The following is a 288,358-nucleotide window of genomic DNA, read 5'->3' as shown; positions in this document are numbered from 1 at the left end:
GGGTGAATGTCTCCAAAAGGGACCTTTTGGATCTCTCCCCGCGGGTGGGACGGTTACACTTGGCTCCCTTGGGGGGGTCCCTATATCGCTGTCACGATCCTCCATAAAGTATTTAGGGTTGTTTATTGGTAGATCCCCTGGATCTCTCTATTCGCTCAACTACCTGCCCTTAATTAGGAAAATTACGGATGAGTTGAAAAGATGGACTGGCCCCCCTTTGCCACTTCTAGCTCGGAATCACCTCCTAAAAATGCTAAGCTTTTCCAAATTGCTCTATCCCCTCCAAACTATTCCAATGTTCCTGAAACATTCTGACGTAGCGTTGCTCACCACTGCTTTTACCAAATTCCTCTGGAACAATAAACGACCCCGCATAGCACTGAAGAAACTGATGCTCCCAAGGAGCAAGGGAGGTCTGAGCTTTCCGGACATTCAGCATTAGAACCTGGCATTACAACCTTTATTATCACTGCATAGATTGGATAAGGGGAGGGGAGGCGTTTTCGAACACGGCACTTGAGTCGGACTTGGCATACCCCTGGTCTCTATCGGCCCTTCTACACACGAAAGTGGGGGCACTGCCAACTCAACTTAGAGGCTCCAGCATCATTAGAGATACTGTGGCTGCATGGAAAAAGGGTCGTTCAGTGATGCAGCTGCCCTTTACCCTTAGCAAGCATATGCCGCTATGGTCTCTGCCCGAATTTCAATTGGGTAGGGAAAACAGCATGTTCAGGGCCTGGAGGGAGGTGGGCACTCTGAAGGTCCAGCACTTGTTATGCTTGACTGAATGTAGGTATTTATCTTTCCCGGAGCTGGCTGCAGCTTACTCTCTTGGTCCTGAGCATGCTCTCCCGTATTTACAACTTGGGGCTTTCCTAGATCATAGACTCCGGGACATCTCGAAGGTACACGCCCCAAATTCCTTTGATCCCTTTATTACCTCTGATTCGAGTTTTCACTCATTATCCGGATTGTACAGATATCTCACTAGGACAGGGGAACACATGACACTCGACTCATTGTTCAAATACTGGGAGGGGAAGCTGGGGTTGACCAACCTGACACTGCCCATCATAGAGGGATGGGGGAAGGTGTGCAAAGCGACGGTGTGTGAGGTCTGGAGGGAAACGCAATTTAAACTCATGCACCATGCTACGTACGGTTTCACTTTTTCACGCACACCCGACCGTCCGGACCGCATAGAGGAATGCCCCAAATGTAAAACCTTCCGTTCGGACTTATTACATGGTCTGGTGGGTTGTTCCGAAGTGCGATCTTTGTGGGCTTCCCTCTTTGTGCTCCTGAGGGAGAAGTTACATGTGTCGATCCCCATCGACCCCTCTCTGATAATTTTACATATTTTTCCTGAAGGGAGCGAGCTCTCCATCCTGTTGCATTTATTTATACTGGTGGCCAAGCGTTGCATCTTGACTCACTGGCTTAAACTAAATGAAAAAATATATGTTTATTGATATGACTGATCTTCAACGTACAAAAGAAAAATCGGCAAAAAACTTCTTCAAAAAATGGAAATCCTTTCTTGTTTCCTTCTGCCCCGAGGGGGAAATAACAAAGGTGATGACACTTTTCTTGGAAACTTCTTGGTACCTCTCTAGATCCAAAGCGGGGACATTGGGGAGGCTACAAATTACCACCAGATGAGTTGGGAAGGACGGTAATCCTTGCCGTAGATAGTGGTGGAACCAGGCTGGGCTTTCTGTTCTTATTCTACGCCATGCTTTGCTTCATTTTTCTGAAGATCTGCGGGATGATTGTCTATATTACATAACTTGACTTATTGTCATTTACTAGTATTTGGGGGATGGTTGAGAGATCCAAGGGACTTTTATAGTGGTGGGAGGTTGTTATGTTACGATGGTTTTTCTTAATTTCACTGACTATGGAAGGCCTCTTTGACATACTGTCTGGCGGCACATCTACATGTCTTTAATGATACCTACTTAGTCTACCGTATCCAGGGGATTGTCCTCGCTCATGTTTTCCTTTGTTATGCCTTTAAAAACCAATAAAGAAAATGTTGTTTAAAAAATAAGAATAATCATATGTGATACCGCTGTGTGTGTAAATGTCCGAACTATTAAAATATAAGGGTAGTTAAACCGCACGGTCGATGGCGTACACGTAAAAATATACCAAAGTCCAAAATTGTGCATTTTTGGTCACTTCATATACCATAAAAATATTAATAAAAAGTCCCATCAAAACATAAATAGTACCTAGAGATGAGCGAAGTTACAGTGATTCGATTCGTCATGAACTTCTCGGCTCAGCAGTTGCTGACTTTAGCCTGCATAAATTAGTTCAGCTTTCAGGTGCTCCCGTGGGCTGGAGACTCTCTTCTAGGACAGTATCCACCTTTTCCAGCCCACCGGAGCACCTGAAAGCTGAACTAATTTATGCAGGCTAAAGTCAGCAACTGCCGAGCCGAGAAGTCCGTGACTAATCGAATTACTGTAACTTCGCTCATCTCTAACAATTATCTTTTGCCTTTAGCAATACACCTTTTTTAACCCCTTAAGGATGCTGGGTTTTTCCGTTTTTGCATTTTCATTTTTTCCTCATCACCTTCTAAAAATCATAACGCTTTCAATTTTGCACATAAAATTTCATATTATGGCTTATTTTTTGTGCCACCAATTCTACTTTGCAGTGACATTAGTCATTTTACCCAAAAATCCACGGCAAAACGGAAAAAAAATTCATTGTGCGACAAAATTGAAGAAAAAATGTCATTTTGTAACTTTTGGGGGGCTTCCGTTTCTACGCAGTGCATTTTTCGGTAAAAATAATACCTTATCTTTATTCTGTAGGTCCATACGGTTAAAATGATACCCTACTTATATAGGTTGGATATTGTCGTACTTCGGAAAAAAAATCATAACTACATGAAGGAAAATTTCTATGTTAAAAATTCTCATCTTCTAACCCCTATAACTTTTTTTTATTTTTCTGCATACAGGCTGGTATGAGGGCTCATTTTTTGCGCCGTGTTCTGAAGTTTTTATCGGTACCTTTTTTGTATTGATCGTACTTTTTGATCGCTTTTTATTCATTTTTTCATGATATAAAAAGTGACCAAAAATACGCTATTTTGGACTTTGGAATTTTTTTGCGCGTACGCCATTGACCGTGCAATTTAATTAACAATATATTTTTATAGTTCGGACATTTCCACACGTGGCGATACCACATGTTTATTTTTTTAATTTAATTTTATTTTATTAGGGAAGGGGTTAAATGACCTTTGTTAACTTTTTTTTCACTTTTTTTTTTTTTTGCAGTGCTATAGGTCCCATAGGGAGCTATAGCACTGCACAGACTGATCTCTTATGCTGATCCCTGCAAAGCCATAGCTTTACATGGATCAGCGAGATAGGAGCTCGATTGCTCAAGCCTGTAGCTCAAGCTTGGAGCAATCAAACCCCGATCGGACGCGGCGGAGACAGATAAGGGGACCTCCGCTTGCGTTGCGATGTTCCGATCAGCCCGACTGAGCTGCCGGGAAGCGTTTACTTTCACTTTCAGACGCGGCAGTCAACTTTGATCGCCGCGTCTGAAGGGTTAATAGCGCGTGGCACAACGATCGGTGCCGCGCGCTGTTAGCCCAGGGTCCCGACTATGAATAGCAGCCGGGACCGATCCAGTGTGATGCGGGGTCACGGCGTGACCCCATTTTAAACACTGGGCGTAGGGCGCACAGGTACGCCCTACGTCCTTAAGAGGTTAAAGGGTAGCTCCCACCATCATGTTTTTTTTCTGTCCCTGCCTATTGCCCTTCTATCGCTAACACCCTCCCTGCCTTTATTTTTTTTTTTTACTATTTTAAAAATGGCATTTAGTCTGCCTGGTAGTGTGCTCATTACCAGGCAGACTTCCCCAGCAGGCACCACGTCACTGATGCCTGCTGGGGGGGCCAACTTCCGCTCTCAGTTCTCCTAACAGGGTGCCTCCAGCTGTTTCACCACTACAACTCCCAGCATGCCCTGACATCTATTGGCTGTCAGGGCATGCTGGGAGTTGTAGTGGTAAAACAACTGGAGGCACCCAGGACAGGAGCTTCATGGGGGAAGGAGTGAGCCGGGAGCCGATGCGGGAGGGATGGGTGCGGGGGAGCCTCTTCCTGCCGCTCGGTGAGTAACACCCAAACACCCCCAACCCCCCCGCCCCCCCCCCGCACCTTGCAGCAGCAGCGACCGCCCCCCACCCCCCCTTGCCCCCGTACATTGCAGCAGCGCCCCCCCCCCCCGCGCCCACGTACCTTGCAACAGCGCCCCCCGTACCTTGCAGCAGCAGCGCCCGCCGCCCCCCCGCGCCCCCCGTACCTTGCAGCAGGACCGTCGGCGAGTGCGGGGAGCCGATGCGCAGCCCTGGATGTTCCTGCGCCTGCGCAAAATTTCGACTAATGCCCTGCCGGAATCAGTCGGAATTTTGCAGTGACGTCACTCCGCACTGCATTCGGCCACTTGGAGGGCGACCCCTAGTGGCCGAATTTCAAATTGCTTTTAAAAAGCATTTTTTTTTAAATAAAAGTATATAAGAGATATGTTGTAGTACTTAACTACTACAACATATCAAAAATAATTTTTCATGACAGTGCCCATTTAAGTAGTCCCATTTCTCCTGGACTCTATTGAATCTGTTCCAGTCTGATAGGGACTCATTTACCACTAATCTCATTTTAGAAAAGTCGTTTTTCTAAAACCTAAATCTTTTGTTTTTGTGTGGTGTGACACGTTCTTATATTAAACCACACTGACTGGTGATCACTACACAAAGACACATGCATCAAACGATTTATTAGTCCCAGAATTAAGAGGATTACTTTATTGGATTTATGCTAAACTTCATTAAAGTGTAGATCATTAAATGGGCTTTGTGATTTGCAATAACCTGTCATATAACGTAGATAATAACATAATACGTATATTGGGAATGTACACTGGTTAAAAAATTGTGTATATATTTTTGGTTAAAAAAAATTCTGTCCTTTCCCTGCAGCTATCGTCTGTGTGTCTCGGCTTGGACAAAATACAGGAAGTGTGGGCGGGGATAAGCAGGGCCCTGCACAGTCTTCTGGTTTGTCAATCAGCCTTGGACTTGCCTGTCGATCCCACGATGCCCCGATATCGCTACTCTAGTCCTCTGGTGCAGTCTTCTTCATGGTGCTTGACACTCCATTTCGCCGGACGCAGTGATATCCTACCTCAGACGGTGATAAGTTGATCGGCAAAGTGACATATTGAGCCTAGGCACTGATTTTTCCTGGTACCGGGGCCTAACACCTCACACTGCCGCTTTGCCTATCTCTGGCTGAGGTGGGACATCACTGAGGCCAGTGATTAGCTGATTAGCAGTGTGATGCATTGACCACTAACAACCAGGACAAATACTGCACTGGAGGACTGGAGCAGCAGGCAAGTCCAGGCTGTTGTTTTATATGCCTGCAGCAGGATGATGTTCAGAAAAGTTCTACCCAGCAGTACCCTTTTTAATACACTCCACATTCTCTCTTCATTTGCTTATGAAAATAAAACAACAAAATCTAAATTTCTCTCAGTTCAGTGTCATCAGACACAATCTACCCTGGAACAGTTATCCACATAGGACTTGAAACAAAAAATGATGTTCAGTCCTTTTGGCTGTAAAGAGTATAGGATAAAAATCCATTTAGTTTCCTTGTGCTTTCATAATTATTTTACTATCTTTTACAATATCTTTTTTTTGTATTGCAACTGGCTAATGGATAGCCGAGTACTTGCAGATTGGTAAATCTATTAAACCTGTATGAATAGTACCTTTGTTTTTTACTTCTCAATGTTACTTCCATTGTGGTCTTACTCATGTAGGTCAGTGAAGAGAAATAATCACATCAGCAGGTGTACCTATAGTGATGGAAAAGTGTCCTCCTTTTAGTGAATTACTGCAATTGGTGCATTAATAGACAATTCTCCATTTATTTCAATAAAATACATTATTAACCCCTTAAAGGTTACCTCTGGGATGTAAAAACGTATCCCCTATCCTAAAGATAGGGGATAAGTGTTAGATCGTGGGGGGTCCGACCGCTTTGGCCCCCCGCGATCTCCCGAACAGCAGCCCGGTTCGCAACATGAATGGGGCATGTCAACCACCACACAAAGCGGTGGTCCTATGGGAGAGCCGGAGCACTGCTTTCGGCAATCTCTGGCTCCGCCATAGAACTGCATGGAGGGGGCATGTCGGCTGCAGCTTCGTGCTGTGGTCGAAAACGCTCATTACATGCGGGGAGCCGGGGGGCCCCAGCGGTCACACTGCCCCCCCCTCAATCAAACACTTAGGATAGGGGATAAGTTTTTACATCCTGGAGTTATCCTTTAAGGGGTTAAAATATTTTATTGAATTCAATGGAGAATTGTCTATTAATGCACCAATTGCAGTAATTCACTAAAAGGAGGACACTTTTTCATCACTATAGGTACACCTGCTGATGTGATTATTTCTCTTCACTGACCTACATGAGTAAGACCACAATGGAAGTAACATTGAGAAGTAAAAAACAAAGGTACTATTCATACAGGTTTAATAGATTTACCAATCTGCAAGTACTCGGCTATCCATAAGCCAGTTGCAATACAAAAAAAAGATATTGTAAAAGATAGTAAAATAATTATGAAAGCACAAGGAAACTAAATGGATTTTTATCCTATACTCTTTACAGCCAAAAGGACTGAACATCATTTTTTGTTTCAAGTCCTATGTGGATAACTGTTCCAGGGTAGATTGTGTCTGATGACACTGAACTGAGAGAAATTTAGATTTTGTTGTTTTATTTTCATAAGCAAATGAAGAGAGAATGTGGAGTTTATTAAAAAGGGTACTGCTGGGTAGAACTTTTCTGAACATCATCCTGCTGCAGGCATATAAAACAACAGCCTGGACTTGCCTGCTGCTCCAGTCCTCCAGTGCAGTATTTGTCCTGGTTGTTAGTGGTCAATGCATCACACTGCTAATCAGCTAATCACTGGCCTCAGTGATGTCCCACCTCAGCCAGAGATAGGCAAAGCGGCAGTGTGAGGTGTTAGGCCCCGGTACCAGGAAAAATCAGTGCCTGGGCTCAATATGTCACTTTGCCGATCAACTTATCACCGTCCGAGGTAGGATATCACTGCGTCCGGCAATTAGCTGATCAGCAGTATGGAGTGTAAAGCACCATGAAGAAGACTGCACCAGAGGACTAGGCAGCGATATCGGGGCATCGTGGGATCGACAGGCAAGTCCAAGGCTGATTGACAAACCAGCAGACTGTGCAGGGCCCTGCTTATCCCCGCCCACACTTCCTGTATTTTGTCCAAGCCGAGACACACAGACGATAGCTGCAGGGAAAGGACAGAATTTTTTTTTTAACCAAAAATATATACACAATTTTTTAACCAGTGTACATTCCCAATATACGTATTATGTTATTATCTATGTTATATCACAGGTTATTGCAAATGACAAAGCCAATTTAAAGGGGTTGTGCGCTGCCCTGACTTTCGGAGCTCCGCTCACAGCGTCCGAAAGTTCATTACTCCGAACGCTGTGTGCGGGCTTCCGTGTTCGCAGCCGCCGGGCGTGACGTCACGCCCGCCCCCTCGCGACGTCTCGCCCGCCCCCTCGTGACATCTCGCCCGCCCCTCAACAAAAGTCTATGGGAAGGGGGCGGGACCACTGTCACGCCCCCTTCCCATAGACTTTGGTAGAGGGGGCGGGCGTGACGTCAAAAGGGGGCGGGCGAGACGTCACGAGGGGGCGGCCGCGAACATGGAAGCCCGCACACAGCGTTTGGAGTAATGAACTTCCGCGCGCTGTGAGCGGAGCTCCGAAAATTAGGGCAGCGCACAACCCCTTTAATGATCTACACTTTAATGAAGTTTAGCTTAGATCCAATAAAGTAATCCTCATAATTCTGGGACTAATAAATCATTTGATGCATGTGTCTTTGTGTAGTGATCACCAGTCAGTGTGGTTTAAATAAGACCAACGAGTCACACCACACAAAAACAAAAGTTTTATGTTTTAGAAAAACAACTTTTCTAAAATGAGTCCCTATCAGACTGGAACAGATTCAATGGAGTCCAGGAGAAATAGGACTACTTAAAAAGGTATATTGGTAAAGGCAAAAGATCATTGTTAAAGATGAGCGAAGTTATTCCATTCGTCACGAACTTCTCAGCTCGGCAGTTGATGACTTTAGCCTGTATAAATTAGGTCTGGTGGTCGGGAAAAGGTAGATACAGTCCTAGAAGACTCTCTTCTAGGACTGTATCCACCTTTTCCAGCCCACTGGAGCACCTGAAAGCTAAACTAATGTATGCAGGCTAAAGTCAGCAACTGCTGAGCTAAGATGTTCGCGACAAATCGAATCACTGTATCTTCACTCATCTCTAATAATTGTGTTATGCTTGTCAGTAAAAGCAAAAAAAAAGGCAGAGACTAATGTGGTACTCTGCAGAAGTGGGCAAAATCATAAAAACCTAAATGCTAGCATTCAGTAATTATAAAAAAAAACAAAAAAACAGAGCAATGTAGATAGGGAAATCAATAAGATTAGGCAGAAAGAGGCCAAGCAAGTTATAAGAACTTCTAAAGCGCAGGCAGAAGAAAAACTAGCTCAGTCTGTGAAAAAAGGAGATAAGACATTCTTCAGATATATAAATGAAAAAAGGAAATTAAAACAAGAGGAATGAAGATATGTAGAAGAGGATAAAGGACTAGCAGACTTCCTCAATAAATATTTCTATTCAGTTTTACAGAAGAAAAAGACCTCAGTTAGGGATAAAGACTAATAAAACATTTGATGCATGTGTCTTTACAGAGGAAGAGGTACTAAGTAAGCTGTCGAAAGTTAGGACAAATAAGTCATATGGGCCTGATGGGATACACCTAAAGATACTAAAAGAGCTTAGTGGTATACTAGGAAAAACATTAACAGATTTATTTAACCAATCACTGGTAACAGGAGTTGTCCCAGAAGATTGGAAGTTAGCAAATGTTGTCTCCATTCATAAGAAAGATGGTAGAGAGGAATCATGCAACTATAGGCCAGTAAGTCTGACATCAATAGTGGGGAAATTAATGGTAACCCTACTAAAGAACAGCATTGTGTAACATCTTAAATCCCATGGATTGCAAGATTAAAAACAACATGGGTTTACTTCAGGGAAATCATGTCAAACTAATCTTATTTTTTAATTGGGTGACTAAAATAATAGATGGTAGAGGTGCAGTAGACATTGCTTATCTAGGTTTTAGTAAGAATTTTGACACTGTACCACATAGAAGACTTATCAATAAACTACAGTGATTGAGTTTGTACTCCCATATTGTTGAGTGGATTAGGCAGTGGTTGAGTGACAGACAACAGAGGGCGGTAGTCAATGGAGAATATTCAGAGCAATGTCTTGTTACCAGTGGGGTACCCCAGGGATCTGTACTGGACCCATTTTTTCAATATCTTTATCAGTGATATTGCAGAAGGTCTTGATGGTAGGAATGTCGTTTTGCTGATGACACAAAACTATGTAACAGGGTTGATGTTCCTGGAAGGACACGCCAAATGGAAAATGATTTGGGTAAATTAGAGGAATGGTCAGAACTCTGGCAACTAAAGTTTAACCCCTTAAGGACTGAGCCCCTTTTCACCTTAAAGGGGTACTCTGGTTCTTAGACATCTTATCCCCTATCCAAAGGATAGGGGATAAGGTACCTGATCCCGGGAGTCCCGCCGCTGGGGACCCCCGTGATCTTGCACACAGCACCCCAGTTGTAATCAGTCCCCGGAGCGTGTTCGCTCCGGGACTGATTACTGACGACTACAGGGCGGGCAGCGTGTGACGTCCCGCCCCGCCCCCGTGTGATGTCACGCTCCGCCCCTCAATGCAAGCCTACGGGAGGGGGCGTGACAGCTATCACGCCCCCTCCCGTAGGCTTGCATTGAGGGGCGGAGCGTGACGTCACACGCCGCCCGCCCTGTAATCGCCGGTAATCAGTCCGGGAGCGAACACGCTCCGGGGACTGATTACAAACGGGGTGCCGCGTGCAAGATCATGGGGGTCCCCAGTGGCGGGACTCCTGCGATCAGGCACCTTATCCCCTATCCTTTGGATAGGGGATAAGATGTCTAAGCACCGGAGTACCCCTTTAAGGACTGAGCCCTTTTTCGCAATTCTGACCACCGTCACTTTAAGCGTTAATAACTCTAAAACGCTTTTACCAAATATTCTGATTCTGAGATAGTTTTTTCGTGACATATTCTACTTTATTTTGGTTGTAAATTTTCGGTGTTACTTGCATCCTTTCTTGGTGAAAAATCCCCAAATGTCATGAAAATTTTGAAAATTTTGCATTTTTCTAACTTTGAAGCTCTCTGCTGGTAAGGAAAATGGATATTCCAAATAAATTTTATTTTTATTCACAAATACAATATGTCCACTTTATGTTGGCATCATAAAATGGACATATTTTTACTTTTTGAAAAAATTAGAGGGCTTCAAAGTAGAGCAGCAATTTTCAAAAATTTCATGAAAATTGCAAAATCTGAAGGGACAGATGTTACAGAACTACAACTCCCAGCATGCCTGGGCGGTCTAGGCATGCTGAGAGTTGTAGTTTGGCAACATCTGGAGGGCTACCGTTTGGGCACCACTGTAACAGTGGTCACCAAACTGTGACCATCCAGATGTTGCAAAACTACAACTCCCAGGCTGTCTGGGCATGCTGGGAGTTGCAGTCCGGCCTTCCTAGTGGTTGCCACAGTAAAGATCACATTACTTTCACTTTCATTTCTCCCACTCACCGTCGATTCCCTACCTGAGCCGTGATCTCCGCTGGATGTCTGCGATGATCGCCGGGCCCCACGCATCTGGTCCTCAGGTAAAGGCCTCCATCTTCTCTCCCCCCCCCCCCCTGTTCTGCCCGACATCCAGGGGTGGGCAGAATGGGGGGTTTCCATGGCAACCCCCTGTCCTGCGCTGCCATTGGTCAGAACTCAGTTCTGACTAATGGCAGGGGATAGGAGGAGATCGCAGCACTGTGACCTCACTCCTATCCCTTAGGATGATCGGAGCTGTCACTGACAACTCCGATCATCCCTATTTTTCTGGGTGATCGGGTCCCGATCAGCCCGGAATTGGAGAAAATCGCATGTCTGAATTGACATGCGATTTTCTCCGATCGCCGACATGGGGGGGGGGGGGGGGTCTCAGGATCCCCCGGGCGATGTGCCGGGGTGCCTGCTGAATGATTTCAGCAGGCATCCCGATCCAGTCCCCAACCGGCTAGCGGCGGGGACCGGAATTCCCACGGGCGTATCCATACGCCCTCAGTCCTTAAGGACTTTAAAACGGGGGCGTATGGATACGCCCGCCGTCCTTAACAGGTTAATGTGGACAAGTGCAAGATAATGCACCTTTGGCTTAAAAACCCTGAGGCAGAGTATAGACTATGTGGTGCAGTCCAAACCTCAGTGTCTGAGGAAAGGGATATAAGAGGCATTATTTTTAGAAGACTTAAAGGGGTACTCTAGTGGAAAACTATTTATTTTAAATCAACTGGTGCTAGAAAGTTAAACAGATTTGCAAATTACTTCTATTAAAAAATCTTAATCCTTCCAGTACTTATCAGCTGCTGTATACTACAGAGAAAGCTATTTTCTTTTTGAATTTCTTTTCTGTCTGACCACAGTGCTCTCTGCTGACACCTCTGTCCATGACAGGAACTTTTCAGAGTAGGAGAGGTTTGCTATGGGGATTTGCTCTTACTCTGGACAGTTCCTGATACTGACAGGTGTCAGTAAAGAGCACTGTGGTGAGACAGAAAAGAAATACAACTTCCTGTGGGGCATACAGCAGCTGATAAGTACTGGAAGGGTTACGTTTTTTATATAGAAGTAATTTACAAATCTGTTTAACTTTTTGGCACCAGCTGATAAAAAAAAATTTTTTTCCACCGATGTACCCCTTTAAGCAGAAACCAAAAATGGTCCAAAACACTGAAAATTATTAAAACCTTTGCATTATATATCTTTACTGTAACTTCGCTCATCTCTATTCTTAGCCAAAATCAGAAGTAGAAGTGTCAAAGATAGGTGTCAGCAGAGAGTAATGTGGACAGGCAGAAAAGAAATTAAAAAAGAAAAGAATGTTCTCTGGTAAACACAAGCTAATAAAGTACTGGAAGGGTTACAATTTTTTTTATAGAAGTAATCTGCAAATCTGTATAACTTTCTGGCAACAGTTGATTCAAAATACATTGTTCTCCACCGGAGTACCCCTTTAAACATAGGCAGACAATGTCATAGAGCTGCGGGAAATGCTAGCAAAATGCTTGGGTGTATAGGGAGAGGTATTAGCAGTAGAAAGAGAGAAGTGCTTGTGCCGCTGTACAGAACACTGGTGAGACCTCTCTTGGAGTATTGTGCGCAGTACTGGAGTCTGTATCTCCAGAAAGATATAGATATTTTGGAGAGAGTTCAGGAAAGGTAAAAGGATCTTAACATGTATAGCTTGGAAGAAAGACTAGACAGAGGAGATATGATAAAAAACTTTTCGATACATAAAGGGAATTAATACAATAAAGGAGGAGGAGAGAATATTTAAAAGAAGAAAAACTACCACAAGAGGACATAGTTTTAAATTACAAGGGCAAAGGTTTATGCAGTAATATCAGGAAATATTACTTTACTGAGAGAGTAGTGGATGCATGGAATAGCCTTCCTTCAGAAGTGGTCGCTGCAAATACAGTGAAGGAGTTTAAGCATGCAGGGGATAAGCATAAGGCTATCCTTCATATAAGATAGGGACAAGGACGATTCAGAAGTCTTCAGAATATAGGGCAGACTAGATGGGCCAAATGGCTCTTATCTGCCGACACATTCTATGTTTCTATGTTTTGGCAATTTACTTTTTTGTAATAAATATACAAATGTTGTTTGAGAAAACTACTCTTGCTTGATGTCAGGGGCAGTTCATTTGACAAATATCAAAGTATGTATAATATCCTCCTTCTTGTAGCACTTAATAGTTATAAGGGTACATATACAGACAAAACAGACATCCTAGAAATACACACTCATTGTCAAATAAAATGAAGAATAAGGTTGTGACAAATGGAAAAAAAAAAGTATATATATATATATTTTTTTATACCTGTACACACAGAGATTGACTGGTTCATTCAATGTCACTTGCACTAGCCCATTTATAAAAGATGGTAGAACGATTGTATATGTGCATGCAGTGTAGAGATACAATGCTGAATTAGAAGGGGCACTGATAATAGGGGAGACTAATTAGAGAAAATTATAGAATTGCATGAACAGGGGTTTTAGGGCACTCTTAAAACTGTGGATGTTGGAAATGAATCTGACTGTCCATGGTATCGCATTCCAGAGAACTAGTGCTGCACGGGCAAAGTCTTAGGTACATGAGTTTAAAGTTTGGATTATGGAAGATGTTAATGGCCAATACAGCCCTGAAAAGGGATATTATGTTCAAGACAGCTAACAGTGACTGGAGCAGGGGTGATGCCACAGGAAGAGGTATACAGCTCGGTGTCATCAGCGTAGATAGGGTACTAAAAGGCCAAATCTCCATAGAGGGATAGAAGGACCCAGGATTCATCTCTGAGGTACCCCGATGGTAAGGGAAAAAGGGAGAAGTAGACTTAGGAAATTACACTGCTGAAAAAAAATTAAGGGAACACTAACATAACAACTCCTAGATCTGAATGAATGAACTAATGGTATGAAATACTTTCATCTTTACATCTTGAATGTGCTGACAGCAAAATCACACAAAAATGATCAATGGAAATCAAATTTATCAACCCATGGAGGTCTGGATATGGAGTCACACTCAAAATCAAAGTGGAAAACCACACTACCGGCTGATCCAACTTTGATGTAATGTCCTTAAAACAAGTCAAAATGAGGCTCAGTAGTGTGTGTTGCCTCCACATGCCCGTATGACCTCCCTACAATGACTGAGCATGCTCCTGATGAGGTGGTGGATGGTCTCCTGAGGGATGTCCTCCCAGACCTGGACTAAAGCACCCGCCAACTCCTGGACAGTCTGTGGTGCAACGTGGCGTTGGTAGATGGAGCGAGACATGATGTCCCAGATGTGCCCAATCGGATTCAGATCTGGGAATGGGCGGGCCAGTCCATAGCATCAATCCCTCCCTCTTGCAGGAACTGCTGACACACTCCTGCCACATGAGGTCTAGCATTGTCCTGCATTAGGAGGAACCCAGAGCCAACCGCACCAGTATATGGTCTCACAAGGGGTCTGAGGATCTCATCTCGGTACCTAATGGCTGTCAGGCTACCTCTGGAAAGCACATGGAGGGCTGTGTGGCCCCCCAAAGAAATGCCACCCCACACCATTACTGACCCACTGCCAAACCGGTCATGCTGGAGGATGTTGCAGGCAGCAGAACGTTCTCCACGGCGTCTCCAGACTCTGTCGCGTCTGTCACATGTGCTCAGTGTGAACCTGCTTTCATCTGTGAAGAGCACAGGGCGCCAGTGGCGAATTTGCCAATCTTGGTGTTCTCTGGCAAATGCCAAACATCCTGCACGGTGTTGGGCTGTTAGCACAACCTCCAGCTGTGGACGTTGGGCTCTCATACCACCCTCATGGAGTCTGTTTCTGACTGTCTGAGTGGACACATGCACATTTGTGGCCTGCTGGGGGTCGTTTTGCAGGGCTCTGGCAGTGCTCCTCCTGTTCCTCCTTGCACAAAAGCTGAGGTAGCAGTCCTGCTGCTGGGTTGTTGCCCTCCTACGGCCTCCTCCACGTCTCCTGATGTACTGGCCTGTCTTCTGGTAGCGCCTCCATTCTCTGGACACTACGCTGACAGACACAGCAAACCTTCTTGCCACAGCTCGCATTGATGTGCCATCCTGGATGAGCTGCACTACCTGAGCCACTTTTGTGGGTTGTAGACTCCGTCTCATGCTCCCACTAGAGTGAAAGCACCGCCAGCATTTAAAAGTGACCATATCATCAGCCAGAAAGCATAGGAACTGAGAAGTGGTCTGTGGTCACCACCTGCACTACTTTATTGGGGGTGTCTTGCTAATTGCCTATAATTTCCACCTGTTGTCTCTTCCATTTGCACAACAGCATGAAAAATTGATTGTCAATCAGTGCTGTTTCCTGAGTAGACAGTGTGATTTCACAGAAGTATGATTGACTTGGAGTTACATTGTGTTGTTTAACCCCTTAACGACGCAGGACGTATATTTACGTCCTGCGCCGGCTCCCGCGATATGAAGCGGGATCGCGCCGCGATCCCGCATCATATCGCGTGGGTCCCGGCGCTGATCAACGGCCGGGACCCGCGGCTAATACCACACATCGCCGATCGCGGCGATGTGCGGTATTAACCCTTTAGAAGCGGCGGTCAAAGCTGACCGCCGCTTCTAAAGTGAAAGTGAAAGTGACCCGGCTGCTCAGTCGGGCTGTTCGGGACCGCCGCGGTGAAATCGCGGCATCCCGAACAGCTGATCGGACACCGGGAGGGCTCTTACCTGCCTCCCCGGTGTCCGATCGACGAATGACTGCTCCGTGCCTGAGATCCAGGCAGGAGCAGTCAAGCGCCGATAATGCTGATCACAGGCGTGTTAATGCACGCCAGTGATCAGCATTAGAGATCAGTGTGTGCAGTGTTATAGGTCCCTATGGGACCTATAACACTGCAAAAAAAATGTTAAAAAAAAGTGTTAATAAAGGTCATTTAACCCCTTCCCTAATAAAAGTTTGAATCACCCCCCTTTTCCCATAAAAAAAATAAAACAGTGTAAAAAAAATAAAAAATAAACATATGTGGTATCGCCGCGTGCGTAAATGTCCGAACTATAAAAATATATAATTAATTAAGCCGTACGGTCAATGGCGTACGCGCAAAAAAATTCCAAAGTCCAAAAAAGCGTATTTTGGTCACTTTTTATATCATTAAAAAATGAATAAAAAGTGATCAAAAAGTCCGATCAAAACAAAAATCATACCGATAAAAACTTCAGATCACGGCGCAAAAAATGAGTCCTCATACCACCCCATAAATGGAAAAATAAAAAAGTTATAGGGGTCAGAAGATGACATTTTTAAACGTATAAATTTTCCTGCATGTAGTTATGATTTTTTCCAGAAGTGCGACAAAATCAAACCTATATAAGTAGGGTATCATTTTAACCGTATGGACCTACAGAATAATGATAAGGTGTAATTTTTACCGAAATATGCACTGCGTAGAAACGAAAGCCCCCAAAAGTTACAAAATGGCGTTTTTTTTTCGATTTTGTCGCACAATGATTTTTTTTTCCGTTTCGCCGTGCATTTTTGGGTAAAATGACTAATGTCACTGCAAAGTAGAATTGGCGACGCAAAAAATAAGCCATAATATGGATTTTTAGGTGGAAAATTGAAAGGGTTATGATTTTTAAAAGGTAAGGAGGAAAAAACGAAAGTGCAAAAACGGAAAAACCCTGAGTCCTTAAGGGGTTAAGTGTTCAGTTTAGTTTTTTTGAGCAGTGTATATATTGAAGGAGCGGTCAGAGAGCTAAGAAGAAAACCAAGTGAAGCCAGTCCATATTTTCTAAACTAACTAAGAGTATATTCCCTATCTACTCCTACCACCCCTCCTGCCCTTAAAAATTTTCTTTTTCAAGCTTTAAAAAGCTCTATATCATATGTTTCCCCTTGCTCACATTGTGTGAGCTCCCGGCAGGAGAAAGTGGGCGTTCCCCAGCAGGCGTGATATCAATGAATCCTGCAAGAGCTGTGCCCCACCATACCTTGCACGCACTTCCTGAGTTTGGTCTCCTGCCAGGCCGGGAGGAGATCAAACTAAGGCCCCTTTCACATTGACGTTGTGCCCCGTTGGAGAACGTCTGTCGGGCACTTTTTTTTTTGCGCCTTACTGGACGTCCTTGTTGACAGGGCACAACAGGAAACAACAGGTTCCGACAGATCCTATTTCCTATTATGGGTCTGTCGGGCACCGTTATTTTTCAACGGGAGTAGCAGGAGGAAAAAACGTTGCATGATGTATTTTTCCTCCCCCTATTTTCCCCAGCTTCCCCGAAGGACGTCACACTGCCGTGTCCGAATGGCAGTGGGAAAGAAGGCTAACTGTTTGACTTGTGCATGGAACAGAACAGAACCACCTAGTGGCTGTTTTTTCAATCACATGAAAAACATATAGGGGGAGATTTCTCAAAACCTGTCCAGAGGGAAAGTTGCTGAGTTGCGCATAGCAACCAATCAGAAGCGATCTGATTGGTTGCTATGGGCAACTCAGGAACTTTTCCTCTGGACAGGTTTTGAGAAATCTCCCCCATAAAGGTTGAGAATTTTAACAGCAAGTAAATAGCAAAGTGTCTTATAATTACATAAGGACCAATATATTAATAGTTTAGTTTGGTAACAGGTACTCTTTAAAGGGGTACTCCGGCCCTGAGACATCTTATCCCCTATCCAAAGGAAAGGGGATGAGATGTCTCACCACAGGGGTCCCGCTGCTGGGGACCCCCACAATCTTGTATTTGCCACCACCTGTTTGAGCTGCACGCCACGGTGCCAGCTCACAAACAGCCGGGTGGCGACCACGGGACTGAAGTATCGTGATGTCACAACTCCGCCCCCGTGTGACATCACCCCCTCCCCCCGCTAATCAAGTCTATGGGAGGGGGCATGTCAAGATTGCGGAGGGTCCCCAGCGGTGGGACCCCCACAGTGAAATAAGATGTCTCAGACCCGGAGTACTCCTTTAACCCCTACAGGACCCATGATGTAACGGTACGTCCCGACACCCTGGGTCTTAAGGACCAGGGACGTACATTTACGTCATGGGCAGTTCTAGTCCCCGCCGGGCGGGGATCGGAGCGGGATGCCTGCTGAAATCATTCAGCAGGCATCCCGTGCAAATGCCCAGGGGGATCATCAGACCCCCCACATGTCGGCGATCGCGGCAAATCGCAAGTGAATTCACACTTGCGATTTGCGCGATTCCGGGTCATTACGGTCTATAGTGACCAGGTGACCCGGAATGTAAGGGGGATCGCGGGTGTCTAAGACACCCACGATCCCCCTGAAGGCATAGGAGTGAGGTGGCACGGGTGCCACCACTCCTATCCTTGCTATTGGTGGTCTAGACGCGACCACCAATAGCAGATCGGGGGCGGGGGGGTTTACTTTAGTTTTCCCCGTCCTGCCCTCCCACAATAGGCGGGGCAGGACGGGGAAACGACGAGGACCGGCGCCGAAGATCCACTTACCGATCCGGGCGGGCGACGGAGGCTACGGGCGACTGAGATCGGCGGGCGGTGATGACGTGCGGCTGGATCCGACGGAAGCCGGTGAGTTGCCTAGCAACATCTGGAGGGTACAGTTTGAGACCATTATACAGTGGTCTCTAACTGTAGCCCTCCAGATCTTGCAAAACTACAACTCCTAGCATGCTCAAACAACTGTTTGCTGTCAGGGCATGCTGGGAATTGTAGTTTTGCAACAGTTGGAGTACCGCAGTTTGGAGATCACTTTGCAGTGTTCTCTAAAACTGTAGCCCTCCAGATGTTGCAAAACTGCAAATCCCAGCATGTCCAAACAGCAATCAGCTGTCTCGGCATGCTGGGAGTTGTAGTTGCGTACCTCCAGCTATAGCATAACTACATCTCCCAGCATGCCCTTCGGCGATCAGTACATGCTGGGAGTTGTAGTTTTGCAACAGCTGGAGGCACACTGGTTAGAAAATACTGAGTTAGGTAACAGAACCTAACTGAAGGTTTTCCAACCAGTGTGCTTCCAGCTGTTGCAGAAGTACAACTCCCAGCATGCATGGTCTGTCAGTACATGCTGGGAGTTGTAGTTTTGAAACAGCTGGAGGTTTGCCCCCCCATGTGAACGTACAGGGTACATTCACACGGGCAGGCTTACAGTAAGTTTCCTGCTTCAAGTTTGGGCTGCGGCAAATTTTTCGCCGCAGCTCAAACTTCTAGCGAGAAACTCACCGTAACACGCCAGTGTGAATGTACCCTAAAAACACTACACTACACTACACTACACTAACACATAATAAAGGGTAAAACACTACATATACACCCCCTTACACTGTACCCCCCAATAAAAATGAAGAACGTATTGTATGGCAGCGTTTCCAAAACGGAGCCTCCAGCTGTTGCAAAGCAACAACTCCCAGCATTTCCGGACAGCCACTGACTGTCCAGGCATGCTGGGAATTTAGCAACAGCTCGAGGAACCCTGTTTGGGAATCACTGGCGTAGAATAACCCTAAGTCCACCCCTATGCAATCCCTAATTTAGTCCTCAAATGCGCATGGCGCTCTCTCACTTCGGAGCCCTGTCATATTTCAAGGAAACAGTTTAGGGCCACATATGGGGTATCTCCGTATTCGGGAGAAATTGCACTACAAATTTTGGGGGGCTTTTTCTCCTTTTACCCCTTATGAAAAGGAAAAGTTGGGGCTACACCAGCTTGTTAGTGTAAAAAAATAAAAAAAAATTTACACTAACATGCTGGTGTTGCCCTTTACTTTTTATTTTCACAAGTGTTAAAAGGAAAAAAAGACCCCAAAATTTGTAACGCAATTTCTCCTGAGTACAGAAATACCCCATATGTGGGCGTAAAATGCTCTGTGGGCGCACAACAAGGTTCAGGAGTGAGAGCGAACCATGTACATTTGAGGTCTAAATTGGTGATTTGCACAGGGGTAGCTGATTTTACAGCGGTTCTGACATAAACGCAAAAAAATAAATACCCACATGTGACCCCATTTTGGAAACTACACCCCTCATGTAATGTAATAAGGGGTACAGTGAGCATTTACGCCCCACAGGTGTCTGACAGATTTTTGGAACAGTGGTCCGTGAAAATGAAAAATGTAATTTTTCATTTGCACAGCCCACTGTTCCAAAGATCTGTCAAACGCCAGTGGGGTGTAAATACTCACTGCACCCCTTATTAAATTCTGTGAGGGGTTTAGTTTCCAAAATAGGGTCACATGTGGGGGGTTCCACTGTTCTGGCACCACGGGGGGCTTTGTAAACGCACATGGCCCCTGACTTCCATTCCAAACAATTTTTTTCCCAAAAGCTCAATGGCGCTCCTTCTCTTCTGAGCATTGTAGTGCGCCAGCAGAGCACTTGACGTCCACACATGAGGTATTTCCATACTCAGAAGAGATGGGGTTACACATTTTGGGGGGTCTTTTCTGCTATTAGCCCTTGCAAAAATGTGAAATTTGGGGGGAAACACACATTTTAGTGAAATTTTTTTTTTTTTTTTACATATGCAAAAGTCGTGAAACCCTTGTGGGGTATTAAGGCTCGCTTTATTCCTTGTTACATTCCTCAAGGGGTCTAGTTTCCGAAATGGTATGCCATGTGTTTTTTTTTTTCTGTTCTGGCACCATAGGGGCTTCCTAAATGCGACATGCCCCCCGAGCAAAATTTGCTCTCAAAAAGCCAAATATGACTCCTTCTCTTCTGAGCATTGTAATTCACCCGTAGTGCACTTCAGGTCAACTTATGGGGTGCCTCCATACTCAGAAGAGATGGGGTTACACATTTTGGGGGGTATTTTCTGCTATTAACCCTTGCAAAAATGTGAAATTTGGGGGGAAACACACATTTTAGTGAAAAAAATATATATTTTTTTACATATGCAAAAGTCGTGAAACACCTGTGGGGTATTAAGGCTCACTTAATTCCTTGTTACGTTCCTCAAGGGGTCTAGTTTCCAAAATGGTACGGCATGTGTTTTTTTTTTTTGCTGTTCTGGCACCATAGGGGCTTCCTAAATGCAACATGCCCCCCAAAAACCATTTCAGAAAAACGTACTCTCCAAAATCCCCTTGTCGCTCCTTCGCTTCTGAGCCCTCTAGTGCACCCGCCGAACACTTTACATAGACATATGAGGTATGTGCTTACTCGAGAGAAATTGGGCTACAAATATAAGTATAAATTTTCTCCTTTTACCCCTTGTAAAAATAAAAAAATTGGGTCTACACGAACATGCGAGTGTAAAAAATGAAGATTGTGAATTTTCTCCTTCACTTTGCTGCTATTCCTGTGAAACACCTAAAGGGTTAAAACGCTGACTGAATGTCATTTTGAATACTTTGAGGGGTGCAGTTTTTATAATGGGGTCATTTGTGGGGTATTTCTAATATGAAGACCCTTCAAATCCACTTCAAACCTGAACTGGTCCCTGAAAAATAGTGAGTTTGAAAATTTTGTGAAAAATTGGAAAATTGCTGCTGAACTTTGAAGCCCTCTGGTGTCTTCCAAAAGTAAAAACACGTCAATTTTATGATGCAAACATAAAGTAGACATATTGTATATGTAAATCAAAAAATACATTTATTTGGTGTATCCATTTTCCTTACAAGCAGAGAGCTTCAAAGTTAGAAAAATGCAAATTTTTCAAATTTTTCATCAAATTTGGGGATTTTTCACCAAGAAAGGATGCAAGTTACCATAAAATTTTACCACTATGTTAAAGTAGAATATGTCACGAAAAAACAATCTCGGAATCAGAATGATAAGTAAAAGCATTCCAGAGTTATTAATGTTTAAAGTGACAGTGGTCAGATGTGCAAAAAACGCTCTGGTCCTAAGGTGTAAAATGTCCTGGTCCTTAAGGGGTTAAGGACAATAAAGTAGAGCATACTGAGGTGTAGTTGGTGACCTACAGTATGAAACGCTGCAGACAGATCTGGAATAATCAATTTAGATAAGTTTATAGATTTAGCTGTAAAGGTCATTTGACACCTTAGTAAGAGTGGAAAGTGCAGAAGCCAGGGGTCAAGAATAGTGTTATCAGAGAGATAGGGGGTTAGGCAGGAGCAGACCAAGCCTTCCAGGAGTTCAGAGTTGAAAGGGAGATTAGAGGCATGTTTGTAGTTAGCTGCACAGGATGGGTCCAGAGATAATTTTTCCATTAATGATAGTGTTTAAAAGGAGAGAGATTAAATATTTTATTTGGGTGAATAGTGACAACCAGTCAGAGAGACTGCACAAGCTGTGAGGGAATAGGATCACCATGGGGATTTATTGTTTTAATGCATAATGAGTCCCTAATCCCTGTTGACTGGGGGACAGATTGGTGCACATTGCTGGGGTTTATTCCCTTTTGCTAAACAGTGATAGCAGTCTCTAACTGATGGATACAAAGTCTCTATAAGTAGTCTCATGGATTTTTCATTAAGATCAGTTGCCATTGAGATGTTTCCCTTCCTTATTCTCTTGGAGTACTGCTTTTAGCTATAAAGGTATGCATATGTAAGTATGCCAGCAGGAAGATATACAAATAACATGGTGTTTCTGTCACCTTTATGCTGCAGGTGTTAGACAGTAGAGATAGCAGGGGGCTGTGTGGTTTCTCCTATCTAAAGGGTATTTAACAGTAAAAATATGTATTTTTGTGACACTGAGTATTATTAGTAGTAGTTATTTTATTTTTTACACAATATTTTGGTGGTTAGTTTTATAATAAAATGTTATTTTTCACAGTTTTTTTTTTTACTCATTTGGGGATATTATACAAAGATTGTTGATTGGATAAGTTCTGATTCTGCTCTGCTTATACCTTGGACTTAGCTGATATTATTTCCACTTGAAAAATAACTCTGGTGTAGTGTTTTTGATGTATTTGTGTAAATGAAGACAACATTGTTCACTAATTTGGATAGTATGGGCAGCCATCGCCTGTATTGTGACATCACTGTGTGTATTATCCCTGCACTGTGACATCAGTGTGTATTATCCCAGTACTGTGACATCACTGTGTATTATCCCTGTACTGTGACATCACTGTGTGTATTATCCCTGCACTGTGACATCACTGTGTATTATCCCAGTACTATGACATCACTGTACTGTGACATCACTGTATATTATCCCTGTACAGTGACATCACTGTGTATTATCCCTGTACAGTGACATCACTGTGTATTATCCCTGTACTGTGAAAATGAAAAGTCCCAATCATGGCGGGAGAGCTCTTACCTGCCTCCTCGCCATCTGATCGGTCATCTGCTGTTCCAGAAAGCTTCAGCAGGCTGGAGCAGCAGGGCACCAATACCATGCTTTGGCATAGCATTGCACAGTATATGCAATTAAAAGCCAGACCCCCCCCCCCCCCCCCCCCCAAATAATAAAGAGTTTAAAAAAAAGTTAATAAAGATAAAAGTGAATTAACCCCTTCCTAATAAAAGTTTAAATTCCCCCTGACAAATTTCCCAATGCATATGTAAGTATGCCAGCAGGAAGATATACAAATAACATGGTGTTTCTGTCACCTTTATGCTGCAGGTGTTAGACAGTAGAGATAGCAGGGGGCTGTGTGGTTTCTCCTATCTAAAGGGTATTTAACAGTAAAAATATGTATTTTTGTGACACTGAGTATTATTAGTAGTAGTTATTTTATTTTTGATACAATATTTTGGTGGTTAGTTTTATAATAAAATGTTATTTTTCACAGTTTTTTTTTTACTCATTTGGGGATATTATACAAAGATTGTTGATTGGATAAGTTCTGATTCTGCTCTGTTTATACCTTGGACTTGGCTGATATTATTTCCACTTGAAAAATAACTCTGGTGTAGTGTTTTTGATGTATTTGTGTAAATGAAGACAACATTCTTCACTAATTTGGATAGTATGGGAAGCCATCGCCTGTATTGTGACATCACTGTGTGTATTATCCCTGCACTGTGACATCACTGTGTGTATTATCCCAGTACTGTGACATCACTGTGTATTATCCCAGTACTATGACATCACTGTACTGTGACATCACTGTATATTATCCCTGTACTGTGACATCACTGTGTATTATCCCTGTACTGTGACATCACTGTGTGTATTATTTCTGTATTGTGACATCACTGTGTTTTATCCCTGTACTGTGACATCACTGTATGTATTATCCCTGTACTGTGACATCACTGTATGTATTATTTCTGTACTGTGACATCACTGTGTTTTATCCCTGTACTGTGACATCCCTGTGTATTATCCCTGTACTATGTCATCACTGTACTGTGACATCACTGTGTATTATCCCTGTACAGTGACATCACTGTGTATTATCCCTGTACTGTGACATCACTGTGTATTATCCCAGTATTATGACATCACTGTGTTTTATCCCTGTACTGTGACATCACTGTGTGTATTATCCCAGTACTATGACATCACTGTACTGTGACATCACTGTGTATTATCCCTGTACAGTGACATCACTGTGTATTATCCCTGTACTGTGACATCACTGTGTATTATCCCAGTATTATGACATCACTGTGTTTTATCCCTGTACTGTGACATCACTGTGTATTATCCCTGTACTATGACATCACTGTACTGTGACATCACTGTGTATTATCCCTGTACAGTGACATCACTGTGTATTATCCCTGTACTGTGACATCACTGTGTATTATCCCAGTATTATGACATCACTGTGTTTTATCCCTGTACTGTGACATCACTGTGTGTATTATCCCAGTACTATGACATCACTGTACTGTGACATCACTGTGTATTATCCCTGTACAGGGACATCACTGTGTATTATCCCTGTACAGTGACATCACTGTGTATTATCCCTGTACTGTGAAAATGAAAAGTCCCAATCATGGCGGGAGAGCTCTTACCTGCCTCCTCGCCATCTGATCGGTCATCTGCTGTTCCAGAAAGCTTCAGCAGGCTGGAGCAGCAGGGCATCAATACCATGCTTTGGCATAGCATTGCACAGTATGTGCAATTAAAAGCACCCCCCCCCCCCAAATAATAAAGAGTTAAAAAAAAAGTTAATAAAGATAAAAGTGAATTAACCCCTTCCTAATAAAAGTTTAAATTCCCCCTGACAAATTTCCCAATGTTTTTAAATAAAATAATGTAGTAATAATAAAAATGATCTCATGTGGTACCTATTGTCCGAGAGTAAATGTCCGAACTATTAAAATATAAGGTTAGCTAAACTGCGCGGTCGATGGCGTACATATAAAAAAGTACCACATTCAAAGAATGTGAATATTTGATCACTTCATATACCATAAAAAAAATTCTAAAAAGTGATCAAAAAGTTCAATCAAAACAAAAATGGTACCGATAAAAAAAATACAGACCACGGCACAAAAAATGAGCTCTCATACCGCCCCATATATGGAAAAATAAAAAAGTTATAGGGGTCCGAAGAGGGGAATTTTAAACATACTAATTTTGTTGCATGTAGTTATAATTTTTTTAAAGTAGTAAAATAAAATAAAACCTACATAAATTGGGTATCCTTGCAACCATACGGACCTACAGGATAAAGATATGGGGGGAGATTTATCAGAACCTGTCCAAACAAAAAGTTGCCCAGTTGCCCATAGCAACCAATCAGATCGCCTATTTCATTTTGCAGAGGTCTTGTTAAAAATAAAAGAAGCAATCGGATTGGTTGCTATGGGCAACTGGTCAACTTTTCCTCTGGACAGGTTTTGATAAATCTCCCCCATTGTGTCATATTTACCGAAAAGTGCACTGCGTAGAAACAGAAGCCCCCAAAAATACAAAATTTAAAAAATTTCTCTCACAAATAAGTTTTTTTGTTTCACCGCAGATTATGTCATAAAATAACTTAAGTCATTACAAAGTACAATTGGTGACACAAAAAACAACAACAAGCCTCCTAATGGTTTTTAGGTGCAAAATTAAAAGCGTTATGATTTTTAAAAAGGGAAGAAGAAGAAATGAAAATGCAAAAACGAAAATTGGCCTGGTCCTCAAGGCCAAAACGAGCTGAGTCCTTAAGGGGTTAACCATGTACTGTGATGTCACTGTGTTTATTAACCTTGCATTGTAATGCCACTATGTCTATTAACCCTGCATTGTGATGTCACAGTGTGTATTAACCCTGTACAGGGATGTCACTTGTCACTGTGACAGTACAGGGTTAACATGTACAGTAACATCACAGTACATGGTTAATATGCAGAGTAATGTCACAGTACAGAGGGTTGGGTTTTTTACAGTATAGCATACCGAGATGAGGATGATGATAATAGATCATGGGCTGACCCAGCCAGCTAGGGCACAGTCGGCGTTATTATCATGTAATGTTTTTACAGCCGGCCAGTATGTTCACTGACTGGGCGCTGCTGCATGGTGGTGCCTGCACTGCTGTATGGACTGTGGCAGGTGGATGCACCTGAAGGAAGCAGGTAAATGCTGACTAGTGATGAGCGGCATAGGCCATATTTGAATTCCGATATTTCGCGAATATATGGACGAATATTCGTCATATATTTGCATATTCGTTATATATATATTTTTTTTTGCGCATATGCGAAAATATATGCGCATATTCGCAAATATTGAGCCCTCCCTTCTTTAATGGTATAGGGAACTATGACTAGTACATTAACTCTGCGATTTTTTGCCCATCAAAACCAGTAGGCCCATTGTGGTCTATGGGGATCTCACGGCATGTGAAACAGTAAGATAAGCAGGACCATCTTGGCAGCACAGTGGAATGGGAGACCACCACTGGTTCGAGTCCTGGGGTGGGACAGAGTGTTACAGTGCTTTGGTTTAACTTTACTTTCCTGGAAAAGCTTCTGAGTTGCCCATAGCAACCAATCAGATTGCTTCCTTCATATTTGAAAAGGCCTCTGAAAAATGAAAGAAGCAATCTGATTGGTTGCTATGGGCAACTCAGAAACTTTTCCTCTGGACAGGTTTTGATAAATCTCCCTCTATGAGGGAGATTCATCAAAACCAGTGTAGAGGAAGAGTTGTGCAGTTGCCCGTAGCAACCAGATTGCGTCTTTCATTTTTTGAAAAGGCCTCTGAAAAATGAAGGAAGCAATCTGATTGGTTGCTACGGGCAAATCAGCAGCTTTTCCAGAGAAGTAAAGTTAAACCACAACACTGTAACACCCCAGGACTTGAACCAGTGGTGGTCTCCCATTCCACTGTGCTGCTCAGACAGTCCTGCTTATCTTACTGTTTTACATGCCGTGAGATCCCCATAGACCACAATGGGCCTGTTTCAATGGGCAAAAAATCAGAGTTAATGCACTAGTCACAGTTCCCTATAACATTAACCCCTTAAGGACGCAGCCCATTTTCACCTCTAGGACGCAGCCCTTTTTTTGCACATCTGACCACTGTCACTTTAAATATGAATAACTCTGGAATGCTTTTACTTATCAATCTGATTCAGAGAATGTTTTTTCGTGACATATTCTACTTTAACATAGTGGTAAATTTTTGTGGTAACTTGCATACTTTCTTGGTGAAAAATCCCCAAATTTGATGAAAAAATTGAAAAATTAGCATTTTTCTAACTTTGAAGCTCTCTGCTTGTAAGGAAAATGGATATTCCAAATAATATTTTTTTTTGGATTCACATATACAATATGTCTACTTTATAATTGCATCATAAAATTGACGTGTTTTTACTTTTGGAAGACATCAGAGGGCTTCAGCAGCAATTTTACAATTTTTCACAAAATTTTCAAACTCGCTATTTTTCATGGACCAGTTCAGGTTTGAAGTGTCTTCATATTAGAAATACCCCACAAATGACCCCATTATAAAAACTGCACCCCCAAAGTATTCAAAATGACATTCAGTAAGTGTTTTAACCCTTTAGGTGTTTCACAAGAAAAGCAGCAAAGTGAAGGAGAAAATTCAAAATCTTCATTTTTTACACTTGCATGTTCTTGTAGACCAAATTTTTGAATTTTTACAAGGAGTAAAAGGATGAAATTTATACTTGAATTTGTAGCCCAATTTCTCTCGAGTAAGCACATACCTCATATGTCTATGTAAATTGTTCGGTGGGCGCAGTAGAGGGCTCAGAAGCGAAGGAGCGACAAGGGGATTTTGGAGAGTACGTTTTTCTGAAATGGTTTTTGGGGGGCATGTTGCATTTAGGAAGGCCCTATGGTGCCAGAACAGCAAAAAAAACAAAAACACATGGCATACCATTTTGGAAACTAGACCCCTTGAGGAATGTAAAAAGGAATAAAGTGAGCCTTAATACCCCACAGGTGTTTCACGACTTTTGCATATGTAAAAAAAAAATATTTTTTTTCACTAAAATGTGTGTTTCCCCCCAAATTTCACATTTTTGCAAGGGTTGATAGCAGAAAATACCCCCCAAAATTTGTAATGCATCTCTTCTGAGTATGGAGGTACCCCATAAGTTGACCTGAAGTGCACTACGGGCGAACTACAATGCTCAGAAGAGAAGGAGTCATATTTGGCTTTTTGAGAGCAAATTTTGCTCGGGGGGGGGCATGTCGCATTTAGGAAGCTCCTATGGTGCCAGGACAGCAAAAAAAAAAACAAAAAACATGGCATACCATTTTGGAAACTAGACCCCTTGAGGAACGTAACAAGGGATAAAGTGAACCTTAATACCCCACAGGTGTTTCACGACTTTTGCATATGTAGAAAAAATTTTTTTTTTTACCAAAAATGCTTGGTTTAGCAAAAATTTTACATTTAAAAAAAAGGTAATAGCAGAAAATACCCCCCAAAATTTGAAGCCCAATTTCTCCCGATTTAGAAAACACCCCATATGGGGATGAAAAGTGCTCTCCTGGAGCACTACAGGTCTCAGAAGAGAAGGAGTCACATTTGGCTTTTTGGAAGCAAATTTTGCTCTGGGGGCATGCCGCATTTAGGAAGCCCCTATGGTGCCAGGACAGCAAAAAAAAAAACCCACATGGCATACAATTTTGGAAACTAGACCCCTTGGGGAACGTAACAAGGGGTAAAGTGAACCTTAATACCCCTTAGATGTTTCACGACTTTTGCATATGTAAAAACAAGATTTTTTTTTCACACTAAAATGCTTGTTTTCCCCTAAATTTTACATTTTTACAAGGGATAATAGCAGAAAATACCCCCCAAAATTTGTAACCCCATCTCTTCTTAGTATGGAAATACCCCATAAGTGGACATGAAGTTCACTGGGGGCGAACTACAATGCTCAGAAGAGAAGGAGCATCATTGAGCTTTTGGAGAGAGAATTTGGCCATGTGCATTTACAAAGCCCACCGTGGTGCCAGAACAGTGGACCCCCCCACATGCGACCCCATTTTTAAAACTACACCCCTCACGGAAGATAATAAGGGGTGCAGTGAGAATTTACACCCCACTGGCATTTGACGGATCTTTGGAACAGTGGGCTGTGCAAATTAAAAATTGTATTTTTCATTTTCACAGACCCCTGTTTCAAAGATCTGTCAGACACCTGTGGGGTGTAAATTCTCACTATACCCCTTGTTACATTCCTTGAGGGGTGTAGTTTCCAAAATGGGGTCACATGTGGGTATTTATTGTTTTGCGCTTATGTCAGAACCGCTGTAAAATCAGCCACCCCTGTGCAAATCACCAATTTAGACCTCAAGTGTACTGCACTCTCCCTTCTGAGCCTTGTTGTGCGCCCGCAGAGCACTTTGCGCCCACATATGGGGTATCTCCTTCTCAGGAGAAATTGCGTTACAAATTTTGGGGGCTTTTTTTTCTTTTACCGCTTGTGAAATTTAAAAGTATGGGGCAACACCAGCATGTTAGTGTACAAAAATGTTTTTTTTACACTAACATGCTGGTGTAGACCCCAAATTTACCTTTTCGCAAGAGGTAAAAGGAGAAAAAGCCCCCCAAAATTTGTTAGGCAATTTCTCCCGAGTACGGCGATACCCCATATGTGGCCCTAAACTGTTGCCTTGAAATATGACAGGGCTCAAAAGTAAGAGCGCAGGGCCGCTTGAAGGAATTTGGGGGCCCCAAGCAAAATGGACATGGAGGCCCCCCCCCTTGATGTTCACGCACGTCATGCTCTAGGGCTGGTGTCAGGACGTAGTATCGCCGGCCCTTGAATGCTGGGAGCGCGACGTGAGCGAACGTCGATACGAGGCCCCCACATTAGGTGCAGCACAGCTCCCCCCACGTTAGGTGCGGCACAGTTCCCCCCACATTAGGTGCAGCAGAGTTCCCCCCACATTAGGTGCAGCAGAGTTCTCCCCACATTAGGCTAGCAGTGTTCCCCCACATTAGGTGCAGTATAGTTCCCCCACATTAGGTACAGTATAGTTCCCCCCACATTAGGTGCAGTATAGTCCCCCACATTATGTGCAGTATAGCTCCCCACATTAGGTGCAGTATAGCTCCCCAAATTAGGTGCAGTATAGTCCCCCATATTAGGTGCAGTATAGTTCCCCCACATTAGCCAGTATAGTTCCCCACATTAGGTGCTGAACAGTTCCCTTACATTAGGCTGTAGTTCCCCCACATTAGGTGCAGTATAGTCCCCCAACATTAGGTGCAGTATAGTTCCCCACATTAGGTGCAGTATAGTTCTCCACATTAGGTGCAGTATAGTTCCCCACATTAGGTGCAGTATAGTTCCCCACATTAGGTGCAGTATAGTTCTCCACATTAGGTGCAGTATAGTTCTCCACATTAGGTTGGCAGTATAGTTTACCCCACATTAGCTGCTGTATAGTTCCCCACATTAGGTGCAGTATAGTCCCCCCACATTATGTGTAGTATGTTCCCCACAGACATACAGCCTCCAGCCATACAGTGTATGGCTGGAGGCTGTATGCCTGTTTACTGCCCTACTTCAGTGGTCCGGCCACCATAGCAGTAGGTCCCGGGACTGGAGGAGTGGTGGTCGGAGCACTGAAGCTGATGTGCCGCTGGTCACTTACCATGCTGGCCAGCGCATGTCCTGTTCGCTGCTCCGCTCCTCCGCGTTGCTTTCCAATGGGCGCACGCACGGGACGAGGCAATTGCCCCGTTTCCCCCCCCCCTGGATCCCCCACTGCATGCATTATATACACACACAATACACATTACATACTGTACATACATGCTTCATACACACACAACACACTGTACACATGACATGCTGTACATGCATGCTTCATAAACACACAACACACTGTACACATTACATACTGTACATGCATGCTTCATACACACACAATATACTGTACACATTACATACTATACATGCATGCTTCATACACACACAACACACTGTACACATTAGATACTGTACATGCTTCATACACACACATACTGTACACATTACATACTGTACATGCTTCATACACACACACATACTGTACACATTACATACTTTACATGCATCATACACACACACTGTACACATTACATACTGTACATGCATTATACACACACACACTGTACAGATTACATACTATACATGCTTCATACACACAACACACTGTACACATTACATACTGTACATGCTTCATACACACACAGATAGAATGGATCAGTGTTTCCCAACCAGGATGCCTACAGAGGTTGCAAAACTACAACTCCCAGCATGCCCAGACAGCCTTTGGCTGTCCGGGCATGCTGGGAGTTGTAGTTTTGCAACAACTGGAGGCACCCTGATTGGGAAACACTAGTATAGATACACACATGCACTTTACATATAGTCATCCACAGTAGTAACACACACACAGGCACAGTACATAGACATACACATATGTACACACACTTATATATCCACACACACATGCTTATATATCCAGGGACACCTACTGTAGTCAGGCCCCATGTTGTACAGCCTCTGCGGTCTCCTTTCCTCACAGCCTCCCCCCTTCCTCTCTCCTCCCCCCTCCCCCTCCTCCTGCTCAGACGGCTGAGAGAAGAGTCTGGGGCTGAGGAAAGATACCAAGTGCAGCGGGGGTGAGGGGAGCGTGATTGTGGTGAGGTGAGAAGAACTCCAAAGCTGCAAATGAGTTTATTTTAAAAAAAAAATGTCAATCTGGCCCTGGTGATGGGGGGGGGGGGAGGGGAATTGCCCCGTCGCTACAGGACGGGCAAGCACTGGCTGTGCTCGGGCCCCCCAGCCAGCTCGGGGCCCCAAGCAATTGCTTGGTTTGCCTGTCCTGTAGCGATGGGCCTGTGAGAGCGCCATGCGCATTTGAGGCCTAAATTAGGGATTTGCATAGGGGTGGACATAGGGGTATTCCAAGCCAGTGATTCCCAAACAGAGTGCCTCCAGCTGTTGCAAAACTCCCAGCATGCTTGGACAGTCTATGTCTATCCGGAAATGCTGGGAGTTTTTGTTTTACAACAGCTGGAGGCTCCGTTTTGGAAACATTGCCGTAGGATACGTTTTTCATTTTTATTGGGGGGGAAGGGGGGGGGGGGCAGTGTATGTGTGTATATGTAGTGTTTTACTCTTTATTTTGTGTTAGTGTAGTGTAGTGTAGTGTTTTTAGGTTACATTCACACTGAAGGCGGATTACACTGAGTCTCCCGCTAGGAGTTTGAGCTGTTGCGGAAAATTTGCCGCAGCTCAAACTTGAAACGGGGAACTCACTGTAATCCGCCGCCAGTGTGAATGTAACCTGTACATTCACATGGGAGGGGGGCAAAACTACAACTCCCAGCATGCACTGACAGAACATGCATGCTGGGAGTTGTCGTTTTGCAACAGCTGGATGCACACTGGTTGGAAAATACTGAGTTAGGTAATAGAACCTATTACCTAACTCGGTATTTTCCAACCAGTGTGCCTCCAGCTGTTGCAGAATTACAACTCTCAGCATGTACTGATTGCCAAAGGGAATGCTGGGAGATGTAGTCATGCAACAGCTGGAGGCACGCAAGTACAACTCCCAGCATGCCGAGACAGCCTTTTGCTGTTCCTGAATGCTGGGAGTTGTAGTTTTGCAAGATTTAGAGGGGTTCAGGCTGGAGATCACTGACAGTGGTCTCTAAACTGTAGCCCTCCAGATGTTGCAAAACTACAAATCTCAGCATGCTAATACAGCAAACTGCTCTCTGGGCATGCTGGGAGTTGTAGTTTTGTAACATCTGGAGGGCTACAGTTTAGAGACCACTGTCAGTGATCTCTAGCCTGAACCCCATCTTGCAAAACTACAAATCCCAACATGCCAACACAGCAAACAGCTGTCAAGGCATGGTGGGAGTTGTAGTTTTGCAACATCTAGAGGGCCACAGTTTAGAGACCACTCTCCAAACTGTCGCCCTGCAGATGTTGCTAGGTAACAGACTCCGGGAGACGCCGCCGCCATACTCACCTCCACCGCCGCCATGATCACAGCCGCCACCATCATCTGGAGCTCCGCCGCCGTGTAAGTGACCGCTAGCCGCCGCTACTACACGGTTCCCCCCGCTGTGCCCGGACACCGATGGGTGGGCATAGCGGGGGGAACCGAACTTTAACCCCCCCGCCCCCAGTCTGCTATTGGTCGGTCGCTCCGGCCGATCAATAGCAGGGATAGGAGGGGGTGGCACCCCTGCCACCTCACTCCTATCCCTTCAGGGGGATCGAGGGTGTCTTGGACACCCCCGATCCCCCTTATTTTATTGCGGCGCCGCCGTTGGTGGGCAGGGGGAGAGCACTCAGAACTGATCACGGCATCTATGGGGTTAATGCTGCCGGGACCGGCGCGATCGCGGCCCCAGCAGCTGCGGTGGGAATCCAGCTGTGATTGACAGCTGAGTCCCGCCGGCGATCTCCTGCGCTGCCCGCGGCAGAGCAGCAGATCGCTTGGACGTATGCATACGTCCATTTGTGCGAACTTGTAATTCGCCTGGACATATGCATACGTCCAATAGAGGGAAGGGGTTAAAGAAGGGAGGGCTCAATATTCCTGAATATGCACATATGCGCATAAATGTTCACATATGCAAAAAAAAACAAATATGCGTAATTACGAATATATAGTGCTATATTCGCAATATTCACGATTAAAATTTGAATTGCGAATATTCGCGAGCAACACTAATGCTGACATGGTGAGGCTGAGAGCCGCCACTTCTTCTTTCTCCCCTGCACTCCAAAGGCGGGGCAGGGACAAGGGTGACGCGCCTGCGTAGGCACACTCCCGGCCCCAGCTTAAAGTGGCAGAGGGGCTCAGATGCGGTCGCGGCTCTTTCATTAGGCTGGCCACCGCCTCAGGCTGATCTGGTCTTACTTATGGTGGTCGGGGCCAGTGCGAGGCCCCCCACCAGTGCGAGGCCTTAGGCGGTGGCCTAAGTGCTCTAATGGAAGAGCCACCTCTGCTGCCAGAAAAACATTTTAGGTTCCTCACACCAGTACAATCCACACCTGTATACAAGCTCTCCATCTGTATTACACTGCATTACTGATGCAGGCAGTGGTAATGGATATGACAATAAATATGACAAGTCACTCCCCCAGCTCCTAAAGTCACACTTTCCCAGTACAACGAGCTGCCCCGTGCTTTGATGTAAATCACAGGCAAAAAAGTCTTGCACACCTGCAGTAATTACGCTGTCATAGCATTCATGCTGTGTTACTGAGACTGCATGATATTTTACCTGAGCGACTTTCACTGCTCTTCTGGCAGCTGAGTATGGGCATGGTGCAGGTAGGTAAAGCGGAATGCTCGATGCTCTTCCCTATCATTTAAACAATTGGTTCCTGCAAACTGGGGAGAAAAGGCTAAATTTTACTCATGGAAACCAGCCTTATAAAATAAGACAATAATCACCTATTTTCTGCTTGCTAAATCCAGCAAGCTCATAAGCACTATAGAAATTCAACAAGGAATCTCGTCAACGGATCCGCAATACCCAGAATCAAGCTTAAAGGAGTATTCCAGGCAAAACCTTTTTTTATATATATCAACTGGCTCTGGAAAGTTAAACAGATTTGTAAATTACTTCTATAAAAAATCTTAATCCTTCCAATAGTTATTAGCTACTGAAGTTTTCTGTCTAACTGCTCAATGATGATGTCACGTCCCGGGAGCTGTGCATGATGGGAGAATATCCCCATAGGAACTGCACAGCTCCCGGGACGTGAGTCATCAGAGAGCAGTTAGAGAGAAAACAACAACTCAACTTCAGAAGCTAATAACTATTGGAAGGATTAAGATTTTTTATAGAAGTAATTTACAAATCTGTTTAACTTTCCGGAGCCAGTTGATATATAAAAAAAAGTTTTGGCCTGGAATAACCCTTTTCAATGGACATTAAACCCTGCAATTCACAGCCCTTTTGACTAATGAGCTTTTCTGGGTGGATTCGGCTGAAAGAATGAATAGAAGGTGTGTCTGTATGTGTAATGTGACAGTACTGTGTAAATGTATGATTTATGTCTGATTTATATATAGCACAGCCTCACTGACCTAAATGGGACTGTGTGGCAGTTCTCAACACTTCACCCAGTCAGATGCCAAGCTGACGTCAATCCAGAGGGGTTATTGTAGAGCAATTCATATGCCAGACTCTTTCCACCAACACATAAATAAAGACATACATATTAATATATGAGGACCACAAACACAATAATATGGTGCACCACATAGACTCCAGGAGCACGTGTAAACAAAACTAAGAAAATATCAGAAACATGGAGCAAGAATTGTCCTAAAAAGTAAATAAAAATGAGGCCCAGATAATTCAGAATAAAAGATAGGAGGAGGCACTGAAGAGCAGGGCGCTTGGTGATTCTCTCCAGGTAACATTTACATTTTGTTCTCTCCTGCAGCCATTAGAACAGATCTAACATTCCAACAAAGTAAAGTTAGGGAGGGAAGCTAAGAACTGTATATGCAGCTCGTAGCTTCAATCCCTACCTATCTCTGGTGTTCAGCAAAAGATGTCTTCCTTTAGCCCTCTGGTGTCACGTGACTGCCGCAGCCAATTAGCAGCCTCTGGTGTAATGTAACACTTCGTACTCCTGAGTACAGAGGGTCGCAGCTAAGGTCACTGATTGGTTGTGGTGGTCACCTGGCGTCTGCTGCTCCTGTAACATTGAAGGATTCTGCTGCACTGTTCGTACTGCTGAATTTCCTCTGCTGAAAAAAAAATACCACACAAACTACTTTTACGTCAATTTAAAGGAGAACTGGAGTGCAATATAACTTAACCCCTATCCAAAGGGGGCCACAGCAGTCTGCAGGAAGCGCCATGTCATCCCCAGAAGAAAGCCCCGGCAGACACGCCCCCTCCATGTATTTCTATGGGATACAAGGAGAGGACGTGCCGTCCGCCGCGTCATTTGGGGACTGAACGCCCCCTTGCTGTGGACTGCCGTGGCCCCGTACAGGAGATCATGGGGGTCCCCAATGGTCGGACCCCTGCGATCTATAACTTATCCCCTATCCAAAGGGTTTTCCTTTAAGTAATTTCTCTGGGTGGATATTCTGTAATGTGTACATACCATTAGTCTGCAAGTGAGGCTGTGAGGCCACCTCTATTATGGTTTTACATGTGATAATGGAGAGGTAACTTACACAAACTATGAGGCTTCCCTGCAGCCCTGTTCTCTTGCAAAATCTGGCACCGCACCTGCTCAGTCCCTGTCTGATACTGGATGGTTCACATACAAGGTTGTGTATGGAGGAGCACATGATGATACATGTCACCGTGCCTCCTTCATAGCAGTACAATGCACCCAAGCAAGGTGCGCAGGCACAGTAAAGGAGGTACAGTGACGTGTATCTTTATGTGCAGGGGCGGACAACAATCAGGGCCCCTGGACCAAATAAAGCTGCAATACTCCACCTCTGGCCACACTCTGTCCCACCCCTATTCCACCCAATTCCCTCCTCATGCACTACCCTTACACACCAAAAATAACATATATATATATATATATATATATATATATATATATATATATGACTGTTAATACCAGTGAACAAGGAGGAAATATATACCACCACACAATATACTAAATAAAACCACTAAGCACAGACCAGTATTCCCTCATACAGTTCCCATATTGTGGTAGATACCAGCTGTACACAGGATCTGTCTACAATATAAGTGATTATTTACAGGTCGATATGGCAGTAGATATCAGCTGCACACAGGATCTGTATACCATATGAGTGAATATATACAGGACCATATAAAGGTAGATACCAGCAGGGCCAGATTGAGGCTGCCTAAAAGACGGAGCACTTCACTATGATGGGGCCCCCCAAACCCCCCAGACAGTCCCCCTCCCCTTCCACTGAGATTTGTTGCCAGAATAGACCGGAAAAAGGACTGGGCATAGTAGACTATGCGGTCCTTTTTTTTAAATTTTTTTTATTTGGTGGCCTTTAAAGGGGTTCTCCGGTGGAAAACTTTTTTTTTTTTTTTTTTAATCAACTGGTACAAGAAAGTTAAACAGATTTGCTAATGACTTCTATTAAAAAATCTTAATCCTACCAGTACTTATTAGCTGCTGAATACTACAGCGGAAATTATTTTCTTTTTGGAACACAGAGCTCTCTGCTGACATCATGACCACAGTGCTCTCTGCTGACATCTCTTTCCATTTTAGGAACTGTCCAGAGCAGCATATGTTTGCTATGGGGATTTTCTTCTACTCTGGACAGTTCTTAAAATGGACAGAGATGTCAGCAGAGAGCTCTGTGTTCCAAAAAGAAAATAATTTCCTCTGTTGTATTCAGCAGCTAATAAGTACTGGAAGAATTAAGATTTTTTAATAGAAGTAATTTACAAATCTGTTTAACTTTCTGGCACCAGTTGATTAAAAAAAAAAAAAAAAAAAGGTTTTCCACCGGAGTACCCCTTTAAAATAAAAAGGGCTGCATAGTCTAAAATCACCTCAGTTTAAGTCGCTCTTTCCAGCCATTATGTCTGGAGAGCTTCAGATGAGTTGTAGTTTAACAGCTGGAGAGCCTCAAATTTCAAGTTTCATCCATCATTACTGCAAAACTTAGAAGTGACTACAGCACTGATGGGACAGTCAAGAAAATATACAATGATGAAATTACTCACGGAAGAAGTCTTCTCTATTGTTGTTCCTTTTCTTTTCTTCATCATCTGGTCCAGACGCCATGTCTTCTTCCAGCTACATCTTCCACTGTAAAGTTCGACGCCAGGACATCATTGGTTCCTCACTCTGCCAGCTGATCCTTATCCTCTGTATGAAGACAACAATCATAACCCTGCCAGACACTGTGCTTCCTAATTATAATATTGCCAGACCTTGTGCCCCCTGTATAATATACTGCCAAACATCATGTGCTCTGAAAATAATACTACCACACACTATGTCTTCAGACCCCTAAGTCCCCCCAGACCCATCTTTTCCCTCATCCTTCAAACTCCTAAGGTCTTGTCCACACTGTGGACATTGAGCCAGCAGAATGTCTGCTTGCAACAGAATGTCTGCTTGCAGTACAGCGGAATTCCGCCCACAGAATAAACATTTTCATTATTTGGGTGAACGTCCATTACACTGCCAGATTTCTGCTGTGACAATTCCGTAGTGTGCACAGAGCAGCAGATTCCCATTGAAAACAAGTGCAATTCTTCTGGCAGAAGTTCATAGTGTGGACGAGCCCTAATTCCCACCGACTCTTCTGACATAGTGGGATGGTCCTGACAGCTATCAGCTGGGACCCGTGGCTAATGGCGGACATCAGCAATTGTGGTGATGCCCAGCATTAACCCTGTAGACGCCGGGATCTAAGTTGATTGTGGCATCTAAATTGTAATAAAAAATTATCCTAGCTTCTTAGTGGAGCTAATCAGGACCACCGCGGTGTATGTAATAGTCCCCTATGGCAGCTAAAAAATAGTGTAAATAAAGTTAAAATGTGAATTAACCCCTTCCCTAAAAGAAAATATTCCTCTTTTGCTATAAAAAAAATATGTAAACAAAAATAAACATAAGCATACACCACTTGCATAAATGTCTGAACTATAAAAATATAATGTTAATTAAACCACACAGACAATGGAGTATACGTAAAAAAAAAAACACCAAAGTCCAGAATTGCATATTTTTGGTCACTTTATATATCTTAAAAAAATTAATAAAAAGCGATCAAAAAGTTCCTTTAAAAAAAATTTAAAACTACAGATCACGGCACAAAAAATGAGAGCCAACACACCCTATATATGGAAAAAAAAGTAGGGGTCAGAATAGAATGATTTTAAGCTTACTAATTTTTGCACAAAAAGTTATTTTATTTTACTAATTTTAAATAAATTATAAAGGCGTCATTATTACTCAAAAGTGCACTGCATAGAAACGGGAGCCCCCAAAAGTTACAAAATGGCAGGGTGTTTTTATTTTATTTTTATAAATTTATAAATAACTTTTTGTAAGGCAATTAATATGCTTAAAATTTCAATTTCTGATCCCTATAACCCTTTTATTTTTCCATATACAGGGGTGTGTGAGGACTTTTTTACGCCGTGATCTGTAGTTTTTATCATTACCATTTATTTTTATTAATTTAGTTTTTTTTTTTTTTACATATGAAGTTACCAAAAATCAGCAATTCTGGACTTTGATATTTTTTTTTTTACATGAATACCATTGACCGTGCAGTTATATTTTAATAGTTCAGACATTATGCATGCGGCGACACCTCATTTGTTAATTTTTGTTTACATTATTCTAATGGGAAAGGGGGGTTGAGGTAAACTTTTATTAGTGTGGGGCTTATTCATTTTTGTTAAAAATTATTTTACTCACTATTTTAGCACTAATTTTGGGTCAGCTGCAGAACCATAGGCTGTGTCAGGGTAGTTCCTAACTACAACTCCAAGCATGCCCTGATACACTCTATGGATCTGCAGCTGACCCAAAACAAAAGTACAGCTCCCAGCATGTTGCTCTATGTAGTAGAATAGTATAGGTTATGGTGCAACATGCTGGGAGTTGTAGTTTTAGGTCAGCTGTGGAGCCATAGGTTGTGTCTGAGAATGTTGGGTGATGCAGTTAGTAACTATAACTCTCAGCATGCCCTGATACAGTCATCCACTCTGCAGCTGAGTCAATCCAAAACTACAGCTCCCAGCATATTGCACTATATAGTGATATAGTATGGGTTATCGTGCAACATGCTGGGAGTTGTAGTTTTGGGTCAGCTGTAGAGCCATAGGCTGTGTTAAGGAATGCTGGGAGTTGCAGTTCCTAACCACAACACCCAGCATGCCCTGATACAGCCTAGGCAGGAAGTCATTCGCAGGAATTATTAATCCTTACTCACAATTTTAAGTTCCAGTAGGCAAGAACTCCAGTAGTAGTCCAGGCTCCTCTTCAGCGTGATGTCTCCCTGATAACAGCACATGCGTCTGGCACCAAAAGGGGGGGGGGGGTCTGGGGGGCTGTAGTGTTGCACTGGGCAGCAGTGGGCCCCCCTCAGGCTCGGGCCACCAGTGGGCCCCCCTCAGGCTCAGGCCTCCAGTGGGCCCCCCTCAGGCTCGGGCCCCAGTCCGCCCCCTGCCACCCCACCCCGGGCACGGCAGCGGTGAGGCTCCGGTGGCAGTGGTAAGGTTCCCCTACTGCACATCCAATGATGATCCGGCCCTGGATACCAGCTGTACACAGGATCTGTATACCATATACACCCTGTTTCAAGTTATTATGCAAATTCTATTTAAGTGTCACAAAGATTAAATATTTTATTTTTCAGTTTAACTCATGGGTGGCATTGTGTCTCAGGGCTCTTTTGATCACTGAAAACAATCTCGGACACCTGTGATAATTAGATTGCCGGGCAAGCCCAATTTATGAAAAAACTACTAAAGCTGGGTGTACCACATTACTAAGCAGAGCACAATTTTCAAGCAATATGGGGAAGAAAAAGGATCTCTCTGCTGCTGAAAAGAGTGGAATAGTTCAATGCTTTGGACGAGATATGACCACATTAGATATTTCACGAAAACTTAAGCGTGATCATCACACTATTAAGAGATTTGTGGCTGATTCAGAGCACAGACAGGTTTGTGCAGATAAAGGCACATTGAGGAATATTTCTGCCAGATCCATGCATCAAATCAAGAGAGCAGCTGCTTAAATACCATTACATAGCAGCAAACAGGTATTTGAAGCTGCTGGTACCTCTGGTGTCCCACAGACATCAAGGTGTAGAGTCCTCCAGAGTCTTGCAACTGTACATAAACCTTTTATTCGGCCACCACTAACCAATGCTCACAAGCAGAAACGGCTGCATTGGGCAGAAAAATACATGAAGACTAATTTTCAAACAGTCCTGTTCATTGATGAGTTCCGTGCAACCCTGGATGGTTCAGATGGATGGAGTAATGGATGGTTGGTGGACGGCCACCCTGTTTCAACAAGGCTGTGACATCAGCAGGGCGGTGGTGGAGTCATGTTTTGAGCAGGAATCATGGGAAGAGAGCTGGTCGGCCCCTTTAGGGCCCCCGAAGGTGTAAAGATGATCTCTGCAAAATATGTGGACTGACCACTTTCTTCCCTGGTACAGAAGGAAGAACTATGCTTTCCGTAATAAAGTCATCTTCATGCATGCCATGCTGCAAAGAATACATCTGCAGCAATGGCAGCTATAGGGTCAAAAGGGTATAAAGTAATGGTGTGGCCTCCATCCTCCCATGACCACAATCCTATTGAGAACCTTTAAAGGGGTACTCCGCCCCTAGACATCTTATCCCCTATCCAAAGGATAGGGGATAAGATGTCAGATCGCCGGGGTCGCCGCTGCGGCACTGCGCTATCATTACTGCACAGAGCAAGTTCGCTCTGTGGGTAATGACGGGCGATACAGAGGAAGGAGCAGCGTGAATTCATGGCTCTGCCCCCTTAAGGCAAGTCTATGGCAGGGGGCGTGACGACTGCCATGCCCCCTCCCAAAGACTTGTATTGAGGGGTCGGGCCGTGACATCACGAGGGGCAGAGCCGTGGCATCACGATGCTCCGGCCCCTGTAATTGCTCATCATTACGCACAGAGCAAACTCACTCGGGACCCCGGCAATCTGACATCTTATCCCCGATCCTTTGGATAGGGGATAAGATGTCTAGGGGCGGGGTACCACTTTAAGGCATCCTCAAGCAAAAGATCTATGAGGGTGGAAGGCAGTTTACATCCAAACAGAAGCTCTGGGAGGCTATTCTCACATCTTGCAAACATATTCAAGCAGAAACTGTCCCAAAACTAACAAGTTTAATGGATCGGAGATGTAGGAGAGAAAAAAAGAAGAGAAAGGGGGCGCTCCCTTCGTATATGTATACCGACTTAGTGTGACCCTCCACCACACCTAAGTGATATACTCACCAGATAGAGTTGCAAGCCTTGATCCCAGGTTTCCCGGGGTCAGTGCTTGTAGTGGGCCGGTGTTAGTATGGTATTAGTATTTATTGGCTGCCGCACTCTGACCGGGACTGGACCCTTGTGCAAGAGTCAGTATAAGCAAATTGTGGATATTGGGGAAAAAAACGATCTTAGAGGCGCTGCACGAAAGTGGTCACAAATGGAGAGACTCGAGCCAGCATAGGACAATTATCATTTTATTTGACACAACGGCCAGATGCACTGCTATTAGAATACTTTTCATTCATAGGGCTGCGGAGGCATATGATTATAGAAGATAATAATAACTATGACACTCTTATTTTGTCTAATAACTTTAAGTTTTTCTAAAAGGAGTACAATAATAGATACATATGAAATTGGTATCATTTTAATTGTATTAACCTACAAAACATGTCAGTTTTACGTTAAAGTGCACTGCGTAAAAGCTAACCCCCCCAAAAGTTGCAAATTTTCGGTTTTGTTTTTAATTTCCCCCACTAATAATATTTTTATTGCTACTCCATACATTTTATTATAAAATTGGTCGGTAAAAAAAAACAAAAAAAAAACTTAATATGGGTCTGTAGATTAAATAATTAATATGTTATGGCTCTTAATTAAAATGTTAAGGCAAGGAGGAAAAACGTATATGCAAAAAATGAAAATTGGCTGTGTAATTAAAGGGTTAATCTTGGGATACAGACCCCAAATCAATCCAAAAGGCCCCTCCTTCCCAAACAATGCGCACCTATTGCTCCATATACCTTCTATATACAGCTCCCTATGGCCCCCTATCTCACATATACAGCTCTCTAGGTGGGGGTTTTAGGGTTGGAGGCAATCAGTCGGGCCTAATGCTGCTGTAATTGCCCACTGGCCCCTGGTTTTGCGTATCACGCACAGGTAGGTTTAGCGTTAGGTCCCGTGCCACTTGAGAAACCTTGGCGTTGGGATCAGAAGCCTCCAGCGTTGCCGGTGTGAGGTGCAAGCCATACAGGTGGGTGCTGCAGCCGAGATCCCGGGGGGTCCCCAGCAGCGGGACCCCGGTGATCTGACATCTTATCCCCTATCCTTTGGATAGGGGATAAGATGTCTAGGGGTGCGGAGTACCCCTTTAAAGGAAAACTGTCAGCCAGTTCAGAAACATTAAACCCAATACACTGGGTTATAGTGTGGGTGAACAGGAGTCCATACAGGGGTCACTTACTTTTTTTTCCTTTACTAGCTGCCGAGTTATGCCCTGGTAAAATTCATGTTTTTTTGCGCTTTGAAGGCAGGTCCCCTGCCAGCCATCTGCCTATGGCTCCGGAGTGAAGGTCCCAAGCCCACCCTCATTCTTAGCATATCAATTTTCTTTAACTCCGGACGCACAGCTCTCTTGTCATCAGGACGTGAGAGCTGGGTAAAATCTTCATAGAATATGTGAAAAGAAAAACAGACAATGGTTGCGCTGCCCTGTGCCGTTACCATAGGCAACAAACGTGTAGAGCTCAACACCTTTATGCCTATAAAACTGTAAGAAATGCATGGCAGCCTGGACCCGGATCCATCTGTTTACAGAGATACCAGAGGAACTTCAAACTGTTGGAGAGCTTGAACGGAGAGGAAAAATTTGGGTTATCTAGGGCACTCACCGCTACGGTGTATAGCAAACCGCGGACACCGTTGGTATGTTGGTCTAACTATAATAAAGTCACCCTTTATTATTTTACCAACGGTGTCCGTGGTTTGCTATATACCATAGCGGTGTGTGCCCTAGATCAGTGCTCCCCAACCTTTTTATCGCCGCGGACCGGTAAACGTTTGATAATTTTTCCGTGGCCCGCTTGTTTTATATAAACAGCAGCCCCTCCCTTATATAGACAGCAGGCCCCCCTCCCCACTTATATAGACAGCAGCCCCCCCCCCTTATATAGACAGCAGGCCCCCCTCTTATAGACAGCAGGCCCCCTCTCATAGACAGCAGGCCCCCCTCTTATAGACAGCAGCCCCCCCCCTTATAGACAGCAGGCCCCCCTCTTATAGACAGCAGCCCCCCCCCATATAGACAGCAGGCTCCCCTCTTATAGATAGCAGGCCCCCCCCTTATAGACAGCAGGCCCCCCTCTTATATAGACAGCAGGTCCAGCTTATATAGACAGCAGGTCCCACTTATATAGACAGCAGCCCCCCCCCACTTATATAGACAGCAGCCCCCCCCCCCACTTATATACACAGCAGGGCCCCCCCTTATAGACAGCACTCACTCTGCTGCTAGATCAGTGGTCTCCAAACTGTGGACCTCCAGCTGTTGCAAAACTACAACTCCCAGCATGCTGGGAGTTGTAGTTTTGCAGCATCTGGAGGTCCACAGTTTATAGACAGCAGGCCCCCACCCCCCTCCTCTTGTAAACAGCTCACCATCTGCGGTTGTTCTCGGGTGCTGCCGCTCCACTTCCCCGTTCTCCTGTCCTCATCATGGCATCCTATGGAGGAGCATGTGACATACACGTCACTCTGCTTCCTCCGCAGCGTTACGCTGGGTGCAGGGGAGGAGGAGTGACGTGTGTGTCACATGCTCCTCCATAGGACGCAATGGAGAACAGGAGAGCAGCACTGCAGGTATCTGACATGGTATCGATTGGCCAGGAGGAGGATCAGTGTAACAATAGCGAATTTTCATTCGCTATTGTCACACAATGGGCGGGCTCGGCCGCCACAGTGAAATTATTTAAAGGTCCCTGGGGCGGCCCGGTACTGTTTGATCCACGGACCGGTACCGGTCTACGGCCCGGGGGTTGGGGAACACTGCCCTAGATAACCCAAATTTTTCTCCTCCGTTTGAGTTCTCCAATGGTTTGAAGTTCCCCTCAGGTAAAATCTTCAGGCGCATGCACTCTGCAGACAGTGCACTGCGCTCACGGGTCATGTGACTCCACGGGACGTGGAGTTGAAGAAAATTAATACGCTAAGAATGGGGGCGGGCTTTGGACCTTCACTCCAGAGCCATAGGCAGACGGGCGGTGGGGGACCCACCTTCAAAGCACAATTCATGGTGAAAAAATCTGAACTTTACCAAGGCATAACTCAGCGGCCAGTAAAGGAAAAAAAGTAAGTGACCCCTGTATGGACTCCTGTTCACCCACACTATAACCCAATGTATTGAGTTTAGTGTGGGTTTACTAGCTGACAGTTTTATAAAAAAAAAAAAAAAAATTCCGAGCTTTAAAAACCTGTGTATCATATCTTTCCCCTTGCTCACATTGGCCCTCATTTACTATTGCAAACTCAACATGTTTTGTCGGGTTCTGCGCCAGAAATTCTGTCTGTGCCAGAATTTGGCCCGAGAAATTCTGTCTGCACCAGAATTTGCGCCAGAATTGAAAAAAAACAGACTAACTCTCCTTTTTTCAAAGAAAACCTGAAAAAGGGGCGTGGTTGTTGCGAAAAGGGGGCGTGATCACATAAAAGGGGCGTGTTCCCGACATTTTCACAAAAAAACAACATATTTACTAAGGTTTCCACATAAAATGTGGTGGATTTCAACTGAGGAAAACCAGACAGATCAGAGCATGTGTAAAAAAAGCAAAGTGTAGGGCAAGTGGAAACTGTAGGGAAACCTTAGTAAATACCGTGCAAAATAAATTGTAGGTAATTAAAACCCACAAAGAAATCTACACATCACTCTTAGTAAATAAGGGACATTGTGTGAGCTCCCGGCAGGAGAATGTGGGAATTCCCCAGCCAGCGCGATGTCACTGAAGCCTGCGAGAGCTATGCCTCGCCATTCCCAGGACGCACTTCCCAAGTTTGGTCTCCTGCAAGGTTGGGAGGAGACCAAACTAACTGTTTGACTTGTGCAGGGAACAGAACAGAGCCACCTAGTGGCCATTTTTTCAATCACATTAAAACATATAAAGGTTCAGAATTTGAACAGCAAGTAAATAGCAAAGTGTCTTATAACTACATAAGGAACAATATATTAAAAGTTTAGTTTGGTGACAGGTACACTTTAACTAACCTTGTATGTCATTCTCTGTCAGGGCCGGTCCTATATGCAAAATTGGCAGCCGCCTAAAGCGCCCTCTTGATGGGGGTGCCACTATGCTTACTGCAGGAAGGTTAATAGCAAGCCCGCATCCAAAGCACTTTGCATCCCCCCGCTACCATATTAATCTGCATTCTTCAGCCTGTTGGAGGAGCGCAGTGCCACTTCCGAGGCCAGACAAACAGGTCAGGTCCGTCCAGCATCCAGGGCCAGTTTTAGACTTAATGTGGCCATGGGCAAAATTAAAAGTGGAGCCCCAAAAGCCGAACAAGTTAGTCACATTTAGTTATTTCAGGATGTAGCATGCCAAGAGTGTTGCAAGTTGATTAACCTCTTAAGGACACAGGGCATACCTGTATGCCCCTGCGCCCGCTCCCCTTCTATGATACAGGCTATCAGTCACCAGTTCCCAAGTCTAATACCGTACATCACAGATCGCGGTGATGCCCAGCATTAACCCCTTAGTTGTGGCGATCAAAGTTTATTGCCGCGTCTAACATGAAAGTAAAACCTTTCCCGACAGCTCAGTCGGGCTGTTTGGGACCGCCGTGGTGAAATAGGCTGGATCAGCAGAGTGCCAATAACACTGATCTATGCTATGGTATAGCATTGAACAGTGTATGCAATTAGAAGATTGCATGTAATAGTCCACTATGGACACAAAAAAATGGTGTACAAAAAGTTAAAAAAAAAGTTAATAAATGTGATTTAACCCCTTCCCTAATAAAAGTTTAAATGTAAACAAAAATTTACATAAACATGTGTTTTATAAACATAAACATATGTGGTATTGCCACATGCGTAACTGTCTGAACTTTAAAAATATAATGTTAATTAAACTGCACAGTCAGTGGCGTATGCGTAAAAAAATCAAAAGTCCAAAATTGTGTATTCTTGGTCATTTTGTATACCCTAAAATGTATAAAAAAGTGATCAAAAAGTCCCTTTAACCCCTTAAGGACCCTTGACGTATGCGTACGTCATGACACCCTGGTACTTAAGGACCCATGACGTATGCGTACGTCATGGACAATTCCAGCCCCCGCCGCGCACCGGGTGGGGATCGGACCGGTATGCCTGCTGAAATCATTCAGCATGCATCCCGTGCAAAGGCCCAGGGGGGTCATCAGACCTCCCGTTGTTGGCGATCGCGGCAAATCGCAAGTGAATTCACACTTGCAATTTGCGCGATTCCGGGTCATTACGGGTCTATGGTGACCCAGTGACCCAGAATAGAAGGGGGATCGCGGGTGTCCATGACACCCACAACCCCCCTGAAGAGATAGGAGTGAGGTGGCAGGGGTGCAACCCTTCCTATCCCTGCAATTGGTGGTCTAGACGCGACCACCAATAGCAGATCGGGGGCAGGGGGGTTTACTTTCGTTTTCCCCATCCTGCCCACCCACAATAGGCGGGGCAGAATGGGGAAACAACGGGGACCGGCGCCGAAGATCCACTTACCGATCTGCGGAGGCTGCGGGCAACGGAGATCGGCGGGCGGCGACGTCGTGCGGCTGGATCCTACGGAAGACGGTGAGTTGCCTAGATAGTGGTCTCTAACTGTAGCCCTCCAGATGTTGCAAAACTACAACTCCCAGCATGCCCAGACAGCTGTTTGGGCATGCTGGAATATGTAGTTTTGCAACAGCTGGAGGGTTACAGTTTGAGACCACTATATAGTGGTCCCTAAACTGTAGCCCTCCAGATCTTGCAAAACTACAACTCCTAGCATGCCCAAACAGCTGTTTGCTGTCCGGCCATACTGGGATTTGCAGTTTTGCAACAGCTGGAGGACCACAGTTTGGAGATCACTTTGCAGTGGTCTCTAAAACTGTAGCCCTCCAGATGTTGCAAAACTGCAAATCCCAGAATGCCCAAACAGCTGTCTCGGCATGCTGGGAGTTGTAGTTGTGTACCTCCAGCTGTTGCATAACTACATCTCCCAGCATGCCCTTTGGTGATCAGTACATGCTGGGAGTTGTAGTTTTGCAACAGCTGGAGGCACACTGGTTGGAAAATACTGAGTTAGATAACAGAACCTAACTGAAGGTTTTCCAATCAGTGTGCCTCCAGCTGTTGCAAAACTACAACTCCCAGCATGCACGGTCTGTCAGTACATGCTGGGAGTCGTAGCTTTGAAACAGCTGGAGGTTTGCCCCCCCCCCCCCCCCCCCCAGGTGAACGTACAGGGTACATTCACACGGGCAGGTTTACAGTAAGTTTCTTGCTTCAAGTTTGGGCTGCTGCAAATTTTTTGCCGCAGCGCAAACTCCTAGCAGGAAACTTACTGTAACCCGCCAGTGCGAATGTACCCTAAAAACACTACACTACACTAACACAAAATAAAGAGTAAAACCTGTTTGGCACCCTGTTTGGGAATCACTGGCATAGACTACCCCTATGTCCACCCCTATGCAATCCCCAATTTAGTCCTCAAATGCGCATAGCGCTCTCATTTCAGAACCCTGTCGTATTTCAAGGAAACAGGTTAGGGCCACATATGGGGTATCTCGGGAGAAATTGCACTACAAATTTTGGGGGGCTTTTTCTCCTTTTACCCCTTATGAAAAGGAAAAGTTGGGGGCTACACCAGCTTGTTAGTGTAAAAAAAAATAAAAAATTACACTAACATGCTGGTGTTGCCCCATACTTTTTATTTTCACAAGCGTTAAAAGGAAAAAAAGACCCCCAAAATTTGTAACGCAATTTCTCCTGAGTACGGAAATACCCCATATGTAGGCGTAAAATGCTCTGCGGGCGCACAACAAGGCTCAGGAGTGAGAGCGCACCATGTACATTTGAGGCCTAAATTGGTGATTTGCACAGGGGTGGCCGAATTTACAGCGGTTCTGACATAAACGCAAAAAAATAAATACTCACATGGGACCCCATTTTGGAAATTACACCCCTCACGGAATGTAATAAGGGGTACAGTGAGCATTTACGCCCCACAGGTGTCTGACAGATTTTTGGAACAGTGGTACGTGAAAATGAAAAATTTAATTTTTCATTTGCACAGCCCACTGTTCCAAAGATCTGTCAAACGCCAGTGGGGTGTAAATACTCACTGCACCCCTTATTAAATTCTGTGAGTGGTGTAGTTTCCAAAATAGGGTCACATGTGGGGGGGGGGGGTCCACTGTTCTGGCACCACGGGGGGCTTTGTAAACGCACATGGCCCCTGACTTCCATTCCAAACAATTTTTTTCCCAAAAGCTCAATGGCGCTCCTTCTCTTCTGAGCATTGTAGTGTGCCAGCAGAGCACTTGACGTCCACACATGGGGTATTTCCATACTCAGAAGAGATGGGGTTTCAAATTTTGGGGGGGCATTTTGTCCTATTACCCCTTGTAAAAAAATTTCATTTGAGGGAAAACTAGCATTTTAGTGTGAAAAAAAAATAAAATAATTTACACATCCAACTTTCACGAAAAGTCGTCAAACACCTGTGGGGTGTTAAGGCTCACTGGACCCCTTGTTACGTGCCTTGAGGGGTGTAGTTTCCAAAATAGTATGCAATGTGTTTGTTTTTTTTTGCTGTCCTGGCACCATAGGGGCTTCCTAAATGCGACATGCCCCCCAAAAGCATTTCAGCAAATTTTGCTTTTCAAAAGCTAAATGTGACTCCTTCTCTTCTGAGCATTGTAGTTTGCCCACAAAGCATTTTACATCCTAACATGGGGTATTTCCATACTCAGAAGAGATGGGGTTACAAATGTTGGGGGTCATTTTGTCCTATTATCTCTTGTAAAAAAAAATCTAAATTTGAGGGAAAACTAGCATTTTAGTGAAAAAAAAAAATTATAATTTTCACATCCAACTTTAACGAAAAGTCGTCAAACACCTGTGGGGTGTTAAGGCTCACTGGACCCCTTGTTACGTGCCTTCAGGGGTGTAGTTTCCAAAATAGTATGCCATGTGTTTTTTTTTTTTTTTTTTTGCTGTTCTGGCACCATAGGGGCTTCCTAAATGTGACATGCCCCCTAAAAACCATTTCAGAAAAACTCACTCTCCAAAATCCCACTGTCGCTCCTTCCCTTTTGAGCCCTCTACTGCGCCCGCCGAACACTTGACATACACATATGAGGTATTTTCTTACTCGAGAGAAATTGGGTTACACATTTTAGGAAGATTTCTCTCCTTTTACCCCTTGTAAAAATTAAATAACTGGGTCTACAAGAACATGCCAGTGTAAAAAATGAAGATTTAGAATTTTCTCCTTCAATTTGCTGCTATTCCTGTGAAACATCTAAAGGGTTAACAAACCTTTTGAATGTCATTTTGAATACTTTGAGGGGTGCAGTTTTTATAATGGGGTCATTTGTGGGGTATTTCTAATAAGAAGGCCCTTCAAATCCACTTCAAAACCAAACTGGTCCCTGAAAATTTTAGATTTTGAAAATTTTGTGAAAAATCGGAAAATTGCTGCTATACTTTGAAGCCCTCTGATGTCTTCCAAAAGTAAAAACATATCAACCTTATGATGGAAACATAAAGTAGACATATTGTATATGTGAATCAATATATAATTTATTTGGAATATTCATTTTCCTTATAAGCAGAGAGCTTCAAAGTAAAAAAAAATGCGAAATTTTCTATTTTTTTTCTATCAAATTTTGGAATTTTTCACCAAGAAATGATGCAAGTATCGACAAAATTTTACCCCTAACATAAAGTAGAATATGTCACGTAAAAACTATCTCGGAATCAGAATGAAAGGTAAAAGCATCCCAGAGTTATTAATGTTTAAAGTGACAGTGGTCAGATGTGCAAAAAATTACCGTGTCCTACAGTGAAAATTGGCTGGGTCCTTAAGGGGTTAAAACAAAAATGGTACCAATAAAAACTACAGACCACGGCGCAATAAATTAGCCCTCATACATCCCCATGTACGGAAAAAAAAAGTTATGGGGGTCAGAAGATGCCAATTTTAAACATACTAATTTTGGTGCATGTAGTTGTATATATTTTTTATTAATATAATAAAATAAAACCTACATAAATTGGGTATCCTTGTAACCATATGGACCTACAGAATAAATGTGTCACGTTTACCGAAAAGTGCACTGCGTAGAAACGGAAGCCGCTAAAAACAAAAAAGTTGCGTTTTTTAATTTTTTTTTCCAATTATTTTTCCACATATAATTTTTTGGGGATTTCATAATAGATTTTGTGGTGAAATTACTGATTTCATTACAAAGTAAAACTGGTAGTGCATAAAACAAGCCCTGGGTCTGTAGGTGGAAAACTAAAAGCGTTATGGTTTTTAGAAGGTGAGGAGGAAAAAACAAAAGTGCAAAAATGGAAAAACGCTGAGTCCTGAAAGGGTTAAAAGATCAGGAGCACAAAGCGTATGTCCCTGTAGACACACAATATTTGCTAGACACACACAATACCGCTATGTTGTTCCTAAATAAAAACCACGATACATAGACCAACATTCTCACATATATTAACATATATGACGCCGGATGAATGGACACACCGGAGAGAAAAGTTTGGATTACACCCCCTGAAATACACTACTGTGTGTGTGTATCATAATAAAGAAAAAACAAATATATATATTTCCCAACCGGGGTGCATCCAGCTGTGATTTGTAGTAGGGATCGACAGATTATCGGTTTGGCCGATATTATCGGCCAATATTCATTATTTTCTAAGTTATCTGTATTGGCAATTATCTTGCTGATAATGCGGGCTCTTTAAATCAATGAACTGCAGCGGCTTTTGTGGAGCCAGAGACCGCCGCCTCCACCCGCTTCTCTCCCCCTGTCTGTCCTGAGTCCAACCACTGCCGCTGTCCGATTGCCTCCCCTCTGGCCAGAGAACGCCGCCACCGCTGCCCCATTGCCTTCCCCATCCCCGGTTTTATAATTACCTGTTCCCTGGGTCCGCGCTACTTCTGGCTCCAGAGGCGTCCTGAGCTGTCACTGTGCGCAGGGCCACTGACGGTGACGTCGTGTCCAGGACGTCACTCGTCATTGCGCAGCACGCAGCATACAGCAACAGCACAGGATGCCGCAGGAGCCAGAAGAACAGGGGACAGATAATTATAATTATATCCCCAGGCCGGTGAGTCAGTTCATGGTGAAGGCCAGGCTGGTGACCTGGGACAGCACTCCTCCGGTATCCGGGTACAGCATACTCCAGCCACAGGGCAGCAGAGTGCAGGGCCGGGGTAGGGCTGCGGAGGGGCGGCTGGGGCTGAATTCACTCAGCAGCTTCTCTCTCTCCATTGTGCAAAGCGGCGGGGTTGGACTCAGGACAGAAGCGGGGGTGGTTGGACACACACACGGCGGGCAGCGGCGGTGGTTGGACTCAGAACCCCAAGACAGGCAGGGGGAGAGAAGTGGGTAGCGTCAGCAGTCTCTGGCCCCATAAAAGCCACTGCAGTTCCTTGATTTAAAGCGCCCACATTAAATCATTGATCTGCAGCGACTTCTGCGGGGCCAGAAACAGTTTATCGGGGTATACCCGCACACACACACGCACCCTCATTTTACTAAGGATATTGGGGGGGGGGGTATTAAAATGCACGGAATTTAGGTATAAGTTATTGGCTATCGGTCTGAAACTTCACAGGTAATCGGTATCGGCTCTAAAAAAATCTATATTGGTCGATCCCTAATTTGTAGTATTCCAACAGCTGGAGACACCCTGGTTGCAAAACATTGATATATACACACACATGCATAAATCAGGGTTTCCCAATCAGGATGCCCCCAGCTACTGTAAAACTAAAAATCCCAGCATTCCCAAACAGCCTATACAGCTGGAGGCACCCTGGTTGGGAAACACTAATAATGATAGACAGTCATGGCTGTAAATGTTGGCACACCTGAAATTTTTCAAGAAAATTAAGAATTTCTCACAGAAAATGATTGCAGTAACACATGTTTTGCTATACACATGTTTATTTCCTTTGTGTGTATTGGAACCAACCAAAAAAGGTAGAAAAAATTAAAAAGCAAATTGGACATAATGTCACACCAAACTCCAAAAATGGTCTGGACAAAATTATTGCCACCCTTTCAAAATTGTGGAAAAATAAAATAGTTTCAAGCACGTGATGCTCCTTTAAACTCACCTGGGGCAAGTAACAGGTGTGGGCAATATAAAAATCACACCTGAAAGCAGATAAAAAGGAGAGAAGTTCACTTAGTCTTTGCATTGTGTGTGTGTGCCACACTAAGCATGGACAGCAGAAAGAGGAGAAGAGAACTGTCTGAGGACTTGAGAACCAAAATTGTGGAAAAATATCAACAATCTCAAGGTTACAAGTCCATCTCCAGAGATCTAGATTTGCCTTGTGTCCACAGTGTGCAAAATTAGTGTGCAACCCATGGCACTGTAGCTAATCTCCCTGGGTGTGGACTGAAGAGAAAAATTGTTAAAAGGTGTCAACGCAGGATAGTCCGGATGGTGGATAAGCAGCCCCAAACAAGTTCCAAAGATGTTCAAGCTGTCTTGCAGGCTCATGGAGCATCAGTTTCAGCGCGAACTATCCATCGACATTTAAAGGAGTACTCTAGTGCAGAATATACCTGCTCCGTCCTGCCCGGGCTGCAAAATAAATGAAAATGAACCATCTCTCACCTTCCTGGGTTCCCGTGGAGCGTCACTACAGCTGATCGGTCCTACGGTCCATCTCCTTCATACTTCCGGGTGTAACGAAGCGTCACATAACGCTCAGCCTATCGCCGGCCACCGCGATCTTCTGCATCGGCAGGCGATAGGCTGAGAGCTATGTGACGCTTCGTTACACCCGGAAGTATGAAGGAGATGGACCGGAGGACCGATCAGCTGTAGTGACGCTCCGCGGGAACCCATTAAGGTGAGAGATGGTTCATTTTCATTTATTTTGCAGCCCGGGCAGGACGGAGCAGGAATACTCTGCACTAGAGTACTCCTTTAAATTAAATTAAATGCTATGGCAGGAGACCAGGAGGACCCCACTGCTAACACAGAGACATAAAAAAGCAAGACTACATTTTGCCAAAATGAACTTGAGTAAGCCAAAATCCTTCTGGCAAAACGTCTTGTGGACAGATGGGACCAAGATAGGGCTTTTTGGTAAAGCACATCATTCTACTGTTTACCAAAAACGGAATGAGACCTACAAAGAAAAGAACAAAGTACCTACAGTGAAATATGGGGGAGGTTCAATGATGTTTTGGGGTTGTTTTGCTGCCTCTGGCACTGGGTGCCTTGAATGTGTGCAAGGCATCATAAAATCTGAGGATTACCAACGGATTTTGGGTCGCACTGTACAGCGCAGTGTCAGAAAGTTGGGTTTGCGTCCAAGTTCTTGGGTCTTCCAGCAATGACCCCAAACATCGTCAAAAAGCACCCGGAAATGGAGAAATGGAGATTTCTGAAGTGTCCAGATCTAAATCCCATTGAACACCTGTGGAGAGATCTTAAAATTGCTGTTGGAAAAGGCGCCCTTCCAATTAGAGAGACCTGGAGCAGTTTGCAAAGGAAGAGTGGTCCAACATTCCGGCTAAGAGGTGTAAGAAGCTTATTGATCGGTATAGGAAGCGACTGATTTCAGTAATTTTTTCCAAAGGGTGTGCAACCAAATATTAAGTTAAGGATGCCAATAATATTTTCCAGCCCATTTTTGGAGTTTGGTGTGACATTATGTTCAATTTGCTTTTTTTCCTCTTTTTTTTGGTTTAGTTCCAATACACACAAAGGGAATAAACATGTGTATAGCAAAACATGTGTTACTGCATTCCTTTTCTGTGAGAAATACTTCATTTTCATGAAAAATTTCAGCTGTGCCAACATTTACGGCCATGACTGTATATATATCTCAAATGTTAGCACCATGAGATTTTGCCACCTCTGCGATATTTGCTGTTCTAGGGTTCGGCCTTAGGTAGGCCTAATGACAGATAGTGACAGATGCACCACTGTATATCACATATATTTAAAAAAAAACCTATACATATACACATGCATACATACATAATCACACATATATCATACATATATATATCCATACATGCATTACACACACATACAGCACACTATACACAAATACATGTAACAGATAAACTGATTACATCACACATGTACATCTACACATTACATCTACTTACTTTTACTGAAGGCTGGGTGCATTAAATACTTCAGGAGCTGCTAGATATTCATGCCTCCTGGTGTCTTCAAACTAACTTCTTCATCGTTGGCCAACAGGCAGCTAAACTGTGCGACATCTAAGGCTGGGTTCACACTACGTTTTTGCCATACTGTTTTCAATCCGTTTTTCTAAAGAAAACCGTATGGGGGAAAAACGGATGGAACAGTATGGAAAAAAGTAAACTGTATGCGTTTGTAAACAGTATACTGTTTTTAAAAGTGCATACAGTTCCGTCAGTTTTTATATAAAAAAAAAATGTTGTCCATTTTTAATGGGAGGGGTCTTGGGTGGGGACTTTAGGATTCAAATGCGCATGTGCAAAGTAAAAACGTATACGTTTTTCCCGTATGGAACCGTATACATGTGTGTTTCCCATTGACGTCCATGTAAAAAAAACGTATGCGGTTGCAGTACGGTTTTTAAACCGGAGTCAAAACCGTGGTTGACCACAATTTTGTCTCCGGTTTAAAAACCATACTGCAACCGCATACGTTTTTTTTAACATGGACGTCAATGGGAAACGCACATGTATACAGTTCCATACGGGAAAAACGTATACGTTTTTACTTTGCACATGCGCATTTGAATCCTAAAGTCCCCACCGAAGACCCCTCCCATTAAAAATGGACAACATTTTCAAAAACGTATGTTTTTTAAAATAAAAACTGACAGAACTGTATGCACTTTTAAAAACAGTATAAAAGTTAAAAACACATACGGTTTACTTTTTTCCTTACTGTTCCATCCGTTTTTTTGCCATACGGTTTTCTTTAGAAAAACGGATTGAAAACAGTATGGCAAAAACGTAGTGTGAACCCAGCCTAACAGCAGCAGGAGGAGGAGGAGACAGGGGGGGGGCAGTGTTAAAGGAGCCTCTCCCTGCCAGCAATATGTAAATGAACTCTTCAGTGAGGCTCAATCCTGGATGCTGCTGGCTGCAGGGCTACACTGCTTCTCTCAGCTACAAACACTATAGCAACCACAGGGGGCCCTCTGGAGGATGGGGGCCCTGGCCAATTGCCCAGTTTGCCATGCCCTAATGCCGGCCCTGCCAGCATCCTAACATTGCGCGCGCCTCCATACATCCGCCCCGTGATGAGGTTTGTTACAATGTGTCACCCCAGTTGTAAAGTGGGGTGTATCAAAGGGCGGAGCCAGTGGGCGGGGTCTAGGGGCAGCAAAATCAGCTTTCACCTAGGGTGGCAAAAATCCTTGCACCAGCCCTGTGCTCTGTATTATTGAGTTAGTGGTTTAATCTCTCTCTAATGACCTATTACAGTTGTCCCTCCACTTACAATGGCCTCGGGTTACAATATTTTCAACATTCACCACTGATGTTGTGATGTCTGACTCACTAAATAAGGTAGTGGGGGGCCTGGATGTTTTTTTTTTTTTTTAAGAAAATTATATTACAGGTTATGGATACTAGATTTATGTGGATAGACTGTTGATCCAGGGATTTATTCTGACTGCCATATTGGGGTCAGGAAGGAATTTTTCCTCTCATGGGGAAATTGGCATCAGCCTCATTGGAGGTTATTGCCTTCCTCTGGATCAACACAATTGGGCTTTAGATTGAACATGATGGGGACTCTAGTCTTTTTTCAACCTTATAAGCTATGTAATTATGCAACACAAAACAATCTTTCCTTGATCATTGTAACTTGAAACCATACTCAACATTCAATTCTATGGACAGTACAGTTCTGCGAAATGTGACAATGTCTGGAATAACTAACAAATCAGATTGGGCATTTCACTGGTAAAACCCTTGTATTACTAAAGTGCATGCACTGACTGGCTGTCTGGTAGCTGTCTGGTACTCCCTACAGTACAGGGAGGAATTACATGTTCTGCACTAATCTTTTCCTGTGCCATGGTTAGCTGCTCCTTTCCATAGAGTTATAGCTGCTCCTTTCCTTATAGTTATGGGGGAGATTTATCAAAACCTGTGCAGAGGAAAAGTTGACCAATTGCCCAAAGCAACTAATCAGTTTGCTTCTTTCATTTTTAGAAAGGCCTCTGCAAAATAAAAAAAAGCAATCTGATTAGTTGCTATGGGCAACTGGTCAACTTTTCTGCTGCACAGGTTTTGATAAACCTCCTCCACGGTCCCAACATACAATGGTCACCCTGAATGCAATGAATATGTGATGAGGGTGTGATGAGGGAAGATGGAATTACCCTAGCGCCAGATGGCATTAAGCCCTTGTGGTCATGATGCCAGGGCATGGTTTATCCTCTACACCACCTGAAGGAATACCGCTGGATCCTGGGCTAGGCACAGGGGCAATTAATGACTCCAACACCAAGTTACGGAACAACGGCGGCATTATTGAGTCAGACAGGTGTAACAGTCTATACAGCCTGGCTAGGCCCAAGGAGATGACCAGTGACATCAGAGACCTTAGGGCTTGCTGGGACTTGGACAATTTGGATGCAGGCCACGCTGACTTGAGACAGGATGACTTGGACTGACTTGACTATTAAAGAATATGACTGACTTCACCCTTTCTGTAGCTTAACAGGCTTTGACTTGACCTGTGGAGCAATGGACTTGAGAATCCGTGGCTGCTTGACTGACTTTAGGCCTCTTCTGGACTCCAGACACACACCTAGGACTTGACCTCACTTCAACTCAGCTAAGCAGGAAGAGAGGAGAGGGAGCTAGCTCCACCCAGGGCTTATATGGAGGAGACTCTGTGGGGTCCCATAGTTCACCCTTAGGTCACATGGTCACTGATACCTCACTGGGTTACAATCATATGACAACAGGTTAATCACATGTCAACAGTTCTTAAAGGCATAACACGTTTTATATACAATACACAGCATAACTTAGGCATAGAAGCACTGGAACAAGAGGAACAAGTGCGGGGGGCCCAGGGGGCACTGTATGGAGGCTGCCTGACAGGGCAGCTAGGGTACAGGGGTGCAACTCCTGTACTGGGCCACCACAAACTCCCCCTCTTAACAACAGCCGCCCTCGGCACCCAGTCCTGGAGGGCGGATGACAGAAAGTGGCCACTGGGGCCTAGTGATGACAACAGTTCCTGGGGCATTGATTCCAAATGTCCTTCACTAGTCTGGGCAAGTAAATACATGCTCCTTTGTATAGGGTATTAAGAACTTGGATTATGAACATGTGAGATTGGTGAGTCTTGTAACTGCATACACAACACATTTAATCACATTTGATTCAGATCGGTCTGCCGGAGGCTTTCTACCCGAATGCCTTAGCTGCTGGGGCACTAGCTACTTCTCCCCAGAACACTATACACATTTTTAGACAATTTTACAAGATTAACTTTATATGACAACTGTCACTACATGTGTTTTACTTATGTTTCAGGGGAACCCTCTGGCCAGTAGAGTGCCCTGTACACAATGGACAGGAAAAATGTTTAGACATTTGAACATTTGACATTACTATTATGGACTGGAATATATTTTTGTTAGCTACAGTCCTAACTAGACATTATAGTTGTCTAGTTTATGCACAATACACTATGCACTCCATTAGGCTTGACTGTACAAATGACACTTAGTATTATCTATGCTAGACTGACTAAATATGACTAGATTTTACATTGACAACTTTATGCAAGGTACCATGACTATTCTATGTACCTGACTGGTAATTGTCATACGCTTCTCCTGACCTAGTCAGGGTACCTCCTATATAAATTGCCATAGACACAAAGAAACATCTCAGACATTCTTGTACAAACACGTTATATACACTTATTACATTGCACCTTAAACAATATAGTACAAGAACATTTGCATTCACCTGTGCAAAAATCTAAACAGAAATATATTACTCTGACAGTATATATATATATATATTTTTTTTTTTCTAGTTCCTCTCCACAGTTCTGGTACGTTTAGAGTTCTCAGTAAAGGATCACGGCTAGAAGTCGGGCATGTACACTTAAACATTGCTGAAACCTGAAAACAACAAGAATACTTCAAACGCAAAGTTAGTCACACGACTTATTAGCAAAGTGGGCACATGTAGACTCTTCAGCCTGGGTACTTGCCATCCCAGCCTCGCCTATCGGATTGCTTCCGAGGCTGGGATATGTAATGGGGTCCACAGGACTGTGCCCCTCTAATGGACTCACTCGGGTGTTCCAGTTCATCTGGGACAAAGTAGGCTCAGTAATGGTGGGGCTGATGGTGACCACCATTTGCACAGCAGCAGCTTGTGCTACTGGGGGAATAGACATTGGTGCCTGTTGGGCGGGCCAAACCTCCTCTGCAGGAGTAGGCTGAGGCACATTAGTTGGTGCCTGCTGATCATTCCAAACCTCCTTGACCAGAGAAGTAGGCCTGAGCACATCTGTAGATGGTTTGTGCTGGAACTTTGGTTCCATGACAGGCGCCTCGTACAAGTAGACCTCTTCCTCCTGGATGGTACATTGGACTTTAGGTGGCAGCAAACCAAAGGGATCTGCATCCCAGTCGTCCGATCGGAAGTAGGCAAACGGAATCTGTGTTGGATTTTTTGGACTGGTCACCGCAGCCGCCCATTCTCCTCTCATACTCTGTACAGGAGTATACTCCACAATCTCCCCACTCTCTAGAGAATGCAGTGGTGCGGGGAGATAGTCTCTCTGCACTGCTCGACAATTGACCAAGATGGTCCCACCATGACAACAGTCCATGAGGGTGCCAGAACGCTGCACTTTGTCAAATTTTACAACTGTGGCTCTGTGGCATTATAGGGGTGGCTCTCCCTCTCGGGGATGCTCCAACTTTCTGTTGGACTCTGGCCGCACATGCTGGCTGTGATCGCATGGTCCCATTACCTGCTGCTGCCGGTGGGGATGGGATTTGCATCATGGGACGCTCCTGCATGCGAATCAGGGCAGCGAAAATTCTTTGTGCCCGCCAGATTGAGATGCAAGGTCCTGAAATGGGGTAATTCTTCCTTGACAGCAGGACATCCTGGAATATGCAAGACTCTACTAATCTCCCAGCAATACTGGTGGCCCCATCTTGAACGTGATGTTTTTGATTTTTTTCATTCGTTCTCTTACAGCCTTTTCCCATTCCCACTCCCTGGTCCCATATTGCCATGGATTTCCTCACCGATTTGCCACCATCTCATAATAACACTGTCATCTGGGTCGTTGTAGATTGGTTTCCCAAGATGGCTCATTTAATTCCTCTACCAGGTCTTCCTTCTGTTCCACAGCTGGCAAAGTACTTCTTGCTGCATATCTTATGTTTACATGGACTTCCTCAGCATATCGTTTCGGATCAAGGTGTGCAGTTTGTCTCTAAGTTCTGGCGAGGCTTTGTAACCATCTGGACATCAAGCTGCACTTCTCCTCGGCCTCTCACCCTCAGTCCAACGGTCAGGTGGAGAGGGTTAATTAAATCCTTGAGACTTATCTTTGGCATTTTGTTCTAGCTCGCCTAGACGATTTGGTCGACCTTCTCCCCTGGGCTGACTTCTCATATAATCATAAGGATTCCAAGTCCACAAGGTTGTTTCCCTTTTTGTTGTCTACGGACTCCATCTCCGTTCTCCTCTTCCTCTCCCAGTTTCCTCCGCTGTGCCTGCTGTTGATGAGCTGGTCCGTGACTTCTCCACCATCTGGCAATAGACCCAACAGTTGTTATCCCAGGCTTCTTCACACAGGAAGGCACAAGCTGATAAAAGTAGAAGACCTCCTCTGTCCTTCTCTCCTGGTGACATGGTGTGGCTTTCATCCAAGTACATCCGCTTCAAGATCCCCTGTCACAAGCTTGGTCCTCGCTACCTTGGTCCCTTCCAGATTCTACAAAAAATGAATCCTGTCTCCTACAAACTCCGTCTACCTGCTACGTTACGAATTCCCAATTCCTTCCATGTCTCTCTCCTCAAGCCTCTGGTCTTAAACCAGTTTTCTCAAAATAATCTTGTCCCCACACCTGTCTCTGGCTCTTCTGACGTCTACAAAGTTAAACAGATTCTCGCCATTAAAACCGTGAGAGGTAAATAATTTTTTCTGGTCGACTGGGAGGGTTACGGTCCTGAGGAGAGATCTTGGGAGCCTTAGGAGAAAATCCTGGACTGTGACCTTCTCAGGAGTTTTCTGAGTCTTAAAAGGAGGGGGAGACCAAAGGGGGGGAGTGTACTGTTATGTTATGCGCTCCGGCCGCACATGCTGGCTGTGAGCGCATGGTCTTGTTACCTGTTGCTGCTGGCGGGGCTGGGCTTCGCATTGCGGGACGCGCCCACATGTGAATCCCAGTCCGTCACTCACCAGGTGCTTCTCCTGCCCCTGCCTCTGCCTCTCTGCTCCGGCACATGTGTCCCCGTCCCCTAGGGCGTGCACGCGCCGGAGCTTTAAGATTTAAAGGGCCAGTGCGCCCATTAGTGTAGTACACCTGTGGCTCATTGATAAATTCCTCCTCTTCCCACACTTTCCTGCCAGATCTTTGTTGCCTTCTGCCTGAGAGAAAGCATACCTGAGAGTTGCCTTGCCGTGTATCTGATCCTTTGCTCTGTGACCTGACCTTGTTCCTCTGCTGCCTGCCTACTGACCTCCTGCTACGTCCTGACTACGCTGCTGTGCCGCCTGCCCTGACCTTCTGCTATCCTGACTACAAGCTGCCTTATCCCTCCTGTGCCTCGCATCTCCTCAGCCGCCTGTGTGGTCAAGCCATGCCAGGGGTAGCGACCTGGGTGCCGCCTGGTGCAGGAAGTCCATCCCCCTTTGTGGCGGGCTCTGGTGAAAACCAGCGGCACCTTAGACACCGCTCCCTGGTACAGTCCGAGTCATCTGCCACACAGGTCCAGCGGATCCATATCCACCGGTGTTCCTGTCTTCTGAAACGTGAGTGTTACACCGGGGTACTCACTTCTGACTCCTCTGTATGGATTTGGTCCCCGGATCCCCAGGTCTGGTGGTTAGGGGACAACCTCACCGGCGATGATCCTCAGGAAGAGGCCGGGGTTCCATTGGCCGGGGTTGCTGGCCAGTCTCCATCGTCCTCGGGCAGCGGGACTTGGTAGCAGGCCTCTTCGGCCCTGATAGAGATACGTTGTAGATGATCTGCCAGCTCCTGAAACATTTGCGCTGCGGCAACTTTCCGAGCCTCCGGCGCAATCTTGGGACTCTCCGACCACTTGCTTGCCTGTTCCGCCATTTTGCTCCACTTGCAGACTTCTGGCAAACTGAGAGGATCCAATGGCACTACTCCTTTTATGCATGGCTTCGGGAAAATGGCCGCCGGCTGGAAGTGCATCAGTGGTGCAGCGCTGACTTCCGTTTCCCTGGCAACAAGGGGCAGATCTTTACAGTTCCACTTTAGCATCAATACATCAACATGGTTTCCATACCCAGGCGTGGGACGCTGACCAGCGCGGGACATTTTCGCACGCTTCTCCGGCACATCTTTAACCCTTGCAGGTACAGGCAACACTTTGTAACATAGCATAGCTTCGGATCTGATTTTGCACATGGTCGGTACAGTATTTGAACGAATCCCAATGGCAGATATCAGTCTTTTCTTCACCTCCCCCTCTATTTCACAAGCCCCTCGGGTTAAACACTTTTCCCTGGCAAAGTTCTGTACACTTTCTGGCACAAATATGTGAATCGTCTTGCAATTTTCTGACAATACTGGACACAGTTCAGACTGTGGGGGTACTTAAGGCATAATGCACACACACCTGTATCTTGTTCGCAGGATGCCAAAGGTTGTGGTGAGGGTGTGATGAGGGCAAATGGAATTACCATAGGGGCATATGGCATTAACCCCTTGTGTTTGTGACGCCAGGACATGGTTTATCCTCTACATCACCCGAAGGAATACCGCTGGATCCTGGGCTAGGCACACGGGCAAATAATGACTCCGACACCAAGTTACGGAACAACGGCAGCTTTACTGAGTCAGACAGGTGTAACAGTCTATACAGCTTGGCTAGGCCCATGGAGGTGACCAGTGACTTCAGAGACCTTAGGGCTTGCTGGGACTTATAGTGGACTTGGACCATTTGGATGCAGGCAACATTGACTTGAGACAGGATGACTTGGACTGACTTGACTATGACAGACTATGACTGACTTCACCCCTTGTGTAGCTTACCAGGCTTTGACTTGACCTGTGGGCAATATACTTGAGAATCTGTGACTTCTTGACTGACTTTAGGCCTCACTGCAAGTCAGGTAAGCAGGAAGAGTGGAGAGGGAGCTAGCTCCACCCAGGGCTTATATGGGGGAAACTCTGAGGGGTCCCATAGGTCACCCTTAGGTCACATGGTCACTGATACCTCACTGGGTTACAATCACATGACAACAGGTTAATCACATGTCAACTGTTCTTAAAGGCATAACACGTTTTATATACAATACACATGTAACCCCTGTGGAGTTGGCTGCATTATCTGAAATGCCCAGTAGATGGCGGATGGAGACCATAAATTAACTAGTATGCTGTTAATAAAGACTGGAGTTGTGATCACATGATAAGCAGCCATTTCATGAAAGATGATGCTGATTGGTGGAGACTTCGGTCACATGATTGTGACATCACACAGGTCCTGTGCCCTGAGGATTTGCTCAGATTACCACAAGCTAAGCCAGAAAAAAGATATGCTTCTAACTGTGAGAGACTGCACCACAGAGATAGTACCTAGCTGACAGAACTTGCTTCACACAGGACCACACCAGCTGAGAGAGAGACCTGCTGGCAGAGAGTCCAGACGTCTGGTGAGTACCGTGAGAGGAGACTGCTGCTGGACTGACCTAGTTAATGGTATTGTGAGGGTAAGCTTAAAGCCTCTTCCCTGTTCCACTACAGGGTATCTGTCTCCTTACTCAAAATAAAGACTCTGAGGTCCAGTGGCAGATATTACACAGCTCAGGCTGCTTCAGTGACACTTCTGAGCAAGACTTATAAGGGCCCCAACACTCATTAGGCTGTGTCAATCTCATTGTACCAAGTATTTTCCCAGTGGGACCCCACATCCCTACCAGGATGCTCCACTTGGAGGCACTGCCGCAGACATGTACCCCAGCTCTCAGATAGCAGAGGCTCAGGATCCGCCTGTCGGGCATAGTGAGGTAGCTAGGGAAAGGGACCCCAGAGACACTAGGGGGCGCTTCCAAAAACCTGCTAGATATGGAGGCATAAATTGGGGTACAGCCAGTAAGAATAAGTTAAGTCCCCGGGCCACTCCCTCCTTTGCAACAGAGTGGGCCCAGCAACGGAATGCACCATTACAGCAAGCTATAGTATTATGCCAAGTAGCACCCTGCTGTGAAATGCGCCATGTCATCTTGTGTATGGAAATCCAACTGGGAATTGAAATGACGACTGTCAGGGATATCCTGCAAGATCCTGATGGCCAAACATCCATGTTAATATATTGTCATACAGATCTGAGAGACCATGAGAGGCCTGTCAACATTCATTTGTATGGAGCCACAGATGAAGGATGGTCCTTAGTGTACGCCCTCCCTGATAAGAAAGAAACGGTCTCAACACAACAACTCTTTGGGTTAGGACCAAAAGATTATGATGCAGAAAAGCCCCTGACTCGGATCTCTGGAAAGGCTCGAGCCATTCCTAAACAAGCTGCCCGCCTTACTAGAGATCAGGGGATGGTTACTCCAAAAACAGAGTCTTCCCCATCTCCAACACAACAGAAACAAGAAAACCTTGTATTTAGTAGCATCTGACATACTACAAAAACTCTCAGAGGCCATAGTGACAGCAAACTTTACCCATAGTTACCGAAAACTAAAAGGTGTTTTCCGGGAATGAGCCTGTCCCTCCAGGAGAAGAGCCTTTTGAGGTCTGGAAGGATAATGCTATGCAACTGTTGGAGGAATGATCTTGTACTGATACCATAAAGAAACAGTGGTTGGTGGAGAGTCTTCATTTTCCAGCTACAGACATGATAAGACTGTGCAAGATAGTGAATGGACAGGCTACTGTGCAAGACTATCTGCAAGTTTTAGGAGCAGTGCCTGAGGTGTTCCATGCTCCAGTCATGCTTTAACAGTGGTCCAGCATAACCACAGAAGACAAGAGGAAGGCCCAAGCACAGGACTGGTATATTGGGACAGTTCTCAGGGCAATGAAGACTAAGAATCCTAAATTGATGACTTCCCTCCCTGTGAGTCAGAGAGAGTTATACCGAAGGGAATGGAGCCGACTACGCCTGGAAGATGGAGTCCTCTATAGGGTTATGAAATATCATGATCACCCTGGCAGAAAACAGTTGGTACTACCACACAGATACCAGGGCATGGTCCTGAGAGCCCTCCACGATCAACATGGGCATCTCGGGGTGGGCAAGACCTATGGCCTAGTACAAGATCGGTTCTATTGGCCTCACATGAGGGAACATGTCGAGCAACATGTAAAGACCTGCAGAAGGTGTATCCAGAGAAAGACCCTGCCTGTGAGAGTTGCCCCTATGGGTCATCTGAAAAGTGCGGGACCCCTGGATCTTGTGTGCATGGACTATCTCTGCATTGAAAACGATACAGCGGGGATTGGGAATGTGCTGGTGGTAACAGATCACTTTACAAGATATGCTCAAGCTTTCCCCACAAAATATCAAAAGGCTGTGACTATAGCTAAAGTCCTTTGGCAAAAATATTTTAAACACTATGGACTACCCAATCGTATACACTCTGATCAAGGTAGAGACTTTGAGAGCAAGTTAATCAGGGAACTGTTGGACATGTTTTCACCCTATTTCCTAATGTTCGAAAGAGAAGCCTGGTTACCGATAGATGTCTGGTTGGGAGTGTCTGCTGATAGAACAGATTCAACCTCACACTTTCAATATGTAAGGACCCTCAAACAAAACTTTCATTGGCCCTATGAGTTGGCCACCCAAGCTGCAGCAAAAATGGAAGAACGGAACAAAAGAAGGTATGATTCTAAGGTGAGACATTGGGAGATTTGAGCGGGAGATAAAGTTCTTCTCCGGAATTTAAGAGTGCCTGGAAAACACAAACTGGCTGACAGATGGAAAGATATCCAGTTTGAAGTCGTGTCTAAACTGGAAGAACTGCCAGTGTACAACATCAAGGGCCCAGAGGGCTGTCTAAAGGCTTGGCATAGAAGTCATCTGCTTCCAGTTGTGTATGCTGATGAAGAGGAAAAGAGTAGTGAGGAGCAGGAGGAAAAGATAACAGAGAGTCCTGTAAATGGGGAACCCTCAGTACAGAGGATCAGTGGTGGTTATCTCCTGCTTAGGAAACACAGCAATTGCCTCCTTTAACTCCTGTGGTTTCACAAAGTCCTGGAACCCCTCCTGGGTCAAGAAGTTTTCCAAGGTTGAACCCAGAAAGTCCCTGTTTAATGCATAGAACTTTCCTTAGAGACTCTAGTTCGAGGGCAGGAGCCGAAGTCCCAAGACTCTCTCCCACAGTGAGAACTGAGACACAGTACCAGAGTGCGGCAACTCCCTAGGGCCCTAGTTTATGATAATATAGGAGAGCCCAGTTATGCCCCACTGACATAGGCAGCATCTATGACCACTTTCCTACATGCACTAGCTGAAGTGATAAATGTTAGTCACTCTTTGTCCTAGATCAATAGCTAGTTAGGATATTATTGTGCTAGTTGTACTGTATGTAGGATGTATATATGCTATACCTTGTTTTTTTTTTTGTTAGCCTCCTGGCTAGGACTTGCCAGTGGAAGGCAAGTATTTTTCAAGGGGGAGCATGTAACCCCTGTGGAGTTGGCAGCATTATCTGAAATGCCCAGTAGATGGTGGATGGAGACCACAAATGAACTAGTATGCTGTTAAAAAAGACTGGAGCTGTGAACACGATTAGCAGCCATTTCATGAGAGATGATGCTGATTGATGGAGACTTCGGTCACATGATTGTAACATCACACAGGTCCTGTGCCCTGAGGATTTGTTCAGATTACCACAAGCTCAGCCAGAGAAAAGACATGCTTCTAGCTGTGAGAGACTTCACCACAGAGACAGTACCTAGCTGACAGAACTTGCTTCACACAGGACCACACTAGCTGAGAGAGAGACCTGCTGGCAGAGACAAACACTGAGTCCAGACGTCTGGTGAATACAGTTAGAGGAGACTGCTGCTGGACTGACCTAGTTAATGGTGTTGTGACAGGGTTGGACTGGGGATAAAAAGCAGCCCTGGAAATAATTTCCTACCAGCCCCACAGCATTGCGGCACTGTGGCAGCCGCCGGCAGGGCTGCCATCAGAAATTTTGGGGCCCCTTACACAGCTTAAGGCATGGGCCACTCCACTTGACTCCACCCCCCCCCCAAGGGCTTGCCCACTATTTTCCCAATTATCAATAAAAAAACATGTAAACCACAGGACAAGAAAAACAAGAGAAAGTTTAATAGAGAAAGACGGAGGAAATATTATCAGCATACGTATTACATATACATAATACCATACTGTTACTAACCAAATCCTGTAGGAGGAACATTATCACAATAAATATCACCATCATACTGTAACTGACCAAATGCTGTATACTTAGACCAATATTACCAGTATACAAGGAGGAAATATTCCCCCCATACAGTGACCATATAGTGGTAGATATTAGCTCTACACAGGCTCTGCAGACCATATAAGGGATTACTTACAGTTACATCAGGTGACATCTTCTCTGATTGGCGGCATTCACTTTCCGTTTTCTTCTCCTTCCGGCCCAGACCATCATGTCGACTTCTTCCTTTCACAATTCGTCTCCACAGAACCTGCCAGACAAACATTTTAGGCTCCACACTTTTCCTGCACCTATAACATTCCATACAGTAATATTAGAGTGGCTAGATAAGTGTGTTGGGGAAGCGTAGGTAGGTCCGTCCCCCACCCATTAGGTAGTTAGGTCGCTCCAGAAAGTAGACAGGTCCCTTCACATAGTTTCCCTCATTACACAGGTAGGGAGGTACCACCTGTAGGTAGGTCCCCATATAGATAGCTGCCCCCTGTAGATAGCTACACCCTGTATGCAGTAGCAGCCCCCTATAAGTAGGGGTTACTCCCTGTATGTCGATCCCACTGTATATGCTTGCAGTCCCCCATATACAGTATTATCCTCCCCTTTAGGTAGTGATAGCCAGCAGCAGCCCCCTTTAGGTAGTGATAGCCAGCAACAGCCCCCTTTAGGTAGTAATAGACAGCAGCAGCCCCCTTTTGGTAGTCATAGCCAGCAGCAGACCCTTTTAGGTAGTTATAGCCAGCAGCAGCCCCCTTTAGGTAGTGATAACCAGCAGCAGCCCCCTTTAGGTAGTGATAGCCAGCAGCAGCCCCCTTTAGGTAGTGATAGCCAGCAGCAGCCCCCTTTTGGTAGTCATAGCCAGCAGCAGACCCCTTTTAGGTAGTTATAGCCAGCAGCAACCCCCTTTAGGTAGTGATAGCCAGCAGCAGCCCCCTTCAGGTAGTGATAGCCAACAGCAGCCCCCTTTAGGTAGTGATAGCCAGCAGCAGCTCCCTTTAGGTAGTGATAGCCAGCAGCAGACCCCTTTAGGTAGTGATAGCCAACAGCAGCCCCCTTTAGGTAGTGATAGCCAGCAGCAGCCTCCTTTTGGTAGTCATAGCCAGCAGCAGACCCCTTTTAGGTAGTTATAGCCAGCAGCAGCCCCCTTTAGGTAGTTATAGCCAGCAGTGCCCCCTTTAGGTAGTGATAGCCAGCAGTGCCCCCTTTGGGTAGTGATAGCCAGCAGTGCCCCTTTAGATAGTGATAGCCAGCAGTGACCCCTTTAGATAGTGATAGCCAGCAGTGCCCCCTTTAGATAGTGATAGCCAGCAGTGCCCCCTTTAGATAGTGATAGCCAGCAGTGCCCCCTTTAGTTAGTGATAGCCAGCAGTGCCCCCTTTAGGTAGTGATACCCAGCAGTGCCCCCTTTAGGTAGTGATAGCCAGCAGTGCCCCCTTTAGGTAGTGATAGCCAGGAGTGCCCCCTTTAGGTAGTGATAGCCAGCAGTGCCCCCTTTAGGTAGTGATAGCCAGCAGCAGAGCCCTTTAGGTAGTGATAGCCAGCAGCAGCCCCCTTTAGGTAGTGATAGCCAGCAGCAGCCCCCTTTAGGTAGTGATAGCCAACAGCAGCCCCCTTTAGGTAGTGATAGCCAGCAGCAGCCCCCTTTAGGTAGTCATAGCCAGCAGCAGACCCCTTTTAGGTAGTTATAGCCAGCAGCAGCCCCCTTTAGGTAGTTATAGCCAGCAGTGCCCCCTTTAGGTAGTGATAGCCAGCAGTGCCCCCTTTAGGTAGTGATAGCCAGCAGTGGGGTGTGAGGTGGTTTTTTGCGCCCCCGTAGATCCATGCGTCCGCTCCTCCCCCAGCTCTTCGAACATTTCCGAAGCTAGAGCTGGGGCAAGGGGAGGAAGGAAGTACACACCCCCTCCCTGAGCTCGGCTGGACGCAGATCTCTACAGTACGCCCCCTCCCTGAGGACATAGATCTCCACGGCAGGTCCCCTCCCTCATCTCCCCGAGCTGAGGACGTAAATCTCCACGGCAGGTCCCCTCCCTGAGGACGTAGAGCAGTGCTCCCAATGAGCTCTATGTGTAAAGGGGGACATACTGCACGGGCTCTTTAGCCCGTGCAGTATGTCCTCCTTTAGCCTGTACAATATGTCCCCCTTTAGACCGTGCAGTATGTCTCCCTTTAGCCCATGCAGTATGTCCCCCTTTAGCCCATGCAGTATGTGCCCCTTTAGCCCGTGCAGTATGTCACCTTTAGCCCGTACAGTATGTCCCCCTTTACACATAGAGCTCATTGGGAGCACTGCTCTACGTCCTCAGCTCGGGGAGATGAGGGAGGGGACCTGCCGTGGCGATCTATGTCCTCAGGGAGGGGGCGTGCCATAGAGATCTGCGTCCAGCCGAGCTCAGGGAGGGGAGATGAGGGAGGGGGCGTGAACCTCCTCCCTTCCCTTGCTCTGCCCTCCCCCAGTTCTAGCTTCGGAAATGTTCGGAGAGCTGGGGGAGGAGCGGACGCATGGATCTACGGGGGCGCAAAAAACCACCTCACACCCCCTTTAGGTAGTGATAGCCAGCAGTGCCCCCTTTAGATAGTGATAGCCAGCAGTGCCCCCTTTAGGTAGTGATAGCCAGCATTGCCCCCTTTAGATAGTGATAGCCAGCAGTGCCCCCTTTAGATAGTGATAGCCAGCAGTGCCCCCTTTAGATAGTGATAGCAAGCAGTGCCCCCTTTAGGTAGTGATAGCAAGCAGTGCCCCCTTTAGGTAATGATAGCCAGCAGTGCCCCCTTTAGATAGTGATAGCCAGCAGTGCCCCCTTTAGTTAGTGATAGCCAGCAGTGCCCCCTTTAGGTAGTGATACCCAGCAGTGCCCCCTTTAGGTAGTGATAGCCAGCAGTGCCCCCTTTAGGTAGTGATAGCCAGGAGTGCCCCCTTTAGGTAGTGATAGCCAGCAGTGCCCCCTTTAGGTAGTGATAGCCAGCATTGCCCCCTTTAGATAGTGATAGCCAGCAGTGCCCCCTTTAGATAGTGATAGCCAGCAGTGCCCCCTTTAGATAGTGATAGCAAGCAGTGCCCCCTTTAGGTAGTGATAGCAAGCAGTGCCCCCTTTAGGTAATGATAGCCAGCAGTGCCCCCTTTAGATAGTGATAGCCAGCAGTGCCCCCTTTAGGTAGTGATAGCCAGCAGTGCCCCCTTTAGATAGTGATAGCCAGCAGTGCCCCCTTTAGGTAGCGATAGCCAGCAGTGCCCCCTTTAGATAGTGATAGCCAACAGTGCCCCCTTTAGGTAGCGATAGCCAACAGTGCCCCCTTTAGGTCATTATAATTAACCCCCTTAGGAAGGAATAGAAGAAAATAAAACATATTTACCTGGCTCCCGCGCGATCCATGGCCTCTTCTCTTCTGTCTTCTTCACCAGTCTGTGATCCGGTGCATTGCAATAGAATGAGATTTGCCTTCGGATGAGATGCTCCGCATCCATCACATCCTATTGGCTCACACTTGTCACGTGACATATTTAATGAAGCTGCATGGAGCTCACATGGGCTCTGTGGCCCGATTCCGAGAGCGGAATCGGGCCACAGAAGCTCATACATTTACTCAGCTCATATGGCTCATACATTTACTCTTTTATTACATTTACTTTTTCATAGATCTACAGCGCTATCGGGATCCCTATGCCCGATAGCGCTGTCATCAGCGTCCCTCCCCGCGAGTGTGATAGATCCACAGTGCTATCGGGATCCCAATGCCCGATAGCGCTATCAGCGTGCCTCCCGCCAGCGCTATCAATCAACAGCGCTATCGGGACCCCTATGCCCGATAACACTGTCATCACCTTTGCCTCCCACCAAGCGCGATAGATCCACAGCTCTATCGGGATCCCTATGCCTGATAGCGCTGTCAGTGTGCCTCCCGCCAGCGCTATCAATCAACAGCGCTATGGGTACCCCTATGCCCGATAGCGTTGTCATCACCTTTGCCTCCCAGCGAGCGCGATAGATCCACAGCGCTATCGGTACCCCTATGCCCGATAGCGCTGTCATCAGCGTGCCTCCCCGCGAGCGCTTACTACACCCACGCCCGCAGCTCTACTCCCCATCCCCCGTTAACTCTCAGGGAGCTGGGAACATACAGTAGAGCATCAGGCGCAGGTAAAGTAGTACTACGCAAATAGTGTAGGGCTAAGGCCATGAGTGCTCAGTGCAGCTCCGTGCAGCTTCAGCTATCACAGGGAGAGGAGATCCTCTCCCTGTGATAGCCAAACTGAGACTGCTGTGCGCGTCGATGCGTGACGGTTAAATATGTCACGTGACAAGTGTGAGCCAATAGGATGTGATGGAGGCGGAGCATCTAATCCGAAGGCAAATCTCATTCTATTGCAATGCACTGGCACATGATGATGACGTCATTCATGTGCCGGAGCGCAGAGGACGGAAGCCCGGGCCTCTTGTCGGCGCCTGCACAATGTGGGCGGCCCACAAGAGTGATTGACAGGGCGAGGAGCCAATGGCTTTTCGCTCTGTCAATCAGCCAAGCCCGAGCGCCGCATTGAACTATACAGACGCGCTTATAGTTCAATGCGTCCTGGACCGGCCATGGAAGCAGGAGACTGCTGTGTATACAGCGATCCCCTGCTTCTGCGGCGGCATCTGCATGGGGGTGCAGCGGGGGCCCGGGCCCCATACTGGAGTACTGGCTGTACCCCCCCTAACGGCAGCCCTGGCTGCATACAAGGTCCTGATACTAGTATCAGGCCCTTGTATGCAAGTGTGCATGGTCAGCCCGACCGCGCTCCGATCTATAAGAAAGTGTCAGGTCGGGGACTGAGCACAGGCCGTCACTGCCGGCCCCAGGGTGAGCGGCCCCAGGGTATCCCGGTGGGACAATCCGGCCCTGTGTTGTGAGGGTAAGCCTAAAGCCTTTTCCCTGTTCCACTACAGGTCATCTGTCTCCTTACTCAAAGTCAAGACTCTGAGGTCCAGTGGCGGATATTACACAGCGCAGGCTGCTTCAGTGACACTGCCGAGCAGGACTTATAAGGGCCCCAACACTCCTATGTGCACCAACGGCTATAAGGACGAGGATAAGGGGGTGGGCCGCAGGTGTGCTAGTGGGTGGGTGAGGAAAATCCACATTGCATTCCTATCTGTGTTACACTATTGTATTATCCTATGTATGTTGTTCATTTGCTACTTACTATATAAAGTTAGTTCACATTAGGATGTGTCAATCTCATTGTACCAATCATGTTCCCAGTGGGACTCCACTGCGTGGAGGCACTGCCGCAGACATGTACCCAAGCTCCCAGATAGCAGAGGCTCATGATCCGCCTGTCGGCCGTAGCTAAGGTAAGGGACCCCAGAGACACTAGGGGGCGCTTCCAAAAAAAAACACCAGACACAGCATAACATAGGCATAGAAGCACAGGAACAAGGGGAACAGGTGCGGATGGCCCATGGGACACTGTATGGAGGCTGCCTGACAGGGCAGCTAGGGTACAAGGGTGCAACTCCTGTACTGGGCCACCACAACTATTGTTACTTGAGGGACCACCATACTCTTATGGCATATGGGTAGCACAGTTAAGTAACCGGGTCAGCATGGCATGAAGCAGTGTTTCCCAACTTGGGTGCCCCCAGCTGTCGCAATGTCCGGACAGCCCTCGGCTGTCTGGGCATGCTGGGAGTTGTAGTATTGCAACAGCTGGAGGCTCTCTGGTTGGGAAACAGTGGCATAAAGTTTATGCCATATGGGTAGCACAGTGATGTACTCTGGTAGCATGGCATAAGGCAATGTTTCCCAACTTGGGTGCCCCAGCTGTTGCAAAACTACAACTCCCAGCATGTCCGGACAGCCCTTGGCTGTCTGGGCATGCTGGGAGTTGTCGTTTTGCAACAGCTGGAGGCACCCTGGTTGGGAAACACTGGCATAAAGTTAGTTCCCCGTGCACAGTGTGCCGTCTCCCCAGGTCTTGACAGCAGTGGAGGTTCCCCATGTTCAGCACTGGGCAGATAGATGCACAGCAGGACAATGCCAGCCCGTGGAGCTCTCCCATAGGTAGAGCTGGGAGTGCCCAGGCTAGGCTGTGCTGTGTACTGATGTCACCAGGAGGGAGGCGGAGCACTCAGCCGGGGCTGCTGCTGGCTGCAGAAGAGAAGGAGGAGGAGGTGAAAGATGGTGGAATCAGATGTGAGAGCTGCTGCTGCTGCTGCCCTCAGCCCTCAGTCTCCGAGCTGTCACCGGCTCTGCTGCTAACACCCCCTGTGCTGCCCGCAGGGTGATGCCCACCGCCATCAGCTCTGTGATTTACTCCGGCCCAGAGATCCCTGAGGAGCCTCCATCCAGGGCTTTGTGGGTAAGTGAAGGATCTGGGCAGTGGTCATGTATGCACCTTCTAGGAGAGAGGTGTGGACTGCCAGGCGGGCGCTGCAGGATAGGGCTGACTGCTGGAGGAGCAGATGGCCTAATGGGCACGGGCTGCCCCAGGGATCTGGGCTGGGATGCGGACTGTAGGTGGGTGCAGCATCTGCTGCTTATCCATACCATATACTTACCCTAGCACCACTGTGGGCACTGAGGGAGGGATGCGGTGGTGGGCAGCTTCCTAATAACACATGAGAGGCCTGTCTGTCAGAAGTATATACACTACATGGCAGAGGTGGTGCCTAGAGGGTAAATCATAGTGCCCCCGTACCCGCCTGTCCCCAAGGTGTGTGGATAGCAGCCCTGCTGTGATTAGTGCTAGTGCTGGACTGGAGGGGAGGGGCAGTCTGTAATTGAGCTGGATGAGCACATGGCAGGAGGCTGGCACTCATTGTGATGTATAGGCATGTGTTGTGGCATCTCTTTGACATACATAGGCATGGATGTGGCCATATGCATAATGGCAGACATGAATACTGTATGGTACCTGAGATTTCTAGATCATGCATTCTAGTTACTAAGTGTATGGTACAGGGTTTCCCAAGCATGGGGCCCCCAGCTGTTGCAAGACTACAACTCTCAGCATGCCCGGACAGCCGTTGGCTGTCCGGGCATGCTGGGAGTTGTAGTTTTGCAATAGCTTGAGGCACCCTGCTTGGGAAACACTGGTATGGTAACCTAAGGTTTCTAGGTTGTGCTAGTATTACAGTCACTAAGTGCCAAGTCAGTTATGCCAGTCCCTTTAATTGTGACTGTACAGAGCCAACTCTGTAGTAATAAGCCGAGCATGGCACTGCCAGGAATCACAGATGTCTTGCAGGGGTATCCTGCAAATGGGACAGATAGCCTGACACTTGAGATCAAATATAAAGATAGATATGAGATATATATTGTAAAATAGATTTGAAGTAGATATGACAAATAGGTAGATGGATATGATATATACTGTAAAATAGATCTACGACAGATATGAGGTAGATGGATATTATATATATATATATATATATATATATATATATATATACTGTAAAATAGATCTACGATAGATATGAGGTAGATGGATATTATATATATATATATATATATATATATACTGTAAAATAGATCTGCGATAGATATGAGGTGGATAGATATGAGATATATATTGTAAAATAGACTTGAAATAGATATGATAGATAGATATGAGATAGATGGATATGATGTGTGTATGTATGTGTGTGTATATATATATATATATATATATATATATATATATATATATATATAGGTCGGCGATAGATATGAGGTGGATAGATATGAGATATATATTGTAAAATAGATTTGAAGTAGATATGACAGATAGATATGAGGTAGATGGATAATATATATATATATATATATATATATATATATACACACAGTAAAATAGATATGAGGTAGATGGATATAACATATATATATATATATATATATATATATATATACAGAGTAAAATAGATATGAGGTAGATGGATATAACATATATATATATATATATATATATATATATATATACAGAGTAAAATAGATATGAGGTAGATGGATATGAGATATATATTGTAAAATAGATTTGCGATAGATACATGTGAAGTGGATAGATATGTGACGAATGAATGAATTGATAGATTAACAAACTGAATTGATAGATAGACAAACCTGGACTGCAGTAGCCTAGATGTAACACTATAAGCCCTGACCCTACCTCACAATCACCACCATTGTACACTGTATGGTGCTCTTACTTTTCTTGTTGTCCCATTATAATAATAATAATCTCTGTTCACATTCGGGCATTGCGTCTGGCGTGTATATGCCTATACAGTTATCATTGACTTCTACTGTAGCAAAACGTATACGTTTGTGTGTTTTTCTTTTGTGACCCCTATGTACTAGAAAAAGGTATTTACTCTACTGTTCATTGGTGTTGAAAACATTGTATACCAACATCTATGTGTCATCATCAGAATTTCCCCAAGCATACGATGAATGTAATGCTGAAATATGATGTATAGTTATAGTTCGACTATGTCAGCTGCTTAATTTTCACATATCAGCTATATGGATATAGTCCCCTTACATTCCCCTATCTGTACCATGTATCCTATTGTCCTTATCTCATTCTTTACCTCAGACATACAGTAGACTGAGTGTACTATTTTGCTTCTATAGATTTCTCTCATTGACACCTAATAATAACCTTTATTTATATGACATTACCATATTCCTGGGCTGTATATAAACACAAGCAGCAATAAACATACAAAGTGACAAATACTGTAAAACAAACATCTACTGCCAGTGAAACAGAAGGTGAGAGGAATTATGGAAAGTGTTGTCTAGGAATAGTGGCGTATAAAATGAATGAAGATTTCCATCTCTGACAGGTCCTAAATTCCGCTAGTGATATAATAAAGATGCAGCGGGCAGCTACGGTAATCTTATTATAAATGCGTGCGTCATACAGCAGCGCTCCCTCATTGCTTTCTACCATTAGCAACTCATCTGAATTCACCATTATTTTTGTCACACTTCACTTGTTGTGGAAATGAGGTGGGTTTTACCTATAGATATGCATTTTGTAAATCTAAGGTCACCATTACCTTATATTAAGATGCAGATTTTTACTAACTCGCAGCTGTACATCATGGGGGAGATTTATCAAAACTTGTGCAAAGGAAAAGTTGCCCAGTTGCCCATAGCAACCAATCAGATTACTTTAATTTTTAACAGGGCTTTTGCAAAATGAAAGAAGCGATCTAATTGGTTGCTATGGGCAACTTTTTCCCTGGACAGGTTTTGATAAATCTCTCCATCATGTGTTGGTGAGAGAGCATACCCGCATATACCTAAGAAAGTAGACTAAACCCTGGTTATGTTGACTTAAGTGTAAAGTGTATGGGCAGTGAACATTTTTTATTTAACCTATGTGCCCAGGCTGCATAATAAAACATAACAAGCTTTTAACTACCTTTCTCGCTCCCTCGTACCCTTTGGCATCGACACCTGGTCCCAGCCGCCGCAACACTTTCTGGAGCCGCAGACCCCACATCACATCGTCGCTCAGCTAATCACTGGCCGCAGAATTGTCCTACCCCAGTCAGCGATTGGCTGAGCAGCGATGCACAGTACAGTTTTTGTAACCTTAAAGGAGTACTCTGGTGCAGAAACACTTATTCCCTATCCAAAGGAGGGAAAGGGAGACTCCAGTGAATGCTTGAGGCTTCCATTGTAGTAATCAATTCATTAGGGTATGTTTACACAGTGAAAAATTGTTGTATACTTGGTGGATGGGCAGACATTCTGCTAATTTGGATATTGCAAATTTGCTGTATCCATAGACGGCAATGCATTTCTGGGGCGATTACGCCGAAAGAATTATCATGTCAATTCTTTTGGCGGAGGATTCTGCTTGTAAATTCTATTGCGTGAGCATGCAACGTAGTCTGTGCAGTTCTATTGGACTTCTGTATGAATTGTATTTAGAAAAAAAAAAGGATTGGGAAACGCATTTATCTCTATTTATTAATGTTGTGCGGCAAACATGCGCCAAAGTTTTTTTTTTTTTTTAAGATAAAATCATCTATTCATCCAAATGTGGGTGTGACTTTCAATTTTTTCAAGTCATTTATTAAAGGAGAAGTATCATGAATAAAAACGTATCCCCTATCCACAGGGGATAAGTTTAGGATAGCAGGGGTTATGACCACTGGGACCTCCTGCAATCTCCTGTATGGGGCCCCGATTCTCCTGAGGAATGGAGCGCGTTGACCCTTGCACGTAGTGGCGGCCAACACACCCCCTCCACATATCTCTGTGGGAGAGCTGAAGATGGCCAAATGGCTCTCCCATAGAGATTCATGGAGGGGGCGTGTCGGCCGCTGCTTTGTGTGTGGGTCGACAAGCCTGAAGAGGGCCGGGGCCCCAACGTGGTCAGACCCCCCCCCCCCCCCCCCCCCCCGCGATCTAAAACTGCAGATAGGGGATACGTTTTTGTGCATGATATATCTCCTTTTATATTTTCTTGTTTTTGGTGACTTTTCCCCTGTGATCTTTCACTTCTAGAAGAGAAGTTACTACATAAGTGAAACCTCTTATTTTGGTACAATACGCTAAAAGTCCCCAACATCCGAAAATCGCATTCATGGAAATATTTAAAAAAAAGAAACACGGATTAGTACATAAGTGTCAACATCTGGTTCTTGTTGTGGAAACCAGTGGTCACTTTTTATCCACTTTTTCCCATACATACGAGAGTAAAATAAATGTGTATTACCCATCAGCAATGGAAGAAAGATGTAGTCCAGCAGTACCTTAAAATGTTGAATCTTTATTCTTGTCTTTAAAATGTAGAGCACACTCCAAACACCATCACCATGCCGGCATGATGATGGTGTTTGGAGTGTGCTCTACATTTTAAAGACAAGAATAAAGATTCAACATTTTAAGGTACTGCTGGACTACATCTTTCTTCCATTGCTGATACGTATGAAGCCAGGCCAGGCTTGAAGTCCGTGCAGACCGTGGAGGAGGTGAGCCAAAAGAACTTTTTGTTTTCATGTACTGTATTACCCATCAACCATAGCTTACTCCACAGATCTGGTGTGGACTTGTTCCGTTGAGCAGTAACTGATTTGTTTCCCTCATTCCTCTCTGCCCCCTGCACCCCTGATTTATGTTTGTCTGGTCCCTGTCAGAAGAGGATTCATTTCATAATATGAAAATATTAAGAAAATCTTAATACAATGCTGTTTTTGAGCTCTACGGGCAGTTTCTTCCTTCTCATGGCTTGGTTTTAGCTCAGATATGTGTTTTCAGCTGTGAGACCTTAGAGACTGGCCATACAGTAATCAGGGAAGATGCAGCCCTGTGATCTGAATTAACCATAGGTGACTCCAGTCAAGGTATAGAAACATCTCAAATGTGATCAAGAGTGAATGTCCGCTTGGAAAATCTCCATATGGACATGCCGCAAACTGTGGATCGCACACATTCCGTGTGAGGGCCTCAAAAAGAATAAACAGGTTCAGTCCTTCTGCGGCAAGGAAAACGGAATTTCTGTGCCGGTAATAACCGTGTGCACAGCGTAGCAGAATCCCGTTGAATTCAACTGAGCTCCAGAGTAGGAACAAATCCCCATAGCAAACATCTCCTTCTCTGAAAATTCCGATGTGTGAACATGGCCTTCAAGTCACCCATTGCATCTCTAAACATCACATTCTAACCATTTCATATGTATATGTAGGCCAGCTAAACACAGATTACTACAGGAACATACAGACCACAATGCAGTTACCTTATCAGACCATGACTGGTTGGCCTTCTGATGCAATGTATCAAGCCATTGGGCGAAATGTCATCACACAGACTTGTAAACAGAGATCCAGTGGAGGACCTAATCAGTGGCAACAAGGAAGCACTGAAGGATTCTACAGGTAAGGCTGAGTTTACCTAGTGTCTTATGTTTATGTGTCACATACACAATTTATACTCTTAAGGTCTATTCACACGTACAGTATTATGCACAGATTTAATGCGCAGGATTTCAAGCTGTGTTCAGTTTACATTGAAATCTGCAGCAGAAAATCTTGCGCATTAAATCTGCGCAGAATACTGTATGTGTGGATAGACCATTAAGTGGATAGAAACCTATTAGAGTGGATAGAAACCTACTTAACTGTAAACATTTAAAACCATGGTTTAATATAGAAAAACAAAGTGTTTCAGTTTGTCCACTTTTCACTGGTACCTTAGTCTGTTCGATTGCATCCAGCAAAGTTAAACATCAAACAGTGTGAACTCAGTCTAAGTATATTTTTAAATTTATTATTTTAAGTAAAGATTAGGGCTACACGATTTATCAAAATCCGATTGCAATCTATCCCTGTACGATTATGTGCAGCAAAATGCTGCGATTTATTAACTCGTTAATGACATGTGACCGATTGTGGTATCTAAAAGTGCAAATTATTGGTGTCGGTGGGTTTGGGGGATGGGGGTCGTGGGGTTGATTGGGACCTCCGTGGAGTGATCTCATTTCTCAATCAGTTGACAGAAGGCCGAAGGACCCTTAGGCTCCTTTCACACTATAAGCATTCTGTGTAAAAACGAATGTATTATAACGGATGAAATAACGGGTGCTAATGGCTGAATAAATATTCATCTGTTAAGACCTGTTATAACATCCCTCCTGTATGGCTGTTTTAACACCTCTGCCTATAGACTCCCACATCCGGGAATACTACTACTCCCATCATGGAACAGACTTCTATCCTTCTATCCATGATGGGAGTAGTAGTTCCCTGGCTGCGTGAGTTTGCCGGTGGCTGGGGAGGCTACATTGGTATCTGTACTACCCCCATCATGGAACTGACTCTGTTCCATGATGTGGGTTGTAGTACAGAGGCTGAGAGATTGATCGCATCGGGTCTCACTTCTGAGACCTGATGCGATTAGAAGTTATTAAACAGGGGAACGGACGGCATACTGCACTCCCCTGTGATGTACGATGTATTTTCTTTCATTTTTAAATTCCCCGCCGGAAGCCCTGAATGGCCGGCACTGAGGAGCCATTCAGGGCTCCCAGTGAGGTTTTCAAATAGAAGCTCTGTGGTGGGGAAAGATATATAGAATTGCTGGGGGGTATATATCTTGCCCCCACAGCGCTTCTATATTTCTTGTCCCCCGCAGCGCATTTATATATGTACCCCCCGCAGCGCAGCATTTATATATGTTCCCTCCGAAGTGCTATCATAAGCCCCCGGCAGCGCTATGAATGAAAAGTATTTTTCAGCAGCACATCGTGCCGGCCAGATGCGCTGCTGTAGAATACTTTTCATTCGAAGCGCTGCCAAGACATTTGATTATAGAAACACTGTGGGGGCCAGACATGTGGATATATGTCTGACCCCTGCAGGGCATCTATATACAGATGCCGCAGCAGCACTATGAATGACAAGTATTCTTTCAGCAGCACATCGCGCCGGCCAGATGCGCTGCTGTAGAATACTTTTCATTCATAGCGCTGCCGGGGGCTTATGATAGCACTTAGGAGGGAACATATATAAATGCGCTGTGGGGGACAAGATATATAGAAGTGCTGCAAGGGACAGATATATACCCCCCAGCGATTCAATATATCTTTCCCCACTGCAGCGCTTCTATTTGAAAACCCCGCCGGGAGCCCTGAATTGCTCCTCAGTACGACAATTCAGGGCTCCCGGCGGAGAATTTAAAAATGAAAATACATCGCAGGGGAGTGAAGCATGCCGCCCGCTCTCCTGTTTAATAACTTCTAATCGCATCTCACTTCTGAGACCTGGTGCGATCTATCTCTCAGCCTCTGTACTACAACCCCCATCATGGAACAGAGAACTAATGTAGCCTCCCCAGCCACCGACAGACTCCCACAAGTCTGTTCCATGATGGGAGTACTAGTAGTCCCTCAGCACTGCAGGAGTCTGCTGATTTCACCTCTTCTGAGCATGCTCAGAAGTAATAACGAATATTATAAAACAGGTGCAATCGGATGACATAAAGGCTCATCCGTTTTCCATAGACTTCAATGTTAAAAATTACGGCCGTTAAAGGGGTTATCCACCATAAGGTGATTTTAGTATGTTTAGTATGTACCTGGCAGACAGTAATGGACATGCTTAGGAAGGATCTGCACTTGTCTTCGGGCTAAATGGCTATGTTGTGAGATTACCATAACACTGCGGCTAGCTTTTTGTTAACTGGTATTTCCTGTTTGACTTTTCTTTTTTTGACTACTAATCCCACAATTCCATTTTCCTCCCTCCCACACATCAGCCACCCCACCCATTGAAACATAAATGAGCTGCATCCATTCAATGACCTGTGGTTTTAAATCAGGGTGCCTACAGCTGTTGCAATAGTTGCAGATTGATCTCTCTCCCACCCATTGAAGCAGACAGGCTCCCTGTCATCAGCTGACTAGTGAGTCAGGTCTCGGCTGCATTGCAACCTGGGAAAAATCTGAGACAACAGTTATTTTGTATGCTGTTAAAAATAGATACTGGGGTGAAAATCACAGAAGAATTGTGAGAAAACCGTCACACACAGGTACAGACACTATATTATGAACTACACTAACTTTACAGACCCTGTAGCATAGTGAAACAAAAAAATTCCTGGAATAGCCCTTTAATTTATCCGAAAGAAAAATTAGTGCATGTGCCGTTTTTTCTTCCGTCACAATTAACGTCTGTTATTCATGACAGGCCATAACGGGTCATAACGGATAATAAAAAAATCCCATAGACTTGAATGGGATTTTGTAACGGACGTTTAACATCCGTTTTTAAAGCTTTTCTAACGGACCTTTATAACGGATCTTTTAATGGATGAATTTTACAGTGTGAAAGCAGCCTTACCTTCCTCTGTGCTTTCCGCTCCTTATTGTGCGCCTCCAGGCTGCTTCAGCAGCATTGAACATTGTTTGCAATCACCCCCTTTATTTTTAAAAATAATATAAACAAACATAAACACATATCATCATGTGTGGAAATGTCCGAACTAATATAACGTTGATGAAACTTCACCGTGAATAGCGTGAATGTAAGAAAAATTAAAAAACTTCCTAATCACTTCACATCAGAAAAAGAAAAAATAAGTGATCAAAAAGTTTAATAACAAGTAAGAGGGTACCGATAAAAACTACAGATCACAGCGCAAGGATAACTCCTTAAATAACCCTGTATCCAAATAAATTCAAATGTTTTAGAAGTCAGAAAAGGACACTTTTAAATGGGCACGGTCATCAACTTTTTTTTTTGATATGTTGTAGTACATATGTACTACAACATATCTCTAATATATTTTCATTATTTTTTTTTTTATTAGGGTACGTTCACACTACAGAATTCTCGCGGAATTCCACGAGCGGAACTCTGCGAGTGGAATTCCACCGTGTGAACTTAACATTAGTGTGAATGGGTCTCCGCCGCTGAAATTGTTTCGCGCAAAGAAAGAACATGTTCATTCTTTGCACGAATTCCGCAAGCACTGCATAGCCGTCAATGGTGACTGCTCAGTGCCCCGCGGCCCTAGTGCCTAGCATCTTCGGCGGAGGCCGCCAGGTGGAATCTCCGCTCACGGAATTCAGCGAGAGGAGATTCAATAGTGTGAACGCACCCTTAAAATGATTTAAATGACGTTTGAAAACCGGCCAGGGGTCTCTCTCCTAGTGGCCGGCTGCAGGCTGGCGTGACGTCACCCCTGAATTCATTCAGCCTGCGCTCGCTCCCTGCCTTTCAGTCAGACAGGTGGGAGCGAGCGCATTGCCTCCCTGGCCACTGGTTGGGAGGCCACTCCTCCCGCACATGTTGGGAGGCCACTCCTCCCACACTGCCCCTGCACGCCGCAGTATGTATGCATGTTTAGGGGGGGGGAATCGTGGTTTTAAACAGGGGTTGGGGGAGAGCGGGGTTCAGGGTTTTAGCACCGGGCGGGGGGGGGGGGGGGGGGGGTACAGGGTAGTGTGGCCCTAACTTATTGACCTATTATTTTCAACACAGGGTGCCTCCAGCTGTTTCACAACTACAACTGCCAGCATGCCCTGACAGCCAATAGATGTCAGGGCAAGCTGGGAGTTGTAGACGGGGAAACAGCTGGAGGCACCCTGTATAGCTCAACTAAGGGCGGAAGTGTCGGCCCCAACAGGCATCAATGACGTGGTGTCTGCTGGGAAAGTCTGCCTGGTAGTGAGCACACTACCAGGCAAAAAAATAGAAAGATGGTGGGAGCTACCCTTTAACCCCTTAAGGACCAATGACGTACCGGTACGTCATTGGTCCTGCTCTTCTGATATAACGCGGGGTTACACAGTAACCCCGCGTCATATCATGGCGGGCCCGGCGTCATAGTGAAGCCGGGACCCGCCTCTAATAGCGCGCAGCGCTGATCGCGGCGCCGCGCGCTATTAACCCTTTAGCCGCGCGCTCAAAGCTGAGCCGCGCGGCTAAAAGTGAAAGTGAAAGTTCCCGGCTAGCTCAGTCGGGCTGTTCGGGATAGCCGCGGCTAATCGCGGCATCCCGAACAGCTGACAGGACAGCGGGAGGGCCCCTTCCTGCCTCCTCGCTGTCCGATCGCCGAATGACTGCTCAGTGCCTGAGATTCAGGCATGAGCAGTCATGCGGCAGAATCGTTGATCACTGGTTTCTTATGAGAAACCAGTGATCAACATAGAAGATCAGTGTGTGCAGTGTTATAGGTCCCTATGGGACCTATAACACTGCAAAAAAAAAGTGAAAAAAAAAAGTGAATAAACATCATTTAACTCCTCCCCTATTAAAAGTTTGAATCACCCCCCTTTTCCAATAAAAAAAAAAACACAGTGTAAATAAAAATAAAAATAAACATATGTGGTATCACCGCGTGCGGAAATGTCCGAATTATAAAAATATATCATTAATTAAACCGCTCGGTCAATGGCGTGCGCGCAAAAAAATTCCAAAGTCCAAAATAGTGCATTTTTGGTCACTTTTTATATCATTTAAAAATGAATAAAAAGTGATCAATAAGTCCTATCAATGCAAAAATGGTACCGTTAAAAACTTCAGATCACGGCGCAAAAAATGAGCCCTCATACCGCCCCATACACGGAAAAATAAAAAAGTTATAGGGGTCAGAAGATGACAATTTTAAACGTATTAATTTTCCTGCATGTAGTTATGATTTTTTCCAAAAGTCCGACAAAATCAAACCTATATAAGTAGGGTATCATTTTAATCGTATGGACCTACAGAATACATATCAGGTGTCATTTTTACCGAAAAATGTACTACGTAGAAACGGAAGCCCCCAAAAGTTACAAAACAGCGTTTTTTTTTTCAATTTTGTCGCACAATGATTTTTTTTCCCGCTTCACCATAGATTTTTGGGCAAAATGACTGACGTCGTTACAAAGTAGAATTGGTGGCGCAAAAAATAAGCCATCATATGGATTTTTAGGTGTAAATTTGAAAGAGTTATGATTTTTTAAAGGCAAGGAGCAAAAAACGAAAATGCAAAAACGGAAAAACCTCCGGTCCTTAAGGGGTTAAGCATACTAATTTTCTTACAAAATGTTATAATTGGAGGGCATTGAATGTGAAATTGGGGGGAATTTATATGAAATGGGGGGATAGACATGAAATGGAGGAATGAAGATGAAATGGAGGTGATTGGACATTAAATGGTACTATGCGGTGTGCATGTTAACCCCTTAACGACCATGGATGTATATTAACGTCCGTGGCTGGCTCCCGCTATGTGAAGCGCGCTCAGAAGCTGAGCATGCTTCACACCCGGCAGGTCCCGGTTGCTATCAGCAACCAGGACCCCCGGCTAATATCGCCGATCGGGCTGATGTCCAGTATTAACCCTTTAGACGCAGCGATCAAAGTTGATTGCAGCATCTAAAATGGGAGAAAACACTGCCGGTTAGCTCAGCGGAGCTGTTCAGGACTACCGGGGTAAAATTGCATCATCCCAAACAGCTGAGAGGACAGCGGGATGGTGCTTACCTTCCTTCACTCCGTCTGATCGTTGCTCCATTGCTCCAAGCCGGAGATCCAGGCTTAAGCATTCGAGCACAGATAACACTGATCAATGCTATGCTAAGGCACAGCATTGTTCAGTGTATGCAATTCAGGAATTGCATGAAATAGTCCCCTATGGGGACAAAAAAAAGTGTAAAAAAAAAAAAGTTTATAAATGTGATTTAACCCCTTCAGTAATACAGTGGTCCCTCAACATATGATATTAATTGGTTCCAGGAGAACCATCATATGTTGAAACCATCATATGTCGAGTTCATATGTCTATGTAAAAATGGTAATTGGTTCTGGGGCCTCGGAACCATTGTATGTTGAATACATATCTCTTTGGGAAACTGCTAATAGGTTCTGGGATGACCATTGTATGTGGAGTGTATGGGGAGTGTTTAACAAACCAGGGTGCCTCCAGCTGTTCCACAACTACAACTCCCAGCATGCATGTACAGCCATTGACCGTCTGGGCATGCTGGGAGTTATAGTTTTGCAACAGCTGGAGGCACACTGATAGGGAAACATTGATGTATGGGGTATAAAGTGTGTGTATATGTATTGTATGTGATGTGTGACATCGCATACAGTACTGTACAGTTCTTTAAATACCTTCAGGGGGGACAGAATGTCCTCCATTATGATCCTGCCGACTACAGCTCTATAGGAAAGGAAGGGGAGGGCAGCCAGCAGCTCATTGGATGCCTGCAGCGAGATCCTCCAGGCTATTGGCTATGGCTGCACTGGGGGGGGGGGGGGGGGGGGGGGGCTTACACGGAGCTCACAGTGGAAGCCTGTATGAGTTAGCAGGACAGCATGTGAGTAACAGGAGGCAGAACGGGGAACATTAAACAACAGTTGCTGAAGTTGTCAGCGCTGTAAGATAGCTGTTTGTACGATGGCCCCGACACACAGCAGCATCATATGTCGATGCTGCCTTCAACATACGATGGGCTCTGAGAGGCCATCATATGTTGAAATGATCATATGTCGGGGCCATCATAAGTCGGGGGGTCACTGTAAAAGTTTGAATCACCTCACTTTTCCTATTTAAGGGGAACCAATCATCAGATTTTACTTTATATAACGCTTGGCAAAGTGTTATATATAGGGTAAAATCTTCATCCTCACCATCCCCGGGGGACACTCCTGTTCCCAGGGATGGTGAGGATATGAAGTTATAAACTAGTCACCTCCACACCCGTAAGTAGTAGGGATGTACCAATACCATTTTTTTAAGACCGAGTAAGAGTACCGATACTTTAATTCTAGTACTCGCCGATACCAATTACGAGTACTTTTATTTTAAAGGGAATCTGACACCAGGGTGACCCGGTTTCTGGCACTGCTTACCGTGCTGATATGTGGGTTCCTTGTTGTGTGCATTGGAGGTGGCTGATGTAGTATGAGACAAGATTTCTCTCTTCTCCATTGGGCAGAACAGGGAATTTGCATTGGCGGCGAAACCGATGTCTCCAGAGCGATTGTGCTGATGATCACATGGTGAGTAGCAATAGAAACCAGGTCACCTGCACTATCTACTTATAAATTCAAGTTAGTGCAAGTGACTCTGCTGTAAGATTGCCTTTAATAGTAGGGAGTATAGATAGGTGCAAACATCAGTAGCAGCCCCCCCCCCCCCTTGTAGATAGCAGGCCTCCCCTTGTAGCCAGCAGGACCCCCCTTGTAGATAGCAGGATAGCAGGCCCCCCCTTGTAGATAGCAGGACCCCCCCCCCCCTTTGTAGATAGCAGGACCCCCCCATGTAGATAGCAGCCCTCCCCCTTGTAGATAGCAGGATCCCCACCCCTTGTAGATAGCAGGATCCCCCACCCCTTGTAGATAGCAGGATCCCCCCCCCCCTTGTAGATAGCAGGCCCCCCCTTGTAGATAGCAGGCCCCCCCCTTGTAGATAGCAGAACCCTCCCCTTGTAGCTAGCAGGACCCCCCCTTGTAGATAGCAGGACCCCCCTTGTAGATAGCAGACACCCCTACCCCTTGTAGATAGCAGGGCCACCCTTGTAGTTTCTCACTTGCAGCTGTCCGGTGTTGCTGCTCTGTAGCCCCTTACTCATCACTGCCTCTGCCCCGTTCTGCCGTCCGTGTCCTGGCGTCTTATGGAGGAGCATGTGACATACACGTCACTCTGCTTCCTCCGTAGCGTTACGCTGGGCGCAGTGGAGTGACGTGTGTGTCACATGCTCCTCCATAAGACGCCATGATGCGGACGGCAGAACGGGGCAGTGGCAGTGGTGCGGATGCGGCAGAACAGGGCAGCGGAGTGGAGCACTCCTCCAGGTATCGGATTTGGTATCGGGGACATTAGAAGAGTCCCCGATACCATGCAAATACCTGGTATCGGCCCCGATAACGATGCTAGTATCGTTATCAGAACATCCCTAGTAAGTAGTCCCCTGGGCGGGGAGCTCCTCTCACCTAGTCCCATTCTTCGGACAGCAGGGACGCCCCCTCCGCTTGATTGATGGGCCGCGTCATCTCTCTGCTCACTGAGCAGACGGAGCAGAACAATGACGCGGCCCTTCAAACAATTGGACGGGGTGACGCTGCCGGCCAAAATTGTGTTTTTTTCCAATTTTGCCCCACAAATATTTCTTTTTCTGGTTTCACCGTAAATTTGGTGGTGAATTGATTGATGTCATTACAAATTACAATTGGTGGCACAAAAAACAAGCCCTAATATGGGTCTTTAGGTGCAAAATTGAAAGCGTTCTGACTTTTAGAAGGTGAGGTGGAAAATACTGTGTTATCAGTATGTGTGTATATATGTGCGTGCGCTGTCGTTGTGTGCATGCGTAAAAGTAAGTCCCTGAATAGCAGTTTGGAAATGTGGTCATCCGAATGGTCACGCCTTGTGACTTTGAAAATGACTCATGACATCATTTGTTTATTATGTCACAGTTGCAATATTGACCTCTATAATTGCAATATGACATTTTCCCTAAATTGTGCAGCTTTAGTAGAGATGAAAGGTTACTTTCTATTACAGGAGTGTGTATAGTCCGCACACTATTAATTCTCTATGGGCTTACAAACATCTCAGCACTTTTAGCACTTCTTCTTTGTTTTTGTTTTTTAGTTTATGGTGCAATATAGGAAATGATAAAGGAGTTTCTGATACCTTGAAATGACTTTCTTTTATTATTAAAGAGCATGTTTTAAAGGGGTAATCCGGTGGAAAACATTTTTTTTTTCATCAACTGGTGCTACAAATTTAAAACGATTTGTTAATTACTTCTATTAAAACATCTGAATCCTTCCAGTACTAAGTACTTCCTTCAGCTGCTGTATGCTCCAGAGTTGTTCTTTTCAGTCTGACTACATTGCCCTCTGCTGACACCTCTGTCCATTTTAGGAACTGTCCAGAGTAGGAGCAAATCCCCATAGCAAACCTCTCCTGCGCCAGACAGTTCCTGACATGGACAGAGGTGTCAGCAGAGAGCTCTGTGGTCAAACAGAAAAGAACAACTCAACTTCCTCTGTAGTATACAGCAGCTGATAAGGACTGGAAGGATTAAGATTTTTTAATATAAGTAATTTACAAATCTGTTTTACTGCCAACCCCCTTTTGATTTGAAAAAAATAAAATAAAAATAGTTTTCCACCATTTTATATCCTAATATATGTTTCTACATTCTCTTCATACTTCTGACCCATACTTTGGATGGTTATCCAGGATCAGGAAATTGGGCTTTGGCAGCATTAGCATTGTGCCCACACAAGAGCACAGGCTATCAAGCCGAGCCCTCGCTATTACTGTGTGGATGTGCTCAGGGACACTCATGAAGCACATTTTCCTCCTTTTAGCTTTTTTTTTCTATTACTTTCTCTTGTTATTCACATGGTTTATAACAACCAGCAACAACAGATAATGGCAGATGGTGCTTCATTGTGCTGGTGCAGAAACAGAGGCCCAGCGCTCATTTTTTATCAATGCCAAGTGAGATTAAACCAGACTGCATCCATGCAAATTCTGGTTTCCCTAAATTTAACATCAGCATACTTGCCGTGTCACCCTGCAAGGGACAGGAAGCTGGGAATTAAAGGAGAACCCCGGTACTCAAAAACTCCTTTTATTTAGCTGCATTGTGCCAGCCTAAGTAATTCAGTAATATACTTCTGTTTAAAGGCATGTCCCACACCATGAATATGCGTTTTGTCTAATGTCCAGAAAGCAAGTGCAGGTACTTGCAGCAGAGTGGCTGCAGCGCTCGGGAACAACGCACGCTGAGACGCTAAGAGAAGGGCCGAACAAATAAGTTTGGTAGGCGGAATAGGGAAATAGGGTGGGCGAGAATGGTATGTAAAAACAAAATAAAGGGAGGAAAAAAGGAGGAGGAAAAAACTGAGTGGGCATTCACGAACATCGCGGCCGGAAGGAAAGCCGAAAATATCTACCGCAGTGATTACTGGGACAAGTAGTCCGCGTAACGGCAAAGAACAGGAAATGCATAGATATGGACAACGGCAAACTGGGGGACAAGAGGGGCCAAACAAGAGCGATAAACCTGCAAAAAGCAACAGACAACAAAGCGCTGACACCAGGGGTCAAGTCCTGGAAAAACAAGTGAGGGAACTCACCCATGATTTCCACTCATGGGCTGGTCCTGCAGGACTCCTGCTAATAGGAATTGTGTTCCTGCTGTGAAAAAAGTGCAGGAACTCAGTTCCTGCAGGACTTGACCCCTGGCTGACACACAGAAACAGCAAGTAAACAGAAACAAAAAAGTTGACCACCGGAGTTCCCCTTTAAGGATTGCATTGCATTTTCATTTTTTATTTTGTCATTTAAATGGTCATTGTGATTTCAGACAAGTTCTCTATGCATGATAGCCATTGTGGTTCTTAACATATTTGTAAATCACTTCATTTACCAAAAGTGACTACAGAAAAACATCTTAACCACTTGGAGATCTACCTTTTCTGCAATATGTTCTTTGCCTGTTTGGGGAGATCAGGACAGAACACACGAAGTGGGGGGCCGGCGTTTCAAGCATAATGTGCAGGAGAAAGCATCTGAGAGCCTTTGCTGAGTCACACTGCCTAATATAAATGATCCAGATTGTGTCTGAAAGGGGAATCAAGGCTTTCCTCTCATCTCTTACTACCCATAAAGTTCTGGGCAGCTGGCCCTTCTGTATACCAGTATGCCTGCTGCTATATATCCACAGAGCAGCGTGATCTCCTCCCCTCTCTTTTTAGCTTCTCAGCAACAACAGTTTAGTGCTTTATGTAACCCCTTCATTGCTGTGCTGCTGTTGTTTCTTCTATTTATGTTTACAGAGCAAACACAGTCCATCAGTATTCACTTCCTCCTCTACATGTCATCAATAATAGTGTCCTGTTTAAATAATCCTTCAGTACACTGTGGCCTGTTTAGTGCACTAAAACCATCAATATGACATTGCATAGCAGAGAGGAGCATCTGATGTGCTGTGATTGGCTATAGAAGTAAAGGAAAACAAAGTTCTGATGGCAAACAGCCCATCACTGGTCCCCCTTGTAATGTATAGAATAAAAAAAATAGCTGTTTACCATAAAGGAGACTTTCAGGGGCTTATTAACAACAGGGAGAACACTAAAATAACCTTGTCACCACTTAGAAGGGTTAAAGTAGCTAAAATCATGCAGGTTCTGAACATTTGTGTAAAAGTGCAGGTACGTTTTAAGGAGTCAAACATTGACTTGCAGGGATGTAACCTTCAATAGGTGGCAAAAGAGAGCAAGCCATTTTTCTTTTGGTGGCGAGCTACTTGGCATTTGATCCTGTTATCATTTGAACTTTCAAGAAATGTCCAAACATGTTGTTCTTGGTTCCCTACATCATATAGCACCTGTAAGCTTGTGGGTTAAAGGGGTATTCCAGGAAAAAACTTTTTTTTATATCAACTGGCTCCAGAAAGTTAAACAGATTTGTAAATGACTTCTATTAAAAAATCTTAATCCTTCCAATAATTATCAGCTGCTGAAGTTGAGTTGTTTTTTCTGTCTGCTAACAGTGCTCTCTGCTGACATCTCTGCTTGTCTCGGGAACTGAATGGAGTAGAAGAGGTTTGCTATGGGGATTTTCTTCTACTCTGGACAGCTCCCGAGACACGTGTCATCAGAGAGCACTTAGACAGAAAAGAACAACTCAGCTTCAGCAGCTCATAAGTACTGAAAGGATTAAGATTTTTTAATAGAACTAATTTACAAATCTGTTTAACTTTCTGGAGCCAGTTGATATATATCTAAAAAAAAAGGTTTTTCCTGGATAACCCCTTTAAGAACTCTCATCAAGGACATTGAAATATATAACAGGAGATGCAGAGGAGAATGTGCATTCTAGTCATATATAAATTTGGTTCTTCATTCTGTGTTTGTATAATAACTTTGGCTTTAACAGTAGAGTGACAAACTGATGTCAGACCATGAGACTGCTGTTCTGCACAGTCACCAAATAGCAGCACCATCACAGAGAACTATGTGATACCGTGCCTGGCCCAGAAGTGTGTGTCGGGTTTTAATGTGCGATGAGGGAAATGTTATACATAGGCATGTCAGGCAAAGATTTGTATGCAGGTGGCCTTTGAATATTACAAGTGGAGGCAGCCAGACTCAGCGGGAGTTTTTTTTAAAACTTTTTTTTCAACATTTTTTTATTTATTTAAAGAATTCCCATTGTTATATTGAAATATGAACCTATACTCACCTCCAGCACTTCTGTGGAACTTCCAGCAAGGTGGGACATTGCTGCAGCCAGTCCATACCCAGTCTGTCACTATAAACCCTAAGTAGAGTTTGCCACACTGTCAAGGGATACACTTCCAGCTGGTATCACCCTGGTATCATACTTTTGGGGACAGGTGCTTTATTTAGCATTGTTATTTTATGAGTAATACAAATAGATCCTTGGGGTATGGTCACGTGTGCCGTATTTTGCTGCATATTTTCTGCAGATGATTTTGCTACCCATTGACTTGAATGGGTAGGAAAATATGCAACAGAAAATATGACATGTGTGACCTTGCGCTAAAGCATTACCTATGTGCTTTTTTTTTTTTCTGTCGGCTGCTCGCCACTAGCTACTTAGCAACAGACTACAAACTGACACAGGTTTTCAATGAATGGAAATAATGACTTCGACAGCTTCTACTATATTACTAAGGAGCAGTCGAAACAATTTTAAAAAAGGAAAACCAAGCAAAACTGTTTAAATATTTATGTCATTCTATATAAGATGTGTATTTTTCTCTACTGCAGATCAAAAATGTATGTAATACCTATATAGAGAAAATATTCATATAGAGATGATATTGTTATTGTTGAGTTCTGTGGGGATTATAGAACCTTTGATAAAGCATAAGGACTGTGTATAGAAATATGGCTTTATAAGAATTCAACCAGTTAATAGCTCCACTGGCCAACATTTCCTCTATATTTGACCTTATAAATATAGAACTACTAGCAGAGTACTCGGTGTTGCCCAATTTTTTCTACCTAATTCTTGTGGGAGAGGAAATGCAACATAGGAAGAAGGTCTTGTCCTCATATCCCAACCCTATATTCCCTTCTCATATCCTGTCCTCATATCCCAACCCTATATTCCCTTCTCATATCCTGTCCTCATATCTCGTCCTCCTATCCTCACCCCATATCCTGTCCTCATATCCTGACCTCATATCCTGTCCCCATATCCTGACCTCATATGCCTTCTTCATATCACGTCCTTAAATCCCAAGCTTATATGCTGTTCTCATTTACTGTCCTCATCCTGTCCTCATATCCCAACCTCATATCCTGACCTCCTATCCCATCCTCCCATCCAGGCCTCATATCCCTAGACCAATGCACAAAAAGGGTCGAAAATAGATGGGGGTGGCTTTGCGAGATTGGTGAGGCTTTCGGGAAGCATGTGGCTTGCAAGCTGAACTGACTCACTCACTGGAGATGCAGAGCGGGGAGGGGGGGGATTGCATGGGACTTCAGACAAAAAAAAAAAAACACACACCCTCGTGTAGGGATGTTGTATCCTATATTTTTACTCGCGTTTCAGTTATCTCCAGCCATTTGGGAGTTGTACATACATTTCCCATAGACTTGCGGGGAACTTGCGGGGAACCTCGCAAATGGGGGAGGGTTAGAGTTAATGTAACGATCCAATGTTTTTAGCTTACTTTGGCTAGGTTCACATGGCTGTTGTCTCCTGTACCGCTATTCTCTAATTTATGCTGCCCAAATGCTCCTCTCCCCAGCAATGTATATTTGTCCCGTACTTTTATTTTCAAATCCCCCGCCAGAACCCTGAATGGCCAGACCATATGACCATTCACAGCTCTCAGCGAGGTTTTAAAACTCATACTGTACAGATTGTCATGATGGGAGCAGTAGTAGAAGGGACAGCTCCTGCCAGGGAAGCGGGCTGCATTGTGCCTCGCTCCCCGTCCGGCCGGCTCAATGTAAAACACTCCTCCTCACTTTAACTACACCCAGGGAATGCAGCGCAATGCCACCTGCTTTCCTTTCAGGAGCCGTCCCTTCTACTTCTACTAGCATTCCACCCGCTCCCCTGGTTAATAGCTTATGATCGCAGCGGGTTTTAGAAGTGAGACCTGATGTGATCAGTCCCTCAGCCCCTGTACTACTACCCCCAACATGGAACACTGTTCCATGATGGGGGTAGTAGTACAAGCAAATACTGCATGCAAGGTCTTTTCTCCCCTAAAAAAAAAAATGGAATAGGAACAAACGAGTGCAAACGGGTGACAAAGGACTGTAAAAAAAATCCTGTTTATATCCATGGGATCTATTTACAGAGCAAGCATGAGCCCATATTAGTAACGTGTACCATGTTTCACCGAAATATCTTCAGCCATTTAGAAGTGATGCTGGAACATATACACATACATTGTCCCTAATTTATTATTGTAAACCCGACCTGTTAGGTTATGCGCCAAAATGTGACGCAGTGTGTCTGCGCCAGAATTTGCTACCAAAAAATTCAAAAGACCCGACAAACTCTCCATTTTACTCAGGAAACCCAAAAAAAGGTGCATAGCTGCCGAGGAAAAGGGCATAGTTGCCAAAAAGTGGCGTGTCCTTACATTTTTGAAAAATCCCAACATATTTACTAATGTTTCCACAGAAAATGTGGTGGATTGGAGGTCTGGATCACCCCATTATTTTATATAGATTAAGGATTTTTGAATATTCTTATGTGAATAAAGCCTTGGTCTAAGACTGACTGTTTTGTCTTTTTGGTTGTAAAGTGAACAATAGTTCTAATGATGTAGGGTGTGTACATGTTTTGGGGTTGCCCTACTAGGGCATATGGGTGCATTGTGCCTGGACAAAAAGCCCCCTTTTTTGGAGTGGCTCCTGATTAGACTCGACATGTATATAACGTAACATTAATACCATTCTTTTAAATGACCGGCTACATGTATGCCTATTCCACTTCCCCCAGTTGTAGCAGCTGATCTCTGGGGGCTAGAGACGATAAAACCTTCCTGGCTGGTCTTTTTAATCTGTTTGACCCCACAAATAAAACTACATAGATTCCATGCATTGTATTATACAGCGATAAGCATAGAGAATAGCATCTATTTAATAGTAGATTGAAGTGACCTCACAGCTCTAGGACATTTTCAACACTTTATTTGACTTGGCTGTTTTTCAGAATACTGACTCAGGGTTTCATGTTCTTGTTGGCTCATTTTGTTAAGCTGTAAATGTTCCTTTACTATGGTGTTAATGCGTAGATCGTTTCCACACATAGTGACATTTTCTGCACCATTTATGCATATTATTATTTTGCACCATATATTCATACTATACAACAGTTGCAGATCCTACATGTAATTTACAACTTTACCAGAATATTCTATTGACGCTGCAAACCAACTATTCACGCTTAGGCTGGGTTTACATATGTCCAATGTCCGGCAGAGTGACCCCAGCCTGAACTCTCCGCAACTGATGCCACAACTGATAACAAAAGTGCATCAGTTGGCATCAGTTGTTTAGGATTCTGGTGTAAATTAATTGTGCATGCTGGACAGGGGAATACACCAAGATGCATTCCCCTGTAAAGTGACCATGTGGCGTGTTTCATGAATGCGGCGTCCAACTTGAGATGCCGGATGAATGTAAACTGTCTTTTTTCAATGAATGGGATCAATTCTACAAGCACTTTCCTCCGATGCTTTTTCTGCAGCGCCGGAGAGAAACGCCGCCCGATGATGGACATATGTGCCCCATAAAAAAATGCACAAAAAGAAAACCACAGCTCATACCAACTATTCTTGCTTGTAATGCAAAAAAAGATAACCACAGCTAATCTGTTTGGTCAGAGGTGTTTAGGAAAGTCCTGAGTGAGGGGGTGCAGAGAGGCTCTGAGTTGGCTATTGGTCCGGTAACATATGTATGTGGATATTCTATCCACACTGTAATGTGTGTCTTCTGCCAGTTTCCAAAGGCCTGAATGCAGGCATAGGGGTTATCTGTCAAAATAAATATATATATATATATATATATATATATATAGATTTTTTTTTTTTTTTTGTGTAATTATACAAAAAAAAAAAAGCCATTATTTGCTTCCCGCACAGCCTTTGGTATCATCGCCAAGTCTCTGGATCATTGATTGGCGATGTGATGTATCGTCTGCTGCTTCGAGAGGCATTTTGGAAAGTTGTTGGGGTTGTTTGGGTTGTTAGGCATAATTTTGTTTACAAAATATTATTACCAATCCTAGGCACATTGCTTAAAAAAAAACTACCCCTTTAAAGGGTACCTCTCATCAAAAAAATGTAGATATATTATAGATTAATGTATGCAGAATAACTTTACAATTGCATGTTATTAAAAAATATGCTTCTTTCTATTTAATTTTCCACTTTGAAGAAATGACCACTAGGGGTCTCCCTACCAGTCCTGGCAGCAAGCATTTCAGACTCATGCTGGAGTCCTAAACACTACGAGCTGCCAGTCTGCCTTGTTCACAAAGGAGAACACTCAGAGCTGCCAGCCTGCTTTGTTCACAGCCTGTTTGGCTGTGAACAAAGCAGGCTGGCAGCTCTGAGTGTTTAGGACTCCAGCATGAGTCAGAAATGCTTGCTGACAGGACTGATCGGGAAAAATACTATAGAAAGAAGCATATTTTTCATTAACATGCTATTGGAAAGTTATTCAACATTTATTAATCTAAAATATATCAAAAGTTTATTTGATGAGAGGTACCCTTTAAGGTAGTCGTCCAACAATCAGCTGTTGTCCAGTGGGTTTGTATGTGGAAGCCTCTTGCTAATTTTTTTCCATACTGGTATACTGCTGTTTTTTGGCATGTATGTTACTGTAGACCCCTATCCTTTTATAACAGTTTTCAATTCACTTTTTGTGCCTGGTTGTCTACCCCAGTGTCTCTACGCTTTTCTCTGTCGAACAACTTTGGTTAACATCTCCAAGGCATTAGTTGTCTTGAGTTTTGTCTCTGATTTTATTCGTTAATTTAAAATTGAGCTGTGAATGGTTCAAGTTTAACAAAAGTCCATTGTTGTGTACAATAGTGCTCTGAACTGCATGTAGAGGATACAAAAAGATGTGCAAATGTCTGGCCATGGTTGACCTCCCAAGGATTTTCTGCATACATTTCAGATAATTTATGTGCCCCAAAATATTTAAGCTTTAACATATAATACGCTTGAATTTCATGTTTTTTCTTTTATAGGGTTAGGAAAGGAATTGTCAAATTTCAAAGCCAATTACACCCAGCTGGTGCGGCTCTGTAAATGTTTCGGGGAGTGAAATATTAAGCAGAATATACAGAAATGAAATTGCAAAGAGCTCCAAATGAAATAATGTTCTAGGCTTTAGCTATAAATCTAGTAAAAATAAAAAGTGAAGTTCTTCCAACCAATCAAACCACTTCCTTATGTAACCTACATGTTTGTGCAGTTGGGGGAAGGTACTATTCGCACAATGTTTTTCTTAACATTTAACAGTATAAAGACTCCTGCATGTGGTTGAGCACTGGTTATGGAGTCACAAGCTGTACAGACAGCGATATATCCTTTAGAACATATGGCTTCTAATGAAATTTCCCACCATTTTCTGGTGGATTTAAGTTACCGAAATAATCTTTTCTAAACTAAACTCAGGCTATGCTTCCTAACTACTCCTAACACCCCTCCCACCCTCAAAAAAAATTCCGAGCTTTAAAAAGCTCTATATCATACCTTTATTCTTGCTCTCATAGTGCAATATCCCAGCAGGAGAACGTGGGCATTTCCCAGCAGGCATGACATCACTGAAGCCTGCTGGGGAATCACTTCTGCCCTCACATCTTTGCAGTGCTGTGATGAATAGAAGACCTCAAGCTCTGTGCATGTTTTAGTGAGGCTCTATGCATGTTTTAGTGAGGCTCTATGCATGTTTCAGTGAGGCTCTATGCATGTTTCAGTGAGGCTCTGTGCAGCTTTCAGTGAGACTCTATGCAGCTTTCAGTGAGTGCAGCTGTCAATCAAGCTCAGTGCAGAGAAACACTTCCCAAGTTTGGTCTCCTGCCAGGCCTGGAGGAGACCAAACTCACTGTATTAACCCCTTAACAACTCATGATGTACTGGTACGTCATGAGTGCGCTAATAGCGCGCGGCATTGATCGCACTGCAGCGTGCTATTAACCCTTTAGACGCGCTGTTCAAAGTTGAATGCCGCATCTAAAGTGAAAGTGAAAGCATGCCGAAGGGAGCTGTTCAGGATAGCCGCGGTGAAATCGCGGCATAGTTACATAGTTACATAGTTAGTACGGTCGAAAAAAGACATATGTCCATCAAGTTCAACCAGGGAATTAAGGGGTGGGGGTGTGGCGCGATATTGGGGAAGGGATGGGATTTTATATTTCTTCATAAGCATTAATGTTATTTTGTTCCAGGAATGTATCTAATCCTGTTTTAAAGCTGTTAATTTTTCCTGCTGTGACCAGTTCCTGAGGTAGACTGTTCCATAAGTTCACAGTTCTCATGGTAAAGAAGGCGTGTCGCCCCTTGAGACTAAACTTTTTCTTCTCCAGATGGAGGGAGTGCCCCCTCGTCCGAACAGCTTACAGGACAGCCGCAGGGTCCCTACCTACCTCCTCGCTGTCCGATCGCCGAATGACTGCTCAGTGTCTGAGATCCAGGCATGAGCAGTCAAGCGGCAGAATCATCGATCACTGGTTTCCTATGAGAAACCAGTGATCAATGTGAAAGATCAGTGTGTGCAGTGTTATAGGTCCCTATAATAAAGATAATTTAACCCCTTCCCTATTAAAAGTTTGAATCACCCCCCTTTTCCCATAAAAAAAAAACTGAGTAAATAAAAATAAACATATGTGGTATCGCCGCGTGCGGAAATGTCCGAATTATAAAAATATATTGTTAATTAAACCGCACGGTCAATGGCGTGCGCGCAAAAAAATTCCAAAGTAGTGCATTTTTGGTCACTTTTTATATCAAGAAAAAAATGAATAAAAAGCGATCAATAAGTCCTATCAATGCAAAAATGGTACCGCTAAAAACTTCAGATCACGGCGCAAAAAATTAGCCCTCATACCGCCCCATACGCAGAAAAATAAAAAAGTTATAGGGGTCAGAAGAGGACAATTTTAAAAGTATAAATTTTCCTGCATGTAGTTATGATTTTTTCCAGAAGTACGACAAAATCAAACCTATATAAGTTATGATTTTTTAAAGGTAAGGAGGAAAAAACGAAAATGCAAAAAACGCTGAGTCCTTTAATTGTGTCAGGGAACAGAACAGAGCCACCTAGTGGCCGTTTTTTCTATTAAATTTTAAACATATTTATGTTGATAATTTTAAAAGCAAGTGAATGGGAAAGTGTTTGCTAATTACACAAGGAACTCTATAATAAAAGTATCTGTACTTTCAATTTTTTTTAATTCTGAATTTAAGATCATAATAACTGCAGTGACAGCCCAAAAGGCTCCTGAAAGTTCACTCTATGGTGCACAGCTATTACCTGATAGACCAGAGCTTGGCTGTTTGCCAGCAGTACTCACACCTGGACTTTCATTCCCTACTTCTTTGGCCAGTGACAGGACCTAATCACAAGCCCTGGTCCTTTCTGCTATGCCATAACTGCTAGAGTCCTAATCCCTCTAACAACATGCTGGGAAGTGAGACACCTAGTGGTCAAGACTTTAAGGCTTTTTTCTGAGGGAAGGAGAAATTTCCCGTAGATAAAGTAATATACAAATATGATAGCCATCATGCAGGCTATTGAATGGAATGAAATTGTTGGAAAGCACAGTAACCATTTGTGGTTTACAGAGCTCTGTGTTTCATCTGGATCACAGGATTGTTTCTACAGCTCTTCTACAAATTTCTATTGCATCTCCATATGTCTCTATCACTGTACATTATATACATTTATTGCTCCTTCGGCATGCATGTTACATTAAGCAATCTAGCAGTGGCATGAGGCTAACTATTACAGGACCTGCAGGTTCTGTATCCTGATGAACCCCGGCAGACATTGATTTATCCATTATAGGGGTAATAAATCACACTGGCCATTTATTGTTGGTACCAGGAATGCTCCCACTGTATACAGCAAATGTTTCCATTGACTCCCTTACCCTGATGAACGCCTATGTTTGGGTTGTATATGTTGTGGTCTGCTGTATGGAAATGCTCGGAGAGTTGTGTTATTACACAAAGGAGTATAACACAGAGGGGCATCCAAGATAGGTTTACGTCAGAGGTCGCCAGAGCTATAGCTCCAGTGAACACAGTAGGTTTACTTTTTATACTTTTTCATCCAAGAGAAATCACAATAAAGGTCTGTGAATGAGGAGATTATGTTAATAACTTCTCTTTAGGTTGTATTTACATGTACAGTATCCTGCGCAGGATGTGAAGAATTTCAAGCTGCAGATTTTATGCTGCAGATTTCAATGCAAACTAAATGACTGAATACAGCATGCAATCTGCAGCTTCAAATCCTGTGCATCAGATATGCGCAGGATACTGTACATGTTAATACACCCTTAAGAAGGCTTTGCTGGAATTATTATAAAACTTGTTGGTTCCTTTTATATTTTGTAGGCTAACTTTGCAGCAAAGGTCTGCTGATTGACATGCATTATAACTAAATAAATCTATTTTTACTGGTGTTTCATAACATAGTTTTTGTTATCCTTGTGGCTACGGTTTTGAATACCTCTAAAAAAAGACTATCCAAATGGCCCCATGGGAATGTATAGCAGGGGTGTGGAAATCCTATCACCCAACGCCCGGGACATGCAGTTCCAGGCACCGGGCAGGTGAATTCTTAAGGCATGTAGCCCTGCTTCGAGCAGGGCCGGGTGGTGCTCAGGATCCAGGACTCACTAATGACCCATGACATGTATATATATACATGTCATGGTGCTTTTAGGGGTGTAGGCGCGGGATCCTGACTCGAGCCAGCACCATACCTGGCAGCCCTCAGCTAATTGCTGAAGTTGGGGGCTGGCATACAGCAATTGTTGCTGTCTAATCTGACAGTGGCATCTAATTTAACATTTAAAGGGGCCTGGTGGTCTAGTGGGGGGGGGGGGGGATGACCTCCCTCCACAGGGAAGGCGATCCTCTTCAGAGGTAGCCGGGGGGCTTACCTCTCATCCTGTCCTGTCTGTGGCTCTCTTCAGAAGGCTCTATCAGTTGAACACAGAGCACATAGATCAATGGGGTTCTATGGAACTACATTGATCTGTATGAGGAATTGAATGATCCCTCCTAAAAGTCCCCTAAATGTAAAAAAAAAAAAAATTTCATAAAGGTTTAACTCACATACAGTGCCTTGCAAAAGTATTCACCCCCTTGACTTTTTTGTATTTTGGTGCCTCACAACCTGGAATTAACATAGATTGTTTAAGGGTTTTGATAATTTAATTTACATAACATACCCACAACTTTGAAGATGTTTTTATTTATTTATTGTGAAGCAAACAACAAATAGGACAAAATAACAGAAAAAATCAATGTACATAACTATTCACCCCCCTAAAGTCAATACTTTGTAGAGCCACCTTTTGCGGCAATCACAGCTCCAAGTGGCTTTGTATAAGTCTCTATGAGCTTGCCACATGTTACCTCTGGGATTTTTGCCCATTCCTCCTTGCAAAACTGCTCCAGCTCCTTTAAGTTGGATGGTTTGCGCTTGTAAACAGCAATCTTTAACCCCTAAATGACACAGCCCATTTTGGCCTTAAAGGGGTACTCCGGCCCTAAGACATCTTATCCCCTATCCACAATGATATCACAGTACAGGGATAATACACAGTGATGTCACAGTACAGGGATAATACACAGTGATGTCACAGTACAGGCATAATACACAGTGATGTCACAGTACAGGGATAATACACAGTGATGTCACAGTACGGGGATAATACACAGAGTGATGTCTCAGTACAGAAAAAATATACACAGTGATGTCAATGTAGAGTGATAATAAACACAATGATGTCACAGTATAGGGATAATACAGAGTGATGTCACAGTATAGGGATAATACAGAGTGATGTCACAGTACAGGGATAATACACACAATGATGTCACAGTATAGGGATAATACAGAGTGATGTCACAGTACAGGGATAATACAGAGTGATGTCACGGTATAGGGATAATACAGAGTTACGTCACAGTACAGGGATAATACAGAGTGATGTAACAGTACAGGGATAATACACAGTGATGTCTCAGTACAGAAAAAATATAAACCGTGATGTCACAGTAGAGTGATAATACACACAATGATGTCACAGTACAGGGATAATACAGAGTGATGTCACATTACAGGGATAATACAAAGTGATGTCACAGTACAGGGATAATACACACAATGATGTCACAGTATAGGGATAATACAGAGTGAAGTCACAGTATAGGGATAATACAGAGTGATGTCACAGTATAGGGATAATACAGAGTGATGTCACAGTACAGGGATAATACACAGTGATGTCTCAGTACAGAAAAAATATAAACAGTGATGTCACAGTAGAGTGATAATACACACAATGATGTCACAGTACAGGGATAATACAGAGTGATGTCACAGTACAGGGATAATACAGAGTCATGTCACAGTACAGGGATAATACAGAGTCATGTCACAGTACAGGGATAATACAGAGTGATGTCACAGTACAGGGATAATACAGAGTGATGTCACAGTACAGGGATAATACACAGTGATGTCACAGTACAGGGATAATACACAGTGATGTCACAGTACAGGGATAATACACAGTGATGTCACAGTACAGGGATAATACACAGTGATGTCACAGTACAGGGATAATACAGAGTCATGTCACAGTACAGGGATAATACACAGTGATGTCACAGTACAGGGATAATACACAAAATAATGTCACAGTACAGGGATAATACAGAGTGATGTCACAGTACAGGGATAATACAGAGTGATGTCACAGTACAGGGATAATACACAGTGATGTCACAGTACAGGGATAATACACACAATGATGTCACAGTACAGGGATAATACAGAGTGATGTCACAGTACAGGGATAATACAGAGTGATGTCACAGTACAGGGATAATACAGAGTCATGTCACAGTACAGGGATAATACACAGTGATGTCACAGTACAGGGATAATACACACAATGATGTCACAGTACAGGGATAATACAGAGTGATGTCACAGTACAGGGATAATACAGAGTAATGTCACAGTACAGGGATAATACAGAGTGATGTCACAGTACAGGGATAATACAGAGTCATGTCACAGTACAGGGATAATACAGAGTCATGTCACAGTACAGGGATAATACACAGTGATATCACAGTACAGGGATAATACACACAATGATGTCACAGTACAGGGATAATACACAGTGATATCACAGTATAGGGATAATAGAGAGTCATGTCACAATACAGGGATAATACACAGTGATATCACAGTACAGGGATAATACACACAATGATGTCACAGTACAGGGATAATACAGAGTGATATCACAGTACAGGGATAATACAGAGTCATGTCACAGTACAGGGATAATACAGAGTCATGTCATAGTACAGGGATAATACAGAGTGATGTCACAGTACAGGGATAATACACAATGATATCACAGTACAGGGATAATACAGAGTGATGTCACAGTACAGGGATAATACAGAGTGATGTCACAGTACAGGTAAAATACAGAGTGATGTCACAGTATGTGGGATGATAAACAGTCACAGTATGTGGGGCAATACACATGGGGAGTTTGTTGAGAGGTGGAAATAGTGCTATAGGAAGGTACCTAAATTGTTTGACTGGCAGATTCTGCAGTTACTAGTCTTGGATGGGAGAAATAATCATGACGGTCTTAACCGGATAGAGAAGACAAGGGAAAGTGAACGAGTTTGATCAGAGAATATATCACCTGTGAGTCACTAGGTGTAACTGTATTCACTTACATGGTCTGGGTCGGGGTCTATGGCAAATTTGGTGTACAGGACAGAATTTGCCATGGGGCCTACAGCCACTAGTCACACCTTAATCTCATATTGTTTCTGTCGCCACTTAAGATTGGTGCTCCGGCGACAGAGCAGCCATTCTATAGCAGATCGAATCATAATGTGAAGTCTGCAGAAAATGATGTGGGGCCTCATGTTTGAGCTTTGCCTGAGGCCTCACAAAGTTTAGAGCCGCCTCTGATGCCCGGTTTTAACCCCTTAGACACCGCAATGAAAATATCCAGGCAGCTCTGTGAAAGTAAAAACACCTAACCTGCTAAATTCAGGACCCGGGAAAGTGTCTTCTTCCCTCCCTCACAAGCGTCTAGAAAAAGTGTATGTGGTAGAGCTTTTCCCACCACAGCAGAGATGTGCAAAATTCATCATCCTGATGAATCATGAAAATTCATCATCATCTTGATAAATAAGATGCACGCTAGTCAAACCCACCACCCAAATAAATGTAGGAAAATAGCTTTACCGTAGACATTCTTTGATAAATCTGGGCCAATGTGTCTTTTTTTTACTTAAAAGTGCACTGCGTGGAAACTGGTTAATAGACCTTATTTACGTACTGTTTTGGTTGAAATTATTTTGTCTACCAGGACAAGTGGTCATGAGGGACAAGTAGATCAGTCCCTTGGACAAGTAGTTTTTTTGTTTTAATTTCCACACCCCTGGTATAGGAATGTACAGATATATGGATATGGAAAACGGCATGCTGCATAAAAGAAAAAAATACCTGATTGAGAATCCAATGCATATGCATGCACATTTGTGCAATTCATTTCAATCAGTGGTAGAAAAAAAAAAAAAGAATAAGACATGCGAAAAGAAAATACTAGCCTGAATCCAGCACTGGCTGTTATTAGGCAAATGCCAACAATGGTTACATTTGTATTGTAGCACATTCTCAGAAGCCGTCTATCAATCTTTTGTGGGCATAACATGTAATTAGTTCAGTTAATCCCTGCAAACAAGACGATAAATGATGACCATTCACAGTCACTGTGTAGAGGGACTGCAGAGCTCCGCAATGGCGCTTGTAACATACATTCCCTAAATACAATGTGCAGATAATGTGTGCCATCATCCTGGGTTTATAGGAAGCCACAAAGGGCTCGGCTGAACTGCTAAAATATCTATTGCTATTCTCATACCTCTGTATTACTGTTCCGAGCCTTCTCTTTATTGAGCTTTTTTCTTTTAGTAACGTGTGTGTGTGTGTGTGTGTGTGTGTGTGTGTGTCCGCCTTACGGATTTAGATATCTATGTAAGTAAAAGTCTGTGCTTAACCCCTTAAAAACTTTTTTTTTTTTTTTTATCAACTGGTGCCAGAAAGTTGAACAGATTTGTAAATTACTTGTATTAAAAAATCTTAATTCTTTCAGTACTTATCAGCTGCTGTTTGATCCACAGGAAGTCCTTTTCTTTTTGAATTTTCTTTCTGCCTGACCACAGTGTTCTCTGCTGACACCTCTGTCCATTTTAGGAACTGTCCAGAGTAGGAACAAATCCCCATAAAAAAAACTCTCCTGCTCTGGACAGTTCTTGACATGGATAGAGGTGTCAGCAGACAGCACTGTGGTCAGACAGAAAGGAAATTCAGAAAGAAAAGAACTTCCTGTGGATCATACAGCAGCTGATAACTACTGGAAGGATTAAGATTATTTTCTAATAGAAGTAATTTACAAATCTGTAACTTTCTGGCACCAGTTGATTTAAAAAAATGATTTCCAGTGGAGTACCCCTTTAAAGAATCGAAACAAGCTTTGTTTTTGCACTTTCATTTTTTCCTCCTCACCTTCTATAGATCATAACCCGTTCAATTTTGCATCTACAGACCCATATAAGGGCTTGTTTTTTTGCATCACCAATTGTACTTTGTAATGACATTACTTATTTTATAGCATAATTTGCGGCAAAACAAAAAAAATTATTTGTGGGGGTGAAATGAGAAAAAAAATAACTCAATTTTCCAACTTATTAGGGCTTCCGTTTCTACGCAGTGCACTTTTCGGTAAAAACGACACCTTATCTTTATTCTGTAGGTCCATACGGTTACAAGGATACCCAATTTTTTTAGGTTTCATTTATTTTACTACTTAAAAAAAAATGATAACTACATACACCAAAATTAGTATGTTTAAAATTGTCATTTTCTGACCCCTATAACTTTTTTATTTTTCGCAATACTGGGCTATATGAGGGCTAATTTTTTGTGTCGTGGTCTGTAGATTTAATCGGGACCATTTTTGTTTTGATGGGACTTTTGATTGCTTTTTATTAATATTTTATGGTATATGAAGTGACCAAAAAATTCATAATTTTGGAATTTTTAACATGTACGCCCTGTGTCCTTAAGGGGTTAATAAACTTTGGTTTGAAAATAATTTGATGCAGTTTTGGGATGGAACTTAAGCCAAGATCCTTGGGAAAATCTGTTTTGAGGGGATATGTCACCTATTTTAATATAGGGACAAACAAGTGTCCTTAGCTTCTGCTCTGTTTAAAAGCTTTTAAAGATATGATTAGGACACAGTAAAAGTTACCCTATTGACTTCTATGGGAGAGCTTTCTAAACAAGCTCTGTTCTGTATAAAGAGGTCATTATTTAGACACTGGGGTCACCTTTTATTGTAGTTCTCTCTCTGATCATAATGAGACGTCTGCTGAAACGTTTTCTTTATTTTGAAATATAGATAGTAAAATGGAAAATACAGGGGGGTGGAAATTTTATAAAAAACTACTTATCCACGGGACTAAAATGGAGCAAAATCTACTTGTCCCTCATGACGATCCATTAGTCCGGGCCAATTTTCGCTTTTACGCTCTGATTTTTTTCCTCCTCTCTCTATAATAGCCATAACTACCTACTATAATGATACCTTTTAATTTTTCAACAACATATTCTCCGAACCAAAAAATATATATTAGGTGAAGTGAAATTGAAATAGTAAATAATAATATTGCAGATTAGGTGGTTTTCTTTACTACGCCATTTACCTTGTGGTTGAGATAACATGTTATTTTGATACTTTAGGCTGGCCTGATTACAGCGATACCAGATTTGTATAGTTTACGTCATGTTTTACAAATTTTTAAAAAATTCTGAACTTTTTTGAATTTTTTTAATTGCCATTTTTTTACCCCTGTAGCTTTATTTTTTTTCCACATACCAGGCTGTATGAGGGCTCATTTTTTGTGCCACAATCTGTTTTTTGTATCGGTACCATTTTGGTATTGATCTGACTTTTTAATCACTTTTTAACTTTTTTTTTCCTAGGATATCATAAAAATTGCAATTCTGTGATTTGGTATTTTTTTTTACATTTACCATACAGGATACATAATGTTATATTTTAATAGGTTGTACAATTACACATGAAGCGATACCAAATATGTTTATTTTTATTATGTTTGCATGTTTTTATATAGGAAAAGGGGGTGATTTGAACTTTTAACATGGAAGGGTTAATGTGTTTTTTTTTTAACTTTTATTAAAACTTTTTTTTTTTTTTTTTTTTTACACACTTTATTAGACTTCTAACAGGAATCATTAGATTCCTCAGACAGATGAATAGAGTTCTATTGAACTGATTGATCTGTGTGCTCTGCGATCCATTGATAGAGCCTAGTCCAGCCAGGCTCAATCAATGACAGAGCCACGGGATGACAGGGAACAGAGGTAAGCCCTCCGGCTACCTCTAGTGGATCGCCCCCCTCGTGATCATGCTGCGGGGGGGGGGGGGGGCGATCTAGCCCACCAGGGAGCATACACATGTCCCTTTAGATGCCGCTGTCAGCTTTGACAGCGGCGATCTAAAGGGTTAATAGCCAGCCACGGCGATCGCTGCATGCTGGCTATTAGTGGCGGCCCCCAGCTACTGAGAACAGCCGGGGGCTGCATAGTATGGAGGGGGCAGGAGTTCGGAGCCCGCTCCATACACCCCTCTGTGCACCGCATGCTGGCTATTAGCAGCAGTGTGAAACTTGCGCCCTGTGCATACGTGCGACCGTTCCTCCCCTCAGCTCTCTGAAGCTAGAGCTGGGGGGAGCGAAGGCAGAGGACGCAGGTCTGCACGGGGAGCAAGAAGCCACGCCCCCTCATCTCCCCCTCGCACGTCATGGCAGAAAGAAGGCAGAGCAGGGGACAGAAAGCTTCTCATCTCCCCCTGCTCTGCTTCGGATAACGCAAGTTTCCACAGCCGGGGGCTGCAGAGTATGGAGCAAGCACGAGTCAGGAGCCCGCCCCATACAGACTACAGAGCACTGCAGCGCTTGTCAGGTCCGGCCCTGCTTGCCCGAAGCCGGGCTAAGGGCCGGAAAAATTCACCTGCCCGGTGCCCGAAACTGCATATCCCGGGCGTCGGGTGATAGGAATTCCACATCCCTGAAAATATGTGTAGAAGATATGTATTTTAAAATACATTTTACAGAAAAATAATTTTTTATTTAAATAATAGGGGATTTTCTGATGATACATTCACTTTAAAAGGAATCTGTCAGCTACAATTCACGTTCCAAACTGTTGCCACTGTTAGATAGCGGGAGACATATAGTACCTTTTATTTGTGTGTGCTTCCATAACATTGAAAAATACTTTTTTCTCTGGTGCCAAGAGGCATTCCCAAGCCCCTCCCATCCCTGTCCTGCTTGATTGAAAGCTGAGCACTGTTTACAAATCTTGTTCCAGCACTGTGCATACAAATTGTGGGCAAGTGTGAGATTTGGAAACAGGGCTCAGCCTCCAGCTAAATGTCAATCAAGCAGGGACAGCGATGGGAGGAGTGAGGAGACGTTTAAGCCTTCAGCACCTTGGGTTTGGGAACACCATTCTGACACTTGGCACCGTAGAATAAAAGCATTTTCTACGTTATGTAAGCATAGATAAATATATAAACGGTACCAGGTGTCTGCTTTTACACTTCTTGTGTAATTTTTCTACGATATGGTCAGAGGGGATTGATCTGTCTTGACATTTTTGAGGCCACACGAAGCGTCAGGTTACAGATGCTCCTCGCAGAGATGAATTAATTACAGAATATTCCATGTATATCTGTTTAGTAAACTCCATCATCTTCCCTGTCATCTCTGTATCCCTGAAGTAATCTAGCGACCAGAGTATTTGTGCCTCGTAAAATTGTTTGCTTGATAGCTCACCACGTGCCTAGAATTTATAATGGTACCAAGGATATATTATCATGATTTGTAGTCAGACAGCAGGGACTCTTGCCCGGAGCTTGCAGGGACAGATTAGTCCTGGTTCATACAGAGTATTGTTTTTTTGAGCTTCAGGTGTTTATATCACAATATTTTTTTCAGCCATACCTGTTTTTTGTTTTTTTTCCAATTATGTTCTTTATCTCTCATATAAATCCAAAATGTGCAGATGTCATCTATAGCTAACAATGACATTTTTTTCCCCACAAGCTACAAGTGTCATACTAATGGAAATGCCCATTAAATCTTCTTCCACAACCAACCACCAATTGTTCAACAGGGGTTTAAAGGGAATCTGTCACCAGCTTTACTGTGCACTTTATGGTGTCCTCAGATATAGCAACAGAAACTCAGGAACAGATTCCCTTTAAAAACTATTGTTTGTAAGGACACACGTGGAACTGGAGATGTGTGTAATAACATAGTGGTTATAGAATTGGATATATTTCTGTACTTCCTGCCAGTAATCCCTTTGAAGACCAATACAGTTATCACCTTCCTAGTTTTAATAGCCCAATACATGGAACAGTAGATTGTATTTATTCTATAGATATTGCCCTGGGGCTGATGCTTGCAATGTATTCAGAATCTGTATAGCACACATAATGAATGGGCACACCACTGTGTTCCTTTAATTCTAAACATAGACCTGTATTCTTAACTAACAGTATCTGTGAGAATAAGATGTGTTACATCTCCTGCTGTCATTTGGAGGTATTTCTGTACATTTTAGGGGGGGGGGGGTTTCTCGGGCGGAAATTGTCCTGCAATTTGGTTTCGGCTTGTTTGCCAATAGAATTGCTGTGTGCATGAAGCTGGAAGCATAATGGATTTTTTCCACCATTGTCTGAATGAGTTTTCTGAAAATTAATTTATATGACTCTAGCTGCATTTTCCTGCAATATTTGAAACCTTATGTAACTTTAGACGTGAATAGCTTTACATGAAGATGCATTGAGTAGATGCTAGCAAGATTTCTCAGTGATAATCACTTTGTGAAATTTAGGCTCCATAGGTTCCAATGTTTAAAAAAAAGTTATAACATTTTATTATTTATTTATTCATATTTAGTTATTTATTATTTTTTTTATATGGATCACTATATAGGAAAATGTATCACGTGCATACCAGCCCGACAGAGGCAAACAAACATTTCATCTGCCTTTGGTGGGTAAATGTGTGCTCTTAGATTCATTTACACATAGCATGGGAGCTTTTCCGCGTTGTGCTGGCTGGCTTTACACCTACGCCATGACTTCTGTTCAGAGCAACATAAAAAATAATCACTTACATGGTGTGATGCATTTTTCCAGAAAATTTTGCTTGCTTGCTGTGCTGTTCCTTTAATGGAGCCTTAGACGCAAGTGTGAACCCAACCTTAAGCACCGTCTTTTTTTCCCATCAAAATAGCGGGATATAAACATAGAAACATAGAATGTGTCGGCAGATAAGAACCATTTGGCCCATCTATTCTGCCCAATAATCTGAATCCTAACAATAGTCCCTGGCCCTATCTTATATGAAGGATAGCCTTATGCTTATCCCATGCATTTTTAACTTCTTCACTGTATTTGCAGCGACCACTTCTGAAGGAAGGCTATTCCATGCATCCACTACCCTCTCAGTAACACAATGGATGCAACCTGAAGACAACTTATGCTAAAAAGAATCTATTAAAGTCAATAGGATCCTTTTCAGATCCGTTATCATGAGTCCCTAACGGATATCAATAATGGGAATTATGAAACTGAGCTTGACTATGGTGTGAATGAGCCCTTACCTGTATTGGTTTTTTTTCAGTGTAATATCACCTGCTAAACATTTGGGTCTTGTGAAGTAAAATAAACAGGTTACTTTCTTAAGCTCTGTTTTTCTTCTATGTTCAGTATACAGTCATGGCCGTAAATGTTGGCACCCCTGAAATTTTTCTTGAAAATGAAGTATTTCTCACAGAAAAGGATTGCATTAACACATGTTTTGCTATACACCTGTTTATTCCCTTTGTCTGTATTGGAACTAAACCTAAAAATTTAGGAAAAAAAGCAAATGTCACACCAAACTCCAAAAATGGGCTGGACAAAATTATTAGCACCCTTAACTTAATATTTGATTGCACACCCTTTGGAAAAAATAACTGAAATCAATCGCTTCCTATAACCATCAATAAGCTTCTTACACCTCTCAGCCGGAATGTGGGACCACTCTTCCTTTGCAAACTTTTCCAGGTCTCTCTTATTGGAAGGGCCCCTTTTCCCAACAGCAATTTTAAGATCTCTCCACAGGTGTTTAATGGGATTTAGATCTGGACTCATTGCTGGCCACTTCAGAACTCTCTAGGACTTTGTTGCCCTCCATTCCTGGGTGCTTTTTGACATATGTATGTGGTCATTGCCCTACTGGAAGACCCAACATCTCAGATGCTAACCCAGCTTTCTGACACTGGGCTGTACGCTGCAACCCAAAATCTGCACACATTCAAGGCACCCAGTGCCAGAGGAAACAAAACCACCCGAAAACATAATTGAACCTCCACCATATTTCACTGTAGGTACTGTGTTCTTTTCTTTGTAGGCCTCATTCCATTTTCGGTAAACAGTAGAATGATGTGCTTTACAAAAAAGCTCTATCTTGGTCTCATCTGTCCACAAGAAGTTTTCCCAGAAGGAATTTGGCTTACTCAAGTTCATTTTGGCAAAATGTAGTCTTGCTTTTTTATGTCTGTGTCAGCAGTGGGATCCTCCTGGGTCCCCTGCCATCGCATTTCATTTAAATGTCGACAGATAGTTTGTGCTGACACTCCCTGAGCCTGCAGGACAGCTTGAATATCTTTGGAACTTGTTTGGGGCTGCTTAGCCACCATCCGGACTATCCTGCGTTGACACCTTTCATCAATTTTTCTCTTCCGTCCATGCCCAGGGAGATTAGCTACAGTGCCATGGGTTGCAAACTTCTTGATAATGTTGTGCACTGTGGACAAAGGCAAATCTAGATCTCTGGAGATGGAATTGTAACCTTGAGATTGTTGATATTTTTTCACAATTTTGGTTCTCAAGTCCGCAGACAGTTCTCTTCTCCTCTTTCTGTTGTCCATGCTTAGTGTGGCACACACAGACACACAATGCAAAGACTAAGTGAACTTCTCTAATTTTCATCTGCTCTTTCAGGTGTAATTTTTATATTTCCCACACCTGTTACTTGCCCCAGGTGAGTTTAAAGGAGCATCAGATGCTTGAAACAATCTTATTTTTCTACAATTTTGAAAGGGTGCCAATAATTTTTTCCAGCCCATTTTTGGAGTTTGGTGTGACATTATGTACAATTTGCTTTTTTTCCTCCCTTTTTTTGTTTTAGTTCCAATTCACACAAAGGGAATAAACATGTGTATAGCAAAAAATGTGTACTGCTATTCTTTTCTGTGAGAAATACTTCATTTTCAAGAAAAATTTCAAGGGTGCCAACATTTACAGCCATGACTGTACGTACTGGAAAGCACTTGATGCATATGGTGAACAAATCTATAGGGCCGTGTTGACCCCATGTATGCCAAAGAGTTTCAATTTGGCATATGCCAGGAATAATTTTTTGTAGGGAATAGTGTAGTTATCTATACGTGAACATCCAGCAAAAAATGTATACCCTGTCATATACAGTGGTTCCTCAGGTTACAATATTAATTGGTTCCAGGACGACCATTGTATGTTGAGACCATAACTCTATGAAAACCTTGTAATGAAGCCTGGTTCTGAAGCCACCAAAATGTCATCCAAAAATAGGAAAAAGGGAGGATTAAAGAATAATAAGTAGATAACTAATATAGATAAAGCAAGTACTTACATATAAAAGTAAGAAAGATCTGATGGGAGTTGTAATCACTGTCTATGTAGAGGACAGGAGCTTCTTCAGGGTCCTGTACAGTACATGCAATACTCACCTGTGTCCAAAGGAGAAACTAATCCTGGCACAGGTAAGGAGTAGTACAGAACATGTAATACCTCCCTGTACTGTAGGGGGCGCTACCAGACACCAGTCAGTGCTTGCATTTCAGTAATACAGGGGTTTTACCAGTGAAATGCCCATTATGATTGGCCAGTTCTTCCAGCCAATGACACGTTTTTCAGATCTGGACTGTCCGTACCATTGTATGTGGAGTCTGGTTTCAAGTTACAATTGTCTTGAAAAGACAATTATATGTTGAAAATATTGTATGTTGAGGCCATTGTAAGTTGAGGGATCACTGTATACATATTTTTTTGGCACAAGTGCCCATGGTATACCATTTACATACGTTAATAGCAACTATTGTAGTTATTATTCCCTCTGCCAATATGTGGAACGATTGACAAGTTGTGATGTTGTGTAACCCTAAAAATCAGTTGGAGGATCTGCTTAAAAGAATTGTTTAGATCCTTTCTATATCCGACTATTGACATTTTCAGTAACTCAAACTCCCCCTGCCACCACCACAATCAGTCCATAGACTATAAGTGACACCTTTCCTTACGTGATCTTTTGTGGCACTTGGCCAACAAAATGCAGCAAAAGAAAGTTTACTGTCTAGCTGAGTTAAAGTGATATGACTATAACATGGACAGAATGCCCTAAAAACTTTGGAAGAAAACTAGGCTAGCTGTAGATTTCAGACAGATTCACTATTCTTGGCTTGTGAAGCTTAAAAATCCCTTGTGGCACAGTAAGAAAGCTCTTTGTATGTACGTGACTTCGGAGTTAACGCTCCTATGATTCATGAAGCCTGCACAAACTGGCAGCAAATTAATAACATTGCCGCACAAAAATAAAATGTGCTGGGGAAAAGAAGGCTTGAGCAGAATTTAATATAGTGTCTAGTGTAGGTGGAATACACCAGGGTTAAATGAACAGCTTATATGAGATGCCAAATAATATAGATTTTGCTGAGTCAGGATATGTAAGCTATCATGCATAACACTGTCCGGCACTGCATCCCTCACTATGAGATGTCATTATACAATGGTTTATATGCATTTAAAGTCCTACATGATTCACTGCATAGTCAATGTAAAAGATAGATATGTAGATGTAGTATATAAAATATGTATTACAAAGTATGTACGGTAATGTAAATGTAAAGATTTGATCATATTTAATGTATTGTATAGAAAGTAATGGTCTGTAGTTTGTTAATTTACAGAAAACTGAATAAGACTAGGGCCAGTTCCCAGCTCGGATGTATATGTATTCTACATGGACCCTGTAGGACTTGCTTTCTTCCCATGAATCTTATAGATTAGTTATTGATTCGTAAATACAGTTACCGGCAAACTGATTAGACTAACAAATGTTTCTTCTTAGAACTTCGCCTGAAATCCTTATTAAAACTGCATTCAGCAGGCACAACTCCAAGATCGATTTGTGTTTGCCTGGGTATATTAACCTTTTTTTTTTTAGTTAGTAAATACGTGTATCCCCATGAAATGACAATTCTGCAGTACCATCTCTTAGAACTCTGTGTTGTGCCATTCCTCTGTTATTCCTCCTGAAAATGTTTGAATAAGAAAAGTTTGAATTAGCATTGGAGACTATGTTTAGTACCACTTCAGGATGGAGCTCGGGAAACCCCATTGACTTTAATGGGGTCTGACAGATTTTTTTCCTCATGTCGGTCATTTTGCAGTATCCTCATTGGACAAAATACTGCATGCAGCTTTTTTGTTTACTTATTAAAGGGGTACTTCAGGGGAAACCGTTTTCTTCTTAAATCTACTGGTGCCAGAAAGTTAAACAGATGTGTAAATTACTTCTATTAAAAAATCTAAATCCTCCCAGTACTTATTAGCTGCTGAATACTACAGAGGAATTTTTTTTTTATTGGCAACACAGTGCTCTCTGCTGACATCTCTGTCCATTTTAGGAACTGACCAGAGCAGCATATGTTTTCTATGGGAATTTTCTCCTACTCTGGACAGTTCTTAAAATGGACAGAGATGTCAGCAGAGAGGACTGTGCTCGTGATTCAGCAGAGAGCTCTGTGTTCCAAAAAGAAAATATTTTTTTCTGTAGTATTCAGCAGCTAATAAGTACTGGAAGGATTCAGATTTTTTAATAGAAGTGATTTACAAATCTGTTTAACTTTCTGGCACCAGTTGATAAAAAAAAAAAAAAAAAAAGTTTTCCACCGGAGTACTCCATTAAAACGGATTCTGCACTGGAGGCCCAGATGTGAACCTTGCCTAAAACTGTTTGTGATAGTGCCCCTTTTCAGTAGGATGTATCCTGGCTCAGACTTAATGTAAATTAGCAATATCAATGGGAATATTCACTGTAGTTCACACTGTAAACTCCAAAGTATATTGTATGGCACATATTTCAAATATGCCTACATAAGTGACATGCCAATTATTCCTACCTATTTTGCATGGTGAACACATTAGAAAGGCAGTACAAGTATTGGCACAATTGAATGGGACTAGTCTTCACCCAAATCTGTAACAAAACACATGACACAAAAAAGTTAAATATGGGGCAGAAATTCCAAGGAATGCCTAAAATAAGGCTACATCCTAAGTAACTCTTCTTCAACTTTTGGCAGAACCATCACTTTGCAGCCAGGGGCATGTGCACATGTTATGTCAAAAATCAATGTACAAGTCAAAATTTATCCAGCCACAGATTAAAAGTGTTCCGGTCATTTGCAAAAAAAAACTTTCAACATGGCAAGGAGACATCAAAAGTTTTGATTGGTCAGAGTCTGGGTGTTCAAACCCCCGTGATCTTTAAAAAGAGGCAGGAGAAGCATGCAGCTGGGTGCTGTGGCAAGTTTTTTTTTAAATGATGGAAATAGCTTATTGCAGTATAGAGTTCTAGCGATAGTACAAGCAAATGTATAAAACCCATCTATTTAATATAACTTTTTATTGATTCTAAAAAAATATTTGAATTATGAAATGAGAAAGAAAGCATTACTATAGTACAAAAACTGTAGTCATAGCATCCTTTGTGGATGATACTGGTGATCAATTTGGTAGGGCATATAGCACTACAGTACATACAGTGGAGCAAAAAAAAATATTTAATCAGCCACCAAAAGTTCTCCTACTTAAAAAGATGAGAGAGGCCTGTCATTTTCATCATAGGTATACCTCAACTATGAAAGACATACTGAGAAAAAAAAAATCCATAAAATTGTCTGATTTTTAAAGAATTTATTTGCCAATTATGGTGGAAAATAAGTGTTTGGTCACCTACAAACAAGCAAGATTTCTGTCTCTCACAGACCTGTAACTTCTTCTCCTCTGTCCTCCACTTGTTACCTGCATTAATATCACCTGTTTGTGGTTGTGGACAGGTGTCTTTTATACTGATAACAAGTTCAAACAGTCCAACTCCAAGCTCCACTATGGCCAAGACCAAAGAGCTGTCGAAGGACACCAGAAACAAAATTGTAGACCTGCACCAGGCTGGGAAGACTGAATCTGCAATAGGCAAGCAGCTTGGTGTGAAGAAATCAACTGTGGGAGCAATTATTAGAAAATGGAAGACATACAAGACCACTGATAATCTCCCTCGATCTGGGGCTCCACGCAAGATCTCACCCTGTGGTGTCAAAATGATCACAAGAACGGTGAGCAAAGATCCCAGAACCACACGAGGGGACCTAGTGAATGACTTGCAGAGAGTTGGGACCAAAGTAACAAAGGCTACTATCAGTAACACACTGTGCCGCCAGGGACTCAAATCATGCAGTGCCAGATGTGTCCCCCTGCTTAAGCCAGTACATGTCCGGGCCCCACTGAAGTTTGCTAGAGAGCATTTGGATGATCCATAAGAGGATTGGGAGAATGTCATATGGTCAGATGAAACAAAGTAGAACTTTTTGGTAAAAACTCAACTCGTCGTGTTTGGAGGAGAAAGAATGCTCAGTTGTATCCAAAGAACACCATACCTACTGTGAATCATGGGGATGGAAACATCATGCTTTGGGGCTGTTTTTCTGCTAGGGGACTAGGACGACTGATCCGTGTAAAGGAAAGAATGAATGGGCCAAAATACCAGCAACAGTGTGTGAAAACCTTGTGAAGACTTACAGAAAAGTGTTTTGACCAACAAAGGGTATATAACAAAGTATTGAGATTAACTTTTGTTTTTGACCAAATACTTATTTTCCACCATAATTTGAAAATAAATTCTTTAAAAATCAGACAATGTGATTTTACGGATTTTTTTTTCTCATTATGTCTCTCATAGTTGAGGTATACCTATGATGAAAATTACAGGCCTCTCATCTTTTTAAGTGGGAGAACTTGCACAATTGGTGGCTGCCTAAAGGCTTTCTTGCCCCACTGTATTTGTGCAAAAATACAAGCACAAATGCAAAATAAAATAACAGATCCTCCCCCTCACCCCATAGGCTACAAAGTTCATAATCCAATAATATCTATATTTGAAGCCTCCTAAAATGATTTATCAATAACTCCTTATTATACCATTCTGTGTCTTGAAATGTTCCCACCTGCTGTTGTATATCTTTCTCCTGGAGTAATGATGTTCCATAAAGCACGCCATTTCACAAAAAAACAACTTTTTTTTGGCTTCTAGTTCCTTGGGACATTCAGTCTCTGTGCAGTCATGCAGCAGTACTTATTTTGTAGTGTCTATTATCTCTTTAACCCCATAGGGACTCAGCCCATTTTCACCTTAAAGGGGTACTCCGGTGGAAAACTTTTTTCTGTGGATAAGACAAAAAAAGGAAATTTTAAAAGAAAATAATGTCCTCTATAGCATACAGCTGCTAATAAGTACTGGAAGGACAAATATTTTTTTAATAGAAGTAATTTACAAATCTGTTTAACTTTCTGGCACCAGTTTACAATTTTTTTACTCCCTTTTAAGGACCCTTTTTCGCAATTCTGACCACTGTCACTTTATGCATTAATAACTCTGAGATGCTTTTACCTTTTATTCTGATTTCGAGATTTTTTTTGTGACATATTCTACTTTAACATAGTGGTACATTTTTGTCATTATTTGCATCGTTTCTGGGTGAAAAAATCCCCAAATTTCATGAAAATGTTAGCTTTGAAGCTCTCTGCTTGTAAGGAAAATGGACATTCCAAATAAATTATTTATTGATTAACAAATACAGTATGTCTACTTTATGTTGCCATCATACAGTTGACATGCTTTTACTTTTTCAGAATTTTTACGAAAAATTATCGTTATAGAAATTATCATTATATAAACTGCACTCCTTAAAGTATTCAACATGACATTCAGAAAGTTTAACCCTTTAGGTGTTTCACAGAAATAGCAGCAAAGTAAGAGAAATCCCCCTCCAAAATTTGTAACCCAATTTCTCTCGAGTAAGGAAATACCTAATATGTGAACTTAACCCCTTAAGGACTTAGGACGTACCGATACGTCCTGAGCCCGCTCCCGGTGTGAAAAACGGGGTCAGGACGTACTGGTCGGTCCCGGCTGCTAATCATAGCCGGGACCCTGGGCTACAACGATCGGTGCCGCACTCTGTTAACCCAAAGTTGACCGCCGCGTCTGAAAACGAAAGTAAATGCTTGCCGGCAGCTCAGTCGGGCTGATCGGGACATCGCGATAAAATCGCGATGTTCCGATCAGCTGGGACGCAGGCAGAGGTCTCCTTACCTGTGTCCGCGTGAACTATAGGCTTGAGCAATGGAGCCCCTATCTCGCTGATCCGTGCTATGGCTCTGCAGGGATCAGCATAGGAGATCAGTGTGTGCAGTGCTATAGCTCCCTATGGGAGCTATAGCACTGCAAAAAAAAGTGGAAAAAAAAAGTTAACAAAGGTCATTTAACCCCTTCCCTAATAAAAGTTCAAATCACCCCCCTTTTCCCATAAAAAAAAACTGTGTAAATAAAAATAAACATCTGTGGTATCGCCGCGTGCGTAAATGTCCGAACTGTAAAAATATATCATTAATTAAACCGCACGGTCAATGGCGTACGCGCAGAAAAATTCCAAAGTCCAAAATAACATATTTTTGGTTGCTTTTTATATCATGAAAAAATGAATAAAAAGCGATCAAAAAGTCCGATTAATACAAAAATTGTACTGCTAAAATGTCAGAACACGACGCAAAAAATGAGTCCTCATATCGGCCCGTACACGGAAAAGTAAAAAAGTTATAGGGGTCAGAAGATGACAATTTTAAACGTATAAATTTCCTTGCATGTAGTTATGATTTTTTCCAGAAGTACGACAAAATCAAACCGATATAAGTAGGGTGTCATTTTAATTGTAGGGACCTACAGAATAATCGTAGGGACCTACTGAAAAATGTACTGCATAAAAACGGAAGCCCCCAAAAGTTACAAAATGGCATTTTTTCGTCAATTTCGTCGCACAATGATTTTTTTTCCCATTTCGCTGTAGATTTTTGGGTAAAGTGACTCATGTCACTGCAAAGTAGAATTGGTGGCTCAAAAAATAAGCACTCATATGGATTTTTAGATGCAAAATTGAAAGGGTTTTTAAAAGGTGAGGAGGAAAAAAGAAAGTGCAAAAACCGAAAACCCCTCGGTCCTTAAAGGGTTAAAGTGCTCTATGGGTGCACTAGAGGGCTCAGAAGAGAAGGAGCGCCAATGGGATTTTGGAGAGCGAATTTTGCTGAAATGGTTTTTGGGGAGCATGTCGCATTTAGGGAGCACATATGGTGCCAGAACAGCAAAAAAACAAACACAAAAAAAGCCACATGGCATACTATTTTGGAAACGACACCCCTCAAGGAACGTAACAAGGGGTACAGTGAGCCTTAACACACCACAGGTGTTTGAGGCCTTTTCGTTAAAGTCGGATGTGTAAATGAAAAAAAAAAAATTCCCTAAATTTTACATTTTTACAAGGGGTAATAGGAGAAATGCCCCCCAAAATTTGTAACCCTATTTCTTCAGAGTATGGAAATATTCCATGTGTGGACGTCAAGTGCTCTGCTGGCGCACTACAATGCTCAGAAGAGGAGTCACATTTGGCTTTTTGAAAGCAAATTTTGCTGAAATGTTTTTTTGGGGGGAATGTGATATTTGGGAAGCCCCTATGGTGCCAGAACAGCATGGAGCCTTAACACCTCTGGTGTTTGACAAATTTTCGCTAAAGTAGGACGTGAAAATGAAAAATTTGATTTTTTTCACTAAAATGCTGGTGCTACCCCAAATTTTTCATTTTCACAAGGGGTAATAGGAGAAAATGCCCCCCAAAATTTGGGGAGTATGGAAATACCCCATGTGTGGATGTAAAGTGCTCTGCCAGCAAACTACAGGGCTCAGAAGAGAAGGAACGCCATTGAGCTTTTGGATAGAGAATCTGTTTGGAATGGGATCGGGGGCTATGTGTGTTTACAAAGCCCCCATGGTGCCAGAACAGTGGACCCCCCATATGTTACCCCATTTTGGAAACTGCACCCCGCAAAGAATGTTATTAGGGGTGCAGTGAGCATTTACACCCTACTGGCATTTGACAGTTCTTCGGAACAGTGGGCTGTGCAAATGAAAAATTCAATTTCTCATTTTCACGGACCACTGTTCCAAAAATCTGTCAGACACCTGTGGATGTAAATGCTCACTGCATCCCTTATTACATTCCGTGAGGGGTGTAGTTTGCAAAATGGGGTCACATGTAGGGGGGTCCACTGTTCTGGCACCATGGGGGCTTTGTAAACACCTTCAATTCCGGACAAATTCTCTTTCCAAAACCCAATGGAGCTCCTTCACTTCTGAGCGTTGTTGTGTGCCCGCAGAGCACTTTACATCCACATATCAGGTATTTCCATACTCTGAAGAAATGGGGTACAAATTTTGGGGGGCTTTTTTCCTTATTATGTTCCGTGAGGGGTGTAGTTTCCAAAATGGGGTCACACGTTGGTATTTATTTTTTTGCGTTTATGTCAGAACCGCTGTAAATCAGCCACCCCTGTGCAAATCCCCAATTTAGGCCTCAAATGTACATAATGTGCGCTCTCACTCCTGAGCCCTGTTGTGCGCCCGCAGAGCATTTTAGGTCCACATATGGGGTATTTCCATACTCAGGAGAAATTGCGTTCCAAATTTTGGGGTCTTTTTGTCCTTTTACTTCTTGTGAAAATGAAAAGTATGGGGCAACACCAGCATGTTATATGGGGTAAAAGGAGGAAAAGCCTCCCAAAAGTTGTAACGCAATTTCTCCTGAGTACGGAAATACCCCCATATGTGGCCCTGTTTCCTTGAAATACGACAGGGCTTCCAAGTGAGAGAGCACCATGCGCATTTGAGGCCTAATTTAGGATTTGCATAGGGGCGGACCCGGATGCAAACGTTATAATTGCCTCCACTACTAAAACTATTCTACGCCAGTGATTCCCAAACAGGGTGCACCCAGCTGTTGCAAAACTCTCAGCATGCCTGGACAGTCAGTGGCTGTCCGGCAATGCTGGGAGTTGTTGTTTTGCAACAGCAGGAGGCTCTGTTTTGGAAACACTGCCATACAAGATGTTTTTTATTTTTATTGGGGGGGGGGGGGGCAGCGTAAGGGTGTGGATAAGTAGTGTTTTACCCTTTGTTTTGTGTTAGTGTAGTGTAGTGTTTTTAGGGTACATTCACATGGGCGGGGGTTTACGGTGAGTCTCCCGCTAGGAGCTTAAGGTGCGGTGGAAAATTTGCCGCAGCTCAAACTTGAAGCAGGAAACTCACTGTAAACTCCCGCCCATGTGAATGTACCCTGTACATTCACATGGGGGGGAACCTCCAGCTCTTTCAAAACTACAACTCCCAGCATGCACTGACAGACCGTGCATGCTGGGATTTGTAGTTTTGCAACTGCTGGAGGCACACTGGTTGGAAAACCTTGAGTTAGGTTCTGTTACCTAACTCAGTATTTTCCAGCCAGTGTGCCTCCAGCTTTTGCAAAACTACAACTCCCAGCATGTATTGATTGCAGAAGGGCCTGCTGTGTTTTGTAGTTATGCAACAGCTGGGATGCAACTACAACTCCCAGAATGCTGTTCATGCATGCTGGGAGTTGTAGTTATGCAAGATTTGGAGGACCACAGTTTGGAGATCACTGTGCGGCAGTCTTGGACCGCCCGATCCCCCTTATTTGCCAGGTCACTGGAGACCCGTAATCGCCGCAGATCGCTGGTCTGAATTGTCTCAGGACCCCCCTAGGCGTTGGCACGGGATGCCTGCTGAATGATTTCAGCAGGCATCCCGGTCCGGTCCCTGCCCTGCGAGCGACGGGGACCGGAATTCCCATGGGCGTACAAGTACACCCTGGATCCTTAAGGATTGGGGATGCAGGGTGTATGCATATGTCATGCGTCCCCAAGAGGTTAAAAGACTGGGTAGAAGCTTGGAGTCAGAGGCCCAATAAACATTTCTTTACAACCAGTAGCACTATCTTAGAGGGTGCTCTTTAAAGATTAATGTTTGAATGTTCTGGTGAAAGGTCATAAAAGACTAAGGCAGACCTTTATCATTGTCTTTAGGCAGTTCTTTTTGTCTAGAAAAGGCGCAAAAAAGGCACATGCAGGGTTTATTTGCACCTTTTGGTTTACACACTTCTGCTGATTTTAAGTTGCAATCCACTGATTTTGGCAATACACATGATATGGACGGGTTTTATGAACTACGCCTTTTTGTGAAAAGGCACAAAAAAGTGCAAAACCACCAAAAAGTCTCTAAACTACACCAGCTCAGACTTAGCTTAGCTTTCTGGTGTATGTGAAGAGAGAAATTTCAGAAAATGTGACCTACACAAAATGTATCACATTCTCTGTGACCATTTAATACATTTGTTGCTCCTACACATTACCAGCACACAAAAAAAGGTAGAAAAATGCTTCACTGACACCTACAATGATAAGTGCCGGCCTCAGTGTTGAGGAAGGAAAGGGCCTTCTGTACCTTCTTAATGGTAATGAACATTTTTTTGCCAAAGACGTTGAACTGAAGGGCAAGACCATAAGCCATGACGCAATTTGGCCAAGGCTAGATGGCAAGTCAGGCATGCTCTAAAGTAATGAGCCAGGGCATCTGTTTTTCATCATTTTTTTTTTTTTTTTTTGCCTATGCCTTAAAAACTGACAAAACTGTATGCAGACATGTGCTTAAAATGTTTAACTGCATACAGTTTTAAACCCTATGGCCCAGATTTATCAAACTGTGTGAGAGGAAATAGAGAGTGATTTTCCCACAGCAGCCAATCACAGCTCAGCTAACGAGCTCTGGTAAAGTGAAAGCTGAGCTGTGATTGGTTGCTGTGGGAAAATCTCTCATTTTTTTCTCTCACACAGTTTGATAAATCTGGGCCTATGTGTTTTAAATTTGGATGTAAAGTTGCATCAGTTTAAAAAAATTTAATAAAAGTATATTTTTTTAATTAACACTTTCTTGCAATAAAGTTCAGATTTTTTTATTGAAATTCCAAGGAAAGTAGGTGTGGTTTGCCATGTGCAAGAAAAAAACCTATCCCAAAATCTGTCATAGCCAAATCGTGATGCGAATGCAGCCTAAGATAAATAAGAGGCATAGGTGGCTTTATACATAATTGTAAAGAACATATCCTGCCATTGTTTATTAACCATAGCACCTTACCAAGTTCCAACTATATAACAGCTTCTTAGTCAGCTCCGTATCTCTTTGAGAGGCTATAAATGCAGAATTCTGACTAGACATTAGGGCTGTAACAATTATTCAATAAAATAGATGAAATTTTATAACGGGATTCATCCGTAACGAATTCCGTTATCGAATAATCTTCCGATTCGTTGTCCGGGCATCGGTAGTCATAAGGATGCTGCAGGCGCCGACGGTCATAAGGCTGCTGCGGGCGTGACATCAGATGCTAGGCTGCACCGCTGCAGCCTCTGTTCAAGTCCCTGTCCCACCCACCGCTGACCCACTGCACACCAATCAAGCGTGCTGCTGCTTCTCCCCTCCCCGCCGCTTGTGGACGCTCTGTACATTGTGCCTCCATTTTATGGAGCCTCAACCTGGCCTGGAGGACCTCACCCGTTCTACTACCACCAGTAGGCCAGTTTCCTGCTGTTTAATGCGCCCTGCCACTGTTACTGCCGCATCGCATATTGGCACACACATGGGGGGTATCTGCAGAGCATTGCACCTAGTGTAATCTACAGACACTAGGGTGCAATACTCTGCACATACCCCCCATGTGTATAGCAGTGTGTGTGTGTGTGTGTGTATATATATATATATATATATATATATATATATATACACACACATTTATATACATACACACTGCTATACCCATGGGGCATATGCAGAGTATTGCACCCTTGTGTCTGTACTACAGACACAGGGGTGCAATGCTCTGCACACACTACTATACACATGGGGGTATATGCAGAGCATTGCATCCTGTGTCTGTACTACAGACACAAGGGTGCAATGCTCTGCATATACCCCTATGTGTATATCTGTGTGCAGTGCACACCGCTTTACCCATGGGGGTATGTGCAGAGCATTGCACCCTTGTGTCTGTAGTACAGTGGGTAGGGCATACCACTTTACCCATTGTGGTATGTGCAGAGCATTGCACCCTTGTGTCTGTAGAACAGTGGGCAGGGCACACCACTTTACCCATGGGGGTATGTGCAGAGCATTGCACCCTTGTGCCTGTAGTACAGTGGGCAGGGCACACCACTTTACCCATGGGGGTATGTGCAGAGCATTGCACCCTTGTTTCTGTAGAACAGAAACTAGGATGCAATGCTCTGCACATCCCCCCATGTGTATAGTAGTGTAAGTGTGTACTATATACACACTGCTATACACATGGTACTACAGACACTAGGATGCAATGCTCTGCAAATACCCCCATGGGTATAGCGGTGTGTATGTAGTACATTATGTATGTGCAGAGCAGTTGCACCCTAGTGTTTGTAGTACTACAGAGTCTGTGCTACAGACATGGGTCAGGTGCAATGCTCTGCAGTCTGCACATACCCCCATGTGTATAGGAGTGCTATATATAAAGTGTTAAGTAAAAAAAAAGGTAAATAAACCGTTTCTCCAATAAAAATTACCCCCCCCCCCCCCCCCCTTTTCCTATTGCTATACAAAAAAAGTAAAAAAAAAAAAAATGTTTTAAATATCTGATACTGCCGCATGGCTAACTGTCTGAACTATTAAAATCAAATGTTAGTAAATCATTAACATTTTATTTTAATAGTTCAGATAGTTAACCATGCGGCAGTATCAAATTTACACTTGTTTCTGTACAGGATCATTAATAATGACCCTGTACAGCAATCGGCGTAGATGTAAAAAAGAAAAAAATTCCAAAATTGCTGCTGTTTGATCACATCACATGCTAGAAACATTTTATTTGGCCATTGTACATTATTTTTCAAGTAGAATCAGCTGAACCCCTTTTTTTTGGCATTTTGATGTTTTTTCCAATTAATCGATGAAATAATCGGCAACTAATCGATTATTGAAATAATGGTTAGCTGCAGCCCTACTAGGCATTTTTACAATATGATGCCATAAGGTGATAGGTTGAAGGCTCTGTGACGTTCCCATCCCCAGGACCGCAGCAAGAACAGCGGAGGGATCATGAGGCCGGTTCCTTAGCAACGCAGGAACGGAGGACGAAGGTAAGTTAAAGTTTGTTTTTTTAATATTTGCAGCCCGGGCACAGGAATACAAAGTACAGCGCAGCGGCTGATAATTATTTGGCAGGGGGGGGGGGAGAGAAGCAGCACTTGTGGGTGACATACGATTAGTCCCCGATGTGGGGTGCAGCACTGGGCTGATAAACCGGCAGGGGGGGATGTTGGGGTGCAGAGCTGCGCCCATCACATGATAATGATGGGGGGGAGTAAATACCATAAAATGTTGTTCAATGTACATACGGTAAACAAATAAGCCCTACCCTGAAAATAAGCCCTAGTGTGTTTTTGGTGACTAAAATGAATATAAGACCCGGTCTTATTTTCGGAGAAACACGGTACAGAGTAATCATTATATACCCAGAAGCAAGCTATACAGACCATAATATTGTAATAGTGCAGGGACCGGGATAGTCCCACTTTGGAGTGTCGCTATCCCGGTCCCTGCACTATTAAAGTATTACTATAGATTGATTGAGATGTTTACAGCTTATGGCACCTTTCTATTGAGTGATTATCTCATGCACTTTATTAGTGGGTGTTTTGTCCTACTGCATATACATTTCTTTTTGCCATTTTGTGCATTGTATATACTTCTATATATACTACATTCTATCTATTTCTATACATACTACATTCTATCCTCTCGCTGCTATTATTGACCAGAGTACTTTTATTAGTTTGGGCTCTGGTGCTGTCGCCCCATTTGTTGATGTTTGTATTCCTCCTTACTTTTATCTTATACATTTTTTTATTTATTACTCAATAATTATTTGTATTTGTGCGCATATTTTCAGACAAGGGACTCAGTTTTTTCTTCTTTGGGTTTATATTGCATATATAGAGTGTTAATCACATTATAGGGGGTATTTAGCTTGGATGCTTTTGCTGCTTTTCCCTGTTGTTTGGTTGTCTCCTTTGGGTGATTTATGGTGGTATTACTCAGTCACTAGATGTTAGTAATACCTGGTCATGGTGGGTTGGTATTATTTGTCTCTTGTAAAGTGGTATTATATTGATCTTTGCACAGTGTATTTTATTCAGTTACACTATAGAGATCATATTTTATGTGCAATATTGTGTTTGTAGGGGGACCTATGCCTTATGGTTTGTGCTTCTGATCTTTTAAGACAGTAGCCACACTCCAGGCAGGTGGTCTTCTGAATTGACTGAATGTGACCTAGCTGTTGGTACAATATTTCAGCATTTGTGGCCCTACTATACATTTTGCCCAGGGCCACACTTAGCCTAAAACCTACCTGGTTTCCAGGATGCTCACCCATTGATTCACTTCAGTCAATAGTGCTGCATGTGAGGAAATTGGTGACTTCCCATCACCCTGTCCCAGGGGAAGCAAAGAAGCTAATCATGGGATAGTGGCTTATAAATTAATTTTGCAGGGAGGCCAATATCAGGGAGTATGGGTGCAGAGCTACCTCCCACCCATCTGCTAATATGCATGTTGGAAGTCCCTTAAATCCATCTTGATATTTAGTGCTCAGTGAGGCATCAGGCTACTTCTGCCCATAAGTAATTGAGACAGAAGGGGGGGAGGGGAGTGACTGTAGACAGAGGCAGATACACAGGAAAAGGCTCCAGCAGCTTGTGGTGAGGGTTATATCTCAGCCCAATGCTGGATTCACAGCTTACATTGTCAGGACTATAATGTCCTCCAAGCTGCTGCTTCTCGTCATGTGTTATAGAGATATAGAGGGACATTTATCAATGTTTGCTATTGTGTTCTTTTTTTTTTTAGTAATTTTTTCCTTATTTTTGTTTTGCTTATGTGTGACTTATTTATCAACTGGTTTCAGCCTGTTGATAATTTTCTTTCACGTAAGCAATTTTTCATTTTTTACTTTGGTAGTAGCTTTTTCTGCTCTATGTTTGAGTTGAAGGAAATTTAATCAATTTTTAACCCTGTTGCGACTTTTTTTTTGCGCAGTTGCGACTGTCGCAGTTAATAAATACCTGGCTACCCGTAGTCCATTTAAAAATTATTACTATTTTTGGAAAACTTGCTTTTCTCGCTTTCCAGTCAAAATGTCACACGAAAAATCGCGTAGTCGTAGTTGCGACAATTTTGCGACAATTATAGTAAAGAAAACCTGACTAAACCTGTTGATAAATGTCCATAATAAGGAGCAGGATGTGCAATGTATAGGAGACATCATAGAGGCTAGGCTATACCTACTAGCTCAAAGAAAACTGAAAATACAGACCACTGGTAAGAAATAATGGATACAAGTTATTTAATGGCCCAAAATAGTGCAAATTCTCATGTACACACACTTGACAGCTTATTATGAAATTTGTTATTGTGTAAATCACAATAATAATGCAGCTGTGCGTGCGTGTGTGTGTGTGTGTGTGTGTGTATATATATATATATATATATATATATATATATATATATATGTGTGTGTATATTTATATTGGTTTTTTTTCCCCTCCCTTGGCTGTTTCCTCTAAATTCTCTATATTTTCACTAATAATGCTTATATTTAGTGTTGAGCGGCATAGGCCATATTCGAATTCGCGAATATATGGACGAATATTCGTCATATTCGCGAATATTCGCATATCCGTAATATTCTCGTTTTATTTTCGCATATGCGAATATTCGCGCGTGCGAAAATGAACATATACGAAAATTTGCATACAAAAATTAACATAAGCGAAAATTCGCATACGCGAAAATTAACATATGCAAATATTCGCATATGCGAAATTTTGCGCACCAGTCTCACACAGTAGTATTAGAGCCTTCTTACACCACATAAGCTGGAAGCAGAGAGGGATGATCACTGTGATGTGTACTGTGAAAAAAAAAATAAATACCAATATTCGTAATTACGAATATATAGCGCTATATTCGCGAATATTCGCGAATATGCGATATTCGCGAATAAAATTCGAATTGCGAATATTCGCGAGCAACACTACTTATATTTGAGTTGGAGAGTTCTTCTTTGAGTGCTATAATAAACATAAAAAACTGTCTTGAGGTTGAAAGATCTGCAACCAAGCTGCAGAACACAGGGTTCCAGCAAACATGGGAATACATTATAAACTGAGATCATTCATCCATGGAAAGGTGTTAATTGGTTATAAAGCCTACAAAATGTTAAGACAATGTAAGAAAAAAGAGAAATAGAACACAAAAGTACAGTAAGAAATAATAGTAATAAATAGACTGCAATACATTATCTGAGACACTGGATCAGTGAAACATTATTCAAAATGGTTGCTGTAAGGGAGTATTCACACACCATGAAAAAACTCCATGTGGAATCGTGCTGTGTAGATTTGAAATCTGCAGCATTTCAGTTATATTGCGGATATGCTGTGGATTTGTAGTAGATTTTCCTCTTTGCCTTCAGTGCGAAAGTCAAAATCTAAAATGAATCAGCAGTAAAATGTAATGTTGCTAATTTTACTGCAGAAACACCAAACTTAAATATGGATAGCGTAGATATGGTCTACCGGTATCTACCAACCAAGTTAAATATAGACTTCCATCAATAATTAATAAACAGAGGGGAAGTGCTATAAAACTTAACTTATATTTTGACATTAAAATCCACCACTAATGTGCATAGCTGGCCTGCATACCTTCCCCCCCAACCCCCGTCACTCCCGGCATTGCAGGCGCACCGAAGAACCCGAATGCCATGATCTGACCCATTGTTTGGTCTGGATGACGCTCACTCCTTCTACATACAGTCATGGCCATATATGTTGGCACCCATGAATTTTTTCAAGAAAATGAAGTATTCCTCACAGAAAAGGATTGCAGTAACACATGTTTTGCTATAAACATGTTTATTGTCTTTGTGTTTATTGGAACTAAACCTAAAAGAGGGCTGGACAAAATTATTGGCACCCTTTCAAAATTGTGGACAAATAAGATTTTTTCAAGCATGTGATGCTCCTTTAACCTGTTAAGGACCAAGGGCGTAAACTTACGCCCCTAGTCCCGCTCCCGTGATATAACACAGGGTTACACGGTTACCCCACATCATATCACGGCGGGCCCGGCGTCATAGTGAAGCCGGGACCCGCTGCTAATAGCGCGCGGCACTGATCGCGGTGCCGTGCCCTATTAACCCTTTAGCCGCGCAGCTAAAAGTGAAAGTAAAATGTGCCGGTTAGCTCAGGGAGTTGTTCGGGATAGCCGCGGTATAATCACAGCATCCCGAACAGCTGTACTTCAGGAGGAAGGTCTCTTACCTTCCTTCCTGCGGTCTGATCACCGAATGAATGCTCAAGCCTGAGATTCAGGCTTGAGCATTCAATCGCCGAAAACACTGATTGATGCATTCCTATGGAGATGCATCAATCAGTGGTAAAGATCAGTACTTGCAATGTTATAGCCCCCCCTGGGGGCTATAATATGGCATAAGAAAAGTGTAAAAAAATCATTAAGCCTTTCAATGATCCCTTCCCCTAATAAAAGTTTGAATCACCCGGCATTTCCAAGAATTAAAAAAAAACTGTGTAAATAAAAATAAACATATGTGGTATCGCCGCATGCGGAAATGTCCGAATTATAAAAATATACCGCTTTTTAAACCGCACGGTCAATGGCGTACGCGCAAAAAAATTCCAAAGTACAAAATAGCGTATTTTTGGTCACTTTTTATATCATGAAAAGATGAATAAAAAGCGATCAAAAAGTCCGATCAATGCAAAAATGGTACCAACAAAAACTTCAGATCACGGCGCAAAAAATTAACCCTCATAGTGCCCTGAACATGGTAAAAAAAAAAGCTATAGGGCTCAGAAAATGACAATTTTAAACGTATAAATTTGCCTGCATGTATTTATGATTTTTTTTCAGTAGTAAAACAAAATCAAACCTATATAAGTAGGGTATCATTTTAATCGTATAGACCTAGAGAATAAAGATAAGGTGTAATTTTTTACGAAAAATGTACTACGTAGAAACGGAAGCCCCCAAAATTTACAAAATGGCATTTTTTTTTCAATTTTGTCGCACAATGATTTTTTTTTCCGTTTCGCCGTAGATTTTTGGGTACAATGACTGATGTGATTACAAAGTAGAATTGGTGGCGCCAAAAATACGCCATAATACAGATTTTTGGGTGCAAAATTCAAAGAGTTATGATTTTTTTAAAGGTAAGGAGGAAATATCGAAAGTGCAAAAAACGAAAAACGCCTGGTCCTTAATGGGTTAAACTCACCTGGGGCGAATAACAGGTGTGGACAATATAAAAATCACACCTGAAAGCAGATAAGAAGGAGAGAAGTTCACTTAATCTTTGCATTGTGTGTCTGTGTGTGCCACACTAAGCATGGACAACAAAAAGAGGAGAAGACAACTGTCTGAGGACTTGGGAACCAAAATTGTGGAAAAATATCAACAATCTTAAGGTCACAAGTCCATCTCCAGAGATCTAGATTTGCCTATAGGGAGCTACTGATTTCAGTTATTTTTTCCATAGGGTGCGCAACCAAATATTAAGTTAAGGGTGCCAATAATTGTGTCCAGACCATTTTTGGAGTTTGGTGTGACATGTCCAATTTGCTATTTCCCCTCCCTTTTTTTTGTTTAGTTCCAATACACACAAAGGGAATAAACATGTGTATAGCAAAACATGTGTCACTGCAATCCTTTTCTGTGAGAAATAGTTAATTTTCTAGAAAAATTTCAGGGGTGCCAACATTTACGGCAATGACTGCATATACTGAGCCAGATAGACGGACATTGGCGTCTATATATTGACATGGATAGATGTACCTAGGCGAGCAGATATTATTTAACATTTGTATTTTGGGTTGCTGTGACTTTATTATTGGCACCCTAGTCCTTTGCATTATTTAATCTCATATGTATTGTTAGATCGAAACGCGTAGGACTGGTTAACACCATTGTGTACCATGAAACCGTGTAGCTATAGTCGTTTACAGAATAAATTCTTATTCCACCTTCAAATCCCCACACATTACTGAAGTGATACAGTTTTAAATACCGTATGTCACAATATTTTTGGAACATACTGCTGTTACAATATGCAGATTTTCAGTATCCACATCTATCTCCTTCTCCCTCAGGCAAAGGGAGATTAAGTGATGTGCTCAAGGTCTAATAGGCAAAATGCAGATGGTTTTATTTGCAAGTGTCATTAATATTAGTGCTGTATTTTTTCAGCTTCCATAATGTTTATAGCCCTCTGGACAATTGTGGCTAAATGACACCTCATATAAATGGTTTTTATAGTTTGCAGTTGTTAGAGTGAAATTTTTGCTCTTTGTGTCTTTTGGCTATTACATATAAAAAGCACAGCACTGTAAATATGATACCAAGCTTACTCTTGCTCTGCGAAGCAGTGTTCACTGTTGGGGTACGTTCACACGAGAGGATCCACAGCGTACTTTACGCTGCGGATCCGCCACTGAAGGACCCTCTGTATTCTGCCTTCACATGTGCCGGCTCGTAGCGGCAATATGCCGCTACGTGCAGATACACTGAAACGATGTGCGAGTCGCCACGCATGCGCGGTGCACTCGCACACATCGCGGCCGTTCCCCCTGCTCAATGAGCCAGACCGAGAGCTGCCGCGATGTGCGAGTATACTGCGCATGCAATCTGCTTGAGACCAATATATGGCAGGTAGATTAACTAATAATAACCTATAGGTCACTAGGGTGACCCAAAAATACCCTTTTTCCCATACATAAACAACTTTATCTTTATTGTTTCTTAAACACACTTAAACAAAAGGATTAAAATTCCAGTGAAAATAACTCCGTATAATTTATAGTTATAAATGAGTGCCAAACTGGCCAACGCAGCTTTTTCCAGAGGTAGCGGGTACCCGCTACCTCTGGACAAAGCTGCGTTAAGCAGCGAAACATGTCAAGGGGGGCTGAGTGATTGATTTTAATCACAGCGATCACTCCAATACCCCTGATGTATGCTGCAGATACACGGGGGGCACTAAATGAACAATCAATGAAAGTGGCCAGTTTGGCACTCATATATAACTATAAATGATATGGAGTGAGTTTCACTGGAATTTTAATCCTTTTGTTTAAGTGTGTTTAGAAAACAATAAAGATAAAGTTGTTTATGTATGGGGAAAAGGGTATTTTTGGGTCACCCTAGTACACTGCACATGCGCACGGCGACTCGCACATCGCACTGTGTCTGCTCGTAGCGGTGTATTGCCGCCAATTGCGGCAGAATAGAGAGGGTCCTTCAGCAGCGAAATCCGCTGCGAAAATCCGCTCGTGAGAACATACCCTTATAATGCGTTTTTTTTATTTTTATTAAGTAATCTTTGAGGCAAAGTTAGTAATCTGAGTATTAAAGGGAACACGTCACTAGTTTCATACTGCCAGATGGGATTGTACCCAAATTTGTTTACAGGAAAAAGTACAAGCTACAACATTTTTTAAATGTGTATAATATTTATTATACTCATGGATCTGGTTATTCAAAAGCGGTGACCTGACCCAGTCTTACCTATTCTAGTGACATAGAAAACTTTTATGTTGCAGGGACCATCCGGTGGGGAGGGATAGTCGTTCCGGGCTGTCCATCTTCACCAAGTGGGGCCCACTTCTCCACTCCGGGCCCGGCCCTGGACTAGTGACGTTGCCTTGACGACGAAGCACTAGTCCGGGCCCGGAGCGAAGAAGATGGACAGCCCGGAACGTCGGTCCCTGCAACATAGATGGCCCGGACCAGCTCACCCTTCCTTCCCACCGAGGGGAGGTGAGTAGAAAACTAAGGGGGGGGGTGGGTCTGGATGATGACGAAGGCCGCAGTGGTCTTCTACCTGCGGACCTCCAGATGTTTCAAAACTACAACTCCCAGCATGCCCGGACTACCTTGTAGTTTTGCAACATCTGGAGGTCCGCAGGTTGAAGACCACTGGATTGACAGGCGGTGATGATGAAGGGGGTGGGGGTTGTGGGATGATGACAGGGGGATGATGACAGGCGGTGATGATGAAGGGGGGTGGGATGATGACAGGGGGATGATGACAGGCGGTGATGATGAAGGGGGGGATGATGACAGGCAGTGATTATGAAGGGGGGGGGATGATGACAGGGTAATGATGAAGGGGGGATGATGACAGGGTAATGATGAAGGGGGATGATGACATGGTAATGATGAAGGGAGGATGATGACAGGCGGTGATGATGAAGGGGGGATGATGACAGGCGGTGATGATGAGGGGGGGATGATGACAGGTGGTGATGATGAAGGGGGGGATGATGACAGGGTGATGATGACGGGGGTGTTATTGATGGGGGTTTGGATGATGACAGGCGGTGATGATGGGGGGGATGATGACAGGCGCTGATGATGAAGGGGGGGATGATGACAGGGTGATGATGACGGGGGTGTTATTGATGGGGGTCTGGATGATGACAGGGGGGGATGAGGACATGGGGGGATTATTTATTTCCCACCCTAGGCTTATAGTCGATTTAATAACTTTTCCTGGGTTTTTGGGGTGAAATTAGGGGCCTCAGCTTATATTCGGGTCGGCTTATACTCGAGTATACACGGTACATTAAAAAGATTTTTTTATGTACCATAAGGAGTGCAATAGCAAAAATGAGTTTTAATGACAGTGCCAATTTAATGTTCATCCTAGTTTATGGCCACGTTTTGATAAACAACATGGATATTGAATGATTTCTGTAGACAACCAGTCATGATTGTTTGTCCCAAAAGTAGTGCTGTAGAGAACATGACTATAAACAATACGGTGTCCCTCCTGCAAACTACTGTTTGAGGGAAAGGTTGGTTCCCAGCAGATAGTTCTCTTCTATGAGCTTCTGGGAGAAGTACTAATCTTATTATAATGTACTAATCTTATTATAATACATTGCCTGCACTACTTACATATCATTTGTCTGCCAAAAAATGGATATACAAAATTCCCTGTGTGCACTAGCAGGTTGATAGGTTTCCATTGTCAGTCTGTATGGGACACTGTTGAAAGGGATAGGTTGTGCACATAACTATGTTATAGACCTGTTAGAAGTGATTTCAGCCAAGGTTTTTTGCAATCAGGAATCTGCTCCATCTGTCCACCTTTTAAATTACATTTGATCTTGCAAGTTCTTTATTGTGTGAATGTTCAGTGTATATTGCGCAGCATCTGTAAAGCTTTTAATCATTCTTGGGGATTACTAAAATACTTCTCTTCTCTTCCCCTGTGTGACATAATTTAAAGATCTGATATGTTTCATCATTAAATGTGTCTGATAAAGGCTGAAGCTGAAACCAAAGCGTCCATTTTACCTTGAACAATAGAAGGATGATCTGCTTGCTTAAGGAGAAGCTTAGCGCATTTTTTTTTCTTGAATGCCTTTCTTTTGTCCGTTTTGCTAGTTTACAGAATAGATCTATTGTTTTGAGCTTGTTGAACTCTTTCAGAGCCTTTGGGATATTCTGCTGCGTATTGCAGGAAGCATATTTTAGCTGGTGTAACCTTTTCACAGAATTTGCTGAAACCAGATATTTCTCAAATCTGCAATACGAATACTGCCTAGAAGGTAGAAATTGTTGGCCAAGCCAGTAAGGTAGAGAAAACAACAGTGCTGTGGATGCGGAGTTGGAGTCGAGAAGTCAGACGAAATTTTGGGTACCTAGAGTCGGAGTCGGCAAACAATGCACTGACTCAGACTCCTACTAAATTTAGATTGGAATAAAAAAAAAAGCAAGTTTAAATGTCCCAATTCACAAAAAGTTATAATTAATGACTTCTCTACTCTAAGAATAAAGACCAATGCATGCAGCTCACGTAACCCCAAAATCAAGTGACCGTGAAGAAGCATGCTTTTCATGTGCTTCACTATATGGCACGCAACGCACAATTAGGAGCGGCAATACTTATACTTTCCATAGTGTTGTGTCCTGCTGTTACAGGGAGCCCATGGGTAACCTAGCCTCTCACTGATAAGGGATTAAGTAAATATGTTTTTTGCAGGACTAGAGACACTTGTATAAGTGAAGGGAATGTAGGGTCAATAGTTCAAGACTGAAGCTGTAAACCATTGGAAAACTGCTGTCATTCAGCTAAGGCTATAAAAACTTGTAAACTCCGATTGTTAGATTAAACTTTAAACATGACTGTGGGTTCTACCAGGGAAATCATATTTTATAATAAATACCCCTTCCTGGATCCTCCCACTGCCCTATCTTCAGCAGCAGATCAGCACACAAAAAGGAGAAGGCAGCAGCTTCTGCCCAACTACCTCTCTCTGCTAGAAAAGCTTAGAAGAACTTGGTGGAACAGCTCCTTGGGTTCAACTGTAAGTGTTTATAAATACATTCGCATATTAATACAGAGGAGTCAGAGTCGGGGAGTCAGAAGTACAAAAAATGTCGGAGTCAGAACATTTATCTACCGACTCCACAGCCCTGGAAAAACAGCCTTTAGTAAGAATTTTTGCAACGCTTCATTTTATTTGTGGTGGCACTGCAAGGAAGTTAACTTGCAGACCGGCTCCTTCATGAATTACTGTTGATAACCGTACTAGAGGACCCTTTTAGCGAAGATGGACCACACAGTTTTTTTTTTTAGGAAATTAGATCCTTTTCTGTGTTGTGTTGTTTTTTTGATAATTACAGTATACACACACACACACACACACACACTATCTTGGATACTTGCTATATTTGAACTGGTCTTAAAAGGATACTCCACTGGCCAGCATTCCGGCTGCGTTCGGAACATTTAGCTCCTAATGGTGTGTGCGCACTGTGGGGGGCGACTACGCCCCCTCATGATGTCAGGCCACACCCCCTCAATACAAATCTTTGGGAGGGGGATGTGGTGGCTGCCACGCCCCCTTCCATAGACTTGCATTGAGGGAGCGTGGCCTGACATTACGAGGGGGCGTGACCGACCCCCGCAGCATGCGCACAGCGTTTGGAACTAAATGTTCTGAACACAGCCGGAAGGCTGGCCAGTGGAGTACCTCTTTAAAAGTAAATATGCAACATGTGACAAGATATATAGAATAAGTAAAATTAAATGCAAAACTGTGTAGCTCATGGTTCAAGTTCATTGTGCCATTTTTGTCACCATTTTTTGTCTGTTTTTCCTGTGCATATTAGATTATCGTGTGCTTGTGCCATTTTTCCTTTTTCACTCCTAGTTCCTCTTCATTTTTCTTTGTTGGAGGAAGTGGTTATGGTTTGTGTGGTATTCCTGTTTCAGTTTGACGTTTTATATTCATTTATTCAAACAGTTGCTGAGATTTAGAGCAAAAGAACTCCAGGAAGGGGGTGGCATAGACTGAAACAAATAAATCTATGGATAACTCTGATGTTATAGGTTGGGTTGACAAATACTATTGGGGTCAGTTTTTGATGAGTGTATTTGGCCGGAATCAGGAGTTCAACTGACACTGACATCAAAACTTGCGCAGAGGAAAAGCTGACCAGTTGCCCATAGCAACAAATCAGGTCACTTCTTTCATTTTTGAAAAATGAAAGAAGTAATCTGATTGGTTGCTATGGGTGACTGGGCAATTTATCCTCTGGACTTGTCTTGATGAATCTCCCCCATAGTATTTTGGTCACTATTTTGTAGTTTTTTCTATGTGTTCTGCCCTTGGGTGGTATTTTGATAAATGTGACATAAAATATAAAAAGAAACCTAGGAAAACAGTGACAAGTAAACAAAAAATGACTTTGACCCCATGTCTTCACATTGTCTTGATACTACTGAATTGTAACGGTATATATTACCCTGTCTTGGTGTGCTGTCATTCTCCTACATTAGTGTCCATTTTGCCAGCAAATTCTAATGAATGTCAAAACTTTAGCACAAGTACTTTTTGCTGTGTTGACAGGTCTGGTTGATTTTTTTTTTATTATTAAATGAACTGGTGCCAGAAAGTTAAACAGATTTGTAAATTACTTCTATTAAAAAAAATATTTATCCTTCCAGTACTTATGAGCAGCTGTGTGCTACAGAAGAAATTATTTTCTTTTTGAATTTCTTTTTTTTTTTGTCTTGTCCACAGTGCTCTCTGCTGACACCTCTGTCCATGTCAGGAACTGTCCAGAGCAGCATAGGTTTGCTATGGGGATTTCTCCTGCTCTGGACAGTTCGTGATACGGGCATCAGGTGTCAGCACAGAGCACTGTGGACAAGACAAAATACAGTAGCATACAGCTGCTAAAAAGTACCGAAGGGATAAAGAATTTTAAATAGAAGTAATTTACAAATCTGTTTAACTTTCTGGCACCAGTTGATTAAAAAAATAAATAAATAAATCCACCGGTGTAAGTAATCCTATTGATGCTGGCTTTCACTAGTTGAATCAGTTTCAGCCTCCTGAGATATCAATGTAGCTGTTAAGAAATATCTAAAGTTATGATGCCTATCCATGTGTTATTATGTGCTGTCATGCCTTTATGTATATTGGGCCCTGGGATCCTGCTCTGCCTATAATTAGACGGTGTCATTGCTGTACAGTGATGGACAAGTCCAGATTAAAGTATAGCCAATAGAAGTAAGGTACCTGACATCCTATCTAGCAAGTATTCATATTTCAGTGTCTGTATTGTGTATAAAGCAACTTACTAATATAATGTTATTAGCCATACTGCACAGATCTTTTTTATCAGCTGAGCTGTCTGGCTTGTCGCTGTGACTTCCAGTCACACTCCCTGAAAGCTCCCTGCACTCCTCCCCTCCTGTCTGCTTAGGGTGATATCAGTGATTTAAATAGGGGGTGCTCATATTACTGCTAATTAGATTTTTAAAGCAGCAGCAAGCATTTCTCAAGATAGCAGTAATCCTGTTTTGACTAAAACTACTGTGACTGAAAAGGGCTTCTTTCTGCCTTAAAATCTAATTAGCAGTAATATGAGCATCCCCTTCACCTTACTGGTCTCTCATTAACCAGACCGGAGGGGAAGGAGAACAGGAATAGGAGCTCTGAGTGTGACTTGACATCACAGCTTCAAAGGAGAGAGCAGGGCTGATATGGAGGGATCTGTGCAGTAGGGCTAATAACATTATATTAGTAAGTTGCTTTATTATCCGTTTTATACTTTTTCATGTTAATGATGTTGCACTCCCCTCCTAGATTGTCCACTATTTACTAAAGTGCCCTAAACAGATATTTGGTAAACTACACATTCCTGGGAGGAGATGCCAATTCTTCTTTCCATAATAAAATATATTACAACGATTCATGTATTCACATATAGGGTATGTTCACACTACGTAATTCCCGCGGAATTCCGCTCCGCTAATTACGTGCTGTGAAAATAAACATCAGTGTGAATGGGTTTCCACGAGACCCGTTCACACTGCGGAATTTTAGCGGCGGACAATTCCGCTGCTGAAATTGATCCGCACAAAGAAAGAACATGTTCATTCTTTGCGCGAAAGTCCACAAACACTGCATAGCCGTCAATGGTGACGGCGCAATGCCGCACGGTCCTACCGCCGAAGTATTGCGGCGGCGGCCACCAGAATGGAATCTCCGCTCGCGGAATTCTACGAGCGGAGATTCCGTTCATAATCCGTATTGTGAACATACCCATATACGGTAACATTATGTACATTATAACTATTGTGCTAATGATGTGGACACTTTAAGGGATAACAAGTTTGTAGGCTTTATTTGGCATTTTCTTTATTCTTTCCACCTCTGTCCTATTTTTTATTAAGTGTGACCTCAGTCAATTTTTTAACAGGATGCTCATATTCTTGATCATTTTCAGTTCCCATTAAACCGTGCCTAAAGACATCTTTCTTGTTCTCTTGTGAACGGCCTTATTAACTTGCTGTCATGGTAAAGTAAGCACCTTTACCCAAAGGATCTAGATGTGCTGGAAGCCCTAGAATTTTGCTAATGGAAAAAACATTTGACTTTTTCCATGTAGACTAATGAATCCATAGACTTATTTTGCCTTTGTAAAATGAAAAAGTAGAACAACCTTATCTTTATGCAATTCTCTAGATTGCTAAAATATTTCTGCAGTTGGTACATAAAGGAAAGAGTGATGCCAACAGGACTTAGCTAGGTGAGACCACCAGGTATGTGGATGAAGACTGGCGCAGATAGAAAAGACTAGCAAGAATAGGGGTTTTCTAGACCCTCTTTACTGGCAAACCCTGTGTAGTCTAATTCTGCAGTCAAACTACGGTATCTTCCATGTTAGTATGCTGTAGTTACAAGATGCCAGGTGATCACAGGGGAAAACCATGAGCATTAGTTATACTTATAACAGCACCTAATAAGGAAAACCCCTTTAATCTGGCCATGCACATTAACCCGCCATGTTAGTAGGATCATCTGACCAGCTAATGTGTATAGAGAAGAGAAAGGTCAGCGTGGTGGATTTTATCATGCCAGATCCTTTGTTCCTAAGAGTCAAGCCGGCCGTGGTGTCTGGCAGTGGCTTTCACCCGTCTCCCTATTCTGATCACATGCATGCTCTGCCGAGAGGTGTGTACGTGTGTTTGTGGGGATCAAGAAACACAACTATCGATTGAATGTGTGAAAGCTAGCCATACACATACAATAGCTGTTGGCCACATGCTCAAAAGTTAGCTCTCCTAATAACGGTATACATAATAAATGCTGTATATATAATAATCTCTCTGAACAATAGTACCGAGCAGTTAAAATTCAACATGCCTGATTCATCTTTTCCCTAACATCTGCCGTCGTAGGAGAATAAGGCCTGTGTACACAATAACTGACCTAGCCGAATTTGGTGGGTTCAGCGTACACAAGCCTAATGTGTATGGGGACCTTTAGCTGAAACAAAGCTGAAAATCAGCCGGCAAAATCCACTTGCAGCAAAGTCTCATCGTTTTTAAAGGGACTCTACTGCTTTGTGCACACTGCACACTTTCTGCAACAGAATTTTGCTGGCGGGATTGGGTGGAATTCAGCAACAGCATCCCATAAAAGTCATGTTTACTGCGGAAATACGGCAGTAAACAGCTTAAAGGGGGATTCCAGGAAAAAACTTTTTTTTTTTTTATATCAACTGGCTCCAGAAAGTTAAACAGATTTTTAAATGACTTCTATTAAAAAATCTTAATCCTTTCAATAATTATCAGCTGCTGAAGTTGAGTTGTTGTTTTCTGTCTGGCAACAGTGCTCTCTGCTGACATCTCTGTTTGTCTCGGAAACTGCACAGAGTAGAAGAAGTTTGCTATGGGGATTTGCTTCTACTCTGGACAGTTCCAGAGACAGCAGGTGTCATCACTTAGACAGAAAAGAACAACTCAACTTCAGCAGCTCATAAGTACTGAAAGGATTTTTTAATAGAAGTAATTTACAAATCTGTTTAACTTTCTGGAGCCAGTTGATATATATAAAAAAAAGTTTTTCCTGGATAACCCCTTTAAAACACCCATTCTCCCATGATTTTTTTACTTGGCACCCATTTTCACTCTCTTCTCTTGCTGGCACTGTCTGATTTGGTATGCAAATGGTCAGAGGGGGCAGTGCTACTTTCTATTTTTTTTCCTGACCGGATTCATAATTCCACGCTGAATTTTTGCAGTAGAATTTCCACTACAATTCTGCACCAATTCAGTTCCAATTCTGTGCTGAATTGAAAAATTCTGCACATCTCTCAAAATAGAGACGGATTAAATTCAGAGCTAAAATTCAGCTGTGTTTTAGCATTGTGTCACAGCAGTATAGGTATGTTCCATGTACTAACCCCTCACTGGTGGTGTCTGCACCTCTGTACCTCATATGGGGGTGACAGTTGCACTTTAAAGTGATGTTCCGTGGAGATTTCTCAAATGGATGCTCCTGGGTGCCAAAGATATTGCCAATCTAAAGCTGGCTATAGATATAACATTTTTATCTGCAGGTCATTGCTGGGCTCATGTCCTGCAGGAATGTGTGGGAATTGAGTTCCTGCACCTTTCCCACAGCAGGAACACCATTCCCATTAGCAGGAGTCCTGCAGGACCAGCCCTTGAGTAGAAATCTTGGGTGAGTTCCTGCACTTTTTTTCCTAGGACTTGACGCCGGGGTCATTGGCATATTCAGCTCAGTTTTATGTGTATGACAATAAAACACTCTTTTTTATTGTCAGCGGATGTCACCAAATTTAGTTGTAGCTGCCAGCAGTGTTCCGATAAGTATTTCCTTCTATAGCCAGTGTAAAGTTGGCCATACACATTATATTAATGTTGGCTTTTTTCTAGATACGTACAGTCAATGCAGAAGTCGCTCGCCAGAATTCTTTAAATCTTGTCGCTTTAAGTATAGTATTATAAAGGACTGAAAGATTGTAAAATACCCCTATCAAACCTGAAGTGTTTATTGTCTTCTTCAGGACATATATATCTTCTTTTATCTAGTTTAGTTAATGTTTACCTTGAGCTGCACTCAAGAAGCTGAGGAACCTTTCACCCTGCTGTCTGATGTGAAGTTGCGGTTATTTATAGGAGACCTCCACTGTATATATCCAGAAGGGCTCAGATTGTGCCCGTGGTTTTCTTACTTCATCTTATTCTGAACTTTATATTTTTTGCTTTGAGAAAAAAAAAAGTTGCTTTGCTTGCACTCAATATTTTATTATTAGCTTTTTCCTGCCCATGCTTTTATTTTGCCTGTAATATAAAAGGCTTAATGTTTTCATCTTATTAATGTAAGTATTCCATCTTTGAAGTATAAAAGATCCACCCAAAGGGTTTCTGGATAATGTGTGTTCTTTGTAAAAACTATAAAACCATAAAGAGTAATTATGAGTAAGGAAAGTTCATGGTGTGCGCATTACTATGTACATTTTTAATCAGAAACCTTTCCAAAAGGAAGTGGAGCATCTTAAAAAAAATCTATAAAGCTCCATTCACGTGTGTGCCACCAGAAGTGCTTGAAAATGGAGTTGTTGGAATCAAATTAAACATTCTGGGGGATATAGATCAAAATGTGTGCAGCTGTCTGATTGGTCACTTTTCCTCTGCACAGGTTTTGATACCTTTCCCCCTATGTGTGTGAATGTAATGATTATAAATGTAAGTGATAAGAATAATAAAGCAAAATTATGTTTATTGGGGAAAACTGTTGGGACACCTATTGGGACACTTCTATCCTGGATACAAGATGAGATATGGTTGGGCATGGAGGATTTCAGATTCTGTATGGTATCCTGCATCACATTTGCCCACAGATGTTACAGCTGGGCCTGTAGATCTTGCACACTTGTAGGTTGTCGAAGGTGGCTCACCATAAATACTCAAATGGTGATAAATCTGGTGGCCAAGGTAGTGGTGCAGTCTGGTGAAGACACTTCTAGAGATCCTTGCTCTGTATAGAGCATTATCCTGCAGATAAATGTCACACCATAACCACTACCATTTTCACCACATAATGACGGACTTATATCACCATACTCTTACTGAAGAAAAATCCACTACACTTCCCCCTCATACAGAGATCATATATTAGTAGGTACTAGTGATCGACCGATTATCGGTTTGGCCGATATTATCGTCCGATAATCACGATTTTGGGCATTATCGGTCTCGGCAATTACCGGCAGTGCCCAGCTGCCCCCCCGCCGCACCGATCCCTCCCACCACACCGCCGCCCCATTGCCTCCCCCATCCCCGGTTTTATAATCACCTGTTCCCGGGGTCCGCGCTACTTGTGGCTCCTGCGGTGTCTCGCGTTAGGCTGTGCGCTGCACTGCGCAATGAAGAGTGACGTCCTCAACACAACGTCATTGTCAGTACGCACAGTGACAGCTCAGGACGGGAGCGAGAAGAAACGCGGACTCCGGGCCCCGGGAACAGGTAATTATAAAACTGGGGATGGGGCAGCGGCAGTGGTTAAACTCAGGACGGGCAGGGGCAGAGAAGCATGCGGCGGTGGTCTCTGGGTGGGGGGGGGCAGCGGTGGTGGTCGCACGGGCCTGGGAACAGGTAATTATAAAACCAGGGATGGGGGAGGCAATGGGGCAGCGGCAGTGGTTAAACTCAGGACAGAAGCGGGTGGCGGCGGCAGTCTCTGGCCCTGAAAAAGCTTATGCAGTTCATTAATTTAAAGTGCCTGCTTTAAATCATTGATCTGCAGCGGCTTCTGTAGGGCTGGGGGGAAGAGTGTTGAAATAGCCGATAACTTAACTTATACCGGAATATCGGTATAAATTATCGGCTATCGGCCGGAAAGTCCACAGCTTATCGGTATCGGCCATAAAAAAATCAACATCTGTCAATCCCTAGTAGGTACCACCTCTACACAGGGTTTGTAGAGGTGTCCTATGGACACACATGCAGTTGAGTGCTGTGCTCAGCTGTGGATCCAGGACAGGCATCCCAGATTCCCAAGTTGGCCTCCCTTACCCTGCTGGCCCAATCACACACCCTACTACCACAATCTTTAGTCTAGCACTACAACATTGTTGCCATTTGCTCGCCCATTCTTATGTTAATGGGATGACTCTACTCTTTCTGTTCCCATCAGTACAGTAAAATTACAAGTACAACAGCTGTAGGGAATATAATCATATTGAGACTGTTCTAGTGGTTAATTTTAGGTGTCCTGAATGAGGAGCTGAGCGGACGTGTCCGCCTGAGCTCCTGTTACCCTGCCGTGTTAAGCCCTGTTTTCCCCTGACCTGGGCGACCCCGCTGCCTCTTCACATACCTGGTGGTGGTGGTGGGAACACTCTCCGGTAAGTCTGGATGTCTATAAAGCTTTTGACTTTGTGGAATGGCTGTATCACTGGAAGGTTTTACGGGTCCTGGGTATTGGTTCTACCTTCTGTTCCTGGGTACGGTTGCTCTATGATAAACCCAGGGCACGCATTTGCACAAATCTCAGATTCCTTTCCCTTGAGTAGGGGAACAAGACAGGGATGTCTGGTGTCCCCCTTTTTGTTTACACTGGCAGTAGAGCCCTTGGTGGCGGCAATCTGCTCGGATCCGACTATTGCAGGTATTCCCAGAGGGTCCATTGTTGAAAAGGTCTCCTTATATGTGGATGATATCCTGGTATATGTGGTGGATGCAGTGTACTCCCTGTTTTCCCTTTTTGGGCTGCTTGAAAGATTTTGTTCTATTTCGGGCCTGCAGGTAAACTTGTCCAAATCCTCTATTATGCCTTTGTCTAGGGGGCTGTCTCTCCCGCCTGGTCTCCCTGGAGGTTTTCAGGTGGTGGATAGGTTTAAATACCTGGGTCTTCATGTCTCCACCTCTCTGCCAGACTACCTTCTGCTTAATTTGGAACCCTCTCTTAAGTAGCACTGAAGATAGGTTGAGGTCCTGGGCGTCCCTCCCTCTCTCCTTAGCAGGTAGGATAAATATATTTAAGATGATCTACCTTCTTAAATTCCTATACTTGTTTAATCTGTCTCACCTTATTCCCCCCTAAAAATATGTCAAGCGGTTGGGCACACTTCTGAGATCCTTCTACTGGCAGAACAAACCTCCTAGACTCGGTCGGGCTCTGCTCCAGGCGCCTAAGTCCAGGGGAGGCTTGGCTGCTCCAGATATGTTTAACTACTTCCTTGCCTCACAGTTGGTGTATGCAGCATGGTGGATCGACCAGGATCTCTCCAATACAGCCACTGCCCTGCCATAGCCCCCTTTTGGCGGGAAGTCATGACATTCTTGGTTGATTTCCTGGAGTTCCCCTTACTTCTGACCCCTTCAGTTTGTTTATTGGGACTTATTAACTATATGGAATTGGTCCTCATCATCGTATTCTCTTTCTCCTATTCTGTGCATGTACAGTGGTAGTAATGGCTTGGAGGGATTCCTATCCTCCTCCCCTTTCATGGTGCATTAATCTGATTAACAAGTATGTGCCCCATCATCAGGCTTTGTATATTAGTCGGAAATGGCCAAAGAAATTTGATAGGATTTGGATGCCATGGCTTTTGAAGGATGTTTCTGCTGGTTGCCCCCCGGCAGAGTGGTTGGGTCAGATTAATGTTCCTTGAGTAGAAGCTCTGCTGAAGGTGGAGGGCACTGGAGTGTGTGTATGTTTTTGTTTTTTCATTGAGGGCTTTGTGCTTCTTTGGGGATGATGGAGCAGAGACCCTGTCTTACTGCCTTACAGTGATGCCTATGTAGGAAGACATGCTGTGCTGACTATACTCCTGATAGTACCCAGTATGTTGTGCTTCGTATTCCCCCTTCTGCTGTGTTCACTCTCTGTGGCGGATTGTGTTATTGTTGTACTCAACAGTGATTGTATTAAAAGTTTGAAAATGGCAAAAAAAAAAGATTTTTAATAGTTACATAAAAATGTTTAAAAATTAAAACCAATGTTAAAAAAAAAACATTAATATATATTCAATAATGTGTCATGTTTTGATTTATTTTTAAAATGAACACGGTATAAAAAAAGAGGTATGCTGCTTGGCTTGTGTTCCAATTTGACCTCTAAGGCTAGGTTCAAACTAGGGAATCACTAGCCTGAGATTCCAAGCGTGGGCAGGTCTGTCTGAATAATTTGGCACTAGGACCCCCATAGACCCATCATTCTTCTTCCGGTGGAATTCTAGCAGCAGAAGCTCCGCTGCTGTAATTCTGTGATGTGCACTGTGCAGCAGAATTCTGCTCGGAAATTTGTGGACCCAGCCTAAATATTGTAATATAGAGGGTTTGGCTTAAAGGGGTTATCCAGGAATCGAAAAACAGATAATTTCTTTCAAAGAACGCTCCCTGTCTGTCTCCAGGTTGGGTGTGGTTCTGCAACTCAGTTCCAATGAAGTGAATGGAGCCAAGTTGTAATACCACACCCAAAGTGGAGACAGACAGGGAGCGGTCTTTGAAAGAAAATAGGTCTGTCTTTCTTGCTTTAAAGGAAAACTGTCACATATTTTCTCCCGCACTATCCACCGGTATTGGTGGATAGTGCGGGAGACGCTGATTAAAACGAGCCCTACCTTGGTCTGATCCGCGTCGCCGTTCGCCCGCAATTGTAGTTTTAATCTCTGCGGGCTAACTGCCACTGACGTCAGCGCCGCTCATGAATATACATCCCTCCTGTTCTCCCTCTCTTCGCCGCTCCTAACCAGAGTGAGGGATGAATATTCATGAGCGGCCCGCAGAAGCACCGCCTTTGCCAGTTACAGCCGGATATACACAGAGATTAAAACTACAATTGCGGGCGAACGGCGGCGCGGATCAGACCAAGGTAGGGCTCGTTTTAATCAGCGTCTCCCGCACTATCCACCAGTACATGTGGATAGTGCGGGAGAAAATATGTGACAGTTTTCCTTTAACACAGTCCTATCTTTAGAACTGAACATGTCTCAGAGCTTCTTTATGATATCTGGAGATGTCAAATTTGTTTAAGACCATTTTAAGAGTCCAGTCTTCAGGGTTACCATCTTTATTTTGTCATTTTGCATAAATTCCTGATACTGCAGCTTTGTTTGTCTGATTAATTCTTCTACCCGCACAGCCTATGCTGACCACTTCATGACATTTTTTGCCATGCTTGAGATAATCTCATTTTGATTAGAAATTTACTTGGCTTTATTCTCGCAATAAAAATAGACTTGTTCAAAACTGCAGAATAAACCACTTGAGAATGCAGCGAATTTTCATTTTGCGTTTTTAATTTTTTTCCTCCTTGCCTTTTTAAAAACCATAACTCATAAAATTTTCCATTTATAGGGCAATATTGAACTCATTCTATGCTGGACCAATTGTACTTTGTATTGACGTGTGTCATTTTACATATCTTTTTTTTTCTAGGAGAAATTGATTGAAAAAGCAGCAATTTTGCAGATTTTGTGCGTGTGTGTGTGTGGGGAGGGGGTGGGGGTGCTGTCTTATGAAGTGCCCTTCACAGTAAAGAATGCATGTTGTCTTTATTCTCTAGGTCAATATATTAACAATGATGCCCAATTTAGAAAGGTTTTATTTTACTTCTTTAACCCCTTAAGGACCTCTGGTTTTTCTGTTTTTGCACTTTCGTTTTTTCCTCCTCACCTTTTAAAAATCATAGCCCTTTAAATTGTGCACCTAAAAATCCATATGATGGCTTAGTCATTTTACCCAAAAATCTACGGCGAAATGGAAAAAAAATTATAATTGAAGAAAAAACACAATTTTGTAACTTTTGGGGGCTTCCGTTTCTACGCAGCTCATTTTTCGGTAAAAATGACACCTTATCTTTATTCTGTAGGTCCATACGATTAAATTGATACCCTACTTATATAGGTTTGATTTTGTTGCACTTCTGTAAAAAATCATAACTACATGCAGAAAAATGTATACGTTTAAAATTGTCATCTCCCGACCCCTATAACTTTTTTATTTTTCCACATATGGGGCGGTATGAGGGCTCATTTTTTGAGCCGTGATCTGAAATTTTTAGCGGTACCATTTTTGTATTGATCCGACTTTTTGATCGCTTTTTATTCATTTTTTCATGATAAAAAAAGCCACCAAAAATACGTTATTTTGGACTTTTGAATTTTTTTTGTGCGTACGCCATTGACCGTGCGGTTTAATTTATTATATATTTTTATAGTTCAGACATTTACGCACACGGCGATACCACATATGTTTATATTTATTTTTATTTACATAGTGTTTTTTTATGGGAAAAGGGGGGTGATTTGAACTTTTATTAAGGAAAGGGTTAAATCACATTTATTAACTTTTTTTTACACTTTTTTTTGCAGTGTTATAGCTCCCATAGGGACCTATAACACTGCACAAACTGATTGCCAGCACTGTTCACTGCAAAGCCATAGCTTTGCAATGATCAGTGTTATCAATGGTCGATTGCTTAAGCGTTCATCTCAGGCTTGGAGCAATCAATCGCCGAGGGGACACGCAGGTAAGAGGACCTCCGCTCGTGTCCCAGCTGATCGGGACACCGCATTTTCACTGCGGTAGTCCCGATCAGCCCCGCCGAGCAGCCGGGCAGCTTTCACTTTCGTTTTAGACACAGCGTTCAACTTTGAACGCCGTGTCTACTAAATGGTTAATAGCGCGCGGCACCGTGATCGCTGCCGTGCGCTATTAGCCCCGGCATCAGATACATGCCGGGACCGGCCCGATATGACGCGAGGGTCACCGCGTGACCCCGCGTTATATCGTGGGAGCCGGCTAAGGACGTAAATATACGTCCTTGGTCGTTAAGGGGTTAAAAAATATATGCTTAAAATCTCCATGTATGTGGCTCATATTTTGCACCATGATCTTTACCATTTTTGCTTAGCTAGCACTTTTTAATAACTTTTTTTCTGATATAGAAAGTTACCAAAAATCTGCATTTCTGGCAGTTTTTTTTTTTTTTTTTACATTTATGCCATTCACCATGCGGAACTATTAAATGGAATCTTTTGATTCCTTATGATTTTATTGATCCATGATATCAGCACACTGCTTGTACAGTCTTCCTGAGGCAGACTGTATTAGCAGAGCAACCATGGCCAGCATAGAAGATACTTTAACTGATTAGGCCTGCCCCACTCCACTACCAGACCCCAAAACCCCCAACACCTGTCATATTGGCTTTTAAATGTCATGATCGACATTGATCGTGGCATATAAATGGCATGATCACTGATATCCACCAGCTCCTGAGTTCCCTTCATAGTTCTGAAGGCCACACAAAAGGGATTAAAGGGAATCTGTTAGCTGTATTTCCCACTAAGAGCTTGTATATATTGAATAGCTGTTAAAAAATCAAACCGTATCTTTACTGGAGCTTATAATGGTTGCCAAACTTTATTTCTTAGTCAAGGAGGTGAGGCCTTGCTTACTTGCCCCCATTTTCCAGGCTGGGAGGTAAGGGCGAGCGAAGAGACATGCCAGGCTGTGGCACAGTTTACTTTTATACCCTTACAGCTATACGATAGTATCTGCAGCTCTTAGCAGCAAATACAGCTGACAGATTCCCTTTATCACCAAATATGCTGGAGACTGCATCGGTTGTAACATTGTTTATATGTATACAGATTGTTTAATTCTGTGCACATTGATTGTATCACTTCTCGCAAATTGAGTGTGATCCAAGTCTTCCTCATACACATTTATACAGTTGAAAGAGTGAATCGTTTGTGTTTAACCGAGTAAGTCTGGGTTCACACTACATTTTGTCCATATGGGGACCGGATCCAGCTGGGGGTTGGGAAAACCAGGCGCTCCCGTATCCCAGCCGGACCCAGCCCCCATCTCATTCATTTGAATGAGCCAACGGGAGTCATATAGTGACTCCAGTCGGCTCATTTTTGCACCGTATCTTGTTTTCTGGCCGGACTGAAAACCGCAGTATATCAAAGTTGTCAGTCCGGCCTTAAAACCGGACTGAAAACTATCTGACTCCGGTCAGCTCATTCAAATGAATAAGATGGGGGCCCGGTCCGGCTGGGATACGGGAGCGCTCGGTTTTCCCATCCCCCAGCCGGACACGATCCCCATATGGACAATACTTAGTGTGAATGTAGCCTATCACCTCATCCAGGTAGGAAGAACAATAAGATAATAGGAAGAGAAAGTAAAATGGTCCTAAGAAAAGGCTTACAATAGACTTGGTGTTAATTTGCAGGGAGGCTACCTTCAATAGGCGACACCAGAGAGTTTCTGTATACCTACTTTGCATACTTTTTTCCCAGTGGCCATTGCATGGTCTATAAGAAGCCGCATACCACTTGGCACACTCCTCAAGGAGAAACTTAACCCCTTCACTGCTCTCCCAACCAGAGAGAAAGCAGCCTCTGGAGAGACCCTCTACCACTGCAACATGTTGCCGCGGCATGTGTTTACATCTCTGTAATAGATATGGCAAATGAACCATAAAACCTATACAGTTGTTTCACAGCTTACAGGTGTTGCCCTTTCGGCCTATGTATTTGCAGCATGTGTTTAGGATTTGTAATGCAGTTACCCTTTACAATTACTATATAGTTAATAGGCAGCCATATAAAGCCTACAAATTTGCTCAGATTCTATTTTCCGACACCAAAGTGTTCAGATTCACAGATGCTGAACTTGGATCCAATGATGGAAATATCTGTTGCAAAGAGGCATGTTTCTATAGTAACAGGGGATGTATTGCTGCTCTTGCATTTTTTCTTTTTAGATGCACAATTTCTCCAAAACATTACCCTTCTGGTAAACACATTATCCCCCTTGGTGTGGAAATAATTCAGTTGTTTTATAGAACCATTTGTGTTTGTCATATGTACTGCTCCATTAATAGAATTGTTGCTCCCAGGAGGAACCTCCAGGTACATCTGCTTACTACATGTTGTCTCATCTCTGACTGTGAGGCTTCTAACTTTGTATAAAAGAACAGCAAATAAGTGAACGACAGGATGTCGGTAAATCGATATCGTACAATTGTCAAGCCCTAACATTCTGGGATTTCTATCATGCTACCATATTACTCAAGCTAGGCATCATTCAGACTTCATTGTAAAGTTAATCTTTTACTTGTTGCCAGTCAAGTAACTTTTTATTCTGTGTTTGGTTTTTCTTACCTTCAAATCATTTTTTCCTCAAATTCTGTGTTTAAAGGGGTACTCCTCCCCTAGACATCTTATCCCCTTCTTAACCAGTTTTTTCGTATATGAGATCTCTGATTTTCCTTCATTGGTTTATTGTATGAGCCGCAAGTTGTCCACTGAAACCGGATCAAGTTATGTCTGAAAGCTCTACCAGTGCTCCCAGCACCACCTCCTCTAGCTGTTAGACTGGCAAGGGAGTACGTCCCAGGCGAGGGAATCCACCCCTCTATGGATTTCCCCATTTTCTCTCCAAGTCAGCCTGCTATCTTCTGTGCCAACCCCAGAGCTGGTTCAACCCACTCTAGTCTCCACACCAGTCCCAGTCTTGTCACCGTTGGCTCCAGCCTGTATACCAGTCTCCTGAGTACCAACTCTCTCACCAGCCTCTCCAGCACAGCTGCCAGCAACTCCAGTTCCAGTTAGTCTAGAACTCATACCAGCTCCTGAGTTCGCTGAGGAAGAGCCGGCCGCAGCTCCAGAAGTTCCAAGAGCTCCAGAAGATGCAAGAGTTCCAGACTCTCCAGAGGTGGTGTTGCGCAGGTCCCAAAAGGTCGACACAAGGACAAATACGAGATAGTTACAAAGAGTGAGTCACGGTATATTGTATAATTTTGTACCACATAGTCAGTCTTAAAGGGGTATTCCAGGCCAAAACTTTTTTTTATACATCAACTGGCTCTGGAAAGTTAAACAGATTTGTAAATTACTTCGATTAAAAAAATCTTATTCCTTGCAATAGTTATTAGCTTCTGAAGTTGAGTTGTTGTTTTCTGTCTAACTGCTTTCTGATGACTCACGTCCTGGGAGCTGTGCAGTTCCTATGGGGATATTCTCCCATCATGCACAGCTCCCGGGACGTGATATCATCATTGAGCAGTTAGACAGAAAACTTCAGAAGCTAATAACTATTGAAAGGATTAAGATTTTTTAATAGAAGTAATTTACAAATCTGCATAAGAAGAAAAATGAAAGGTCGGCACTCACCAGAATTCCAATTCAGCAGGTTTTATTGCACAATACTCACAGCCATAGTACAGTTCTAGGGGAGACGACGGATGGTAACAAAGGGGGGTACCACAGAGAGGCGACACCAGTGTTTCACACTTAGTAGTGCTACCAAACATCTTCTACATAATTTACAAATCTGTTTAACTTTCCGGAGCCAGTTGATATATAAAAAAAAGTTTTTGCCTGGAATACCCCTTTAAGTATAACCAATTTAGTCTAGCTTTATGTAATGTCTAGATTAGGACTGTAGCAAAACGTATACTCCCAGTCCACCATCATCAAATGTATATATGTCTACCATTTCTTCCTGTCTATGTGTGCAGAGTACTCTACTGGCCAGAGGGTTCCCCTGAGGTCAGACATGAATAGTGGCAGACTACAGTATAGAAAAGTAACTTAATTGTATAGTATAAAATTACCTATTGAGTTCTGGGGAGAAGTGGTTAGTGCCGAGGGGCCCCAGCAACTAAGGCATTGGGTATAGAGCCTCAGGCAGCCCAATCAGCACAGATGTGTTCAAGTGTCATAATTGTGTTGAAGTTGCTGTTACAAGGGTAATGAATCCCACATGTTTACCACAAAGAGCATGTATGGACATTTGTTTTGTTTCCCACAATCAGACCTGTGAAAGACATTACACCAATATGCCCCAGGAACTGTTCTCACTAGGCCCCAGTGACCATTGTTAGTTGTCCGCCCTCCAGGAATGGGCGCCGAGGACAGCTGTGTTTTAGAGGCGGAGTTTGCGGTGGCCCAGTACAGGAAGTGTTACCCTGTACCCTTGCTGCCCTGTCAGGCAGCCTCCTACAGTGCAGTTTATTGTAATTGTATATAATCCCTATGTTATATATGTAAGAGTGTTATATATTTAAGACTGTTTACCATGTGATTTGTCATGTGATTGTTACCCAGGAGGTATCAGTGACCAGGTGACCTAGGGGTGACCAATGGGACCCCACCAGAGCCTCCTCCATATAAGCCCTGAGTGGACCCTCTGCACGCTCTCTTAGTCTTTGCTGAGGTCCAGTCAAGTCGTGCTTAATTGTGTGTCCAGAGTCAAAGGAGGCTTCAAGTCCAGTCTGCAGTCACAAGCTATAAACCTACAAGTAAGCCACAGTCACCGTCTTGTCAGTCAAGTCAAAGTCAACTGTGGCCTGCACTAAATTGTCTACCTCTACTACAAGTCCCAGCAAGCCCTCAAGGTCTCTGAAGTCACTGGTAACCTCCGTGGGCCTGGCTGAACTGTATAGACTTTTTCACCTGTCTAACCTCAGTAAAGCTACCGTTGTCCATAACTTGGTGTTGGAGTCATTATTGCCCCCTTGCCTGGCCCAGGATCCAGCGGCATACCTTCGGGTGGTATTGAGGATAAACCACGCCCTGGCGTCATGAATACAAGGGGTTAATGCCATCTGCTCCTAGGGTAAATCCATCTGCCCTTTGCATCACACCCCATACCACAGTTCCATCAGCAGGGAGTTGAGACACCGAGTGGTACCCCCATCACCGCCCTGTACCTTATCACTGTCCACCTGTGTTTGACACCTTAAAAAATGACTAAATGTGTCTACAGCGCAGAAGAGGCCTATGCAATGCTGTTTGCTGATTCTGGCTCTCACAGCGGAGAGGATCTGGAATATTTAGTATTCTCATCATCAGAATCCTAATCTGATTAATCCCCTAATAGACACCCTGGGCCTAGTGCACAAGTACAGCCGAGTTCAGATGTCCCTACATCTCCACTAATAATTCAGATCCCCACCAATAATATTATACCCCAGGTCCTTGATTTTATGGCCACCCCAGGCATCCATATAGACACAACAGGGTTTTGGGAAATTCATTTTTTTTAAATTGTTTTTCTCAGATGACCTAATAAACCTACTGGTGGCAGAAACAAATATGTATGCAGAGCAATTCATTGCACGCAATCACAGCAAATATTATGCTAAGCCCCACAAATGGACCCCTACTGATGCCACAGAAATGTGCAAGTTTTGGGGACTTGTACTAATGATATGGGCATTTAAAAAAACAAAAACAAAAAAAACACTATAAGGTCCTATTGGGATACAGACATCCTATACCATACCCTCTTTACCCCCTTGTTATGTCTAGGGCTCGATTTGAAATTTTATTTAGATTCCTTCACTATAATAATGATGAAAGCCTAGTGACCCTGTCTTTGTTAGGCTATTTAGAATTCGGCCTATAATTACCCGTAATAATTCTAAATTTAGTCAAGTTTATACCCCCCAAAAAACACATTCAGTGGATGAATCTCTAGTGCATTTCAAGGGCAGGCTACATTTCTTGCAGTACCTTCCCAATAAAAGGGCTAGGTACTGAATAACGTTGTACAAACTTTGCAAAAGCGAAACAAGTTACACTTAAAGGGGTTATCCAGGAAAAAAACTTTTTTTTATTTATCAACTGGCTCCAGAAAGTTAAACAGATTTGTAAATTACTTCTATTAAAAAATCTTAATCCTTTCAGTACTTATAAGCTTCTGAAGTTAAGATTGTTCTTTTCTGTCTAAGGGCTCTCTGATGACACGTGTCTCGGGAACCGCCAAGTTTAGAAGAGGTTTGCTATGGGGATTTGCTTCCAAACTGGGTGGTTCCCGAGACAGGTGTCATCAGAGAGCACTTAGACAGAAGAGAGCAACCTTAACTTCAGAAGCTCATAAGTACTGAAAGGATTAAGATTTTTTAATAGACGTAATTTACAAATCTGTTTAACTTTCTGGAGACAGTTGATATATATAAAAAAAAAAGTTTTTTCCTGGATAACCCCTTTAAGTTTAGGATTTAATCCATCCCTTACTGGACCACGGTTACCATGTGTATATTGACAATTTTTATAATAGTGTCCCCCTTCTGAAGTCACTTGCTGCGTTTGGCATGATCAGAAGAAATCAAAAAGACCTACTTAAAAATGTATCGCTACACCAGTGCCCAGAGGACAAAGTAGGGCTGTTTGTTCAGACACTCTGATGTTGCTCAAATACAAGGACAAACGAGATGTCCGTGTGTTGACAACACTCCATGGTGACCAGTCAACCCCAGTCCCAATCCGAGGAACCACAAAGCAAAACATCAAGCCTCAGTGTATCCAGGATTATAATAAATATATGGGAGGGGTGGCCTTTCTGATCAGCCCTACAGCGCCTTAAGAATATCTAAGGCATGGTATAAAAAGGTGTCCGTGTACCTAACCCAAGTTGGGCTGTATAATTCCTTTGTCCTTTATAGGAATGCTGGTCACAAGGGGTCCTTCCTAGAATTCCAGGAAGCAGTGATTTAATCTCTCATATTTGGGGAGCAGGAAGAAGAGGCCCCAGTTCTTCCCAAATGGAGGTAATATGCCAGCATTTCCCTGGCATATTACCTCCCACAGAAAAGAAAAGGAGACCCCAAAAACTTTGTCGCGTCTGCTATGCAAGAGGGATTCATTTTTGCATATTTGTGAAATGTGCTCCTCTAAACTAGGCCTCTGTATTGGCGAATGCATTTGAGCTTACCATAATAATTTCTCACACTCCCTGTTTTTTTCAGTTTTGGACCGTGCCATGTGTCCAGACTTCGAGTAAAGACCACAATGGGGATATTTCTGATCACAGAAGAAATGGGGTTATACGTTTTGTGGTGCATTTTGTTATGTTCATGTGCACAGTACAAAATAAATGACTTTAAAATGACACATAAGTTTGCTCCAAAAACTGTGAGGTCAAAATACTCATGAAACCCCTGGATGAATTCCTTAGGGGGTCTAGTTTTCAAAATGGGGTCTTTTTTTTTGGGGGGGGGGGGGGGGGTAATCATTTTAATCTTAATGAGCTTTTACAAACGTGGGTTGATGCATAAAAACAAAAGGCAATTCAAATTTGTAAAAAATGTTAATAAAGTTTGAAGTGTTATAAAGTGTTAAAACATTTGTTTGTTTTTTTAAACTGATGCCAAAATAAAGTAAACAAATGTAAATATGTATCTGATAATTTTTTTATAGTATATAGATACTTACGTGATATATAACAGTTGAAAGTAGCCAAAAACGTAAATTTCTTTAGATTTCTCGCAAACATTGATATTTTTCGCCAGTTTATAAAAATGTTATATATATTTTTTTTTATACGTAAATGAAGTACAATATGTTATGAAAAAATCTCGGAATTGCGTTAAGTAAAAGCGCTCCAAAGTTATTACCACATAAAGAGACACATGTCATATTTGACAAAAAGGCCTTGGTCATTAAGGTCAAAACAGGCTAATGAGTAAAGGGGTTAATGCATAAAGTGAGAGGTCAGATTTCCAAAAAAGGGCCTGGTCCTTAAGGTCAAAATGAGCTTGGTCCCCAAGGGGTTAAGCAATAATTGCAAGATAAAACATTTACAGTTTGTATAGAATATACTTAAAGGGGTACTCTGGTAGAAAACATTTTTTTAAATCAACTGGTGCCAGAAAGTTAAACAGATTTGTAAATGACTTCTATGATCAAATCTTTACCCTTCCAGTACTTTTTAGCAGCTGTATGCTACAGAGGAAATTCTTTTCTTTTTGAATTTCTGTTTTGTGCTCACTGCTGACACCTGATGCCCATATCAGGAACTGTCCAGAGCAGGAGAAAATCCCCATTGCAAACCAATGCTGCTCTGGACAGTTCCTGACATGGACAGAGGTGTCAGCAGAGAGCACTGTGGACAAGACAAAAAAGAAATTCAAAAAGAAAAGAATTTCCTCTGTAGCATGCAGCTGCTAAAAAGTACTATAAGGGTAAATAATATTTAATAGAAGTCATTTACAAATCTGGCACCAGTTGATTTAAAAAAAAATATATATATGTTTTCCACCGGAGTACCTCTTTAATGGTTACAGAGAAAGTAATAATATCAGAAGAGTCATCTTCCTATCAGACTCTGAACAGTAATCTGCTGTGGGAGAAACCATCTGTCCCCTGCTAAGCTGTTAGAGATATTTCTGTTGACAAGCTTGTTGTGCATTTCCAATCACAGCCAGCAGAATTATGAATGCTGCTCTGGTTACAAAACAATATGTAGCTCAGGATCAGTGAAGCAGTTTATTTGCAAATCATTTTTTTATTATAATGTTTACTCCCCCCCCCCCCCCCCATAAATGAAATACTGTAATGTAGATAGCTTAGTCAATTTATGTACCCAGTAATAATTAGACCTGGTTCGTACATTGGAAAATTTGCTGGCCATTTTATTTTACGTGCAGATTTTCATCCATAATTGGCATAAAAAAAAAGCTGCGGCAAATTATTTTTTTTGTGTGTGTTTTTTTCCCCCCACCAATTACTGACAAAAATACATATATGAAATGTAACACGTGGGGGGACTTTACCATGTGTGAACCCGACCTGAGTTTGCACACAACTGTCAGGCCCAAGGCCTGATTATTAAAATCCTATATGTGTATTTTAATTGTAACTGTGTAATGTCTTATCCAAGACATGGGTGAGAGGTCATTCAGACTGTGTTTTGTGTATTGCATTTTATTGGGGGTCTGGCGGTTTGTTTACATCTCCTTTGAAGTGAAAGGCTCTTTTGAAGTCATGCACTCTGGTCCCATCATATAATCAAACAGATAAGGGGTCAGGAAGAGAGATGCCCCACCTGGTGGGATCAGAGGGGAGGGGGGAATGGAGTTTCCCTCCAAAGAAAGCAGATATGATATTTAAACAATGCTAGACTAAAAGTTGGTTGGTAAAAGCTGGGCCACAAGCTGACAAGACCATCCTAAGAACAGCTCTCTCATGGACTGCTATATCATCATGCTGTAAGAACTTCATCTTTTGTTTTCTGAACTTGTCTTGCTAAACTCTTTTATACATTTTTGTAACTGTATGTCATTTGTTTCTGTATTTTTATATAGTCAGTAGTCAGCACTGTGATACCTTTTATCAGATTAAATGTTTAATTCATCAGCTCTGGTCTTTGATCTCTAAATATATGAGCTCACCTTCCTGAAGGAGGCTCTGGTAAAACACATTTATCTAAGGGTTAATTTGATGACTTGCTGGGACTTGTAGTGGATACCCAGAGGTCTGGCGGCTTTAACCCTTCACACCATCACACTCTCTCTAGTGTCTTAGCTGGACCGATAGGGTGTGATCGTGACAGTAACATAAATGATTTATCAAGTATTTATAAATATCCCTTATTTTTGCCTATTACGGATGGTTAGAATCAGCAGATGGTATGTGGTGTAGGTACCTATTAAACTGGTGAAAGAGCCTTACAATCACACTGTATGAGCCTCAACATTCATTACTTTGGTGTTCGCCTGCGGATTTTGTATTCACTTAATTACCCGTAGCACTTAGTTACACAATATATATTTGTTCTGGGTCTGGAGTCTTCACAAACACAAAATGTGTTTAAATGGGCACATAGATTAATTTTGTGGAAGGGAGTTCATTCCAAATATATTATTGGGTTTTTGTTTTAGCTCAAATCAGAAGTGTCCATACAAAACAATCCCTAATGCTGGGGATAAGTAATAAAACTGTGGGTGGAACAGCAGGAGTCATGCATAAAGAGGAAAATAATTATGAATTAAAGCATCAGGTGTATGTACACTAATTCTAGAAGCTCCTACCATGGACAGAGGTGTCAGTAGAGAGCACTGTGGACAGACAGAAAAGAAATTCAAAAAGAAAAGAACTTCCTCTGTATTATACAGCAGCTGATCAGTACTGGAAGGATTAAGATTTTTTAATAGAAATAATTTACAAATCTGTTTAAATTTCTGGCACCAGCTGATAAAAAAAAATGTTTTCCACCAGAGTACCCCTTTAATGTTGGAGGAAGACTATGACATAGTGGGGATAAGTGAGACAAGGCTGGAATGCGAGCTATGACTGGGCAGGTAATTTGTAGAGTTAAAGTCTGTTCAGAAATGACCGTACAAGTAAAAAATGCAGTAGGGGGGTCTGCTTATACGTAATATCCTGTCTTAGGCCCATTCTGCACAAAGACATGTGAGAAAAATTAGTCTATAGGTGGAAATAATGAGAGGGGATAGGAAATATAAATTACTAATAGGGGTTTGTTATAATTCGCCAAGTATAATAGAAGCAACAGAAAACCAACTAATAGGGCAAATAAATGGGACAGCAAAGAAAGGTCCACTACCCCAATATAAACTGGGAAGCTAAAACCTGTAGGTCCAGCAAAGGAAACAGGTTTTTTGACAATAATAAAGGACAATTACCCTTCCCAACTATTGCAGAAGAAGTTGTCTACTAATGGGGCTACAACAATATTAAACTTCATGAAGGCAAATTTCCAACTAAGAGAGGAACAAAAGATAAAAGGCTTTAGTCAATTGTCTCCTTGTTTTTCACTACATTACCATTTTGGTCAGTGAAAAAATATGATCTGTTAAAATCCTGATTAATTAAATAGAGTGGAGAGCGAAAAAGTTAGAGGGGCTTCTGGTCATCTGGTTGGCCATTTGTTTCAATAGCTGACATATATTACTAGAATGAAAAGGTACCAGTGTGACTACAACTTTTAAGTGTACCTGTTGTTAACAAAAACTTTTAATGTCATTAACAAATGTCATTTAATTTCGTTAACAAAAACCTATAATGAAGATAATACCATTATATGTAATATTTGTAATATACATTAATAAACATTTTTTTCATTTTTGTGTGAAAAAATGCTGTCCCTGCAGATATTGTGTATCTCTGTGAGGAGTCCAAATACAGGAAGTGTGGGCAGGACAAGCAGGGCTCTGTGCAGTGAGGACAAGCAGGGCTCTGTGCAGTGAGGACAAGCAGGGCTCTGTGCAGTGAGGACAAGCAGGGCTCTGTGCAGTGAGGACAAGTAGGGCTCTGTGCAGGCCTGTCAATCATCCTCATGTGTGAGCTGGGAGTGTGTCACAAAGCCTCACTGGACTGACCCCTGCTTGTCCTCATTGCACAGAGCCCTGCTTGTCCTCACTGCACAGATCCCTGCTTGTCCTCACTGCACAGAGCCCTGCTTGTCCTCACTGTACAGAGCCCTGCTTTTCCTCACTGTACAGAGCCCTGTTTGTCCTCACTGTACAGAGCCCTGCTTCTCCTCTCTGTACAGAGTCCTTCTTGTCCTCAGTGTACAGACCCCTGCTTGTCCTCAGTGTACAGAGCCCTGCTTGTCCTCAGTGCACAGAGCCCTGCTTGTCCTCAGTGCACAGAGCCCTGCTTGTCCTCAGTGTACAGATCCCTGCTTGTCCTCAGTGCACAGAGACCTGCTTGTCCTCACTGCACAGAGCCCTGCTTGCCCTCACTGCACAGAGCCCTGCTTGTCCTCAGTGTACAGAGCCCTGCTTGTCCTCAGTGTACAGAGCCCTGCTTGTCCTCAGTGTACAGAGCCCTGCTTGTCCTCAGTGTACAGAGCCCTGCTTGTCCACCCTCACTTTCTGTATTTTGTCTCCTTACAGAGAAACACAGCCAAAGCTGCAGGGACGAAAATATACACATTTTTTAACCAATGTATATTACAAATTTACATATAATGTGATCTTCTACATTATATATAACGTTTTTGTTAACGACAGTTACACTTTAAGTATAATACTACATAGCAAAAGCACCAATGTGACTATACCTTTGTATAAAATATAATATACTACAGAGAAAAAGTCCTGTTTAGTGTGAATATACTTTTACATACAATAGTGAATTCAAAAAGTGTCTGTGCATATGGGTTTGCAGATAATATTATATAGAAAAAGTGCCAGGCTGAATATGACCTTACATATAATATTGAATAGAAATGTGTCAGTGTAAATGTATAATACTACAAAAGAGAGTCTGTGTGACTATACCTTTACCTCCTAATAAATGTTTCTATTTGCATTACTTTAGCACCAGGCTTGCAATAATCAGCCTAAGTGGAAACAAGTCCTTTTTCTGTCTGTGCATGGATGTTTCGAATGAAGTGACGGGTCATTGAGTAGGAAACATAATGTATAAAAGCTGAGGCTAATTTTAGTGCAAGTTTGGTATGAATACTGAAGCTAATGCATGGACTTCCGCCCCAGTAAATCTGTACGTGTTTGCCTTAAAAGCTTATGCTACTAAGCTGTTTTCAGTTGTATTGTGTGTATTGCTGTGAGTAAACTTGATCTCTAAGCCCTATGAGAACATTTGTATAGTTTGGAAAGGGACTGTTAGCAGAAATATAAGCATAAACAAAAACTACTATACTGTTATGCTTTTATTCATTTTAGAATTATATCATTCATAATATAATGAAGAAGATAATCGAATCAAAACCTCCTGTGCCAAATATCTGATGCAAAGTGTGCCAAAAAATACCGGCTTGTATGACTTGCACCACATTTTTAATGTGTTTAGTACCCTTTTGCACCAATGCGTGACAAAGTGTGTGGCTTAGCAGAAAGTAGGTATTGTCTTGATAAAAAGAAGGTAGGTTTAAATGCACCAAACCATTAAAGGGGTACTCCGCCCCTAGACATCTTATCCCCTATCCAAAGGATAGGGGATAAGATGTCAGATCGCGGGGGTCCCGACGCTGGGGACCCCTGGGATCTACTATGCAGCACCCACCTTTAGCGGCTTCCGAAACCGTTGGAGGTCCTCAGACTGAGTCCATCTCTACCACGAGGACTGAGCATAGTGACGTCACGGCTCCGCCCCCGTGTGACATCACGCTCCGCCCCCTCAATGCAAGTGTATTGGAGGGGCATGACAGCTGTCACGCCCCCTCCCATAGGCTTGCATTGAGGGGGTGGAGCGCGACATCACATGGGGGCAGAGCCGTGACGTCACTATGCTCCATCCCCGTGATCGCCAGTAATCAGAACTGGAGCGAACACGCTCCGGGGACTGATTCTAACGGGGTGCGGCGTGGAAGATCACGGGGGTCCCCAGCAGCGGGACCCCCGCGATCAGGCATCTTATCCCCTATCCTTTGGATAGGGGATAAGATGTCTTAGCGCCAGAGTACCCCTTTAAAGTATGCCCACAAATAGAAGGTGCAAACTCGGGCTAGATGATCTAAATAGGTGGCAGATTTTCAAACAGCATGTCACTGTAAAACATCTGACACAGTCTTAGACTCTCTGGTCTGAATTGACATTGTGTAAAAAATAATTTTTGATTATATCCTCTAATGTATAGAACAACACTGGACAACATTGGGATTACTCAAGTATTCCTATTTTTAACATTAAACAAGAATTATTTGAATAAAGGTTCACCCTGGAGAGCTGCAGCTAAGATTGTTGGTCTGTAGCAAACTGATAAGGATACAATAGGGAAGAAACAAGTGACCATAAAAAATGTATTAAATAAAAGTAAGAGATTCTTTTTAAGTAATCACTGGCATGAGATAATCATGGCCATGGTCCACTTAAATGGGGTACTCTGGTGGAAAACATTTTTTTTTAATCAACTGGTGCCAGAAAGTTGAACAGATTTGTAAATTACTTCTATTTAAAAATCTTAATCCTTCTAGTACTTATTATCTGCTGTATAATACAGAGAAAGTTATTTTCTTTTTGAATTTCTTTTCTGTCTGTCCATGGTGCTCTCTGCTGACACCTCTGTCCATGTCAGGAACTGTCCAGAGCAGGAGAGGTTTGCTATGGGGATTTGCTCCTACTCTGGACAGATCTTTACGTGGACAGAGGTGTCAGCAGAGAGCACTGTGGACAAACAGAAAAGAAATTAAAAAAGAAAATAACTTCCTCTGTACAGTGACCCCCCCAACCTATGATGGCCCCGACATATGGTCATTTCAACATACGATGGCCTCTCAGAGGCCATCGCATGTTGAAGGCAGCATCAACATACAATGCTTTTGTATGTCGGGGCCATCGCATAAACGGCTATCCGGCAGCGCAGACTGCTTCAGCAACATCCAGGGCAGAGGTGACGAGCGGTGACATGTGAGTATAACCTCCAATACCAGTGGTCTTCAACCTGCAGACCTCCAGATGTTGCAAAACTACAACTCCCAGCATGCCAGGACAGCCGTGGGCTGTCCGGGCATGCTGGGTGTTGTAGTTTTGCAACATCTGGAGGTCCGCAGGTTGTAGACCACTGTCCTATACTTTACATTGCACGGATCCCTCAACATACGATGGTTTCAATAAACGATGGTTCATTTGGAACGGATTACCATCATATGTTGAGGAACCACTGTATTATACAGCAGCTGATAAGTACTGGAAGGATTAAGATTTTTAAATAGAAGTGATTTACAAATCTGTTTAACTTTCTCGCACCACTTGATAAAAAAAAAATGTTTTCCACCAGAGTACCCCTTTAAAGACAGAAATAGAAGATACCAGTGAGGCAGTAGTATAAGCCAACCACTTATACCACTGTAAATGTAACTGTGTGGTAGGTAAAGTAAGGAAAAAGAGCAAGCATATGAAAAGGAGAAGAAATAAAAATAGAGAAATATAAAAAGGGGGTTAGGTATGTTCCTGAAGCAAACATAGCACTGTTCTTCACAAGAGAACAGGAAAAATCCAGCATTCAAACGGAAGACCTGTGAACAATTCACCTTTTATTTATGATCCATTAAAAAAATATTACAAAACATATATCACAAAAGAACACGGATCCTAAATAAAATAAAATGGATCCTAAATAAAAAGTGATTTTTTTAGGGGACACTTGAATTTCCACTTTTGTGAAGTTTATCTGGCTGCAGCGGCGAGTACCCCTTGTGCCCATAAGAAGCCCAGCAGAGGGCGAGTATCTATTTGAAGAGAACAGTTCTTTGCAGAGAGAATAAACCACAAGAAGAATCAGTATATTATAGGCAATTGAAAGAAGTCTTCCAAAATGTAATAAGTTATGTGTATAATTCATCTCTGAGCCAAAGTGATAGATAAAAACTATCCCACTTATGTCCAATATAGCTATGACAAAGAGTAAAAGGTACCGTACATACTCGAGTGTAATCCGACCCGAATATAAGCCGAGGCCCCTAATTTCACCCCAAAAACCCAGGAAAAGTTATTGACTCAACTATAAGCCTAGGGTGGGAAATACATTATCCCCCCTGTCATCATCCAGACCCCTGTCATTAACACCCCTGTCATTAAGACCCCTGTCATCATCACCCCCGTCATCATCACCCCTGTCATCATCACCCCGTCATCATCCCCCGCTGTCATCATCCAGACCCCGGTCATCATCTCCCCCATCATCATTCCCCCCCCCCTTCATCATCACCGTCTGTCAATCCCTTCTCAGTGGTCTTCAACCTGCGGACCTCCAGATGTTGCAAAACTACAACTCCCAGCATGCTGGGAGTTGTAGTTTTGAAACATCTGGAGGTCCGCAGGTTAAAGACCACTGCGGCCTTCGTCATCATCCAGGCCCCCCTTTTAGTTTTCTACTCCCCTCGGTGGGAAGGAAGGGTGAGCTAGTCCGGGCCATCTATGCTGCAGGGACCGTCCGTTGGGGAAGGTTAGTCGTTTCGGGCTGTCCATTTTCACCGGGAGACCCTCTTCTCCGCTCCGGCCCGGTCCCGGACTAGTGACATTGCCTTGACGACGACTCACAGGGACGTTCATGCGCAGGCATGTCTGCTGCCCACGGATGTCCCTGTGCGTCATCGTCAAGGCAACGTCACTAGGCCGAGGCCGGCCCGGAGCGGAGAAGAGGGTCTCCCGGTGAAAATGGACAGCCCGAAACGACTAACCTTCCCCAACGGACGGTCCCTGCAGCATAGATGGCCCGGACCAGCTCACCCTTCCTTCCCACCGAGGGGAGGTGAGTAGAAAACTAAAGGGGGGTTTGGATGATGACGAAAGCCGGGCATGTTGGGAGTTGTAGTTTTGCAACATCTGGAGGTCCTCAGGTTGAAGACCACTGAGAAAGGATTGACAGGCAGAGAGTTCACCCGAATATAAGCCGAAGGGGGCGTTTTCAGCATGAAAAATCATGCTGAAAAACTCGGCTTATACTCTAGTATATACGGTAATTCTAAAAATACCATAAAACCCTCTGTTTACTGTCCTTTTTAAGATAAATCTGAAGAGTAACTCTTGATTGGAGTTATATCTTCAAGTATTTAACAAAAATCTGTTGTGCATACAATAATGGATCCATCAGGATTTTGTAGCTGTTTAGTGTTATTTGCAATATCCAATAAAAAGTAGGTTAGTCACCTGGTTAATGGAAAAGCTATGCCTTTGCTTATGTGTACTGGGTATGTTCTGTAGCATGCTTATGATGTTTTTTGTATTATATATAGATAAAAGCTTTGCTTCTCTGCTATTTTTGTGAATTATTAAGTCTTTTTTAATCTATTATATTCTTTTTCCATGGAATTCAGACATGTTTATTGTTTATTTTCTTTGAAAATATTATATTCGCTGTTATATATGAGCATCAGTCTATTCCTCGGCGCTGATACATATTCATCAGACATGTACATCTTATTATGTATTTTTGAGCTTTTACTCATGCTGTACCTTACTATTTATTTAGTAAATGCTTTCAGTTCCATATAACAGTAACACAATGCAAGATTGTCCCTCTGCCAGGTTTCAAGGACACTGCTTTATTTCTTAGTCTCCATTTACAAGCTTCATTTAATGTTCCTCAGTTGCACAAGTGTGGATATTACCCTATATTTGCATTGAAATGAACCCAAGACAGTTCTGCCCATACAAATGATTCAGCTGAAGCTATGATACAGCTAATATGACAGCCTTACCAGAAACCAGTACTTTATTCTACGCACGATTACTTTACCGTCCATTGCATCGATTCATAATGGTGATGTCTCTTTCTTCTCACTGGGGACTAGCACGGCAAGATATATCGCAAAAGCAATCGGATCACGATTTTTGATTTTTGCAATATGGCCCCCTGGGAAAACTTGCAATTATCTGCTTGGGCCGGCTTCTGTGTGCTGCTGCGGGCGGGGGCCATCCAGAGCAGGTCAAAACAAATTTAAATACTAAAATTCTGTGTTTCCCAACCAGGGTGCCTCCAGTTGTTGCAAAGCTACAACTCCTAGCATGCCCAGACCGGCAAAACCTGTCCGAACATGCTGGGAGTAGTAGTTTCACAACAGCTGAAGGCACCCTGGTAGAAAAACACTGAGCTAAGTAAAAGGGAGCAGGGGAAAAAAAAAAAAAACTTCTGCTCACCTACTCCCGATCCCTGCAGATGCCGTTTCCCTCCGTGCGGTCCGTTGTCTCCTCTCTTCACCATTCAACTAGTAGGACCTTTCCCTTTTCAGCCAATCACTGGCCGCAGCAGTGTCACATGTTAAGCCAGTGATTGGCTGATGGGGAAAGGTCTTTTTCAGCAGCAAACACACTAGGTTTCCCGGATTTGAAGCCCTCCCGGGAAACCCAGTGTATTGCTGCAGTACAAAACGTGACTGGGGGGGGGGGGGGGGGGGGGGTTGGGGGAGGAATGTGACAGGTGGGAAGATTGTGACGGGGGGGATATGTGACAGGGGGGAATCTGACATGGAAGGAATATTGTGACTTGGGGGGAGGAATGTGACGGGGGGGGGGGAGGAATGTGATGGGGAGGGAGGAATGTGACGGGGGGAATGTGACATGGGGAGAATGTGATGGGGGGGAGGAATGTGATGGGGGGAGGAATGTGACGGGGGGGGGGGGGAGAAATGTGACATGGGGGAGAATGTGATGGGGAGAATGACGGGGGAGAATGTGACATGGGGAGAATGTGACGGGGGGAGAATGTGACATGGGGGGAGAATGTGACATGGGGAGGGAGAATGTGACATGGGGGTGAGATGTGATATGGGGAGAATGTGACAAGGGGGGGGAGAGATATGATATGGGGGAGAATGTGACAAGGGAGGGGAATTTAACGAGGGGACTGCATGGACTGTGCAGCACATGAGTCTGTTTACTGCTCTTCTCTTACTACCCTCCACCAGACATCAGTCATAGTAGTTCCTTTACTTCACATAGTAATCCATTATTGTTTTTGTTTTTTTAAACTATTACTGTTAAGATTCCCTGACATGGGCACTGTATATTAGGGGTCCTCTTGCTGTCACTGTCATCATTTACCACCCCTGTTGTACAGTGTCTCCAACCAGGGTGTCTCCAGCTGTTACTAAACTATAACTCCCAGTATTTGTTGTCTTGCAACAGATGGAGCTACTCTGGTTGGGAAACACAGCCTTAGCTCTTAAACCCCTTCAGAACCGAGTCAGTTATTTTTTGGATTTATTTTTTCCCTACTCACCTTCTAAGAGCCACATGGGTATGTGCACACTGAGTGCGGTGTGAACTCCTAACACTAGTGTCAATGGGTTTGAGGAGGCAGACAATTCCACCACAGAAATGGATCCGCACAACGAAAGAACACGTTTATTCTTTGTACGGAAGTCCGCTCGTGGAATTCTGCAAGTGGAGATTCGATTCACATATCACAGTGTGAACATACCCTAACTTTTATTTTTCCACCTACAGACCCATATCAGGGCTTGTTTTTTGCGCCACTAATGGTACTTTGTAATTACATCACTTACTTTATCACCAACTACAGTGAAACAAACTTTAAAAATTGCAAAAATAAATAAAAATGAAGCACCTTTTTGCAACTTTTGGGGGCTTTTTGCACTTTTGGGTAAAAATTACATGTTATTCCTATTCTGTAGGTCCATACAATTACAACAATACCCAAATTATATAGGTTTTATTTTATTATACTACTTTTAATTACTTTTGTATGAAAATTAAATTGCTCAATATTGTCCTCTTCTGACCCCCTATAACACCTTTTTTTTGTCATGATCTGTAGTTTTTATCGGTACCACTTTTGCGTATATGTAACTTTTTAATCGCTTTTTATTATTAAATTTTTGGGGGGGAATGTGATGTGACAAAAAAGCGATTTTAGATTTTTTTTTTATTTAAATTTTTTTCACAATTACGCTGTTCACCGTGCAGAATCATTAACATTATATTTTGATTGTTTGGCCATTTAAGTGCGTGGAAATACCAAATACATTTCTAATAATTTTTTTTACGCTCTTTGGGATAAAATGGGAAAAGGGGGCCATTTACATTTTTATTGGCTGAGGGGCTTTTTCACATATTTTTTTAAATCTTTTTTTTTACTTTTTTATTTAATACCTTTTATGTCCCCCATAGGGGACTATTTATAGCAATAATCAGATTGCAGATACTGAACAGTGCTATGCATAGGCATACACTGCATAGGCATAGCACTGGTCAGTATTATCAGCAATCTTCTGCTCTGGTCTGCTTGATGTCAGACCAGAGGGGAAGACCCCAGGTTGATGGCTGGAGCAGGTAAGGGGGCAGCCATGTTGGATGATTGAATCCCGCAGCAGTGCCGCGGGCGTTCCGATCATCCATTTAAACTGCCGCAGATGCCATGATCTATATTGATCATGGCATCTGAGGGGTGATGATGTCTGCCATTACCGGCGGGTCCCTGGTTGCTGATAACAGTTGGGACCTGCTGTGCATGATGCGAGCACCGCTCCGGTGCTTGCGTCATGTACAGAATGTAAAATTTCATGTGGTTAAAAAGGGGTTAAAATTGTCCTTTTCTGACCTTATAACACCTATTTTTTTCCTATATGGGGCTGTATAGGGGCTCATATTTTGTGCCATAATCTGTAGTTTTTGTTGGTACCAGTTTTGTTTTGATGGTACCAATAATTTTTTTCTTGTATATGAAATGGACAAAAATAAGATATTCTAGACTTTTTTTTATGTTTATGCCAGTGACCGTGCAATTTGATTAAAATTATATTTTAATTAAAAATTGAGTAGGGAAATCCCATACAAGGAAAAGTCCAGCACTCCGGAGAGATGAAAAGTAAAACGTATCCTTTATTATAAATCCATAGATATAAAATCACAGCAGGCAGTATAGGTAAAAACACTGACTGATCACATGCCTTAATAAAGGATTGACACAACTCTTACTACCATTGGATTAGTGTGTGATTGGTGTGTAATTGTTGTGTGCAGATGCGCACATTGGCCCTCATTTTCTAAAGTCCAACCGACTTTCTCGGTTATTGCGCCTAAATTTTAGTCGCAACGTATGTGCGACTATTTATGCGACCACATTTTAGTCGCACAACCGACACTGTAGAAAACACTCGGAGTGTTTTTTTTTCACTCTGAAATGGACATGTTTTATGCAAAAATGGGCGTTTTACTGACAAAAAAAACAAAAAAAGCTCGGAGTACTTCAAAAATCACTCGAGAAAAAGTGTGAGTTTGCCTCACACAATAACCGTCAGCCAAGAGGCCGAGTCAAATTCCAAAAATGGATTGATTTCTAACAAGGGACTGTTTACCATTGTGTTTTTTTGTGAAAGTAACTTGTTTTATAACCTGAAAACATTTTGTACAGTTCAAAACTTTTATGAATAAAATATTGAATGCTTCTGTGATAGTTAATGTTTATATATTTTTTTCTTTTTACAACATTTGCAATATTAGGTTTAAATCAATTTAACACCCAAGCTGATAAACAAGGATAATTGTTGTAATGATTGAAAAATTATAACACATGAATACTTTTCATTCATGAAAACATTTTTAAACAAACAAAGTCTAAACCATTTTGACCATTTCTTTAGCTCGGAGTTTGTGCGATACCATTGACTCGTGCGACACAAAAAAATGTGCGACAGAATAGTAAATAAGCCTGAAAAAAAGACGAGTGATATTGAAATCACTCCAGAATAAACACTCCACTCTTAGTAAATCAGGGCCATTGAGTATCTAACGTTACTTGGTTAGAATGAGAGCTAAAGGGATCACGTGAGCGGGACTAAGGTCTCTCATCTCACGACATTTGATTTCAAAGTACCGGTGGCTACCAGAAGTGATACAGGCGTGCGCACACGCCATGACAGCCAGAACAACGTGTTGGGGGTAAGTTCACCTTCCAGGCATTACCGCAATTAGATTGTGTATATATATATATATGTGTGTGTGTGGTGTGGGGACAGTTCTAGCACAACATCCCTGAGGAAGTCGCTTGGCGATGGAACGCGTGGGGCTTCGGTGTGACCCCGTCCATTTTATAGGAAGTTCACCAGTGTGGATGTCCATCTCTGTCTCTTGCCTAAGTATCTTTGTGGTATTATGATATATTAACTCTGTGATATTATCTGTGGATATTGATGTGGGACAGGTATTAAGACATCTTCATACAATACTGTTATTTTGTGGATATAGAGTGTGGTATTCAGGACGGGGTCACTTACCTGTGGGAGGGGGTTCATGGCCGCTCTCCAGGATTGTGTTATGCTCTCAATGAGCAATTTTAATTGATTTTAAATGTCCCCTTTGGTATATGCGTGACATGTAAATTATGTCTGTCTGTTGGATTAAATAATGAACTAGAAACTGTGCATTACCGTGTTTCCCTGAAAATAAACGCCCCCCCCCCCCCCTCCACCCGTCCATTGGGGCTGGTCCCGCAGCAAGTTACCATAATTGAGCCGGGGCAGGGACGTTGTCGCTTTAAAACGTGCGCGCGTATGCACGGCCGATGTCACGGACGTGTCCCTGCCCCCGGCTGCTAAGCAACAGAAGGAGATCCCGCCGCCGCCGAGAGCTGCAGCTTCCGTACAGTACAAGTTGCAAGTTGCGGACGCTACCGTATAAAGGTAGGGAAGTGCTGGTCTCCGCTGGGGATGAAATATGTACCGTAGTTTATTATGGCAGAGGGGTGGGGGGCACTGTAGGAGTGTGGAGGATGACGGGGGAAGGGGAGGATGGGGGGCTGTAGGAGTGAGGAGGATGGGGGGCTGTAGGAGTGTGGAGGATGGGGGGCTGTAGGAGTGTGGAGGATGGGGGGTCTGTAGCAGTGTGGAGGATGGGGGGCAGTGGCAGGATGGGGGGCTGTAGCAGTGTGGAAGATGGGGGGGGGGTGCGGCATCCTCCACACTGCTACAGCCCCCCCATGTTGTTCAAGGTACATACCGTAAATAAAATACCCTGAAAATAAGCCCTAGTGTGTTTTTTGTGACTAAAATTAATATAAGACCCGGTCTTATTTTCGGAGAAACACGGTATATTGTAGTGGCGTGCGCTTCTTTCAATGTTTATCTATCTTTTAGAGGTTCAGTTTAGTTTTTAACTGAAGTCTTTGCCTACATTCAAGTGGTAGAGCTGATATTTGGTTGCAAATCTGCTCAGGATTTGTTATGCAAAGAGCATGATTGATGCCACCTACATCAGGGTGGGTGCCAGTTACTAGTGTATAATAACACCCAAATAAGATACCAATTGTATATAGTATATTCAGCTTATATCCAGAATGATGTGAGTCAGCTCCATTACTCTTGTAGTCGTCATCTCATGCTTGTGCAAAATATTTAAATCCCATTGACACAGGAAAAACAGCATCTTGACATGTTTCAGGCTAGAATAATAATAATGATAATAATAATAATCATTGAGTTTTTCCTGTGTTGATTGAATTTTTATATTGGATAAATAAAGACTGAGGGGGAGCTTTATCAAAAACCTGTCCAGAGGAAAAGTTGCTGAGTTGCCCATAGGGACCAATCAGATCAAAAGGCCTTTTCAAAAATGTAAGACACAATCTGATTGGTTGCTATGGGCAACTCAGCAACTTTTCCTCTGGAAAGATTTTTGATAAATCTTCACCTGAGTTGTTAGCACCAGCTTTGGACAATTAAGTGTTTTAATAGCATCCCAATGAAGTGTTTCATTTTCCTGTATTTTTGTCCAGTATTTTTTTAAATGTGTCAGTTGATTCAAAATGGATAATGTCAAGTTAGCAGACTATTGGTTTAAATAAGGCATATAGTAAAAATAATTTTGAAGAAATTGAGCTTTAAGATATGTGTGGACACAGAAGAACCTCTTTAGGGTTTACGGGGTATTCTAGCCAATAGCTTTCCCCAGCTAGGTGATAAAAGTTTGATTGGTGGGTCCCAAATCCCCATTCCCACCAGCCATACTACTGTAACTAGGAGAAGTTTGCATGGGCCAACAGTAGTCCATGTACCCTGACAGAAACAGCACTATGCTAATGTACTTTCAATGCAGAGGCAGGGCACATGTATGACTGTTGCTTGATTTAAAATCCGTCTAGCCGCAGTCATGTTTCTGGAGGGGAAACATGGTATCTAGTAAATGCATTTGGTTGGAATACCCTTTTAAATGCCCATCTTCAATTCAACAAACCTTGTATAAGTCAAGAGAACATAAAAATGTACGAAAATTCGGAATGCATATATCTTATCAGGGGAAAATGCTTCCTTCTCCTCTTATCAGACCCCCAGCTCACTAAGAGATCAGTTACATTCTGCCCATACAAGTATATGAAGTGGGGAGGTGTGAGAAGTGAAATGGGAGGGAAGTGAGTTCAATATGCAGAGGCAGAGACAAACATAGATGCAATAAGACAACTTTATGTATTAGATCTCACCCAAAGTCATTTACAGCTTAGACTGCTCATTACTGCTCTGTAATGTCTTCTATGCTGCTTATGATTCTTAAAGGAGTACTCTTGCAAAAATCTACTTACCCCCTGTACACAGGATAAGTAGCTGAACGTGGAGGGGATGACAACGCTGGGGCCCCCCGCTATCTCATGGGATCCCAGCGCTCTCATTCAAGAGCGTGTGTCGTCTACCGGTACGCGCACCATTCATTTCTATGGGAGCGCCGCTGATGCCTAGAGCTGTACTCGTGCTTTTTCAGTGCTACCATAGAAATGAATGGAGTGCGTGCCGGCAGCAGCACGTGCTCCTCACTGGGCGCCGAGTCCTGTCTTTGTGATCATGGTGATCACGGAGAATATACATTTAGGGTAGGGTCACCCGTGCTGTATTTTGCTGTGTATTGTGCTGCTATGTATTTTTCTGCCCATTGAAATCAATAGGTAGCAAAATCAGCTGTAAAAAAATATGCAGCAAAATATGGCACATGTGACCCTACCCTAAGGATGTATCCACACATACAGTATACTGAGCATATCTGAGGCAGAGGTTTTTAAGCTGCAGATTTCAATGTAAACTAAATGACTGAACACTGCATCAAATCTTCAGCTTTGCATCTACTCTTAAAGATACAAAATTTGATATTTGTTCATTTTAAAGGTGGAGCTTCATATTAATGATATTTGCACTTTAACTAAATAATGTTTTGTCTTTAATACTCTGTTCACACAGTGTACCTTTAGGTGTACTTCATAATAATAATTTTAAAAAAGCGTTCGTAAAACCAAAGAAAATTTTCAGCCATTTTTGTAAAATGAAATTTAGAAAAATGTCATTTTTTAATATACTGTGTGCACAGACAGCACAGACAGCCACTTTCCCATAGACTTACATAGAGCGCATTCATTAAGCAAAAACAGACGCATTTCGTTTTTATAAAATACAACTGAAAGTACACTGTGTGAATGGAGCCTTAGACGTAATGGTAAAGTATACTTCTAGTAAAATTATTGGTGTAGTGCACCCAAGGCTGCGACTATAAACATCTTCTGTAGGGGACTGTACACATTTTAAAGCAGGTATTCTTGCTTTGTGCTCATATTCAATTATTTTTCAATATCTGTTTTGAAGATTTCAACAAAATAACTATGGTGAACAAAACACCCCTGGGTTCAGTGAGTCACTCTTAATGTCTCCGGCAGCAAGGCCATCTATATTTTATGGGTCCGTGTACTGCTATCTCTTTCTGGCATGGGAATCAATCAACTATGTGAGTGCCCCTACTGGAACGGTAAATCAGGCTGGTAGTGCAAATCGGGCAATTTGTCATTATACAGCACTCAGCTGCCTTGATAATACAGCCAGGCAATCGTGTGCCAAATTATATTTAATCTAGTGTTCCTTCACAGATATTATACTTATGTTGCATGTGCGTCAATATATTTACTCTTGTTTCCCTATAATATTACAGTGAAAAAATGTAGAAACAAATCAATAGCTGTTTTCCTCCAAAACAAAGACAACAGAAATAAAACCTAGTGACTATCATTTTAATATTTGTTTACACATAATCTTGCCCATTACTTTTTTTTTAATAACTTTTAGCATTTTTACTTTTCTCCATGTTTTTTTTTATTGCAGATACAGTACATTACATATTATCACAGTACAGAGCTTTATCTGTTGCGAGTAAAGGTGACCATATACTTTCAATAAATGTTGACTGAATGTTCACGTTTAGCTGACAGTTATCTCTCCCACCCTTCCTGTACACAAGAACGTTCATCACAGCCAAATGTTAATGTTTCCTTTACGGGGAGGGGTAAGCTGCAGCCAGACCACTCTGGCATTGGCTTATCTCTCCCAGAACGATAGTGTATTCATCTATCAGTGAAGAGACGAGAGGCCTCATAAGTCTTAGACAGCCAGCTGAACCTATCGAAGGCATTTGTATGGGCACCTTACATTCATGGGATGAATAGAGAAAGAGAGAATTAATTACTGCATTTTTTTAAAGATGTTTTGATTCTTCATTAATTAAAGGGGTACTCCGCTGCTCAGCATTCGGAACAAACTGTTCCGAACGCTGGAGCTGGCGCTGGGAGATCGTGACGTAATAACTCCGCCCCTCATTACGTCATGCCCCACCCCCTCAATGCGAGTCTATGGGAGAGGGAGTGACAGCCATCACACCCCCTCCCATAGACTTGCATGGAGGGGGCGGGGTGTGATGTCATGAGGGGGCGGGGCTATGATGTCACGAGCTCCCAGCGCCTGCTCCAGCATTCGGAACAGTTTGTTCCAAACGCTAAGCAGCGGAGTACCCCTTTACAAGGGCTTTTTCAGGACTTTAATATTGATGATAAACCCTTAATATAGCCGATCTATCGCCGAGGTTCAATATGCAGTATCTCCACCATCGCCTAATAAGTGCCTCATTGCCCTTATTGACCTCATTGTAAGAGTCAAACTCCACAGAATTAATATTGATGGTCTATCCCAAGGATATTGCAGATTATACTGATGTCCGTCAGAATAGCCTATCCTTAGGATGGGCCACCAATATACATTTTCTGAGGTTCTATTTCTAGAAGCTCCACTGATCAGCTAAAAGGGCCACAGTTCTTTGGTGAGCACCATGTCCCCTTCATTGTCAGACAGGGAGACCCCAACCAATCTGATAGTAAAGGTCCATCATAAGGATAGGGCATGGCCTTTCCTAAGATGGACCATCAATATTGAATCAGTAGGGGGATGACTCTTAATGTATATCTATTATATATTCTCTATTTCAGAGATCTAAATTCCCTTCACCGTGCCATAGAGATAGAAATTCTGTCTGCCAGCAACTGAGGAGCTTACAGCATTCAGATTTGTACAGAACCTATGTGAATGGTCAACAATATGCCATATTGGTTTGTACTGATATAGGGAAACTCATTAGACTATGTTCACACAGAGTTCCTTTCACACTGGTACTGATGCATATTTCTTGCTAAAATTCATGCTAAAACCAACAGCAATTCACTTTCCGTGGCTGATTGTGGTTTTATCCACTACTGGCATGGGAATAATACGCTGAGAATTAATTTCATAATACGCTGAGAATTAATTTCATTTTATTTAGTCTAGTCATCCTACATACCATTGCATTGCCATCTGTATTTCAGAGCAGTCCTGCCACAGTTATGTAATGCAAATATATTTGTAAGTTCACTTTAGGTTTTGTCTTTTTATAGCTAGGTCTCCACACAGGTTTTTTTTCTGGCGTTTTTTGGAAAAGTGGATCCATCAGGAATGAGAAGTACAAGTCCTTCCTTTATATTTCCCATTCCTTTTCAATACACTATTGGCTTTGGCTCAAAAACTGCAGTGGCTGTTTTACAACAACCAACCATTTCTTATAGATAGATATGACATAGATAGCTAGATTGAGAGAAAGATATATAAGGTATATATATCTGAGATAGATAGATCAATATAAGGTTAATAGGTGCGATTGGGATAAATTGAAAGCTTAAAGGGGAACTTCAGTATATAACATCTTATCCCCTATCCACAGGCTGTGGTCGACACTCCCCCATCATGCATCTCTATGAGAGAGATGGCGATACAGTGCTCGTGTATCTCTGGCTCTCCCATAGAGATGCATGGGGGCATATAGACCACGACTTTGTGCGATGGTCGATAGTCTTCTTGCACAAAGCTGATATCGCTCTATGCACAAGGAGAGCTGAGGTGCTGGGCAGAAGATCGCGGGGGAATCAGGCAGTCGTCTCGTCGCAATCAGACACTTGTCCCCTATCCTATGTGTACCGGAGTTCCCCTTGAACTGGATAGATTACTAGATAGACACAAGATAATTAGATAGATAGATAGATAGATATAAGAGAGATAAAGAGTGACTTAGATGGATAGATACATAGATATATGAGAAAGTGAGACTTAGATGGATAGATAGATAGATAGATAGATATAATTCATTAGAAGTGACTGAGAAAATCGAACAATTTCCTTGACTATGTGAGCTGAGGATTTCTCATTTGAAGAAGAGTGTTTATTTGCTGCAGTCATTCTCTGGAATGGTTTGGAGCATGTGACAATCCTGTTTGTATCCTGCAGCGTCTAGAGCCTTCTGTGGGGAAAGTGTATGTAAGTAAATAGAAATGCTTTTAGTGCATTTCTCTTGCCTTAGGACATTTCCATGAATACATACAAGGCACAAAAGGTGCAGAAAAGGTAGGGGAAGCAATCTGTGGGATAATTGTAGTTTCTCTTCATTTTAGATAATTACTTATTTGTACTTAAAAAAAAACATGGAGGTTCTTTATTGTTTGAATTATTTTTATGCATCCTGTCCCATTGTATACTGCTCCTTCTTATACTGATGCTTTATTATCTTTTAGATTGAACAACCTGTCCTGGCAGCTTCATTACAATCTAATCGATATTAAAAACTTCTTTTGGATCCATATATATTTGGCTTGTAGAGTTTTTGTTTAACTTTATTATTGCTATACTCTTATACCTTTTTCTTTCTCTTTCAGACAAGATGTTAATACAGTAAACACCTGAAAATCTGCCATGAACCATTTAGACGGAGCACAAGAGGTGGAGGCGACTGATGAGCCTGCAAATGCAGACATCAATGAGTCCGTGGAAGCCGACCTTGAACTTCCAGAAGTTGAAGAAGAGCAACATCCGTACGCGTCCCCTAACTCACGGCATACAGCTGAGGAGCAGGATGGACAGTCTGGACAAGATGAAGAAGGAACACTTGCAAGATCTGCGAGTACAGAGAGTGGGTTTCACAATCACACAGATACTGCAGAGGGGGATGTCATTGCAGGACAAGTAGATGGATATGACCTTGAGAGAGCTCAGGAAAATGAGGATGAGAATGCCTATGCTGTACAGTACAGGCCGGAGTCTGAGGAATACACTGAGAATGCTGAAGCAGAGCATGGTGAGGTGCTACATAACAGAACTCTCCCCAATCACTTACATTTTCATGGTATGGACCAGGAGGAGGCTATTAACTCCGCTTACTCCGGTTATGTCTACACACACAGATTATTTCACAGGGGGGAAGATGAGCAATACGCAGAACCATATGCAGATTATGGATTGCAGGAGCATGTGTATGAGGAAATAGGAGACACTCCTGATCTGGACATCAGGGAGGGTCTCCGCCTTTATGAACAAGAGAGAGAAGAAGCTGACAATTATCGAAAAGAAGCTTTGGGCGCTCGTCTCCACCATTATGATGAACGGTCTGATGGAGAGTCGGATAGTCCTGAAAAAGAGGCAGAGTTTGCACCATACCCAAGGATGGACAGCTATGAGCAAGAAGAAGATATTGATCAAATTGTGGCAGAGGTGAAACAAAGTATGAGCTCTCAAAGCCTAGACAAGGCAGCTGAGGATATGCCGGAAGCTGAACAAAGTATGGACCTCCCTGACCATTCCAAGGGTGTTGGGCATGTAACTAATGGAAACCTCTCTTCTGCCTCCAAAACTGCTGCTAATGCAGTGGAGATGGTGCAAAGGTACAGTAAGGAAAAGCGTGATGCCATTTCACTGGCTATCAAGGACATTAAGGAGGCTATAGAAGAAGTAAAGACTAGGACAATACGCTCTCCGTATACTCCTGATGAGCCAAAAGAGCCTATTTGGGTGATGAGGCAGGATATCAGTCCAACCAAGGACTGTGATGACCAAAGGCCACTAGGTGGCGATGTAAGTATGTTTGGTAGCTACAGCACACCAGTCTTATTTATACATTCTGTTTTTTCTTTTACATCAAAACTTGATTTGAAGGTAAAATATCGTAATGTTTGCATTAGCAAATATAGTTGCCAGTAATAAAATCATCACTTTTCCAATATATTATGTTACACACACACAAATATATCTATATATAATATTATTTTATTATATATAAGTTTTCAGATCTTTTTACTTTGTTTTACATTTTATGTTGCAGCCTTGTGCTAAAATCAATAAAATTCTAGTTTTTTCCCCATCAATCTGCACTTAATAGCCCATAATGAAAATGTGAAAGCAAAAATGTCATATCCACATAAAGAAAAGAGTTTGTGACAGTCACTAACAGATAAAATCTACTTTACTGATATCGATCAAAGAATATACCAAAAGGAGAAAACTATTTCATGGCTAGCTGTTTCTTGGGCTGTGACGAATCGGCAGCTAGCTGTGTAGCGGCCATTGCCTTCTGACTTATCCTTTTGACCCATATTAATGAATAAAGGAGCTATCCATTGTTGAGTGCCACAAACCCTTTTTCTTTATGTGGATTTCGATCACTTGCTGTTTACTGTAGTTTGTGTAGTGCTTATCTATACACTTACTTGGTTGTGAAAACTAACGTTTAACATACACATAAGTATTCAGACCCTTTACTCAGTACTTAGTAGAAGCACCTTTGGTAGTGATTACAGCCTCCAGTCTTCTGCCAAAGGGTTTGCACACGTAGGCCCCTCCAAAGATATTGGACTGGGTTCATCTGCACACAGAATCTTTTAAACTCACACAGAGTGACCATCAGGGTACGTTCACATGAGCGGATTTTCTCAGCGGATTTTGCTGCGGATCCGCTGGTGAAGGCCCACTCTATGCTGTCTTTACATGTGCCTGCTCGTAGCGGCACTACGCCGGTACGAGCAGACACACTGTGATGTGCGAGTTGCAGTATACTTGCACATCGCGGGAGCTCTCTGCCTAGCTCAGAGCAGGGAGAGTGGCCGCGATGTGTGAGTACGCCGCGCACATCGCTGCAGTGTGTCTGCTCGTCGCGGCGTATTGCCGCTACTAGCAGGCACATATAAAGCCAGCATAGTGTGGGCCTTCACCAGCGGATCCGCAGCGTAAAATACGCTGTAAATCTGCTCGTGTGAACGTGCCCTTAAGGTTCTTTGTTACCTTTCTTACCCAGGCCTATGTGCTCTTTAGATCTTTCAGTTCAGCAAATATATTTGTACCCTTCTCCAGATCTTTGCCTTCACACAGTTCTTAGCGATTCCTCCAGATAACAATGGGATTATCAAGGGAGCTGAGAGAATTTCCAAACCAGAGTAGGGTAAAGAGGTATGATTTATTGCCCAGAATGCAACATGTTTTGCCACAAAACGGTTTGTACAACCGTTTCTGGTAAGCACTAAATCACTTTAAGCAGTTACCAATATTTATGGTAGTTCACCATGGATCACTTTTTGTTTTTATTATAGTCCAAACAGTCCTGTCTCTGAGTTCTACAGGCAGTTCTTTTCTCCTTGTGGCTTGGTTTTTGCTCTGATATACACTGTCAGCTGTGAGACCTTATATAGACAGGGCTGTGCCTTTCAAGATAATGTCCAATCACCTGAATTAACCACAGTTGACTCCAATCAAGGTGTAGAAACATCTCAGAGATGAAGAGAAATGGAGGGTCCCAGAGCTAAATTCAAAGTGTCTTAGCAAAGGGTTTGAAAACTTATGTATACATTACATTTTAGTTTTTCCTTTTCTTTAAAGCACAAGGCCACATCGTAATGTGAAAAAAGTGAAAGGGTCTGAAAACCTCTTTCAGAAGGTTTCATTGCAAAAAGTGGTCTTCTAAAAGAAATTGGCCACATTGCTAAATGTATGAGGGACTGGAAATCTGGCTCACCAAAATTAGAAAGATTTACCTCTATCTATCTATCTCTCTAAAACATATGGTTATAATTTACATTGAAGACACAATACACAACATAAATGTACAAGTCATAAATTCTTTCTATGTTTATATATTTGGTCTAGTTTGAACTGACCTGAATGAATACCTGTGTATCTTCAGAAATATGGCAGTGATGCATAGTTCTTTTAATAGCCTCTCTGAAGATGAGGACCAATCTGGGCAGAGCACATGTCAGGAAAAACATTATAAAACATGATGTTCATAGAGATAAAGTTCGGTAGCAGTGAAATATATCTGGAAATTGTGGTTCTGTAACCCACAATAACAACAGTGTATTTAAACAGAATATGCAAAATATAAAAGTGTTCTAACACTTGTATTCTTGTCCAGTCTGAATACTGTCAAGTCAGGATAAGGAACAACAAATGGCATACAGAACAGGTATATTTTGCACCACAAAGTTTTCAGTACAGAATGTACCATGAAGTAGCTTCAGTTTAAACATCTCTGTTATATAATGGTTTGCAAATTAATGTATAAAGGCTATATAAAAAAGTAATGAGCAGTAGCAGTGAAAAAGGAATCCGATCCTGGCGCTCACCCGTGCGGCAGCTTAATGCTATATATACAGGATCGTGCACTTAGCTGTCAATCCTCGTCTTTATGTTTGTTAAAAATTTTTCTTTATTAGATCCATTTAGAAGGAGGCAGGTCGGGTAGAAAATCCATCATTAGCCATTTTGCATCTACCTGACATTTTCTTTAGGCTTTTTTTGTCTCCGGAGTGCGAGACAGATTTCCCCGCTGATCGATGACCATGATATTGGTCGACGGTAATGGCCACAGTCGTCGTAGCTGAACGGTGAGGCGCGCTGTGGACTGTTGCTAAGGGGGGAAAGTCCTCAACGATCCACAGCGCGCCTCACCATTCAGCTACGACGACTGTGGCCATTACCGTCGACCAAAGGCGTGTCCAGGGGCTCGGATATCATCGATCAGCGGGGAAATCTGTCTCGCACTCCGGAGACAAAAAAAAGCCTAAAGAAAATGTCAGGTAGATGCAAAATGGCTGTCGCCTAAATGGCTAATGATGGATTTTCTGCCCGACCTGCCTCCTTCTAAATAGATCTAGTAAAGATAAATTTTTAACAAACATAAAGACGAGGATTGACAGCTAACTGCACGATCCTGTATATATAGCATTAAGCTGCCGCACGGGTGAGCGCCAGGATCGGATTCCTTTTTCACTGCTACTGTTCATTACTCACAGACCGTCCGGTCGGACGGGTGGATCCGAGCAGCACACCGTGGATTTCTACTTACCCACAACAGTTGGGCACCTTTAAGCTGCTTTAGGTGTTATGCTCTCAGCATAACACCATCAGGTGGGATCATTTCTTACGCATTTTCACCTGTTACTTGTACTAAGGATAACGGCACATAGATAGGCGCATTGTCCCTTTTTGTCTTTCATACTTTTCTATATAAAAAAGTAAATACAATAACAGTAAATCTCATAAATGAAAAATTATTATGTGACAAGGCAACAAAAAAAAATTGAAAAGTTATGCGGAATCCTGATAATTAGCAGCAGCCAATTACATTTTTATTATAGTTTGATTGTTTTGTTTATTCATTTATTTATTTATTTTTTGCTTTACCTATTTATTTTTTTGTTTTAAACCTTGTGCCCTCATAAAAGACTTTTGTGGTCATTTTAACTTTTTTTTGTACTAATTTCTCCTTTAACTAGGGCTGACGTATTAGGGTGGGTTCACACTACATTTTCTCCCATACGGGAGCGCATACGGCAGGGGGGAGCTAAAACCTCACGCTCCCGTATGCCTTCGTATGCCCTCCCATATGTCATTCATTTCAATGAGCCGGTCGGAGTGAAACGTTCAGTCCGGTCGGCTCATTTTTGCGCCGTATGCGCTTTTCCCCCCGCACCTAAAACTGTGGTCAACCATGGTTTGAGGTACGGTTGTGAAAGCGCATACAGCGCAAAAATGAGCCGACCGGACCGAACGTTTCACTCTGGCCTGCTCATTGAAATGAATGACATACGGGAGCGCATACGAAGGCATACGGGAGCGCAAGGTTTTAGCTCTCCCCTGCCGTATGCGCTCCCGTATGGGAGAAAACGTAGTGTGAACCCAGCCATATTTCCAGGGGGAATAGCGTGCATTGACACTCACTGGGGGAGATCCTCAAAGAATTTTGCGCCCCAAAAAATTTATTTTGCGCCGAAAAGTATGGAACACATTTTCAAAGAGCTTTGTGCCTCGGTTTACACTGTTCACGCCAGTTTTGTAAAAGTGGGCGTGTCCACGTATATTGTCTGCTTTACATGATATTTTCAAAGGGGTGAGAGTCCAGTTTACATAAAAAAAATAAATTCTAAGCTTTTTGGGTAAAAGGTATTATTTAAGTAATTATTAAAAAAAAGAAATTATTGAAAAATGTTATAAAAAAAAAAATATATATATATATTTTTTTTCTTTTTATTGGTTACTGCACCTGCACTCACATTTAAGCTCAGAAATGTTTTATTTATACAGTTATTGCTTGTCTGGGCACTAGTAACCATGGAATATTTCGTGAGATGTTTCCGCCAGAATTTTCTGGGATGAAAATTTGGCGCAAAAATCGGCAATTTTGGTGCCAAAAAAATCCAATATGGCTGCAACAAAAAAATTTTGGGCGCGAAAGGAAACAATAGTCTCGCGAAAATGAATTTTCACATATTTTCAAAGCAGCACAAAAGTTCCTTGAAAATGTGAGGATAAAAAAAAAAAGGTGTGAATAATATCGCTGGAACAGAAATAACTAGTTTTTGAGAATCTCCCCCACTGATGCTGAACTGATCTAGGTCTGCTCTTTCAACTACCCAGCACCTGGTGCCTGCATGTGTGCCCAGCAGTAAATAAGGGCTTTATATAAAGTGATTGGGAAGACAGGCATAATACAGCATTTCTGCCTTCCCTCTGGAGAGTCCTTTCCTGCATGTGCACGATGTCTGGGCATCAGCACACTCAGCAAGAACATTAAAGGGGTTCTCCGGTGCTTACACATCTTATCCCCTATCCAAAGGAACAAAGGAAAAATACAACAATGTCCACCTGTTTGTTCACACCTGCGTTCACTCGACGCAGCGACAGCACTTCTTTTCCAGGCCCCAGCCAGGCTGTCCAGCAGCTCCCTCTTTTGGAGCTTTCACGGAGAGACTCCACACACAGCCCTCCTGACACTGTGTGCTTCAACTCCACACACACACAGCCCTCCTGGCACTGTGTGCTACAACTCCACACACAGCCCTCCTGGCACTGTGTGCTACAACTCCACACACAGCCCTCCTGGCACTGTGTGCTACAACTCCATACACAGCCCTCCTGGCACTGTGTGCTACAACCCCATACACAGCCCTCCTGGCACTGTGTGCTACAACCCCATACACAGCCCTCCTGGCACTGTGTGCAACAACCCCACACACACACAGCGCTCCTGGCACTGTGTGCTACAACTCCACATACACACAGCCCTCCTGGCAATGTGTGCTACAACTCCACACACAGCCCTCCTGGCACTGTGTGCAACAACCCCACACATACACAGCCCTCCTGGCACTGTGTGCTACAACTCCACACACAGCCCTCCTGGCACTGTGTGCAACAACCCCACACATACACAGCCCTCCTGGCACTGTGTACTACAACTCCACACACAGCCCTCCTGGCACTGTGTGCTACAACTCCACACACAGCCCTCCTGGCACTGTGTGCTACAACTCCATACACAGCCCTCCTGGCACTGTGTGCTACAACTCCATACACAGCCCTCCTGGCACTGTGTGCAACAACCCCACACACACACAGCGCTCCTGGCACTGTGTGCTACAACTCCACACATACACAGCCCTCCTGGCACTGTGTGCTACAACTCCATACACAGCCCTCCTGGCACTGTGTGCAACAACCCCACACACACACAGCGCTCCTGGCACTGTGTGCTACAACTCCACACACACACAGCCCTCCTGGCACTGTGTGCTACAACTCCACACACACACAGCCCTCCTGGCACTGTGTGCTACAACCCCACACACAGCCCTCCTGGCACTGTGTGCAACAACCCCACACACACACAGCCCTCCTGGCACTGTGTGCTACAACTCCACACACAGCCCTCCTGGCACTGTGTGCTACAACTCCACACACAGCCCTCCTGGCACTGAGTGCTACAACCCCACACACAGCCCTCCTGGCACTGTGTGCAACAACCACACACACACAGCCCTCCTGGCACTGTGTGCTACAACTCCACACACAGCCCTCCTGGCACTGTGTGCTACAACTCCACACACACACATCCCTCCTGGCACTGTGTGCTACAACTCCACACACAGCCCTCCTGGCACTGTGTGCTACAACTCCACACACACAGCCCTCCTTGCACCCCCTTCCAATCCACCTGCAGCTGGTGAGGCAGCCTAGCTTTAAAGGGGCACTCCGGCGTTTAGACATCTTATCCCCTATCCAAAGGATAGGGAATAAGATGCCTGATCGCGGGTGTCCTGCCGCTGGGGACCCCCGTGATCTTGCACTTCGCACCCCATTAAAATCAGTCCCCGGAGCACGTTCGCTCCCGGTCTGATTACTGTCAATCACGGGGCCGGAGCATTGTGACGTCACGGCTCCGTCCCCGTGTGACATCACGCTCCGCCTCCTCAATGTAAGCCTATGAGAGGGGGCGTGGCGGGAGGGTCCCCAGCGGCGGGACCCCCGCGATCAGGCATCTTATCCCCTATCCTTTGTATAGGGGATGAGATGTCTAAACGCTGGAGTACCCCTTTAAGGCCAACAAAAAGCCCGGCCTGGATTGTGGGGAATGACCCCCACCCTGCACTTGGTTATTCCCGGTAAAAGCCGTCCCGGATCGGCCTTCCAGCCATACTACAGGCACAGTATCAGGCTGCACCGCAGCACAAATATTGGACAATACTGGCTCTTGCCTCATCAAGGCCAGGAACCTTGGTGACACACACAGTCCATCAATGATCACATCTTTCACCTTTTCACACGCTACATTTCTTTTCGAGAAGTAACAGCTAAATAGTGTGTCTGCTTCAATTCACCCATGGGTTGTCTTATGAATCAACCAAACAAAATGAACCCTCTTCCCTTAACATGTGCAAATTAATGGGAACCTATGTAAAAATCCTTTCGTGAAAAGGGGTTTACTTTTAGGGTACATTCCCACACAGCGTATTTGCTGCATATTTGCTGCTGCATATTTTATTTTCTCTGTTGAAGTCAATGGGTAGGAAAATACGCAGCACCAAATACGCAGCAAAATACGCCACTTGGGAATGCACCCTTAAGGGTACGTTCACATGGAGTAAATGAAGAGTAATTCAGGCTGAAAAATTTACGGGCGGAAAAAAATAATTCCGCCCGACATCGTTTTGCGCGCAGAATTCGCGCGCAATTTGCGCGGAAATGGCTGAAAAACCCTTGACATCTTACTCCCCCATGTCCGCGCGTAATTCCGCGAAAATTGCGCGCGGACATGGGGGGAGTAAGATGTGAAGGGTTTTCCAGCCATTTCCGAGCAAATTGCGCTCGAATTCTGCGGAAATTGCGCGCGAATTCTGCGCGCAAAACGATGTCGGGCGGAATTGTTTTTTACCAAGGACTTTAATTGATTTCTGCTAGCGGATTCCGCTTGAAGAATGAACATGCTCTTCCTGGTCCTCTGCCCTGCCACACCATAAATTCCGCGTGAATTACTCCGTGTGCACGCACCCTAAGGCAGACAGATAATATTAAGTGGGTGATACATGATAAGTGGCACTATGTTTAGTGGTGTGTAGGCACACGGCAGATTAATACCTCTCCTATGATCACTATTGGGGAGATTTATCAAAACCTGTGCAGAGGAAGAGTGGTGTAGTTGCCCATAGCAACCAATCAGATCGCTTCTTTCATTTTCCACAGGCCTCTTTAGAGGCCTGTGGAAAATGAAAGAAGCGATCTGATTGGTTGCTATGGGCAACTACACCACTCTTCCTCTGCACAGGTTTTGATAAATCTCCCCCTATATTATTATGCCTCTAAAGAAGGGGGGTTATATTTAAATAATCTAATGTTTTTTTTAGTAGAATATTTTCCATTTTCCAAAGCCCAAACCTCCTATAAAAATGTTGTTGTTTTTTGTTGTTGGTCTCATTAGGTTTCTAGTGAAATAGGGCTGTATCTTCTGTCCATTGCATTGTCCCTTGGATCAATAATTAATGTGGCAGATAAGAACCCTGCTTTGCATTATTGAACAGGTTTCAGGTGCACAATGAATGTTACAATAAATGAGGGCAGAAAATAGAGCTCTGCTGAGCGCTGAAGCGAGGCCTGGTCCTCTGCCCTGCCACACCATAAAAAGCATTGCTCTGGAATGGGCAGCTATGTACGCAGCTTTATAATTGTCTAGTTAACTTTGCATATTTAATTGCATTAAGCAGATGGTAATGTGCTGAATCATCAGTGAACTTGTGCTGAAATGTTGTTTTATTGCCTAATCTCTTGGAATATAAAAACCAGGACATGAGCTATGCTACCTGCACAAAATGAGTGCGTGCAGAATTCTGAGGAACCAAATATTATTTATTGTGCCAGAGCAGGATGAATCACAGCAATTAAATGTGTGAAAGTCTCAATCGCTTTTAATAGCATTTCTTTGTTTTGCTTCTTTATAACCCAATCTAACATAAAGGTGAGATCAAGTTAGGACTATTAAACAGCCATTTTTTTTTTAGAATCACAGCTGTAATAGCTCTCTATAGGGATGCAGTCAAACATGGAAGACATTTAAACGCAATTGTCATGTGAACGTATCATTTTGTTTAAATAGATAAATAAATTGTCAGCAAGTCACCTGACTGCAACCATTGCCCTTTAGTTGCTCTTGAAGTAGGAGCTGATTTACTGCCAAGAACAGGTACGGATATCTCCACGGATCCACTTCTTTGGCAAAGGCGTCTTATCCTTATCCATTACGGAAATGTAACATTGCCATGCGCAGGGGGTTCATAGAGAAATTAATTGGAACAGGCTAAATACAAGTAACCCCTTAAGGACCAATGCAAATAAACCTGTACGCCCCTGAAAGACCAGGCCTGTTTTTTCAAATCGGGGATGTCTGTCTTTATTAGAGAATAACTCTGGTAACGTTTTGCCAATCACGATAATTCTGACATTGTTTTTTTGTCACAAGTTGTCCTTCATGTACATAGGAAAAGTAAGCAGATATCATTTGTAGTTTTTTTTTTACAATGCAAAAAATCATGAAATTTTTACAAAATAACGATTTCTTGCTATTTTAACACTAATAGGTTGCATATATTTATACTTACTGACCAAATAGTTTATGAAACTTATACTTTCAGATGTCCACTTTATTTTGAAAGCATTTCTTTTGTTTTTAATTAACATTTTAAATGAATTAGAAGCCTAACAATTTAACTTGAAATCTTGAAAATTTGAACCCCTTAACGACGCAGGATGTATATTTACGTCCTGCGCCGGCTCCCACGATATGAAGCGGGATCGCGCCGCGATCCCGCATCATATCGCGTCGGTCCCGACGCTCATCAACGGCCGGGACCCGCGGCTAATACCACACATCGCCGATCGCGGCGATGTGCGGTATTAACCCTTTAGAAGCGGCGGTCAAAGCTGACCGCCGCTTCTAAAGTGAAAGTGACCCGGCTGCTCAGTCGGGCTGTTCGGGACCGCCGCGGTGAAATCGCGGCATCCTGAACAGCTTGCAGGACACCGGGAGGGCCCTTACCTGCCTCCTCGGTGTCCGATCGGCGAATGACTGCTCCGTGCCTGAGATCCAGCAGTCAAGCGCCGATAACGCTGATCACAGGCGTGTTAATACACGCCAGTGATCAGCATAGGAGATCAGTGTGTGCAGTGTTATAAAAAATAAATGTAAAAATGTAAAAAAATAAATAAATAAACATATGTGGTATCGCCGTGTGCGTAAATGTCCGAACTATAAAAATATATCATTAATTAAACCGCACGGTCACTAGCGTACGCGCAAAAAAATCCAAAGTCAAAAAAAGCGTATTTTGGTCACTTTTTATACCATTAAAAAATGAATAAAAAGTGATCAAAAAGTCCGATCAAAACAGAAATGATACCAATAAAAACTTCAGATCACGGTGCAAAAAATGAGTCCTCGTACCGCCCTGTACGTGTAAAAATAAAAAAGTTATAGGGGTCAGAAGATGACATTTTTAAACGTATAAATTTTCCTGCATGTAGTTATGATTTTTTCCAGAAGTGTGACAAAATCAAACCTATATAAGTAGGGTATCATTTTAACCGTATGGACCTACAGAATAATGATAAGGTGTCATTTTTACCGAAATATGCACTGCGTAGAAACGGAAGCCCCCAAAAGTAAAAAAATTGCATTTTTTCTTCGATTTTGTCGCACAATGATTTTTTTTTCCGTTTCGCCGTGCATTTTTGGGTAAAATGACTAATGTCACTGCAAAGTAGAATTGTCGACGCAAAAAATAAGCCATAATATGGATTTTTAGGTGGAAAATTGAAAGGGTTATGATTTTTAAAAGGTAAGGAGGAAAAAACGAAAGTGCAAAAACTGCAAAACCCTGAGTCCTTAAGGGGTTAAAAGTACATCATATTTATATGTGCTATGCAAGGTTTGCAGAAATTTGAAGGTGGTAGAAGATAGGACACCCCCCCCCCCCCCACCACCACCACCACCAAATGGCCCCATTTTAAAAGCTAGACCCCTCAAAGTATTCGCTAGGGGGGGGGGGGGGGGTACAGTGAGTATTTTAACACCATAGTTTTTTTGGCAGGAATTATTACAAAGTCAGCAGTTAGCTTTTTTTCACAAATGCATCATTTGTGGGACATATTTTTATACATCGCTTCTGATATTGAAAGAAATGCAGCCTATATTTTATTGAGCTGCTCGCCCCGTGTTTGGAAATACCCCCGCTTAGGCCATATTTGGTTCCTTGGTCGTGTGATAGGACCCAGAAGGAGAGGAGCCCCCTTTGGCTTTCAGGGCATCATTTTAGGCCAAATGGATTATAGGCCACACTTCATGCCTGCAAAGGGTTTTAGCTGCCAGAACCATACAGAACCCCCACAAGTGACCCCATTTTGGAAACTACACCCCCCCTAAAGCATTCACCTAGACCAAAATTGAGTCCTTTCTGTGTGGCTGTAATGGTTACAAAGTCAGTGGAAAAATTTAAATTTTCTTTTTTTCCACAAATGCATCATTTGTGGGACATATTTTTTGTACATTGCATCTGAAAAGTAGACAATGCGCCCCATATTTTATTATGCTGTTCATCCCGTGTTCGGTAATCCCCCACTTAGGCAATATTTGGTTGCATGGCCACATGGTGGGACCCAAAAGGAGAGGAGCCCCATTTGGCTTTCAGGATATCATTATTCAAATTATAGGCCGCACTTCATCTAGCAAAGCATTCCAGCTGTCAGAACAATACCGCACCCCCAGATGTGACCCCATTTTCGAAACTAAGCCCCCTAAAGTATTCACCTAGGGCAAAAGTGAGTACGTTGAGCCCTTATTGTGTGGCTAGAATAATTTCAAAGTCAGTGGAAAAAAATAGAAAATAGCTTTTCTTTCCCTTTATTTGTGGGACATCATTTTGGTAAATCGCTTTTGAAATGGAGGAAATGCGGCCCATATTTTATCACCCTGTTTGTCCCGGGCTGAACAGTGCACCTACTGGTTGCCTGACTGCCTGGTAGGACCAAGAAGGAGAGGAGCCCCCTTTGGCTTTCAGGGCATCATTATATGAATTATAGGCCCCACCCCATGCCTGCAAAGGATTAGAGCTATCAGAACAATACCGCACCCCTACAAGTGTATTGGCTGGACCAGGGACCGCTTTGATCAGTCCTTGGTCGGCTAGCAGTGGTGCACAGCTGTCTGTGACTGTTAAATTTCCTGATGGATATATTGATCATGTTGTGGGAATAAGCACCCACTCATGGCCAATATATCCATCACTGGGCGTGAAAAAAAAATGGTCGTTAATGTGGTAATTGGGCTTGTACTGATAATCGTGTGGCCTAAAAAAAACATTGCATATTATCAGGAACGCTTTGCAATTCACTTGCAGTGGTCCTTTCAATATTTCGGCACAAAATAATTAATTCTGAGCCATTTCATCTGTCATTATGTACACTGCTCAAAAAATTAAAGGGAACACTTAAACAACTCAATGTAACTCCAAGACAGTCACACTTCTGTGAAATCACACTGTCGACTCAGGAACAACACTGATTGACAATCAATTTCACATACTGTTGTGCAAATGGAACAGACAACAGGTGGAAATGATAGCAAATGAACAAGACACCCCATTAAAGGAGTGGTTCTGCAGGTGGTGGCCACAAACCACTTCTCAGTTCCTATGCTTCCTGACTGATGTTTTGGTCACTTTTGAATGCTAGCGGTGCTTTCACTCTAGTGGTAGCATGAGACGGAGTCTACAACCCACACAAGTGGCTCAGATATTGGAGCTCATCCAGGATGGCACATCAATGCGAGCAGTGGGAAGAAGGTTTGCTGTGTCTGTCAGCATAGTGTCCAGAGCATGGAGGCGCTACCAGGAGACAGGCCAGTACATCAGGAGATGTGGAGGAGGCCGTAGGAGGGCAACAACCCAGCAGCAGGACCGCTATTTCTGCCTTTGTGCAAGGAGGAGCACTGCCAGAGCCCTGCAAAATGACTTCCAAATGTGCATGTGTCCACTTAAACGGTCAGAAACAGACTCCATGAGGGTGATATGAGGGCCCGACATCCACAGGTGGTGGTTGTGCATACAACCCAACACCATGCAGGACATTTCGCATTTGGCAGAAAACAGCAAGATTGGCAAATTCGCCACTGGCGCCCTGTGCTCTTCACAGATGAAAACAGGTTCACACTGAGCACATGTGACAGACGTGATAGAGTCTGGAGACCTGTGGAGAATGTGCAGCTGCCTGCAACATCCTCCAGCATGACCGGTTTGGCAGTGGGTCAGTATGGTGTGGGGTGGCATTTCTTTGGGGGGCCACACGGCCCTCCATGTGCTTGCAAGAGGTAGCCTGACTGCCATTAGATACCGAGATGAGATCCTCAGACCCCTTGTGAGACCATATGCTTGTGCGGCTGGCCCTGAGTTCCTCCTATTGCAAGACAATGCTAGACCTCATGTGGCAGGAGTGTGCCAGCAGTTCCTGCAAGAGGAAGGCATTGATGCTATGGTCTGGCCTGCCCGTTCCCCAGACCTGAATCTGATTGTGCACATCTGGGATATCATGTCTCGCTCCATCCACCAACGCCACGTTGCACCACAGACTGTCCGGGAGTTGGCAGTTGCTTTAGTCCAGGTCTGGGAGGACATCCCTCAGGAGACCGCCACCTCATCAGGAGCATGCCCAGGCATTGTATGGAGGTCATATGGGCATGTGGAGGCCACACACACTACTGAGCCTCATCTTGACTTGTTTTAAGGACATTACATTAAAGTTGGATCAGCCTGTAGTGTGGTTTTCCACTTTGATTTTGAGTGTGACTCCATATCCAGACCTCCATGGGTTGATAAATTTGTATTCAATTGACAATTTTTGTGTGATTTTGTTGTCAGCACATTCAACTATGTAAAGACAAAAGTATTTCATACGATTAGTTCATTCATTCAGATCTAGGATGTGTTATCTTAGTGTTCCCTTTATTTTTTTTGAGCAATTTATATAGAATATAGAAGATATCCTTAAACCTGTTAGCGCTGGACACAGCGTATAAATTACAACCTCCCTCCTACATAAAAAAATCCACTCAATAATGCAAAAAGTGTAAGGACATACATTTCAAGTTTCACTTATGTATATTAATAATGCATATTTTGATGCTATCACAGAATATTTGGGTGCTACTTGTTTAGTCTCTTTCAACTAGAGTATACAGCCAGCTGTTGAACTACATAACCTGTCACTCCCAGTAGTTGGGGCATACCATAGACTAGGTAAAAGAACTAGGTAAAACTAATGTTACATTTCTTCTGGTCACTAATATTTGTACATATCCACCTGCACATTGACTGTATATACTACCTCTTACCGTACTTGTAGATTTCTCAATTGCTTATATGGCACCAACAGAGATCGCCATCATTCCAGCCCCCGATGGGGCTCACATTTATTTTCCCTATGTAACAAACAAACACACTAGGGCCAATTTCATACCATAGGCAGCCAATTAACGTATCAGTATTAGAAATTTGAAAGAAATGAAAGCACTTAGATTAAATGTGCGCAAACATGGAGGAACACACATACTGCATGGAGATGTAATACCCCCGATGCTGCACAGCAACAGTGCTAAGCACTAAGCCACTATTAAGTCCATACATAGTTTATCATTTCTATCACAGATTTTGCTTGCTCTTCCAGATTCTGTTTTGTCTTTAAGTGTGTGTACACACGTACAGTATCCTGCACATTTTTTATGGTCAGTATTTAAAGCTGCAGATTTTATGCTGCAGAGTTCAGTGGAAACTAAATGAATGAACACAGCTTTAAATCTTCAGCTTCAAATCCTGCGCATCAAATATGCACATAATATTATGTGTGTGAATAGACACTAAAGGTTTCCCATAATTTTAGTTTCTTATTGACACTAGCTGAGTACCCGCCACTTCCCGGTTTTTCCTACCTAATCCTTGTGGGGGAGGAAAAGCAACAAAGGAGAAGGCTTTTGTCCTCATATCCCATCCTTAAATCCTGACCCCATATCCTCTCCTCATATCCCAACCCCAAATCTCCTCCTCATATTCTGACCTCATATCCTGTCCTCAGATTTTTCCTCATATCTCGACCTCATATCCCGTCCTCATATCCCGTCCCCATTTCACGTCCTCATATCCTGACATCATTATCCCGTCCCCATATCCCAACCCATATCCCGTCCCCATATCACCAGGAGATGCGGAGCTTGTGGAGTAAGGTACCAGAAGTCCTATATACTTGCATGGCACTTAAGACAAAAACCCGGACCCTCGCAAATGGGGGTAGGTTAGGGTTAAATTAACTATCCTATATTTTAAGTGGACATATAAGTAACATGTAACCGAGTATTATCGAAATATCTCCAGCTGTTTGATGTTATGCTGTAACATATATTTCCCATACTTGTATGGGACTTTAAACAAAAACCCAGACTCTCGCAAATGGAGTGGGGGGTAAGGGTTAATTTTCCTATCCTATGTTTATTGTTGACATATAAGTAACGTGTGTACCAAGTTTCATGTTAATATCTTCTGCCGTTTCAGCCGATGCGATTTGTCGCTGAAAAGTCGCTTTTGAGAAATTCAGCACCAATGCATTTTTCCGTCTAAAATAGACTAGAATGCATCATGTTCTAAAAATCCTCTAAAGCAAAAGTCGCACATATTTAGACTGCGACTTTCTGTGCGACAAATTTAGACAGGAAAAACCAGTCTAAATCTTTTGATAAATCTCCCCCACTGAGTTGTATTTATATATATATATATGGATTGTGGACAGTTGAAACAGCAAGCAGGAAGTATTGAGACATATTTTTATAACCATTTACCCTAGGAGTCAATTATGCTTATTCTGAGATCCTTAGAAAACTGGTTAAAGGGGTTACACCATAAGGTGATGTTAGTACATACCTGCCAGACTATCTGGGTATTTACTGTTGGTCTCTTAAACTACACATCCCATAGTTCCATGCTTGTAAGTGTGAAGTTACATTCCTCCCTCCCACACATCAGCCACCCCACCCATTGCAGCACAAATAAGCTCAAAAGATCAGTGTTTTCTAATCAGGGTGTCTACAGCTGTTGCAAAATTATCTCTCTGTCACTCCACCCATTAAAGCAGGACTGGCTCTCTTTGAACAACTGACTAGTGATGTCAGGCCTCGACGCATTGCAATCGGGGAAATCTAGAGACCTGAGTAATTTTGTATGGTGTTAAAAATAAATATTGGGCCAAAATCACATAAGAATTACGAGAAAACCATCACACACAGGTACAGACACTATATTATGAACTACACTAACTTTACAGCCCCTGTAGCATAGTCAAATAACAAAAATTCCTGGAATACCCCTTTAACCCCTTAAGGACCCAGGACGTACAGGGACGTCCCCGCACGCTGGGCTTTAAGGACCCAGGACGTCCCCGTACGTCCTGGCGTTTTCCGGTCCCTGCCGCGCTGGGCAGAGATCGGAAGCGGATGCCTGCTGAAATGCTTAGTGGTCTGCAAACTGTAGTCCTCCAGATGTTGCAAAACTACAACTCCAAGCATGCTGGGAGTTGTAGTTCCGCAACACCTGGCTCTAAAGATGTTGCCGAACTACTACTTCCAGCATGCCTGAGAATGTTTGGAAGTTGTGGTTTTGCAACAACTGGAGGCACACTGGTTGGGAAACATTGTCTGTTTCCTAACTCAGTGTTTCCCAACCTGTGTGCCTCCAGCTGTTGCAAAACTATAACTACCAGCATGCACTGATAGACTGTACATGCTGGGAGTTGTAGTTTTGCAACAGCTGGAGATCCCCCCCTGTGAATGTACAGGGGCTTACAGTTAGTATCAGGCTGCAAGTTTGCGATGCAGCAAATTTTGCACGGCAGCTCAAACTCGCAGCGGGAAACTCGTTGTAATCCCCCGCCCATGTGAATGTACCCAAAAAACACTACACTACACTAACACAAAATAAAATAAAAAGTAAAAAACACTACATATACACATACCCCTACACAGCCCCCCTCCCCAATAAAAATGAAAAACATCTGGTACACCACTGTTTCCAAAATGGAGCCTCCAGCTGTTGCAGAACAACAACTCCCAGTATTGCCGGACAGCCGTTGACTGTCCAAGCATGCTGGGAGTTTTGCAACACCTGGAGGCACCCTATTTCGGAATCACTGGTGTAGAATACCCCTATGTCCACCCCTATGCAAATCCCTAATTCATTCCTCAAATGCGCATGGCGCTCTCTCATTTCGGAGCCCTGTCGTATTTCAAGGCAACAGTTTAGGGCCACATATGGGGTATCGCCGTACTCGGGAGAAATCGCCTAACAAATTTTTGGGGGCTTTTTCTCCTTTAACCCCTTATGAAAAGGTGAAGGTGGGGTCTACACCAGCATGTTAGTGTAAAAAAAAATTTTTTTTTTACACTAACATGCTGGTGTTGCCCTATACAAGAGGTAAAAGGGAAAAAAGCCCCCCAAAATTTGTAATGCAATTTCTCCCGACTACGGATATACCCCATATGTGGGCGCAAAGTGCTCTGGGGGCGCACAACAAGGCCCAGAAGGGAGAGTGTACCATGTACATTTGAGGTGATTTGCACAGGGATGGCTGATTGTTACAGCGGTTTTGACATATGCAAAAAAAACAAAACCCCATATGTGACCCCGTTTTGGAAACTACACCCCTCACGGAATGTAATTAGGGGTGCAGTGAGAATTTACCCCCCACTGGTGTCTGGCAGATCTTTGGAACAGTGGGCTGTGCAAATAAAAAAATGTCATACAGCCCACTGTTCCAAAGATCTGACAGACACCAGTGGGGGGGTAAATGCTCACTGTACTCCTTGTTACATTCTTCAAGGGGTCTAGTTTCCAAAATGGTGTGCCATTTTGGGGTTATTTTGCTGTCCTGGCACTATAGGGGATTCCTAAATGCGACATGCCCCCCGAGCAAAATTTGCTCTCAAAAAGCCAAATATGACTCCTTCTCTTCTGAGCATTGTAGTTCGCCCGTAGTGCACTTCAGGTCAACTTATGGGGTACCTCCATACTCAGAAGAGATGGGGTTACACATTTTGGGGGGTATTTTCTGCTATTAACCCTTGCAAAAATGTGACATTTGGGGTGGAAACACACATTTTAGTGAAAATTGAAAAAAATGTATTACATATGCAAAAGTCGTGAAACACCTGTGGGGTATTAAGGCTCACTTTATTCCTTGTTACGTTCCTCAAGGGGTCTAGTTTCCAAAATGGTATGACGTAAATGTATTTTTTTTTTTGCTGTTCTGGCACCATAGGGGCTTCCTAAATGCAACATGCCCCCCAAAAACCATTTCAGAAAAACATACTCTCCAAAATCCCCTCGTCGCTCCTTCGCTTCTGAGCCCTCTTCTGCGCCCGCCGAACACTTTACATAGTAATATGAGGTATGTGCTTACTCAAGAGAAATAGGGCTACAAATATAAGTATACATTTTCTCCTTTTACCCCTTGTAAAAATTCAAAAAGTGGGTCTACAAGAACATGCGAGTGTAAAAAAATTAAGATTGTGAATTTTCTCCTTCACTTTGCTGCTATACCTGTGAAAGACTTAAAGGGTTAAAATGCTGACTGAATGTCATTTTGAATACTTTGGGGGTGCAGTTTTTATAATGGGGTCATTTGTGGGGTATTTCTAAGATGAAGACCCTTCAAATCCACTTCAAACCTGAACTGGTCCCTGAAAAATTGTGAGTTTGGACATTTTATAAAAATTGGAAAATTGCTGCTGAACTTTGAAGCCCTCTGATGTCTTCCAAAAGTAAAAACTTGTCAATTTTATGATGCAAACATAAAGTGGACATATTGTATATGTGAATAAAAAAAAATATTTGGAATATCCATTTTCCTTACAAGCAGAGAGCTTCAAAGTTAGAAAAATGCTAAATTTTCAAATTTTTCATCAAATTTGGGGATTTTTCACCAAGAAAGGATGCAAGTTACCACAAAATGTTACCGCTATGTTAAAGTAGAATATGTCACGAAAAAACAGTCTCGGAATCAGAATGATAACTAAAAGCATTCCATAGTTATTAATGTTTAAAGTGACAGTGGTCAGATGTGCAAAAAATGGCCGGTCCTAAGGTGTAAAATGGCTGGGTCCTTAAGGGGTTAAGGGTACGTTCACATGTACAGTTTCCTGCACAGATTTGATGCGCAGGATTTTCTGTTGCAGATCTCAATGTACCGTATATACTCGAGTATAAGCCGAGTTTTTCAGCACGATTTTTCGTGCTGAAAACACCCCCCTCGGCTTATACTCGAGTGAACTCCCCCACCCGCAGTGGTCTTCAACCTGCGGACCTCCAGAGGTTTCAAAACTACAACTCCCAGCAAGCCCGGGCAGCCATCGGCTGTCCGGGCTTGCTGGGAGTTGTAGTTTTGAAACCTCCGGAGGTCCGCAGGTTGAAGACCACTGCGGCCTTCAACATCATCCAGCCCCCTCTCACCCCCTTTAGTTCTGAGTACTCACCTCCGCTCGGCGCTGGTCCGGTCCTGCAGGACTGTCCGGTGAGGAGGTGGTCCGGTGGGATAGTGTTCCGGGCTGCTATCTTCACCGGGGAGGCCTCTTCTAAGCGCTTCGGGCCCGGCCTCAGAATAGTCACGTTGCCGTGACAACGACGCATAGGTGCGTCATTTGCGTCATTGTCAAGGCAACGCATCTATTCCGGGCCGGAAGCGCGGAGAAGAGGCGCCCCCGGTGAAGATAGCAGCCCGGACCACCTCCTCACCGGACCACCTCCTCACCGGACAGCCCTGCAGGACCGGACCAGCGCCGAGCGGAGGTGAGTACTCAGAACTAAAGGGGGTGAGAGGGGGGCTGGATGATGTTGAAGGCCGCAGTGGTCTTCAACCTGCGGACCTCCGGAGGTTTCAAAACTACAACTCCCAGCAAGCCCGGACAGCCGATGGCTGCCCGGGCTTGCTGGGAGTTGTAGTTTTGAAACCTCTGGAGGTCCGCAGGTTGAAGACCACTGAGGGCGAATGATGAGAAGAGGATGATGAAGGGGGGGTGTGGGGATGATGAAGGGGGGTGGGGATGATTACAAGGGGATGATGAAGGGGGGATGTGTGGGATGATAAGGGGATGATGAAGGGGGGATGTGTGGGATGATAAGGGGATGATGAAGGGGGGATGTGCGGGATGATAAGGGGATGATGAAGGGGGGATGTGTGGGATGATGACAAGGGGATGATGAAGGGGGATGTGTGGGATGATAAGGGGATGATGAAGGGGGGATGTGTGGGATGATGACAAGGGGATGATGATGAGGATGTTAATGACGGGTCTGGATGATGACAGGGGGGGATGAGGTATTTCCCACCCTAGGCTTATACTCGAGTCAATAACTTTTCCTGGGATTTTGGGTTGAAATTAGGGGTCTCGGCTTATACTCGGGTCGGCTTATACTCGAGTATATACGGTAATCTAAATGACTGAATACAGCTTCTAATCTGCAATTACAAATCCTTTGCATCAAATATACCCTGAAGAAGACAATGGCTGTGTTGTGCAAGCACAACATCCTGAGAGGTTTAAAGGGGTACACCGGTATCAGAAAATTATATTTTATATAAGTATCACTTCAAGACAACTTACTAATATAGGCCCACATTTATCATTGTCTTTAGACTGTTTTTTTGTGTCTAAAAAAGGGGCAAAAAAGGCGCAAGCAGAGTTTTTTGTGCCTTTTTTTGCCCCTTTTTGTTTACACATTTCTGCTGATTTTGAGTTGCAATCCACTGATTTTGGCAATAGACATGATATGGAAGAGATTTATCATTGCGCCTTTTTGCAAAAAGGAGCAAAAAAAAGGCGCAAAACCATTGAAAAGTCTCTAAAACTACACCAGCCCAGACATGGTGTAGCTTTTTGGTGTGTGTGTAGACAGAAATTTCAGAAAATGTGACCTGCACAAAATTTATCAAAGCTCTTTTACCTTTTAATAAATTTGGTGCTCCTACACATTACCTGCACACAAAAGAAAAGTTGTAAAAAAAAATGCTTCACTTGCACTGCAATGATAAATGTGGGCCATAATGTTTGCACAAATTGTGCTGACTTAAGCGGGCTTTTGATTGATTTAACCAACAGGAAGTTGGGTAGTTCTTTCATTGTCAGTGTGGTGTTGGCTACCTGACTGACTCCTTCCTCTCAACACAACACATCATTCTCTCCAGTGTAAGCAATCTAATGATTGTAAGTGAAATGAAGTAAAAGTGCCCTATGGAGATGTAAAAGGTGATATATCCCATCACATTCAAGAAAAAAATCTTGTAAAAAGTTACCAAAAAGTCATATATGTGCAAAAGTGTTAATGATAAAAACTACAGATCACTGTGCAAAAATGCGCCATATATGGAAAAACTAAAAAGGTAAAGAGGTCAGAATAAGGCAATTTCAAACATACTTATTATGAAGAGAACATGTCATGAACGTGTCTCTTAATAGGTGAGGAGGATAAGAGCAAGAAGCCAAAAATCTAAATTGGCTGTGTCCTTAAGGGGTAGAATTGCAAATTACTTCTATAAAAAAAAATCTTAACCCTTCTAGTACTTATCAGCTGCTGTATACTACAGAGGAAGTTGAGTTGTTCTTTCCAGTCGGACCACAGTGCTGTCTGCTGACACCTCTGTCCATGTCAGGAAATCTCCAGAGTAGGAGCAAATCCCCAGAGCAAACATATCCTTCTCTGGACAGTTCGTGACATGGACAGAGGTGTCAGCAGAGAGCACTTGGGATCAGACAGAAAAGAACAACTCAACTTCCTATGTAATATACAGCAGCTGATAAGTACTATAAGGATTAAAGGGGTTATCCAGGTAAAAAAAAAATTTTTTTTATATATCAACTGGCTCCAGAAAGTTAAACAAATTTGTAAATTACTTATATTAAAAGGATTAAGATTTTTTAATAGAAGTAATTTACAAATCTGTTTAACTTTCTGGAGCCAGTTGATACATAAAAAAATGTTTTTTCCTGGAATACCCCTTTAAGATTTTTAAATAGAAGTGATTTACAAATCTGTTTTATTTTCTGGCACCAGTTGATTTGAAAAAAAAAAAAAATAATTTGTTTTCCACCGGAGTACACCTTTCAGAGGTAAAGGAAATAAAAAGGAACAAGTTATAGATGCTGAACACAACTGAAGTGAACTGACCAGGTGTGTTGTGTGTCTCCTTGTTAGGATTGGAACATGCCCATTTGTATTTAGGTTTTTGTTACTGTTTTCATATTTTTTTTAAATATGACAGAGGTAAGTAGTGTTGTTGATCAGTGTACTGGCTCATAAAGTAGAGTTTATATTTGAAATGTTTATCTCTAAAGCACAGGTAGACATCTGCATACTGTTCTGTTAAAAATGATCTGTCACCGTGAGAACAATGAAAGCTAGAGCAACACTTGAACAAGATATTGCAAGGGAGAGTGCATTAGAATTCTCCCAAAAATCTCCATAACATATTCTTCAGCTGGGGGATGTGGTTATTTTGTGGTGATGTTAAGTGAGTTCGGTTGCCCCTCCTAGCTATTGGGGTATCCAATTGGTTTGTTTGTGTAACAGATTTTCTTGATTTTCTTCTATTTTGCGCTGTCCAATCTTAAATTGTACTATTGTGCAAAAGGTTCTCCATCACAATTTTCTACTTGATGGCTGAGCAGCTAAAGTGCGTCAACTGGACGGCAGGGTATGCACAGGGATTTTGCAGATGAAGCTTCTTCATCTACTTTCCAGGCATCTCCCCCTTTAGAAGGGTTCCTTGACAAAGAGATGATCACAAAGTGTTTCTCTGCTTGGAACTCCTGTGATCTTGAAGTAAGTGTTCAATTCCCTGCAGCGCCACTATAGGGGAATGTAATCATTACACAGTCCCATGTGTAATGCAGAACATATCTTTTCTGACCAAAACATGAGCATCCTGAAAAGTGGATCCTCCTGCTAACTTAAAGGGGTTATCCAGCATAAGGTGAATTTAGTACGTACCTGGCAGACAGTAATGGACATGCTTAGGAAGGATCTGCGCTTGTCTTGGAGCTAAATGGCTATGTTATGAGATTATCATAATACTGTGGCTAGCTTTTTTGTGAACTGGTATTTCCTGTTTGAGTTTTCTTCTTTTGCCACAAATCCCATCATTCCATTTTCCTCCCTCCCACACATCAGCCACCCCACCCATTGAAACATAAATGAGCTGCATCCATTCAAAAGACCTGTGGTTTTCAATCAGAGTGCCTCCAGCTGTTGCATTACTTGCAGATTGATCCCTCCACCCATTGAAGCAGACAGGCTCCCTGTTATCAGCTGCTATTGAGTCAGGTCTCAGCCGCATTGCAATCTGGGAAAAATCTGAGACAACAGTCACTTTGTATGCTTTAAAAAAAAATCACAGAAGAATTGTGAGAAAACCGTCACACACAGGTACAGACACTATATTATGAACTACACTAACTTTACAGCCCCTGTAGCATAGTCAAAAAATTCCTGGAATACCCCTTTAAAATTGAAATAGGTTGTAACCAGTCAAGCCTAGATCTGGGTTACCTAGTCCAAAATAAAATTCTCAAAGAGAATGGAGATCAAAATGAGTTGATATCAGCTCCAATTTAAAAAAAAAAAAATGATGAAGGCTAAAAACAAATGCCTTTAGAACCTTTAGCATTCCAAAAGGTGAATTATTACTCTTGTCACAAAAGGTCCAAAACACCCCTGATCATGGAAGGGTTAAGTTCCCATCTATCATTTAAGTTCTATTATGCAATTAATTTTCTTTAGCCATTTGTTAAGTTGTATCTGTCTCTGATAAAGCTGAGATGTACAGCACTAATAACTTATTTGACAAGTGTTTAAATATTCCTGTATAGAATGTGTATAGCGGCAATATACAGTACAATGGATGGCACATATATTTGTCTACTGCAAGTAGAGTCATGTAAAATTTACAGGAAAGTAACTGATCAGGTCGGAAATAAGTGTAGCGTAACCGCTCTCCGATTACCTTGAGTTTAGTTCCTCCATAGAAATACATCAGTGTATCCTGCATGCTCCTTGGAACAGTCGGTTTTTTATTACTCATCATTTACCCTACAACAGCCCAATGGAAAATTATTGGAACTATCAAGCTGAATATCGAGATGATGATGTAAGTGCTCGATATTCTGTGGACCTATTGTTCTATCCTAGTAAAGGTCATTACAATGTGATGGGTAATAATAGAAAAAGAATGTAATTATGGGGTTTTTGGTAAAAAAATATATATATATCTAGAATGAATAGAATTCCAGAGAACTGAGAAGTTCTGTGTATTACAGTAAACCTGCTCCATGTTTAAAAGGAGTTTGTTATAACAGAAACTTCTAATAAAAAACCTCTGCTGAATTTTAAGATAAAGTTAAAAGAATCTTTGCATATAAATGACTGTTATATAATGTAGGCTTCTTAAATATATATATGACATGTTTTGTAAATTGTTTTTGGTTTGCACTCTCAGTATCAATTTTTTGGTTAATTATTTTATTATGTAATCATCACTTTTTTATGTTTTGTTCAATAGACATTCTTAAAGGGGTATTCCAGGCCAAAACTTTTTTTTATATATCAACTGGCTCCGGAAAGTTAAACAGATTTGTAAATTACTTCTATTAAAAAATCTTAATCCTTCCAATAGTTATTAGCTTCTGAAGTTGAGTTGTTGTTTTCTGTCTAACTGCTCTCTGATGACTCACGTCCCAGGAGCTGTGCAGTTCCTATGGGGATATTCTCCCATCATGCACCAGCTCCCGGCGCGTGACATCATCATTGAGAAGTTAGACAGAAAACTTCAGAAGCTAATAACTATTGGAAGGATTAAGATTTTTTAATAGAAGTAATTTACAAATCTCTGTATCGAAGGGAGCTCGGCACCACTCTCTGTATATGAAAAGGACGGAAAAGGCTAGGACCCTTAATTGCTTCTCCCCTTGCAACTGCTGGAGGTACATACAGGTGCTACCACGCTGATAGACAATGTGAAATTCCAGTAACAAAGATGATCTTGTTACTGTAATTTACAAATCTGTTTAACTTTCCGGAGCCAGTTGATATATATATATAAAGGTTTTGCCTGGAATACCCCTTTAAAGTTAGGTTCACACATTTTTGTGTAGTCAGTCAGATTTAGATCACTTTGTAGGACTTGCCACAAGACTACATTCTCTTGAATTTGTATATTTACTACATAGTCCTTAGTACATTTTGTCAATGTGCCATCAGTGCCTGCCATGAAAAAAAACTTTGAAATACATTGTAAGGGGAGATGGCAACCATTTTTTTTATATATACCTGTAGTCAGGACAAACTGACAAATTCTCGTTCCAATTACTTAGTAATATTAGAAATCTAAAAATGCTCAAAAATGTACCCAATATGGAAACTACGGTAGGCAAGAATGAAATTATCAGTAACTTAAAAATTCTTAACACTTATATAAACATGTAGACGTTTGTAAAGAAACAAAACAAAAAAAAAAAAAACAGATAATATAGTTCATGTTATGTATCAAATACTGGAGCTGTTTATGGCAGCCAGTATTTTCTTTTTCAGACAAGCTGTCATGTTTTGATCTTTATGCAAATCCTCTATTCACTTTAAAGCTCAGTCTAAATACAGTGACCCCTTGACCTACGATGGCCCCGACATACGATCATTTCAACATGCGATGGCCTCTCAGAGGCCATCGCATGTTGAAGGCAGCATTAACATACGATGCTTTTGTATGTCGGGGCCATCGCATAAACGGCTATCCGGCAGCGCAGACTTCTTCAGCTGCCACCGGATAGCCATTTATGGTTCCCCGTGTGCTGCGGCGACGATCACTTACCTGTCCTCGGGGCTCCGGCGCATCCTCTTCGGGATCCCCTGCATCGTCAGCGCTCTCCATCGACGTCATCATGTCGCCATGCACGTCGTCCCGTCATCCAATAGGAGCAGCGTGCATAGCGACGTGATGGCGGCGACGGAGAGCGAGGATGCCGGGGAAGCAGAGGCCTTACCGGAGCGCCGGGGACGCAGCGACAGCATTGGACGGCGACATCCCGGGCAGCGGTGATGAGCGGTGATGGTCTGGAGCGGCGGGGACAGGTGAGTACAACTTCCTCTAACAGTGGTCTACAACCTGCGGACCTCCAGATGTTGCAAAACTACAACACCCAGCATGCCCGGACAGCCAACGGCTGTCCGGGCATGCTGGGTGTTGTAGTTTTGCAACATCTGGAGGTCCGCAGGTTGTAGACCACTTTCCTATACTTTACATTGCACGGATCCCTCAACATACGATGGTTTCAACAAACGATGGTCCGTTTGGAACAGATTACCATCGGATGTTGAGGGACCACTGTATCCTGTGGATGCTGTTCTTTAATATAACTATGAAATCCACTTATGTGTTCAAGCATCTTTGCGGGAACAGATGAAAAGACCTACTTCTATTAAAAAACTGCTAAGAATTTGTTTAGAAATAAAGTGCATAAAATGTACCCAGCTTTCTTTCTCCTGAGACAATAAATATGGTAAAGGCCACATTTGCTGAGTGACAAATAAATGTTGTGACAATGTGACATTGTAACACGTTAGTAGATGACAGCACAGCTGCAACATCCTATGATAGCTCTGCCAGTAGGGAGTAAGCAAAGTTGCAGTGTAGCCTTCATCTATCTTAGGCTTTCACACTATAAAACTCATCCGTTTTAAAGATCCGTCTGTTCCGTTAGGAAAACCCTGAAAATCGTCCGTTAAAACGGTCATTATAAAATCCCATACGGCCGTTAGAAAATCCAGTTATAGTCTATGGGATTTTTACATTATCCATTTTAACCCGTTATAGCCCGTTATTAATAACTGACGTTATTTTGTGATGGGAGAATGAACGAAAGAAATAGTACATGCACTATTTCTTCCATTACTATCTTACATCATAAAATTTATGGTCACTATTTATTCAGTTAATAGGTTCAGAATTTTGTGCTGACCTTTTTTATAATGGTTAAAACACTTATTTCGATTTTAATAGATAACATGCTGGGGCTGACTGTAAGCGTCATTAGTAGGTTAAGTGTAGAGGTCCATAACCTTTTGGCGACAAGTCACTTTCAAATATGAACATGGTGTTAAGCCACACTGAAAAGTAAAATCTTAAGTATTTTAATGCAAACCAACAGTGATATGGTTTTGACCCATAGGGGGAGATTTATCAAAACCAGTGCAGAGGAAAAGTTCCCCAGTTGCCCATAGCAACCAATCAGATCGCTTCTTTCATTTTTAGGAAGGCCTGTGAAAAATGAAAGAAGCGATCTGATTGGTTGCTATGGGCAACTGGGGAACTTTTCCTCTAGACAGGTTTTGATAAATCTCCCCCATAATGCTATGACTTTATTGGTCCCAATGATGCCATTACCGCACAAAAGCTTCTAGAGTTATTAACATTTCGACAGTCACATGATTTAGCTATAGGTGGCTCTCAACCAACTAGTAGGAGAACAAAGCATTAGGCTATGTTCACAAGGTGGAATTTCCGTGTGGAATTCTGCCGAAATTTAGTACACATTGATTTTAATAAAATTCCATAGTCTTATTAAGATCAGTTTTATATTTTGTGGAATTCTCTGGAATACCATTAAAGTTAATGGGGTTTAAATATCGGTGGAATTCTGAGAATGCTGCAATTTTGCCAGAATTCCGCTTTGCTAAACGGATTTTGTGCAAAATTGCGGAAATTCTGCCGTGTTGCATAGTACTAGTTTCAGAAAGCAAGCATAGTAAGAGATAAAACTATGTTTATACAGTGTATAGCAGTGTATCACAAAATAAAGCTCTGACCACTATACAAAAATAAAAAATAAATGAATTAACACATTGGCCCTGATTGACTATTGTAAACCCGACATGTTTTGTCTGGTTGTGCGACAGATTCTGGCGCATTGCAACATATTATGTCTCATTGCGCCAAAATTCTGTCTCCTTGCGACAGAATTCGTTCTCATCGTGCCAGAAATGAAAAAAACATGACCAACCCTCCATTTTACGGAGAAAACTCAAAAAGGGGCGTGGCCGTGTCCCCAACATTTTCACAAGAAAAAAAAACAACATGATTACTAAGGTTTCCACAGAAAATGTGGTGGATTTCAAGTGAGGGAAAACCCTACAGATCAGAGCATGTGTAAAAAAAAAAAAAGCAAAATCTAGGGAAAAGTGCAAAATGCAGGGAAACCTATATAAATAAAGTGGTCAAAAAAATTGTAGGGAATTAAAACCAACAAAGAAAACTACACAACACTCTTAGTAAATCAGGGCCATTATTTTGATCCTATTTAGTTTAACAAAATGGTATTTCGGGGTGGATATTTACTTTAAAGGAGTACTCTTCCCCTAGACATCTTATCCCCTAGATAAGATGTCTGATCACAGGAGGTCTGGCCGCTGGGACCCCCCGCGATCTCTGTCCCAGAGCGACCACATAGACATGAATGGAGGGGGCGTGAAGTTATGACCACAGCAACCCAAAACGACATTCTGAACATACATTTTCACAACACCGGTGTGCCTGGCCAGAGATCCTTTGGATAGGGGGTAAGATGTCCAGGGGTGGAATATCCCTTTTAGATGTTATGGTCTCATTGACATAGTCCTCATTCTCAAACCAGCCTCCAGTTTTTGGAATAATAGTGTTAAATCCATTCCTGCTTGCAATCTCCTATTATATCAGCATTTAGTTTATGGTGTCATTCCAAAACCCAGCTCTTTTTTTAGACTTGGAATCAAGATATATGAAAAGTCTCTTGGAGAAAAAGTACTTGTGTCATGTTTCCAGTGTAGCCTATAAATTGAAACCCTTTCTGCTCTATGCTTTTAAAACAGAATATTGGTGGTAAAGTTGTGGTCAAGAAATGACGTTTCAAAAACTGAGAAATAGATAACTTTGTTCTGGGGTACATATTGTGATTACTCCCTCTTGCAGACAGGTGCGGTTGCAGTATAGAGGCACAGAAACAGGACTTTTCAAATCAAAGTTCAGTGTTTTTTTTCACACTTAGAAAACAGTCTTAAATGCAGATCAAAGAAAAGCGTTCCTTAGGTGTTTGTTCACACCTGAGTCCATGCCATGCGGCATCAAGCAAGTCTTTTCCAAGCCTCCAGGCACTCTGCTCACCAGTTTCCACACTCCACAAGGAAGATCTCAAAACTCAGCTCTCTGGCAGTGTGAGCTGCAACATGCAAATCCCCCTCAGCTGGTGAGGCAGCCTGCCTTTAAGGCCAACAAAAGGTGGCCTGGATTGTGGGGAATTGCACCCACCCTACAGACTTGACCATTCCCAGTAAGAGCCGTCCCAGATTGGCCTTCCAGCCATACAACAGCAGCAGTGTCAGTCTGCATCGCAGCACAGACACAGAATAAATGCCGGCTCTTACTTCACCAAGGCTAGGAGCCTTGGTGACACATACCGACCATCAACCACAATGCCCTTCACCTTCTCACAAAATATATAAATATATATATATATATATATATATATATATATATATATATATTTATATGTATATTTATATCAAGGTTCAGGTGTGCAAGCAACCATACGTTTTTGGCAGGTTCTATGATTATGTTATGTCAATTTTAATACATATACCCTAAAACATTCTTACAAATGTGCCCTGTCCCTGGTGGAATTTTTTTAAGACAAGCAGATAGTTATTCTATTACAATTTTCCAAGAATTACTTTAAAGAAAAACCATGACCTCAGTAAATATACAAAAACTCACTCAGCTGAAGGGAATCTGCCATCATCTATAAGTTGTCAAAAACTAAAACTTCAAGAATATTTGTCAAAAATAAAACCTGGAAAGATTTTGCCCATTACAGCCAATCACAACTCAAAACCAGAAAGTTTGTTATAGATAGATAGATAGATAGATATTAGATAGATTGATATGAGAGATGATAGATATGAGATGGATAGATAGATATGAGAGTAGATAGATATAAGATAAATACATATATATTAGATAGATAAATAGATATGAGGGATGATAGATAGATATTAGATAGATAGATAGATATTAGATAGATTTGAGAGATGACATATAGATATTAGATAGATATTAGATGGATAGATATTAGATGGATGATTAGATAGATAGATAAATTAGTGATAATTCTGGGTCCTTCTAAGTGTGTATCTCACACACCTTGTGACTGCATCCTCAGGACATCTATAAGCACTTAGGCCCAGATTTATCAAATAATGTCTACGGTAGAGCTATTTTCCCACGTTTATTTGGGTGGTGGCTGTGACTAGCGTGGATCTTATTTATCAAGAAGGTTAGGCGTTTTTACTTAATTTTACAAAGCTGCCGGGACATTTTTACTTGCATTTATTGACGCTACAATCAAATTTGATTGCGGTGTCTAAGGGGTTAAAGCCGGGCATCACCGTGATCGGTGATGTCTGGCATTAGAGATGGGTACTGGTGGCAGATAGCACCTGGCTATGACCCACGCTCAGCTCCTGTGCTCGTGTCATAGAAGGGGAGTGGGACGCTGTCACCCACAAGAGGTTAAAGGTTGAATTGTGGAAGGTAGAAATTATTCACACGGCCACTGGTAGGTGGTGTAGCTTTGCGCCTAAAAAAGTACCTTTGCGCACAAAATAGCGACTTTTGACATGGTCAAAAAGTAAAAGTTGTACGGGTAGGCAAAAAGAGTAAAACTGTCTATATCAAAAGGCGCATAAAAGTCTCAAAATATGCTGCTTGTGCCTGAACTGCGCCTAAACATAGACATAAAAATGCTCTAAAAGCAATGATAAATCTCCCCCTTAATATCTCCTGAAGTTGTGTCAGTCTCAGCTCTATTTCATCTGTAAATCTGTCACAAACTGTCAAAACAAAATGTTTTTTAGTGATGTTTAGTATATTGAGACTTATAATCTAAGCTCAGAGGAACAGAATATGGTTGTAAAGTAAATATAACTGCTGGCAGTAGTCATACAAAACAGATGAAGCACATAAACCTAACTTCCAGGCTGCACGCTTTATTTTATATGTAAAACCAAATAAAAGAAATGTAGTATTTTTCTAGAAGAAAAACCTAGCAGTATTGCTGGTTTCTTTCTGCAAAAGGTGACTGTAACAAACCTTGGGTGACCTAGTGACCTCTATATATCTGAGCCACATAGCAATGTAAACAAGCCCATACTGCCGTATATTAGACTTAACTATGCATGAAGCTGTCATGCTCCCTCTGGTGGTGGCTGTGGGCATCAAGGACATAGGGGGAGATTTATCAAAACCTGTGCAGAGGAAAAGTTGACCAGTTGCCCATAGCAACCAATCGGATCACTTCTTTCATTTTCATAGGCCTGTGAAAAAAGAAAAAAGCGATCTGATTGGTTGCTATGGGCAACTGGTCAACTTTTCCTCTGCACAAGTTTTGATCAATCTCCCACAATATCTGTATCAGAACAATAAAGGTTTGATCTTTATAACGATGTATATAGAAATTATTCAGCACAGAATTTTAGACTTAATAACCACACAATTATATAAGGTGGAGATTCACCTTTTACTGACATGGAAAGATTTGCAGCTTTTTCTTTGACGTGTCCCTATAACATGCCAAAAGTTCCAGTGACAGTTCCCATTAAAGGCCATGTAGACATTAGAGGACCAGAGTAATAATGTCTCACTTTAGCCCTATAAGTCACAATATGTCAGAAATGAAAGGAACCATGTACCAAAAAAAAGATCAAGTAGCAATGTGTGGGGTTGGGGGGGGTGTGTTTTTTATATGTGATGAGACACTGAAGAGTATCTAGGATCTGCACAATGGCCATCTCTAGTGCTAGCTCGATTCCATCTTATAGTTTTGTGCCAAAGTAGAGCATAATGAAAATGACCTGAACGGTTCTTACAATTGACCAGAATTGTGGCGCACATCAGACAGATTTTCAGCTAACACCACACAGATTTCTAGCGCATGTTGGACAGAATTCTGACAGATCTAATTGGACAGAATCTAAATGGAAGATTATGTGCTCTGCTTGTATTAGTAATACATTATCAGGCAATCTTTACTTATTTTGATCAATCATTAATTTATTAACATTATTTATTTATTTTTTGTTCCTATTTTTTTTTGTTTTGTTTTACTGTTTAGTCTCCATCTCCTGATTCTTCCACGCAAGGAGCAGAATCCACAAACCGGCAACATCGTCAGAATGCCTGTGATTCAGCAGAGTCCTCTTCTAATAAAGAGGTAGGCTCACTTCCCTACAAAGGTTCCGTTATGTGCCATATTGGTTGTTGTTCTACCTACAGGTATTGTAAGCATCAAATGAATATTTGGTGCGGTATTGCTATTTACTTAAAACCTTCATTTGACTTTGACCTTTTTAGGTCTCTATGCAAATAGGGTAGGCACACTATCCTACCACTGTAGCTCGCTGTGACGGTTAAAATGACTTTTGCTATATCTGTTAATATTGACTATTGGAAATTACAACAGAAATATTTGACCTCCCCGTTCCAAAACCTAATCTGTAACATAATAACATTTATGTTAGTTTTGTCCTAGTACAGATCAAATCAAAACACTGAGAAAGCATTGCTTGTTATTTAAGGGGTACTCCGGTGGAAAACGATTTTTTTCATATCAACTGACTTCCGAAAGTTAAACAGATTTGTAAATTACTTCTATTAAAGATATCTTAATCCCTCCAGTACTTATAAGCTGCTGTATACTACAGAGGAAGTTTGGTTGTTCTTTTCTATCTGACCCCTCTGTCTGTCTCAGGAACTGTCCAGAGCAGGAGAGGTTTGTTATGGGGATTTGCTTCTACTCTGGACAGTTCCTGACATGGACAGGGGTGTCAGCAGAGATCACTGTGGTCAGACTGGAGTATTACAGAGTACTCTGTAGTATACAGCAGCAAATAAGTACTGGAAGGGTTAAGATTTTTTAATTGAAATCATTTACAAGTGTGTTTAACTTTATGGCCCCAGTTGATTTGAAAAAAAAATGTGTTTTCCACCAGAGTACCCCTTTAGTGTCAGTACTCAGTAGCAACACTTCAAAGAGCTGACGCTAAAATATGCATTGTCGGATATGCTATGGTTCTAATGGCGTTTCACTGCACCTTATTTAATTTAGGTCATGTTTGTTCATGTTCATTTATAATAGTGCTACTCTTTTACCCACTAGGAATGTGGTATTGTTATTTTATTGGCTTAAGAAGTATTGAGGAGATATAAAAAAAAAACCTATGCAGAGGGAAAGTTGACCAGTTGCCCATAGCAACTAATCAGATTGTTTTATTTTTTACATTTTTTTTTAAAGGCCTCTGAAATATGAAAGAAGGAATCTGTTTGGTTTATTTTGGGCAACTTCACCACTCTTTCTTTGCACAGGTTTTAGTGAATCTTTTCTTTGTAGCCATCTTTGTAAATACATGAGTCATCCAGGTGGTCCCTAGCGGTGCAGGGAGAAGGCACTATCGACTGCCCTCATGACTTATGGTTCAGGCAGCATAAAAGTGACAGGTTCCCTTTAAAATAAACAGATGTGCACAGTACTCTCATTCTGCATCCTAAAGAGAAGTCTTGCCATTGGTGGCCAGAAAAGTCCTGTCACGAAATTGTCCTCTAAGGGTATGTAGGGTGATTATGTACATTTATGTTACAAAGTGCCAGCACACTGAATAGTAAAGCTTAGCAAAAAACTGGCCAATTTCTTACATTTCTTTCACCACATTTTCAGTGTGTCTTAGACACTTAACAACACTTTTGTGCTATGCTCAGTTAGGGGGTGTGGCTTACAGTAAAGTGAAAAGGGATGTGGCTTAGATGAGCCAAAAAATGTGCTACTTCATGGCAGACTCACATGCAGAGAGTAGACAGTGTAAAGATGTGCCAGTTTCCAGATGCTAGTCACCGTTACAAATCTAGAAAATAGAGATATAGGCCCAGATATATCAAACTGTAAGAGAGAAAATATAGAGGAATTTTCCCCCAGCAACCAATCACAGCTCAGCTTTCACTTTACCAGAGAGGGTTAGCTGAGCTGTGATTGGTTGTTGTGGGTAAATCCCTTTATTTTTTCTCTCACACAGTTTGATACATCTGGGTAATAATCCACTGTAATTTTGGAGGGAATTATTGTGCTCCTCCCAGGAGTGAGTGATCAATATATTTATTTTATAAAACAACTCATTTAGAGCTCATACAGGGTTCTTCGTCAGCCAATGGAACAGCGCCATTATTCCATACAAAGCTTCAGTGGATTATTTCCCTATCCTTTTCTTTTCACACTGACTTGCTCTTGAGGATCCCCGTAGGACGGAGATGCAGCTGCCCCAATGCCTAGTGGATCTCAGGTAAGCAGACTTAATTTAGGAACAGTGGCCCAGATTTATCAAAGAATGTCTACGGTAGAGCTATTTTCCCACGTTTATTTGAGTGGTGGCTATTACTAGCGTGCATCTTATTTATCAAGAAGGTGCAGCAGGATGATGAATTTGCGCAGCTCTGCTGTGGTGGGAAAAGCTCTACCACATACACTTTTTCTAGACGCTTGTGAGGGAGGGAATAAGACACTTTCCCGGGTCCTGAATTTGGCAGGTTAGGTGTTTTTACTTACTTTCACAGAGCTGACAGGACATTTTTACTTACTTTTTAGACACTACAATCAGATTTGATTGCGGTGTCTAAGGGGTTAAAGCCAGGCATCACCGTGATCGGATGGCAGATAGCCCCCGGGACCACCCAGCTATGACCCGCGCTCAGCTCCTGAGCGCGTGTCACAGAAGGGGAGTGGGACGCTGTCCTCCACAAGAGGTTAAAGGTTAAATTGCGGAAGGTAGAAGTGATTCTCACGCCTACTGGTAGGTGGAGCAGCGGTGCGCCTAAAAAAAGTGCCTTTGCGCACAAAATAGCGACTTTTGACAAAAGTTGCAAATGATAAATATGTGACCACTGCATGGTCAAAAAGAAAAAGTTGTACTGGTAGGCAAAAAGAGTAAAACTGTCTATATCAAAAGATGCATAAAAGTCGCTAAATATGCTGCTTGCGCCTGAACTGTGCCAAAACATAGACAAAAAAAAATGCTCTAAAAGCAATGATAAAGCTCCCCCAGTGTTCTTTGCAGGTGGGCTACACTAGAGGCATACCCCTATTTATTGGTTTCTGTAGGAAACAACTGTTCACAATTTGGCACATTAGATTTGTCTAGTTTAAAGAGGGTTATCCAGAAATAGAAAAACAGACATGATTTCTTCCAAAAACAGCACCACTCTTGTCCTCTGGTTGGGTGTGGTTTTGCAGTTCAGTTTCATTGAAGTGAATGGAGCCAAGTTGTAATACCACACACAACCTGAGAACAGGTGTGGTGCTGTTTGTTGTAAATATTAGCTCTGTTTTTCTATTCGTTGATAACCCCTTAAAATTTACAATCTCTGAGAATTACATTTTTTATCACCTCCCCCATGAAGCTGTCAGAGCAGCCATAAGTCTGTCCTTAGACTTTAATAGACCAGGTTCATCCTAGCATCAGCTCACAAGGATAACCATGCAGCTACCTATAAAGCTTCATGCCCCCATGCATGTATTGTATGTGCATACAGAGACAGAATTTTTTTTACTGCATATCTTAAAAAGTTTTAGCTTTTGATGTGACATAATTTAGTTAATAATCCCTTTAAGGGTGCGTTCACACACTATTACTAGCAGCGGGTTTCACACTGCGGGAAATCTGCTGTGAGTTACGCTACCATTGATTTGAATGGGTCCACAGACAGTCTGCAATGGTGTCAATGGTAGTGTACCTACTCGCAGCGGGTTTCCCGCAGGAGGAAACTCGCTGCTAGCTACTAGCGTGCGAGCGCACCCTACGTGTGAAAGCTGTCAGTGTAGAGTATATATCAGCGTATTAATTGTTGAGACTTGGTATACTTACTAACTGTGGTACTTACGGTACTTTGTGTCTTCAATTCGGCCAAGTGTTTTGTTTTCCTCCAAGTTTCATGGAGATTGTAATAAACTCATAAATGATAAAAAAAATTTGCCATACTTTCAGTTTCAGCCCCCGGAATTCCTGTGACCTCCTGACAGTCTTCTAGACAGTAACTTCACGAGGTAGCATGTAGTGTTTGCTAGCATTACCCATAAGTCAACCAGAAGCCTGCAGATACAACCTTGTATTCCCTAGTTACTGAACCATCCCAATAAAACATGTCTGAGCACCATTCCCTAAATAATCACTAATAGTTTGAGAACAATCTAATTTTTCTTAACAAGCGGCAGTCGGACTACTTTTACTGTGCTTTGTGTGACATGCGCATGATGCCATTTGATCTTACATTGCTGTATATATTTTGCTTGAGTTTTACACAAACCTTGTTTGTCTTAATTTCAGTCCAGAAAGAGCCTGGCTTCATTCCCAACCTACGTAGAAGGTAAGAATTAGAATAGATAATAATAATAGCCATAATCAGACATGCCAGTGACGTACATTTGTATCCTATTGTATCACTTTATTGTACATGAAATGTGGACTGAACCAGGGTCATTTTGTTTTGTGTCTTATATGTTATATTGTAGGTATATTCAAACTTTCTGTCAGAGGGTTTTGTAAATCACCACATGTTATTTTAGGCACTGTTGCCCAATTGAAATTGCCTATGAATTGTATGTATTGTAGTCTGTAGCCTGATATCATTCGTGTATTGGCCCATAGCAAATCTTATGCTAAATTTCATTTCTTTGTATAAATTGTATTTTTCTATGAATGTACATTGTTCTTATGGAGGTCCAATTTTCTTTTAGTGAGAATTGAACCTACAGGAGACCTAATGCACAGGGTAGAGGATGTCCAAGATCATGCATACATAGTATTAGTTGCCCACCCAGCTCTGTTATTGGTGGAATTTGAGCATCTGTTAAGGATATGCTTGACCCCAGACATTGGCTACCTTGCAGGTCCCATAAGCATTTTTTTTTACTTTTTTCGTGCTCTCCGTAGTAAGCATTTCAACTAAAGACAACTCTGCAAGTTATCATTTCACCAGCTCTTTCTGCAATACTGTGATCTAACACAGTGTAACAGAAACGACATAGCCACAGGTATATTGGACATACGTACAATGTCCTCTGTTGGAGAATCTGGCCACATATAAACTAGTAAATGAACTGCCATAAGGGGTTTATAGGTAATTTAGCCGATTCTGGACATGCTTACCATTTTTCTCATTTAAAATTTTCCACACGAACTGAAACCCATAAAACAAATAGTGACAGACTTTGCCATCGATAAACCTCATTAAACCAATCTCCATTTGGACAGGTCAGCTGAAATGAATTTACTATTGACTAATAATCAATGTATGTCTCCATCCTTAAGTGGAAAGGCTCTTATCATTTGGCGGATCAGGAAGTATGCGCCACTGTTTTCTGCTTTACCATGTAGCTGAGCAATGTATGTCATGTGATTACTGTTATTTCCAGAGCATACTATTACTTTCAGCTTGGGATGTATTTATCACCACAGGCTTGCTATATCTTTTTGATATAGTAGTGCAGTTTGCAGGAGGTTCTTTATTTTAATAGCGTGGAACAATGACCCTTGGTCTATTGAGTGATGGCTGCTGCTGAATTAGTTTTCCTTTCTACTGTATAAAAAGCAGTATTAAAATTGTATTATAGGTGTTTAAATAGGTGAACCCATCAGGGGTTAGGTCATGACAGGGCACATGTTGTATGTTCCAATCTGAGAGAATAGGTTGACACATCATTTTTTGGTGACATTCTATAGATGCCCTGCTCCCTATGGGCTCACAGTCCTACATCTTTATATCATACACAACTAAACACAATTTATTAGGTAGCCTTAAAGCTTCACTGTCATTTGAAAAACTTTTTACATATAGTCCAGTCATATCAAAAGTTTCGATCGCACCTGGTCTTAGTGCTAAGACCCGCTGCGTTCACAAGTTGTAACACGCTTACTCCCCGGCTGTCTATAAAATCTGATCCTTTCACTGCATAAATCCCTGCTCTGCCGAGCACTCACAGGATTATAACTCGCGATTGCAGTGGGCCTCAGGAGTGAAACCCACACCCTCAACTGGTAATACCCAGTTGGCCATTCAGTCATACATTTTGAGAAAGAATAACCAAGGAATGGCACAACAGAGAGGTATAGGAAATATGTTTTAGAATTGTTATTTCGTTGGGAATACATGTTTAGACTTTAATTAAAAAGACGTTAGAAACTGTTTGTATAACATTATTGGCAGATTATCATGAAAGAAGAACACTTTTATGTGGTATATGCAAGTTCTTATAGCATGACTAGTGTAGCTTACTTATCAGTGACAACTGGGAAGATAGAAATAAACATATTTGCTTAGATTTAATGCCAGATTTAAATGTCTATATTTTCTCCTAGTCCCTGGACCTTGTGATCCTGAAGATTTAATTGATGGCATAATATTTGCTGCCAACTACCTGGGCTCTACTCAGCTACTGTCTGACAAAACCCCATCTAAGAATGTGCGCATGATGCAAGCACAAGAAGCAGTTAGTCGGATTAAGGTAAGGGGTTAATGTCTTGTCACTTTTTATTTACAGATTGTTCTGTTATTGCCCAATTATCTGTTGTATTACCTTTTTTTTATCAATCTTACTGCATTCTAAGTAGGAAACATGAATAATGATATGAATCAATTGTAGAACTTGCACCAAACTTTTTTCAGCAATCCCGCCCAAGTGATCCTCCTATTGTTCGATCCTATCCTTTTTTTTTATCTTGCAATACAATTTGTGCATAATATATACAGAATTTCAGACATCTGAGAGAGATCTGGCTTTGCTAGTGGAGGTTAGCTTCTCATGACTGGTCAGAGATTTCATGGGACTTCCTGCAAATACGTCTCCTGGTCGCTCTAGTCTCAGGGCAAGTCTCATACTGTGAAGTTGCAGAGAATTATAGACAGATATCCTGCCACCGGAACCGCCATCAGAGGTATGCTTTTTTTTTTACCCCTTCCACTTGGCAAAACCTGACTTTTTCTGTAAGGCAAGAGGCTGCAGCAGGTGCCCTCACGTGCCTGCTATATCTGACCAGTCAAGGTAAGTTATTCTCCACTACCAAAGTGAAATCTCTCTCAGATATCTGTAATGTGAAAATGGGATAGTAACACCTGATTTTTTTTTCATAGGCTTGTTTTGGAAGCATGCAAAATATCTTATAGACTGAGACTACTTTAGTATTCCTTTAAGGGAGTTAACTACCCTTTGTTGCTTCTATCTTATAGGAGATCTCCGGCAAAAATTTACTTATCACCTAGCCACGGTATAGAGGATAAGTAGCTGGGGATCCTACCGCTGGGAACCCCTGCGATCTTTGGGACAGGACCCAGCGCTCTGTAAGGAGTGCTGCAGCCGGCACGCGCTACATTCATTTCTATGGGAACGACGAAAAGAGAACAGCACTTGGGCATCATCGGCGCCCCCATAAAAATGAATGGAGTGCGGTACCGGTAGACAACACATGCTCCTCACTGAGAGAGCCATGGTCCCATCCCAGAGATTGCAGGGAGCCCAAGCGGTTGGACCCCCCCATGATCTGCTACTTATCCCCTAAGGGATAAGTAAATCTTCACCGGAGTTCTCCTTTAAGGTGCCTATACACATCAGAGAAAAGTGAACAATTTCAACCAAAACCACTGTTTATCAAGTGTATTTAACAATGAACAACAATTTTAGCCAACTAAAGGTAGACTGTTATCATGCATGAAAGAGTAGACCCTGTTTGAAAGTTTCAGGCAATAATTGCACGAAAGATCTTTTGGGTTCATGAACTCCTGAATGATCTTTTGGTAAAGAATATTCCCAGAAAGTTCTCATAAAGATTGTTAGTCCTTTGCCCAGGGTCATTGATCATGTATGACCAACGTAGACAACTGGTAACTGGTATTAGATATTCTTTTAACAGTTGTTTAACTATCAATCTACTTCTCTTTAATGTGTACAGACACCTTTAGATTTAAGCTGTGGATTTATACTATTTGTAATATATTGTTTATCTCTATTGGTCAAGTGGCAATGTATTATGTCACATTATTGCTTATGGCATTGGTTAGTCTGCAGATCTTCGCTTTTGGACTGGCCCTCATTTGGTTTAACCATACAGCTTTTTTGATGAATGCAGCTTTGTGAACAAAGCAGATGGGTATAAATTATTTTAACAGTTACCTGAAGCATACATAAAGTATACCTCTGGTGATGGTCCCTGTGCCAGGATATCTGTTTTATATTACTGGAAACATAGACTTGCATGTGACTTCCAGCAAATATACTTCCTGATTGCCTTAATCTTGGGGGCAAGTCTTGGGCTCTGAAGTTGCAGAGAAGTCCTGCCGCTGGGATCATCATTCGAGGTACGCTTTTAAGGAGGGTTGTAACATCCCAGTCAGTGGTGACATATCGCTAGGATATGACACCAATATGTGGTCAGTGGGGTTACAATTTCTGTGACCTTTGGTGACCACTAGAATAAATTGTCAGCTATTTGGAGCTGAGTGGAAACTTAGAGGTAGGATTCTTTTCTAATGCCAGATTCTGTTCTGCTGGTTGACAGAGGTCACATAGGACACAATGATGCCCACTGGGCATTAGTGGTATATAATTTGGTGATATGCTACTGTTGAGATAATATTCCTTTCATTGATGAAGGGTTACATTCCCTACATCTTCATCATTTTTACAATGCTACATCCATATTTTAATATGAGTTGTCTCCATTACCTTTAAGTTCATGTTTCATACAGGCCAGTTTTCTTTTTTTCTATGGATTTGGAAGATTTAAGGCATCTGTGTTTTATTTACTACACGTAATAAATGCCAAATAGATGCAATTAAAGATGCAAAGACACAACTGTGAAGTGACGTAAAAATCCGCACTATAGCAATATTTTTCATTCCATCAAAATGCACCATAGCTAATAATGCTATCCTCTTGAGTTCTGTCTTATCATGTCAGTAGTCGCCCACTATATTCCCCCGACTAGAGGTAGTATCTGTAACCAATTCTCTAACCATATTCCTGTCTCTGTTTATTTCATGCTAAGCAGATGGCCCAGAAATTAGCCAAAAGCAGGAAGAAGGTGCAGTACAATTTCATCACTTTGTTGTTATGCTTGTTATTTTATTATTATTATTTTTTTTTTTTAGTTTGCATTTTCTTATCTTGATATTTCATCTTTTCTGTAAAAACTATCCTCCTATTTAAGTCTACATGAACTTTTCATTACTTCAAATACAACCATTTAACCATTAGCCATTAAGTCATTCATATCTGTTATGGTCATACATACGGTACTTTTGTTTTTCTAAAATTAGAATTCCTGTATACTGAAATGGGAAGAGGTTGTACTCTTCCTTAATTGTGATATATATGTTGGTATACAGACCACTGAATACACTATATTGATTAAACATCAAACTTTAATTTGTTTTATTTATAAGGGTGTTCACAAAGTGTTTTTAGTTGTTGAACACTATTTTAGAGTTCACAGCTTGGCAATGTGTTAAGTAACATTGCTTTGCTTTTCTTGCACTGATCTTGATATACATTACATTCGGAAAGTTTTCAGACCTTTTCACCTTTTTTACATTTTGTTATGTTGCCGACTATGTTATCAAGGGGTATTGAGGGCAGAATGACATAGCGATATAGTGAAAACAGAATGTTAGAAATCTTTGCTAATTTAATGAAACGGACAATGTAAAATATTACAGACCTATAGTCTGTTCTTAGCTGAACTACCTTTGGCAGAGATTAAAGCCTCCAGTCTTCTTGGGTATAATGACACAAGGTTTGCACACCTAGATTTGGGGATTTTTTGCTATTCTTCTCTGCAGAGCCTCGCAGGCTCTATCAGGTTGGATGATGACCAACAGTGGAAGCCATTTTTAGGTCTCTTTAGGTCAGAGATATTTGATTGAGTTTAAGTCGAAGCTCTGGCGTGGCCACCTAAAGACATTCACAGAGTTGTCCCTAAGCCCCTCCTATGTTATCTTGGCTGTGTGCTCAGGGTCACAGGGGGAGATTTATTAAAACTTGGGCAGACAAAAAGTTGACCAGTTGCCCATAGCAACCAATCGGATTGGTTCTTTCATTTTTGAAAAGGTCTCTGAAAAGTAAATGAAGCGATCTGATTGGTTGCTATGGCCAACTGTTCAACTTTTCATCTACATGTCTTTATGAATCTCCCCCATTGTCTTTTACCCAGTCTGAAGTACACAGCACTCTGTATTCAGTTTTTATTAAGAATATCTCTGTACATTGCTTCATTCAGCTTTCCCTCAAAGCTGACTACTCTGCCTGTTCCAGCTGCTAACAAACACCCCCATAGTGTGATTCTGCCACCACCATGCTTCACTATAAGGATGTATTGAGCAAGTGTTGAGCAGTACCTGGTTTTCTCCAGTCATGGTGCTTAGAATTGGTTTCATCAGACTTCATCAGAGAATCCTGTTTCTCATAGTCTGAGAGTCCTTAAAGGCTCTATTTTGCATGTGTCTTTTGCTGAGGAGAATCTTCTTTCTTGCCACTCTGCCATAAAGTCCAGATTGCTGGAGGGAAGCAGTGATGGTGGACCTTCCAGAAGTTTCCTATCTGCACACAGAATCCTTGGATCTCAGCCAGAGTGACCTTTGGTCACCTCTCTTACCAAGGCCCCTCTACTTCAATCACTTAATAGGTAGGATGGCCAGCTCTAGGAAGAGAACTTTCAGTTCAGCAGACTTTTTTGTACCATTCTCCATTTATGTGGCTCCACATATATTTGGCTCTGAGCTCTACATGTGTTTTTCCGCCTCATGCCTTATTTTTCTCTCTAATATGCATTGTTATGCATTACATAGACAGGGCTGTGCCTTTCCAAATCTTGTCCAGTCAATGGAATTTACCACAGGTGACTCCAATCAAAGTTTCAAAACATCTCCGAGATGATCAAGAGGAATGGGAGGAGCCCCACAGCAAAATTTCAAGTGTCAGAGCAAAGGGTCTAAATAGTTATGTCCATGCAAATATGAGTTTTTTTTTTATATTTGCAAAAACTTCTAAAATTCTATTTTCATTGTGTTTGACCACAGTGCTCTCTGCTGCCACCTCTGTATGTGTCAGGAACTGTTCAGAGCAGGAGAGGTTTGCTTTGGGGATTATTTGGTCATGCTCTAGACAGTTTCTGACATGGACAGAGATGGCAGCAGAGAGCACTGTGGTCAGACTGGAAAGAACTACACAACTTCCTCTGGAGCATACAGCAGCTGATAAGTACAGGAAGACTCAATATTTTTAGATATAAGTAATTTACAAATATGTGTATCTGTCTGGCACCAGCTGATTTGAAAAAAAATTTCATCCCGGAGTACCTCTTTAAGTGCAGAATTGTGGGGAAGCTTTTTTTTTTTATTTTAGCACAAGGCTGCAACATAAAAAGTGAAAGGGTCTGAAAACTTTCCAAATGCATGTTATGTCGACCCGAAACTGCATCCAGAATTATGCTGGCCTCTTCTTTATAACATGGACCTTAAAACTCCCAGGAAACAACTGCTGGTTCAATGTCTTCACAGAGCCTAATGCACTTATTTACATTTTGGGAGGTTTGTTCCAATATATACTGTGTATATATATATATATATATATATATATATACAGTATATATGTATAAAATACACTGTTAATGTTAATGGTGTGTCTGTCAGAAGCAAGTAAAATTCTCTATACCAATCTGGATGAGTGCAAGTTGAAAGCAATGTCTTTGCAAAATATAACAAAAAGCTGTTATAGTTTTTTTCTACACCCAAATGAATGTAAAAAATGTGGCTGTAAAACCCGCAACAGAAATAGAGGAAAATGGTTGAAAACACACAGATTTTTTTTGAGCCATACAATTGTTGCTCAGAAAATGGTGTGTGAACATAGTCTAACCATTTCTTGTTCAAATCCTTTATTTAGCATTTTCAACAAACATTTGCAGGAATATAAAAAAAAGTAAATGAATCACCAGTCAATATAAACACTGTACTATTGCTAAGTTACTAATTGGTAGCCATTATAGCTTCTATAGGGATGGTCACCCATTTTACTAGAATCTGGAATAAATCTGCCTGGTTACACATTGCTGGTGAAAAGGAGACCGATGCGGGGTCTCGGACTGCTATACTTACCTGCAGTCCGGAGCTCCGCTCCATCCGAAGGTCCCCTTCTTCCAGCACTGACTTGCACTTTGAGGCGGGCCCACCAGCTAGATTTAAATATTCATAAGCGCCGGTTACGTGAGGGCTCAGTAGGCACGAGTGCTCACATGACCAGCGCATCGGTCTCCTGTTCACCCACACTATAACCCGGTGTATTGGGTTATAGTGCAAGTGAACTGGTGACCGTGGAGGTGGATAGTCTCCTTACCAGGTATAAAGTATTTCATAGAAGTACACATTTCATACGCAGTTCAGGGCCTGGATTTTACACCCTTCATATACATGGTTGTGGTTTGTGTGCATTAGTAAGCCAGTTATCAGAACAGCGGTACACATGACCTATGTCTCTTTTGGACAGGACATGTATTTGTTGCGAAAAAATCTGATTATTTCTTTGCTTGCTGGTGGTATCAGTGGAATAAGAAGCCAATAAAATGCTATTGTTTTGCATACTAAAGAGGCTGTTTTTATGAAAAATGACTGTGGTGCAGCATTGAGCACAACAATCATTGTTCTAACCTACTTTCATTTTAAATTTAGTGCCCAAATACCTTAGTGGAGGCGTCATTGTCCCTGCTTCCCATAGATGAATTTTTTTAATATAGTTTTATTTTATATATAGTTTTTTTTTTTATATATTACCATCACGCCCCCTCCCATGGACATGAATGGGAGGGGCATCGCGTGCAATCACAAGGGGGCATGGCACGATGACGCCTTTCTGAGACTGGAGCAGCACCTGGCACAGAGTGCTGGGTGCTGCACAGAGATTGCGGGGGGTCCCAGCAGTTGGGATCAGACATCCTATCCCCTATCCTTTGCATAGGGGATAAGATGTCAATGGGCAAAATATCCCTTTAAAGATTGGGAAACGAGATATATTTAGATGCATATGAAAATAAATTCATAGTAACTTGGTAAAGTAAGGTACAAATTGGTTTATTTCTCTTTTGTGTGTCTGCTGTTCTGATGGACTGTGCACTGTGTATTCAGTCTTGTCATCTCTGTATGTCATCTTTGGATATGTGAGTGGATTTGTCTTCACTTTTTAACTTGCTGTTTTTGTAGGCTGCAGAAGGAGAAGCACAACCCATGACTGAAGTGGACTTATTTATTTCTACTCAAAGAATAAAAGTATTGAATGCGGATACACAGGTAATAAGGAAATGTGTAAAAAAGGATATGTTTTTAAATAATGAGATGTCTTTGTTATATATATCTATGGCGAGTACAATAATCTTAAAACAGTAAACATACTACTAAAAATGTGGAGTCCCCCCCCCAAAAAAAATATCTGTGAGGTGCCTATTTAAAGTGGCTTTGGCACATATACTATGCTGCCTTATACCCTGCTCAAATTATAGGAAATTAGCAAGACACCCCCAATAAAGGAGTGGTTCTGCAGGTGGTGACAACAGACCACTTCTCAGTTCCAATTCTTCCTGGTTGATGTTTTGGTCACCTTTGAATGCTGGCGGTGCTTTCACTCTAGTAGTGGCATGAGACGGAGTCTACAACCCACACAAGTGGCTCAGGTAGTGCAGCTCATCCAGGATGGCACATCAATGCGAACTGTGGCAAGAAGATTTGCTGTGTCTGTCAAAGTAGTGTCCAGAGCATGGAGGCGCTACCAGGAGACAGGCCAGTACATCCGGAGACGTGGAGGAGGCCTTAGGAGGGCAACAACAAAGCAGCAGGACCGCTACCTCCACCTTTGTGCCCTGGAAAATTACCTCCAGCAGGCCACAAATGTGCATGTGTCTTCTCAAACAATCAGAAACAGACTCCATGAGGGTGGTTTGAGGGCCAAACGTTTGGCATTTGCCAGAGAACACCAAGATTGACAAATTCGCCACTGGCTCCCTGTGCTCTTCACAGATGATAGCAGGTTAACACTGAGCACATGTGACAGAGTCTGGAGACGCTGTGAAAAACGTTCTGCTGCCTGCAACAACCACCAGCATGACCGGTTTGGTGGTGGGTCAGTAATGGTGTGGGGTGGCATTTCTTTGGGGGGCCGCACAGCCCTCCATGTGCTTTCCAGAGGTAGCCTGACTGCCATTAGGTACCGAGATGAGATCCTCAGATCCCTTGTGAGACCATATACTGGTGCAGTTGGCCCTAGGTTCCTCTTAATGCAAGACAATGCTAGACTTCATGTGGCTGGAGTGTGTCAGCAGTTCCTGTAAGAGGAAGGCATTGATGCTATGGACTGGCCCGTCCGTTCCCCAGATCTGAATCTGATTGAGCACATCGGGGACATCATATCTCGCTCCATCCACCAACGTAATGTTGCACCACGTCCAGAAGTTGGCGGATGCTTTAGTCCACCTCATTAGGAGCATGCCCAGGCATTGTAGGGGGTCATACGGGCACATGGAGGTCACACACACTACTGAGCCTCATTAGGACATTACATAAAGTTGGATCAGCCTGTAGTGTGATTTTCCACTTTGATTTTGAATGTGACTCTATATCCTGACCTCCATGGGTTGATAAATTTGATTTCCATTGATAATTTTTGTGTGATTTTGTTGTCAGCACATTCAACTATGTAAAGACGAAATTATTTCATGCGATTAGTTCATCATTCAGATCTAGGATATGTTATCTTAGTGTTCCCTTTATTTCTTTGAGCAGTTTATTTGATTTTGATATACAAAAAGAAGGTTGCAGCAGCACTCTATCATCCCAAGAGTAAAATTGAGGCTCTTAGGGCTCTTTATAATCAAACTTGACCCTCAGTTCAAATGGGACCCTAACACACTCACTCTACTCGCTCTGTTGGGCATAAGGCCTCTAATTGAGTGCATATAGGAACCACAATCAGTTTAAAATCCTCCAAGTGGAGAGGTTTTTCATTTTAACATTTATGTTGGACTGCCTTTAAAAAAAAATATATAACTATTAATTAAAAAAAAAAATTAACTTTTATGCTTAGTGACCCATTTACTGTTATATGCAGCTCTCATATATGGTACCTAAAAGATCTACATTTAAATAAAATAAAATATACAAAGTACATGCAGCATGGTGGCTTTATAACATATTCTGCTGCAATTGCATGATCAGCTTTTCCTAATATATTCACATCTGTCCTCTGAATCTCCCTTTGTATAAGACCAGGGAATAGGAAGATATCAGGAATTCCTATTCCTGCCAGCCAGTCTCTGTCAGCATGTCTTCCTGTCAGCGGGTACAAAGTAAAAATGATAGGAAAAAATGTACATGCTTTTATTCACCCCATGTCTTCTGCCTATACTTACTGAGTTTTAAGTGTAACTCCATATAAACATATAATGCAATCCTTATAAAGGAAATGCCAAAATGTCCTAACAAAGATATTTTAGAAATGGAAAAAATAACTCCAATCACAGTTAATTTCTCCGTCTGTATTGCCTAAAGTTGGTCAGACATATGTATTAGCCCTTGGCAGAATGCTCATTCGTCCATCAGCTATTGCATGCTAGCAGTTATATTTCTTTCAATGGAGAATGGAATATAGGCTGCCAGAAAGAAACTAAGAGTATATGTCTACCAGACATTTATGGGACTGTTATGGTAATACCCCATGTACCCCACCAGGCCCTTCGTCCATCTGTGAGCTTCACCTTCATACAAAGAAAGACACAACACACAACTCAGTCTACTCCATATTAGCAGCCTCAGCCCCCACTTGACTACTGCCCATGCCTTTTATTTATGCCCACAGTGGTATGCCAACCAATGGGATGATGGTACATGACATGATGTGTTTCCATTTACAATACAGCAGAGTAAGCAGTTTAGACAAAACCATCTAAGGACAGACAATATATGTATAGCATCTTCTCTTCTGGGAAGTGCAAACACAGCTTATTGGGTAATGGCTCAATACAACAACTATGCAACAGACAACTCTGGAACTCAGACTATTGGAGAAATAATGTATTAGCTCTTCTTTTCTCTGGGTGGTATTACACAACACAGAGGCCATGGTGTATTTATATAGTGAATTATGTTTAAACTTGAATATACATAATTACCATGTCAGGAAATTGTTCCCAACCCCTAAGAAATTAAGCCATTTGATTCAGGTACGAAAGTATGTTTCTGTACATCATAAACCAGAGCAATTAAGTTTTCTATTCTATGGCTAATCGGAAACCTTTCCATAAATGCGCTAAAGAGAAAACATCCTGATGGGTTAGCTAATTATTATGTCTAGCAATGGTCAGCTAACCCATCAGGACACCAGGTTGCTGCTGACTTATCCCTCTGACATAGTGGTGAAATGAGATGTAAATTCAGCCCTATCTCCAGCTATATTAATGTAACGTAATCAAGACATGTTGAAATTCAACATGCTAATCTATCATTCCGCCAACTTGTGCCATCAGGAGGCACCATACACATGAGATTTACTGACTGCACCCAAGTAGGACCTTCTGGTGACTTTATATGTATGGTCAGCTTACGTGTAAAATTCTGGGCTATTCATAAATACTGCAGTTGAATCAGTAGTAAGCAGAAATACAGAGAAATTTCAGGCTATAACTAATATTTTAACCCTTTGTAATTATTCAGAGCTGCAGAATTATCAGCACATTGCTGGAACATAAATGTCTTCTTGTTTTATGTAGTTACTGTATTTATGGTATTTGTGGAGTGTACACTACTGTCTGATTCTCTAATGGAACAATATAATATGTACAGTGTATCATTCTGTTTCATCTACTGAATATTTGGAAGCAGCCTTCCTTGGGTATTTGACACTTCTCATTAGTAATCCTGGAGGACAGGCTTGGTTTTCTGGTCTGTTAACTGTTCAGATAAGTATTTGCCAATGTTTTTTACTGCAGAAAACTAGGTCTTCACATGCCTTGTAGCTGGGTATAAGAGATTGTCATCTTTGACATTGATAGCAAGAATGTAAACTGCTCTGGTCTCTGTGTATCTCAGCCCTGGACTCTCCCTGTAAATCAGTAGTCTCAGGAGGCAGAGTCTATGACTAGCCAGGACTCATCTTAAATCTCTACTCTTTGCACCATGCAGGAGACCATGATGGATCACCCTTTGAGGACTATATCATATATTGCTGATATTGGAAATATTGTAGTCCTGATGGCACGCAGGCGAATGCCACGAAGCAATTCTCAGGATAATGTGGAGGCTTCCCACCCATCCCAAGATGGAAAAAGACAGTACAAGATGATCTGCCATGTATTTGAGTCAGAAGATGTAAGTACCATGTCACCTGTTGCTACACCAAATTAAGCCTACTCCCAATGTTAACCATTCCTTATTTTATCAGGTGCCAGAAACTAACAATGCGTAAGAATAGAGTTATAAATTTGTTTGTAGTACTGAGCAGCAATGCATGAATTGTCTGTAATACCATACGTTGCAGTGTATTTTAATACTGTTAACATATACTTATACATTACTGATGCACTGTACTAATAATAATATTATTCTAAATGTTAAATAGGGCAGGGCAGTACTGTGTCTTTATTGGCTAACCAGACAAATTATACATATATATTTTTCTGATTAGCCATCAAGGGTACCACTCTTAAATTACTTTAATTCGGTCTTTTTTTACACTAACATATTTACTATCACATGGAAGTCATTAAAATAAGACTAAGAATATGTAGTGGACATACATTGTATCTTTATTAAATTATTACCATCAATGACCCTACATACTGCCCCTGAATTTCCCTTAGCAAGTGTTGCTTTGCCCTAAAAAAGGCGGTCCCGCTCTAAAACCTGTCCCTGATGGACCCTGTTATACCCTAGAACCTCCCTTCCCGTTTCATCCGCCTGTATCGGTGGAGTCCTCATGGGACTGATCATGGGTAAAATACAAAAAGTAACCAAATAATTAAAGATAAATAAAAAACCAAAGTATTTACAAAAATGTCTCAAATGTATACCCAATGAACATAGGGTGCAAAGCATATACTACTAGATGGCATAATATAAATATCCAGATTACATATCTATTGCAGAGATGTTGTCATGTTTAGCGCTCTGGCCGCGCACGCTGGCCGTGAGCGCATGGCCCCGCCTGCTGCTTCCGTCGGCGGGGCTGGGATTCGCGTAGCGGGACATGCCCGCATGCGAATCCCAGCCCGTCACTCACCACTTGCTCCTACTGCACTCTCCTCGGCTTCTGTGCTCCGGTGGTGGGGGCACCGTTCCTTAGGGTGCAACGGAGCTTTGAAATTTAAAGGGCCAGTACGCACATTAATTAAGTAACACCTGTGCTCACATAATAAATTCCTCCAACTCCCACACTTCCCTGCCGGATCTTTGTTGCCCTAGTGCTTAAGAGAAATCGTTCAAGTATTACCTTGCCATGTATCGTACCCTTGTTCTGTGACCTGACCTTGCTCCTTTACCGCCTGCATTACTGACCACCTGCTACATCCCTGATTTCACTACTGTGCCCCCTGCCCTGACCTCCTGCTTACGAGTTGCCTCATCCTACCTGTGCCACGAGTTTCCTCAGCCGCCTGTGTGGTCGAGCCGTGCCAGGGGTAGCGACCTGGGTACCGCCTGCCGCAGCAAGTCCATCCCGCTTTGCGGCGGGCTCTGGTGAAAACCAGCAGCACCTTAGACTCTGCTCCCTGGTGCTGTCCGTGTCATCTGCCACACAGGTCCAGCAGATCCACTACTACCTGTGTCCTGTCTACTGAAACTTGAGTCTTACACGTGTGGTTATTTCTGCCTGCACAAATCAAGCAACATTTGCCAAGAATGGCAGTTCAGGGGCAGTGTGTAGGGTCATTTAGACTACTCTAATCCACACCTACCATATCTAAGAATTGGTCCGCCTGCCTCTTTACATTGCATAATAAATAATTACATAATATATAATAGATTGCTTGTTTTTAACAGTTTTCATTACCTTTAGACATTTTGAATCACTGCAGTGTTTTCTTTGGGTTCCACACACTTATTATCTTGCATTTTTTGCTTTTTATGGACTAATAAAAGTTTTATTATGCTAATACTCAACTTGGTTTACTGAATTTGATGCTTAGGAACTATTATTAACCTTGTGCCAGACAGCACCCTAATATATTCTTTTACTGGTTTGTTGTATAATTTATTAACATAAATATGTTTTTTTGTTTTGTTTATTTGTGCTGGTTTTTCTTTAGAAAATAAAAACTTACGGTAGCCTTCAGAGTTATGTATGTAAATAATATATGATGTATGTATGCACATATACATTATTTTCTGAAAAAAAAGTAAGTTACATGAATGCACTTTACTGTGAACAATGTTAAGAACACATATACAACAAATCAGATTCCTTCTTTCATTTTCAGAGGCCCTTGTTTGAAAGAAAGAAGCGATCTGATTGGTTGCTATGGGCAACTGCACCAATCTTCCTTTTTACAGGTTTTGATAACTCTTATGTTTTGATAACTCTTTACTGACACATCTGTCTGTGCCAGGAACTGTCCGGAGTATGAGCAAATCACCATAGCAAACCTCTCCTGCTCCGGACAGTTCCTGGCATGGACACAGGTGTCAGCAGAGAGCCCTGTGGTCAGACAGAAAATAACTACTTAAAGGGAACCAATCATCAGATTTTACCCTATATAATGCTTGGCAAAGCGTTATATAGGGTAAAATTGTTCTCCTCACCATTCCTGGGGGATGCTCCTGCCCCCAGGGATGGTGAAGATATGAAGTTATAAACTAGTCACCGCCGCCGCCGTAAGTAGTCACCTGGGTGGGGAGCTCTTCTCACCAACTCCCGTTCTTCGTCCGGGAGCGACTCCCCCCTCCGCTTGATTGATGGGCAGCGTCATTGTTCCGCTTACTGAACAGACGGAGCAGAGCGATGACGCTGCCCATCAATCAAGCGGAGGGGGCGTCGCTGCCGGCCGAAGAACGGGAGTAGATGAGAAGAGCTCCCCGCCCAGGTGACTACTTACGGCGGCGGCGGTGACTAGTTTATAACTTCATATCTTCACCATCCCTGGGGGCAGGAGCATCTCCCGGGAATGGTGAAAATAAAGATTTTACCCTATATAACGCTTTGCCAAGCGTTATATAGGGTAAAATCTAATGATTGGTTCCCTTTAACTTCCTCTGGAGCATACAGAAGCTGATAAGTACAGGAAAGATTAAGATTTTTCAATAGAAGTCATTTGCAAATCTGTTTAACTTTCTGGCACCATTTGATTTTTCCACCGGAGTACCACTTTAAGAATGAAACAATTTTTAATTTTTGCAATGTTATTTCTCCGCCTCATCTATTAGTAGCCATATTTTTTCAATTTTCCACCTACAGGGCCATATGATGGCTTGTTTTATGCTGGACCAATTCTACCAATTGTACTTGTGTTGACATCACTCATTTTATTGGTACCATTTTTGTTTAGAAATAATTTTTGGATCACTTTTTAGTCATTGTTTTCTGATATATGAAGTGACTAAATATCAGCAATACTGATTTTATTTTTATTTTTTAAGTTTGTCATTCTCCTTGCGCTTTCATTAACATTATATTTAAATTTTTTATTTTGCTCCTGCAGAGTGCAGGATGAATATTCATTATGAGGCGATGTAACGTCCCCAATGGGCTGAATGCCCTCATTAGAATAATAATAAAAAATAACTGTTAATATCAATTATATCTGAACAATTAAACTTTTTCAGTCATTGGCTTATGGCTAGGTATATTACATGTGGAAATTATTTGGTATTTCGACCAATAATAGACCAATCTAATACAGCCCTTGAAGGAGTAGTCCAGGATTGGAAAATGTATCCCCTATCCTAAGGATAAGAGATGAGTTTCAGATCTCGGGGAGTCCGATCGCTCGGACCCCCCCGCAATCTCCCATATGAGGCCCCGGCTCTCCGGCCAGATTGCGCGTGTCAACCACTGCACGAAGCAGCGGCTGACACGCCCCCTCAATTCAACGCTATGGCAGAGCCGGAGATTGCCGAAGGCATCGCTCCGGCTCCCTCATAGAGTTGTATTTAGGGGGCGTGTCAGCCTCCGCTTCATGCGGTGGTCGACGCGCTACCTTCCCATGGACTGCTGGGCCTCTAATGGGAGATCCGGGGGGGTACGCGGGGGGTCTGACCGCTGGGACCCCCCCGCTCTGAAACTTATCACCTATACTTAGGATGTTTGTGCCCCCAGGGATGGTGAAGATATTAAGTTATAAAGTCCCCCCCAGCCACCCGGCAAGTAGTCCCCTGGGCGGGGACTTCCACTTACCAGCTCTGTTCGCTGCGGCCGTGGCCCTGCCCCGACGGCTTGAATGACGGCACGCACACCGCTCTGCTCCGTCTACTTAGGGTGAAAAGTGTATACCACACTATAAACATAATTTATGAACAGAATAGCTAAGTTGACTACACTGTTCTTTTCAGTTGAAAAAAGTTATACCCACCCCTACTAGCTGAACAGAAACTGACAAAAATTGCTTTAAGCAGAACGTGCACTGTATACTATACAAGGTAATATAAAAACATAGAGAGAGCAAACCAAAATAAAACAAGCTAAGAAGCCCTGAAAAGCAAATAAAACAGACCTACAGTAGTTTTTAGTACCCTTAACTATGTCACTATAATATGTCTATTAGAGTATCCTTAAGGTGAATGCCTATACATGTTCTATATTTTCAATTATTGCTAGGCTGGGTACAATTTAGTGATCTTCCTTCACACTTGTCTGCTTTTAATTCCATACTCGATCACTGCAGAATATCTGGCCATGAAAATTCCCATCACTGTCCCTGTGTCTGATCCTTTTCCCTTAGAAGGGCTGTGGAAATTAATGACATGAATGTCAGTTTCTATAAGCTTGGATTTTCTAAAGATTATGATGCTGTGTAAATAGAATATAATTGTATTATCTTTTCCTTCTCCCCACTTGGGAATGTCTTTAATGCTGTTTCTTTTAGCTTTGCTGGCTGCTGTTATTTTCTGTGCCGGTGCTTTTGTGCTGACACTTTTTCGCCTGTGTTCAGCCAACGTGACACCCCAGCACGAGCGCAGAGCAGTGACACAGCTGTAATTGGAACAGGGTATGAACTGCCCAAATAGATGTTGGGTGACCTTGCCAGCAGGTCACCCTTGGTTGCTGGCTGTGTCCTTGCCTGCAGTCGGTTTGCAGGCAGTTTGTGAAGATGGATGCTAATTAAGTGCAAAGAACAGGGGAATTGTGCCCAGCCTAAGCACATACTGGCATCTGGTAATGGCATTTCCTATTTCATACTCCATATTGCATTTAGACATTTACATATTTTCAAGTGATCTGAGTGTGTGCTTTTAGTTTATCGTGGTCCCAAATAACTGTTATTAACTATGTTGTTTAGTGAATTTAGAATCTTGCTTGATAGAGTCTAAAGCTTATTGATTTATGTCCTAACTCTTATTGATAAAGAGACAGAAGCCACAACTTCACATTAATCAGTTGGAGAACTTTACTACCGTTTTTTTTTTTCACCTGGGGTAATACAAGCTGTCTATATTCATATTGGTGGAGATTTATAAAAAAATAATGCATATATATCTATAATGGGATATTGCTGAATTTCCATGCAGAAAGTCAGAGCATTTACAGTAGCTATAGAAATCTTATCCACAAAAAAACAAAATCTGTGTGGAAATTAACCTGTGGTGTGTTAATCTACTGTATGTCAATAGATTTTTTAAATTTACTACAGGTTATTGCAGTTTTTCTCCAGTTTCTTAAATGGAGGAAACAAAATGTGAAAAAAATACTACAGATCTGCAACTGCATATTTTTAAACACATATGTATTTATTTATTTATCTGTTTGTTTTATTGATTTTTTTTTATGTAAGTTTGATTGATTGATTGATGTCAAGTTTGTTTGGTAAAGTTGCAACATTCACACTAAAATATGTAGTAGGAAATCCCGTTGTGTACAGATTTTCCACTGGATTTTGGTGTGAAAAAGCTATGACTTTTCCACAGCAGAAAATAGGCAGCATTTTCGTTACTTGTGACCGGATCTTGATGGTTATGATACTGCAGCTCATAAAAGAGGCTTATTGTGTTTGCGTTACTGTACCAGACACAGTCCCACATGCAGCTACTGCATTGTCCTGCTGGTCTATTCATACATTAATGGTCACAGGCTTAGGCTCCTTTCACACTATATGTTGCTTTGTTTTAAAGACCTGTTACAATGTCCCGTTAAGAAAAGCCTTAAAAAATGGGCGTTACAAAATCCCATTCAGGTCTATGGAATTTTTTGAATATCCGTTATCACCCATAAAAGCCAGTTATGAATAACGGACATTATTTGTGACGAGAGACAAATTAGTGCATGTAATGTTTTTTCTCCCGTCATAAATAACGTCCGTTATTCATAACGGGTTATAACGGGTGGTAACGGATAATCAAAAAATTCCATAGACCTGAATGTGATTTCGTAACGGCCGTTTAAGGTTTTTCTTAACAGGACGTTGTAGCAGGTCTTTAAAACGGAGCAGCATATAGTGTGAAAGGAGCCTAAGAATGTTATATCCCGTAAAAAAAACACTTTCCATATATTAATATCTGATTAGCAGGGTGCTGTTTGGTAGTACCCCACTGATTCAGTTTGGATGGTCTATCCTAAGAAGAGGCCATCAATAAAACATATGTCCCAGAAACCCCCTTTAATTGCAGTTTTTGATTGTTTCTATGATGATGAAGAGTATTGTATATGTAAAAAGGTTGGCCTCTTGATATAAAGGTCTAAATAAGTAAATATAATTTTTATATTTTTTTTATATTATTGTTTTTAGTTAAAGGACTATTAAGCTGCATGTTAAGTTCCACATGATTGTGTGTGATTGTCCATTGTCCATGTTGTGTATGTGCAGGCCCAGCTGATCGCTCAGTCTATAGGCCAGGCTTTCAGTGTTGCTTACCAGGAATTCCTGAGAGCTAATGGCATTAACCCTGAAGATCTCAGCCAGAAGGAATACAGTGATTTACTCAATACCCAGGACATGTATAATGATGACCTCATCCACTTCTCCAAATCTGAGAACTGCAAAGATGTACGTATTCTTTTCTGGTGCATGCTCTCATGCTTACCCCTTGTAATGCATTAGAATATACAAGACACTAGGGGAGGCTCTGTGTTTGCGCAGCATCCTTTGAGAATGGGGGGGGGGGGGTAATATAGGACAAGAGCATGAGCAGCCTTGCAGCCCTTGCAGTTCACCTGCATACACTGGTGGCAGCAGAGAGCCCAGTCTCTTCTCTCACTGCTGCCACACAACCTGTAACAGTAAAGTTCTATCACTTTTATAAATCAATGTATTAAAATATATATTTCTCTAGAATACCCCTTTAATATTTGGGTCATAGTGGGTTGATCAAGATCCTGTAGTTAGGAATTGATATCTCTGTTAGCACAATTGTATTCTTAGTTTTTTTTCTTCTCTTTACAGTATATCTAAATTGATGCTATACAAAGCTTTCCTTATATTGCAAATTAGCAAGTGCTTAGATTGTGTCAGCAGTCTAATGTCATTATTCAGATTATGTAGTTGTGTCAACTTTTCTGTTAACTAGATTTCCCTTTGCCTATTTATGTATCCCTATGACATACTGGGTGCATTAACCTCCTGAAAAATTGAATATTTTCTGATTTATAACTGCATGATTTTTAGACACACAGTTAATACTGTTTTAAGAATCATTTCCCCTTCTCTTCTAGGTTTTTATAGAAAAACAGAAGGGCGAGATCCTTGGTGTTGTGATTGTAGAATCTGGCTGGGGCTCCATTCTGCCAACAGTTATTATTGCTAATATGATGCATGGAGGGCCTGCGGAGAAGTCAGGGAAACTGAATATCGGGGATCAAATCATGTCGATCAATGGCACCAGTTTAGTTGGTTTACCACTGTCCACTTGTCAGAGCATCATAAAGGTAAAGTAATAGTTCAATATGCATAATGAAAGGTTCATGAACCATGCCATACCACCGAACTCTACTATAAAAACCAACAAAGTTAACAATGATTTAGAGGTCTGCTCAACAATCCCAACATATTTCCTTCATCAAAATATTAAAGCAGACTTGTCAGCAGGTTTATAGGGTAAAAAGTTGGGGCATGGATATATAGGCCTTTTGACCGTGAATACCTTCAGTACTTAATTAACCCCTCCAGGGCCGAGATATTAGAGTTTAAAAAGATATGCACATTAGGCTTTGGAGCCCACTGGGAATTCCCTTTAACAGCTAGAGCCCAGCAAAGTTTGGACCCTTTACCAGATAGTCACCGCTGTCTGTGTCCTGGTCACCTCCTCTACCCCTCTGATTGACAGACACAAGGGTGTACTGTAATCACCGCTTCTCCCCCTTAATCTAGCAGCAGAAGGGAACACCCAGTTGGCTCCCAAGTCTAATTTATATATATATATATATATATATATATATATGTATATATGTATATATATATATTTTTTTTTTTTTCTTTTAACTCTAACCACACCAGAGGGAGCAATATATCCAATGTAGTAAGAGGATCGAGGTGGATGCCAGCAGAAAAAGCAGTCCAGGTCACAATCTACAATACTTAAGCCACAATGTAGAAAAGAGCTCTGCAACACTCCAAGCATGCGTGAGGAAGATGGTGAGAGGCCATTGAAATGTTGTATCCTGAAACATGGGTGAATAAAAGTGCACACTGTCTCACTGAGCTTGGAGTGTACAGTGTGTGTTTTTAACCCCTTCCCACTATAGGACGTATGCATATGTCCCAGCACCTGACACGTTCGCTCACTGGGACGTATGCATACGTTCTAGCGATCTCCTGCAGTGCTGCGGGCAGCGCAGGAGATCGGCTGTCAATTACAGCCGAGGCCGGTCCCGTCAGCATTAACGCCATAGATGCCGTAAACAATCCAGATCACGGCATCTATGGTGTTGACAGCGCGGTTCACCAACGGCGGTGCGATTACATTGCAGGTCGCCGTTTGTTGCTATGGCAGCAGGAGGTCAGATGATGACCTCCTGTCTGCCTGCTACGGAAGCCTGTGAAGCCACAAACTGGATCCCGCAGGCTGTAGTACAAATGTATTGCAGCATAATATAACCTGTAAAAAGTGAAAAATAAAATAACATAATATGTATAATATACATAATAGGTATTGCCACGTCCGTAATGATGTGTACTATAAAACTATAATGTAAATTATTCCGCACAGTGCATGCCGTAAAAAAAAAAAAAAACACCAACAAAAAAGTGCGAAATTTGCAAATTTTGGTACAAATAGCAGAATAAAAAAGATCAAAAGGTAGCACTTGTCGTGAAAATGATACCAATAAAAAGTACAGCTCATCCCGCAAAAAATAAGCCCTCAATGGCGTTGGACGAAAAAGAAAAAGTTACGGCTGTTGAAAAATGAATGGCAGAAAAAGAATTTTCCTCAGAAAAGGAAAAAGAACATAGAAAGCTATATAAAATGGGTATCGCCATAATTGTACTGACCCACAGAATAAATATAACATCACTGTTACCGCACAGTGTACACCATAAAAAATTGTTTAAAAAAAACCGCCAGAAATTTTCAGTTTTTTCATAATATTTTGGAGTTTTTCACAAAAAATGCTGCATGTGTCAACAAAAATGCACCAGTTATATAAAGTACAATATGTCAGGAGAAAACATTCTCAGAATCGCCCTGCTCAGAAAAAGCATTCTTAAGTTATTACCATTTAAAGAGATCCAGTCAAATAAAAAAAAAAAAGAGCCTGGTCATTAAGGGGTTAAACTCTGATAGTCCGTCCCTGGTGGGGTCAATTAAATAATGAGAGGTATGTATAGATTCTGAATGAAAAGCCATGGCCTTACTTTATAGCCTAAAACCTGCTGACCGGTACAAATATTAGAACGATAGATAGCTGTATTTATTTAGTATAATTTAATATTTATTATAATATCTATACACTTTCATTTTTCGTTTTTTAAGGGCTTAAAGAACCAGTCCAGAGTGAAATTGAATATTGTGAGATGTCCTCCAGTCACCACTGTCTTGATTCGAAGACCTGACCTCAGATACCAGCTGGGCTTCAGTGTACAGAATGGCATTGTAAGTGCCTGCTCACTTGTTGAATATACTCATATTTAGGGCATATGAAGGCAGAATTGTTACTACTATGTTAAATTTAGACAGCTTACTAAACGTGCACATTTTAAGATACACTCCCTTTACACTAAAAAACACCCCTTTTCTGCCTGTAAATGTGTAAAATAAAACATTCAGTGTAATTCAATGGGTAACGCATAACATTTTATTCTTTATAATATAGCTGTGATACCTATTAGTGGACAAATGGTCTACCACATACAGTCTTATGCATTAAGGCAATCATATAAATCTACAATAAATCATTAGACACAGAATTATTGCAAAGTTTTACATCTTTCTTAGATCACTAAATACAAATGATTTATAAAAAAAAATGGAGAATACAGTATTCAGATGAAGCTCACCTAAAAAAATGCTAAACAAAGTGTGACTGTGTTCTTCTAGACAATACCGCAGTCTAATAGACTGGCGAGAAGGTGATACCTACTTTCACTCAATGGGGGACATGTATCAATAATGGTGTAGCAATGTGTGATTTTATGTATTTTTTTGTGTCAAATGAAGCATATTTGCGCCAAAATTATCAATTGTCGTACACAAGTTTGTAATTTTGGCACAAATGTAGCCCTACAAAATGGGCAGACCCCAGAATTCCAGGCAGTAAATCTGACTTTGGGACGTTCTATTGTTGTAGCTATTTTCTCTGTCACTTTATTCATGGTGTAGATTCGTGCCTAAATGAAGGTATTTGCGCCTAAACTTGCGCCAAATCGAAAAGTCGCAATTAATGAATTCCAGACCAAAGAATGATTGTAACTGAAATCACGACTAACAAAGTGAAATCAGTGATTTTGTTCTAAACCATTTGGCGCAATTGTTTGTCGCAAAAAGTGACATAAAAGGAAATTTGAGACAAATCACAGTGAAAAAAAAGGGGAAAAACCTTCATATATACCCCCCAATGAGTGCAAAGCTAAATGTGAAGTGAAGAAGATCCCCACAGCCCCAACTGAACCACAATGCAGGTCCATATACAGCCAAGTAAGACAGGAGAACACAGCCATTGTATATACCATGCACTCCTCCTACACACATATCTTTTAGTTACTTAGTAAGGAAGTGTAATAAACCTACAAAAACACCAAGGGGGACATTTATCAATGTTTGCTTATGTATTCCTTTTTTCGTTATTTTTTTCTTACTATTTTTTTTGCTTATGTGTGACTTATTTATCAACTGCTTTCAGCCTTCTTTCACGTAAGCAAGTTTTGTTTTTTTGCTTTGGTATGGGCTTTTTCTGCTCCATGTCTGAGCTGGAGTAAATTTAGTAGGTTTTTTCATGCGATGCGACTTTCTTGCGACTTTCGCACTTGATAAATCTCTGACCACTGCAAATCAAAAATCACTTTTTGCTTTGGTAAGCAAGATTTTTATTTTTTGCTTAGGACACTGAACAATCAAAAAGTCGAAGAAAAAAGAGAGTAGTCGCGACTTTTTTGCGATAATTTTAAGCAAAAAAAAACCTACTCAATGCTTTGATAAATGTCCCCCCATGTGAGCATAGTTTTCTAGGTAAAGATTAAAGGGGTTATCCACCATAATGTGATTTTACTACTTACCTGCCAGACAGTAATAGACATGCTTAGGAAGGATCTGTGCTTGTCTTGGGGCTAAATGGCTATGTTGTGAGATTACCATAACACTGTGGTGATCTTTATGAACTGGCTATTTCCTGTTTGAGTTTCCTCCCTTCAACTACAAGTCCCATGATTCCTTGTTTGTAAGTGTAAGGTCACTTTTTTCCTTCCCACAAGTCAGCCACCCCACCCGATTAAAACACGCCTGTGCTCCCTACAATGCAATAGACCAGTGTTTTCTAAACAGGATGCTTCCAGCTGTTCCAGAACTACCATTCTTGCAGAATGATCTTCTTCCTACCTATTGAAGCAAAGACAGGCTCCCTTTTAAACACCTGACTAGTGATGTAATGGGAAAACCTGAGACAACAGTTATTTTGTATTCTGTTCAAAATAAATATTGGAGCAAAAATCACAAAAGAATTGCAAGACCACCGTCACACACAGGTACAGACACTATATTATGAACTACACAAACTTTACAGCCCTTGTAGCTTAGTCAAATAAAAATGCCGGAATACCCATTTAAAGATTATGAATTTTGGAAAAAAATATTATGAAGTAAGACCTGGTAAAACATTACACAAAACTGTCTAACATGTCTGTAACCAAATGTACTATACAGTGTTAGCCACTAGTGATAAATTTGTCACCTCTTCACACTAAGCATTAGAATTAGTAAATCTGCCCCATTGCAATATTTTCTAGGGGTTGAATGGCCCCGGTTTCTCAAGCACATGATGGTCTTATGGATGTGTTGTACTGATTGTTTACACAGCACCCATACATAGACTATTATGAGGCTATACTGCACCTTCTTCTGCTTCCATTTGGAGACATGCAGAGATTATTTATCACAAATTCATATGAAAATAACATTTATACTGTATGCTCCTATGGATGGTGTATTTAGGAGTTATTCTCCTTTAAAGGTTCTGGGGGAGAATTCAGTGCCTCATACTATTAGTACAGACCCATAGGGAATATCTGTGCCCTAAGGCTGTGCTGATATTACATGCATTTCTTTTCAGCCAAAACGGGGAATGGATCTAAAAAAGAAAGCTATAAAGCATTCCTAAATGCTTTTCTTTGAAGAAAAAATGCATGAACTAGAAGAAAAGCTTAAGCTAACATTAGAGTAAAGGAAATTGGTCTACAAGTATAATTTTCCTGAAGCGTACAATATACCTGGGTTCCCAACTATACTAAGCCTACTTATTGTTTTATTCTTAACCTGCAAGTTGTGGCTTGATATGCGCATCGAGCGCTGCCAGATTCATAGCACCACTGCTTTCCCTTGAGAGTATTTTTAACTAAGACGCTCATGAAGATATGAATAATTTGCTTGGTTTATTATTATCTTTTGTTCACAAGCCTCTGGCACTGTCTATTACGCTGGAGCACTGGTGAGAAATAGCTACGGCTATAGACATGTCGATTCTGCATGCCGGGCAGACAATAGTCTAATTTTACCATTTGACTTTCTTTGACTAATGTTCTCCTGGACCACAGTGATGAATTAAAAATACCTGGAAAATAAATATAAAAATTATAAACTGGGAAGCAGTTTCTACTTTCCAAGCAAGAAAGATTAGTCAAAGAATGCAGCAGCCACTCCACATTTTATGAAGTGCTATGTTTTAGCTGGTCCTAGACAGATGGTTCAATATCACAGTGTGTTTCCTGACAACTAATGCATCTACGATGCTTAAAAATGATGTAAAGGGATTATAGAAAATCATTTTCCGCTTATATGCAGCTCACCTTATTGACTGCAATGACGGGTTAAAGAGAACCTGTCAGGTCCTGGGGCGACCTGACAGGTGAGAAGAACAGCATGCTGACACTGTTCCCCTCTGCTCTTTGAGGCCAGTGTGTAAGGCCACAGGGACCTAAGAGGTCCCTTTAAAGGATCCAGCTCCTTAAAGGGTTATTCCAGGAAAAAAAAAATGTTTATATATAAACTGGCCCCAGAAAGTTAAACAGATTTGTAAATTACTTCTATTAAAAAATCTTAATCCTTCTAATAATTATCAGCTGCTGAAGTGGAGTTGTTCTTTTCTGTCTGACAACAGTGCTCTCTGCTGACATCTCTGCTTGTCCCGGGAATTGCACAGAGTAGAAGAGGTTTGCTATGGGGATTTGCTTCTCTTCTGGACAGTTCCCGAGACACGTGTCATCAGAGAGCACTTAGACAAAAAAACAACTCAACTTCAGCAGCTCATAAGTACTGAAAGGATTGAGATTTTTTAATAGAAGTAATTTACAAATCTGTTTAACTTTCTGGAGCCAGTTGATATACATAAAAAAAAAGTTTTTTTCCTGGATAATCCCTTTAGGCTTTAAGGGATACTCCACCCCTAGGCATCTTATCTACTATCCAAAGGATAGTGGATAAGATGTCTGATCGCGGGGGTCCTGTCGCTGAGATCCCCGCGATCTCTGTGCAGCACTTGGCGTTCATTTAAAATTCTGGCTTACACACACCCCTCGTGACTGCACACCACACCCCTTCAATGTAAGTCTATGGGAGGGGCATGGCGCCTGTCCCATACACTTACTTTGAGGGGGTGTGGCGTGACGTCACAACCCCGTCACCCACCATTTGGAACAAAATGTTCAGAGCGCTGGGGCAGCGGAGTACCCCTTTAAGCTGCATAAGGCAGTTTCTAGCCAACTTTAACCAGACTTTCTGCAAACTTGTAAACTAAATACCCCTGCTTGTAGAGGTCATATTGGCTTTAGATGGTAGGATGGATAACGACAGGACGTGCTGCATGTACAGTATATTAAGTATCATTAGGTCATTTAGTGATCATAGAACGTACATGATTTGTCTTAGTTCACATTTTTGGAGCATAGATGAAAACATGAAAGCCTGTTCTACCTCAGTATAATCTGTTGATGTCAATTCAGCTATATTCACACTTGTGTTGTTTTCGGTTTTTAATGGAAAGTGTGTCGCTCTACTGAATCCATCATATGGATTCCATCCGTGCCTGGCAAACCTCATTGACTTATAATGGGGGCAGTAAGGTTCCATCATAATTCTTCTCATTATTGAGTTGCCCTGAAATATAAAGGCAAACTGTTCCTTTCCTGGAGCAGATGGTGGTTAGCAAATTTACGAAACGTACGTAGCAAACTCTGACTCTGATCGGCTCATTTTTGCCCCGTATGCGGTTTTCCCACCGCACCTAAAATCGTGGTCGACAGCGTTTCACTCCGGTCAGCTGATTGAAATGAATTACATACGGGACGGCATAGAAAGGCATACGGGAGTTTTCAGCTCCCCCTGCCGTATGCGGTCCCGTATGGGACAAAACGTAGAGTGAACCCAGCCTAACTAATGTACAGAGTGAGCGAGGAGACATGCCAGACTGTGGTACTTTAGCATCTTGGCTACACCTTTACACCCTAACAGCAATCCAATGGCGTCTGCAGTTGCCCATAGCAACCAATCAGGTCACGTCTTTAATTTTTCAGAGGCCGTTTTAAAAATGAAAGAAGAAATCTGATTGGTTGCTATGGGCAACTGCACCACTCTTCCTCTACACAGGTTTTGTTAAATCTCCCCCCTAACCATACATATCTTCATTAGTGAACCGTACTTAAAATTGTAATTTGGGTGTGCACCTGTCTGGCATGAAAAATGTTCTAATCTAATGGTCATCCTGTACACAGATTTTACGTGGAGTTACTGTATATTTATCTTTATGTTGCAAATGTATTGGTGGTCAATGTCCGATCTTATGAAGGAGCTGATGTTCTTTGACCGACAGCCAACACCTATGTGTACGGATATTAGCATATTACTTACTTATCCTCATGTAGCTGCTATAGTGATATGCCTGACCTTGGCAGGCTTTTCCTGCATGTCATAATGTCACCATGGACCCTGGAACCTCACAATGGCAGCAACGGTGGATTGCACAGGTGAGTATGCATTATTTTTTATTTTTAGGGCCCCTTTAAAAAACTAATTTCCCTGGAACTTTCCTTTTATCCAAAGAATTGTTTACAAAGGTTGGATCTCTAATTTCCCCCACCACGGGGACCTCGATTGATATCGAATACAAGTTCTAGTGTACAGGTTGTTTGGAATGTTGAATGGTTGCTATAGAGTTATATTAAGTGCGGTAATGGTGAATAGTAGATATGGAAGATTTCGGACTCCTGTACTAATATCCGTAGGGGTCCTAACCTTCTCCGACCTGAAATCTAAAGGCTATGGATTGACTGCAGCTAAACCCAGGACCAGGAGGCAAAGGTCACAACTGGTATATGCAGCATCCTTGTACTCAATAACTTGGTAGTCATTGCCAGTTTCCTTTCTATAATATATTTCCATGAATTTGTTTGTACTAACCCTGCCCGTATAATTAACCCCAAAATGGGAATTGAGTTCTGTCGCAGAAATCCCCCAAAAATGTTTTACCAAACCTTTTTGACCGTTTCACTGGCTTTTCCTGTTAGGATCTATTGTTATACATTACAGCATTTCGCTGCAGTACAACCGCGTGGATGAAGCCTGATGGAGTAGCGACTCTACAGAACTAATGAGATGTAAATTGACTTTTAATCATTAAAGGGGTATTCCAGGCAAAAATATTTTATCCCCTATCCAAAGGATAGGGGATAAGGTGTCTGATCGCTGGGGGCCCGCTGCTGAGACCCCCTGCGATCTCCCTGTAGCACCCACATTCTATGTGGGTGCTGAATCTCCAGTTTCGGAAACCTCCAGGTTTCCTGGACTGGGGACGTCACGCCACGCCCCCTCTATTCATGTCTATGGGAGGGGGCGTGACGGTCGTCACGCCCCCTCCCATAGACATGAATGGAGGGGGCGTGGCGTGACGTCACGTCCCCAGTCCCGGAGGTTTCCGAAACTAGAGACGCAGTCCCCCCATAGAATTCCGGGTGCTGTAGGGAGATCATGGCCCCCCCGTGATCAGACATCTTATCCCCTATCCTTTGGATAGGGGATAAAATGCTTTTGCCCGGAATACCCCTTTTAGAGCCACTTTGTTAACCGGGAAAAAACGCAAAAGAACGGCTTTCCAATGTGAGGATCCTGAACACAGCAGCTTTGGTGTGAAGTGAAATTTGTTTTATAAAATCACCATTGGGTCTTCTCCCTTTATATAAAGGATTGAGTCAAGATATAAAGAGGGCAGAAAATCGTATTATCTGCCACGTCCACGCAGGTGCCGATTCCAGAATGAAGTATGCCAAAGTAATCCCAGACATTCTGTTATGCTGACAGGCACTGCCACTGCTTCTGTTAAGATATATTCACATGCAGCAGATTTGTCGCAGAAATATCACCGGCATAGCGCTGGAAGAAATATATGCACTTGCTGCAGAAACAGCCTCATTAAAATGCATGGAATGGATAATATGGTGTAATTATTCCAGAGTTTTATGCTATATTTCTTTGTCTTTCACAGCATTAGTGGTCTATCTGCAGTTTGCCAAGAATAACTAAAAATAAAAAATAAAAATATACAAGAGTTTATAGAAAAAATAGAAACTTATAGAAAAATAGATGCTATAAATTTATTATTTAAACAAGTAGTAAGCAGTTTCCAAGAATGGATTTGTTGAGCTGTATTGCTGATTTTTCCCAGCCGAGACTAAGATATAACAAATGATTTTTGTATATTCCATGTTGCTTATGTATGGCTCTCTCTTGTTCAGATTTGCAGCCTGATGCGAGGAGGTATTGCAGAACGAGGAGGAGTACGGGTGGGTCATCGTATCATAGAAATTAATGGACAGAGTGTTGTAGCAACCCCTCATGAGAAGATCGTTCATATTCTCTCCAATGCAGTTGGTGAGGTAAGGCATGAACTGTCCTCATTGCTGACTTATTTGGCTGCATTATCTTAGACAAGGTGCATACTAGGTGTTATGAGTATTTCATTCCTAGGATCTACTGGGAAACAGAGAATTGGGCAATATTATTTTTTTTATAATCATTAGTCATCACAGTTTTAGAAAGAGATGGGAAATACTTACGCTATATAGACACATTATTATTGCTAATTGGTGTCTACATATATTTAATGGGGTTCTCCCGTGGAAAACTTATTTTTTTTAAATCAACCGGTGCCAGAAAGTTTAAACAGATTTGTAAATCACTTCTATTAAAAAATCTTAATCCTTCCAGTACTTTTTAGGGGCTGTATACGAAAGAGAAATCCAAAAAAGAAATGCATTTCCTCTGATGTCATGACCACAGTGCTCTCTGCTGACCTCTGCTGTTTATTTTAGGAACTGTCTAGAGCAGAAGAAAATCCCCATAGCAAACATATGCTGCTCTGGACAGTTCCTAAAATGGACAGCAGAGGTCAGCAGATAGCACTGTGGTCATGACATCAGAGGAAATGCATTTATTTTTTGGATTTCTCTTTAGTATACAGCCCCTAAAAAGTACTGGAAGGATTAAGATTATTTTTAATAGAAGTGCTTTACAAATCTGTTTAACTTTGTGGCCCCAATTGATTTAAAAAAAAAAGTGTTCCACGGGAGTACCCCTTTAAGTAATAACATTGGACAAACATTAAAAGAGAGAAGAAGCGCATACGTACGTTACTATTTCAGCATTACTACATAGAAAATTACCCTTTGTAGTGTGCAGTGGATTGATGTGTGTAATAGAGCATCAATATCTTTATTGGTACAAAACAGCAGATCAAGTTAACAGAAATATTAAAACCATTTAAAAGGCTCCTAAAGAGCCACAACACAGCCTCAGAGCAGGGCCATAACCCCCTGCTCCGGGTAAATGACCCCGTCCTACTGAAGATGTAATATTAATAAATAGTGTCGGCTCAATGTGGCTACAAAAGACAAAATAAGGGCACGGTAAACACCACAATAATGTAACATGAAGAATAATTCTATCTAGGATGCAATGATAGCCTATGACATTGCCCTATTGGCAGTATATACAATACCACACGTAAGATGTACTCTACACGGGCCTGCGACACAGTGACCCCATCCTCTGTTACAGCATATGTGTCGCAGGCCCGTGTGGACATTATTGTGGTGTTTACCGTGCCCTTATTTTGTCTTTTGTAGCCACATTGAGCCGACACTATTTATTAATATTACATCTTCAGTAGGACGGGGTCATTTACCCGGAGCAGGGGGTTATGGCCCTGCTCTGAGGCTGTGTTGTGGCTCTTTAGGAGCCTTTTAAATGGTTTTAATATTTCTGTTAACTTGATCTGCTGTTTTGTACCAATAAAGATATTGTTGTAAATCTAGTGGCGTGCATCTTGTTTTCAGTGGCAGCTGTTTTTTGGTAGTATGATGTATTGCACTGAGTTACATCTATATATTATATTGCGGTGAGCCCCCCCCCCCCCCCCCCCCCACACATTGCTCTTTCTTGTAATAGAGCATCGACATGCAGCTGCAGTGTGTGTACGGGGCATCAGCAAGCAGCACCAATCCCTCTCTGCTGCATGTGGATGCCCTGTAAAGAGCATCTTAGCGGCTTTCAGCGTGGCACTTTCTACAGCCGGCCATTCTTATGATTAGGAAGTTGTCAGAACTCACTTATTTTAGCTGAATCAGATGGCCATTTAAAGGGGTGTTCATATCATGTTTTGCTGCAGGTATACATTGGGATACCATCAAAAAGGTACTCCATGGTATACTGCAGAGTGCCCACAGCATAGCCATAGGGTTCAATAGACCAAAGCTAGTCTACTTGTGACTATGAGAAAAATAAATAATGGTCAGCTCACCTAGGCTTTAGAGGTACACAGGAGTCATTCTCCACAACTTATAGCAGAAAAAAGTTCAGAAAATTCAGACCTCTCAGCAATAAAAACCTATATTCTTTATTGAAGAAAAAAATCTTCATGGAAACAGGGTAAAAGAATGCAGCAATGCAGAATTACAGTAGGAGAAACACCATTCCAACTAACACATTTCAGGCCCTGACTGGTGTTTAATCATAGACTATGTTTCTCCTATATTCTTTACGGTTTTATTTTAAGTTTTGGATTTTTCAGGAATATTTTTTTTTCATCCGTATAGAGTGCTGCCTAGAAATTTTTGTTTCGGGGTTGCTTTTGACTATGTTTGGTCTGTTTAATGCCAGTATATGTTTTAACCAATAGCTTGGTTAGGCTAGGTTCACACTACGGTTTGTAATTACGGTTCCCGTATACGGCTGGGAGGAGGGGTGGGCGGGGCTTAATCGCGGCGCCCGCACTCAGCCGTATGGGGAACCGTAGTTAATGTATGTCTATGAGCCGACTGGAGTGAACCGCAGCCTCCGGTCGGCTGCTTTTTCGGCCGCATGCGGTTTCCCGACCGCAAGCAAAAACGTCGTCGACCACGTTTTTGCTTGCGGTCGGGAAACCGCATACGGGAGAAAAAGCAGCCGACCGGAGGCTGCTGTTCACTCCAGTCGGCTCATAGACATACATTAACTACGGTTCCCTATACGGCTGAGTGCGGGCGCCGCGATTAAGCCCCACCCACCCCTCCTCCCAGCCGTATACGGGAACCATAATGACAAACCGTAGTGTGAACCCAGCCTTAAAGAGGTTATCTAGGAATTGAAAAACACAGCTAATTTTTTTCAAAAACTGCTCCCTGTCTGTCTCCAGGTTGGGTGTGGTATTACAACTTGGCTCCATTAAAGGGGTACTCCGGTGGAAAAATGTTTTTGTTAAATCAACGGGTGCCAAAAAGTTAAACAGATTTGTAAATTACTTCTACTTAAAATCTTAATCCTTTCAGTACTTATTAGTTGCTGAATACTACAGAGGAAATACTTTTCTTTTTGGATTTCTTTTCTGTCTCAACGGTGTGCTCTCTGCTGACACCTCTGTCCATTTTAGGAACTGTCCAGATCAGCATGTTTTCTATGGGGATTTTCTCCTGCTCTTGACTGTACCTGACACGGACAGAGGTGTCAGCAGAGAGCACTGTGGACAGACAGAAAAGAAATCGAAAAAAAGAAAATAATTTCCTCTGTAGTATACAGCCACTAATAAGTACTGGAAGGATTAAGATTTTTCTTTTTTAATAGAAGTAATTTACAAATCTGTTTGGATTTCTGGCACCAGTTGATTAAAAAAAAAAAAGGAGTACCCCTTTAACTTCAATGGAACTGAACTGCGGAACCACAGCCAACCTGGAGAGAAACAGAGTACGGTTTTTGAAAGAAATTAGCTATGTTTTTGATTCCTGGATAACCCCTTTAAAGGGAATGTGTCACCTAAAAGTTTTTTATACTGATTAATGACAAATACTGAAAATTAAAAATTTTTTCTATGTTATGATTGTAAAATTTTTATTTTACGTTGTTGTACTTATTGTGGCTTTTTTGAACAGCATTTAGAAATATACTTTTTAGTGGTCATATAGATCATAGAAAACAATAGTCTGGAGCTGGCTCATTGACTCTATGGGAGAGCTGTCTAGGCATGTTATGCTACTTGTGCAAAGGTCACTATGCAGGGATGAGGCGTAATGGAGCTGAGCACAACCCCTATTGTAGGTGTTATGTTTCGTTGTAATCCCTCATGTGATAGAAAAGTAGAATTCTGAAAAGTGAAACCTGTAAGATTTCAGGATTATCTAATAATTTATATATTATAATGGAAAATTAGAAATCAGCAACATCAGTAAAATTCTTTTCTCAATTTATCAAATAGGTAATATATTGATAATATTTCCCCTTTAACAAAAATAGAAAATGTCACACAACTTCTAAAAAGTATATATTAGTAAATTCAATGTATTTATTTATTTTCTCACACCTTTGTTAACATTAGATAAGTTTTGTATGTTAACCATATCTATAACACCTTAAAGAGGTACTCCGGCCCTAACATATCTTATCCCCTATCCAAAGGATGATTGCTCCATGTCTGAAGACTCATGACCCTCAGAGTATCGTGACATCACGACTCCACCCCCTTGACAGCCACCACGCCCCCTCCTCTTGCATTGAGAGGACGGGGCGTGATGTCACAAGGGGGCGGAGTCATGACATCACGATACTCCGGCCCCGGGGTTGTGAGTCCTCAGACACGGAGCGATCATCACTTCGTGCAGCTGAGACAGGTGGGTGCTGCATCAGATATTGAGGGGGTCCCTAGTGGCAGGACCCCTGCGATCAGACATCCGGAATTCCCCTTTAAGGACACAGGACTGTCCGAGTGCATGAAGCTAAGCATGCTTCTTACCCTGTAAGTACCTGAGAGTTCTAGCCGATGCCCAGCATAAACCCTTTAATATGTTAAAATAAAGTTTCTGGATAGCTGATTCACGGGGTCCCGATTAGCTAAGAAGATGGCCAGAGAGCCCTTAGCTCTCTCGGTGCCATCACATTGGTGCTCTGTGCATACAGGCAGCCCTGGGCAGTCTGTAAAAGCAGAGTGCCAGTAACACTGATCGATGCTATGCAATGGCATTGCATTTAACAGTGTGTGCAATTGAATGACTTTTAAAAGACTATTAAAAGATGAAAAGGAAAAAGAATCTTTGGTTAGCTTTATTTTTCCATTTTCCTTTCTGTATTTTAACCTAATCCTGAAATCTTGCAGTTTCCATTCTGGCCACAATGCATAAACCTACGCTGAGACTTTCTGTCCTGTACAGATCACCTTCCAGCAGTGGTGACAGAAACAGTCCAGCACAGGGTCTGCAGATAAAATAAATCTATAGACGTGCAGGATTCAACAAGAGTAGACAAGTAACACGTTTCAGGTGCCCATGACATCCTTACTCATATATAGAATGAAGCGCATCACTTGTCTACTCTTGTTATAGCCTGCACATCTATATGAAATACATTTTGGATTCTGCCATACTGTGCTTGACTGTTTCTGTTCCACTATTGCAAGTGCCTCCTGCTGTCCTGCATCATCCAAGCATGGAGCGTGCTACTTCAGGTGAGCTGAGAACCTTCTCTGGCTATGGACAACAAAGGAACACACAATAGTTGTCGCACATAGTTAAAGGGGTACTCCGCTGGAATTTTTTTTTTTTTTAAATCAACTGGTGCCAGAAAGATTTGTAAATTACTTCTATTTAAAAATCTTAATCCTTTCACAGGAAGTTATTTTCTTTTAACATTTCTTTTCTGTCTGACCACAGTGCTCTCCGATGACACATTTGTCCATGTCAGGAACTGTCCAGAGCAGGATAGGTTTGCTATGGGGTTTTGTTCCTACTCTGGACAGTTCCTAAGATGGACAGAGGTGGACGAGCTCTGGTAAAGTGAAAGCTGATCTGTGATTGGTTGCTATGGGTTTCAGGCTGATTGATAAATCAGGGCCATTGTATCTTATAACTTTGTATGTCATGATTTTCCATGTGTTTGGTGATAGCATATATGAGATCATCCATGAAAGCTGTAACAATACACTGAATGATTTCTCTATCTCATAGATACACATGAAGACAATGCCAGCAGCCATGTACCGACTGCTGACTGCACAGGAGCAACCAGTTTACATCTAATGGCCTCTCTGCTACTTCACGACATGCATGGAGGACAATTTGCCTCACCAGTGGTTCTTTTCCTAGTGCTGCCTTTGTGTTTTCAGAAACATCTCCAGGAATACTACTCTTTTTTATTTTTTTTGACCATTTTCTCCATGCCCATGAATTGAGTAATTTACAGAAAATTGTGACTTTGAAGGCAACACGTTGCACCGTTAGCTATGCTAATACATGTTCTCAATGTCGGGAAGACACCTTACATCTTATTGTGTGCTATATTGAGCCTCAGAAGGTGTCCTGCTTGAAACTGGTTTCTAAGGAGTAAGTCGTAGAAGGCTATTAAGTTACTGTTTATGGATATTCTACTTACTGATATTATACAGTTGTTTCTTGCACTTATAGCGCTAACACACGAAATTGGCCAGTTCTTAATATCATATGTTGCAGAGAAGCCCTAATGCATGTGTCACAATACTAAAGTAGCAGTACTGAAACGTAGTTCCAACTCGGAAGGCTGTGCATGAAGCTCTGGGTCACCTTGAATTTCTAAGTTATACTATGTGTGCTTCTGTGGTGTTCACTGTAAAAAAGCACTGTTGAATCTCCGTGGAGAATATTGCAATAGGATTAACAGGCGGCATCCTACAAGTAGCTGGTCATGGGTATTACATAGGATGTATGGGGATTGACCACGTCTATTCTTACACAATATACAATTCTACCTTAAATTCTTTCATACAAGGTATGAAAATGTTTGAACCTGGCTCCGCTAGCTCATAGGAAGATATATTCCAAATAACAAATGTGGCTTATTTGCACAATAAAGTGTATCCATGTCGTGGTTGAATAACATAGCTACCATTAAGGACATGGGAGCTTCACATAAGGTTGGATGTATACGGAGACCATTCATTTTGATAAAGGGCGCCATCTTTTTGTCTTTATATGTAATTATTTTGTTTGTTTGTCAGATGTAAACGCCTCCCTGCACAATGACAATGTGGCCATGATATTCTTTCTTCTGTTTACCAAGGGTTTGCACATAGAACTAAACAATATCACACCACAAATATTGTGATGCGGGGGAAGGGGGATGTCAAGCATGCATTTTTTGGTGCAGTTAGGACCTACAATTGCTGCTGAATATCTATTAAAGTGTGAAATGATCCATTCCAGAAGAGGAACCAGATGTAACAACTTCGATTCGGGTTGTTGTTGTTGTATTGAACTTGTTTACCTTGCTTATAGAAATGAGAAAGACGAGCCTACGGGCTGCAAGCATAACACACTGGCCTCACGTATACAAGACCCATTTCAACTGGGGGGATCTGTTTACTAGGCCTGAGAGCTGAGATCACAGATTTGAGCCTATACCTTTCTTTTTCGATTTGTTATATTTAATTTTCTATTCAGCTCTGGGCTATATGTCTAGATATATGGTAAAGAATCATTTATGCAAGCTACCAAATAGATGTTTTCTAGTTGTCATGACCAACATCTGCTGTTTCCATACCGAAAGCAAATGAAGTTATTGTGCACACACACACAGTTTGTTGTTTGTATTTGCCGCCTCAAAACATAGCTGTTTTATATGTAAAAGAAAGAAAAGGTAAAACATTTCAGCAATATTTGGTCCAATATTTTCAGTATTTTTTTTGTGACAGCAAATGCTATACATGACATTTGCAAACAACCCAATTTAGTTTTGGATGAAAACAGTCCAAAGAATATTTGGGGAGATTTATCAAAACCTGTGCAGAGGAAGAGTGGTGTAGTTGCCCATAGCAACCAATCAGATTGCTTCTTTCATTTTCCACAGGCCTCTTTAGAGGCCTGTGGAAAATGAAAGAAGCAATCTGATTGGTTGCTATGGGCAACTGCACCACTCTTCCTCTGCACAGGTTTTGATAAATCTCCCCCATTGTTCTTGAACTTAATATTATGGTTCTCAAATGTTACTGAAGGGGAATTACTAGCCATTTTAGCATTAAAGTAGTACTCCACCGGAAAACATTTTTTTTTTAAATCAACTGGTGCCAGAAAGTTAAACAGATTTGTAAATTACTTCTATTTAAAAGTCTCAATCCTTCCGGTACTTATCAGCTGCTATATGCCCCACAGGAAGTGCTTTTCTTTTTGAATATATTCTCTCTGCTGACACCTCTGTCTATGTTAGGAACTGTTCAGAACAGGATAGGTTTGCTATGGGGATTTGCTTGTACTCTGGACAGTTCCTAACATGGACAGAGGTGTCAGCAGAGAGCACTGTGGTCAGACAGAAAGGAAATTCAAGAAGAAAAGAACTTCTTGTGAGCATATAACAGCTAATAAGTACTGGAAGGATTAAGATTTTTAAATAGAAGCAATTTACAAGTCTGTTTAACTTTCTGGCATCAGTTGATTTAAAAAAAAAAAAAAATAATTCCAGTGGAGTACCCCTTTAAGGCTAAGTTCACATTGACATTGTCTTCTGTCCCGGTCTGTTCGGCTCTGTGTTCCGTTTCAGACTCTGAAAAGGAACATAACGGACACTGCCGGTTCCTAAGGGACGCATTTAAGTCCCCGATGAGCCAACACTTGAATAGGGTGATTCGGGGATCCAGTAGTTCAGCGTAGAAAAAAAAAAAGTGCATACACCGTTTTTTTTCTCCTCTAAACTCCTGTCACTCTGACCGAATAGCTGACGGAACTCCGTTTAGGGGAGTTCAACTGCAATGTGAACGAGGCCTAACCAGGCAACCTTTTTTGGAGTTTGAAAACCGATATGCGCACCAAGCGCGCCTGAGATAACCCCAGTCAAAATCAAGTCATAAAATAAATAATAACTTCATGTGAAAAAAATATATATTTTATTATTAATTCATTATATCAACAGTTTATTACACATAAGGACAGAATAAAACATTTGGATAAAAATGGTGTATAAAATAATTAATATATGTGTCTTAAAGGTAAAACTACAAGGAGTAGGAGGTAATAAACTGTTTAATTCCATATTTTTATTTCTGTAACTGTTAAAATAAACTAATAATAAATAGATTTTGACTGGGGTTATCTCAGGCGCAATTTGTGCGCATATCGGTTTTCATATTAGTTTTTTAACCCATTTATTTATTTACATTTATTGAGCTGGGTACGGGTTGGGCTATTTTGGTCTCTTTTTTTGGCGTTTCTCAAACATATATAACAGTAGATCTAATGATAAAGCTTACGTTAGCTGGATTATTGTTACTGACCATGTAATCATCATTCTGCATATTGACAGGTACTGTATTCATATTGCAGTTTTTATGGGGTCTACAATACGTCATCCTGGCTTCTGAACTGATGCTTCCGGCTAACTGTGTTTACACAACTGGGATGACAATGTCTTTACTGTAACTAACACTATTAAGTATATATGTTATCTTTCCTCTAAACTTTTCCCAAGTTTAAAAGGACACGTTTACATAAAATAAAATGTGGATCATTTTACGTCCCACGTACATGACTGTAGATCATTGCTCTGTTGAGAAATATGTAATTGAATAGTCCTAATATTATTTCACAGAGCAATTATATTATTTAAATAAAAAAAAGTTAATGTTCGTATAAAACTGATTCAGACGGGTTAAATGCAATGAATATTTATATTGTGATGTTGATAATTGCGTTCACCTGTATAACAGGGTTTATTAATAAGGTGTGAAGATCATTTACACATTTTGAGACAGCTGGCGCTTCCTTGTTGATATGAAGAGATATGAGTCGGTAATGTATTTATTTATTTATTAAGATATATTGGGGTAAATTTACCAAGACCGGTGTTTAATACACCAGTGTTAAGTTAGGCTCAGAGCTGATGTACATTTCCACTACAATTTACCCATTAGATGGTGTAAATGGCAGTATATTCAGCGTTTAGGGACAGCCACCCCACCATTTTTATGAAATCACACTCCCACATATGAAGCCCTCCCCCACTCGGTGAGCATGCCACAGTTTGGCCAAAAGGGACAATATTTTACACAAACCACAGGATTCGCAAAAACATTGCCACTTTTGCCCGATCTGCACCAGACGCAGACCTTAAATTATTTCAGAACAAGAATTTCTAATGTTCTCGTTAATGTGGAAGACCTGCAGCTATCTGGCAGATATACCAAACATCTGTAGCCTTGCTGCTGACCATGGCTACAGCAAACCAACCATTTCCATTTAAAGGGGTACTCCGGTGAAAACTTTTTTTTTTTAAATCAACTGGTGCCAGAAAGTTAAAAAGATTTGTAAATTACTTTTATAAAAAAATCTTAATCCTTCCTGTACTTATTAGCTGCTGAATACTACAGTGGAAATTCTTTTCCATTTGAAACACAGAGCTGTCTACTGACATCACGAGCACAGTGTTCTCTGCTGACATCTCTGTCCATTTTAGGAACTGTCCAGGGTAAAAGGAAATCCCCATAGTAAACATATGCTGTTCTGGACAGTTCATAAAATGGACAGAGATGTCAGTAGAGAGCACTGTGCTCGTGATCTCAGCAGAGAGCTCTGTGTTTCAAAAAGAAAATAATTTACGCTGTAGTATTCAGCAGCTAATAAGTACAGGAAGGATTAAGATTTTTTAATAGAAGTAATTTACAAATCTGTTTAACTTTCTGGCACCAGTTGATTTAAAAAAAAAAAAGTTTTTCACCGGAGTACCCCTTTAAGCTCACATAAGGCTATGTTCACATCAGCTTTCGATAAGACTTTAGCAGAGAAAATAATCCTGCATAATCCTGTCATGTTTTTCTCACTGCTAAAATCATGAAAAATATCGGGCATTTACAAATAATGATCTTTCTATAAAGCTGCCATCACACATGGTAGTATTTTTTTTAACCACTGCAGTTTTTGAGGCAAAGCCAAAATTCTGCAGTATGTACTGTACAGGGGTATTCCATTGACAGCAATTGGACTCTGCTGCACCGGAATTTCAAAATGGAATCCCGCTCGGAAATTCTGTAGTGTGGTTCAGGTTCTGCCCTTAGAATTCCAAATTAAAATTTAGTATAAGCAGCAAGGATATTTCTCATGATCTCAGATAGTTCTTTACGCTTAACAGTATGATTCTGAAATATTTCATACATTGTAAGAAAAGAAAAAAGGACTGCGTGAGACAAGGTACACAAGGTGTAAGTTTTCCTATATCAAGTGTCAAGCATGACTCTCAAGGGTAGGCAACAGAAAAAGTTACTACAGTGGTCCCTCAAGTTACAATATTAATTGGTTCCAGGATGACCATTGTATGTTGAAACCATTGTATGTTGAGACCAGAACTCTATGGAAACCTGGTAATTGGTTCTGAAGGCACCAAAATGTCAGCCAAAAATAGGAAAAAGTGAGGATTAAAGAAAAATAAGTAGATAACTAATATAGATAAAGCAAATCCTTACATATAAAAGTAAGAAAGATCTGATGGGAGCTGTAAATCACTGTCTATGTCAGTGTTTCCCAAGCATGGAGCCTCCAGCTGTTGCAAAACTACAACTCCCAGCATGCCCGGACAGCCGTTGGCTGTCCTTGCATGCTGGGAGTTGTAGTTTTGCAACAGCTGGGGCACAATGCTTGGGAAGCACTGGTCTATGTAGAGGACAGGAGCTTCTTCAGGGTCCTGTACAGTACATGCAATGTCCTAAAAAAGTAACATGGAGCCACCCTCACCTGGTGTCCAAAGGAGCAGCTAATCCTGGCACAGGTAAAGTGTACAGAACATGTAGTACCTCCCTGTACTGTAGGGGCGCTACCAGACACCAGTCAGTGCATACACTTCAGTAATACAGGTAATGAGTAGTACAGAACATGTAATACCTCCCTGTACTGTAGAGGGGCGCTACCAGACATCAGTCAGTGCATACACTTCAGTAATACAGGTAATGAGTAGTACAGAACATGTAATACCTCCCTGTACTGTAGAGGGGCGCTACCAGACATCAGTCAGTGCATACGCTTCAGTAATACAGGGGTTTTACCAGTGAATGCCCATTCTGATTGGTCAGTTTGTCCAGCCATTGACACGTTTCACAGATCTGGACTGTCTGTACATTGTATGTTGAGTCTGGTTTCAACTTACAATGGTCCAGAAAAGACCATTGTATGTTGAGGCCATTGTAAGTTGAGGGATCACTGTATGTTGAAACTACCCTGTTCTTCATTTAGGATTTCCCATCATGTGAGATGTTATATACTAAGTTTGTAATTTTTTTTATTTTATTGTACACGTTGTTCATTTTAATGTCATAAATGTGTCTGGTACTTTGTGCAATATCTGATATCTAACATCATGTTTGCCACACATAGAGATTAGGGGTGAATTTAGTAATATCATAATAACTAATACAGAGATACATTGGTTTCAGTGTAATTTCTGGCATGGAAAATCATAAAAGATAAAGAGGTCTAGAAGTAATAGTTGCTACATTTATGGCAAGCGTGACCGCTAATCCCACTCGCACAATTCACGGTTTCTACTGCTATAAATATACTGAGCGTTTTTGTTGTACCGTGTAATAGTCACATAGAAGAGCACAAGTGTCACTGTCTTTAGATCCTCACAGAGAAGCACAGTGCTTTACAGATCACAACCATTCAGAATTAAGTCGCAATAGTTTGCATTGCCATTTGGAACATTCCACCATGAGCCTGTTTTACAACATATGCACTGCTGTCTTATTTACTTTCTTTCCGATTCCTAGGAGGAAATGTTTTGTAATGTTTTACTCATACAATTGTAAGTTTACTTGACTTCTGTCAAAACATCTTAGAGATATCCTGGTAATTCCTAAATTTTTTTTTTTTTTTTTTTTTAGTATTATTTGTACAAAATCACAGCTGCATCAACAGACATTTTGTACATACCTAGCAGAGTACTTAGAATATGCAGTTATATTATTGTTCTGTAAAGAGGGTGGAATAGAAATTATTGTAAATTGCTGGGAAAGTATAGTAATGTACTTGTAACAATATTGTTCTTTGTAAACAGCAAACCTAAAAGGAATCAATGTGAGCCTGGAATGTTGATACTGCACATCTACTGAATGTAATTCCTCTGACGGCTTTGTCACAGATCCCTGACCCCTTTTTATCTGTGATGCAGCTGCAACGGTTCCATTGATTCGCAAGCTACTTTGTTGTGGTGTATCTACTCTGCTATGTATCTTTTATTTAACTGAGTGCTTGCTGATGTCTGTAACATTTGCAACAACAACAATAGTAATAAAAAATGAGTACAAGTAACAGTGGTCGGATGCTTGGTGTTCTTGTGTACAGTATTTTGCCTTCTTGCATTGTATACACTGGCAGCTGCAGGAAAGAGAAAGGTTTCTCTGCTGTGCAGTGTGTCAAAAACCTGGAGGAAGATCTGATTGGAGGAAAGAAGATCTCACTCCATCTGCTCCATGTAGGAGTCTGTGCCCCGAGCTTATTAGGCTCAAGAGGAGCCACCTGAGATAGCTCCCTAAGGCTGCATTCATATTACCTTTGTTACATACGGGGACTGGATCTGGCTGGGAGATGGGAAAACCGGTCGCTCCCGCACCCCAGCCAGACCCATCCCCATCTCATTCATTTGAATGAGCCCCTCGGAGTCAAATAGTCATATACTACGATTTTAAGTCCGGTCACAAAACCGGATATGGGGCAAAAATGAGCCGACCGGAGTCACTATCTGACTCCGGTCAATTCATTCAAATGAATTCGATGGGGTCCGGCTGGGATACGGAAACACATGGGTTTTCCCATCTCCCAGCCGGATCCAGTCCCCGTATATAACAAACGTAATGTGAATGCAGTCTAAAAAGAGATGTAAACCCTTCAGACAACCAAAGTGCATAAGTGCAGCTGCCACACAAAATGTACACAACAAAGTGGTCTATCACAAGCCCACTCTTAAAACACATTGAGGACATTTATCATTGTTTGCTTTAGGAAGCAAGTTCTGAAGGCATTTTTTTTTGCTTTAGTTTTGCATATGTGCTACCTAATTATCCTACTAACACAGGGGGTTGATAAATTTGGAGCACAAGCAAAACACAAATGTCTCAGCTTAGACTTTCGTGCAACAATTTTTTTTCCGACTTTTTAAATTTGCTCATGTAAGGGAGTTTTGCACTCCAGATGAGACCTGGAGTTGACTTGCGACTTTTTTTAAAGGGGTTTTCGACATTCGCACATCATAAATATGTGACCACTGCAAAGTAAGACTGTTTGCAACTTTTTGCTTACCCACAAAAGTCACACAAAAAAGTGCTTAGTCTCACGCGTGACTTTTTATGTGCCTGGAGTAAGCAAGAAAAAGGCTCTAAATACCTTGATAAATAGACCTCCACAATCCATTCCCTTTGCCTCTGGGTGAATAAATTCCTACAAGGGTCAAGGATCGATTGCTATCGACTTCCACCAGGGCTGCCACTGCAGTACCTGCGAAGGAGCACGGAAAGTGGTTTGTTTCCTCATACAGAAAGCCAGGATTTCAGGGAGGTAATGAATCTTGTTGTTCATAGTATTAACACATTATATTAAGTTTAGCTTTCCACCACAATAAACACTATGACCTGTTGAATCTAACTGCTCCCCCTTTGAGACGTGATGTCACTATGGGGACACATCTATGGAACATATATGGACACATATCCTTATGGAACTAAGGAAGTTTGACTGGAACGGGGACCTTCTACATTATTACAGGGTACTATGCTGGTGGGAGCTATGCAGGTAAATGTCATTCATCATCATGAAAAAGACAAGGCTACTTGGTTTGATGAGAATTCTTCAGCAAGGACCTGTATTAATTCCATCTATGACGTATCATGATATATTTAAATAATGTCTAGGTACTGCTGACTCTAATGTATGAAAACTGTTTCAGATAAAAATGGCTTTGTTTTCCATATGGACCAAGCAGAGTTCATGTTTCATTTTCCAGTGTGGCTTACGCTATAAAAAGGTGAGCTCTGGTTGCTGTGGACATGAAAGCTGAGCTCTGGTTGAAATGGACATGAAAGCTGAGCTCTGGTTTAAATGGACACGAAAGCTGAGCCTGGTTGAAATTCAAGATGGGTGGTGACCATGGCGGCCATTTTGAAGATTGCCATTTTGAATCTAACTTTTGTTTTTTCAATAGGAAGAGGGTCATGTGACACATCAAACTTATTGGGAATGTCACAAGAAAAACAATTTGCTTGGTTTTAACGTAACTTTATTCTTTCATGAGTTATTTACAGGTTTCTGACCACTTATAAAATGTGTTCAATGTGCTGCCCATTGTGTTGGATTGTCAATGCAACCATCTTCTCCCACTCTTCACACACTGATAGCAACACCGCAGGAGAAATGCTAGCACAGGCTTCCAGTATCCGTAGTTTCAGGTGCTGCACATCTCGTATCTTCACAGCATAGACAATTGCCTTCGGATGACCCCAAAGATAAAAGTCTAGGGGGGTCAGATCGGGAGACCTTGGGGGCCATTCAACTGGCCCACGACGACCAATCCACTTTCCGGGAAACTTCATCTAGGAATGCTCGAACCTGACACCCATAATGTGGTGGTGCACCATCTTGCTGGAAAAACTCAGGGCACGTGCCATCTTCAGTGCATAAAGAGGGAAACACATCATCATGTAGCAATTTCGCATATCCAGTGGCCTTGAGGTTTCCATTGATGAAGAATGGCCCCACTATCTTTGTACCCCATATACCACACCATACCATCAATTTTTGTGTCCCAACAGTCTTGGAGGGATCTATCCAATGTGGGTTAGTGTCAGACCAATAGCGGTGGTTTTGTTTGTTAACTTCACCATTCACATAAAATTTTGCCTCATCACTGAACAAAATCTTCTGCGTAAACTGAGGGTCCTGTTCCAATTTTTGTTTTGCCCATTCTGCAGCACCTGAAGAAGTCTGTGCTAGCCTTTCTCCTGCTGTGTTGCTATCAGTGTGTGAAGAGTGGGAGAAGAGGGTTGCATTGACAATCCAACACAATGGGCAGCACATTGAGCACATTTTATAAGTAGTCAGAAACTTGTAAATAACTCATGAAAGAATAAAGTTACGTTGGATTCAAAATGGCCGACTTCAAAATGGCCGCCATGGTCATTACCCATCTTGAAAAGTTTCCCCCCTCACATATACTAATGTGCCACAAACAGGAAGTTAATATCACCAACCATTCCTATTTTATTAAGGTGTATCCATATAAATGGCCCACCCTGTACACACACACACTGTATGTAGTGTGTGCATGCATAAGTGTATGTCTGGTAGAATTATTATTTACTGTATGTGAAGGGTGATGTTTATAATTAGGGAGGATCATGGCTTTAATAGCTATTAGTTTTATGGCAGCACAGTTGCTGAAGATTATTATTTATCATTGATGTTCTCCTTTACTAAGATTGGCCAATTATTGTCACTCCCACCCAAAAGGAATAAATGGTGACAATACGTGGACAGAGTAAATGGGCCTTTATTGGGGGCATATACAGTCGTGTGCCTACGGCAGTAAGAATAGTAAATATGGTAGTATTTTTGTCAGTATTTTTTAGTAGTCAAAGTGGGTCCAAAAAAGTTGCAAATCTTTCCATAATAGTTTTTCTCTGTCTTTCCCACCTTTGGTATTGGCTACAAATACTGACCAAAATACTATATTTGGGGGGCGTGGTCTGCATGGCGGCCTGATCGGACATGTGAGAGTGGAGCTCCTGCCATCCTGCCTGGTCATCCTTTAAATATCCCTGCCATCCTGCATTGAACTTGTTCCTATCCCTCCCTGGGCATACCCCACTACCTCAGGGACCCCTGTGGAGGCTCCATCGTGGGATTCGGTGGAGTTTGTGAAGGGTGCTGAGGCCTGAAGCGTGCTAGGCCGCAGGGCCTGTGTATCTTCCTGCCCGGAACTGCCTGCTACTGCGCTCCTGGAGGAGCTGAAGGTCCGCTTACCTGTTCCGGGGATTCGCATCGGGGGATCCTGGTACCCGGTCTGGGCTGCAGCGGCTGGAGTGGGCGATCGGGTCCGCTGTACTGCAGGGCCTTCCTCAGCTTCCGGTCCGGATCGCGGAGGGTGGTGTGTGGCCCTCCGGTGCTGTGGAGGGGCGGCGGCTGACATCCTCTGGAGTCCCCGAGGGCCCGTTGTGTCCTCCATCTGTCTGCTGACCGGGACCACGCTGCTGGACTGCGGGTGGCGGCGTCCGGTGAAGGAGAGACCGCGCTGCTGTTGGAGCTGCAGGGACTCTTGCCGGAGTCCCTGCTCAAGGTACCTGACTGGTCCGGCCGGGCTGCGGGATGGACTGTCCTCCTCGGGGAGCACCTGGGAGGTATCCCTGGGAGTTAAGGCTTCCTCTGGTGCGGCGGGCCTGCTCTTGAATTGCTGAGAGCTGCTGGAGCTACCCCACTGGACTGCTGCTGTGCTTTGGGGGTCCCTTCTCTGACCACCTTATAACATCTGGGACTGGACACTTTGCAGGTGTTTGGAGGTACTGGCTGCACTCTCTCTCCTGCTGCCCATCCGGTGCCCCTGCTCCTTGTGCATGTGTGCCCCCCCCCCTCACCCTACATCTGCTGAGGCATTTCATACATATTGCACTGTGAACTGAGTACCTGGCTGGTGCGAAGTTGGTGACCTAAGGGGTACCACACTGTTGGCTTTCACTGTTTCATTGACTGCATTTTACTTTGGGCCGGAGAAACAAGGAGGGGGATGGTCCCTCACAGCGGGGAGCCAGCGGGCCTTCATCATCTAGGAATACATTAACCCTTCAGCAGAAAGTAGAGGCGAAGTTGGAGAGGTTTGCACTAAGACGGTCGTCCCCTGATTCTCCTGTCTGTGTGGGAGCCCCTCTTCCTATGGTAGATATAGGGACCCCCCTAGACCCACTGGAGGACTATGACACATTTCTGCAGGCTTCTGTTGTGGAATCACATGTATCATTGCCTAATACCCCTTATGCTATATCCGGTGCGCAAGCTGGTGCCCCGGATGTCCCTGCCGCTGAACCTACTCTGGCCGCAGTCTTTGCAGAAATACAACGATGTAACACTACATTATCTCAGCTGACCGTTCAGGTGGGCACAGTACAGTCTGCTATTTCTCTACTGAGTCATGATTTGCAGAAAGTGACGGAGCGCACCTCTGCTGTGGAGAGTCGGATTAGTGATGTGGAGGATACTGTGGTGCCTATTGTTCGGGACTCTACTAGACACAGTCAGGATATTGATTTCCTCAAGGCTAAAGCAGATGATCTGGAAAATCGTATGCGCCGTAATAATGTGCGGATAATAGGACTGCCTGAAAAATGTGAGGGCCATACACCAACAGAGTACATGGAAACCTGGCTAAAGGAGGTGTTTGGTGCTGATAATCTGACCCCTCTCTTTGCTGTGGAGAGAGCTCACCGGGTCCCTATGAGGCCGTTCCCTCCAGGAGGTCCGCCCAGATCTATGCTAGTGAAACTTTTACATTACCGTGACAGGGATTTAATTCTTAAACTGGCCAGAGAAAAACAACCGGTGACTGTGGACAACCATATTATTTCCTTTTTTCCGGATTTCTCAGCCGAGGTGCAGAAGAAACACGCCTCCTTTATCGATGTGAAAAAGAGACTGCGCACCCTGGATTTACCATATTCTATGCTCTACCCCACCAGGCTGAGGGTGGTTGCTTTGGGGACTACCCATTTCTTAGAGGGAGTGGATGCTGCGGTCTGTTGGTTGGACACACATGAAGCTCAATTGCGCCAGAGGGCCCGCAGGGGCTCACCGGAACCTGATCCGGATTGACTTTGTGCTGCCCTATCGGATATGTGCTCTTAGTGCTCTGCTGTTAAGACTTGCTTTAGTTCTTATACCTGAAATTTTCAGGTAGGGGCACCTGCTACTGTTACTTTTATGGTGGGGGGTGGTTGGGGAGGGCGGGTCTGCATTATTCTTTGTATAATTTGGAGATGCTATGTTTAATTTTCTGGGGGTGGGTGGGAGGCTTCTGGGTTGGGATCTGCTGACTAGCGTTCAGAAGGGATATGTCCAGTATTGGTAACATAGAAGAAGAAGCTCAACTACTGCATGCTTGGGTATGTTTGGCTTGCTGTCTGACTGGTTGCAATATGCGCTCACCTTCATCCTCTCATCCTGGTTTCTTCCCTGGGTATGTTTAAACTGTGTGGATGTCTGGTGTGGGTATGTTTGCGCTCCTGGATGCCGTGTGCCGCGTTGATTGGTGTGGTTATGTTGGTGTGTTGACTTTGGATGTTGGTTTGTTCTTACCTGTTTGTTGGGTGTGTTTTCCGTCTCTCCCTCCGCTGCTATTTGCTCTCTACGACTGCTCCTTCTGAATGTGCTCCTGATCCCCGTGTGGTTGTTCCTGGGCCCCGTGAGTGTGCTTGGTGACTCTGGGGCTACTGTCTGCCTATTTACTCCTTTAGGATGGCTACCTTTAATATTATAGGGTGGAATGTTAGGGGGTTGGGTGATGTGTCCAAACGATATGCTGCTCTTAATGCGGTGAGGCATTTTCAACCAGCGATACTATGTCTTACTGAGACTCATCTGACAGGAACCACCACTGAGGTTCTTCATAGAGCCTGGGTTGGTCATTCATTCCACTCTACCTTTTCTTCTCATGCTAGAGGAGTTAGTATATGTCCATAAATCTATCCCATTTCGTGTCCTCTCCTCTAGCATTGACCCGGAGGGTAGATATGTTTGTTTGTTGGGAGAGGTGTCTCGCCGCATGGTTATATTAGTGGGGTTATACATCCCTCTCCCTTATAGTAGTACTATCATGCACCGTGTCTCGGGTTTCCCAGTAGCCCCCGTACTTATCTATGGTGATTTTAATCAGGTCTTGGATGCCTCGGTGGATAGGTTTTGGGGATCTCAACCCCCCCCCCCCCTTGCTCTAGGCCGACTGGACTTGCTAATATAATATCTGAGATAGATCTTTTTGACTTGTGGCGCTGTCGCAATCCTTCAGTTCTGCAGTACTCCTGCTATTCGGCCACGCATAGGACCCTCTCTAGAATAGACTTGGCTATTGGGGATGGGGAAATGGCTAGAATGATCAGGAAGGTAGAATATTTGGCTAGAGGCCTTTTAGATCACTCCCCTATCAGGCTTCACCTTGACTTCACGGGCAGGGCGGGAGGGGTGCGCCCCTTGTGGAGACTGAATCCGTTCTGGTTGCAGGTACTGACTACTGCTGACACTGTCTGTGCCGAGATTCGGGAATATCTTGCCCTGAATGTGGGTTCGGCCTCAGTCTCTACGGTGTGGGATTCCGTTAAAGCATACTTGCGTGGGCTTTTTATCCGAGATATAAGTATACATAAATCGTTCACAAGGGAGAGGGGGGAGAAGCTGAGATTGTCTGTGGTGGGAGCTGAGCATGCATATGTCTCGGCTCCCTCCCAGATGACGGAGGAGGTTTTGTTGCAGGCACAAGGAGATTATAAAGTGTACCTGGAGGAAGCTGCTGAATATAAACGCTTTTTTGTTAAGCAAAGGTATTTTGAATGTGGTGAAACTACTGGTAAATTGCTGGCCTCGGTTGCTAGAGCGCAGCAGGGGATTTCATTTATTAGCTGTTTGAGGGATGAGCAGGGTCGTGAGGTCACTGATGATAATGGGATTATGGAGATAATGTTGGCTTTCTATAAGGATGCATATTTGACTAGGGTCTCCTGTTCCGAGGGGGCTTTGGGGGAATATGTCCGTAGAGCTAGATTGCCTTGCCTTACTCGGGAGCAGAGGGGAGAGCTGGACTCTCCCATCTCTCTAGAGGAACTGGAACAGGCATTGAAAGATGCAAATAATGAAAAAGCCCCAGGCCCGGATGGCCTCCCTAGTGAGTTCTATAAAAAATTCTCAGGTGTTTTACTGCCGCAGCTGTTGCGGGTGGTTGAGTCAGCAGTTTTAGAGGGTTAGTTGCCTCGCTCCATGATGGAAGCCATCATTGTACTTATTCCAAAGCCTGGAAAGGACCCTCTTTGTGCGGGTTCATATAGACCAATCTCTCTTTTGTGTACAGATGTGAAGCTGCTGGCTCGGGTACTCGCTAACAGGCTGGCTGGGGTCATACTTTCACTGATCCATGGGGATCAGACTGGATTTATGCCTGGCAAATCTACAGTTGATAACATTAGGAGGGTGTATCTCAATTTGCAGATGTCTCCGGATGGTGCAGGGGCCCGCTCGTTTTTTTTCGCTGGACGCTGCCAAGGAGTTTGACAGCGTCGAATGGAACTACTTGTGGCGCGTGATGAGTGCCATGGGGTTTGGTGACAGATTCCTTTCTTACGTTAAGCTTCTCTACCGGTGCCCAGCTGCCCGTCTCAGAATTAATGGTAAGACCTCCTCGACATTTGACCTGCAGAGAGGTACGCGACAGGGGTGTCCCCTGTCACCCCTGCTCTTTGCCATAGCTATTGAGCCTCTGGCTAACATACTAAGGATGTCACCTGATGTAAGGGGGTTTCGGTATGGGAATATGGAAGAAAGGGTGGCCCTATATGCTGATGACATGTTGTTGTTTTTGGGAGACACAGCTCACTCACTAGCCCCGATGATGTCCCTTATTACAGAATTTGGGTTATACTCAGGTTTACTCATTAACTGGGACAAGTCGGTCCTGTTGCCTCTAGACCCTTTACCAGAGGTGCCTCAGATAGCTATCTCTAAGATACAAGTAGTCTCTAGCTTTAAATATTTAGGAATTTACATTACTCCCTCCTTACATGATTTTGTTCCTCGCAATCTACTCCCCCTTCTAGATAAGAGCTCCCAAAAAATTTCCGGATGGTGTAAGCTCCCACTCTCGGTAGTTGGACGTACTAATCTAGCCAAAATGGTTCTTATGCCACAACTGTTATACGTATTGCAGAATTCCCCGGTGTGGATAGAGATGGCTCACTTTCAGAGGATTCAGAGACTATTCAGGTTACTGGTTTGGGGGGGTGGGGCCGCTAGGATTAAATTGGAAACATTACAGAGGGGTAAATCTTCAGGGGGGCTTGCATTACCGAATCCATGGTTGTATTATCTTGCGTCCCACTTGCATCAGGTGAGAGGATGGGCAGCGCACTCCACATTGGGACCTACTGGTCGATTGTTTATGGCCAAACATGGGGGTAGGATACTGTTGCACATTTTAGAGATTGGGGCCCTTACCAGACCTCCTGACTCCTCTCCTACGACTCGCCTACTGTGTAAGCTCTGGGGCCACGCGAAAAAACTCTTGGGTATTACCAGTTATTTCAAATTTACTCCCCTGTGGCATAACCCTGGTTTGCCGGTCTTTAATTCCTATGCCGATGCTGAGTTCTGGGAGAGGAGGGGACTTTGTGAGTTGGGTCAGTTAGCTGATCAGGGGGTTGTTCGGTCATTTGAGGACATACGAGAGGAGTTTGCCCTACCGCGTTCCTCATTTTACCGCTATTTACAGATCCGCCATGCCTATGAGTCGCAGAATCGGGTGAGGGTGTTACGGGTACAGTCTAATAGGGTTCTGGAATCTACTGTGACTAAACGTGATTCTGCTGGTGTGATTTCTTGGCTTTATGGGGAATTCCTTGGCTTCCATCATGAGGGTTTCCCTTTGACGGTTCGGTCTAAGTGGGAGAGGGACCTTGGGATCCTGACTGATGAGGACAGGAGTACTGTGCTGGCACTTATCCCATTTTTGTCTTTATCGGAATCTAATAGGCTATCTCAACTGTTCTTTATTCACAGGGTTTATAAGACTCCCTCATTTCTTCATATGATAGGGGTAAGGTCTGACTCGGCTTGTCCTCGGCTGCGGTGAGCTGGAGGCACACCTGGTACAAATGATGTGGACGTGCCCTTGTTTGCTGACTTATTGGACTGAAGTGCTGCAGCTCATTAGAACAGTGTATGGGGTGACCATTAACAGAGCTCCCAGGGAATGCCTACTTGGACTTATAGGTTGTGGTCGGGAACCCTCCCTGGCAGAGGTTGGGATCCTGAGAATCTTGTATCAAGCCAGGAAGTTGATCGCACAGTTTTGGATCAGATCATCTCCTCCGGGAGTGGCTGATCTGATTGCAAGAGTAGCTCAAGTAGTGAAACTAGAAAAGGGGATCTATACTAAGCGCAAAGTGGAGAAGAAGTTTGACGGTGTCTGGGGTCCCTGGGTGCAGAGATTCGATCCCCCTGCAGACGTATCTTAACTTAGGATGGGTCCTCTAATATGTGGTTCTGAATGGAAGGGCTGACAAGAGAGCTAATGTTGGGGTGCCCTGGTATGCTGCGTCTCCCTCCCTGACGTGTATGAGGATGGCTGTGTGAGTGATTTAGTGGAAGGCGATTGCGAACGCTATTTTCCATGGCTTCGGGGGACAGAGTTTTTATATCCTTCTTTTTTCCTTTTTTTACTTTGTTCTTTTTTATTCAACTATGTTATTGATGTGGATTTGCTGGAGCTGGTTTATGGTTTCTGACTTATGTACACTGAGGGTTGTGGGGCATTGGTGGGGAGGGGCTGAGACGGAATGGTTCTGTGTGTGTGTGTGGGGGGGGGGGGGGGTTGTTGGGGACTGTATGTTATTGTTAAACTGTGTTTAAAAAACTTAATAAAAACTATCTGATTTAAAAAATAAAAAAAAAATACTATATTTGAACCCAGTCATATACCACATAAGTTACCAGTAGTATAAAGAATACATGGGTAGAGATCTCCATTAAAGGGGTAGTCCGCTTCCCCAGCATTTCAAACATTTTGTTCCGAACGCTTGGAACGGGCGGCGGAGGGTCGTGACATCATGGCCATGCCCCCTCGCGATCTCATGCCACACCCCCTCAATGCAAGTCTATGGGCAGCAGCCAGACTCCTTCCCATAGACTTGCATTGAAGGGGCGTGGGGTGATGTCACGACCCCCGCTGCCCGTACCCAACATTCTAAATAAACGCCAGGTACTGCACAGAGATCGCAGGGGTCCCAGCTGTGGGAACTCCGTGATCAGACATTTTATCTCCTGTCCTTTGGATAGGGGATAAGATGTCTAGGGGCGGAGTACCCTTTTAAATCCCTTATACCTCTGACTACCTAAGCTTAAGGCTGTATTTATCAAATATATCAATTTATTTATCAAATAATGAATATGATATTTATTCTTCTTTATAGTATTTATTCTTTCTTTATAAAAAAAAATACCAATGCAAACCTTTTTTTTTTTTTTTATCATTAAAGGGGTTATCCAGGAAAAAAGTTTTTTTTTATATATCAACTGTAAATTACTTCTATTAAAAAATCTTAATCCTTTCAGTACTTATGAGCTGATGAAGTTGAGTTGTTCTTTTCTAAGTGCTCTCTGATGACACGCGTCTCGGGAACTGCCCAGTTTAGAAGCAAATCCCCATAGCAAACCTCTTCTACTCTGTGCAGTTCCCGAGACAAGCAGAGATGTCAGCAGAGAGCATTGTATCGCCTATTTATTTATTTATTTTTTTTGTTAAAGCCCAATACTGAAACATTTTCTTTTCTTTTTTTTATTGGGTTTTATTTTCTGATTTTCCTGATTATAATTTGTATTATTTATTTTATTTTTTGCATTTACATAGTACATGGGCTGCCTTTTTGCCTAAGCTGTTTTTAATAGCATTTATAATTATGCTTTATAGCAAGCGCCATGAACATTGGCAACAATGTTAGGCATAAATTACTTACTTAAAGTGTACCTGTCGCCAACAAAAACTTTTGATATAATGTAGATTATACCATTATTTGTATATTTGTAATATATATTGATTTAAAAATATGTATATTTTTGGGTGAAAAAAATGCTGTCTCTGCAGCTATTGCCAGTTTGTGTCTATGAGGAGTCCAAATACAGGAAGTGAGGGCAGGACAAGCAGTGGTCTGTGCAGGCTCCTTGATTGTCAATCATCCTGCTGTGTGAGCCGGGGGCATATAATAGAGCCTCAGTGTACAGAGCCCTGCTTGTCTACCCTCACTTCCTGTATTTGGACTCCTCATAGAGACACACAGTCAATAGCTGTAGGGACAAAAATATACAAATTTTTTAACCAATGTATATTACAAATATACATATAATGGCATTATCTACATTATATAAAAAGTTTTTGTTGATGACAGGTACACTTTAACATTATAACTTGTTTTTTTGCTTTTTTAAACTTTAGTCTCTTGGTTCATTTAAAAATAATGAAAGAAAGAAAAACTGCACATTTCTTAACTGGGCCTTTCACACCCATATATATATATGTGTGTGTATATCAAGCTATCCAGAATGTGCAGTATAAATGTTACGCTCACGGCAGGACATGTCCCACAGGAGACTAAAATAGTGTCAGCGGCTGCTTTGAGCACTTTATATACTCGGAACAATTGTCACCTTGCACAGCAGGGAGCAGGAACAGAGCACTGCTAACCTGGATAAAAGGAGATGTATTAACGTGTGCCTTTCTACAAGACAATTTGGTCTTGTATTTTGTGACTATGAAAAGGAAATTGAAGAACAATATTTTGTGACTGTATTTATATATAAATAAATTGTACAGGTATAAATATTGTATTAGTAAAAATGCTCTGCCTGTTTATGAGCCGGGCAGGGGCTTCTAGTAGCCGTAGCTGGCAGTGCCAAAATCTGATCTGAAGCCCAGATAGTTTTAGTTACAAATCTGGACACGACTGTTTGTTAAAGGTGATGCCATTTTTGACTGCACAGATATGGGAATGTAGAGCAGATAACACTTGATACTACTGACCATTGCTACCATGAAACTAGTGCACTATAACCTGGATGCTGTTATATGTGGATCATTCAGTTGCACTTATATTTCCAAGGCATATATTTTTATTACAGGTTATAAGATACCACAAGGGAAGTGATTGGTTTTGAAAACTGATTTTCTGAAATTGTAGACCGGACTTTTTACCATTTTAAAATAAAAGACACAGTGAAAGGTACATCCATGCCATCTAGTGGTGAATAAAATATGATTTACTTTCAGTAATCTATTAACCACTGTGTGTTTCTGTTTTTGTGTGGAATTTGTCCTTAGACAAAGGCAATACCTTTCTAGGCAAATTGGAGAATACGATATTCAATAAACAGCCATCAAGGTTAGTAAACAGTGTCTGATCATTAAGGCCCCAAAATAACCATGCCTATTAGGGTCACTGTCTATTATAGTGAATGGAAGACAGCCATCTTGCTTAGGTGGGGTTCCCAGTAAACTGACCCTCTGTTGTAGATGAAATAACAAATCCTGGGTCACCAAACCAGACCAAGGTTTGAAATCGGGTACAGAAAATCTAAATGACACTAGTGATGTAGCCATTACATAATGGGCATCAATGTCCAACAGTTCCTGTAAGTTATTTTTTTGTTTTTTTTAGCTTTTTTCTGATAGAATCTACTATAAAAGCTCCTAATAAAGCATGAATTAATATGGCTAAATCAATATGGCTTCCAGTTATTAGCATGGAAAATAAATAGTTTATTAAACCCTATTAACCCCTTAAAGGAGTACTGTGGCACTTTTTATTATTAATCCTCTGTGCTCGGGCTGTAAAATGAACCAAAACTAATTTTAACTCCCCTTCCTACGTTCCCCTGTTGCGCCGATATCGGTGTCCCGTTCTCCGATCCCTGTCTTCTTCCGCTTCCTGCAGGTAGGTGAGTCACGCTGCTCAGCGTATCGCCGGCTACAGCAATGTCCCACTGCGGCCGGTGATAAGCTAAGAGCAGTGTGACTCACCGTCCCGCAGAAAGCGGAAGAAGACAGGGACCGGAGAACAGGACACCAATATCGGCGCAACAGGGAAACGTAGGAAGGGGCGTTAAAGGGGTACTCTGGTGGAAAACAATTTATTTTAAATCAACTGGTGCCAGAAAGTTATACAGATTTGTAAATTACTTGTATTAAAAAATCTTAATCCTTCCAGTACTTATCAGCTGCTGTATACTACAGAGAAAGTTCTTTTCTTTTTTAATTTCCTTTCAGTCTGACCACAGTTCTCTCTGCTGACACCTCTGTCCATGTCAGTAACTGTCTAGAGCAGGAGGAAATCCCCATAGTAAACCTCTTCTGCTCTGGACAGTTCCTGACATGGACAGAGGTGTCAGCAGAGAGCACAGTGGACAGACAGAAAAGAAATTCAAAAAGAAAAGAACTTTCTCTGTAGTAAACAGCAGCTGATAAGTACTGGAAGGATTAAAAAAATTAATAGAAGTAATTTACAAATCTGTATAACTTTCTGGCACCAGTTTATTTAAAATAAATTGTTTTCCACCAGAGTACCCCTTTAAAGTTTGTTTTGTTTCATTTTGCAGCCTGGGCACAGAGGATTAATAATAAAAAGCACCAAAGTACTCCTCTAAGGACAGGACACCCTTTTTGTTTTTTTTCACCTTCATTTTTTCCTCCTTCCCTTCTAAAAATCATAACACATTCAATTTTTCACCTAAATACCAATTAGAGATGAGCGAACTTACAGTAAATTCGATTCGTCACAAACTTCTCGGCTCGGCAGTTGATGGCTTTTCCTGCATAAATGAGTTCAGCTTTCAGGTGCTCCCGTGGGCTGGAAAAGGTGGATACAGTCCTAGGAGACTCTTTCTCTTTACCTGAAAGCTGAACTAATTCATGCAGGATAAGTCATCAACTGCCGAGCAGAGAAGTTCGTGACAAATCGAATTTACTGTAAGTTCGCTCATCTCTAATACCAATATGAGAGCTTGTTGTTTGCAGCACCGATTGTACTTTTTAATGACATCACTCATTTTACCACAAAATCTACTGTGAAACAAAAAAATTAATATTTGTGGAACATAGATAAATGGAGGGGGAATGGCGTGATGTCACGCACGTCTCCAGTCCTGGAAACACAGAGGTTTCCGAGACTGGAGCAGCAGCCCTGCATAGAATGTGGGTGCTGCTTGGAGATTGTGGGGGGTCCCAGCGGCAGGCCCCCCGCGATCAGACATCTTATCCCCTATCCTTTGGTCCTAACCGATAGCCTACTGATGTGCCATACACTACCCTGTTCTGTCTCCCCTCAGGAGACCAGTAGAAGCCCTAGGGTCATTTTCTATTCAAGGATAATTTAATGTGGTCCTCACCTCCTGTAGCATTACTTTAGTTAGTGCAGACTCTAGACCTTATTTTGCATACTAGTTGGCAGTATACAGAAGTGACAAGTGCTCTTTTATTGTTCTTAATTATGTAATGTTAGTTTATACTGTTTGTTTTTAGTTACTTTGTTAGGTGTGACTTAGGTGTGGTTGTTTAAAAAGTAGCTATCATTAACTAAACTTTCCCTAATCCCCCTCCCCATCTGTCCCTGACACTAACTACTAGAGATGAGCGAACTTACAGTAAATTCGATTTGTCACGAACTTCTCAGCTTGGCAGTTGATGACTTATCCTGCATAAATTAGTTCAGCTTTCAGGTGCTCCGGTGGGCTGGAAAAGTGGATACAGTCCTAGGAAAGAGTCTCCTAGGACTGTATCCACCTTTTCCAGCCCACGGGAGCACCTGAAAGCTGAACTAATTTATGCAGGATAAGTCATCAACTGCCAAGCTGAGAAGTTTGTGACAAATCAAATTTACTGTTAGTTCGCTCATGTCTACTAACTACCTCTATCCCTGTATTTATGTTTATGTAAAACCCCATTTAATTACCTTCTAACATAGTAACATAGTTCATAAGGTTGAAAAAACACCAGAGTCCATCAAGTTCAACCTATAACCCTAATAAGTCCCTATTGAGTTGAGTTGATCCAGAGGAAGGCAAAAAACCCTCATACTAGAGGTAAAAATTCCTTCCCGTCTCCAATATGGCATCAGAATAAATCCCTGGATCAACGTTCTGTCCCTATAAATCTAGTATACATAACCATGTATATTACTCTCCAAAAATGCATCCAGACCCCTTTTTTAACTCTATTACAGAGTTCACCATGACCACCTCCTCCGGGAGAGAGTTCCATAGTCTCACTGCTCTTACAGTAAAGAACCCCAGTCTGTGCTGGTGCAGAAACCTTCTTTCCTCTAGAGGAACGTAGAGGATGCTCCCTTGTTATAGATACAGTCCTGGGTATAAATAGATCATGGGAGAGATCTCTGTACTGTCCCCTGATATATTTATACATAGTTATTAGGTCTCCCCTTAGCCTTTTTTTTTTTTCTAAACTAAATAACCCTAATTCTGATAATCTTTCTGGGTACTGTAGTCCTCCCATTCCCCGTATTACTCTGGTTGCCCGTCTTTGATTTTTCCTCCCCATGTGCATTACCTTACATTTATCAGTGTTGAACCTCATCTGCCACTTCCCAGCCCAAACCTCCAACCTATCCAGATCCATTTGTAACAGTGCCCTGTCCTCTATTGTGTTTACCGCTTTACAGAGTTTAGTGTCATCTGCAAAGATTGCTGCTTTACTATTCAACCCCTCTGAAAGGTCATTAATGAATATATTAACCCCTTGGGGACGGAGCCCATTATGACCCTAAGGACGGGAGCATTTTTTGCAAATCTGACCACTGTCACTTTAAGCATTAATAACTCTGGAATGCTTTTACTTATAAATTTGATTCCGAGATTGTTTTTTCGTGACATATTCTACTTTATGTTAGTGGTAAATTTTCGGCGATACTTGCATCCTTTCTAGGTGAAAAATGCAAAAATTTCATGAAAAATTTGAAAATTTAGCATTTTTCTAACTTTGAAGCTCTCTACTTATAAGGAATATGGATATTCAAAATAAATTATGTATTGATTCACATATACAATATATCTACTTTATGTTTGCATCATAAAGTTGACGAGGTTTTACTTTTGGAAGACATCAGAGGGCTTCAAAGTTCAGCATCAATTTTCCAATTTTTCGCAAAATTTTCAAAATCGGAATTTTTCAGGGACCAGTTCAGGTTTGAAGTGGATTTGAAGGGTCTTCTGGTTAGAAATACCCAATAAATGACCCCATTATAAAAACTGCACCTCTCAAAGTATTCAAAATGACAATCAGTAAGTGTGTTAACCCTTTAGGTGTTTCACAGGAATAGCAGCAAAGTGAAGGAGAAAATTCAAAATCTTCATTTTTTACACTGGCATGTTCTTGTAGACCCAGGTTTTGAATTTTTACAAGGGGTAAAAGGAAAAAAATCCTCTCAAAATTTGTAACCCAATTTCTCTCGAGTAAGAAAATACCTCATATGTGTATGTCAAGTGTTCGGCGGGTGCACTAGAGGGCTCAGAAGCGAAGGAGCAATAATGGGATTTAGGAGAGTGAGTTTTTCTGAAATGGTTTTTGGGGGGCATGTCCCATTTAGGAAGCCCCTATGGTGCCAGGACAGCAAAAAAAAAACACATTGCACACTATTATGGAAACGACACCCCTCAAGGAACGTAACAAGGGGTACGGTGAGCCTTAACACCCCACAGGTGTTTGACAACTTTTTGTTAAAGTCGGATGTGTAAATGAAAAAAAAAAATGTTTCCACTAAAATGCTGGTTTTTCCCCAAATTTTACTTTTTTACAAAGGGTAATAGGAGAAAATGCCCCCCAAAATTTGTAACCCCATTTCTTCTGAGTATGGAAATACCCCATATGTGGACGTCAAGTGCACTGCGAGCGAACTACAATGCTCAGAAGAGAAGGAGCACCATTGAGCTTTTAGAGAGATAATTTGTTTGGAATGGAAGTCGGGGGCCATGTGCATTTACAAAGTCCCCTGTGGTGCCAGAACAGTGGACCCCCCCACATGTGACCCCATTTTGGAAACTACACCCCTCACGGAATGTAATAAGGGGTACAGTGAGCATTTACACCCCACTGGCATTTGACAGATCTTTGGAACAGTGGGCTGTGCAAACAAAAAAATTAAATTTTTCAATTTCACAGACCACTGTTACAAAAATCTGTCAGACCATTGTGGGGCGTAAATGCTTACTGTACCCCTTATTACATTCCGTGAGGGGTGTAGTTTCCAAAATGGGGTCACATGTCGGTATTTATTATTTTGCATTTATGTCAGAACCGCTGTAAAATCAGCCACCCCTGTGCAAATCACCAATTTCGGCCTCAAATGTACATGGTGCGCTCTCACTCCTGAGCCTTGTTATGCGCCCGCAGAGCATTTTACGCCCACATATGGGGTATTTCCGTACTCAGGAGAAATTGCGTTACAAATTTTGGGGGTCTTTTTTTCCTTTTACCTCTTGTGAAAATAAAAAGTAAAGGGCAACACCAGCAGGTTAGTGTAAAAAATTTTTTTTTTTTTACACTAAAAGGCTGGTGTAGACCCCAACTTTTCCTTTTCATAAGGGGTAAAAGGAGAAAAAGCCCCCCAAAATTTGTAGTGCAATTTCTCCCAAGTACGGGAATACCCCATATGTGGCCCTAAACTGTTTCCTTGAAATACAACAGGGCTCCAAAGTGAGAGAGCACATGCGCATTTGAGGACTAAATTAGGGATTGCACAGGGGTGGACATAGGGGTATTCTACGCCAGTGATTCCCAAACAGGGTGCCTCCAGCTGTTGCTAAACTCCCAGCATGCCTGGAAAATCAGTGGCTGTCCGGAAATGCTGGGAGTTGTGGTTTTGCAACAGCTGGAGGCTCCGTTTTGGAAACACTGCTGTACAATACGTTTTTCATTTTTATTGGGGGGAGGGGACAGTGTAAGGGGGTGTATATGTAGTGTTTTACTCTTTATTAGGTGTTAGTATAGTGTAGTGTTTTTAGGGTACATTCACACTGGCGGGTTACGGTGAGTTTCCCGCTAGGAATTTGCGCTGCGGCGAAAAATTTGCGCTGCGGCTCATACTTGAAGCAGGAAACTTGCTGTAAACCCGCCCGTGTGAATGTACCCTGTACGTTCACATGGGGGGGGGGGGCAAACCTCCAGCTGTTTCAAAACTACAACTCCCAGCATGCACGGTCTGTCAGTACATGCTGGGAGTTGTAGTTTTGCAACAGCTGGAGGCACACTGGTTGGAAAACCTTCAGTTAGGTTCTGTTACCTAACTCAGTATTTTCCAACCAGTGAGCCTCCAGCTGTTGCAAAACTACAACTCCCAGCATGTACTGATTGCCGAAGGGCATGCTGGGAGATGTAGTTATGCAACAGCTGGAGGTACGCAACAACAACTCCCAGCATGCAGAGACAGCTGTTTGCTGTTTGGGCATGCTGGGATTTACACTGTTTGGAAAACCTTCAGTTAGGTTCTGTTACCTAACTCAGTATTTTCCAACCAGTGAGCCTCCAGCTGTTGCAAAACTACAACTCCCAGCATGCACGGTCTGTCAGTACATGCTGGGAGTTGTAGTTTTGCAACAGCTGGAGACACACTGGTTGGAAAACCTTCAGTTAGGTTCTGTTACCTAACTCAGTATTTTCCAACCAGTGAGCCTCCCGCTGTTGCAAAACTACAACTCCCAGCATGCACGGTCTGTCAGTACATGCTGGGAGTTGTAGTTTTGAAACAGCTGGAGGCACACTGGTTGGAAAATACTGAGTTGGGTTCTGTTACCTAACTCAGTATTTTCCAACCAGTGTGCCTCCAGCTGTTGCAAAACTACAATTCCCAGCATGTCTGATCACAGAAGGGCATGCTGGGAGATGTAGTTATGCAACAGCTGGAGGTACGCAACTACAACTCCCAGCATGCCGAGACAGCTGTTTGCTGTTTGGGCATGCTGGAATTTGTAGTTTTGCAACATCTGGAGTGCTACAATTTAGAGACCACTGAACAGTGATCTCCAAACTGTGGACCTCCAGATGTTGCAAAACTACAACTCCCAGCATGCCCAGACAGCAAACAGCTGTGTGGGCATGCTGGGAGTTGTAGTTTTGCAAGATCTAGAGGGCAGTATAGAGATCACTGTGCAGTGGTCTCTAAACTGCAGACCTCCAGCTGTTGCAAAACTACAAATTCCAGCATGCCCACACAGCAAACAGCTGTCTGGGCATGCTGGGAGTTGTAGTTTTGCAACATCTGGAGGGCTACAGTCTAGAGACCACTATAGTGGTCTCAGACTGTAGCCCTCTAGATGTTGCTATGCAACTACTCACCGGCTTCCGTCGCATCCGGGAGCCGTCCTCTTCTGCCGCACGCCGCCGCAGATCTCCGTCGCCGCCGCCGATCCCCGTCGCTCCGCTGCCTCCGGAGGGGTAAGTGGACTCCGGCGCCGCTCCTCTTCGTTTTCCCCGTTCTGCCCCGCCTATTGTGGGAGGGCAGGACAGGGAAAACGAAAGTAAACCCCTCCGCCCCAGATCTGCTATTGGTGGTCGCGTCTAGACCACCAATAGCAGAGATAGGAGGGGTGGCACCCGTGCCACCTCACTCCTATCGCTTTAGGGGGATCGTGGGTGTCTTAGACACCCGCGATCCCCCTTCTATTCCGGGTCACCGGGTCACCATAGACCCGTAATGACCCGGAATCGGCGCAAATCGCAAGTGTGAATTCACTTGCGATTTGCGCCGATCGCCGACATGGGGGGGTCTAATGACCCCCCTGGGCATTTGCACGGGGTGCCTGCTGATAGATATCAGCAGTCACCCCGGCCCGGTCCCCGCCCGGCACGCGGCGGGGGCCGAAATTCCCACGGGCGTATGGATACGCCCTTCGTCCTTAAGTACCAGGACGCAAGGGCGTATGCATACGCCCTTCGTCCCCAACAGGTTAAATAGGACAGAACCCAAGACTGACCCCTGTGGTACTCCACTAGTAACAGTCACTCAATCAGAATAAGTACCATTAATAACCACCCTCTGTTTCCTATCACTGAGCCAGTTACTTACCCACTTACACACATTCTCCCCCAGCCCAATCCTTCTCATTTTATGCACCAACCTTTTATGTGGAACCGTATCAAATGCTTTGGAAAAATCCGGATATACAACATCCAGCGATTGCCCCTGGTCCAGTCTGGAGCTCACCTCCTCATAAAAGCTGATCAGGTTAGTTTGACAGGACTGATCCCTCTTAAATCCATGCACCATTGAGCTTTTGAAGAGTGAATTTGTTTGGAATGGAAGTCAGGGGCCATGTGCGTTTACAAAGCCCCCCGTGTTGCCAGAACTGTGGACCTCCCCACATGTGACCCCCATTTTGGAAACTACACTCCTCACAGAATTTAATAAGGGGTGCAGTGAGCATTTACACCCCACTGGCATTTGACAGATCTTTGGAACAATGGGCTGAGCAAATGAAAAATTAAATTTTTATTTTCACAGACCACTGTTCCAAAAATCTGTCAGACCCCTGTCAGGCGTAAATGCTCACTGTACCCCTTATTATGTTACATGAGGGGTGTAGTTTCCAAAATGGGATCACATGTTAGGGGGTACTGTTCTGGTACCATGGGGACTTTGTAAACACACATGGCCTTCAATTCCAGACAAATTTTCTCTTCAAAATCCCAATGGTGCTCCCTCTCTTCTGAGCATTGTAGTGCGCCCGCAGAGCACTTTACATCCACATATGGGGTATGTTCTTACTCAGAAGAAATGGGGTTACAAATTTTGGGGGCTTTTTTCCTATTTTCCCTTGTAAAAATGCAAAATTTAGGGTAACACCAGCATTTTAGTGAAACATTTTTTTTTTCCATTTTCCCAACTTTAATGAAGATTCTTCAAACACCTATAGGGTGTTCAGGCTCACTATAACCCTTGTTACATTCTGTGAGGGGTGTAGTTTCCAAAATGGGGTCACATGTCGGTATTTATTTTTTTGCGTTTATGTCAGAACCGCTGTAAAATCAGCCACCCCTGTGCAAATCACCAATTTAGGCCTCAAATGTACATGGTGCACTCTCACTCCTGAGCCTTGTTGTGCGCCCGCCGAGCATTTTACGCCCACATATGGGGTATTTCCGTACTCAGGAGAAATTGTGTTACAAATTTTGGGGGTCTTTTTTTCCTTTTACCTCTTGTGAAAATAAAAAGTAAAGGACAACACCAGCATGTTTGTGTAATTTTTTTTTTTTTTTTTACACTAACAGGCTGGTGTAGACCCCAACTTTTCTTTTTCATAAGGGGTTAAAGGAGACAAAGCCCCCAAAATTTGTAGTGCAATTTCTCCCGAGTACGGGAATACCCCATATGTGGCACTAAACTGTTTCCTTGAAATACGTCAGGGCTCCGAAGTGAGAGAGCGCCATGCGCATTTGAGGACTAAATTAGGGATTGCATAGGGGTGGACATAGGGGTATTCTACGTCAGTGATTTCCAAACAGGGTGCCTCCAGCTGTTGCTAAACTCCCAGCATGCCTGGACAGTCAGTGGCTGTCCAGAAATGCTGGGAGTTGTTGTTTTGCAACAGCTGGGGGCTCCGTTTTGGAAACACTGCCGTATAATACGTGTTTTATTTTTACTGGGGGGGACAGTTTAAGGAGGTGTATGTGTAGTGTTTTACCCTTTATTATGTGTTAGTGTAGTGTTTTTAGGGTAAATTCACACTGGCGGCGGTTTACAGTGAGCTTACCGCTAGGAGTATGCGCTGTGGCGAAAAATTTGCAGCAGCTCATACTTGAAGCAGGAAGCTTACTGTAAACCTGCCCATGTGAATGTACCCTGTACTTTCACATGTGGGGGGCAAACCTCCAGCTGTTTCAAAACTACAACTCCCAGCATGCACTGACAGACCGTGCATGCTGGGAGTTGTACTTTTGCAACAGCTGGAGGCACACTGGTTGGAAAACCTTCAGTTCTGTTCTGTTACCTAACTCAGTATTTTCCAACCAGTGTGCCTCCTGCTGTTCCAAAACTACAACTCCCAGCATGTACTGATTGCCGAAGGGCATGCTGGGAGATGTAGTTATGCAACAGCTGGAGGTACGCAACAACAACTCCCAGCATGCCGAGACAGCTGTTTGCTGTTTGGGCATGCTGGGATTTGTAGTTTTGCAACATCTCTAGGGCTACAATTTAGAGATCTCCAAACTGTGGACCTCCAGCTGTTGCAAAACTACAAATCCCAGCATGCCCAGACAGTAAAATGCTGTTTGAGCATGCTAGGAGTTGCAGTTTTGCAACATCTGGAGGGCCACAGTTAGAGATCACTGCCAGTGATATCCAAACTGTGGCCCACCAGCTGTTGCAAAACTACAAATCCCTGCATGCCCAAACAGCTGTCTGGGCATGCTGGGAGTTGTAGTTTTGCAACATCTGGAGGGTTACAGTTTAGAGACCACTGTATAGTGGTCTCAAACTGTACCCTCCAGATGTTGCTAGGCAATTTACCGGCTTCCGTCGGATCCAGGGAGCCAGCCGCTCCGATCTCCTCCACCGATCGTCGCCGCAGCCTCGACCGCGGGGAAAGTGGACGTCGGCGCCGGTCCTCTGTCGTTTCCCCATTCTGCCCCGCCTATTGTGGGTGGGCAGAACGGGGAAACCGAAAGTAAAGCCCCCCGCCCCGATCTGCTATTGGTGGTCGCGTCTAGACCACCAATAGCAGGGATATGAGGGGGGGCACCCCTGCCACCTCCCCCCTATCCCTTCAAGGGGAACCGCGAACCCCCTTATTTTCCGGGTCACCATAGACCCGTATGACCCGGAATAGCTGCAAATCGCAAGTGTGAATTCACTTGCGATTTGCAGCGATCGCCGACATGGGGGGGTCTGATGACCCCCCTAGGCATTTGCGTGGGGTGCTTTCTCATAGATATCAGCAGTCACCCCCGTCTGGTCCCCGCCCGGCGTGCGGCAGGGACCGAAATTCCCACGGGCGTACCTGTACGCCCTTGGTCCTTAAGGGGGTTAAGGGCTTCTCTGAGTTGATCGAACTTTGCCTTCCTAAAGTTCACTGTTTTTGTGGCCCCTCGAGAGATTCCCTTATTGAAGTACAAGTTATAATGTATTATATTATGATCACTATTTCACTAGGTGTCCATCTACTAGCACATTAATTACTCTGTCAGGTACATTGGTTAATATTTAGTCAAGTAGGGCACCCCCTCTGGTAGGGCCCTGCACCATTTGGGTCAGATAATTGTCTTTAGCTATAGTCAGAAACCTGTTTATATCAGGATAGTTAAAGTCCCCCATTATTATCACATCATTCTGATTTTCTGCCTTGTTTATTTGCCTCAATAATTGATCTTCTGGCTCTTCCATTATGTTTGGTGGCTTATAGCAAACCCCTATCAGAATTTCTTTTTTCTATCTCCATATATTTTTTACCCATAATGACCCCACATTTCGTTTCCCTCCCATATATGTTCCAGAGGTGGCCTTCAAATTGGACTTTACATAACGACAAACTCCCCCCCCTTTCCGTTTTGTCCGATCCTTCCTGAATAGACTATAACCCTGTATGTTGACCGCCCAGTCACAGCTATCGTCCAACCAAGTCTCTGTTTTTTCAACTCCAGTTGTTCAGTTTTATTGGACAGACTTCTGGCATTAGTCAACATGCACTTCAAAGGTGTATGTTTTTTTTTTCCTATGATGCCTATCCCTATTAACTATTCTAACCCCTCCCTCCACTCCACCCCCAGGTACATTATTAAGTCCCCCCTCTACACTATCTTCCCCCTCTATTTTGTAGGTTCCTTCCCCCACAGTTCCTAGTTGAAACACTCCTCCACCCTTCTAGCCATCTTCTCCCCAAGCACAGCTGCACCCTCCTCATTGAGGTGCAGCCCGTCCCTACGGTAGAGCCGGTAACCGACAGCGAAGTCGGCCCAGTTCTCCATGAACCCAAACCCCTCCTTCCTACACCAGCTTCTGAGCCACTTGTTTACCTCCCTAATCTCCCGCTGCCTCTCTGGTGTGGCTCGTGGTACAGGTAATATTTCAGAAAATATTACCTTGGAGGTCCTTGCCTTAAGCTTGCAGCCTAAGTCCCTGAAATCATTTTTAAGGAAACTCCACCTACCTCTTACTTTGTCATTGGTGCCAATATGTACCATGACTGCTGGGTCTTCTCCAGCCCCACCCAGCAACCTGTCAACCTGATCCGTGATGTGCTGAACTCGAGCGCCAGGAAGACAACACACTGTTCAGCGATCCCGGTCTTTGTGACAGATCACCCTGTCTGTCCCCCTAACAATTGAGTCCCCCACTACCAGTACCTGTCTGGCCTGCCCTGCACTCCTCCCTTCCTCCTTACTAGAGCAGACACCCCCCTGGCGATCAGAGGCAGAGTCCTGCTGCAGTACCGCTAGTTCTGAAATGGCATCCCCCTCATCTGCCAACCGGGCAAACTTGTTGGGGTGTGCCAGTTCAGGACTAGCCTCCCTGACACTTTTCCCTCTACCCCGTTTTCTAACTGTAACCCAGCTAACTGCCTGACTGTTCTGCACCTCCGACCCACTATCCTCCCCCACCTCTACCCCAGAGAGTACTTGCTCAGTGAGCAGGAGACTCCTCTCCAAGTTGTCAATGCATCTCAGTGTTGCCAGTTGCTCCCCTAGATCCAGGATCTGGGCTTCCAAATGAACAACTCGCACCCATCTCGCACAACAATATGCACCCTCAAACTGCTATTCAAGGATTGCATACATTGTGCAAGATGCACACTGGACTGCTTTTTCCAACATGAAGGCCATACTAGATTTGGGGATAGGAAAAATTAACAGAAAAGAAAAAAAAAAAAATATTTCAATTTAAACTTCCTGAATTTATACTCACTCACTTTTATACTTCACATTCTTGTATACAGACACACAATCGCTAGCTCAACAATCGCTTAGTGTACTTGCTTTATATTTCCCACAACCACCTCTCCTCCACTGCCTGGAAGTGAATCCAAATGGCTAGCTGGCTGCACACAGCTGCCATTTATCAGCTGATAATTATTTAGTTACTCCACCCTCTCTCCACCTGCAATCCTCCCAGACAGAGAAAGAGAGGGGGAAAAAAAACAAAAACACAGAAATAGCATCTTCAGTAGCTCAGTGTTGAGCTGTTTGCGAGGGAAGGAAGTGGGCATGGCCCGGCAGGTGCAAGGTCATGTGAAGCCTGGCCGGCTGGCTTCCGCCGGTCTCTCTATCCTATATCTGAGAGACTGCAGCTTGCGCGCTCCAATGCGAAGAGGGAGATGCAGGGTGCGCGCACACGAGCATTGTGCTCACTCTCTGTTTCATATACAGGCAGAGAGCAAGCGGAGGACGCGCATTTCGGACCACGCTGGACCACACTACCCGGTCAGCAGTGGTCCAAATGTGCCCGACGTGAGGGGGGGGGGGAATGATTCCTGGACCATCTAGTGTGACACCTAGTGGCCAGGACTTGAAATGTAAAATAAAGAGTGAAACATACATTTTTTTTTTATGACCTATATTAGAAATATTTTTTATTTAGGCATAATCTATTTAATTACAAAAATGATGTTTAATTAGAGTACCCATTTAAGCTGTTTGTTCTCTACTGGCAATACGACTACTTCTCCAAGGCCCAGGTTCATGAGTATCCTAAGTACGGTCCTAATCTCTGGTACGGCCACTCAGTCCCATTCAAGGGATAAAAAGGCTAATAATATTACATTTATTCTCACAATATATTTTTTTTTTTCCTCCTCATCTTTTAACAGCCATGTGAGGCAGGGGTGTACCTAGAGCATTTGGCACCCGGGGCGGACCCCTTGTTTGGCACCGCCCCACACACACACACGCCCCCCCCCTAAATTACACCCCCTCCCCCCAGGGGCGGACTGACAACACTCGTGGCCCCCGGACCAAAAAAAAGGCAAGGGCCCCTGCTAGGCTTTGCAGCTCGTCAATCTTCTGCCATGCTCCTATTCCACCCAAATCCCACACACAATAAATGTAAATTTATATACCGTATTTATCGGCGTATAACACGCACACCCATTTTAACAGGGAAATTTAAGTAAAAAGATAAAATGTAAAATAAATGACTTGGACTAAATGCCACATCAACCCCCCAACTTCGTTTTCTTCTGCACCTGTTTGGTCCTGTCCCCTCCAGTGCCACATCATTGCTTCCCTTTTATCAGTCCCTGTGCCACATTTACCCCTCTCATCATCCCCCCACCCTGTCTCATCACCCCCCCCCCCACCGTCTCATCATGTCCCTCATCATTCCCCCCTCATCATCCCCCCACCCTGTCTCATCATGTCCCCCATCATTCCCCCTCATCATCCCCCCACCCTGTCTCATCATCCCCCCACCCTGTCTCATCATGTCCCTCATCATTCCCCCCTCATCATCCCCCCACCCTGCCTCATCACCCCCCCTCATCATTTCCCTGTCTCATCATCCCCCCATCATGTTCCTCCTATGGCATCCAGTGGTCTTCAACCTGCGGACCTCCAGATGTTGCAAAAGATGTTGCAGATGTCCGGGCATGCAGGGAGTTGTAGTTTTCCAACATCTGGAGGTCCGCAGATTGAAGACCACTCTTCCCCTTTCCTTACTTGTCTGCGCTTCGGCTGTCTTGCGGGCTGCGGGGTCAGTGAAGCAGATGAGTTACGTCCTCTCCCGGCTTCTCTGTGCAGCATCAGGGATGTCACTTTTCGGCGGCGACTACAGGAAATGAAAAGTGACGTCAGTGATGCCGGCAGAGGACGTAACTCATCTGCTTCACTGACCCCGCAAGACCCTCCGCCTGACCTGACCTGCTGAAGCGCAGCCAGGTAAGGAAAATAAACAAAACTATAAAAAGCAGGAAAAGGGGGAATGATGAGGGAGGTTCTCCCGCACTATACACAGGTACTGGTGGATAGTGCGGGAGACGCTGATTAAAAGGTAGGGCAGATCCGGACAAGGTAGGGCTCATTTTAATCAGCGTCTCCCGCACTATCCACCACACCAGTACCTTTGGATAGTGTGGGAGAAAACAAGTGACAGAGCGGGGAGGAGACGCCGCTGGTCACTGATTTAAAGTGGTCGCGGCCGTGCTGTTAATACTTAACAAGCAGACGCTGCTGCGGCCGCTTTAAATCAGTGACCAGAAGATTTATCGGCGTATAACACGCAGGCAGACTTTTTGCCTTAAATTTACATTTTTAAAGTGCGTGTTATACACCGATAAATACGGTATGTAAGAAACACTTTAAAGTAGGTAAATTTCAATGACCAATAATGCTGGTATACAAGGAGTAAATATATACCACCACACAATAACTGAATAATACCACCATACTGTACTGAATAAAACCACTATACACAGACCAGTATACTATAAAGAATCTGTATACAATATAAGTGATTATATACAGGACCATCTGGCGGTAGATATCAGCTATACACAGGATGTGTACACCATATAAGCGATTACAGTTACATTTTGGGACTCACAATTGCGTATTTTCTGATCAGCGGCGTCCTCTTTCCTTTTCTTCTCCTTCCGGATAAGACCGCCATGTGGATCTCTTAACATCTGCAGGAAAAGCATGTCAGACTCTGCATTTTTTAGGGCCCTCCCCCTCCTATACACAATCTGCCCATCTATAGGCCCACAAACTGTAATAATGCCCTCCTTGGTGTCCGGCACAGTAAAAGGGCAGGTAGGTAGGTAGCCAGGTAACCCCCTCTTTCTCATAGGTATATGCAGAGTTACACCCCCTCTCTTTCCCATAGGTATATGCAGAGCTACGCTACACCCCCCTCTTTCCCATAGGTATGCGCAGAGTTACACCCCCCTCTTTCCCATAGGTATATTCAGAGATACACCCCCCCCTTCCCCATAGGTATATGCAGAGCTACACCCCCCCCCCCCTTCCCCATAGGTATATGCAGAGCTACACCCCCCCTTCCCCATAGGTATATGCAGAGCTACACCCCCCCTTCCCCATAGATATATGTAGAGCTACACCCCCCTCTCCCTCCCTTTCCCATAGGTATATGCAGAGCACCCCCCTCTCCCTCCCTTTCCCATAGGTATATGCAGAGCACCCCCTCTCCCTCCCTTTCCCATAGGTATATGCAGAGCACCCCCCCTCCCATAGGTATATGCAGAGCACCCCCCCTCTCCCTCCCTTTCCCATAGGTATATACAGAGCACCCCCCTCTCCCTCCCTTTCCCATAAGTATATACAGAGTACCCCCCTCTCCCTCCCTTTCCCATAGGTATATACAGAGCACCCCCCCTCTCTCCCTTCCTTTCCCATAGGTATATGCAGAGCAACCCCTCTCCCTCCCTTTCCCATAGGTATATACAGAGCACCCCCTCTCCCTTCCTTTCCCATAGGTATATACAGAGAACCCCCCCTCTCCCTCCCTTTCCCATAGGTATATACAGAGTACTCCCCCTCTCCCTCCCTTACCCATAGGTATATACAGAGTACTCCCCCCTCTCCCTCCCTTACCCATAGGTATATACAGAGTACTCCCCCCTCTCCCTCCCTTACCCATAGGTATATACAGAGCACCCCCTCTCCCTCCCTTTCCCACAGGTATATACAGAGCACCTCCTCTCCCTCCCTTTCCCACAGGTATATACAGAGCACCCCCCCCCTCTCCCATAGGTATATACAGAGCACCCCCTCTCCCTCCCTTTCCCATAGGTATATACAGAGCACCCCCCTCTCCCATAGGTATATACAGAGCACCCCCCCTCTCCCTCCCTTTCTCATAGGTATATACAGAGCACCCCCCCTCTCCCTCCCTTTCTCATAGGTATATACAGAGCACCCCCCCTCTCAATCCCTTTCCCATAGGTATATACATAGCACCCCCCCCTCTCCCATAGGTATATACATAGCACCCCCCCTCTCCCTCCCTTTCCCATAGGTATATACAGAGCACCCCCCTCTCCCTCCCTTCCCCATAGGTATATACAGAGCACCCCCCCCCACTCCCTCCCCCTTCCCCATAGGTATATACAGAGCACCCCCCCCCCCTTCCCCATAGGTATCTACAGAGCACCCCCCCCTTCCCTATAGGTATAGGCAGGGGTAAAAAATAAATAAAAAGGATGCTCACCTGATATCCCACGCAGCGATCTCCTCAGCAGCAGGAGCCCGCGTCTTCTCCCCTTCACAGTACAGGCGCCGATGAGTGACGTCATCGGCGCCTGTACTGCGTGCTGCGTGGGGGCGGAGGTCATGTCTCCTCTGTGTAGCTGCAGATGCGGATCACACAGAGGGGACGCCTTCTCCTGTATGTGCGTGTATTGCGCATACAGGAGAATGTAGCGCTGTCTGCTGGGGATCTGGGAAGAGTGTCCCAGATCCTCAGTAGTTGCGGCGGCGGGTCAGTTCGACCCTGGCACCCCCCTTGAGAGTGGCACTCGGGTCACTACAATTACAAT

General features: G+C 42.7%; 1 protein-coding gene and 1 long non-coding RNA gene across 3 annotated transcripts; one reads left to right on the top strand and one right to left on the bottom strand.

Moving 5' to 3' along the window:
• Positions 1 to 73,895: 73,895 nt before the first annotated feature.
• APBA1 (amyloid beta precursor protein binding family A member 1) lies at positions 73,896 to 252,912 on the top strand. Of its 2 annotated transcripts, XM_056523055.1 has the most exons (13): positions 73,896 to 74,127; positions 177,625 to 178,816; positions 210,831 to 210,929; positions 215,083 to 215,122; positions 217,114 to 217,259; positions 219,800 to 219,832; positions 224,001 to 224,087; positions 227,967 to 228,152; positions 234,794 to 234,973; positions 235,639 to 235,851; positions 237,897 to 238,016; positions 245,354 to 245,494; positions 251,084 to 252,912. In XM_056523055.1, exons 2-13 carry the CDS (start codon positions 177,662 to 177,664, stop codon positions 251,153 to 251,155), a joined length of 2,472 nt encoding a protein of 823 aa, XP_056379030.1. In that variant the 5' UTR covers positions 73,896 to 74,127; positions 177,625 to 177,661; the 3' UTR covers positions 251,156 to 252,912. The 2 variants fall into 2 exon arrangements, with proteins under 2 accessions (XP_056379030.1, XP_056379031.1); XM_056523056.1 differs by lacking the exon at positions 219,800 to 219,832.
• On the bottom strand, positions 114,757 to 127,418 carry LOC130274927 (uncharacterized). Its single transcript, XR_008844640.1, has 3 exons — positions 127,388 to 127,418; positions 115,892 to 115,968; positions 114,757 to 115,021 (listed from the first exon to the last, which is right to left on the bottom strand). It is a non-coding gene; the product is annotated as an uncharacterized LOC130274927 (long non-coding RNA).
• Positions 252,913 to 288,358: the final 35,446 nt, after the last annotated feature.

This window comes from Hyla sarda, chromosome 1, assembly GCF_029499605.1.
Source record: "Hyla sarda isolate aHylSar1 chromosome 1, aHylSar1.hap1, whole genome shotgun sequence".
Lineage (NCBI taxonomy): Eukaryota > Metazoa > Chordata > Amphibia > Anura > Hylidae > Hyla > Hyla sarda.
Note: the sequence above shows the minus strand (reverse complement) of the source record. Positions and strands in the feature narration are given on the sequence as shown.

What these genes read in the sequence shown, in the direction of transcription:
- APBA1 (XM_056523055.1), top strand. Translation starts at nt 177,662, where the DNA reads ATGAACCATTTAGACGGAGCACAAGAGGTGGAGGCGACTGATGAGCCT. An exon ending in ATTCCCAACCTACGTAGAAG is followed by an intron (nt 215,123 to 217,113) that starts GTAAGAATTAGA and finishes ATTTTCTCCTAG; the next exon opens with TCCCTGGACCTTGTGATCCT. An exon ending in ATGTATTTGAGTCAGAAGAT is followed by an intron (nt 228,153 to 234,793) that starts GTAAGTACCATG and finishes GTGTATGTGCAG; the next exon opens with GCCCAGCTGATCGCTCAGTC.